The following is a 288,358-nucleotide window of genomic DNA, read 5'->3' on the forward strand; positions in this document are numbered from 1 at the left end:
GGCTAGTTACGAAACACGGCTGAGAGCCCACAGCTGAAATTTATAGGGAGGGGTCCTATTGGGTAGTTATGGAGGCGGGGTCAACCCACACGTATGCTGCCATGGAGCCTATCAGGAAAGGAAAATTACGGTAAGTATTTGATATAAATTTTCCGTTTTTTTTTCAAAATTTTCGGTCTTTTTCCGTTTATAGCGCAAAAAATAAAAACTGCAGAGGTGATCAAATACCATCAAAAGAAAGCTCTATTTGTGGGAAGAAAAGGACGCAAATTTCGTTTGGGTACAGCATTGCATGACCGCGCAATTAGCAGTTAAAGCGACGCAGTGCCAAATTGGAAAAAGACCTCTGGTCCTTAGGCAGCATAATGGTCCGGGGCTCAAGTGGTTAATGTAGATTCTTTTTTTGTGTTTCTCTTTTTTATTTATTTATTTTTTTGGTGATTTTGATTTGTACTCCCGAAAATGTTTGTGTGTGTTTTTGGTGACAAGTTCCCACAACACCACTAATATGTTGTTCTATTTAATCTGTAGGAGATTGTTTGATGTTGTTGTCCCTTATTGTACTTTAGAAATGTACCTGAATCCTCACCAACAAACTGTCCTTTTTGGATGAAAACACACATAGGAGAGTAGAATTTCCCTAAAAAAATTTTATTAAGGGCTCACAACTATAAACAAAGAGGGAGGCAATGCTGGAGAAACTGCAGAAGTGGGCGAAGCCTTGGACCCCCAGGGCACACATCAATTATTTAAAAGCAAAATTGGTGGCCTGAGGAGTCCATATCTAAGGGAGGGCAGTCTGGTCCAGAAGTCCCAGAGATCCGGAAAGCAGCAGATGACATCTGTGTCCCCAGGCTGTGGTCATACAAGAGACTGCATCTTCTGTCAGACCAGACTGAACCCAGGGCCATCACTCTTTGCTCTTCTTTCCACGCTTCCTTACAGGCTTTGGCTGTGGTGGTGGAGTTGTGGCAGCAGGAGGAGGAGGAGGAGGAGGATCGTCCCTCTCAATGACATCCGTCTTGGGTGTCAGTTCCCCACTCAACCCCTTACGAAGGACTTTATAAATCAGGTCCTCAGAGATCTTGCGTTGACCCTCCTGCATGCCCTGCAATTTTGTGGCAGCCATGCAGGCAAAGGCCTCTTCAGGACTGGGGAAGGCTCAGAGGGACGCCGAAGCCTCCTGGATCAGCCTGTACGCTGAATCCTGCACGGGACTCGGAGTGGCCTTCCTGGCTCGTTTATATGGCAGGCGGAGGGGAGGGACCTGAGACTCAGTCAGGCTGCGACTTGTCCCTGGCTTCTCTTGGCTGACACTTAGCCCCGCCTCCTCCTGGCTGCCACTAATCCCCGCCTCCTCCTGGCTGACACTAATAATCCCCACCTCCTCCTGACTGCCACATTCCACAGCCTCCTCCTGGCTGAGGTCTTCCTGTGTATGAAAAAGGGACATAGTTTTAGTTTTTTATTCATCAATCACACACAATTTTCACCTCCTGACTGCTGCAAATTGAATGTTAACAAATATAACAGACTATCCTTCTGAGCCCAGCAGTTTTCATTCTTGTCCCAATTTTGGGTGCCCACTACTGTCTATTGATATGTAAAGCACTTTTTTGAATCAGCAATTAGTGATCAATAATAACATCTAATAAACATCATTTATTTATTGACCAGAAATCAGTAGAAGAATGCTATACCTGACTCCAGCTGGGCTCCTCCACTTCTTCCTGGCTGGAAGGCCCAGGTTGGACATCGGAAGCCTCAGCTGGGGTGGAAGGAAGCGTGGAAGGAAGAGTAGAGAGGGATTCCCTGACTTCAGTGTGGTCTGACAGAAATCGCAGTCTCTCATAGTACCACAGCCTGGGGACATAAACGTCATCTGCTGCAGCTCCGGACCTCTGGGAATCTGTGACCTTCTTGCGCTCCCTAAGATAGGTGCTCCTCAGGTCACCAATTTTAGCTTTCAAATAAGGGATGGTTGCTGTGGGAACCACCGGCTTCACCAACTCCAGCAGTTTCTCCAGCGCTGCCTGCCTCTTCTGTTTGTGGTTATAGTGGGGGTGTCTCACTTGCCACAGACAGGGCAGCTCCCTGTACTTGTCTATGAACAGGGGCAGGAAATTGTGGTCATTGAACCCATCCATTTTCTCTGTAAGACACAACACAAGACAAAGCCTAATGTCAGGCCAAACTCCCCTAATCTTGTTACAATATAGGCTTCCATTTCGAAGCAGTATAGGCCCAAGTTTAGATCCTACCTTCGTTAGCACGATCGGCGTCTCCGATGCTCCTTCCTCCGCTCACAGATCGTACGTAAGATGCGCGCGTTACGATTTATACACACTGCGCATGCGTATAACTCCGCCCGCCCCTGACGTTCTTTCTAGTCTATTCCCCGCCCCTTTTCGTTCGGCACAGTGGAGGAAGAGCACATGGCGGAGAGACAGCAGGATAGTGCTAAGTACAGCAACGAGGAGGAGGAGGAAAGGCTGGAGCCTGAAACGTCCCGATCCAGAAGGAGATTAAAGGACTCAAATATGTCCTTTGGGGAGATGTTGGAGATGGTGGACATCCTAAAGAAGGCCGACTATGATGGAAAGTATGAGCCTTACCCCAACCCCAATGTCCGAAAGGCCAAGATCATGGCGAAAGTGGTCAGGAGTCTGCACCGGAAATTCGGGGTACGACGATCGAAAGATCAGCTCAGGAAGCAGTGGTCGGACCTCAAATTACGAGAACATGAGCAGTACAGAAAGATCCGGAGAGTGCTGCAAAAAAGTAAGTAGTTGTGCTGTGTTCCTATTCTTTTTGTGTTTATTACGTTCGTGCTGCTCCATGTGCTTTTAGGAACTGTTGTACAGTTTAAAATGGCAACTTTCATGTTCATGGGCACATTATTCGTTCGGATCACACATTGTTATTTCGGACGATAAAATACCATTGTTTAGGCCATATGCATTTGGCCACCATTTTGAGGCCCTATACTTGTCTTCAAAGAATTGGGTTGTGTAGATGGCTTTGTTACTAGAATGAAATGCAAACTAGATTGTGTGTAAGGAGAGGACACTGAGCAGCTGTTTTCACATCTTGACACTGGAGCACTAGTGTGGGACACAAGAACACCATTTTTATTAGGGGGCCACAAAGGTGCTCCAGTGTATACTATAGTGGGGGGATACATCTGTGAAGCTTTTACCAAACAGGTAAAGTATTGCAGCTTGACAAAGGGCACTAAAAAAGCTACATCTTGGAACTCTGCTAAAATAGACAATTGTACCCCACTTCCAAGCAATGTTTCATCTTTATATTTCTGCCATCAAATATCTGTGTGCTAATTATACCATTTTTGTTTTACATAGGGGAGAAAAGACTCGGAGGACACCCCTCATCCGAGGAGACCAGAGCCCCCCCCCTCTGGAAGAAGGGGAAATCCACCCAACACAAGATGAGCAGGAGGAAGAAGACGTGGTGGAAGTAGTCACCACAACAGGTGAGTGTCTGCGACCACAGGCTCAGATAAGAGATGGATTGCGGCATTTTTTTAAAAACTAATTTATTTTGGGTTCCTCTCTTTTTAGGTGATCGTGATGTTGTGGATCCAGATCCTTTCACATCCGAAAGTGCCCAGATCCTGATCGGGGAGATCATGGGGTGTAATTTACAATTGGAAAACATCAAGCAAAACATCAATGATGTTATTCCAAAATATAAAAACATCATTGATGTTTTGGGGCGAGTTTAAAGCCCCTCAAAATCACTTTCTTCTTTTGTCTGCTACAATGTGCGAAATGTTTTTGTGATTTTTCCCAAAGCCAAATTTGGAGGATGCACACAGTGTGCCAACATGTGCTATCTGCCATCACGGGAGATCAATGGATGCGTTTTGGGGGTGCAACACCTTCCTCACTAATAAAGTAGCGGTGAGGAAGGGCTTTCTCCCCCAAAACACATCCCTTGATCCCCCGTGATGGCAGATAGCACATGTTGACATTGGGAAATTTGTGTGCATCTTCCAAATTTGGCTTTTCCTGGGGTGATTTCCCCCCATCTGAACGCTATATCAAACACAGTTCCTAAATACTCATGTCTGATATAGCCTTCCAGTTCTACCAAATGTGAACTTTGTAAGATCAAGATTTGTGTCTTTCTTGTGGGTTTTACACAGGCCTGTTTTCTATAAAATGCACATTTTGATTTTGGATAATGCCACCACAAAAATTGTTATACAACAAACATGTTGGTTTGTCAGAAAAACCTTTGGTAAATGCACATGTGATTGTGCTGGTATTAAAAAGATTGTTCATCAAGAATGTGTGGATTATTGTCTCAACACTACAACACTTTTGGGGTGATGTAATTGTTGTTTTAGGAGAAAATGGGGGTTATTTCCTAAGGGCAAATCCACTTTGCACTACAAGTGCAGTTTCAGTGCAGTTGCAAGTGCACTTGTAGTGAAAAGTGTCTTTGCATTTAGTAAATAACAGCCAACAGTGCTTTGTATAAGGTTACACAATCACAACATTTTCTGGACTCCACACATTTCTGTCAGGGTCAGCTCAAACAAACACAAGCAGTAACTGTCCACAAAGAAGAGCCTGGGGGGAGATGCCTGTCGAGAACTTCAAGTCCTGCAGGCTTCTCCCTGTGGCCAAATACCGCAGGGTAGCGACCAACCTTTGCTCCAGAGTGATGTCTTGCCTCATGCAGGTATCCTGCCTGCTGATATAGGGGGTCAGCGAAGCCAACAGACGGTGAAATACGGGGTCCGTCATCCAGAGAAAGTTCCTGAAATCATCAGGATTATTCTCGCGGATCTCACGGAGCAAAGGCATATGACAGAACTGGTCACGCTGAAGCAACCAATTCTTGGTCCATGAACTCCTCCTCACCCTGTTCATGGACTGGACTTGTGTCAAGGTCAGGACCCCAACACCAAGCCCCCTCACAGCACAAACTGTACGAGGAGTACGCATACGAAACATGGCTAGAAAACGGTCGGCTGCTCAGAACGAAGTAACAGAACGCACTGAAGAACAGCAAGGCCTGTGAAGAGCGACCTGAAAAACAGCAACGAGCAGGCAAGATCACACAGAAAACTCTGATACGAAATGACTGCACGCACTGAAGAGCAGATACAAACCCACAAGCACAAACTGAACGTCAGAAAACGATCTGAAAGCCACGAGTCTGAAAAAGTGCGAATTGTCTCTCACCAAACTTTTACTAACACGAGATTAGCAAAAGGAGCACAAAGGGTGCCACGCTTGGTTCTGAACCGGCTTTTCTAGTCTCGTCGTACGTGGTGTACGTCACCGCGTTGTTGGCGATCGGAAATTCCGACAACTTTGTGCGACCGTGTGTAGGCAAAACAAGTTTAAGCCAACATCCGTCGGAAAAAATCCTAGGATTTTGTTGTCGGAATGTCCGAACAAAGTCCGACCGTGTGTACGGGGCATTAGGGTGTTATGGAGGTGCACAGTAACCCCAACTGCATCGGCTCAGGTTCCTCAGCTGTGGATGAGGGAAGAATGGCTGAAGCCGGGGGGCGTGGCCGGATATGAAGGGGAGAAGACGCGCTGAGGCTGAGCTCCGCTCTCACACAGATCCTGACACCTATCCTGCCTCAAAAATCACACTTACCTCCACCTAATCCGGCATCCTGGGGTCCAAGAGGTCCTACAGCACCAAGCGGACCTCCCCGCCACCACCGGATAAGACCCGTTCATCATCTGCGGCCTGTACCCGCTCCTCGGCCGCCGCCATCTTGTCCACGAGGCCTCCTGTCTCCACAATGTCGGCCGGTACACAGACACAGACCCTATCTGAGCTGTCTGCAGCTCAAGCAGCCTCACATGCTGAGCTTCTGGCTGCTATAAAAACGGGCAATGACTCTGTCATGGTCAAGATAGACCATCTAGTCATGGATGTCAGCCTTATAAGGCATGATATGGACAAATTTAGGTCCCGGTTTGCAGAGGCTGAAGGCCGCATCTCCCAGCTAGAGGATGATACCAGAGCTGACTCCCGGGACCTCCGTGCCCTGCAACTGCAAGTGAAAGCCCTGCAAGAAAAGTCCATAGACACTGAGAACAGACTGAGGAGGAACAACATTCGTGTCATAGGCCTTCCTGAGAGAGCAGAGGGGTCTAAACCGGCTGAGTTTGCAGAATCCTTCCTCCTCTCTCTCCTGGATATCCCTGCCATGCCTCCTACATATGTAGTGGAGAGGGGCCACAGGGTCCCCCCTGCTCCCCCTGTACCTGGAGCCCCACCGAGACCATTCCTCCTCAGACTCCTGAATTACAGGGACCGGGATAAATTGCTCGCTGCAGCCAGGGAGAAGCAAGAATTACGCTTCAACAATGCAAAAATAATGCTCTTTCCCGACTATTCCCCAGAGATACAGCAGAGACACCGATCGTTCACGGAAGCAAGACGACGCCCGAGAGACAAAGGATTGAAATTCAGCTTACTTTATCCTAGCAAGCTTCGTGTGATCGATGGCGAAAGAGCTCACTTCTTCATGGATCCTGAGGCAGCTCTTTCCTGGCTGGATGGTCGTGGCTAAATTGCAGCTCTGTATCCCCAGGTACTGTGACTTGGCTTAACTAGTCTGCAAGCTCAAACCTTCCTATTCTCCCCCCTTTCCACTTTGATCTACCATCAATAATCTCTACTTACCCTCGGGGTCATATCATCTGCCGCGGATCTCCATTCTTCAATTTTTAAATGTCACGTTGAGATTCTGATCCCATCTTCACTTGTATGGCAAGCTGACCCCCTACGTTTTATTTTCTTCGTTGGACTTTTATTTTTCTCCCTCCCTTTTTTCTTATGTCCCCTTTTTCACTTTTACAGCTCCAGTTTGGTAAGATATACACCATGTGTGTGAACTGAGCATTATATTGAGAGCTGGACTGCTCACCTTCTGGATGAGCACACTATACAACCAACCCCAGCAGGATCTCTACGCAACAAAACCTTCACCTACCCCTCCTACACACCCCCTCCATCTGCCCCCAATTGGAGGCGATCTATCACCCCACTGTTTGAGGGGAATAGAATAAGTTCCTACCCCCCCCCCCCCCCCTCTTTTTTTTTTTTTTTTTTTTTTTTTTCTCTTACCCCTTTTTTGTAGGGGTACATCTACAGTTAGAAGTTGTTTTTTTTTGGGTAAAACTATTCCCGCTCTCCTCCCTAGGTTTTATTTTTCTTTTTTCTTCTGGAGAGGAGATGGGAATTAGTAGGATAAGCACTCCGTGCTTGGGTCTTGTATGTTTTAGTTTGTTGTTTTTACTTTTAGTTTTTAAATGGTTGCTGCAGTGGTCAATTGCTACCGCCACACGGCGGTGTTATTCAGGGATTTTGCTGTCTGTGAGTTGCTCCCCCATATGCCCACCCTACTATCCTGTTCTACATCGGTTTCCCTACTACATATGGCTACCTCCCTAACTGAAACATTTACTGTCCTCTCATGGAATGTCAGAGGCCTGAATTCCAAATTCAAACGCGCACTATTAACCAAATACCTGAAACTCCACTCCCCTCATATTATTCTTCTCCAAGAGACTCACCTCACAGGCAGCAAGGTTCTGACCTTAAAAAAACCCTGGATACAGAGGTCCGTGCATGCTACATACTCCTCCTATGCAAGGGGAGTCTCCATACTAATTGCTAAAAAATTTCCATGTATAATTGAGGAAGTATGCACGGACCCCCAGGGTAAATTTGCTATTTTGGTGTTTAGACATTGGTCTCAGAGATATATTGTGATAAATATATATATACCTCCACCCTTCTCTCCAAGCCTTCTCTATACAGATTTGGAAAAAGCAGCTCCCTTTTGTCCCGGGAAACTTTTGGTAATGGGGGATTTCAATGCTATCATCTCCCCGGACGTGGATAGACCTACCCCTCCTAAAAATCATAACTCTGACTTACTTTCCTGGGCACGGGCAATGGGCTTGGAGGAGATATGGAGATGGAGACACCCTGCCCTTAGGGCTTACTCGTGCTTCTCGGCTTCCCACAAGACTGCCTCAAGAATAGACTTAGCCTTCTCCAACCAATCGCTGTTAGCGGATGTAGTGGAAGCCTCCTATCTCCCCAGTGGCTTATCCGATCATAGCCCTCTGGTTGTGGAATTCCGCTCGTCTGCATGTCGTGATGCGGCTTTGTGGAGGCTGGGGGCACAGTGGATTTCCCACCCTGAGGTGGCTGACATTATTCCACCCGGGCTGGTAGATTTTTGGGACCACAATAAGGACTCTTCATCTCCGCAAATAGTATGGGACACATTCAAGGCCTATGCCAGAGGCCTATACATTTCCACCATAGCCAGTGTTAAGAAACAACAAGGCCAACAAACTCAGTTACTCCAACAGTCAGTTGATGATCAGGCTGCGGTGTTTAGTGCAGACCCCTCGCCCTCTCATTTTGACTCGCTAAATGCAGCTCAGAGTGCATTAAACATACATATGTCAGAGGTCACCAGGCTAGACATACACAAAGGTAGACAACGTTTTTTTGAGCAGGGGGACAAAAACGGTCGGTTTTTGGCTAGGTTGGCTCAACATGACCATCCACTCACAGTTGTCTCCAGCCTGCGTTCTTCAGATGGAGACGTAGTGACGTCCCAGTCTGCAATATTGGAGGCGTTCAGTGCCTTCTATGGGAAGCTCTATGACTCCTCTCTTCCCTCCGATTTCCGACCCGAGTCACTACAGGACCTCTTGGATCCGCTGGCACTCGGTTGGCTCTCGGACGCGGAGAGACAGTCACTGGTCCAGCCTTTTACGGCACTAGAAGTTTTAAACGCTATCCGCTCCTTCCCCACCGGTAAGGCACCAGGGCCAGATGGACTCCCCATTGATTTCTATCGAACTCACTGCGAGCTGTTGGCACCCATTCTAGCCCAGCTGTATACTACCTGTTTGTCCAAGAGTGATTTACCTCCATCAATGCACCAGGCATACCTGACCCTAATTCATAAGCCCCCCAAGGACCCGGAGCTATGTGCATCATACAGACCGATCGCACTATTAAATAACGATCTTAAAATTTTAACCAAACTTCTAGCCTCCCGTCTTTATCCATTGTTGCCATCACTAATTGATCCCGACCAAACAGGTTTTATGCCCAAGTGGTCCACTGATGTAAATCTTAGAAGACTCTTTACAAATATCCATACCCAGCATTGTAATTCGGGGACAAGGGCCATAGCTCTATTAGACATAGAAAAGGCTTTTGACACAGTGGATTGGCCCTTCCTCTGGGAGACTCTCCGAAGAATGGGCTTTCCATTAAAGTTCATTTCGTGGTTACAGACGATATACAAGTGCCCTACCTCTTCGATACGACTTGGCTCCAGATTGTCATCCCCCTTCAGACTGTTTAGGGGAACTAGACAGGGCTGCCCTCTCTCCCCGGCCTTGTTTGCCATAGCCATTGAGCCAGTTGCTGAAGCCCTGCGTACATCACCCCATATTAAGGGGATGCGTATTGGCTTGCTGGAGGAGAGGGTAGCCCTGTACGCAGACGATATGGTCCTTTTTCTTGCAGATGCTGGTCCGTCGCTCCAGGGGGCACTGTCAGTTTTAGACACATTCTCTGAGGCAACGGGTCTTCGGGTTAATTGGTCAAAATCCACCCTATTTCCAATAGATCAGGAAGCAAAAAACACCTCTCCCCCTGACAGCCCGTTGAGATGGGTAGACACTTTCAAATATCTTGGGGTCCAGGTCTCATCCCAGGCCCAAGATTTCATTAAACTAAACCTCGACCCAGTGTTGGATGATATAAAACCTAAACTCAAATCATGGAGCAAATTACCCCTATCGGTTTGGGGTAGAGTAAATCTCCTCAAAATGAAAATTATTCCCAAATTCACCTACCTTTTTCGCCACTCCCCGCAGTGGATCCCCAAATCATTCTTCACCAAACTCAACCAAAAATTCTCAGACTTCTTGTGGGGCCCCACCCCACCCAGATATAAACTGTCTACCTTGATGAGGCCAACATCTCAGGGTGGCATGGCTTTCCCGGACTGCTATAAATATTTCCTGGCCTCTCAGTTAGTGACGGTGGTCTGGTGGTTAGTCCCTGACAAAACCAATGTGGCCTCAGCTTTGGAAGCTACAGTGGTGGGTTCCTGGGAGACCCTCCAGCTTTTAATACATAGAGGATCACGCTCCCCACACCCACTAACCCCCTCCATGCACACTACTCTGCGAGCATGGCGAACGGGTCTAAATATTGGAAAACACAAACACTCTGAACCCTCCCCCAACGCTCCGTTATGGTCAAACCCCAATTTACCACATTTCCTTAAGCTCACAGACCCCCAATTATGGACTAAATACGGCATTAAATTAATATTACAAGTTGTATCACAGACCTCGTTGCTTTCCTTTGACCAGCTATCCTCAATATACAACCTACCGAAACACTACCAGTTCCATTATTTTCAATTAGCACATGCATTTGCTGCCCAATTTCCTCACTCCTCTTGCATCCTGACCCAATCCGAGCTGGAGAAGATGCTCCGATCTGGTTGCGCTGAAAAACCTACTTCGCGTTTATACGCGCATCTGATATTTGTGTCCTTACCACCTCTGGATGGGCTCTGGTCCCGTTGGCAACGCGATATCCCTGCGTTGGATGACGATGACTGGGACGACGTCTGGGACTTTCCCTTCAGGTCACTCGTTTCCATAAGAGACAGAGTGGTACAATTTAAAATTGTCCATAGGGCCTATTTTACCCCACATAGATTACACTTGATGAACCCTCAGCACTCTTCGGAATGCTGGAGGTGTGGCACATCTCCAGGGGACTTCGCACACATCTTCTGGCACTGCCCAAGATTACAACAATACTGGAGAGGGGTACTTGATCTAACTAACAAGGTGGCCTCAACCAACCTATCTCCGCGGATGGAGATATGTATACTGGGCTTATTAGAAAATGTTGTTCCAACCATAGCCAAACGCACTTTGACCAGTTTACTACTCTTCTATGCCAGGAAAAATATCGCAATGCAGTGGAAAAAACCTAACCCCCTATCAATTACGCAGTGGAAACATCTAGTTAATGGGAACCTCCCGCTATACAAAGACACATATGCTAACAGAGGTTGTCCTTTGAAATTTGACAGTCTGGTGTAAATGGATGGAAACTTTGAATATTTCACAATAAACACAGATTTACAGTAATCTTCAGGTTAAAATACTGATTAAAAGATCGTGCTTCTAGGCTCAACTGTTTGCAATTCCAGGCTTGTATATGTTACTGTATTCAATTGATTAATTCCCTCTGAGGAGGACCATTTGTATACTTATAGTACTGCTATGTAACCTAGCAACTCACGCTGTCAAATGCTCTATCTAACCAGGTGTGGTGTTGATATACTGTAGCAACCAAGTGTTACTGTTTTGTTTGTCTCAAAAATCTTAATAAAAATAAATTAAAAAAAAAAAAAGAATGGCTGAAGCCATGTTTGCTGTTGGAGGAGCTTTAGGAAGCATCCATACAGGACGGGCTTGACCAGAGGACCTTTCCAATCTTTGTTTCCTGAGGCAGCGATCAATCTGGATGGATAGGTTAATAAATCCTTCCAGCAAGCTGGGTACCCCTACGCTAGCCAGTTCATTTTTTTTGACAGGCTCCTTGCGCAGCCTGTCAGAAGCTACATACAGAACGGCCAGTTTAAATACAAGCTGAAACACTCTGTTTGCAGTAGACTGAGAGGATGAGCTCACAGTGCCTCTCCTCACTTCTTGTCAGAGGCACTGAGCTCAATGGACAGCTTGGAGCCTGCAGAGTATGACAGGCAGCACCGCCTGTCAAACTTGCCTATTGATTTCCATGGGGCCACTCTGCAACTGCAAGCCAAACTTGCTTGCAGTAGCAGCATAGTCCAACAATGTAAAACTACCATTCAGCAATGTAAAAAAAAACAGAGGCGGCAGTAGCACCTCATGAACGCCTGTCAGCTGCTGCTATACCACTCATTGAAAAGCAATACACAACAGATCACTTTTAAGAGGGCAGTAAGAATTACCTCAAATGTGAAAAAAACGTGAAACACATCATCCATCTCACACTCCCCACCAACCAGGTCACTCCCCAGCCACTTCCCATGTTAGCCCCCTCCCTTCAACTTATATCACAGGTGACCATTTCCCAACCTGCAGATGACAGCCCCTACTCCAAAAGATATCACTCTCAGTCCCCCCCACCCACTGATTGATATCCCTCCATGACCACCTCACACCCTCCTGCTGACAGACCTCTCTCCCCAGCCTGTCCCCACACACCCTACCACCTGCTGACCTGTGGATGGGGGAATCACTACCGCAGTGCTATTGTGTTTTGTCAGTGGAGAGCCTTCCCTACCCACACAATACAATCATCAGTGTTGCTAACTATAGCTGGCAGCACTGATTGTTTTGGGAAAAACCTGTCAGGCTGGTTGTACTCAAGTCAAGTTGTGTACAACCAGCTAGCCCATACATAGATCGACTATGGCTGGTCTCTGCTTAATTGGCTTAATTTCAATTCACGTATGGACTACGCAGTCCCTAAACATCCTTCCGCAAACCTTTACATTTTTCCTTACCAGATTCCTTCATCCTCCTCACCTGTACATACTGCCCGCTGTCATACCCTCCACACTCTTCTCCTGTACATACTGCTCACTGTCATACCCTCCACACCCCTCTCCTATACATAGTTTCCACTGTCATACCCTCCACATGCCTCTGCTATACATAGTGTCCACTGTCATACCCACCACACTGCTCTCCTGTACATACTGCCCACTGTCATACCCACCACACTTCTCTCCTGTACATACTGCCCACTGTCATACCCTCCACACTTCTCTCCTATACATACTGCCCTCTGTCATACCGTCCACAATTCTCTCCTATACATACTACCCACTGTCATACCCTCCACACTCCTCTCCTGTACATACTGCCCACTGTCATACCCTCCACACTCCTCTCCTGTACATACTGCCCACTGTCATACCTGTGACGGGAGGGCCCGTGGAACTCAGAATCCCTTGGAAAGTAGGGGATGCCCTTGTTTCAGCTCCCCATACACCTCTTATGTCTAAGTCACCCTGTGCCAGCATAGCACAGGGTGACTTAGACATAAGAGGTGTATGGGGAGCTGAAACAAGGGCATCCCCTACTTTCCAAGGGATTGAAAATGAGAAAATATATCTTGGACTACTTAAAATGGGACAGTAATATTTGTCCACAATATCTCCCAGGTTGTATGTAGAGACTATTATTGGTTTGTTTGATTCTGAACTCAACATGTTAATTGTGTGAGCTGAACACATTGGCCTCCAGGACTGGCTAGGAGACGAACAGTCTACTCCTACTATAGTTTGCTGATGACTAGGCTGAGGAGGGGGGAGATTGTTGTTTGTATTGTTAATTGTAATTGGCTCCTGCTATTGTGTTTATACTACTGTGTGAAGCTCGGTGACCACAAGTCTGTGTCCTACAGGTCATGTCTCTGAGTCATCTGGTCTGGGTAAATGATTTAGTAAACTAGCTCATGTTAATTAGGTTAATTAGGTTACAGGTGTATTGTTAGAGTAATATGAGCAGGAGGGGGGAACCTCATCTTCTACTGTATACAAGACTGTATTCTGGTTCTAATAAATATAGTCCATGTTAGCAGTGAAACAAGTGTCGCCTTGTTTTGTGCTTATGAGCGGTTGGAATATCTGATATCTGTATCCAGACTGAGAGGAAGTGGTATACTGACGGAAACACTCAAGTGGAGTGTGGGACGTTCCGTGACGTTGGTAGCAAGCAGGGACGCTTCCTGCAGTCTGGGACATCCAAACTTCCACCTGGATCCAAGGTCCGGATAGCAGGAGAGGAGAGGTACAGATACCAGCCGCCATGGAGGAGGAATTCAGAAGGAGGTTGCGAGAGATGCAGATACAGCACAGAGGACCAGTATCAGAGTAGGTCCTGCTGGGATGGTGTGATTCTATTTGCTGCAAACTCTGGAAAGAAGCGCTAGCCCGTGAGCAGCGACACCAGGGAAAAGTTCTCCCCTCCATCCAGGAAAGGTACTGGTCGCAGTACGGATTGCGGGTGTGGTTTTTGGGAGAAAAACCGCACAAGGAGCTGACAGCTGAATTAAGCAGGCTGGTCTGGGCAGAGATGAAGCTGAATGAGAGCTACAGAGCCCTCCGGTGGCATGTATCCCAAGCATGTCCCTGGATAGCGGATGACAGCCCAATGGAAGGCTTAAGCTACAGCGGCTTGGGACTGTTGTATGTGAAGCTGACAGGGGACCCTAACTTTGGGAGTGATTTGAAGTGGCGGGTGGATGAAATCATGGATTTCAGAGAAGGGCTTCTGAACATTTCGGAAGTGCACTGGGCACAGGAAGATTTGGAGTTTCTGGCCGTTCAGGAATGGGAGCTGGAGATCGCCTACAAACGGCTGCTAGATGTTGCTCAGTGCCAGGGCTGGGCTCCCTTTGCCTGGGACTATCAGGAAATACCAATTGACAACCCTGAAATCCTGGCTGAAGAGTCGGCAATGTGGCAGAGTAATAGTGTGCCTTGCCAACCTGCCCCCACAACTATGAAGGCGGAGGTCTTATGGCGATGCAGCAAGTGCTGACTGACCTTGATGATCCTGTTTCTGCATGGGATGATCTTGGATGGAGGAATGTGCCTGTCCAGCAGCATGCCAGAGAATCGGCAGTGTAAAATCTGGAGATTGCCGTCCCCAAACCTGAAGTGCTGACAACAGGCCAGAGCTCTGCTAACCTCTGCCCAGCGCTGATAGCATCTTCTGAGCTCCATGGACAGGAGATGGTGAATCTCTAATATGTGGATATAAGTTTCGTCTTGTCCGGGTCGCTCAGAAGTTTTTCCAGGTCTGGTGTCCTAATCGGACTGAGCAGAGAACCAAACTGAGTACGTATAACATGTCTGAGTTGGTAATAATAAAATAGGTAAGTCAATGTATGTAGTTGGGAACAGGATTTAAAACCCTGGGGGGGTATATAGATGGTATTTCACTCCCTTTGATGTCCATCTGATGGGGTCAGGTATAGAACATAACTCCTTAAGGTTAGGGTTGAACCACAAGGTTTTGTTTGGGGAGGTCTGCCATGAATCAGTGTACATTTTTGCAACTACCGTTCAGAATAGGGAGAGGGAGGTTTGGATTATCGACATGCCTAGTCCAGGTGGTGTCGATCTTTTATAGACAATGTTGTGGAGTGTCTCAAAAGGAAACTATTGCTCCCTCAGTAGTGGTGCGGGCATTATCAGCGTTAGGGTGGAGCCAATCATGAATGTTAACCACTTACGGACCGCCCGCTGTCGTTCTACGTCGCTACTTTGAAGAGGCATATCGTTATGGCAGCAGCTAGCTGCCATAACCCCGGTATCCTCTTCTTCAGTGGGCGGTCTGATTTCAGATAAAAGTGTTCTCTGCGGTGGATTCGGCACTGGTGCCCTCCGCCGCTTACCTGAGCCATAGGTAGCGGCGGAGCCAATCGGATCCTTCTCCTGGCTTTGTATGGAGACGAGTGAGGGGAAGATGGCCCCCACCCGTTTCCATATCATTGCATGGCGAAAGCAACGTCAAAACGTCACTCCCTCCATAGCTCTTAAAGGGCCATTTATTTATTTATTTATTTTTTAAATTACAAAAATTTTTATTTTATTTTTTTTATTGCATTTTAGTGTAAATATGAGATCTGAGGTCTGTTTGACCCCAGATCTTATATTTAACCACTTCCCGCACGGTCTATAGCAGATTGACGGCCGGGCGGTGGTTCAGTTATCCTGACTGGGAGTCATATGACGTCCTTCAGGATAACAGCCGCCGTGCGCCCGTGGGGGCGTGCATCGCGGCGATCAGTGGAGCGGTGTGTCAGTCTGACACACCGCTCCACCGATCTTGGTAAAGAGCCTCACGGCTGATCACGATGTCAATAGGAAAAGCCGTTGACCGGCTTTTCCTCACTCGCGTCCGACAGACGCGAGTAGAGAAGAGCTGATCGACGGCTCTCCTGACAGGGGGGGGTCTGTGCTGATTGTGAATCAGCGCATCCCCCCCTTGGATGCCCGCACTAGATCACCAGGGAAGCGGGCAACATGTGGATGGCCTGGTATGTACTCCATGGCCATCCACATGTGCCCAATCTGTGCCAATCAGTGCCCACAAATGGGCACTGACTGGCACCATTATAAAGCAGTGATGCCCAGCAATGCCACGCATCAATGTCATCAGTGCCACCAATCAGTGTCAGCAGTGCCACCCATCAGTGCCACCCATAAGTACCCAGTGCCACCCATAAGTACCCATCAGTGCCGCCAAGGAGTGCCCATCAGTGCAACCTATTAGTGCCCATCAGTGCCGCCTATCAGTGCCCATCATCAGTGCCTGTCAGTGCCAACTCATCAGTGCCACCTCATCGGTGCCCATCAGTGCTGCCTTATCGGTGCCCGTCGTTGAAGAAAACATACTTATTTACAAAAATTTTTAACAGAAACACTTGTTTTTTTTCAACATTTTCGGTCTTTTTTTATTTGTTGCGCAAAAAATAAAAACCGCAGAGGTGATCAAATACCACCAAAAGAAAGCTCTATTTGTGGGAACAAAATGATAAAAAATTTGTTTGGGTACAGTGTTGTATGACCGTGCAATTGTCATTCAAATTGCAACAGCGCTGAAAGCTGAAAATTGGCTTGGGCAGGAAGGTGTCTAAGTGCCTGGTATTGAAGTGGTTAAGAGGTCCTGTCATGCTTTTTTTCTATTACTAGGGATGTTTACATTCCTTGTAATAGGAATAAAAGTGACAATTTTTTTTTAAAAGAACAGTGTAAATATAAAAAATAAAAGGTAAAATAAATAAGAAAAAAAATTTTTTTTTTTTTTTAACGCGCCCTGTCCCGCCGAGCTTGCGTGCAGAAGCAAACGCATAGGTGAGTAGCGCCCGCATATGAAAACGGTGTTCAAACCACACGTGAGGTATTGCCACGATCGGTAGAGCGAGAACATTAATTCTAGTTCTGGACCTCCTCTGTAACTCAAAACATGCAACCTGTAGAATTTTTTAAACATCACCTGGAGATTTTTAAGGGTAAAAATTTGTCGCCATTCCACAAGTGTGACATGTTGGGTATCAATTTACTCTGCAGTAAAAAATTAGGCTAACTTTACTGTTATCTGATTTTTTATTTAAAAAAAGTGTATTTTTTCCAAAAAAAAGTACGCTTGTAAGACCGCTGCGCAAATACGGTGTGACAGAAAGTATTGCAACAACTGCCATTTTATTCTCTAGGGTGTTAGAAAAAAATATATAATGTTTGGGGGTTCCAAGTAATTTTCTAGCAAAAAAAAAAAAAAAAATGTTTAACTTGTAAACAACAAATCTCAGAAAGAGGCCCAGTCCTTAAGTGGTGAAGCAGCTGGGATGCTAAGTAATAAAGGTAGAAGTTAGGGAATGCCAGACCTGCCATATGTGAGGGGAGGCACAGTGTCTCTTGTGAAACTCTAGGGGACTGCCCGTTCCAAAGGAACGCAATACAGATGGAGTCAATGCTTTTAAAAATGGATTTGGGAATTTTGCAAGGTGAATTAGCCATGACATACAGTAGTTTAGGTAAGTAAATCATTTTAAGGACATTGGCTCGCCCCATGAGATCCAGGGGCAGATTTTTCCACTGTTTGGTCTGTGTCTGTAGTTGTAGCAGTAGGGGGCGTAGATTATTGGCAATATACAAGGATAGTGGTAACTGAACTATAACCCCTAGATATCTAAAAGAGAAAGCGACTTGCAGTTTAGAGTTCGAGTGAATCAGCGGGAGTACAGTTTGATCTAGTGGAAATAGTATAGATTTATCCCAGTCCACCCGGAATCTGGAATAGTCACCAAACGTGTTAACTTCTCTTTTTTTTTAACAAAACAAAGGTGCTTTATTGTTGTCCAAACGAATAAGACAGAGCATACAGATTAGCTTCAAACAAAACCTTACAAATAATTAAGTAATTAAAGCGGAGTTCCACCCAAAAGTGGAACTTACGCTCATTGGATTCCTCCCCCCCTCCGGTGTCACAGTTGGCACCTTTCAGGGGGAGGGGGGTGCAGATACCTGTCTAAGACAGGTATCTGCACCCACTTCCGGGAATAGACTCCCATGGGAGTCACGCCCCCTCCCGCACTCCCTCGCTGTCTCCTGGGAAAGACACAGGTCCCAGCGGGGACCATTGAGAAAGCGCAACGCGACTCGCGCATGCGCAGTAGGGAATCGGGAAGTAAAGCCGCAACGCTTCACTTCCTGATTCCCTCACTGAGAATGGCGGTGGCAGCACCCGAGGATCGAGGGACGGTTCGGTCTCAGGTGCCGACATCGCTGGACCCCGGGACAGGTGAGTGACCTTATTTTAAAAGTCAGCAGCTGCAGTATTTGCAGCTGCTGACATCTAAAAAAAATTTTTTCGTGGGACCCCCACTTTAAGTACACGTTTGCAATCAGAGATAAACAGCTACAGGAGAAGAGATTTGTAGCTAGTAAACATATACATACCCATACCCCAACCTTCTAGTCTCTACGTGCTCGCCCATGGGGCCCACACCCTGTCATATTTCCATTGGCATCCTCTATTAATGTAGGTTAATCTATACATGGGTAGGGCTGCATCTATCAAAGCTTCCCAGGAGGAGAGAGAAGGGTGGGCAACGGTTATCCCCTTCAGGAGAATCTCCTTCTTTGCATAAAACAGGAGGTAGGAGATCAGCAGTTTCAAATGAAGTGAACGTTGCGCATTATCATGGACCCCCAGCAGTGCCAACTCAGGTGTAACTGAAAGGGACAACTGTAGCCTAAGATTAATTTCGCTAAAGATCTCTGACCAAAAAGCTGTTATAATCGAGCATTCCCAGAACATATGCAGGAAAGACCCCACTTGTGTCCTGCATTTGGGGCATATTGGGTCACGGTCCAGGAAAATATGATGTCGTTTCTGAGGAGTGTAATATACCCGTGTAGGAACTTAACCTGAATAAGTTTGTCCCTAGAGGAGATTACCAGTATGGGTCCCTGTTTCAGGCAGTCATCCCAGTCCTCCCTGTCCAGTGACGGTAAATCACTCTGCCACATCTTCCACAACCCCTCCATCTTTCAAAGGGGCAGTAAAACTCAGGCCCCAGAGGAAGCCAAGATTCCCCAAGTTGGATCGCTCGTTGGTCCTTGACTTGTTCGCGCAGCTCAGGTCAGAACCTGGCAAGCCACTCTCAATCAAAGAACTTGCTTTCTAAAAACTGCCTTTTTGGTGGGCATCACATCAGCAAAGAGGATATCCAAGATCCAAGCTCTGGGCTCAAAGGAGACTTTTCTAACCTTCTTCCCAGAAAGAGTGGTCCTAATTCCTATACTGGGGTCAAACCCCAAAGTTACTTCTGTCTTTAATGAAAATTGGGAGATTGTTCTCCCCACTTTCAGATCAGCCAAAAATTCAAGCGTCCATCCACTTGATGTGGGAGATAATTTAAAATATCTAAAGGCCATGGCTCCCTTTTGTCAGTCTGAATACCTATTTGTCCTCTTCCACGGGAAAAACAAGGGGATGCGTGCCTCACCTAGATCCATCGCTGCGTAGATCGTTCAGTCCATCCAGTGGGCCTATAAAGTGAAGGGCTTGGTGGCTCCAGAGGCAGCGACAGCGCATCCAATCAGAAGTGTCTCAACATCTAGGGCAGCCTCACTACATGTCGCCCCCGAAGTGATCTGCAAGGCAGCCTCCTGGTCTTCAACACATTTATGACCCACTATTATGTTGAACTAGCTGTTTTATCTTCTATTTTGGTTTACAAATCCTGTCAGTTGACGGTGTCAATTAAACCTTTTCTTTGCTCAGCATCTGCCCACCCGGGTGTGTACGGCGAGTTATTTCCCTTACGTATGCTGCCATGCAGTCTGTCAGAAAAACGGAGGGCACAGACTACAATAAAAACCTAATGGGTGTTCTAATCCCTCTCCACCGTATCGGAAACTAAAAAAACAGAAAATTGTCTATCAAATACTTACCGTAATTTTCCTTTCCTGATGGACTCCATGGCAGCAGGAGTCCCCTCCCAGTGTCTAAATAGGCTAGTTACAGAACGCAGCTGCTGGCTCGCAGCAAAGATTTATGGGAGTGGGCTCCTATAGGGTAGGAGTGGAGGCGGGGCTAGACCCATACATATGCTGCCAAGGAGTCTATCAGGAAAGGAAAATTCCGGTAAGTATTTGATAGACAATTTTCTGTTTTTTTAGTTTCTGACAGAGTGGAGAGGGATTAGAACACCCATTAGGTTTTTATTGTAGTCTGTGCCCCCGTTAGGAAAATTCATCCTCTCCATTTCACCTGTTGACCATTGTCATCGAAAGGGAAAGTAAAAGAAAATCCCAGATTTGTGGTTGTCCCCAGAAAAGTAGTACAGGGAAAATTTTCCAATGGGGACACTAGTTCTGGTGACCTAGGGGTCTCCAAGGAATTACCTTAATTTGCATGGATTTCCCACTCTTCCTGTTTCAGCTATGGGACAGGAAGCAGAGGTAAATCTCTCCAATGGGAAACAGATGGCAAAAAATAAACTGACAGGGGGTTATAACTAGGGATGAGCTAAACACCCCCCCCGCCCCCGGTTCGCACCAGAACTTGCGAACGGATAAAAAATTTGTGCAAACGTAAAAAATGCAAGGTGCTCATTTTAAAGGCTTATATGCAAGTTATTGCCATAAAAAGTGTTTGGGGACCAGGATACTGCCCAAGGGGACATGTATCAATGCAAAAAAAAGTTTTTAAAACACCCGTTTTTTTCAGGAGCAGCGATTTTAAGAATGCTTAAAGTAAAACAATAAAAATGCTGTCTTGCAGTGCATTATGGGGCGCTCGAATTTGCTGCGAACGCCCCATAAAATTTGCGTTTTTCGAGTCGAACTTATGTTTGACTCGAACTCAAAGCTCATCCTTAGTTATAAACCTCCCATACACTATCCATAATGAAAAAAAGTTTTGCCTATAGTTCTACTTTAAGCATTACAGTGAACCTGAGCTGCCCTAAATATTGCCAGTAACAGCAGTGTTAAGCACCAAGTGCCCAGGGTTGGTTACAAATGTTATACTGTAATTGATATTCCAGATTTTCTCCACAACTTTCATCAATGCTCACTCTCCTCGATCATTCTCCTTTTCCATCTCTGTTTACGCTCTTTTCTGTTCATTTTCCCCCTTTTCCATATATACCCACTCTATTTTTAGTGGCCATTTTCTTTTTTTCTTACATCCATGCCTTCTAGTCCTTCTCCATCCATACCCACTCTCTGGTCAGTCTCTAGTCTTCTGTCCATGCCTACTGTCTCATTTGGCCATCCTCTTCCTTTTTCATCCATGCCCACTGTGCTGTTTTTCTCATTCGCCTGTTCCATTCCTGCCTACTCTCTTCTCTGGTCATGTTCCTTCTCTTTCACATATATGCTCTCCTTCTTTTCTCCCACTCTTCCATCCATGCTCACTGTTCACTCTGGTCATTTTCCTCCTCTTTCATCCATGGTCACACTTCTTTCTGACCATTCTACTTTTTTTTCGTCCATGTCCACTGTCCTGCTTGACCATTCTCCACCTCCAACTTTGAGGGATCAATTTTGTAAGTACATAAAACTAACTACATTTCTTAGTTTACATTACATATTAACAAAATGACTTCACAGCAGAAAGTGTTCCCACTTCCAATAATTCTCTGCTCATAAACAGGCATGCATTTTATAATTTTCATATACAGTATGATAAACAATATGTTGTCCATAAGTGAATGTTCACAGATGTTTGTACAACTCAGAGAAAATGATCTCATAATTATGTATTAGGGCTCATGTACACAGGGCCATTGAAAACCTATTCTGCACGCTGGAAACTTGACAGCTGGAGATCGACAGAGAAAAACGTCAATTTTACAGCTTTTACATACAGATCTTATGCGAGTTTAGCAGCAATTATAAGCATATGAGGTTAGAAGAGTTTTTTAAACCTCAGGAGACCCTCCCACATGACCACAATGCATGTAAAACAAGTCAATTATTAACTTTTTCAGCCATTCTGTGAGAGGAGAGAGAGCAGCAGAGAGCAATGTGCTTGTAGATAGCCGTCTTATTTTTTTTGTGTTTTCACTATGGATCCCATCATGAGCATCTGTGAGGAAATGCTCCTGATGTTGCTGTTGCTGAGGCTCCGATGACGTAGAAAATTGCGTGAGAGAACCAGAAAAAAAAACATCCAACTCCTTCTAAACTTCAGGCCTTACACTAGTTCAATAATAATGCCACTCTAAAATCCCAATACAGTCCTCAACATACAAAAAAAATGTAATTAAGCTGTAAGAGCACCTTCGCTATGTTAATCATTTTTGTCCACCATACATAGTTTATATACTACAGCACAAGATTTGTCAAGCAAGTCTTTATTTTCACTTGGAACATTTGATTTCCATACACTTATAAGGCAGGTAATAAGTTTGACAAACTGAATTTATTTATTACAGGTGCTTAGAACTTTTAAACTATGCTTAATATGTATAGATCACATTTATAAAATGTTACAGCGAGATTTCCCTTTCCTGGAGCATATTGAAGAATATTTTCTACTACTTAGAAACCCATTTGTTCACAAACTGGCATATGTCAAGGTTGCCACCTGCTGGCTGTAGAAAAATAGTGGCAGAGACATATGGGAAAAATAAGATCCTTTTTTGCGATCAGCTATACATAAACATGGGGGTTCTTTACTAAAGGCAAATCCACTTTGCACTGCAAGTGCACTTTGAAGTGCAGTTGCTGTAGATCTGAGGGGGACATGCAAGGAAAGTAAAAAAAACATTTTAGCTTGCACATGATTGGATGATAAAATCAGCAGAGCTTCCCCTCATTTCAGATCGTCCCCTCAGATGTACAGCGATTGCACTTCCAAGTGCACTTGTAGTGCAGAGTGGATTTGCCTTTAGTAAATCAACCCCATAGAGTGCGAGTGTGTTGCCATAGTTTGTGGTTTTAAAAAAATATGTACATTGGGCAGACATATTTATGTGCTTCATGTTTAGCAATGCAGCACAATGACTGAGCTTTACATTTCCCATTTCATTACAATCTCATTGTACAAATACATAGTAAGCCGGCTAACCAATCCTTTCGCTTTATACCCAGTAGATGGGCCGTTACATTACAAAGTTGTTTGCAAATTTCAAGGAGATTGTTAAGTCAGATTGTGTATTGTCAACGTTAAAGTTTAAATAAAGATAAAACCTTCTTTTTAGTTTTGGATAGAAGGGAGATGGATTAGAATACCTGTCAGGTTTTTTTTTTTGTTGCTGTCTATGTCCCTGTTATGGAGATTTAAAAACTCTCTATTTATCCTGTTTACTATTGAAAGTGAAAATATATATATATATATATATATTGTGACATTGGGGATTGTTCAGCTCAAGTGGATAGATGCGTTTTAGTGTAGTGAGTCCACATCAGAGAGGCATTTATAGTTAAGGGCCTGGTAGCCCACGTTTATTAAAGGAAAAAACAACAAAAGTCCATCCAGGAATCCCACGCAGGGGTCCAAGCTTCAGCAAGTAAATACAATAGAAAATCCAAATGAAAATGCTAGCCCACCTGGCTACTCTTCAGCAGTATTGCTGCTATAGGGAACAGGCCCCTCAAACAAGCTGCTTGGATGCACACAGTCTTAGGCTCCTTGGTCACACACAGTTTCAAGAGCTTCAATGCACACAGCTTCTGGCTCCTTTGACGCACACAGCTTTACAGCCCTTCAATGCATACAGCTTCTGGCTCCCTGGATGCACACAGCTTTGAAGCCCTTCAACGCACACAGCATCTGGCTCCTTGGACGCACACAGCTTTGAAGCCCTTCAACGCACACAGCATCTGGCTCCTTGGACGCACACAGCATCTATTCTCACACAGAGACAGTTACTAGCAGCCACTGCTCCAACTTCACCTCCCTCTACTCTCACTAGCCCCTCGTTATATGGGCTGTGTGCACCTGGGCACACACCCTGCTGGCTGTCCACAAGACCCGGACACAGGGTTGGAGATCCCGTCCCACCCAAGACTCTGAAGGATCTCCAAATTACAGAGCCCCATAAGGAACTAGCAAAACCTGGAGAAAACTGCCAGAGCAGTTTTCTCCATTTCAAATTTACACTCTGTAGCTCTGCACTCAGCCAATATGCAGACTCTGTGTCCACTTTAACCCCATTTTCATAGTGACAGAGCCTTGCTCTGCCACATACCCCCCCCTCTTGTTTCGATCCGGAGGGAGAAACACCTGCACCCACCATAGCAGTTGGGACACTTCTGTGCTGGCCATCAGCCACGTAGGCCCAACCCTTTTTTCGGGTGTGCTTCCAGGTACGTCCCACCTTGGATCTTAACAGGGTCCTATAATTCCGTATACTCTGCCTTCCCTCTCTTCTCTTGGGGTTCCTGAGCATACTCTCCTCTCTTGGGAGAACTCTGCCTTCCCTGATCCTACCTTTCAGCTTACAGACGTCAGTTTTATCTTTCACCACAGGTCTTTCAGGTTCAAAAAACTCTCTCTGGTTACCCACGGCAACCACATCAATTTTAACAGCACCAAACATTAGCAGATCATACATTTCAATGACATCCTGTCGAACACAATCAGTGCCATCTATCTCAGTACTTGTTAGGACCAGACCTGAGGAGGGACAAAACACAGGCAAGCGATTACACCCCAAGGGTCCATAGCACAGCTTCACCTCACCTGTTGTCCAACACTCCATGGGTAACTGATCTAACAAATGACACTGATCCAAGCACAAACTACTTCTTTCTGATGTACACATTACATTTTTGCAGCAACCAACATTAGCACTTTCCTTTACAGTGTCTCCGGGTACTTTAAGTTGTACCTCTTTCTGAGTGATAGAAAGCATCTCTGCTAGTGCTGCGTCTATTTTGGGCCCTACCTTCTCATGAGGTTTAGCGGGTGAAACAGTATCCACGCCCTCTATTGACCACTGCTCAGCCGCACCTCGGACCACACCAGCAGAGATGTTTATAGTCACTACACCAGCCGGAGAGACCTTTGATGTCTCCAACAGTTCTCCTGGGCACCTTCCATACCACTCAGTAACTGGGAGCACCCTCTCAGAGAACCTCAAGACTATCTGCCACACTGTTAATAAGCATTGGCCCCACCAATACCATTGTAGATCAAGACTTCCCAGCACAGTCTGTACCACCTGGCTCCACCCATTGGTACTACGCAGCACCACCTGGTCCGGCTGCGGTGGAGACACCCAAGTGTACAATGAGTGCGTTTTTACCAACTCCAGCATTTCAAATAAGGTCTCTGTCATCTCTAAACATCCCATGTCTAAATACCAGACCTTTCTAAGGTCTTTTTCCCTGTCCAAGACATGGAGGGGCTCATCCACTGCAGCTTTTGAGTTTGAGACATTTGAAGAGACCTCCACCTCCTTGGAGGTACCCCTCATCACAGCCTGTTGCTCCCCTGGAGCGCTGTCAGACACATGTCTCACACTTAACCCTTCCGCACCAGTGTCAGTGAGCCACTGCAGGTCATTACAAGTCACATTGTCACCTTGACATCCGAGCTGTTGGGCTGTGGACAACACATCTGCTATGCCAGCACCCTGAACAGTTCCTTCAGACTGGAGGGCAATAACCTTCACAGGGACAAACGTGTCCTTGAGCACCAGCCGATCTGCAATCCCTCCATTGGGCATAGCAGGTGTTATGTCCACCACATTATTTAATATTGCGATTGCATTCTCATACCAATTATCCCAGTCTATTGTGGTTCCATCACTTACTCTCGAAGGCCCCACAGGAACCTGGGATTCACTAGCCAAAACATCACCTGTGTCATTTCTATACATATCCCCTTGGGTTGACACATCATCTGACAAGGTAGGCTGTAATACATGCTTTTGCCCTACCTGCTCTGGGGGCGCTACTGACACACACAGCTCTGCACTTTCAGCTTTTGCAGGCTGAATTAACCCCTTGACAACTGGGTTACACTTAGGGTTGTGGGGCTGCGCCCGCACACTCTCACTGTGTGACTCAGTCTTCCTTTGTTTCACCAGAGTAGCACCACAGCCATCCTGGAAAACCTCTGGCTCCAACACATGGAGACCCCACGAGACTTCCATGGACAAGCCTGCGCTTCTGGTTGTCACGGGAGATATCCTACTCCGATCATTGTCAGTGAACACATTTGCAACATTTTCAGACATGACATTAAAGGGAACACATTTTTCAATGTCATTATCACCAATACCATCACATTTGCCAACAGTAACACATTTGTCAGCATAACCATCTGAATTTTCATTACGTATAGACATAACTGCTACTTTTGTGGATTGTCTATTACCAACCACAGCCTGTGAGCCTCTCCTCACATCACCCTCTATCTTTAAAGGGGAACTCTTTCCTCCTTGGGCAGCTCCATAGCTGACCTGGGAAACTCTCTGCTCCATCACTGCAAGCTCCTCTGAAGTTTCCCTGGGCAACTCTGCAGCACCTGTCACTAGGGAACATGGCACAAGAACAGTTTTGGTCACCCCTAGTTTAACCTCTCCAGCACTCTGCTGGATTATAGCAGGCACATGCATAGTCCCCATGTTCATTTGAGTCTTTAACCTTGCTGTCAGCTGGTCCTCACCATGTGCCTCCCCACTGCTCCGGGTAGCACACTGCAGCAAGTCTATGTCCATTTGCACTGCGGATCTTCCTGCTGGACACACTCCCATGTCACTAGGTTCAGTCCCACAAACTGAAACAGTCTTACCATTTTCAGTGGCTGGCATCATACCCTTCACTTGAGTGCGCTGTCTCTCAGCTGCATCCATACCAGCTACTTCCTCTGGGTGGCCACAGGACGACACTGCAGCCTTTCCAGACTCTTCAGCGTTGTTCCAGAACCTTGGGCAAGTAAAAATTCCATGCCCCACTTGACCACATTCCAAGCACGGTACTGGTAGCTGAACTTTACTTTCTTGGAATCTCCTTGATGACTGGCTCTCTGTTGCCAAGGGATACCACTGGTCATGACCATCAGCAGACAGACTCCTTGGATCCCCGACATCCCTGTTGGCCTGGACATTGCTTCCACAGATGACCATATTCCTCTTTTTCACACGCTGTTGTCCACCTGGCTTCCTGTTGCCAGGGGAAACTTCTTTCACTTCCTTTTTAACTGGGGATGACATGATTAATTTACCCCAGGTCACAGAAATTTCACACTTGGAAAAATTCTCTGGCGTGGCTGGGGCATGTGGTGAAATACCCTCTAGCCATAGAACCCTTTCCCTTGCTTCAGCAAGGATTGCTTCCTTTTTCTGTTTTGAACGCCCCATGCTTGCTGTCTTACACACAGCAACTTGCAACACACTTCACAGCAGAGAGAAAAAAAATATGCGATTCTCCTTTCACAGGTACACAACCTGCATGCAACACAGAGAGAAAAAATATGCGATTCTCCTTTCACAGGTACACAACCTGCATGCAACACAGTCCATCAAACTTCTGTGCAATGCTGTTCGCCTGGCTGCCACACACAGCTAGCAGTAGTTCCTGATGCGACTCACCATGGAGCAAGGACCTAGATTCAACCGTCTACATGCCCGCATTCGAGCACCACTTGTGACATTGGGGATTGTTCAGCTCAAGTGGATAGATGCGTTTTAGTGTAGTGAGTCCACATCAGAGAGGCATTTATAGTTAAGGGCCTGGTAGCCCACGTTTATTAAAGGAAAAAACAACAAAAGTCCATCCAGGAATCCCACGCAGGGGTCCAAGCTTCAGCAAGTAAATACAATAGAAAATCCAAATGAAAATGCTAGCCCACCTGGCTACTCTTCAGCAGTATTGCTGCTATAGGGAACAGGCCCCTCAAACAAGCTGCTTGGATGCACACAGTCTTAGGCTCCTTGGTCACACACAGTTTCAAGAGCTTCAATGCACACAGCTTCTGGCTCCTTTGACGCACACAGCTTTACAGCCCTTCAATGCATACAGCTTCTGGCTCCCTGGATGCACACAGCTTTGAAGCCCTTCAACGCACACAGCATCTGGCTCCTTGGACGCACACAGCTTTGAAGCCCTTCAACGCACACAGCATCTGGCTCCTTGGACGCACACAGCATCTATTCTCACACAGAGACAGTTACTAGCAGCCACTGCTCCAACTTCACCTCCCTCTACTCTCACTAGCCCCTCGTTATATGGGCTGTGTGCACCTGGGCACACACCCTGCTGGCTGTCCACAAGACCCGGACACAGGGTTGGAGATCCCGTCCCACCCAAGACTCTGAAGGATCTCCAAATTACAGAGCCCCATAAGGAACTAGCAAAACCTGGAGAAAACTGCCAGAGCAGTTTTCTCCATTTCAAATTTACACTCTGTAGCTCTGCACTCAGCCAATATGCAGACTCTGTGTCCACTTTAACCCCATTTTCATAGTGACAGAGCCTTGCTCTGCCACAATATATATATATATATATATATATATATATATATATATATATATATATATATATATATATATATAAAAAACAAATCTCAAAATTTTGGGCTGTCCCCAGAAAAGTAATAGAGTGGAACTTGTGGACACTAGTTCTGTCGAGCTGGGGGTCCCCAAGGAATTTCTTTAATTTGAAGGGAATTATCCTCACTTCCTGCTTGGATATAGGACAGGAAGTGAAAGGAAATTTTCCCATATGGGACACAGATGGTGAAAAAAAAAAATCTGACAGGGGTTATAACCCTCCCTTACTCTATCCAAAATGAAAATAAAAATGTTGGCCTATACGTCTATTTTAAAGGGGTTGTAAAAACCCTCATGGTTTTTCACCTTAATGCATTCTATGCATTAAGGTGAAAAACCTTCTGTAGTGCTGCATCCCCCCCAGCCCCATCCCATTTTAATTACCTGAAAGCTGTCATCTTCCGTCCGGGAACAAGCACACCATATCTAACTGGTGTCTCAGGTCCTGATTGGATAGATTGATAGCAGTGCAGCCATTGGCTCCCGCTGCTGTCAATCAAATCCAATGAGGCGGCACCGGGGGGCAGGGCTGAGTCCTGCATTCTGTGTGAATGGACACAGATGCAGTACTGTGGAGCGCGCCCGCACGGGTGTCCACCTTAGGAGAGCCTTCTCCAACATGGACACTCCACACAATGCGGGGAGAAGCCACCAGCGCCGCTGAGGGACCCCAGAAGAGGCGGATTGGAGCCACTCTGTGCAAAATGAACTGCACAGTTAAGGTAAGTATTAAATGTTTGTTATAAAAAACAAAACAAAAAAAAACACGGAGGGTTTACAACCCCTTTAAGTACTTTGAGGTTGAAAACAAATGCTGCGTGGATTGCCCTGTTATAGCAGCAGCTGTATGATTAAACTGTTAGACATTCTAACTATTCTATCTGTATATACAACATATTAATGAACAAGTAAAATGTGACAGTCATTCAAATAAAGAAGTTCATTCAGTTAAACTCCACAATAAAAATGTTTCCTTAAAGCGGGGTTCCACTCAAATTTTTAACTTAATCTTAACCCCTTCAGTTAATTGCATAGATGTTCAAATGCCGCACAAATTTTTTTTTTATCGCTGTAATTACCTTTATATTGTACTTTATTGTGGCACTTCCTGTCTCTCCTCCCATGGGAGTAGGCGTGTTTATTGCCTTTCCCTGGCGCCGCGCTGTCTCCTGGGAGCTTAGTGTCAGGCTTCCCAAGATTCAGTGCGGGAACAATGATCATGTTTGTGAACAAGCTGTGAATGAACAGCATTCACCGCATCCAGGAAATCAATGCTTGTAGGCTTCACATGCCCACAAGCAAGATGGAAACAGCCAGCATCACATTTTTAAAGATATTCTTCAGTACGAAAACAGACAGAGGTGGAAATATTACACCCAAACTGAGTATTAATTTGGGATTAGCAAAGTGTCTCAATGACCTAAAAAAAAAAAAAAAAAAAAAAAAAAAAAAAAAAAAAAAAAGATTGGTCGCCGGACTCCCACTTTAACAATACATTGCAGTTTCCCTTTAGTTGGGGGAGTGTTATTGTAAAAGAACACGCCTATTGGATACTTGTGGTATTTTGCAACATTCAGCCAATTCAAGAACAGGAAAAGAGCGAATCATCTATTATGCCACTGAATGTTAACAGCATTATTCATGGTTATAATGCATAACCACTCACAATCTACTGTATATGTGCTGTATATGGTAATGGAAACTTTTGATTAAATCACAGAGCAATCGCATCATAGTGACCCTATGCATATTTTTTGACTTGCAGTCGTTTCTAGGACTCTGGATTTCCAAACAAGGTGCCATATCTGAGGTCAGGGCTCAATAGCAATCCAATATAAGCAACCATAACAGCAGGTATGGGCATCATATGCAATTTTGTAAATGGTCACATTGCTGGCAAAAATCACGTGTGACTGCCCTTTGCTTTAGGATGTACTTGACATACTGTCTATACACATGGAAATGTTTGCGTGTGAAGGATAAAATCCTCTGAAGCTCCCTTTTATGGCCATAGTTGCATTTTAAGTTGGTCAAGTAACCTATAATCAGATGTGGAGCTGACAAAATTCTAGACAATCAACAGTCACATTGAGGAATCAGTTAAAAAACAGCCACAAAAAATAAATTTTCCCAACTGTTCTCAAAGGCTTATGAAAAATGATTTTTATATAGACCCCTAATATTTTGGATGGTTATACCAAAACAGCCTGCATCATAATTCAGTATCTCCCAGGTACAGGCACCTTAAGGAATGGGTAATGTTTTTGTGGATAGAAGGTAACATATTTTGAGGATGACCAGTTAAGAAACTGTAGGTAAAAAAAAAAGAAACAGTGCAATGCATGTTAGTAAGCTGAATTAATGTGACTAGGATACATTTAGCATACACAACTGTGTCTATGGTACTGTTGTACCAGAATTTTTTTAGTTCGATAAAAAATAATAATAATAATAATAATAATAATAATAATAATAATAATAATAATATCTGTAGCTGCAGGACTGTGTGTAATGAAATCCCAAACTATTTAAATATACCGTACTTATCACTAGGCTTACTTTTGGCAGAAGTACGTTGGCAATATCTCATCGTACTGAATAAGTACAGAAAATAAATTAAAAACCACCATCTACTTTTTAAGACCTCATCACATACCACTGAAGCTATGACAAAACTTAGATCCATAGTCCATTGTATGCTGGACCCACATATACGTTTATGCCCTTTAACCACTAGCTGCCCAGGCCAATTCTGACATTTCTCACATGCTTGTAAAAAATCTGCATTTTTTTTGCTAGAAAATTACTTAGAACCCCCAAGTATTATATATTTTTTAAAAGCAAAGGCCCTTGAGAATAAAATGGTGGCTGTTGTAATTTTTTACGTCACACAATGTTTGCGCAGTGGTTTCTATTAACGCAAATTTTTTTTTTGAAAAAATAAATTTTGTTGAATTGTAGTGTACACAAACACAATATAATGCCCAATTTTTGGTAAAATATAAAAGATGATGTTACACCAAGTAAATAGATAACAAACATGTCACTCTTTAAAATTGCAAACACCCGTGGAAAGGTGACAAACTACCGTACACTAAATTATCCATAGGCGATGATAGAATTTTTACTCTCACTATGACATTAATAACAATACCTCATGTGTGTTGCGATCACTGTTTACATACAGTATCTCACAAAAGTGAGTACACCCCTCACATTTTTGTAAATATTTTATTATATCTTTTCATGTGACAACACTGACGCTTGCTTGACACTTTGCTACAATGTAAAGTAGTGAGTGTACAGCTTGTACAACAGTGTAAATGTGCTGTCCCCTCAAAATAACAACACAGCCATTAATGTCTAAACCGCTGACAACAAAAGTGAGTACACCCCTAAGTGAAAATGTCCAAATTGGGCCCCAAGTGTCAATATTTTGTGTGGCCACCATTATTTTCCAGCACTGCCTTAACCCTCTTGGGCATGGAGTTCACCAGAGCTTCACAGGTTGCCAATGGAGTCCTCTTCCACTCCTCCATGATGACATCACGGAATTGGTGGATGTTAGAGACCTTGCGCTCCTCCACCTTCTGTTTGAGAATACCCCACAGATGCTCAATAGGGTTTAGGTCTGGAGACATGCTTGGCCAGTCCATCACCTTCAGCTTCTTTAGCAAAGCAGTGGTCGTCTTGGAGGCGTGTTTGGAGTCATTATGGAATACTGCCCTGCAGCCCAGTCTCCGAAGGGAGATCATGCTCTGCTTCAGTATGTCACATTTCATGTTGGCATTCATGGTTCCCTCAATGAACTGTAGCTACCCAGTGCCAGCAGTTGACTTTAGGCAAGACACACTAATCTTTGTACTCCTCACCTGGTTGCCACCACACACACTTTCAACCATCTGAACCAAATATGTTTATCTTGGTCTCATCAGACCACAGGGCATGGTTCCAGTAATGCATGTCCTTAATCTGCTCATCTTTAGCAAACTGTTTGCGGGCTCCTGTGCATCATCTTTAGAAGGGGCTTCCTTCTGAGACGACAACCATGCAGACCAATTTGATACAGTGTGCGGCGTATGGTCTGAGCACTGACAGGCTGACCCCCCACCCCTTCAACCTCTGCAGCAATGCTGGCAGCACTCATACATCTATTTCCCATTTCCCAAAGACAACCTCTGGATATGATGTTGAGCACGTGCACTCAACTTCTTTGGTCAACCATGGCGAGGCCTGTTCTGAGTGGAACCTGTCCTGTTAAACCGCAGTATGGTCTTGGCCACCATGCTACAGCCCTGTTTCAGGGTCTTGGCAATCTTCTTATAGCCTAGGCCATCTTTATGTAGAGCAACAATTTTTTTTCAGATCCTCAGAGTTCTTTGCCATGAGGTGCCATGTTGAACTTCCAGTGACCAGTAAGAGAGAGAGAGAGAGCGCGATAACACCAAATTTAACACACCTGCTCCCCATTCACACTTGAGACCTTGTAACACTAACCGAGTCACATGACACCGGGGAGGGAAAATGGCTAACTAGGCCCAATTTGGACATTTTCACTTAGGGGTGTAACTCACTTTTGTTGCCAGCAGTTAAGACATTAATGGCTGTGTATTGAATTATTTTGAGGGGACAGCAAATTTATACTGATATACTGATATATTAATATATGTATATATATATATATATATATATATATATATTAGACACTACTTTACATTGTAGAAAAGTGTAATTTCTTCCGTGTTGTCACATGAAAAGATATAATAAAATATTTACAAAAATGTGGGGGTGTACTCACTTTTGTGAGATACTGTATGCCTGTGGAACCATCAAGTGCATTTGCATTTGGGCATTTTACTTTTTAATTTACTTTTTTTTTTACACCAGTGTCTTTTAAATTGATCATCCCTTGTGACAGCATGGGAAGTGACAGGTACTCTTTACTGAGAGATCTGGGGTCTATTAAATCCCAGATCTCTCCTCTGCCCTCCAAAGCAGTGGATGAAACTGAGATCAGCTGCTTTACTATCCAGGAACAGCCAGTAAACAAACAACCGAAAGCATAAGTCCTTGTTTATATAACAGAGAAGATTGGAGAATGAATATTGCTCCTTCTTCTCTATGGTCAGCTGACGAGACTTCCCAGAGTGGCCCCGGTGGAATGGGAGAGCCAAAAAAATGCCAGCGCAGCAGTATATACGATCAAATTACTTTTACAAAAAAGAGAATCGCTGGCTGAAAAGAATGTAGCTACAGCCATGATGACCCCAATATAACCATCTCAACCCGAGGCTGTATACATATGGCCTAAGGGTAGAAAGTAGTTAAATACAGTAGCTAAGGCGCCTTTCACACGGACGGCTGTTCTGCCTCAGTTAAAAGCATATGATATGTTCTGTGAAATTCACGACTGCAGGGACTGCGATCAGCTGCATTTGTACAGTGAGATTACCTGCGTTTACATGTGGCTGCGTTTGGAACATTCTTGCCATTTCTGATGTGCTTCCTGTTTTTCTTTCCTTGTTGCCGCTGCTATCCACAGGAGAAATAGTACACTGCGATTACCTGCAGTTATGTGCAGATAGCTGCGCTAAATCGCTCCTGGACGCAGTCAATTCTATTTTTTCTATACGCACCAAACCGCATGTAACTAAATCGCAGCTAAACGCAGTGTGTGAATGGGGCCATAGGAAAGCATTGTGTGCTTTTAGCTGCGGTAGAAAACTAGAAAATCCGCAGCTAAAAGCACAATTCTATCCGTCCGTGTGAAAGGGGCCTAACAGATTCCAACTTTTCAAAGTCCTATGCAACAGCCGGCTTGTTTGTACAAATCAAATCTTTTCCTTAAAAAGAGTCCTATCAACATTATGCATATCATAAGACTTTTTTGACCTAGTGGGCTACAAGCACTTAGAAAGGATTATGGTTTGGGTATGTCACAATTACTTACTAAAAAAACAACTTTTTCCTACAATAGAATGGTAACCTGGAAAAAAAAAAAAACTCTTGTTAGAATGCATTTTTTTTTTTGTTAGAAGAAATGTGCATCTCTTCTGCCAAAAACTCCTTTCCCTATTTGCTAACAATTTTCTTTTCCTAGCATTGATAGCAACACATGCGCAGTAAAGTTTTAATTCTTAGCATCTGTCAGATGCTGAAAGTGAGGCCTCATGCCAGGATGATGCAACTCCACTGCACACATACATAAATGCATCACTGGTCATCTTATGACTGAAGGAGAAATGGTGCTAGCAGAGAGGGAAGCTTCTGTAAATTTGCAACCAACGGCTGTGAAGTGGCATGGTAAAGCATGCAGCAATTTTCTATTATATGCAAGTATACTGTGCACTGCTAAAGCACCTCTAGTGTAGGAGCACAGCCATTCTGGTTTATGGGGAATTACCTGTGCAGGCAGGAACAGCACTGAATGTAAACAGTGGGAAAAGGCCACCTTAAAGTCATTCTACTCTCTACACCCCTTCAAAACAGCAGATTGTGTTAAAAATCTTTCCTCATCTGTCAGGGGCAGAGAGGAGGGGGCATGGAGACTGCAATTACAGAATGTGAGAGCTGATTAAAGAAAATGAACACACCCCCTTCACACAGCAGAAGAACTGTGTTCTGAATAATCAAGCTCTGTTCTGAGCTCTCCCTGCCCACAAATGTATTTAATGTGGCTCAAAAACTTCTCAGAAGTGACTCATGCTGATACTAGAGGAAGATAGCAGCAGAGAGAAACCACACTTAGGCTCGGTTTCCACTATTGCGACCCCAAAGTCGCACGACTTACAGTGCGACTTAGCAATGCGATTTTTGATGCAATGTCATGCGACTGGTGAGAACAATTTGCACCGAAGTTGGAACAAAGTAGTACAAAAACCTTTTTTGGAGTTGCTGCGACTTGAGTCACACCAATTAGAACGGGGACCATTGAAATACATGGATTTTGACTTCTGTATCATTTCGCACAACAACTGGCAGTAGTGGAAACGGAGCCTTAGAGCTTTGGAGATAGACAATTAAACACTAAAGATATATGTGCTTTGTTCAGATTCCATAACGGAGGTTTACAACCACTCTAACAGAAAGGAAAGTGGAGGGATTGAGGAGTTCTAGCTTAGAAAGGGACAGATTATTATTTTTTTACTACCAACTACTAACAGCGGCAGGAGGGGGGTATGGTGCGGAGACGGCTCACACACACACACAAAACTGACAGGCAGGGAGGGAGGGGGAGTGAGTAAAGCAGCATGACAGAGGCACACAAACTGACCATGATAATCACAGATCAGCAGCCATGATTACCATGGTCAGCACACAGAGAGAGACACAGTAACAGGCAGGATCAACCAGGTTTTTTACAGATTAAAAAGGGGCAGTTTATACGTTACACTGTGCTGTGCTGTTTAATCTGCTGTAGAGGAACAGGATATCTCTTTTTTTTGGGATTACAACCACTTTAATATCCTAATATTAGCTCTAACAGAGCTCAATAACAGTTTTCCCAGCACTAAAATGTACGCGGTGTTCATTAATCATGACAACTGTTTCTAGGAATTTGTTATTGCCTTTTTGCATAATGCATCATTCTGCTGAATTTATGTGCGTATTTAGATTGAATGGAGGTTTGGTATTTCTTACTGTCTTATACATTCCAAAACTATTATGGCTACATTATTATCACACTGAATTTAATTGTAGGACTTAGATTTCTTGACTTCTTAGAATTACTATTGATGGGTTCCCCTACCATTCAATTGCCACATAAGCACCCCGCTATTTAAAGAATATGTACCGTATTTATCGGTGTATAACACACACTTTTTTCAACTTAAAATCAGGGGAAAATCGTGGGTGCCTGTTTTACGCCGATCCCCACTGTCTGTGGAGCGCCGCTGACATTGAACGAGCCGAGCCAAGTGTACGGTGTACTCGGCCCCCGCTCGCGGTCACGCCCAGTCCCGTCTCCTAGCCTTTACGTCCCGCCATTGGACCGGTGTTGTGTTCATCATAGGAGCCGGGCCAAGGGGCGGGACGGGGGCGTTACTGCGAGCGGAGCCGAGTACACTCGGCTCAGCTCGGTCTATGTTGGCGGCGAGAGGAGCCGAAGATCTTGGCGGCGGGGGCAGCGCTAAATTTAAAACCAAAACAGGCCACAGGTGGACAGTGTGCAAGGCTGCAGGTGGACAGTGTGCAAGGCTGCAGGTGGACAGTGTGCAAGGCTGCATTGACGGGCATTTTTTCCTTAAACTTCCCTCCTAAAAGTTTTTTTCCTTAAACTTCCCTTCTAAACTTGGGGTGTGTGTTATACGCCAATACGGTATTTATCTCATTTGTCATTATATAAATCAATGCCTTAACTTAATGCACCCCCCTTTTACCTGGAGCATACTATCCCTTTTCCCCTTCATTTACTGGCATTTTACACCAGAGTCTTGCTTCTTGTATTGTACCTCTAAAAAAAACCCCAAGTACTATTTGTCTTTTTTTTTCTAGAAAATATTAGTGTAATTATAATTGTGCAATACAACCAATTTACTAATAACTTCATTCCACTTGAGCATAATATACACCACATAACAAATACAAATCCTACTAGTAGTATTCTTCTTTTTACATTTTAAGCATTTCAAGTAGCTGGTATACCAAGGCTTTTTAGGTATGTCTTCAACTGTCAAGTATGAATAGATGGTTAAATTTACATTCCCTGATTCCACAAAGCTTTCCGGCTTTAGAAGATTTAATACTAAGGCTAAAAATTGTAGAAAATACATTAACTTACAATAAACCTAATAAAGTTTTTTTAATACCAAACACGTGACAAAACATGCTATCCAAGTCGCATGCACTTAGGAGTCAAAAAACAAGATCACAAGCAGTCTTATACAGTGTCACTGTCTGCCCTAGCTGAAATAAGAACCTGCACTAACAGAAATTATAAATCTACTGGGTTTATATATAAAAACCAGAGCAAAAAGAAAAGGTGCTGTTGAGACAACCAGATTCTAGCTACCTTTATTCTGTTCCTGTTATTGTATATTAGCCCCTAATTAAACCTCAAACTGCATTCAGTTTTCTTCTTCCTTTCTCAACCAGTCTGCTAAAATTTATCAGACCTGGTTACAGAAGCAGGGTCAATGCACAACAGTCTGTGTGTAACCTTCCTGTTCATGCTTCCCCTGTACGGAATGAAGGAGTGAATTGTATACCAGGTACTGTATCATTCAAGTGGCAGCAGGCTCCTCTTTCTTATGGAAAATAGAATGCTTTTGTGAGCATGGACACAACACATGGGATCTGTTTCTTTGCGTGAAAGTCTATTTGAGTTGAACAGGATTCAAATTCCAAGGCCACCATGTGATTTACGCATGTGAGAATCTGGATAAGTTCAAGCTGTCGGCGATGCAATTTTAGCATTTCACAAAGAGACTGGATGAACCAGGAGCCATTTACTGTGTTTCTCCAAGAGTAGTACCCTAGAAAGAAGAATAAACAGGGCTTATTCCCAGAAGTTGACTAATCATAATCCATATAGTTACTATATATTACAAAAACTTTTCACTTACCCAATAGATAGTGGAATTCATAAAGAGGGTCGTAGACACCCTTTAGAATGCCATCACAAGATACTCCATCCTTACTGCATGGTCAGCCCCTTGGTAGCTAGGACGCTGTCTATGCAAATGACGGCATCATAGCAACAGATTACTTATCCCTGGACCTATTCAGCTACCAGTTGGGAGATTCCCAGACCAACAGAAAAAAGTAAACAAATTGGTGGGGATGCTGGTGAGTTATGGCATCAGAGGTTGCAGCAGACATAAGGGTGAGCAGAGCACTCAGGAGCGGATGCTTTTTGTAGGCTGGGTAGGTGCTGGAGGCAGAGTAGGGAGTGTAATGAGGTGCACTGTGAAGGTGCTGGATGTACATTGGTGCAGAGTACCTATAGAGCACTGACACTGCTGCCAATGAAAGATCAGGCTCATTGCAGGGGCTGCACAGTGGTCAAAGCAGTAGCAGTAGATAAGGGGAGTGAAGTGTGCTCTGTTCGGTAACACTGTGTGTATGTATGGTGCTGCTGTTGACATCATTGTCCAAATATAGCCACTGCCATATCTGGGTAATGACATCAGCCAGCATCCCTGCCCTTTTGTTTACATTCTGCTGTCGGCCAGGGAGTCTCTCAGCCAGCAGCTGATTGGGGCCGTGGACGAGTCATTGGTTGCTAGGAAGTCAGTGGATGCTGGGGTCTTAGCAACCATGAGCCCGGTGTATGAAGTGGTCACATTAATGAAAGCTCCCAGCACCCAGCACATATGTCCAGCTCTAGGAACTATAATCTACCTACATTGGAAATAGAAAAGAATCACCCCCCCCCCCTTTAAAATAATCACATTTTGTTGCTTTGCAGCCTGAAAAGAAGACAGATACAGTTTTTGTTTTATCCAGCTGTATTTACCAGGGTAACTTATAACATGGAAGTGAAAGATAGAACACCAACATATCACAAAAAAAAAAAAAAAAAAAAAATTCAAAAACAGAAATCACGAGTTAGAAAAAGAATCACTTCTTTATGTCAGTATTTTGTTGGACCATCTTTTGCTTTAATTCCAGCCTTTTGTCTGTTGGGATGTCTCTACTAACGTTGCACATCTAGACTTTGCAATATTTGCCCACTCTTCTTTGCAGACCTGCTCGAGTTCAGTTAAATTTGATTTAAAGTCTTCACATCAATCCAGAGATTTCCAATGGGGTTTAACCCATTCATGACTAAGCCTATTTCTGACATTTGGTGTTTACAAGTTAAAATTTGTATTTTTTGCTAGAAATTTACTTAGAACCCCCAAACATTATATATATTTTTTTAGTAGAGAATCTAGAGAATAAAATGGCGATTGCTGCAATATTTTATGTCACAGGGTATTTGTGCAGCAGTGTTTTAAACGCAACTTTTTCGAGAAAAAAGACACTTTCATGAATTTAAAAAAAACGAAAAAGTAAAAGTTAGCCCACATTTTTGTATAATGTGAAAGATGATGTTAAGCCGAGTAAATAGAAACCAAACATGTCACGCTTTATAATTGCACGCACTCGTGGAATGGCGACAAACTACAGTACCTAAAAATCTCCATAGGTGACGCTTTAAATTTTTTTTTACGGTTACCAGGTTAGAGTTACAGAGGAGGTCTAGTGCTAGAATTATTGCTCTTGCTCTGACGATCGCGGCAATACCTCACATGTGTGATTTGAACACTGTTTACATATGCGGGCACGACTTCCGTATGCGTTTTCTTTGCTGCTTTAGCTCACGGGACGGGGGGTGCTTAAAATTTTTTTTTTTTTCTTATTTATTTTTACATTATTATATTGTGTTTAAAAAAAAAAAAAATTGATCACTTTTATTGCTGTCACAAGGAATGTTACATAGTTACATAGTAGGCGAGGTTGAAAAAAAACACAAGTCCATCAAGTCCAACCTATGTGTGTGATTATGTGTCAGTATTGCATTGTATATCCCTGTATGTTGCGGTCATTCAGGTGCTTATCTAATAGTTTCTTGAAGCTATCAATGCTCCCCACTGAGACCACCGCCCGTGGAAGGGAATTCCACATCCTTGCCGCTCTGTGTAACGCTCTGATGTAAACATCCCTTGTGACAGTAATAGGTGGTGACAGGTACTCTTTATGGAGGGATCGGGGGTCTAAAAGAACCCAAATCCCTCCTTTACACTTCAAAGTATTCAGATCGCCGTTTTCGGCGATTGTAAATACTGTATACTTTTTAAAACTGGCGCCATTGGCAGCCGAGTGGACAGGAAGTGATGTTGTGACGTTGCTTCCGTGTATACATTCAGGAGACTGGGTGCCAGACGTACCGGATCGTAGATCCGGTACGGCCCCTCCCGCTCCTCCGGGATAACAGCCGAGCGGCTTTAAGCCACATCAGTTGTTATCCCTGGAAAGCCGACTGCCCGCTCTAAAAAAACGGTACCAGGATGATGCCTGCAGCTGCGGGCATCATCCCGGTATAACCCCCCGAAAGCTGAGGCCGCACATCTGCATACGCTCGGCGGGAAGGGGTTAAAGAGGAAGTAAACTCAGCCCCCTCAAATGCACCTTAATAAATCCAGTCTGATAAAGCTTTCTATAACATTCTGCATTCTTTCCCCTCTAAGGATGTTTCTTTTTTTTTTTTCCCATTTGATTTGTCATTTTTACTTCCTGGTTGCAGCCAGCGCCATACTAGCTACTGTCTGAGTCTGAAGAGCAGTTTACTTCCGCCCTTTTTGTTTTTCTGTTTGTCCTTGCTGTAACCTCACACATGCTCAGTAAAGTTGTAGCCAAGCCTCGTTTTCATTCCCAATTAGTACAGCAATAATATCCCACATATTGAAACATAGAGAGGCGAGCAAGCTTTGCAACACATTTATTGATTGTTTAATATGTTTTAGACACAATCTATATGATGAAGCTGATCTCCTTGCTCCTGTGTGCCATGCAAAGTGCTGATGTTTATACCCCCTATGATGTTGCAAGTCACATGGGGTTTTTCAGGAACTTGTGAATAGCATTGTAATCTCGCGGGATATCGGAGCCGTGCTGCAGAGAAGAGATGCATATAAATGAATGGACTGACAGCACAATGAGCATGCCGTGCATCGGGAGAAATATGCGCAGGTGACGTCATGAAAATGAAAAAGGCAGATTACAAGCAAACGGAGTAGTTAGAATTGATTCATACACAGCAATTTGTACAGTGCTTATTACTGATTTAAATGGGGAAAAGTTATCTGGGAGAGTTTACAACCACTTTAAGTCTGGGCTCTGACTAAGCCATACAAGGATATTTACTTTTTTTCTCCTTCACCTACCGTGTGGTCATTTTTGCTGTGTGCTTTGGGTCATTGTCATGTTGGAAGGTAAACCTTCCCATTGACAACTTTCTGGCAGAGGGCAGCAGATTTTCCTCAAGAATGTGATGGAATTTTGTCCTATCCATTTTTTTCCTACTATTCTGACAAGTGCTACAGTCTCTGCTGCAGAGAAACACCTCGTAACAGGATATAACCACCTCCATGCTTTACTGTAGGAACTGTGTTATTTGATCATAACACCTTTTTCCATGTGACCTCAGAATCTTCAGGGTGCATTTAAGGTGGTCAGATGAGACTAAAATTTAATTATTATGGCCTCAACACCAAACCATATGTCTGGTGGAAATTTAATAGAGCTCACCATCCAAATACTGTAAACACCATTCCTACAGTAAATCATTGAGGTGGTAATATCCTGTTATGGGGGTGTTTCAGGGACTGGAGCATTTCAGGATAGAAAAAATGGATGGGACAAAATTCCATCAAATTCTTGAAGAAAATCTGCTGCCTTCTGACAATGGAAAGAAGGTTTACCTTCCAACAAGACAATGGCCCAAAGCACACAGCAAAAATAACCACACAGTGTTTGAAGGAGAAAAAAAAACAGAATGCCTTTGTATGGCTTAGTCAGAGCCCAGACTTAAACCCCATTGAAAATCTGTGAAATGATTTGAAGACTGCAGTCCACAGTCACTATCAAATTTAACTGAATTTGAGCAGTTCTGCAAAGAGGAGTGGGCAAATATTGCAAAGTCTAGATGTGCAAAGTTAGTAAAGACAAATAAAGGCTGTAATTAAAGCAAAAGGTGGTTCAACAAAATACTGATATAAAGAAGATGGTCCTTTTCCCAATTCAGTGATTCTGTTTTTGAATTATTTTTTTTCTGACATGTTGTGTTCTTTCACTTGTATGTTCTGAGTTGCACTGATAAACACAGCTGGATAAAAACAAAATCTGTCTGTCTTCATTTCAGGCTGCAAAGCAACACATTCTGATCATTTTAAAGGGGGTGATTCTTTTCTTTACCCACTGTATCCATAGTTTTCAGAAGGATGTCCAATTTGATTCTAGATATGAACAGCTTCTATAATTAGTAACATTGAGAGATGTTGTTCTAAAATGTGTCCTTGTTGGGAAGCAATAAATTATATGCATAAACAGTACTTTCTTTAATTAAACTCATTATTTAAATTGTGACCTCCCTTTAAACATACTGTAGGTTTTCATAGCATACCAGGGACTGTAGAATAGGCATATAGGAAATCCGCTTCAACTGGGATCCTGTGCGCTTCTTCTTCTGATCCACTTCCACTGTCTGTCTCCACTCCTGAGTCAAGCTCTGTTCCCCTGCAAGCCTTTAGGAAAACAAAAGGACCTATTATTTAGGAGTTCAAAATGATATAAATTTGTAACATTCTAAATATGTCAAGTTTTTGTTACCTGCTGTTGCAATAATAAGGCCTCCTTATTACTTTGTTGTAAAAAATAGGAATTTCGACCTACCTGTAAATTTATCTTGGAGTACAGTAGAGGACCTGTATTTATAGACCATGGGTTATGCACACACCACTCAACCCTCAGATCTACTGACGGTTTGGAAGCATCAACTGTTATGATACCATCCAGTACCATAAGTTGGTTCCCACTTCTGTTTTCTGAGGTTTGAATATATTTATCTTTTATGGTCAGAAAGATACTTTTGTTGTTTTTTTGATTCTTGTCAGTCTAAGCTCATCATCTACCCCCCTTTTCTAGATATCCCTCAGCCTTATGGGGGCTGTATGTCCTTCTCTGTGATACACCAGATATCTCCGCTTTTTTTCAATGTCCTTGAGACACCAGGTTTGCAATCTCCAAACATAGGACACGTTCCACAGTTCAGGCGGAGACACAGTGGGGGGGGGGGGATCTGCGAGATAATTTAATTTCTATTTTTGATGTGTTTAAAATATTGCTTCGATTATTAAATACTGATTTTAATATACTGTTTTTCACCTATAGTTACCATGCAGTGCTTGTTGGAAGTCTCCCGAGGAAGCCATTGCATGGCAAAACATGTAGCGCAAGAAGTCACTGCTGGTTACTCATATTATGGTTACTATATGATGATACGGTGATGTTTTATACATTTTGTATAAATAAATTTATATATTTGAATAAGTAATTTCTTGGCACCCTAAAAAATCTGGTTTCCTCTCCTACCAATATATGTATTCACAGGGATGAGGTGCCTTCTTGACTATCCAACTTCCAGCAATTTGCAAAATGTTACCACTTTTAGGTGATTGTCCACTGGCAAAAAACTTGGTATGGCCACTCCTAATACATGCTGCAAGTATGCAAGCAATAACGAGTGACAACAAAAGACAGAGGGAAAGGACCTGTGTCCTGTAGTGTACTCCAAGAGAAGGAATGTACAGGCAAGTCAAAATTCCCCATTATTCTAATCATACAGTACAGAACACGGGGGCCTATATTCATAGGACCTAAGTGGCGGCCTTCTAAACTTAGTATACAGATGCTTGATGTTGAAAGGCCCAAAAAACATCAACAGATGTCGTGGAATGGGCTCTAATGAGGAAAGGAAGAACTGTTTTTTTAAGGTCATAAGCCCTGGAAATAAGTTGTCTGGTCCACCTGGCAATTTAAAGCGAGAGACAGAATGTTCTCTACAAGAACCTGTAGGTAGGACAAAAAGTCAGTTTTGCAAACAGCATCCGTGGCTGCCAGGCAGAATAGCACTGACAACATCTAAGCAGTGTAGGGAAATGTCCTTGGCAAGGTTTGGATCAGGACAGAGGAAAGGGAGGGTAACAGCCTCATTAAAGAGGGAGTCCACCTTAAACAAAAAATATTAAAAGCCAGCAGCTACAAATACTGCAGCTGCTGACTTTTAATAAATGGACACTTACCTGTCCCAGGGTCCAGCGATGTCGGCAGCCGAAGCCAATCGATCGCTCGTCTCTCGGCTGCCCCCGCCGCCATCCTCCGTTAGGGAATCAGGAAGTGAAGCGTTGTACATGTAAAAATCAGCATGTTTTGCTAGGAAATTACTTAGAACCCCCAAACATTATATATTTTTTAACCAAACACTCTGGAGAATAAAATGGTGGGCATTGGTTGCAATTTTTTGTCACAGGATATTTGCGCAGTGGTTTTTCAAATGCAAATGAAAAAAAAAAATACATATTAATTTTATTGAACACAAACGTGTATAAAATAACACATTTTTTGGTAAAATATAAAATATTGTTACCCTGAGTAAACAGATACCACAAATCTCTCTTTAAAATTGCGCACGCCAGTGGAATGACATAAAACTCTGGAACATTAAATTATCCATAGATGACCTGTCCCCCTTCTGCTGTCTGTAAAAGTGATCCAGTGGCTGTATAGCTCAGGCCCAGACACTGGTCAAGAAAAAGACTAAAGGAAGGGACAAAATATGGGCAACAGAGTACTCCTTGGGACTTAGCTTTCAGTCCTTGAATCAAGCAACGTAAGTCTTCCATGTCTGATAGTAGATCTTGCAGGAGGCAGATTTTCTTGCTCTGAGTAACCTTTTCCTTCAGGACCTAGGTTTCCACAGCCATGCCTTTACTGTCAGTGACTAAGAAGTAGGGTGAAGGGGGCCATGTGCCTGCAAATCTGATTTGTTTGGACGAAGCCAAGGCTCGTTTACAAGAAGTCCGAGTATGTTTGTGTACCACATTCTTTTGGGGCCAGTTTAGTGCAATCAGGATCACAGAAAAACACTTTCTAGCTCTATCCTGCGCAGCAGTTGAAGGAAAACATTTATGAAAGAGAAAGCATATGTCAATCTGAATGGAATCGAAGGAATCACAAGGCCAGAGAACTCCTGAACCTGGCTACAAGTCTGTACAGTTTGTTGTTTAACCTGGAGGACAGGCTGTCCATATCTGGTTTCCCCCACCTTTGACAGATTCTGGAAGATCTCAAGGTGCAGAGATCACTTCCCTGGGTCTTGGTGTTGGAGGTTAGAAAGTCTGCCTGCTAAATGGATAGGCCAAGAATGTGGAGGGTAGAGAGCTGAAATGTGAATTTCTGCCCAGGAGAGTATCCATTTTGTATCTCTTACGGCAGCTCAACTTCTGGTGCCCTCTTGAAGATTTATGTAGGCCACTGCTTTTGCACTGTCCAGCTGCACCCTTACTGGGTGACTTTGCAGAAGGTGGGTCCTATGTTGTAGTGAATTTGACGGCACTCAGTTCCAGAATATTGACTGGAGGGTCTTGACTCCTGAGGACCAGGTCTCCTGGACAGTTAGGGAATTGTAATTCACAGTCATCATATTTTAGGGCATGTGAAGGAATAACTCTTAACGACTCTGGATAGTCGGATGGGACAATCCAGATAGTGGATCTGTGTTGTTGACATGGGGATTTTCGAGTTAAAATGACATTAAATGAAACTGGCATAAAGAATGGCCTAGAAGAAGGCCACCATTAGACCTAGAAATTTCAATAGAAGCAAACTGAGGGGCCCCATTTGGATCTGAGAGTCAATCTGGGGCCCTAAAGAGGCAGTTTTTTTTTTTTTTGGAGGAAGAAAAATTCTAGCTTGGGCTATGTCCAAGATTAGACACAGGCAACCCAGTTGGTGTGAAGGCTGGAAGGCAGACTTTAGATTACCAGCAGAAGGTTTGCAGAAACTGAATCATACTTTGACTGTTAACAGACAAGGTTGTGGTTGAGGAGTCCTTCAGCACAAAGTCTTCCATAAATGGTCTGCAGAAGAGCAAGAAGTAGGGCAAACGCTTTTGTGAACAAACTGGAAGTGTTGGTCTCCCACAGCCAAAAGGCAGAAAGTGTTGGTGTGAGGGGAGGATGGGAATGTGTAGATAGGCTGATGCCAGAAATTCTCCTTGTCTAAAAAATGCACTGAAAGACCTTGTGCTTTCATACAGTATTTTGGTACCACAATGAAATCGGTCTAGAGCCCAAAATTTAAATGATGCCCTCATTTGGGTTTGGGAACTGAACAGCCCTGATAAAAATCATGGAACCTTTACAGTGCAGGAATTGGTATAACCACTCCTTGTGACTGCAGCTGGTGTAAGGTGGTTGGTAAATCTACTTGTTTTTGGAGGTGACACTGGCAGATTGAGGGGTAGGAGAAGGTGAAGAAGGAACAGAGAAAGACAGACATTCTATATTGTAGCCCCCTTGAAATGACAGATTAGACCTAGGAGGTTCGGGACATCTTAGATTCAGACTGGTGCAAATGCCAATAGATGTCTCCCTACTCTGAGGGGGGGTGGGGTTGGTGCCCCTTTATTGTGAGGTGGGCTTCTGGGTGGGCTTGATGGCCTTAGGGGTCCAAGGCTTGCAATGAAAGGACATACAAAGCACCTTTCCCCAGTGACTTCCTTTATGAATTTATCAACTGTCAAAAGGCATGTGTATAAGGCACCTCCTATAAGCAGGTTCAGCAGACCAACACCTTAACCATAAAATCCTGTGCATATGCACAAAGATAAGAGACAATTTAGAGAATTAGCAAATTACATCTTCTAGCACGTCAACACAAGACCGAGGGCACCATCTGCAATTGTTCTAAGGGGAGGGGGCCCATTAAGACTGAGGTCACACATGTGTGGCTGCGGGTTTGTGCCTGGGGTCCGATACATTCCTTTACACCGGTTCAGGTGCGATCCAGGTCAGAATTTTAGCCTGAATTCACACCTGAACAGGACCCAAAGACGCACCGGACCCTTTTTTAACCTGGACCAAGGTCGCCCTGGACATGTGTGAACTGGCTCCATTGAGAGCCAGTCACACTCGCATGTCATATGAACGTGGGTAAACCCGGCCTAAAACCATGTTCATGGTCTCTATTCATTTGTCTTCTTCATTTAGCAATAGTCTGGCAAATAGACAAGGCAGCAACTGCAGGCTGCAGGACTGGACCTGCTTAGGGGAAAGAAAGCCTTTAAGAGGGCTTCAAAACGCCTACGAACAGAAACCTAAATAAAGGGAACATTCCCAGTAGAAACTGTAAGGCAATTATTGGGACTGAAATGAAAGGATCTACTACCAGACCGGAGCATTTTTTCTTAAATTCCTTTTCCATAGGATAGGTTTCAACAAAAAGCTTAGGAGGATTTAACATCCTTTCAGGATTAGGCCAATCCGCATGTAGAACACATTCAATTTGTGTATAGATGGGAACTTTTTTTTAACCACTTCAATACAGGGCACTTATACACCTTCCTGCCCAGACCAATTTTCAGCTTTCAGCGCTGTCGCACTTTGAATGACAATTGCGCGGTCATGCTACACTGTACCAAAACTAATTTTTTATCATTTTGTTCCCACAAATAGAGCTTTCTTTTGATGGTATTTCATCACCACTGGGATTTTTATTTTCTGCTAAACAAATAAAAGACAGAAAATTTGGAAAAAATTTTTTTTTTTTTTTTCGTTTTATTTACAAAACTTTATAAATAAGTTTTCACCTTCAATGATGGGCACTGATGGGGCTGCACTGACGGGCACTGATAAGGCGGCATTGATGGGCACTAATATGCGGCACTGATGGGGCACCGATAGGTGTCACTGATGTACTGTAATGTATGTCATTGATGGATGCCAATCAGTGCCAAATAATAATGCCTTCCAATCATTGATGCCCATTGTGGGCACTGATTGGCATCACTGGTGGTCTAGGGTGGCATACCTGGTGGTGACATACCTGGTGGTCCTAGTTGTGTCCCTGGTGGTCCAGTGTGGGCATCCTGGGGGGGGGGCTGCGCTGATAATCGATCAGCACAGACCCCCCCCTGTCAGAGGAGCAGCCGATCAGCTCTCCTCTGCTCGTATCTGACAAACGCGAGTGAGGAAAAGCCAATCACCGGCTCTTCCTGTTTACACTGATCAGCCGTGATTGGACATGGCTGATCACGTGGTAAAGAGTCTCCATCAGAGACTCCTTACCTAGATCGGTGTTGCGGGGTGTCAGACTGACACCCCGCAACAACGATCGCCGAGATGCGCACCCTCGGAGGCATGCAGCGGCTCAATATCCTGACCATATGACGTCTGGTCAGGGTATTGAAACCACTTTGCTGCCGTCATTTTGCTATATGGCAAGTGGCAAGTGGTTAAAACATTTTTTGGCCTCCGAGTGCCCATAGGGGCTTGTTTTAGCTGTGGACAATCAGGTATTACTTGAAAAAGACAAGTTTGCACCACATCAATCAGTGTGTTAACATCGGAGAGCATTTGTTGAGAAGCCATAGCTTGTGCTTCATAAAATGCAAGGGTTGTGAAATCCTCTGCAGCTTCCACGCTACAGTGTCTGCGCCTCCATTTCATCCTCAAACAGGTTTGTAGTTTCCAGCTCTGATTCATGAACAGTTGGGGAAGAAGAAATGTAGAGGTTTTGGAAACTGAAGGTTCTTAGAGTGCCAAAAGTTTTCCTGAAGAATTCAGACATAGTGGCAGAAAAATCTGCTTTTGTTAGACGGGCCACATGGCGTGTGCCTGAGATGCAGCTAGAGTTAGAGAAAAGGAGTAGTGTCAAATTAGGATATTGCTCCAAGAAAAAGGGAACAACTATCAGCCTGAGCTGTATTCTGAGTTTCCTGTAAGACAACAGTAGAGCGCATGCTATTCAGCCCTTTTGCTCCAGCTCCCTTGGGCCTGCGATTCGACATTAAGTGAGTGGAGCTCTGGTGGGGTACTCGGGGAATAGGATGTGGAAGAAATAGGGTTTTGCATGTCTGGATTGCAGGATCTGCAGTAACCCAAGTAGTACAGGAAACATGCTGTGGCGTCTTTTCAGCAGATATACAAGTCTAATGGGTAAAAAAAAAATGCCAGATTTAAAATTAAGTAGATATTGTGCCAAAAATGTTAGAAACAATTATAAAAAGGAGAGTAAAACACAATAATTTGAATAACTACTTATTCCTCTGTCCATGTATCCGCATTGCGTGCTAAGCACTGCAGGTTGTCAGGTCCCAAAATACAGGGAAACCCAGTCAGACCTTATCCAAGTCGCTGGGCCCATTAGGGGCTAGGCTTTCCTTGTAGTGAGCATAACTCCCCCAGAGGGGACATCAGGGTCTGGGAACCATAGAGATGGACAATGACTCTTCATGCCAAGAAGCAAACACACATGGGGTCCAAGTACAGTCCCCAGGGTATAACACAAAGGGGTACCAATCCAGAAACTGATAGATAGCCCAGGACAATAAGCAGTCAGATGTTAAGAGAAATGTCAGATATAATGATAACAATTTCAGATAGCCATTAATTTTGATTATCACTTCAATACAGGGCACTTATACACCTTCCTGCCCAGACCAATTTTAAGCTTTCAGCGCTGTTGCGTTTTGAATGACAATTGCGCGGTCATGCTACACTGTACCCATACTAAATTTTTATTATTTTTTTCCCACAAATAGAGCTTTGTTTGGTGGTATTTGAAAACCTCTGAGGTTTTTATTTTTTGCTAAACTAATTAAAAAAAAAAAAAAAAAAAAAAAAAAAATTTTGAAAAATGTTGTTTGTTACAAAAAACTTTGTAAATAAGCAAGTTCTCCTTCACTGATGGGCACCAATGAGGTGGCACTGAAAGGCGGCACGGATGGGCACTGATGTACATTGATGGATGCCAGTCAGTGCCAAACAATAATGCCTGCCAATCAGTGATGCCCATTGTGGGCACTGACTGGCATCTCTGGTGGCCATGGGTGGCATATCTGGTGGTGACTAGTAGTGGGCATCCCTGGGGGGTCCAGTGTGAGCATCCTCGGGGCACTAATCAGCACAGACCCCCCCGTCAGAAGAGCAACCGATCGGCTCTCCTCTACTCGCGTCTGACAGATGCGAGTGAGGAAAATCCGATCAACGTCTCTTCCTGTTTACATCATGATCAGCCGTGATTGGACATGGCTGATCACGTGGTGAAGGGTCTCTGTCAGAGACTCTTTACCTAGATTGAAGTTGCGGTGTGTCAGAATGACACACCGCAACAACGAACGCCGCGATGCCTGCCCCCGGGGGCACACAGCGGCTTGATATCCTGGCGACGTCATACGACGTCCGGTCAGGATATTGCAACCACTTTGCCGATGTCATATTGCTTTATGGCAGGCGGCAAGTGGTTAATCAATTTGCAAGGCATGTGAAAAAGGAGCTTTAAGCAGAGATCTAGGCTAAAACAGCCATTGCCATTTGAGATAGTTTTACCTTGTCTATTCCTATAGTTAGCTAGTCTATTAAAACTCTGATCACATATTACTGTTGATATCACAATAATACAATGTTAGCTATGAAACCAAGCACACTGCTTAATAAAACAAAGTCTTATTTATTTCCCAAGAAAATAGGAAAACGCTAACATGAAAATACTATAGAGAATTATACAGAGTATGACAAAAGAACATCAAAAGATACTTATCACAATACTTTCCTCGAGATATTGTTTTTCGTCAGCTGGGCTCAGTATGGCAAAAGAGATAGCCATGAGGCTCAAAATGGTAATTGGTACAATAAATATTATTAATCGGTGGTTACAGATTCCCTCTATTTTTTGCACCTATGTATTAACTTGTCTATTCCCATAGTTAGCTAGTCTATTAAAACTCAGATGAGCACAATGATATAAGGTTAGCTATGAAAACAAATACACTGCTTAGTAACAATGTCTTATTTATTTCCCAAGAAAATAGGAATATGCTAACATGGAAATACTATAGAGAATTATACAGAGTATATGACAAAAGAACATCAGATACTTATCACAATGCTTTCCTTGAGATATTGTTTGGTCAGCTAGGCTCAGTATGACAAAAGAGAGCCATCAGGCTCAGGCACGAGCCAAGAGCAAAAAGGGACAAATTCCCTCCTGTGTGCTCTTTTTACACATTCATTTAGACCCATTCGTAACCACCCCCACTAGCCTCCTGTCCAATGAGATATTGCCAAGAGGTAGTCCTTTTAATACATTATATTACTGTCTGTCCTGCTGTATTGGCCCCTAGGGGCAGCATTGGCCATGTATCATCTCTAGGTGCCTGTTGATCCTTTGATCTTTGTCACCCACCGTCATCAATCATCCTGGCAGCCATGGTCCCTTTCAAGAGCGTTATAACAACAGACGGTCCAGAGCCGAGTTGTCCAGCCTTGATGGAGGCCTGATCTCTTCTTTCAGATCTGCTACAAAGCTTTGATGTGCAACCTGTTACATTCCAGGCCACCCCCAAGAAAGCAATGGCTTGGTTGTGTCATCCAGAAATATGATATTAAATCTTGTTTCCTTCCAACATATCCGCTTTGCACCTAAAAGGTGCATATCACCCATCTTCAGACACGGCTTTTATGGAATAGTCCATAACTGTCTTAACGTGTTAGGTTTTCCAACAGGTCCTTAAGAAACAGCTCCTATGGAACAGTCCATAACGGTCTTACCGGGTTGTGCTTCCTAACATGTGCCACTTTGCCACTGAGTGACACACCACCATCACTCTTCCGCGACTGCTTCCATGTCACCATCCTGTGTCTTCTCCTTTACGGTATTTTCACGACAGGGTGCATTACAGGCAAGGGGTATCCATTCACTCACCATTCACCAGCACACACTCAGAGCAACATATTAACAAGCTTTCAGATACAGAGTCTCGAGGAGGGCCTTACTCACCAATATTACTAACCTAAAATACACATGTCACACTATACCATAACATAAATCAACCCATTACCATAATATATACATATATATGTGACCCATCCAATTACGCATTCCCGCTCCCAACCTCCTATAACCCTTTACTGTAAATACGGGTCGGGATTAAGCAGGCTTGCTCACAGTGGCCTTTCCTACCGCAATTTTGGCATGTCAGTGGTATTTCAGAGCTCTGAATAGGCAGCAAAGCCTCTAACTTGTACGAAGAGACCTTACCGTCAATTCGTCCCTCAACTTACATAGATAGATAAATGGGAGACCCTTCTATATAAATTTTAAATCTAATGCCCTGTACACACGGGCGGACTTTTCGGCATGAAAGGTCCGATGGACTTTCTAACTAATGGACTTGCCTACACACGATCACACCAAAGTCCGACGGATTCGTATGTGATGACGTACGACCGGACGACTAAAATAAGGAAGTTCATAGCCAGTAGCCAATAGCCGCCCTAGCATCGGTTTTAGTCCATCGGACTAGCATACAGACGAGCGGATTTTTCGACCAGACTCGAGTCCGTCGGAAAGATTTGAAACATGTTCCAAATCTTAAGTGCGTCAGATTTTCGACAGAAAAAGTCCCCTGAAGGTCCGATGAAGCCCACACACGGTCGGAATGTCCCCCGGATTCGGTCCATCGGACCAGTCCGGTCGAAAAGTCCGCTCGTGTGTACGCGGCATAACACATATAAACCTGAAACAATTAAAAGCCACAAAATTCCATCCGTGTGCCTGGATTTCAGAGACCATGCCCCGGGGTATATCATGCACCTACTGTTAGGTTCAGGGAACACCCTAGTTCCATGACTAACGTTACATCGGTATCCTTTAGGACAAAGAAACAAACTCGTCTATGTCCCAAATAATATCCAGGTGCTTCCTTCCCAGCAATGATCTCTCCATCCAGAACCCAGAGTGAAATTTTCCCAATATTTCTCGTTCACCACCGTGTATGGACCTGGCATACAAAGGACGTCAAGGTCACGCCTTTGACAGAGGGAAATATCAACCTGCCTCCAGCTTCCATCCTCTCTGATCACATGTGGGTAATTTAGCCTCAGATGCAACAAGGTAGAATCCCCAGCCAGTAAGCCCATAGATGCCAAATATACAGACCGCCCCCAAGAAAGCGCTTGGTTGTATCAATCAGAAAAACTCCAGAAATATGATATTAAATCATGTTGCCTTTCAGTACATAACGCAGCACCATGAATCAGAATATTTTTCAACTCAAGCTATATGAGAAATTACTGTATAAATAAAGCCTAGCAGCAGCAGTTTGACATGAGAACTTTAAATATTAAAAGCAAAGTGTTGTATATGTACTGTTGGGTATATTGTACTAGGCGCACAGTGTTGTTCACATACAACATCTTATTTATTAAAAGCAAAGTACCTGAATAAAGAATAATTTGGGTTTGCCCACCAAGGTCTTGCATCGGTCACCTCGGAAAAGGGATGTGAGCTTTTGAATAGGTATGGAGTCATCTACTCCATATAACAAGCCGTCCTCACCGTGGCTCAAAAGTGCACAAACAAATGAACTTCTTTTGCTGTGGTCATCCTCAGCCACTGCACAAAACAAATATCAACACTTAATGTTTATAAAAATGAAAGGCTGATAACCAATAGTTTATGCTACCAGTTTATTACATTGAAAAACACATCAAAATCTAGAGCTCTAAAGAAGGATTGGTGAAAATATTCTGTGAGTTTGCATTACAGGCAGGAAGTGCTAGTGGAGTATGTTGTAACAATGACAAAGACACGCTGATGATCACTGGCCCTATCTCTGTGTGAGCTAGAAATCAGTAGAAATAGAGATGACATAGAAGTGAGTCTTTTTATCAATTATACACAAAACAAGCCAACTACACAAATTGCAGAATATGGCAAGTTCATTTTAATATAATTTTTCCACTAAGGCGACAATCCCTGCAAAGAAATACATCTGAAGCAGGATTTTCCAATCTAGCTCTTTTGTCATAGAACTACCAGTTACAATATGACAGCTGAATATTCAACAACACTGGACTTAGCAGTACAACATCCTATTTATGCAGAAAAATGTCAGTCTGCGTTTCCGAAATGATTCAGAAAGTATATCATCATAGTGACTGTGGTGGATGGTACTTACTTTTTTTCAAAAGTTCATAGATGGCAGAGCACTTCAGATCATTGTAAACATGCACTTTGTAACCCAAATTTTTAAATGTAATCTGTAATTTTTGGGCATCTAAATCAGTTCCATTCCGCATTCCCATTCCTTTAAAAAGGAAAACAAACTCATTTAAACTATATACAAAATGTGCTGGAAGACAGATACACAAACCGTACACACACTTACTTGTGGTTGGGTAGAAATTCTTGTTATTAACAATTACACACAACCCCATCTCTGGGTAGTCTGTGCTGTATCTGAAGAGGTGATTAAACTTTGATTCTATTTCCTTTGCTGCTCCACCCTTCAAATTAATTCTAGGAGAGAAAAAAAAGTATAGTACATGAGCACACCAAAGATTCTTGAAGGGATAATATAGTCCATCCTTCTTTTGCTAGGGGGGGTTCTTGCTTCAGAATCTATTCTAACCTTTAGTATCCAGTAGGCTATTGTTCCTCTTATCAGAAGCATAGCCACAAGCATTTATCTGATACTTCCCCAGGCATATGTGTATGCTTAGCTGAGGATGGGCAGACTGCACCTGAATGTCCAAAAAGCCTCCAATGTCTATTCTAACAGTGATGTAGTGGATGGCACTTTCACCTAGCAGTAAGAAGGGTCGCTGGTTTGAATCCCAACCAAGACACTACCTGCCTGGAATTTGCATGTTCTCCCTGTGCCTGTGTGGGTTTCCTCCGGGTACTCCGGTTTCCTCCCACACGCCAAAAACATGCTGGTAGGTTAATTGGATCCTGTCTAAATTGTCCCTAGTATGTATGAATGTGAGTTAGGGACTTTAGATTGTAAGCTCCTCGAGGGTAGGGACTGATGTGAATGTACAATGTATATGTAAAGCGCTGCGTAAATTGATGGCGCAATATAAGTACCTGAAATTAATAAATACATGTAAGGTGGATCTGCTGCCTTTCTAGGACACATGGCAGTGGAAAGCCATAAGGAAAAGCAGATCTATCCTCACATATAGAAAGATTGCCTCCATCAAATTCTGCAGCAAAAATTGGATTTTTGCACTCACCCTAATCCTTTTCTCTGAGTTCATTGAAGGACACAGCTTAATTCATCACAGATGAGTTTGATGCCGCCACCTACAAGAGCAGGACACTAGGTACAACTTTAAATAAAAGCATGCCTAAGGGGAGGCCCTCTGGTGGTGATGAAACCCCCCAGGTGCGACACAAGAATCAGTAAGTAGCCAGCAGTATAAAGACAAAAACACAGATGCAGCCAAAAAGAAAACTGGGTGGGTGCTGTGTCCTTCCATGAACTCAGAGAATAGGTTTTTACTGCAAGTACAAAAATCCAATATTCTCTATCATTCATTGAAGGACATAGCTTCATTTATCATGGATGGGACAGCCCAAAGTAGTGCCAGAAAGACAGGAAAAGAGGGGTGGGCCCACAAAAAACAAAAATACAACAGAACCGACCCCAGGCAGAACACAAACTGCTGCCTCCAAAACTTCCCGCCCAATCTGAATCCACCGAGGCCACTACGGAAACCCTATAAGGGCCCTTTCACACGGATGCATTTTTCCTGCATCTTTACCTTGCAAGAAAAACGCAAGGAAAATGTTCCCTTTAAATCCTATGGGCCTCTTCATACCAATGTGCTGCGGGTGTGGTGCATTTTGAGTCCTACATACTGCATCTTTGGTGCGGTTTTCAAAACGTAGTTCCTTATTAAAAATTAATGTAGAACACAGCAAAAACACAAAAAAAAATAAAAAAAAAAAACCACCAAAGTAAGCGTTTTGCCTTTTTGAGTCACGTCTAATTTTCACAGGTGCAGACAACCATAAAATGCACCTGAAATGCACTGGAAAAGTGCATATGTGTTTTTACTGAGATTTTTCTACAGAGCAGTGTGAAAGCAGCTTAAAACTTGTAACTAAGTTTTAAACAGGGGAATTGGCGCTGTCCAGCTATATGTGCATAGGTAGTGATTCGTACAAGTGCAAAAAAGATTTGTAAATACGTGTACCAAATATTAATATTGTGCGTGTAATGAATGTGTTTGCAGAGGTATCTCAAGTGTAAACCATACACCTAATAGGTGTAACGTGATAAAGTGCAACGTGCTCCTAGGATATATGCAAAAATACCATTATACCAAAAAATATGTGTATGGAGAATTATGCCTATAGCTAAAAAAATTGGCAGAAAAAGCAGAATCCAATATATAAATAATTATGGCAATTAAACCAATATTTGACAATCCAAGCAAACAATTATTGGAAAAAAATAATAAATAATAAAAATAGAAATCCCCAGCATATGTGCATAAAAAGTCCAAAAAAAAAAAGGAAAAAGAAAATTTTGTGTGTGTAGAAAACAAGGACTTATAAAAAGTGAGTGTCCAAAATCAAAAGTCCTAAAAGTGTGTCCTTCTGGTGAAGAAAAGCGTAGTCTCAGCATTAACTGATAGTGTCCCGTCCTTCACTGCACCCCCACTCGTGCTTGCACTCACCGGACTGCCTAACCCCTGCAGGGGTAAAAGGCATATGTAGACAATCCTGCGATGGCGGAACTGGGAAGCGATCCTCCGTCCGGGGGTATTTTATCCTGCTCTGGCGTAGTAAAATAAAATACCCCCGGACGGAGGATCGCTTTCCGGTTCCGCCATCGCAGGATTGTCTACATATGCCTTTTACCCCTGCAGGGGTTAGGCAGTCTGGTGAGTGCAAGCACGAGTGGGGGTGCAGTGAAGGACGGGACACTATCAGTTAATGCTGAGACTACGCTTTTCTTCACCAGAAGGACACACTTTTAGGACTTTTGATTTTGGACACTCACTTTTTATAAGTCCTTGTTTTCTACACACATAAAATTTTCTTTTTCCTTTTTTTTGGACTTTTTATGCACATATGCTGGGGATTTCTATTTTTATTTTTATTATTTATTTCCAATAATTGTTTGCATGGATTGTCAAATATTGGTTTGATTGCCATAATTATTTATATATTGGATTCTGCTTTTTCTGCCAATTTTTTTAGCTATAGGCATAATTCTCCATACACATATACTTTTTTTGGTATAATGGTATTTTTGCATATATCCTAGGAGCACGTTGCACTTTATCACGTTACACCTATTAGGTGTATGGTTTACACTTGAGATACCTCTGCAAACACATTCGTTACATGCACAATATTAATATTTGGTACACGTATTTACAAATCTTTTTTGCACTTGTACGAATCACTACCTATGCACATATAGCTGGACAGCGCCAATTCCCCTGTTTAAAACTTTTTTACATTTTGGATTTCACCTCGGTGATTTTCATTTATAGGGGGGCAGCAGTCTTTCCTTGTTTCTATACTCCTAAGCGCGGAATTACTGTCATAAATTTAAAAGAAGGCATAAGCCTGGATCACCGATGTACAAATCCATCTCAAAGGAGAAGACGAGGCAGCTAGATCTTGACCAGAGCCCTCCGGAGTGATGAACAGGACAGCAGATTGCCAAATAGAGGCTGTAACAGAGAGGTAGACTCTAAAGGCCCTGATCACAACAAGGTAGTTGAGAGCCACTTCCCTACGATGAGAAAAACAAGGGCACAACTAAGGAGGATGAAATTTTCCCTTAAATGAAAAGCCAAAACCACCGTAGGCAAAAAATGTACAGCATAGGACGAAGAGCCATCATGATCAGAAAAAAGGCTGTTACAGGGAAAGCCATTAGCTCAGATACCAGATGTGCCAAAGAGAGGGGCACTAAGAAGGCCGCATTCTACCATAGGTTGTAATCCTACTTCTGAGGAGGATGCTAGAAAAACTGATTCTTGTATTGCAGCTGAGGGGTTTTGCCACCACCAAAGGGCCACCCACCCCATTGGAGTGCTTTTAAGTTAGGTTACACCTAGTGTCCTTCTCCTGTAGGTGGCAGCATCAAACCCATCTATGACGATATATGCTGTGTTCTTCAATGAACAATAGAGAAAACGTATTTATGCTATGTAAAAAAAATCTTTATTTCACATTTAACATATCTTACAAGGATTATACAGGTCACCGAGTTTGTAAAGCATGCTGGGAACTCTAATAAGAAATCCCAGCGCTGCATACATGCTTTCTTAGTTAAAGCCTAACTCCAGCTTTCTTCTGACGTAAATAGTTTATTTTCTAGCCCCAATGAACAGTTTGCTAACAGATGCACCTGCTGAAAGCGCTGTGTAAACTGTATGTAGATAAATTTACAGCGCTGTGTTCTGGCACCGAAACCCAATAGCGTGTATGAAAGTCTATAATATCAATATCAAAATATTACGCAGCCTGACCATCCTGTATACAAATATGTTTGAATAGAAAAATATATTTCTCCCCTTTACCCCAAATATGGCAGTGCAAGGTTTTGTACTATTGTGACACCAAAGTAAATGGTGGCACTTTATAGTGCCATGACATTTATATCACATCAAACCGACTTTTTAAAACATACTTATGGGAATCTTTCCTGGTCAGTGCAGAACACTGACATGTATGACATTACTTCATATATGGTTTTAATTCGACTATGGTGACCCATTTATGGCAGCATATACAAGATTCTACCACCACTGTTGAAATGCAATGAAATGAATGTGTAACAAGCACATTGGTCACCACTTACTGGTGGCTGGATGAATATGTTCCAGCATCAGTTCTGTCGCCTCCAGCATGTACTCCATTCTGATTATCTGCCATTCTGCTTTCACAGTCTTCAAGGCTGTCAAAACAAAATCAGGTTTATGTATAATTATAATAGAAGTTTTAGAAACATCATCATTCAAGCTCATTTTAAACAAATGCACATGTAGTTTCGTAGCATTTATGTAGAACTCCAGCCAACCAGACAGGATTGTAAACCTGATAGAGGTTGTAACCTTTTCACCACGATGTTTTTTTTTTTTTTTTAAACTAATGTCTACTTTGATTGAAGCTTACTTTTAAGTCACAGACGCAAAATTATTATTATTTCTATGTTTTTATAAATGTACTCTACATTCTACAGCTATATTTTCAAGTGCTTGGGTTTATACATAAGAGCTGGAATGTGCCGGTAAATTTATAAAGATTACAGAAATTTACACTGTAAATAAATACAGTAAAAAAAACAAAAAAAAAAAAAACCATCTGAACAGCCCGATAAATGTCAAAATCACACTGCAACGTGTTTAATGTAATTGTATTGTATTTTATTTTATATGATATGCAGTCAGCCCTGAGATGTCTGCACTAGTTGGGGGTATCTTCCCAACCTAATCATATGTGGTTACATTGGGCCAAGATCATTTCAAATGGCCTAACTGCGATCAAACTAAATGACTTATACTGTACACAATATTGAAAAATCATTCTGCATACAGTAGGTAGTATGGTCAGTGTTTCATATCAGTCAATCAAATCATAAGAAAATTAATTTGCGTATAAAAGACCCAAGTATGTTTTACTAATATAAGAGTAAAGCCTTTCAAGGCTACATATACAGTACATCACATTGGTAGCTTTGGAAAGAAATCATATTTTGGAACACAACTGCTTGCTTCATTATGTTCTACTATTGCAGAAGGAGGAAGTCATTAAAGCGGTTGTAAACCATGGATACTGCAAAAAAAAAAAAAAAAAAAAAACCAAACAAAAACAAAAAAACCCTCCAAGGCAATGGCATAATGTGCTAGTATTCGTCGCATACTAGCACATTATGAAATACTCACCTTGGAACAAAGTGCTGTAATGTCACCGCTGAGAGGGCTGACATGGTCCCCGTCTTTCTTCTGGGTTCGCGCTTCGGTTATGTGACTGGCCAGAGCCGCAACGTCACTCCCATGCATGCGCGCAGGAGACCCCGGTTCCGGCAACGTATACTGGACCTTCAGAGCGAATGTGCCAGTGATGTCACTGGCTGCATGCAGGGTGAAGATCTCCTAAATGGTGCACGTTTAGGAGATATTCATTTTACCTACATGTAAGCCTGTTAAAATGACCAAACAGGGTCTCGAGCTCTCGAGGTTTAAGACATTAGAAATATCACCAAAACTCACACAGACCATAGATGCATTGGCTGGTACAGCTTGAAGAATTGCATTAAAAAGAGAAGTCTGGGTTTTTTCTCTTTTTAAAGATTCTTACTTACCTAGGTGGATGGAGCATCGGTCCGATGCTGCATCTGTCTCCCAGAACCTCTACACTGAGAACTGAGCGACAATCTTAGATTTTCAGAGCTCTGTAAGCAGAGAGCTGCAGACTGTCAGTCACAGCTCACTGCTCTGCTTCCTCCTCACTCACTGGAGCGCTGGGCTGTGGAGGGCGCAGAGCAGCCGGCTCAGGCTCTCAGCGACTCGTTGAGAGCCTGAGCTCTCACATTGGGTGTTGGTCCAGGGACCTGGCGGATCCATACTTCCATTGTCATGATGACGCGGAGCCTGGACTGACTTCTGTGACATCAGCAGAGAGCAGACTTCAGTCTGCTCTCTGCTGAAAACGTCTCACAGAAGTGCAAAACGATTGGCACGCCTGTGATCCACAAAAGTGCAGCCAATTGAGCTTTGGCCTTCTCCTAATGTCACTATGTGACTTTACATATATCCCCTCCAGGCATGCTGCCATCCACTACAGTGGGTTTGGTTTTTAAAAATGAAAAGGCTAATTACCTTTAGTCAAACCGCAGCTGTGCGGTCACGTGTTCCCCCTGTGCTGGCCGGCCTCGATCTATGGAGAGAAGCGGGAGGGGCCGAGATTCCCCTGTGAGGTCAGCCGGCCAGCAGAGGGGGATCTCGACCCCTCCCTCTTCTCTCCAAAGATCAGGGGCCAGCCACCACAGAGGGATCACTTGACCGCACAGCTGCGGTGTCACTAAAAGGTATTTAGCCTTTTAATTAAAAAAAAAAAAACAAAAAAAAACAGAAAACAAACAAACACTGTAGTAGATGGCAGCATTCCCAGAGGGAATACATGTATATTAGCTGCATTATGCAGCCTAATAGCAGCGGGAAGGGCAGCAGGAGAGCCGCTCTCATGATAACAGGGAGGGACAGGGAGAGGAGAGAGACTGTCAGAGGTGATCAGCGGATGACGGAGGAACGTAAACTGACCACGGTAATCAAGGGCTCAGCAGCCATGATTATCGTGGTCAGCAGAGGCATGGGGACACAGGGACTGGTAGGATCAACCACATTTTTTACAAGTTAGGAAGGGAAAAATGACATAGCACAAGCACTGTGCTATACAGCATGCCTTAAAGAAACAAACGGGAAGCAACCAATGAGTCATCAGCCATTAGTGGGGTTCCCCGCTGAAAGGTGAATGTAAAAAAAAATAAATAAAAAATTTGCAAAAGAAAAAAAAAAAAAACACCACGAAAAAGACGGCGACCATGACGACGACGCGAAGAGGAAGAAGGCCACAAAGAGGAGGAGGAGGAAGAGGAAGAAGACAACACGGGGAGATGACAGCTCGGGGAGAAAACGGTGGCGGAAGAAGAGGGCACCGGGAGAGACGGTGGCTCGGAGCTATTTAACCAACAAAGGAAATGTCAAAAACTGGCTCTTGTTTTTTTTTACTTTTCACTGCTTTTTTGGTGAATGGGTAGGGGAATGATGTACCTGATACCCATTCACATACGCTGGGGGGCCGGAATCTGGGGGTCCCTTTGTTTAGATTCCGATAAGCCCCCTGCCCGCAGACACCGACAACCACCGGGCAAGGGTGGTCGGGAAGAGGCCCTTATCCTCATCAACATGGGGGCAAGGTGCTTTGAGGTGGGGGGGGGGGGGGGAGCCCCCCCCTCCCCAAAGCACACATCCCCCCCATGTTGAGGGCATGTGGTCTGGTATGGTTCAGGAAGGGGGGTGCTCGCTCGTCCCCTCCCTTTCTTGACCTGCTGGATGGCATGCTCGGATAAGGGTCTGGTATGGATTTTGGGGGGGAGCCACGATGATTTTTTTTTTTTTTTTTTTTTTTTTTAATTTTGGTGTGGGGGTCCCCTCCGAACCCATACTAGACCCGAGGGGCCTGGTATGGGCCTGTGGGGGAACCCCACTCCGTTTTTTTGCAAATTTTTTCTTTTTAATTCAGCTTTCAGCGGGGAACCCTGCAGACAGCTGATGACTCAGCGTTTGCTAAGGACGTGGGGGCTGGCTTCCCGGCCCCCTGCTTAGCAACCAGCTATATCCCGTGGTAAAATATGAACCGCAAAACACATCGAAAATCCTATCACAAATGCAAGACTTGCATTTCTGGTGCAGCTCCATTGAAGTCTATTAGCCGAAAATTGCAAGGAAAAAAGTCCCCGACCCTTTCCAAAAACGCACCACCTGTAAAATGCATAGGTGAACTAGTACCATAGGAAACCATGTTAAATGGACTGTAGAGCATTTCTACAAACTGCAAAAAGCACAGGTAACTGCATTTTTATACATAGACCCATAAATGTGAACCTACGCCTAAATGTCACTGCAAGAATTTACAAGAAACTGAGGCTTTTTCTATGGGTTACCTTAGTGCCAGGTCCTTCGATTGCAAACACCAATATATTAAATCAAGGACAAATCCTGGGCCTTATTTATCAAAGAACCTAAATTAAGAACTGTATGTAATACATTATGGCAAATCAATTACATTTTTGGGGTCAATTTTCTATTTGATTGGTGCGTATGGGGTAATGTAGACAGTTATTATTTCACTGTGATAAAGAGGTGCATTTCTACTCATCAATGATGGATTTTACTTCTTGCACTCATCTGGGATTCCTGAACCAGTCAAAGTGAAGGGTATAGAAAACAGTGACATATAGAGGTGCATTTAATTTGTTACTTGTTCTGCAACCATTTTCTAATCTTCTAATGAAAAAGGCATGCATATGCTCTGATCTGTTCCATGTTTTGAAATTAATGGAAATTTGAATTGAAGGGAAATTTAGAATACCGTATATACTCGAGTATAAGTCAACCCGAATATAAGCCGAGGCACAATTTTACCACAAAAAACTGGGAAAACTTATTGACTCGAGTATAAGCCTAGGGTGAGAAATGCGCAGCTACTGTAAGTGGAAAAAGAGGGTCAACAATGCCCATTTGCAGCCTCACTGTGCCCATTTGCAGCCATAGGTCCCCCGAACGTCAAACTCTGTAGTTAAGGGTTCCTAGATGTCCCCTAGCTGCAGCCAAAATTTGGGGTCTGTGGACCCAAACGGTCCCGAAATGACATTGCTGCAGATGGACACAGTTGACAGATTTTGGGGCCCCGTATCTCGGGGCCACTTAGTGCTAGGCTCCCCAAATTTGGTGCGCAAACCCAGTGGAACTAGCACGACAATATATCCAAAGCTGGGGTTCCTAGCACCAAGTGGCCCTGAGATACAGGGCCCCAAAAATCGGTTCAGAAAATGTCAAGCACTTTTCTGCAGCAGAGAATGACATTTTCCAAACCGACTTTGGGGCCCCGTATCTCAGGGCCACTTGGATACGGGGCCCCAAAGTTGGTTCGGAAAATTACATTTTTTGCTGCAGAAAAGTGATTGACTCGAGTATAAGCCGAGGGGGGCACTTTCAGCACAAAAAAATGTGCTGAAAAAAAAAAAAAAAAAAAAAAAAAGCTTATACTTGAGTATATACGGTAGTTGTTGTTTTTACTGTTATATAATATATGTGAATTTGCTGAATCTTTGGAAGTGGCACATTAGACCTATAATGGTCCCTTGCATGTTTCATGGGTTCTCCTAGTGTACTAATGTAAAATGTGTGTGCTCTCTAGATATATTTACAACCCTCTCACAATGTCAGTGAATATACAGCCGTGGCCAAAAATATTGGCACCCCTGCATTTCTGTCAGATAATGCACCACTTCGCACAGAAAATTGTTGCAATTGCAAATATTTAGGCATGCTCATGTTTAATTCTTGTATTTGTATTGGTATGACACAAAAAAGTGGAGAAACAAAAAGCCAACTCTGACACCTTCCATGCAAAACTCCAAAAATGGACTGGAAAAATTTATTGGCACTTTCTCAAAATTGTAAGAAATAATTGCATCTTGCCTAGGTTCGAGTTCAGTTGAACTCACACCATTTCATTCCCGCATGTCAGTGCTGACTTTGGGGGCAATTTCAGAGATATCTGTGCGGGTTTCTGCACAGATATTTATTTATTTATTTATTTCAGGTACTTATATAGCGCCGTCAATTTACGCAGCGCTTTACATATACATTGTACATTCACATCAGTCCCTACCCTCAAGGAGCTTACAATCTACGGTCCCTAACTCACATTCATACATACTAGGGACAATTTAGACAGGATCCAATTAACCTACCAGCATGTCTTTGGAGTGTGGGAGGAAACCGGAGTACCCGGAGGAAACCCACGCAGGCACAGGGAGAACATGCAAACTCCAGGCAGGTAGTGTCTTGGTTGGGATTCAAACCAGCGACCCTTCTTACTGCTAGGTGAAAGTGCCATCCAGTAGTAGTAGTAGTACAGAAACTTTTACGAATCAGTGCGGTGTCGTAAACGCACGGCGCCATTACCGGCAATAGACATGACATGCCAAGTCGCTGCAATGTGAACCAGGGCTCCAAGCTTGTGATGCTCCTGTAATTTGTAATTAAACTCTCCTGTATCAATTAACAGGTGCTGATAATACAAAAATCACACCGGCAACCAGTTAAACTGGTGAAAAATGTACTCAACCTGTTATTTGTCTCTGTGTGCCACACTGAGCATGGAGAAGAGAAAGAACAGCAGAGAATTTGCCTGAGGACTTGAGAACAAAAATTGTGGAAAAGCATGGACAATCTCAAGGTTACAAGTCCATCTCCAGAGACCTTAATGTTTTGTGTCCACTGTGCACAACATTGACAAGAAGTTTACAGCCCATGGCACTGTAGCTAATCTCACAAAAAATTGATTAAAGATTGCAAGGATTGTTTGAATGTTGGATAAAGAACCTTGATCAACTTCCAGACAAATTCAAGCTGACCTTCAGGCACCAGGTACAACTATGTCAGCTTGCACTATACGTTGCCATCAGAATGAAAAGGGACGCTATGGTAGGAGACGCAGGAGGACCCCACTGCTGCCACAGAAACATAAAAAAGCCAGATTGAAGTCTGACAACCGTGCTGATACTTAACATGTGTGATATGAACACCGCTTACATATGCGGGCCACACCTTACATTTCTTATTTATTTATTTTTTTAACATTGTCCCTTTAACCGCTTCAGCCCCAGTAGATTTGGCTGCTGAATGACCAGGCCATTTTTTTGGTATTCGGCACTGCGTCGCTTTAACTGACAATTGCACGCTCGTGCGACCCTGTACCCAAACAAAATTGATGTCCTTTTTTTCCCATAAATAGAGCTTTCTTTTAGTGGCATTTGATCATCTCTGTGGTTTTTATTTTTTGCGCTATAAACAAAAAAAAGAGCGACAATTTTGAAAAAAAAAAAAAAATTTTTTACTTTTTGCTATAATAAAATATCCCCATTTTTTTTTTTAATAAAAAAGCTATTTTTCTCAGTTTAGGCCAATATGTATTCTTCTACATATTTTTGGTGATAAAGCGCAAAAATTGATTGGTTTGCGCAAAAGTTATAGCGTCTACAATATAGGGAAAGAATTTTAGCATTTTTATTATTATTTTTTTTTTTTTACTAGTAATGGCGGCGATCTGCGATTTTTATCGTGACTGCGACATTATGGCGGACACATCGGACAATTTTGACATATTTTTTGGAGCATTGGCATTTATACAGTGATCAGTGCTATAAAAATGCATTGATTACTGTAAAAATGTCACTGGCAGTGTAGGTGTTAACACTAGTGGGCGATCAAGGGGTTAACTGTGTTCCCTGCCACGTTTCTAACTGAAGGGGAGATGGGACTTGGTAGGGGAAGAAATAGATCGGTGTTCATACTTTGTATGAACACACGATCTGTCTCTTCTCCCCTCAGAGAACGGGGATCTCTGCGTTTACACACAGAGATCCCGGTTCTCGCCGTGTCACGAGCCATCGCAGGAGCATCGGCACCGGGGGTGAGCAGCGGGGCCGAGCGGCGGCGCGTGCCCCTAGCGGCCACAAGAAGCGACACAACAACGTTGATTCGCGCAGCTGAGCCATTCCGCCGCAGTGAAACTGCGGTGGCTGGTCGGCAAGCGGTTAAAAACTAAATAAATATATCTGATCACTTTTATTGCTGTCACAAAGAATGTAAACGTCCCTTGTGACAGTCATAGGTGGTGACAGGTACTCTTTATGGAGGGATCGGGGGTCTTAAAAGTATTTAGGTCGCCAAAATTGGCGATTCTGAATGCTGTCTTTTTTTTTTTAATTGGCGCCATTGGCAGCTGAGTAAACCGGAAGTGACTTTGTGACGTTGCTTCCAGGATTTTACATCGGAGACCTGATCAAAACCGATCCAGACACGCCGGATCGCAGTTTGGGTCTCCCAGTGGGACAGGAGGCCCGGGAAGAGTGGCAAAAGTTGGCGGGACGTCCCCGCTTCCTTAGGATAACAACTGAGTGGCTTTTAGTCGCATCGGTTTTTAGCACTTAAAAATACAAATGCGGGCTCTAAAAAAAAAAAAAAAAATGGGACCGGAGTGATAACCCCTTCAAGCCATGAACGCATATTTGCGTACGGTCGGCACAAAGGAGTTAAAGAAAAGAATACAGTCGCTAAAGTTAAACATGGAGATTCACTGATGTTTTGGAGTTGCTTTGCTGCTTCAGGCACTGGATGTCTTTTCTGTGTGCATGGCATTAGGAGATCTGAAGATTACCAAAACAGCAGTTGGGAAAAAGAACCCTTCCAATCTGAGAGACCTGGAGCAGTTGGCAAAAGAAGAGTGGTCCAAAATTCCAGTAGAGGTGCAAGAAACTCATTGAAGGTTACAGGAAGCGACAGATTTCAGTTATTTTTTTCCAAGGGGTGTGCTACCATCATTAAATAGGAGAGTGCCAATAATTTTGTCCAATACATTTTTGTAGTTTTGTATGAAATGTGTCAGTTTCGGCTTTTTGTTCCTCCACTTTTTTTGTGTCATACCAATACAAACAAAAGAAATAAACATGAGAAAGCCTAAACATTTGTAATTGCAACAATTTTCTGGGCAAAGTGGTGCATTATCTGACCGAAATGCAGGGGTGCCAATATTTTTGGCCATGACTGTATAACACTTTTTTCCAAGTGGGAGTATTTAAACAGATACAAATGGCCACACTGATAAACTACAATATATATGCAAAGCTGTACCCCTCCTACAGAGAGATTGTTGTTCTGCAGTTTTTAGTATACCAATAGGAGTTAAAAATCACTTTTACAATGATCAGACACATCATCTTTTCTAGTGGTAGATAGTAAGAATTTCCTTGTGTTATTCTTCAGAGGAAAGAGCACAAGCACGTTATCTCACGTGACATGCTTTTGCTGTTGGTCAGACTGATGAACTGTACTGTGTTGATATAAATCTTTCTCCAACCAGAATGACTAATGTTTATAATCATCACAACATTGGATCTCTTTTCAATACATAACAAAACACAAATTTGTATTTTACAGTTTTACATTTTTTAACACAGAGTAAAAAAACATCAGACAAATCTAAATTCATAAGTGAGGCACACAAACAGCAGAATTTCCAAGACCATCAGAAAGGGCAACGTAATCACCATGAGCTAATGTACTAAGTCAGCCACTCCTGTCACTAGGGATGGTGAGCTCATCCATCTATTAATGGAAATAACAGGAATTACACTGGAGGGAATATAACTCACCTGACACCTGCGCCATCACCTGACTTGTTATTGTTTCTAGTGTTCAAGACACTATTCTATTATTTTGAATATATTTTTTCATCCTACAAAATTAAAGCTGAATCCTAGGCATAATTTTTTTTTTTTTGCATATGCCGTAACTATGAAAAAAAAAAAAAAAAATCTATACATGGAATTCAACTTGAAATATATTGGGTAGTACCCTAAAAGCCCAACTACTTGGTCTGCACTCACACATAAGTAAATGTTCCTGGGCACACTTACACCATCACTCTGCCAACCAGACCACAGTGATCTATGGAGAAGTCCTGGGTCCAGTCATGGTTTGCACTCACACTAGAGCTGCACGATTTTGGCTAAAATGGGAATCACAATTTTTTTTGTTTAGAATAAAGATCACGATTCTCGCGGTGTAACATCTTTCACATTATACAAAAAAACTGGGCTAACTTTACTCTTTAGTTTTTTTTTTTTTTAATTCATTAAAGTGTATTTTTTTTTTTTTAAATTGCATTTGAAAGACCACTGCGCAAATATGGTGTGACATAAAATATTGCAACCACCACCATTTTATCTATAGGGCCACTGCTAAAAATATATATATATATATATATATATATATATATATTATATATCATGTTTGGGTGTTCCAAGTAATTTTCTAGCAGAAAATAATGATTTTTACTTGTAATAAACAAATGTAAGAAAAGGTTTGGTCTTTAAATGGTTAAACTTCCTTCATTTACACTCCTGAGTTCTTTCCTACTTATTTGGTGTTGTGATTAAACTTGGCAGGCTGCCTGAATTTTTAATTTTTTCTTTCCCCCAGCTGCGAGAACTCTCTGCACTTGGAATCGTAACATGCTGTTTTGAAGATCGGGAAGAGAAAAAGATCGCTATTTAGATTCTTAGGGCTCTTTCACACGTGGAGTGTTCAGATCCGTTTTTTCAACGGATCTGAACGGTCGCTCCATACAGCTCTATGGAGCGACGGATGTCAGCAGTGACATGTCCGCTGACATCCGGATCCGCCCCAATCCGACCCGCAAAATCCAGACAGATGGAAACCCCCCCACTGCAAGGGTTAAAGTAGTTACATGGTCACAGCATACCCTTTCATTTTATAAAATCAGCATTGTAATAGCAATACAAACTGTTATTCTTGACAACCCGATGAAAGGTTCCTTGAAAAATCTCCTTTCATGTTAAGAATGCTGCCTGTCTGCTGGACTGTCTGCATGCTTTACAGCACTGGTTCTCAACTATTGTCCTCAGGACCCACTAGCAGGCCAGGTTTGCAAGATAACTGAAATATATCACAGGTGATATAATTTGCTGCTCAGTGATTGCAGTATTCTAGTCTGCATCTCCCCAAGGTAATACATCTGGCCTGTTAGTGGGCCTTGGAGGACAGGAGTTGAGAACCACTGCTTTACAGCTTCTCCTCTGCTGTTTACATTTAAATGACAAAGGACTGCATATCCCATGGTACTTGCTGGTTAAAAACAACGTGGAAATAAATATATGGTTTTTAAGTTTTTACCATAAAAACACAAGAATTCCAAGCCAGGTCTTTTCATCCAACATCATTCTTGTACTAACACATCCCAGCCAGAAAAGATTGTTTTCTTTGTTAGAGTAAAGGAATATAGTGATGTCAACTTTTCTTCTGCACCCTAAATGGTCAATGAAGAAGCTGCAATACAGTGAGAAGTCACCAACTGCACCGATTCTACTCTCTACACTACTGGGAATGGGCAGAAAAATGTGTCAGATCTAAATCTGATTTATCAAGAGCTTACACAGGGCTGGGAACTCCTTCTCCTACCCTCTTTTGTGATGGTACCAAGCTGTCTCATGGTAGAGAAGGAGGGAGTCACTTGCTCCAAACACCTAGAAGTTTTTCCTTTGCTCCCAGTGGCTGAGTGAAGGGGCTAGGGACTGAGGGAACAGTAATGATATGTTGCTGGGTGTGGAAGTTGTATAGTGGGTGTAGAATGATCCTTTTATTTGTCTTTTGTGAGCAAATGAAAGGATCACTTTACTGCTACAAGGCGGCTGCTCTGTGCAGAACCACACATAATATATAGTGTGTGTGTGTGTGTGTGTGTGTGTGTGTGTATGTATGTAACACACACACACACACACACGTGTGTGATTCTGCACTTCTGGGTTTAGGGCCCGAGCCCATGATCACAGCGGGAGCTGATCAGCAGGTCCCTCGGACCCGCCGATCATTCGGTACTCTGACAGAATGACAGTCTGCCTATGTAAACAAGGCAGACTGCCATTCTGTGAGCACAGAAGACATGGATCCTGTGTGCCTGTGAAGGAGGAACAAAGAACCATGTCTTCAAGTAGTAAAAGCACCTCCCCACAGTTAGTAATCACTCCCTAGGCACACATTTAACCATTTGATCGACCCTGATGTTAACCCCTTCCCTGTCAGTGTCAATAATTAGTACAGTGACAGTGCATATTTTTAGCACTGATCACTGTAATAATGTCACTGGTCCCCAAAAAAAGTGTCAGTTAGGTGTCCGATATGTACGCCGCAATAGCGCAGTCCCACTATAAGTTGTGGATCGCCGCCTTTACTAGTAAAAAAAAAAAAAAAAAAACAAACAGCACCACACACAACATAAATAAAAGTATCCTATAATTTGTGGATGCTGTAACGTTTGTGCAAGCTAATCAATAAATGCTCATTAAGACTATTTAGCAGAATACAAATTGGCCTAAATTGATGAATAAATTTGATTTTAATTGAATATGTTTAAGAGCAGAAAGTAAAAAAAATTGTGTTTTTTCCCACAATTAAAAAAAAAAAAAAAAGAAAAAAGGACATACATTTGGGTACAGCGTTGCACGACAGCACAATTGTCAGTCAAAGCAACGCAGTGCCATATCGCAAAAAATGGCCTGGTCAGGAAGGGGGGGGGGGGTTAACCTTCCGGAGCTGACGTGGTTAGTTTCTCTTATATCTGTCATTAATGTACCTCTGTTGCAGAAAAGAAAATGTACTTCTCTGTGCTGAGAGCGCACGCCCTGCGTGCTCCCAGCACATTCACCACAGGACCTGAAAGCTCCCGATGAATACTTACCATTGGGAGCTTTCTGATCATGTAACCACTGTGACATCCAATCACAGTGGTCATATGACCCGAATGCCCTCCTCCACCTCCCAGCATCTAGAAGCTCTTAAAGGACCAAGAGGCTGTGGCAGGAAGGGGTTAACAGAGTACATTGTGCCATGTAACATACAGGAAATACAGTACCAAAGTAATGTATGCTTTAACTCAAACTTCCTCATCTGAGACAAAGACCAAACTATTTACAGGTATGTGTGTATTTTACCCGGTGACTTATTTTATATTCTACTCCTCCAGAATTAAACACAAGTATGATCAATCACAGCAAATGGCAATTATTTGAAATGCCTGTAATGCGTAAGACCCCATTCACACAGGGGCAACACGACTTGCAGGTCGCCTCAGCGAGGCGACCTGCAAACGACTGCCCGGGCGACTTGCAAAACGACTTCTGTATAGAAGTCTATGCAAGTCGCCCGGGAAGTCGTACAGGAACCTTTTTCTAAGTCGGAGTGACTTGCGTCGCTCCCCTTAGAACGGTTCCATAGCACAGAACGGGAGGCGACTTGTCAGGCGACTAGGTCGCCTGACAAGTCGTCCCTGTGTGAATGGGCTCTAAAAGGACCTTCTTCGTCACTATCACACCTGTTTCATCAATAGAACAGCTCAGTTTGATGTTTCAATCAGACAAATGTGCCTGAAAGCAAGCAACTCTGCTGTAATGGTGCTTAAGTTAATGCATAGTGCTCTGTGAATCCTCTGCCATGCACTGTTATATTAAGAGAATAGAAATATTTAAAAATAATAAACTGACCCTATTAGAGTTTTACTTTTATCAAATAAACAGACAGTTCGGTGAGGAATCAAGCTGTCAACATGTAACCCACTCCAAAAGGGACTACTAGCTAAATACCGGTTTCACATGCAATGATAAGGTCCAGTAAGAAGAAACAATACTGTCCATGGGCTGGTGTTCTGGTTTAGCAAAGGCTAATATGTTACATGGTTGCAGCAATTACTTGCATGCAATATAACAATGACATTTACCTAAAGTTCTTTCATCTTTTCTCCCAGGTTGTTTGCTGAGAGCTTATTTCCTTTTGCTGCTGGAAAGCGCTAGTTGCATACATTTGTCTGAGGTCTCCTAGTTGTCTTTGTACTCCAGGTATCTAAAGATAGTCTTCACAAAGACAAGTATGCAGAGTACAACAAAAACAAGTCTGACTGCATGTGTCATTGCAGTTATCAGCTTTCATTTGTTTGCCTAAGCTCATATTTAACCTTTACTCGGCAATGAAAGTAATTACAAAATGTGGGTTGTCTAAAGAGTTTTGTCACACCACACAAAACATGAACTGGTTTTAAATTAACAGAGACCATCACAATATACTGAAAACTTTACCATGTAACCATATACCAGTCCAAATTAAGGCAGAAATGGGTTGATTTACTGGAGAGTGCAAAATCGGGTACAGCTCTGCATAGAAACCAATTAGCTGCCAGGTTTTTTGTTTGTCAAAGCTTAATTAAACAAGCTGAAGTTAGAAGCAGATTGGCTACCATGCACAACTGCACCAGATTTTGCACTCCCCAGTTTTAGTAAATCAACCCTATAGACTCAGGCAACTTTGTTCTTAAAACAGTGCAAAAGCTGTCAGTGTGAATAATGTAGCACTTTCTTATGCCCAATTTGTTATTTATTCCATCATATTGTGTGGCTGTACAATATTAGTGGAGGTGTAAACAATCACAGGAAGGTCTTCCTTTAACTAGACTCTGCCTCTTGATGACTCAATCTTATCAAAAACATGCAGGATATGCCTCTGTTGACATAAAGTAGTAAACTTTATGTAGTATTGTGACCCATGTATGGGCCAGCTTTACTCTCCATTTCTTTAATGCACATCAGTTTTTTAGCCTATGGCAGAGAAAAAGGAACCTTTTGTGGGTGTGTCTTTAAATACCTCTCTTTGCAAATACACGAGTAGCAAACTTCCAAAATAAACAAACAAATGGGTCCCCTGCAGGTTTTTGACAAAAATTATGTAAAAAAACGTGATGATGTCATGCTCGTGGAAGCTGCGGAACAGAGCTCTCGTCCAAAATATACTAACCCTGACCTTGACCCAAACACTAACCCTGGCACTGACCTAGATCAAACTTTGATCTAGGTATTTTTTCTTTATTTTTCTATTCATATTTTTTTTCTTTAGGAGAGAGAAAGATGCAATATATATGTCCTCCCCATTCACAAAGAAAGAAACACAGGGGCGGGCTGCAGTGACTGATCACTATGATAGTCAGAGGCTACCACAGTGATCAGGTGACCCGGAATTGGGAGTTTAGAGTCTCGATTGTTAGTACAGGACCAGGGGATCTCGGTGAGACCCCAGTCTCTGTGCTGGGAGCTTGCTATGCAGCGTGGTCCCAGCACAAAGACAGATACGCATATATGTGGCCCCACTGCAAAAAGCCCAGTCCAGTGAGGCTGTATATACAGTGGGGATCGAAAGTTTGGGCACCCCAGGTAAAAATGTGTATTAATGTGCATAATGAAGCCAAGGAAAGATGGAAAAATCTCCAAATGGCATCAAATTACAAATTAGACATTCTTATAATATGTCAAAAAAGTTAGATTTTATTTCCATCATTTACACTTTCAAAATTACAGAAAACAAAAAAATGGCGTCTGCAAAAGTTTGGGCACCCTGCAGAATTTATAGCATGCACTGCCCCCTTTGCAAAGCTGAGACATGCCAGTGTCATAGATTGTTCTCAATCATCGACTGGGAAGACCAGGTGATGTCAATCTCAAAGCTTTTAAATGGCCAGACTCATCTGACCTTGCCCCAACAATCAGCACCATGGGTTCTTCTAAGCAGTTGTCTGAAACTGAAAATAGTTGACTCTCACAAAGCTGGAGAAGGCTATAAGAAGATAGCAAAGCGTTTTCAGATGTCAATATCCTCTGTTTGGAATGTAATTAAGAAATAGCAGTCATCAGTAACAGTGGAAGTTAAAGCAAGATCTGGAAGACCAAGAAAAATATCAGACAGAACAGCTCGCAGGATTGTGAGAAAAGCAATTCAAAACCCACGTTTGACTGCACGATCCCTCCAGAAAGATCTGGCAGACACTGGAGTTGTGGTACACTATTCCACTATAAAGAGGTACTTGTACAAATATGGTCTTCATGGAAGAGTTATCAGAAGAAAATCTCTTCTACGTCCTCACCACAAAAATCAGCGTTTGAACTTTGCAAATGAACATATAGACAAGCTTGAGGCATTTTGGAAACAAGTTCTGTGGACCGATGAGGTTAAAATAGAACTTTTTGGCCAGAATGAGCAAAGGTACGTTTGGAGAAGAAAGGGCACAGAATTTAAGGAAAAGATCCTCTATCCAACTGTTAAGCATGGGGGTGGATCAATCATGCTTTGGGGTTGTATTGCAGCCTGTGGCACAGGGAACATTTCACGAGTAGAAGGAAAAATGGATTCAATAAAATTTCAGCAAATTTTGGATGGTAACTTGATGCCATCTGTGAAAAAGCTGAAGTTAAAGAGAGGATGGCTTCTACAAATGGATAATGATCCTAAACACACCTCAAAATCCACGGGGGATTACATCAAGAGGCGAAAACTGAAGGTTTTGCCATGGCCTTTACAATCTCCTGACCTCAACATTATTGAAAATCTATGGATAGACCTTAAAAGAGCAGTACGTGACAGACAGCCCAGAAATCTCAAAGAACTGGAAGACTTTTGTAAGGAAGAATGGGCAAAGATACCTCAAACAAGAATTGAAAGACTCTTGGCTGGCTAGAAAAAGCGTTTACAAGCTGTGATACTTGCCAAAGGGGGCAGTACAAGATATTAACTCTGCAGGGTGCCCAAACTTTTGCAGATGCCATTTTTTTGTTTTCTGTAATTTTGAAAGTGTAAACGATGGAAATAAAATCTAACTTTTTTTGACATATTATAAGAATGTCTAATCTGTAATTTGATGCCATTTGGAGATTTTTCCATCTTTCCTTGGCTTCGTTATGCACATTAATACACATTTTTACCTGGGGTGCCCAAACTTTCGATCCCCACTGTATGTGTTATGTCAGCGTGCAGGGGGTTAATATCCTGGCCAATGAAAAGAATGCCCAAATGCCTGACACACTTAAACACATTTGCAAATGTGTTGAGGCGTGTCAGGCATTTGGGCTAGGAGAAAAGGTTAGGAAAATGTGCAGCATGCATGGGGCCTAAAGGCCCGTACACACGTTACGAAAATCGGAAGTAAAATTTGGTCCGACGAACAACCTGCCAGTTTTCGGATCGTTAGTACAGTACTTTTGACAGTTTTTCATCAGACAAAAGCTGGATGTGGAGACTGTAAAAATGTTGTCGTACGTGAACTCTACATCCGATTTCCGTTTAATCAGTACGGTTTTCATCCGAAAAAAAATCATAAGAGCAAGACTACTCATGCTCAGAAACAAAAGAATACATACAAAATATTCAACACATTACGTCACTTCTGAAGTTGAATTCTGTCGTACGAGAATTTTCGCATGGTGAGTAACCTCTTCACTTTCGACATGAGACTAGCATGCAACAAAAAACAGACGAACGGTCGTACGAAAATCTGATCGTATGTACGAGGCTTACGTCTCAAAAGATAACAGTTTGGCAGCTGTATTTAAAGTACTGTATTGTAGATACTGAAACGACAGTAGGTTCAGCACGTATATTTCAATGTACATTGGGTTTTATAAGATGCAATAACAGCACTGTCCACAATCATGACTGCAGGCTGTGAGTCAGTGGTGGAATTTGATTAGAAGTACCAGGTTTGTACCAAAAGGCAACTAACCCAAAGTTCATTAATTTAAGTTCAAGAAATCTAGGAATACAACTTCACAACAAATCTTCCTTCCTGGCCAGTACATGAACCATTCATCCCCCCACCCCACCCATTTACAGATGTCTCATTTGCTTAGCTGACTACAAAGATGTCACCAGTGCATGCTTTCTCCCATCCGACGCTGTGTGCGTCCACTGTAATGCAAAGTGCTCGGTAAGCCACCCCCTGCTCCCTAATCTCCACTCCTAACAGACAGATGTATGAGGCTATCAATCCCTCATCCTCACCTCCCCTCTGCAACCAGGAAGTTTGGGGAAACATTGTTGGTCCCTGGAGAACCTGGCAGTGGTGACAATGACATCAGGTAGGTTTTTGGGGACAAGAGGTTGGTAGCACAAGCACTGAGGCATTTTTAACCTTAATGTGATTAATATATTAACCACTTGTTTACTAGCACCATTTAGAAAAAGTTGGCTGCTAGACTGGGATTTTAAAAACACCCCACCCAGCAGGGACTCACTGTATTTAAAATTTGTTTAGCGGGTGATGGGCTTTCAAGTTGAAGTGATTCAAGTGGCTTTAAAGCTGCCTCATTACCTTTACAGCCCACCGAAGGTATACTGTTTTGGGGGTTAACTAATATTCTGAACTAAAATGTGCATTTTAACGTGTACAAAAACAGCTCTGTTAGCAAAGTGGTTACAGTAATAAACACTGAGCCTTTACTACTAATTTAACTGGCAATTCAGTCATTACTGCCTCTATAAGCAGAAACATGGCCAGCATCACCGCCTCTCATTCGTGTACGTGCAAGAACTGTTTATACATTGTAGTTACACACTGAGAAGCAGGCAATGCCATCAGTATGTTATTGGGTACATTTGCTCTGCCTATCAGATATCAGGGCAAAGATATTTTTAAGTGCAGCGCAACTGCCAGCCTGGCATAAACCCAGACAAGCCAAGTATGCTAAGATAGTTGTGTTTTTCTGAGCAAAGTCCACAGTGGTATATTACTGAGTAAGGACATCTTAGCTGAAATTATGCAGGGATGAAAATCCTTCTGTCATAAAGATAAAGCTTTACAATTACCTTAAGGCTGTTGAGGCTGCACTAATGAGGCGGCACAGATAAGGTGCACTAATTGGCACTGATGATCAGGGCACTGTAGCACTGTACTCACTGCTTCCCTTACAGATTTCTATCTCTATCCCTCAAACACGTCTCTGTGTGAGGGAAGAGAGACGGTTACAGGCAAAGACCTGTTGGGTTTACATTACATCTGTGATTGCTTGTGATTGGACACAGCGATTACGTGGTAAAAGGCCAATGTGATCGGCTCTTTACTTCAATCTGTGATATGTGATGTCCAAGGCACACAGTGGTCATGGTGATTTCTTGATGCATGCCCCAGAGGGCACACAGGAAGCGTGCACACAGGATGCCGCCCAGGGATGCCCTCCCAGAACTAGAGAATGGCCATGAACCATATACTGTACATAGCACGGACAGGAAGTGGTTGATATGTGGCCCTGCCATACTTACATGCACTGAGTGGTGTTGTCACCAGTGCTACCAGCTGCAATTGCCAATTTGCAACATCAGGTCCCCTGGGAACAATGGGCATTGAAACCACCATCAGCTGCTAAAGCCTGAGTGACACAGGTCACATGCATGTCAACCTCAGGGCTAGAGCAGGTCTAGTAATGTTGTCTTTGTGGCAAGAAGATATGAGATCAATATCCTAAAGTTAACCAGTTCAGCAGAGAGACAGATACAACTGTAAATAAGACTAAAATGTTTTGTGTCTATTTCAAAGCTAAACTTAGGGATACCCAAATAACATCCAATTCTTACAAATATTGTGTATTCTAAAGCAGATGTATAAATACAACCAGCCTGCTGTATTTTACATGCAATTATTGCTAGTAGCTGTTAAAGCTGCTAGCAATTATTACTGTGTTATCCTGGTGGGGACGGCTTCCCCTGCCCACTCTCCCACCCACCGCCAGAACACAATGGCTCCGTCTCCGTGGGAGGGATTCCCCCATGAACTCAGTCAGTGGTTGCAGGAAAGAGAATCACTCAGTCTATGGTCAGATTTACATTAAGAAGAAAAAAGTATGGTTGCAGTTCTGGAATCTGAACGTTTGATTCTTCTCAAATCTTTAGCAGTTAATTGGCATCTTTTTTTCTCAACACGCATCTTGAGACCCTGTTGACTATTTGCAACAAAACGTCTGATGGTTCTGTTTACACCCCAATATTTTAGTAATTTCAAGAGTGCTGCATCCCTCTGAAAGACTTTTGACAATTTTTGACTTTTCAGAGTCAGTTACATCTATTTTTGACCAATTTTGCCTGAGGAAAAGAAGCTGTCTAGTAATTATGCACACCTTGATATTATTATTATAATACAGGATTTATATAGCGCCAACAGTTTGTGCAGCGCTTTACAACATTAGGGAGGATAGTACACTTACAATACAAATCAATACAGGAGGGATCAGAGGGCCCTGCTTGTTAGAGCTTACAATCTAGTAATAGGGTGCTGATCTCCTTAGGCCCCTTTCACACTGGGGCGGTGGGGGCGTCGGCGGTACAACAGCGCTATTTTTAGCGCTGCTGTACCGTCGTTCTTGTAGCTGTATTCGGCCGCTAGCGGTGCGGTTTTAACCCCCGCTGGCGGCCGAAAAAGGGTTAAAATCCCTCGTACAGCGCGGCTATAGCCGCGGTATTGCCACGCTGTCCCATTGATTTCAATGGGCAGGAGCGGTGAATACACCGCTCCTTCACCACTCCAAAAAAGCGGTTTGCAGGTCTTTTTTTACCGCCCTGCCTGCGCACCGCTTCAGTGTGAAAGCCCTCGGGCTTTCACACTGAACAAACAGCGGAGGCTGTTTAGGGGCGGTTTGCAGGCGGTATTTTTAGCGCAATACCGCCTGCAAACCGCCCCAGTGTGAAAGGGGTCTTAGGTCACACCCTACCTCATTACACATCACCTGATATGCTTAAATCCAACAAGCATCCAAGTTTATACATCTTGGAGTTGGACATAATGCATAAAAATTATGATTTGGTCAAAATACTCACTTAATAATTGTGCACACAGTATATAAGTACAAAAAGTTTCATACACTGTAAGTATATATAAATATATGGTGCAACAGACACACCCCAGGAATATAAAATGTAGGAGTAGCACTTTAATCATTCACTACTCTCTCCAATGTTAGATTGCTTTAGCGATACTTTATCATCATCCCTTCAGGCTTGTTTCTTATGATTTCACCATCTCCAACTCCTTGCCAGGAATATTTATTGTAGCTAAAGGCATCTATGCCTCTCAGCAGAAAGAATCAGCAACAGCCGTTTGACCAAATAAGTCATATAAGCATTTTCAGATATGTGAATCATTTCTTTTGTAAACAATATACAGCACACAGCACTCTCCCTAACTGCCTAAGCAAGCTTCATCTAGTATTAGACAGCTGTACTGCACAGAAATGCTGACTCAGAGAGCACAAACAATACAAAACTGAAAGGATCATTTACTATATTTAATGTCATACCATATTTCCAATCATAATGCAAAAAAAAAACAAAAATGCCTTTTTACAATACACTATTTTACATATTGCTACACAGTCTATGTGTATTTTCTCAGCTGGATGTAATGACAGAAATAAAAAACACCAAAGCAAAGTACTTCCATAAAGCAAAATATGGACAAATGTGGGAAAAACACAGCCACTTGTCAGCACTTCTTCCTCCTCTCAGTATAGGCTTCGTGCTTATAAAACCATACATCCTTGTCTGTAACATAAACACGTCAGTACAATTCTCATCTCCATAACAGCCTAGACCTCAAACAACCCCATCCATGCACGGAAACCAGAACAAACAACTTGGGACATCTGACACCCTCATTAGAGAGGCCCACAACGAGGCAACAACTCAGGCAGTTACTGTTTGTCACCCTGTAAGAGCGATGACATGTCATTTCGCCCTCCTTTATAAACGTGTCACAATGAGATTCAAATGTGACACTCCCAACAGTCACTAGATTCTGAAAGTTCAAACCTGCTACAGCCCGGCCAGTAAAGACAGATCTTCTCATACTGTACGCCTACAAAATGAGGACAACATGCAGAAGCTTTACTGCCTGGTCTGCGTGCCTTACTGGGCAGAAATAACAAATGGAAATCTGCTCACGTTATTAAAGTCAATACCAAATAGGGAGCTGAAAGGGTACTTCCACTTCTGCAGTAAAATTTGAGAAAACACCACCACTATGTTATCTGTTCCCATTCACAGCATACCTGCAAAAATTAAAACAATTCTTAACTTTTAGATATTTCTAAGGTGTCATGGCTGATTCTGAATGTCAGGAGACATCAGCCGGTTCAATAAAAAATGGCTGACATTCGGCCCGTGTGTGTCGGTCTGTCTGACAGAAGTCGGCTGTTTGGCCAGCTTTTGTCGGATGTGCATGCTGGAAAACCAGCAGCCGACCGACCCTGATCAGTGCTCTAAGCCAATTGCAGAGATCACTGATCGGAGAGTTCTGGCGGGGGGGGGGGGGTCCCTTGTCAGAACACAACAGCTCAGTGGGGGAGATTGCTGTACTAATTTTGGATGGTTAGTATAGCGGCTCCGACCAGAGCTGTCAGTTTTTTTAAAACTTGTAGTGTGTACCAGGCATAAGAATTTCTGGATCACCTTGTATAGTGTCCCCATACAGAGTAAGTTATACCTCACTGTTACATCATACCTTTTGTTAGGACAGACAGTGTTCAAATCTGGTTTACAGCAGATAATGAAGAGCCACAGACAGAGGTAATTATGTTAGACATTACTTCACAGCCCCCTCCTAAACATTACAAAGGCAAGGACAGCATGCAAGGAATTTAAAAAAAAAAAAAAAAAAAAAAAAAGCACTTAAAAAGATAACCAGCGATTTGTTTTTTGTTTTTTAATTTATGCTATGATAATGGGAACATGTAACAAATAAAAACTTGTGTTATCCCTATTTGGCTTTAAAGGTGGAAATACACTTTAAGCCCCAGTTCACACTATGTGGTGCGGGGAACTGCTTGATTTTGAACAGCAATCGAACTGCATTCATGTTCAAATCACGTGCAAATCTTCAGCAGTGCGATTTGAGCCATTATTCTGTATGGCTCAAATCGCACCAAAAACGTGCAGGACCCTTTTCTTGGTCGCACAAGAACTGGATTGTGTGGGTTGTTCACACCCACGCGATCCGATTCTGCAAATCGCACTGTGTTTTGCGAACTGATTTTGGGGTGTCGTTGACTAGGCATGCACACCCGCATCGATTCATATAACTGGGGTGCAATTTGTGCAAACTGATCTGTTAGTAGACAAGGGGATGCCTTGTCTTCTCCCCTTATCCCTTCACAGAATGCCATATTCAGTGTATAAAATACAAGGCTTTCTGTAAAATGCATAAGGGGAGAGGACTAAAAAACTAAAATAGAATTAATATTTTATGTGTCCTGTTGCCCTTGCTTTGGATCTTTGCAGAACAAGGCAACTAGCAGATTAATTCTCTTTTTTCTTTTTTAATTCTGCAACACTTTAAAGTGCACTAAACCCACCAATTTAATGGTTTCCCAAAACCGTTACAGTCGAGGTATGTTACTAGTGTATGTTAGCTCTTAATCCAACTGTCAAGTCATCAAATGACTGGTGTCATAACTGATCATATGTACTGCACATGGCAGCTTCCTTGGTTATAAAGGATCGAAGGGTTTCATTCTGCTTTAAGGCTGGGTTCACACCCAATACTGATGTGGCTCACATCAGGGGTCCGGGTGTGTCTCTGTTCTTCATTTCAGGTCCAAATTTTTGCCTGAAACCGAGCCAAAGACGCACAGGACCCCTGTGCAATTCGCTCCGCAGCCGCCACGGAGATGTGTGAACCGGCTCCATAAAACCCTATGTACATTTTTCTTTCTTTTTTACTTTACTGAAATGTCACAAAAAGACAATTTCTTTACTTTGTAAGGCTCGGTTCACACTGGGGCGACTTGTCAGGCGACCTAGTCGCCTGACAAGTCGCCTCCCGTTCTGTGCTATGGAACCGTTCTAATCGGAGCGACGCAAGTCGCTCCGACTTAGAAAAAGGTTCCTGTATTACTTTGGGGGCGACTTGGGGCGACTTGCATAGACTTCTATGCAGAAGTCGTCTCGCAAGTCGCCCCGGCAGTCGTTTGCAGGTCGCCTCGCTGAGGCGACCTGCAAGTCGTGCCGCCCATGTGTGAACCGAGCCTAAGTCCTGCAGGCTGTTATGATACAATGTATTAGGCCTCATGCACACTGGGCGTTAAAATAACATTATAAAAACGCCAGCAGCTTTGCAGTGAGTTTTTCACCGTCTTTGCAATAGCGTTTTTTCCAATTTAGCGTTTTTTTTTTCAATGGTTCAAAAATGTCAAAAAACGCTGGTGAGCCATGTTTTTAAGCGTTTATCAGCGTTTTTACAGCTGAAAAACTCCTCTCAGAACCCACTAGTTTTGGGGTTCTTTTAACCTCCCTGGCGATATGATTATTTCAGATTTTTGCGTCTCAAAGCCGTACAATTATTTTGCATAGAAATTTGGCGTTTTATATTGTAGGCCTGTAATTCTTAGCAATAACGCACTTATATCTGTACACCAAGAGTCTAGTAGATATCCCGGGTATGAGGAAGTTTGAAACAAAAAAAAAATCATAAATTCTAATATAATAAATAAATATAAATAGTTAAAAAAAAAAAAAATATAATAGTAATAAAATAAATTTCCCCACGATTCACTATCGCTCAGTTCTGCAAGTGTTCTAATTTATTATCGCTGTTTTCTAGCTTGTCTAAAGCCACTTTTGACGTAAAGGGACACTTTTTGGTTGCTATGGGCAATCTCAAGTTTCAAGGCAGAAAGAACAGTATATATCATATAAAAAACTGCATGCAGGGCATTGGACAAAAGGGAAGTGAAATGATTTCATACAGTACTGTAATCTGTAAGATTACAGTAATGTATGTGTTATGATTTTGACATTTTTTGAATTTTCCACCAGGCTCCGCCCCCGTGCGTTGTGACGCTCGCAGGAAATGGAGCCCACAGACAGCGCGGGGGGACATTGCAGGATCCTGGGGACAAGGTAAGTAACATGCACCAGGATCCTGAGATGTAATCCCGAGTGTGGCTCGGGGTTACCGCTAATAGTGCTGAAATTTAACCTCGAGCCACACTTGGGAATATCGTCAGGGAGGCTACAGCCAAAAAACGCCCCAGCCAAAAACTGCTGATAACAGCCTATGTGTGCATGGACAACTAAGATAACTTAATGGGGAGTTTATTGACTGTAGAAAAAAAAACGTCTGAAGCCAAAAACAGCAGCTGTAAAAACGTCCAGTGTGCATGAGGCCTTACAGTGCAACATAAAAATGCAGCATATGCTATTTTTTTCTCAGCACACATCAATGCAGCACATTGGTGTAAACTCAAAAGGACATAGGGCAAACGGTCTTGTCTATGGGCTGGGCAATGCAGCCAATTGTATATGTGGGTCTTAAATAAAAACAAAAAACATTTTTTCCTTCAGTTTGGATAGAGTAAGGGAAACATTATAACCTCTGTCAGATTTTTCTTTACATCTGTATCCCATTAAGGAGATTTTCCTTCACTTCCTGCCCCATAGCCAAAACAGAAAGTGAGAGGAAATCCCTGGTTGCCACCAGAACTGGTGTCCCCACTGAAAGATTTCCTTTCTATTACTGTTCTGGGGACAACCCCGAATTTAGGATTTCCTTCACTTTTACTTTCAGTGAGAACTGTAGACAGGACAAATGACAATCCAAAACACATTCATTTCAATGGGTGTTGTCTTAATGCGATTCAGGTCGCAAAAAAAAACAAAACAAAAAAAAAAAAGGGTTCCTACACTACTTTTCTGTAGCTTACACTGCGATGTCAAATCATAAAAAAGTCGCATGACTTTGGGGGTCGCAGCAGTGTGAACTGAGCCTAAAGCAGACCTTGATCACACCTGTGTATTTCAGGAAGGTGCTCAGAAACACACATTTCTGCACGTGACGCGCTTGTAGCGTCATTAATTGTTAACGGCACGCCAAACGCAGCCAAGAAACTCACCAAAATGTGCGAAACTCACCAAACTCACCGCCTGAAAAGGTGACAGAGCTTTCATTTGTCACCCATAGGGCAACCTATTCATGTGAATGAGCTCTCCACGCTGCTGTGTAAAAAAAAAAGGCGTATTAGTGCGACGCTCCGGTGAGGATGGGGTCTGGGAGGTCCTCAGATGTATGGAGAGGTCAGTCCCCTCCCCCAGAGGTGAGCACACCTTGTCCCTGGAGATATACAGTGTGAGGGGAAGGAGGACATTCATGACTAATTACAGGCTGACCATGACTGTCCCCTGTCATACCTTTCCCAGTCACACAATGTGCCTCATGGTCCCTCCAGCAGCCTTATTAGGCAATAGTTGGAATGCTGAGACACAACCCCGGAGACTAGCCGCTCATGTCCGGACAGCTGTGTTCCCCTCACACACTCTCCCCGGTATAATGAACACATAGAGCGCATTACTCCCCCCCTCTCCTCTCCGCCTAGGACATTACACCCGGCTCACCTCCGCCTCGTTCTCCTGGCTGATCTCTTCTTTTTGTCTCACTAGCTCCGAGTTACACGCAGTGAAGTCAGCCTGGGCGGGGGCTTCCAGCAGGGCCGCTTCCTATTGGCTAGGAGTTCACATAACAACAATAACACGGGCCGCTCCAGGCGAATGGTGGGAGCCCAGCAACGGCTTTCACTTGCTGTTGTCGCGCTAAGCAACTGATGACTCGCAGTGTTCTGCGCCAATGAGTGGGCCGTGCGCTGTATCTGAGGGGGTGATGGTGTGTCTCCGGGGACGTCTTCTATAGGAAGTCTGCCTGTGTGCAGGTAATAAATATATCGAGAGAGAGAGAGAGAACACTGCATGTGGGCCGGGGAATCATTTCATTTACTTAATAAACAGCGCCGACTACATGGGCTGAGCAGAGTGTCAGGATGGGGGATCAGACAATGACTTCAGTGTACTAAACAGGTGAGAAGTAGAATTAATGACAGGGACCGGATGGCAAAGAGCATGCATGGCCTGTACCAGGGCTGCTGCAAGGATTTTTGTCACCCTAGGTCAGTGATGGTGAACCTTGGCACCCCAGATGTTTTGGAACTACATTTCCCATGATGCTCAAATACACTGCAGAGTGCATGAGCATCATGGGAAATGTAGTTCCAAAACATCTGGGGTGCCAAGGTTCACCATCACTGCCCTAGGTGAAACCTCATTTTGTCGCCCCCTTGGCTCCACCCCCTTTGCCCTGCCCATGTATACCATGGGGGTGGAGATTTTTGCAGCGCCCGCATTTGCGCCTCTGGACCCGGCCTGAAGACAAATAGTGGCGACAACGGCTCGCTTCCTCACACCAGCTGTGGTCCACAGGTATATAGATGGGCTAGGATAGTATATAGACAGGCTACAGTAGTATATAGACGGGCGAGGGTAGGGTATAGATAGGTTAGGGTAGTATATAGACAGGCTACGGTAGTATATAGATAAGTAAGCGTAGTATATAGACAGACGAGGGTAGTACCGTAATACTTTGGATTACAAGCATAATTTGTTCCAGAAGCATGCTTGTAATCATAAGCACTCATATATCAAAGCGAGTTTCCCCATAAGAAATAATGGAAACTCAGATGATTCGTTCCACAACCGCTGCTGGTGTATGCAGTATTGTATGTGGCCAAAGGTGCGGGGGCGCTGATGACGCTCGGAGACACTCGGGAACTGTTGACACTTTCGGGTGCTCTGACGCACATTACAATCCGCCCCACCTGGCTGGGAGTGTCTCTGAGTTCTCCAGCGCCCCCGGACCTCTGGCCACATACGGTAATATATACACCAGCGGCCTGAGTCCTGCTTGTATTGCGAGACCGCTTTTGCAAATCAAGTCAGGATTTAAAAAGAAAATATAGCTCGTCTTGCGAAATGCCCGTATACCACGTTACTCGCAAACCGAGGTATCACTGTATATAGACGGGCTAGCTAGGGTAGTATATGGACAGGCTAGTTTAGTATATAGATGGGCTAGGGTAGTATATGGATGGGTTAGGGTAGTATATAGACAGGTTAGTGTAGTATATGGACGAGCTAGGGTAGTATATGGACAGGCCAGGGTAGTATATGGACAGGCCAGGGTAGTATATGGACAGGCCAGGGTAGTATATGGACAGGTTAGTGTAGTATATAGATGGGCTAGGGTAGTATATAGACGGACCAGGGTAGTATATGGACTGGCCAGGGTAGTATATGGACTGGCCAGGGTAGTATATGGACTGGCCAGGGTAGTATATGGACTGGCCAGGGCAGTATATGGACTGGCCAGGGCAGTATATGGACAGGTTAGTGTAGTAAATAGATGGGCTAGGATAGTATATGGACAGGTTAGTGTAGTATATGGACAGGTTAGGGTAGTATATAGACAGGTGCTCTCCTGAGCAGTCCAGTATCCTCTCAGTAGATCAGTGACATGTGATCAGTCCCTGTACACACACGCCCCCCCCCCCCTTACCTGAGGACAGGACGGAGACAGTGGAGTGCAGACAGAGCGGAGAGCCCGGTGTTGGGCTACAGTAGAGGGAATACCCCCTCCGGGAGAGGCATGCATGCTCCTCACCCTGCTCACTTTGCAGGCTAACTAAAGCTTCCATGCTGCGCCCTCTTTTCTATGGGGCGTAAGGTGGGAATTTTAGTTTGCCTACTGGAGGGACAGGTATTTAAAAAATCTGAATCCCCAGTGAGTGGGGATATGAATTTTGCCGCCCTGCCCCCTACCCTGTCACCCTAGGCAGCTGCCTGACCTGCCTTTTGCTTGCACCTGCACTGGCCTGCACAGTACTACACAACACAGGGTGAAAGCTGCATAGACATGGACTCTTTACATGATTCTGTCAGGGTAATATGTGGCTGCGGAGTCTGTGTGAGGGCTCATTACAATGTATGTAAATCTCGGACATGAAATATGACCAAAGCATATCCCTCTATAATGTGTACTTGTCTCAAATAAGTGCACTGTCATTTCTGTCTTCTGCTTCATTCCTCTGCTATCGGCATGAATTACTTCTGACAATTTCTCCTGACACCAAAAGAAAAATGGTGACAGAGGAGGGACCTTCAGCAGATTGACAGCCTGTTCCAGTGTGCTGTGTGAAGGCGTGTGTCTCTTCCCTCCAATCAGCTGTCAGAGCTCTCCTCACTGAGCTCTGCAGAGTGTAACAAGCATTAAAATCCAGCACTTTAAATGGATGTAGAGAAGAGAGGCTGCAGGTAAACAAATACAACCTATGTAGGGTGATTTGTTTCATCTTTGTTTGCAATGACTTTAAGGCCCCTTTCACACTTTGCATGTTACCGCTCACTTTTGTTGCTCGATTTTAGTGTGTTTCCACGTGTTGTACATAGGGCAGCCCATTTACGTAAATGTGCGCCTTATGTGCAACAAATGTGCCAAAGAAGCTGCTGCAACTTTTCAGGTGTGCAACGTCACATGTTTTTTCGATGTGACTTTTGTCACGTTTGGGGTGCTATTTACGTTGCATGTTTTGCTGCGATTTTAGCACAGTCTGGAATCAGATTTCAGATTCGCAAAGTGTGAACGGGACCTTACACCACAATCTTTGCGCGCACTGCATGTGTGTTTTCGGTGCATTTACATGTTTTCAGCGCATTTTTAAAATCCTTTTTCATTTATTTAAATTTATTTTCTTTACTAAGGTGCATTTACGCACCTTTTCCCTCGTCATCTCCCAGGACAGCTCACTTGAGAGATAATAATTAACTAATTAATTACAAACCGCGCTCCATTATAAAGTGCAAATGCAAAATCATACTCTGTTGTGAAACGAAACCATAAAAATAATTAAATACCAGTGATAATAACTAACAACTGAGTGAAAACAATGTGCATAAATGGTGAAACAAACAAGTAAAAACAACAATTGAAAAGCAAAATTCCAAAAATGTATAGTACACTACGCAAGGTTTGTTACGTTTCCCCTGGTACTGGTGGCTGTGGTTGTTAGAACACCTTCTGATGCCTAGACCTGGTGTGCCTGTGTGTGGCTTCACTGCTTTCTCCAGAATGCTCTCCCCTTTTGATAAAGAGGTTTCTGGTAGCCAGGGTCAGGTGTACCCCAAGAACAACTGAAAAGGTGCCTCCCTGGGATCTATCTCTAGTTCTCAATGCACTAACTAGGGAACCCTTTGAGCCCTTGGGGAAGGCTAGTTTGAAATTGGTGACACTCAACATTACCTTTTTTTATTAGATGTCACTTCAGGTAGAAGGATTTTTGACCTGCAAAGACCCCTTTTTGCCGATCCTAGAAGATTGGGTTTTCATTAAACTGGATCCCTTATACTTACCTAAGGTTTCTATAGAATTTCACAGATACCAAGAAGTAGTTTTGCCAAGCTTTTACAATTCTATTAAGAATAAAGAGGAAGAAAAATTTAGTTTTCTTGATGTCAGGAGATGTTGGCTCCACTACTTGGAGGTGACATAACATTTTCTTTTTAGCAGATCTAGGAAGGGTTCAGAAGCGTTCGAGAGTTCCATTGCCAGATGGATTAGAGACATGATTCTCTGGACATACAGATATTTGGGTCAGGTGCCCCAATGCAGGTTAGAGCTTACTCTACAAGGTCATTAGCCACATCATGGGCTGAGGAGGCAGTTTGGTCTTCTTCACATGCATTTGTCAAGCACTGTCAAGTCCAGATACTCTCCAGCCAGGATCTCTCCTTTGGTAGGAAAGTTCTACTGGCTGTGGTCCTTCCCTGGGGTATGGAATCCTTGTTTATCCTCTCAAGTAAGCTGTCTTGGAAGATGAAGAGGGAAAACCTCAGTTAGACTTACTGGTAATGGTACTTCAGGAATCTTCCAGGACAGTGTCCATATTGGTCCTTATGCATGTGGGTTTGGATCCCAGTGTTTTTTTTGTTTCAATTTGTTTCTCCTGCCCAGGGGCCCAGCGCATGTGCGCTGCGGAGCGGTGGTGGCATCATTTCAGTGGAGAAATTCAATCAACAGTCAGTACTCTTAATATTGGGATTTCTCTGTGGGCAGCTTGCAGCAGTTTGCCTAAATGCTGTGTGCAATCATCACAGGTATATGCTCTGCACTAAGGCTCGATTCACACCTATGCATGTTGCTTTTGAGCGTTTTTGGAGGTTTTTTTTTCATGCTTGCCACGTTTTTGAGCAGCGTTTTTGTAGCGTTTTTGACGCGTTTTTGCCGCGATTTGCGTTTTTTTTTTTTTTTTTCTTTTTTTTTTACAGTCTTAAAAAAAAATTACAAAAAAAAAAACATAAAAAAAAAAAAAAAAACGGCAAAAACGCACCAAAAACGCACCAAAAACGGTGCACTTGCGTTTTTGATGCTTGTCCATTGAAATCCATTACATGCAAAATGCTGCTTTTTGCATGAAAAAAAGTCCCCGACCCTTTCCAAAAACGCAGAGATACAAAAAAGCATTGATGTGAACATGTTCCATAGGAACCCATGTTAAAAAATTCCCATGCATTTCTGCAAAATGCATCAAAAAACGCGCTAGTGTGAATGGAGCCTAACACCCTTGTATGCTGCCTCTGTGTGATCCTGCTATGATTTGATCACCTGTGCATGTTGTCTGTGCAGTCCACACTGTGGATGTATCACTGCCCCCTCCCTTTATGGCCATCCCTTGTGCAGCAGGTTGAGAGGGTGGGTTTAACCCTTTCTTTTCCTTACTGACCTGGGTACTCTTCGGTTTTTTAACCATTTCCTTTCTATCCTATTTTTTTATTTAATTTTTTTAAATTTTTTTTAGTCCTTCTAGGTTAGATTGACAATACACGGCACGAGATGATAAAGACCTCATTAGGTCACAACATTCCTCTTTCAGATGTATTTGGCATAGATCACCGTCAAGGTCCAGCCATCAAAGTAGAAGCTATGAATCCTCCTTTACGCTCCCACCGCTATGTCAGCTGCTCCAAGGAGGGATCCTGCTGGGAATGCGGGATTCCGGTTCCGGAGGGCAAGTCTCTGTGTGAGCTATTCTAAGCCCAGAGTGTTTTAGGGCTCCATTAAAGGCCTCTGTCGGGTTCGCTTTTTTCCTGGCTATCACGTCGGCATAAAAAACCTCAGAGATTGATTCACTGGTCATGGAGACCTTTTTTTTAATGTTCTTTCCAGTTCGAACGGTGCTGCTACCTATGCTTGACTCAGTTCCCAAGGGTGCACGAGTCTTGCATGGGAGCCAAGAAATTGTTCTGCCAACCTTAGAGTTCTAGCTTGCGTCCTTTTAGACGTGGGAGGGGGCGCGCTGTGGCTTAGTTGGTTTAGGAGCACGTCTAGTAAACAGGGAGTCCTGAGTTCACTCCCAGCAGTGCCTTCCTTCAGTTCTAGGAATCCCTCAGATATTGCGAAGTTATATCTTACATACATAGTAGGTGAGGTTGAAAAATGACACAAGTCCATCAAGTCCAACCTGTGTGAGTGATTTTATGTCAGTATTACATTGTATATCCCTGTATGTTGTGGTCGTTCAGGTGCTTATCTAATAATTTTATCAAAACTATCGATGCTCCCCGCTGAAACCACCTCCTGTGGAAGGGAATTCCACATCCTTGCCGCTCTTACAGTAAGAACCCTATATGCAGTTTAAGGTTAAACCTCTTTTCTTCTAATTTTAATGAGTGGCCATAAGTCTTATTAAACTCCTAGTTGCGGAAAAGTTTCATCCCTATTGTTGGGGTCACCAGTATGGTATTTATAAATTAAAATCAAATCCCCTCTCAAGCGTCTTCTCCAGAGAGAATAAGTTCAGTGCTCGTGACCTTTCTTCATAACTAATGTCCAACATTCCATTTATTAGTTTTGTTGCCCTTCTCTGTACTTGCTCCATTTCCAGCACATGCTTCCTGAGGACTGGTGCCCAGAACTAGACAGCATACTCCAGGTGAGGCCGGACCAGAGTCTTGTAGAGTGGGAGAATTATCGCTTTATCTCTGATTTAATCCCGTTCTTAATGCATGCCAATCTTCTGTTTGCTTTGTTAGCAGCAGCTTGGCATTGCATGTCATTACTGAGCCTATCATCTACTAGGATCCCCAGGTCCTTTTCCATCCTCGATTCCCCCAGAGGTTCTACCCCAATGAGTAGATTTCATTCATATTTTTGCCACCCAAATGCATTATTTTACATTTTTCCACAAAAAACCTCATTTACCATGTAGTTGCCCACCCCATTAATTTGTTCAGATCTACTTGCAAGGTTTTCACATCCTGCAGAGAAGTTATTGCCCTGCTTGGCTTACTATCGATCGCAAATACAGAGATTGAACTGTTTACCCCATCCTTCAGGTCGTTTATAAACAAATTAAATAGTATTGGTCCGAGGACAGAACCCCGGGGGACCCCACTTTCCACCCCTGACCATTCCGAGTACTCCCCATTTATCACTACCCTCTGAACTCTCCCTTGTAGCCAGTTCTCAATCCATGTACTCGCTCTATGGTCCATGCCAACAGACCTTACTTTGTACAGTAAACGTTTATAGGGAACTGTATCAAATGCTTTTGCAAAGTCCAGATACACCACGTCTACAGGCCTCCCTTTATCTAGATGGCAGCTCATCTCCTCATAGAAGGTTAATAGATTGGTTTGGCAAGAACGATTCTTCATGAATCCATGCTGATTACTGCTAATGATACAGTTTTCATTACTAAAATCTTGTATATAGTCCCTTATCATCCCCTCCAAGAGCTTGCATACTATTGATGTTAGGCTAACTGGTCTGTAATTCCTAGGGATGTATTTTGGCCCTTTTTTAAACATGCTACATTGGCTTTTCTCCAATCAGCTGGTACCATTCCAGTCAGTAGACTGTTAGTAAAAATTAGGAACAATGGTCTGGCAATTACTTGGCTGAGTTCCCTAAGGACCCTCGGGTGCAAGCCATCTGGTCCCAGTGACTTATTAATTTTAAGTTTTCCAAGTCTATTTCTAATTCTGTCCTCTGTTTAGCCATAAGGGTGCTTCCTGTGATGTGTCATGAGGATAAACACTGCAGTTTTGTTTACTGAAGCCCCCCGATACCCTCGTGAAGACTGAGGAGAAGAATAAATTCAATACCTTCGCCATCTCACCATCCTTTGTAACCAGATTCCCTTCCTCATTATTTATGGGGCCAATATGGTCTGTCCTCCCTCTTTTACTGTTTATATACCTAAAGAATTTCTTGGGATTTTTTTTGCTCTCCTCCGCTATGTGTCTTTCGTGCTCTATCTTAGCCGCCCTAATTGCACCTTTACATTTCTTGTTGCATTCTTTGTAAAATTTGAATGCTAATGATGATCCCTCAGCCTTGTATTTTTTGAAGGCCTTCTCCTTTGCTTTTATATGCATTTTTACTTTGGAGTTAAACCACCCAGGACTTTAATTCGCTCTTTTAAATTTATTTCCCAATGGGATGCACTGGCTAATGCCCGAATTTAATATGCTCTTAAAGCAAACCCATCTCTCCTCCGTGTTCTTTGTTTCTAAGATTTTATCCCAATTAATATCTTCTAGCAGTTCGTAGTTTAGGGAAGTTGGCTCTTTTGAAATTCAGTGGCTTTGTATTCCCCTTATGTTTTCTATTTATGTGAAGTTATACTGAAGCTAATTCACCTGTGATCGCTGTTTCCTAAATTGCCCTGTACTTCCACATCCATGATCAGGTCTGTATTGTTGACAATCAATAGGTCTAGTAACACTTTGTTTCTAGTTGGTGCGTCTACCATCTGACCCATGAAATTGTCCTGCAAGACATTTAGAAACTGGCAAGCCTTAGAAGAATGCGCTGTTCCTTCCGCGCAGTCTTTGTCTGGATAATTAAAATTCCCCATTATGATGACACTTCCCATCCTTGCTGCAAATCCAGATTGTGATAGGAGGTCCGTCTCCCCCTCCTCCCTCAGGTTAGGGGCCCTATAGCATACTCCCAGTATTACTGGGAGTAATGCCTTCCCTTTGGAGCTCTACCCATAAGGATTCCACCGCCTCCCTAGCTCCCTTAGTGATTTCATCTCTCACATTCACTTGTACATTAATCCTGATATACAGGCATACCCCTCTCTCTCCCTGCGATAAAGGGAATACCCTTGAATGGATGCCAGCCAATCCTGAGAGCTGTTAAACCAAGTCTCTGAAATTCACACAAAATCAAAAAGTTCTCCCATCTTGTCCGCCAAGCTCCTGGCATTGGTGAACATGCCACGTAGTTTAGACCTGACGCATACTGTCTTCTTATTGGGTTATCCGAGGTTGCAAATAGGACTTGTTACTATACTTACCTCGGGTTTATGTGCGTTAGTCAACCTACCACTAATGCCCCCAATACTATTCTCTGGAATATGTTCCGCGCTGACTGTCTCTACCTTTGGACCCTCCCCCACCCGTCGCCATGTTTAAAAGCCCCTCTAACTTTTTGGCCATCTTCACTCCCAGCAGATCTGCACCCTCCTCATTTAGGTGCAGTCCGTCCCTTCTCTAGTCTGGTGACCAGCTGAGAAGTCGGCCCACTTCTCCAGGAACCCAAACCCCTCCTTTCTACACCAGCTCCTCAGCCACTTGTTTACTTCCCTAATCTCCCTCTGCCTTTCTGGTGTGGCTCGAGGTACCGGTAGTACTTTTGAGAATACTACCTTTTTGAGGTCCTTTTCCTCAATTTAGCTACCAAGTCCCTAAAATCATTTTTTAGGACACTCCATCTTCCTCTGACATTGTCATTGGTGCACCAACGTGCACCATGACGGCCGGGTCTTCCAAAGCCACTCCCAGTAATCTGTCCACCAGACCTGTGATGTGCCGAACCCGAGCGCCCCCTAGAGAGCATACAGTTTGGCGCTTCAGGTCTTTGTCACAGATTGCCCTCTCTGTCCTTCTAATGCCGCGTACACACGACTGGACTTTCCGTCGGAATGAACTCTGACATTTTTTCCAACGGAGTTCCACTGAAACGGACTTGCCTACATATGATCACACCAAAGTCCGATCGTTTAGAACACGATGACGTACGATGGGACTAGAAAAAGGAAGTTCAATAGCCAGTAGCCAATAGCTGCCCTTGCGTCATTTTTGGTCCGTCGGAATAGCATACAGACGAACCTTTTTCCCGATAGGAATTGATTCCGTTGGAAAGATTTAAAACATGTTCTATTTCTAGGTCCGTCAGAATTTTCTAAAGCAAAAGTCCAATGAAGCCCACACACGATCGGAATGTCCGATGGAATGATTCCGTCTGACCTTTTCTGCCGGAAAGTCCGGTCATGTGTACGCGGCAAAGGAATTGAGTCCCCTACCACCAGAATCTGTCTTTCCTTTCCCTTCACTCCCCCCTCCCCCCACTCTCACTGGAGGAGTTATTCCCCTGGCGCCTAGGGGAGTCACTCAGCTCCAGCAGTGCTGGTCCCTGACTGGTTTCCCCAATGTCACTCAATTGGGTGTACTTATTGGGATGTTCCAGCCCAGGATTGGCCTCCCTGGCACTTTCCCCTCTACCCTTCCTAACTGTCACCCATCTACTCTTTTCTAGTGCCTGCATCTCTTTGTCTCCACCTGCCTCTGTGCTGGCCCCTACTGGCACCTGCCGGGTACGTTCCCAGGTCAGTATTGACAGTTGTTTCCCTAGAGTCAGAACCCGGGCTTCCAGGGAAACAATGTGCTTACATTTTGCACAGCAGTATTCGATCAGATGATTAAGGCATACATGCTGAAAGATGTACACTGAGTCGCATCTCCACACCTGCCGGGCATCGTACATACTAATTATTTAATGAGGATTGGGGATTATACCTTGTCCAAATTAATTAAAAACTAGCTTCCTGACACTAATACTCAACAATACACAGGTACTCAACAATACAATACACAGGTCTTCACAGTCCAGGGGCACTCGCAGTCCAGGGGCACTCACAGTCCACGGGCACTCGCAGTCCACGGGCACTCGCAACCCACGTGTACCCGCAGTCCACATGCACTCGCAAGCCCACGTGTACCCACAGTCCACGTGCACTTGCAGCCCACGTGGCTCACAGTCCACGTGCACTCGCAATGATTCCACGACTGGAGTGTCACCCCAGATGATGTCCAATAGAACAAAACGCGTCGCATGACGGTTGTGGAGTCATTGCATACTTACCTACATGTTACAAGCTTGTTTATCCAGAATTTTTGTAAGTGTAAACCCCTTTTTTTTACAATAAATATACCAAACGGTATTACACTATGTGCAGTTTTCTTTTTTTCATGCACATCATGGATCATTGCACCATTTGATGCGGTTCACTGCAAGTTTTGGAGTCTGTGTCTTGCTACCGGGAACCTTTGGGGTTTATCGGATGGACCTATCCTGCTTTCAGTGTCCTCCTGTGGGGGATTTCGTTGAGGTTCATCCTCACCAATGCCTGTTTGATACACCTGCTATATAGTACGTGTGTCCATCGTCTCTGGTAAGCGTGCCGACCTTTTCGCTTTCTACTGCACTTTTTGGGATCAATATTTTATCAATTTACCTGTACACGTCAAGAGAGACTTTCTATGGTCGTTTATTTTTCAGATTAACCGCCTCTTGGTGTCTCCACATGAATTTGAACTTTTGAATGTTTTTTTTTTTTATATATAATTTTTTGCACATATATATATAGGTTGTTCGTTCACTCATGTTCACTGTTGAATTGTCCTTTTTGGAGGTAGTATCTGCTCCCTCGACCAGGAGTGGGTCTACATCTTGGGTAGCCTCGCAGTATGTGGTTCCCAAAGTAGTCTGTAGTGTGGCCATACATGGTCCTCGATCAATATGTTTTATGGCTCATTATTGTGTAGAGACTGCTTCCTTATCCTCTGTTTATTTTGGCTTGCAGGTTCTGTCTGTTGATGGTACAAATTAAAGCCTTGGGATAGCATTGCCCACCAGGGGGTGTATGGCGAGTTAGTTCCCATACGTATGCTGCCATGGAGTCAGTCAGGGAAACGGAAAATTTCCTATCAAATACTTACCGTAATTTTCCTTTCCTGATGGACTTCAAGGCAGCAAGAGTTTCCCCACCAGTGTCTTGAGGAGGCTAGTTATGGAACGCGGCCTCTGGCTCAGAGCAAAGATTTATGGGAGTAGGGTCCTATAGGGGAGGAGTGGAGGTGGGGTTAACCCATACGTATGCTGCCATGCAGTCCATCAGAAAAAGAAAATTATGGTAATATTTGATAGGAAATTTTATTTTTTTTTAAATTAGAAAATAAAACAGTAAAGTTAGCCAAATTTTTTTTTTTTATATTGTGTAAGATAATGTTATGCCGAGTAAATTGATACCCAACATGCTTCAAAATTGCACCTGTTCCTGGAACGGCGACAAACATTGACCCTTAAAAATGCCCATAGGCAAGTTTTAACATTTCTACAGGTTACCAGTTTTGAGTTACAGAGGAGGTATTTTGCTAGAATTATTGCTCTTGCTCTAACGATCGTGGTGATACCTGTGCGGTTTGAACCCATCTACTTATGCGACCGTGACTTAGGTATGCGTTCGCTTCTGCGCATGAGCACGGTGGGATGGGGTGCTTTAAATTTTTTAATTTTTTTTTTTCTTATTTATTTTGCTTTTTATTTTTACACTCCCTTTAAGAAAAATGTTTTGGATCACTTTTATTCCTATTACAAGGAATGTAAACATCCCTTGTAATATAAAGAAAGAATGACAGGACCTATTTGGGGTCAAAAAGACCTCAGATCTCACATTTGCACCTAAATGCAATAATTAAAAAAAGAAATTTTTTTTTTTCCCATAAAAAAATTTCTCCCCCTTTTAAGGCCGTTAGGCGGAAGTGACGTTTGACATCACTTCCGTCATCCAACGTCATTGAGTCGAGTGGGGGCCATCATTCCCTCACTTGATTTGCAGCCTCTGAGGGGCATAGATCGGATCGTCTCCGCCATTACCAGCGGCGGAGATGACCGTAACACGGCAGGAGGGGGGTGGGCACCTCTCCCGCTGCTGGTAAAAGTGATCTTGCGGCTTTTATCCTGAAGAGGACCACCCGCCATTTCAGAAAATACCGGGGTTAGGGCAACTATGTCAAATTACCGAGGTACAATGACGGCGGTTTGCGGTAATTGGTTAACTATTTCTGATACGTGTTTCCTGTAGAGCAGGGCTCGACAAATTCTAGGAGCCAGCTCGCCACGGCAACTAGAAAATTCAGCCTGGCACCTGTTCTCAGCCCCAGTGGCTAACATGGAGGGGCGCAATATGGTGTCACGTGTATTTTGTGATGCCGGGGGTGAGGAGGGGCAGCGATGTGGGGGCCGTTTAAAGGAGGAGAGGGACGGGGTTGTAAACGGCAGGTTAGGGCAGATGTGGGGCTGTAGAGTAGTAGGAGGGGTGAGTTCAGGGAGAAGTGGAGCTGACAGGCAGAGCGGAGCCCCTGGCAGGAAGTGTCCCCTGTGTCCCCTGTGCGGCTCTCTCCTCCCTCCCACTGGGTGCGGGTCTAGATCGAGCTGTCCAGGAAGACTCCCTGGAGCAGGAACCAGCTGCTCTGAACAGGCTCAGCAATGGCCCCAAGCCGGACACTGCCTCGCAGTCCTCCCCCCCCCCCCCCCCGGATTGGCTGCAGCTTCAAGTCGGATCTGGGCAGCCCTAGAGCCACTACCCATTTGACAGTCACCTATCAGTATCCTGACCACGACATTACCTGCCTGGAGTTTGCATGTTCTCCCTGTGTCTGCGTGGGTTTCCTCCGGGTGCTCCGGTTTCCTCCCACACTCCAAAGACATGCTGGTAGGTTAATTGCATCCTGTCTAAATTGGCCCTAGTATGTATGAATGTGAGTTAGTGACCTTAGATTGTAAGCTCCTTGAGGGTGTAGGGACTGATGTGAATGTGCAATGTATATGTAAAGCTCTGCGTAAATTGACGGCGCTATATAAGTACCTGAAATAAATAAATAAATAAATCAGTGCCCATCAATGCTGTTTTATCAGTGCCCCATCATCAGTGCCCATCAATGAAGCCTTATCAGTGCAGCCTCATCAGTGCCTTTCAATGCAGCCTTATCAGTGCAGCTCCATCAGTGGCCATCAATGCAACTTTATCAGTGCTGCCTATCAGTGCCCAATACTGCTGCCGTATAATTGCAGCCAATCAGTGCCCATCAGTGCAGCCTCATCACCGCACATTAGTGAACAACAAAAATTTACTTTTTTTGCAAAATTTTCTAACTTTTCTTAATTTAGAATGGGTTTTTTATTTTTATTTTTTCGGTCTTCTTTTTTTTATGTATTTAGCAAAAAATAAAAAACCCAGTGGTGATTAGAGTGGTTGTAAAGTCAGAAGGTTTTTTATCTTAATGCATTCTATGCATTGAGATAAAAAGGCTTCTGTGTTGCATCAGCCCCCCTAATACTTACCTGAGCCCCCTCTCTATCCAGCAATGATTGTCTCTGCTGCCTGGGACTCCCCTCCTCATTGGCTGAAACAGCAGCGCCATTGGCTTCCACTGCTGTCAATCAGTCAGTCAGCCATTGAGGAGAGCAAGGGGGCTGGCCTGGGCTGCAGCTCTGCGTCTGAATGGATACACAGAGCTGCAGCTCGGCCCGGGGGCCTCCATAGCAAGTTGCTTGCTCTGGGTACACACGTCAGGAGGGAGGGGCCAGGATAGCCGAAGAGGGACCTGAGAAGAGGAGGATCCAGGCTGCCCTGTGGAAGTACACTGCACAGGGCAGGTAAGTATGGCATGTTTATTATTTTTAACAAAAAAAATGAGACTTTACCATCACTTTAAATACCACGAGAAGAAAGCTCTATCTGTCTCAAAAAAATAAAAATGTAAAATGTACAGCGCTGCATGACCGTGCAGTTGTCATTCAAAGTGCGACAGCGATGAAAGCTGAAAATTGGCCAGGGCAGGAAGGGGGTAAAAGTAACCAGTATGAAAAAGGTTTAAAAGAAACTGGCTCTTAACTTTTTTAGCTGGCTCCTCGATTCACAGCAAATTTGTCAAGCCCTGCTGTAGAGGGCGGAGCCAGTCATCTCACAAGTAAGCTGTCCTGGAAGATTCTTTGAAATGCCATTACTGGTAAGTCTAAAGAAGGTTTTCACAGGTTCATATTCATTTGTGCTCATTCATGTAGCATGCTCTACTTTTTTAAATGTACATGAAAGCACTGCATACTGTACATTCATTTTTCTTGCATATGAGTTTTTACTGTGATTTTGCTGCATTTAAAACACACACCTGAATGTATCTGGTGTAAACAAGCCCTACAGCCTGATTTACACTTGCAGTTGGGGGGAGGCAGGTTTGCTGATAGAGGAGAACATCCACCCCTCCCATACCGGGTTCCTCTGAGTCATTAGGGGTGTCAGTTTAGCTGGCAACCAGGATGAGTCTGATTGGTCATGGGTTTAGTCCATCAGACTTTTGCTGGTCCCACCCCTTGCATTTCTTCGGCAGGGCCTGTCAGGTTGTAAGGGGCCCCATTATTTCTAATGGTGGCTCTGAGGACAATAAAAAAAAAAAAAAACATACGGTTGAGCCACATTTTTACACCCCCCCACCCCTTCCTCAACCACTCCCCCTTAAGCGGCAAAGACCGTGGATAGGGATGTACACATGCCACAGGGCTTTTCATTATTGCAAAAATGATCCTTCTGTTGCGGTTGATGGGCAGTAGTGCATGACCCATTTGACTGACTTTAGCCATGCTCCAACCGTATGCAATGCACAGGGATGTGGTGTGAGTTTTTATAGGTCAAAACAGGCAGTGAGGTGGCAACTTAACGCCTCCTCAACCGCTGTCAGACACCCTCTAAGGAGCAGTCCACTGGAAATCACCCTTCAGAGTGCTATTGTAAAAGAGCCCTAAGGCTCTGTCACCCCAGAGAGGTCTAGCTGACAATAACTACTTCAGTAAAACGTTTATAAGTCAGCCAATTGTGATTATCCTCAGAAACCAAGCCCACCACTGTGATGTCTGGGGTAGATCTGATAACACAGGTGAACAGCACTTTGGCTGCTTGAGAAGTGCCATAAATGTGCGCTGAGCTGCACATGCATGGCACAAGCAGGGAGAAAGATTTACAACAGGAGACACCAATAGGGTCCCAATATAAGGATACTGTATGTTCACGTTGACTCACTCTGGTGATCAAATGCACCAAAATAAAATGTATGCAAGTCTTCCATCTGTCAATTGCCATTCGCAGGTGACTAGATTGCACTCATTTTTTTTTTTTTTTTTTTTTAATTTTTTTATTGAAGATGATTTGTATAAGTACAGAACATAGCCTTTGGGCATTCCCCGGCTGACAAATACAGATAACACAAACTGCTAAATAATACAACCTATCAAATACAAAGACCCAAACATTCCATACACTGAGCTCGGCCGTTCTAATAACTTATTTCAAGGATTAATGAATTGCAAGGAGATTCCTGCTCCCTCTCAACTAACAGAGTGATACATCAGGAGAACATTTACTCATAGTTGGATTTATACCCGATCTAATGAAGCGTGAGTCACTGCAAAGGAGTAAAACCGTATATATCTTAGGCTAAACCACAGCAGGGGTGAATAGATTCAGTCCATGGACTCCTGATTGCCAGTTGTATAGTCTGAGTCTGTCCACAAGTGGCCGTCCTTCTCAAATTTTTTAGGGCAACCTCGAGACAAATAGGTAGCTTTGGTATAGGGGTACAACCCTATTGATTAGACGCTTCCAAAAAGGCAAAGTAGGGGCTGTGACTGATTTCCACTTGAGCACTATCACCTTCCAGGCATAAAATAATAATAGACCCAATAAAGTATGCATAGCCCTATTAACGGCCAAAGAGTCAGCTAACCCCAGGAGACAAATTCCAACCTTTACAGGGACATGCATATTAGTCAGAGTATATATGAACTGGGTCACATCCTGCCAATAGCTACTAATCTGAGGGCACTCCCAAAAAATATCGGCAAATCACGCAGGGTCGCTAGAACACCTCCAACAGCAAGAAGAGGAACTAGGGTAGATACAATGTAGTCTATGCGGTGTAAAATAAATTCTGTGCAAAATTAAATTGGATTAACCTGTCTTTAGTCAATATTAATGCTTGGAATGGGCTGTCCCAGAGATCCTCCCAGTCTTCATTATCCAATTCCTGCTCCTCCGAGTGCCACAGAGTAAGCAGGGCATCTAGACCCTCATGAACGGAGGGCAGTAGTGACTTGTAGATCATTGATAGTGTTTTTTTGAGAGGGTCATCCCGAAGGAGAACCTCCAAATCATCCTGCTCCAATCGAAACGGAGAGGATTCAGATTGGGATGCATATGTGTGTCGGAGTTGCAGGAATTGGAAAAAGAACGCATTAGGCAGTGTAAATTTGTTCCTCAACCTGTCAAATGTAAATAGTGCACTGCCATCACAGATGTCTGCAAGGTATCTAACTCCTTTGGCAGCCCATAGACCAGGGTCCGGTAGGGAATGGAATTCCGGTAACATAGGGTTAAACCAAAGCGGCGTGGATGGGGACCTTTTACCCCAAACTATATTAGGTTTAATAATAACAACATGCCAGGCATTAACCACTTAAGCCCCGGACCATTTTGCTGGCCAAAGACCAGAGCATTTTTTGTGATTTGGCCTTTAACTGACAATTGCGCGATCGTGCGACATGGCTCCCAAACAAAATTGAGGTCTTTTATTTTCTCACAAATAGAGCTCTCTTTTGGTGGTATTTGATCACCTCTGCGTTTTTTTTTTTTTTTGCGCTATAAATAAAAAAAAAGCATCAATTTTGAAAAAAACGCATTATTTTTTACATTTTGCTATAATAAATGTCCCCCAAAAAAATATAAAAAACTTTTTTTTTTTTTTTTTCCTCAGTTTAGACTGATATGTATTCTTCTACATATTTTTGGTAAAAAAATTCGCAATAAGCGTTTGATTGGTTTGCGCAAAAGTTATAGCATGTACAAAATAGGGGAAAGTTTTATGGCATTTTTATTAATAATTTTTTTTTTTTTTTACTAGTAATGGCCGTGATCAGTGATTTTTATCGTGATTGCGACATTATGGTAGACACATCTGACATTTTTTACACATTTTTGGGACCATTGTCGTTTATACAGCAATCAGTGCTATACAAATGCACTGATTCCTGTGTAAATGACACTGGCAGTGAAGGAGTTAACCACTAGGTGGCAGTGTAGGGGTGTGTCCTGGGGAGTGATTCTAACTGGGGGGGCGTGGCTACATGTGGCACGTCACTGATCTCTGCTCCCGATCACAGGGAGCAGAGATCAGTGACACTGTCACTAGGCAGAACGGGGAGATGCTTGTTTACATTAGCATCTCCCCGTTCTTCCTCTCCGTGAGACGATCGCGGGTATCGCAACCCGACTCACAGAGCTTGCCAGCGGCGCGCCCGCAGGCCGCCTCCTAAAGGGCAACGTACAGGTATGTTAGTTTGCCTGTACGTGCCATTCTGCCGCAGTATATCTGCGTGAGGCGGTCGGCAAGCGGTTAATAACTGCCCTCATAGCAGCAGTAAGGGGTGGGTGAGAGACTCTTAGACCCCTGTAAAGGAGATTACGGAGGGTCTCATAGGATCCTGAGTGTGCAGCTTCTAGAACTACTGAGGCATTTGTGTCATCAGAGACAAGCCAGTTATGAGCATGGGTGAGCATGGCTGCCAAATAGTAGTTATAAAAGTCTGGGAAAGCCAAGCCCCCTTGTGTCCAAGGTCTGCATAAAGTCTTCCTACTAAATCTAGCTGTGCGGGATTGCCATAAGAAGGAGCCTATCAGTAAATCTGGTTGTTTAAAAAAGGATTTCTGTAACCAGACTGGGGAGTGCCTAAGATTGTGGGAGGATTTTCATTTTTATTAGATTAAATCTCCCAATAAGGGATAAAGGGAGATGTGACCAGGCTTTCAGCCTCTGTTTACGCCACTGAAGAGCTGGGGACAAGTTAAGTTGATTGCACTCATGTTTGACCCCCAGGCAAGCTCTTTATATATCTGTTGCTTCATGTGCACTGCTATGCGTGGGTCTTTAAAAGAATTGCACAGCACCTTCATTGACAGACCAATCTCGGAATGCTGCTATGCTACGTAAATATTGCGTATTTGCAATTTCCTGCTTGGTTTAAGCTTACACATTTATGGCAAAGCTTTGTTTCTGCTGCTAACTTCCCTTTGACTGAATACACTATAATTTGCTACATGATGCATTTTTCAAACCACTTGCTTTGCATTACCTAGGAGGACTGTTGCCATTATTTATAAGCAACAACACTGTGTCTATGTGGCTCTGCTACATGGATACAGCCCATTGTTTATTCATCGGATGCATGACACATCACCTGGACTCTACAATTTCCTATACTTTGAGTACTATTTACTTACCAGCATACAACTCTCATATATTTGTCAGCTGGTTGTGGAATATCATTTGTGAAGTTTATACTTTGATATTCAGAAGTTTATACTGAACACGTTTGGCAACTGATTAAAACATTCCAGCTAAAATATTTGCAGACATCTCCCAACACGCCATCCAGAAGAGATTTGCACTGAAGCCACTATTGACGCACTTAATTAATCGCCGCATAAAATATTGATGGTCTTTTCCCTTCCGCCTCTCATTTGCCGACAAGTGTAAGACGCACTCATTTGACAATTTCCGAGATAGAGAGGAAATTCTGCTAGACCTATGACTGATCACTCGAGAACCTTCATCTCCCTCTCCCCGGCAAACAAATTGAAAGACCAATTTCACCTATATGGTCCCAACAAGACTGCTCCTCATCCAAGTGGTCCAACCCAGCCATGAGAGCATACGGATGAAGCTGAACTGAATTCTGATCTTCTGACCCAGAGTTGAGGCACTGCCTGCCAAAACCCAGATCTGACAGAAACCTAGTGAAATTCCTCCCTGTTGATGGACACATTGTTCCTCCTTGACTGAAAAGTTGTTTTTTTTGTTTTTGTTTCCTTTTTTCCCCCCTTTGTTTTTTTTTTTTTCCTCCTCCTCCCACATAAATGTTCATGGTTGGAACTGTTGTGAAACTAGGATGTGGACACCTTAATCCAGTTCTAGGACAGGGTGATACGATTTTCCTTTTTTTTTCTCCCCCACATTTTGTCATGTTACAACCAAAAACGTAAATGTATTTTATTGGGATTTTATGTGACAGACCAACACAAACTGGCACATAATTGTGGAGTGGAAGGAAAATGATACGGTAAATGGTTTTCAATTTTTTTTTTACAAATAATTAAGTGAAAAGTGGCGTGCATTTGTTTTCAGTTCCCCTGAGTCAATACTTTGTAGAACCACCTTTTTTCTGCAATTACAGTTGCAAGCCTTTTTGATTATGTCTCCACCAGCTTTGCACATGTAGTAGAGCTGCACGATTCTGGCTGAAATGAGAATCACAATTTTTTTTGCTTAGAATAAAGATCATGATTCTCGCGGCGTAACATCATCTTTCACATTATACAAAAAAAAGGGATAACTTTACTGTTTAGTTTTTTTTATAAATCATTGAAGTGTATTTTTTCCCAAAAAAATTGCATTTGAAAGACCTCTGCGCAAATACAGTGTGACATAAAATATTGCAACAATTGCCATTTAGTCTTTAAGTGCTTAAACTGACCTCATTACAGATTACAAAATGTGGAAAATTTCAAGGGGTATGAACACTTTTTCAAGGCACTACTGTATATGCTGTTTTACCAACCCTGTTTGATATGGTGGTTTATATATGACATCTGTTAATTTACTCCAATATTTATTAGGTCAGATTGTTTATATAAAACCTAACTGCACTGTAGATTCTTAATTGTAGTACTGCAGGGTGTGTTTTGTAGAGTAGAACCAAAAGTTATGAACCCTGTGGGGGGTCCATATGTAGCATCAGCTACATACAGTATACAGCACTGTATGCCAGCAGTGGTAGGGGGCCTTTATGAATGAATATAACGCTTCCTGTGATTGGCTGAGGTGGTTAGGCTGGTGGATAACTCCATGATCTCCACCTCAGCTAATCAGAGGAAGCCTTGTCATTGTTGATAAAATGCAATGAATAGTTGTGCAGCGTTCAGCCCACAAAGTCCCTGACTCCATGATCTCCACCTCAGCTAATCAGAGGAAGCCTTGTCATTGTTGATAAAATGCAATGAATAGTTGTGCAGCGTTCAGCCCACAAAGTCCCTGACTCCATGATCTCCACCTCAGCTAATCAGAGGAAGCCTTGTCATTGTTGATAAAATGCAATGAATAGTTGTGCAGCGTTCAGCCCACGAAGTCCCTAACTCCATGATCTCCACCTCAGCTAATCAGAGGAAGCCTTGTCATTGTTGATAAAATGCAATGAATAGTTGTGCAGCGTTCAGCCCACGAAGTCCCTAACTCCATGATCTCCACCTCAGCTAATCAGAGGAAGCCTTGTCATTGTTGATAAAATGCAATGAATAGTTGTGCAGCGTTCAGCCCACGAAGTCCCTAACTCCATGATCTCCACCTCAGCTAATCAGAGGAAGCCTTGTCATTGTTGATAAAATACAATGAATAGTTGTGCAGCGTTCAGCCCACAAAGTCCCTGTATCTCTGGTGGAAAATATGATAGCTGATGCTACACACAGTTTATGCAGCATTAACAGCAGGCACATCCATTAGTAAAGGAAAATGGTTCATTTGGGCCAGCCTGGCCCAAACAAATTGTTAATGTGAAAGTAAACCTGGAGTTAGGCTTTAAGATCTGTCCTCCACGATTATGCCCATGTGAACGAAACACGCCAGCAGTGAGTGAGCAGTTCATAGGCAGGGACTGTCATTTTGATTTTGGCGAAATAAAGTTGTTGATACTTGTAACATCATCAGAGTATGGCTGTGTATCTTTCTCCAGTTAAGATCTGTGTCTAATCTATTTGGTTATTGGACTGCATATACTTGGTGTGGGAGTAAAAAAAATAAAAAATCATATTCACCCAGGTGGCTGCAGCTGTCCCCCATTAGCTCTTAGACCAAGAACTGAGAGATCAGTTGTCAGCCGACAGTGGCCTTTAGCCTGGGAAAATTAGGGCTAAAAGTGCTTTGGTCATACTTCTCCTTTTAAGGCAGAATATAGAATGTGAATAAACAGTTAACTCAATTGTAAAAGAATGTATTCAGTGTACTCCTTCATTATTTGCTTCTAATTTGCAATAACAGTTCATTAGTAACCATTCTGTTTTTATTTCTTACAGCATGAAGAGAACATGGGTTGAAAAATGCAAACAAATTGAAGAACTGGCATCTCACTACAAAAGCCGTCCACTCAGTTCACCTTATCGACCTAGGCTATCCAAGCCATGGCAGCCATCCTCAGTTTGGAGGCTTTTTCATCGTCAAGCTGCAGCTCTCCAACTTGCCAAAACTTGTAAAGAGGTGTGTAACTACTGTATCTAATGGATGGTAATTGAATGATAAAAGGTAACTGAAGCATGCATGTTATAAGGCATGTTGACATTCAATACAAAGTTCAGTGCATCACTCTTTGAAAACCAGAAGCAATGTTGATTTCAGTAGAAAACCAGGCACAAAAACACAGGTGTACATTTACAACTGCGTTTTTGGTCGACAGTAAGCAAAACATTTTTTTAGCAGGGGGGTCCCGGCAATTAGCTGTGGGAAGCAACCTATGCATTTCTCCCAAAAGGACATCTTCATAGGGGTCTTCCACATTGGTTTACTCTAGAGGTGCACTGAAATTTCGGCCGCTGAAAATTATCGTCCGAAACTTTGTTTTTTCATTTGGCCGATAGCAAAAAAACAGCCAATATTGAAAGGGGGCTGGGTCCGCCCCGGGTGCCACCCATTCTGCGCTCCCAGTCCTCCACTCCCTCTTTGCCGCAATCTCACAGTCACAGAGTTGAATTTTCCAGGCCGTAGTAACAATGTCCTGCCTCCTGTGATATACGGCACACTGATCCAATGGCGGGACATTGAATCAGTGTGATGTGATCACAGGAGGCAGGACATTGTTACTGCAGCCCGGACATTTCCAACCCTGCCCTGAGATCGCCACTCTGATCCGGGAACAGGCAGGCTGCATATGACGGCCACTGGTAAGGCTGCTGGGTACAGGCAGGCTGCATATGATGGGCACTGGTGAGGCTGCTGGGCACAGGCATGCTGCTTATGACGGGCACTGGTGAGGTTGCTGGGCACAGGCAGGCTGCATATGATGGCCACTGGTAAGGCTGCTGGGCACAGGCAGGCTGCATATGACGGACACTGGTGAGGCTGCTGGGCACAGGCATACTGCTTATGACGGGCACTGGTGAGGTTGCTGGGCACAGGCAGGCTGCATATGATGGACACTGGTGAGGCTGCTGGGCACTGGTAGGCTGCATATGACGGGCACTGATGAGGCTGCTGAGCACAGGCAGGCTACATATGACTGGCACTGGTGAGGCTGCTGGGCGGGCACTGGTGAGGCTGCTGGGCCCTGGTGAGGCTGCATATGACGAGCCCTGGTGAGGCTGCATATGATGGGCACTGGTAAGCCTGCTGGCCATTGGTTGGCTGCATATGACATGCCCTGGTGAGGCTGCATATGATGGGCACTGGTGAGGCTGCTGGGCACTGATAGGCTGCATATGACAGGCACTGGTGAGGCTGCTGGGCACAGGCAGGCTGCATATGACGGGCACTGGTGAGGCTGCTGGGCACAAGCAGGCTGCATTGATGGACCCTCTTCTATCATGTCTGCAGTCTCCTGACCATCTCCTGTATCATGTCTGCAGTCTCCTGACCATCTCCTGCATCATGTCTGCAGTCTCCTGACCATCTCCTGTATCATGTCTGCAGTCTCTGACCATCTCCTGTATCATGTCTGCAGTTTCTGACCATCTCCTGTATCATGTCTGCAGTCTCTGACCATCTCCTGTATCATGTCTGCAGTCTCTGACCATCTCCTGTATCATGTCTGCAGTCTCTGACCATCTCCTGTATCATGTCTGCAGTCTCTGACCATCTCCTGTATCATGTCTGCAGTCTCTGACCATCTTCTATGTCATATCTGCTATCTGAGGTGCATTGAATGGAAATTTTGCTAATACTATTAGCAATGTGTTTAAGTTTAAGTAAGAGATTGCAGACATGATACAAGAGATGGTTAGAGACTGCAGACTGCATTTTTCTTGACCTTTCTTGCACTAAAGGTGCCAATAATGGCAAACAATAGATTCATATTAATTTAAATTATATTAAAAAGTTGAATACAATACAATTTTATACATAATTTTTTTTTTAAAACTGTGATTTTCGGTATCGGTTTCGGTTTTCGGCCTAGTGCATCCTTCATTTTCAGTATTGGTACCAAAATTTCCATTCGCTGCACCCCTAGTTTACTCCATGGGCTAATACTATACCTTATTCCATCTCTTAGTGTGCATATGCTATTACTTTTAGGATCTCTATAGTTGGGAGTCTAAGCCTGTGGTAGTATATATTTGGATAGTCGTGATGTTTAGAGCTGTTATTATTGTTCAATTTTAGTCTGGTTTCACACCGCAGTACGGAGCGACTCACAGCAGGAGTCTGGTGTGTCCCTGTTCACCGTTTCAGGTCTGATTTCAGGCCGAATTTTTGGCTTAATTCATACCTGAAACGGACCAGAAGATGCACAGGACTCCTGTGCAATTCCCACATAGAGAGCCGGTCACAATCTCCTGACATGCAAATTGGATGCGGAAAAACTTGCATCCAATTCGCAGTAGTGTGAACCCCTAATGTTTTTCAGTGAGCGAAGGCTTAAGTTGCGGCATACCTCAAATAATGCCCTTTTTGTTTCGGATATATCATATTCTGTTCTACTTGTATATGTGCAAAAATCTCAATAAAAAAAGAAAAAAAATATATATATAATGGTGAGGCTGCATATGACGGGCACATGCAGGCTGCATTGATGGACACTGGTGAGGCTGCATTGATCTCTTGTATCATGTCTGCAGTCTCTGACCATCTCCTGTATCATGTCTGCAGTCTCTGACCACCTCCTGTATCATGTGTGCAGTTTCTGACCATCTCCTGTATCATGTCTGCAGTCTCTGACCATCTCCTGTATCATGTCTGTAGTCTCTGACCATCTCCTGTATCATGTCTGCATTCTCTGACCATCTTCTGTTAGAGGTGCATCGAATGGAAATTTTGCTAATACTACTAGCAATGTGTTTAAGTTTAAGTAAGAGATTGCAGACATGATACAAGAGATGGTTAGAGACTGCATTTTTCTTGACCTTTCTTGCACTAAAGGTGCCAATAATGGCAAACAATAAAAATATATATAATATAAATATAACAGAAAATTTTATTACATTTTACAATCCAAATATATGTTACGATGTCGAACATTGCTTTTATGTGGGATGGGAGTTTAGGTTTAATGTTTATTTGTCCCCCTTAAAAAAAAAAAAAGTGTTTTTTATTTTTATTTTAAAAAGTCCTAAAGTAAGCAGAAATCATATAATAACAGAAGCCACAGTGATTCTAAAAATATGTGTTTATTTTTATAAGGATGTCCATATATTTGCCTTGGAAACTGTTCTAGATGATGTTGGAAGACGACTGTATCTTGTGACTACATACACAGAGTTCTGGTTTTATTATAAGTGAGTTTTTATGTTTTTTTCTTTTTCTTTTTTTTTTTTGGGGGGGGGGGGGGGGGGGTTAGGCCTCCCAAATCACTTTTTCCTGCATTTAGATGTACCTGCTTCATAGCAGGGTTAGCTGCATTTAGTTGTGTTCACATGAGTTTTGAGTTTCTAATTGAATGCAGGATGCCCAGAATTCTGTTTATTCTAAACACAGCTAAACTGAGTGTACCTAAGTGCAGGTAAACACAGTGTCAATAGCACCATTGAAAAGTCATAACATATTTTTAGATGTATTTACAAATGTCCTCTAAATGCCTATAATCGCAAGTTTGACAGTGGGGCCATCAAGCTGCTCTAAGTCCCTCCTAGAATTGTAATGCGCCAGGGTGGGACAGGTGCAGAGCACAGGGCTGCTGCCTGTCAAAATCTATGACAGCCTGCAGCTGGACAGGGCTGAACACTGTACCAAAATGGCACTCGCAGTTAGGGCTGTATGCCTTCAGGGACATATTCCAATTTACAGGATGTAGGGCAGTAGGGCACTAAAATGCTGGGAGGGAAGAACAGCAACTGGACAGCTCAATGAGCAAGAATTAAAAGGGTTGTTTATACACAGAAAATATCACTAAGTCAAATCTGCTACTACAGTGCTTTCTTTTATCATTCTGTATATGGTCACCCCATTCGTTTTTGCCCTGTAAAAATAAAATCTGAGATCAGTGTCTTGTACAACAATCATCAATATTTTTATTTATTTTTTCCAGCAAAAATTCCCAAACCCTGGCTCACTGCTATGAGGTAATTCCTGCTGATACAGTTTGCAAACTTTACTTTGATTTAGAGTTTTGTAAACCAGCAAATCCAGGGGCAGATGGTCGAAAAATGGTTGCCCTTTTAATTGAGGTAAGCATAAATCCTGGGAAGAGGAACTATACTTTATGGGGGAATCTTTCATACTACAAGTGTGCAGTGATAGATTTATAGTGTATTTTCGGTTTATCAGATTACCCTACCTCCTTTCATGAAAAAGGTCTTTTTGAAGACTAGTCATAGTGTAGCTTCCCTGACACATAAAGTCCTTTTTCTTTTAAAGCTAAACTCTAGCATTTACTTCAGTTGTGCACAGTTGTACTGCCTCTTCTCTGTACTGAAAATGTTAAGTCTGATTTCATTGCCCAGTAATGCCCTGTACACACTATAGGATTTTCCGATGGAAAATGTGTGATAGGACCTCGTTGTCGGAAATTCCGACCTTGTGTAGGCTCCATCACACATTTTCCATAGGAATTTCCGACACACAAAGTTTGAAAGCTTGCTATAAAATTTTCCGACAACAAAATCCGTTGTCGGAAATTCTGATCGTGTGTACACAAATCCGATGCACAAAGTGCCACGCATGCTCAGAATAAATTAAGAGACGAAAGTTATTGGCTACTGCCCCGTTTATAGTCCCAATGTACGTGTTTTACGTCACCGCGTTCAGAACGATCAGATTTTCTGACAACTTTGTGTGACCGTGTGTATGCAAGACAAGTTTGAGCCAACATCCGTCGGAAAAAATCCATGGATTTTGTTGTCGGAATGTCTGATCAATGTCCGACCGTGTGTACAGGGCATAAGAGCTTGCATTAAAAGCTGTTGCAAGCAATTTTCTGGCTGAAGGACATCCATGATCATCTAGCCCTTTCCTCTGCCTAACAGTTCCTGGCCCACCATTTATTTACCATTTATTCATTTGATATCAGTTCTTTTAATCATGGCGGCTCAGCATCAGATGTGGACAATATCTAGGGTTGTCTACAAGTAAATGGAGTTTGCTTTAGGAATGTCCATTTCTCCAGACTGACATTCACCCATCAAGACATTTTGATATTTAAACACCTTTTCCCAAGAGCAAGCCACTGACTGACGTGGCGAAGCAACAATGTCATGATCCCCACATTGTCCAGTCAAAGAATGCCTTGTAAAAATAAAAGGCTTTCCATGAATGGCGGCAGTGTCGAGTGAGCAAGCCCCTGTGGTTACTATGCAAAAGGGCATTGTACCCGGAAGACTGCTGCTATTGCTGTATGCAGAGATCAGTCAGGTATGAGTTATACATCTTTACAGCGGTCCAAGCTTGGCCAGTGTAACTATACTATAAAAATCGTACTTCAGCTTTTACTCGTTTTTCCCTTGATTTTCAGTTTTTCATCAGAAAGCTTCAGGAACGTTATGGTTTAACATGTTCTGCAGATTGTGTTCTAAATCTGGACTCCAGTACCAATGAAAAATTTAGTCGGCACTTAATATTTTTATTACCTAATGCAGCCTTCAAAGACAATATCCATGTCGGTAAGTGACAAGTAAACATTATAAAATAATTTTACTTATTGTTTCTGTAGCACTGTTACAAATTCAAAACATGCTAAATTCTTTAAGAATTGGTTAGTGTTAATAGATGTGAGAAGACTGAGGACAGCAATGATTTTTTTTTTCCTCAAATCCTTTGACATATTTAACAATCACTTGGGATATTCTGGCTTTTTCTGTGTTAACAAAGGTGCCAGGGGGTTATCCTTTTCCTCTTCTCCTCCAAAAGGTAGAGTAAGTAAAGTTTTTGTGGTGGGCACCTAATTCACAGCAAAGACTGATTTCTGATTTCCTGTAATTCAACCAGAACTGAAGGCACCAGAAAAATGCACTAAAGAGACCCTGTCACCAGTCCATTTATTTCAGCAACAATCTTCCCCAGATTATGTGTGCATTCAACCTATTTTTTGCATGCTATTTACCTGTACAAGCTTCCCTTGTGTAGACATCTAAATGGCTCTAAGACTGATGCCGGGTGCCACTATTTTGGATGTGGTAGTAGAGTATTCCCCTCCAGTCCTTCCCCAGCAGCTACATACTGGGATTGGGGGTGGGGGGATTGGGGGCTGGACTGAGTAGAGGACTGTGATGTGGCAGGATGGAGAGGACTGTGTTAGGGAATTGACTTTTCCTGAAGAAGTGAGTGTTGGCAAGTTCAAAGGTACATAAAAATTGTAATGGAAAAATGCTGCAAGTAAACATTTTACTTGATTTTGTTTTGTGCTTTTACATGGACTTGTTTAATTTCTCTTTAAAACTCTAAGCTTTTACAAGTAAATTGTCTTTGCAAAAAAGGGGCTATGATCTGGCTGTCTTGTTTCTAAAGATGCAACTTAGGAGGAGCAATTGATCCAGAGTTTTGGTAACATGTAATGTCATGACAGGAGGGGGGGACTATACTGGTATTTAGCCTCTTTGGTCAGGGGAAGACACAGAGAGGCACTGATGTCACTGCAGGGTTCCACCTTCAGTGCACAATCTGAGATGTGGTGGCACTGGAAGCGTCAGAATCTCCACAGTTTGCTTGCAGTGCCGAACTGTTACCAAGATTTATTACCACCTATATTTAAGAGGGCTTGGGAGGCAGGCCAGGCTAAGGCAACCTGGTTCTCACAGAGGCAAGGATTCAAGAAGTGGGAACGGATACTGTCAAAAAGGGGGTACTCGGAAAAAAGCTGTAATCTTTGCTGTCTGTGTTTCCCTTCAGCTCCAGCCCCAGAGACATATCCTAGAAGTTAGAAGAAACAGAGATGAAACAAATCCTCCTGCATCAATTGTACCTGTTTATCTACAGCTGTCTTTTCCTTACATTCATTCAAAGGATAGCATTTACACAGGATCTCTCAGCTCTGAAAAGCAGGGGTGGAGAGCTGAAGTTACATCAGTGAGGAGAACTCTGAGAGCTGATTGGAGGGACACAGTAACAGAGTTGATCCTGTCAATCAGCTGGAGCTCCCTCCCCCTGTCACCATTTTTCTCTGGGTGTCAGGAAAACTTGTCACAAGTGACGCATGCTTATAGCAGAGGAACGAGGCAGCAGACAGAAATTACACTTAGTGCTCTAGATTGAGACAAGTACACACTATAGAGGGATATGTTTTGTTCATAGTTCATGTCTGAGGTTTACAACCACTTGCACGGTTGTCCAGTTCTGGAAGGGCATCTATTGACCTCTTCCCAGAACCCCATATCAGACACAGCTGATTACAGATCGAGGTAAACAGCCAATCACAGTGGCCCTTTACCATATGATCAGCTGTTCACAATCACATGTAAACAAATGCCCGTTATCAGCATTTCCTTTCCTCAGCACTGTCACTAGGTGAGGAAAAGAAAGCCGATAACCAGTTATCCTGTGACAAGGGACATTTACACAGATTATTAGAGCACTGATCTTCAGTGCCCTGATTACCAGTGCTCCCCAGTACAGCCTCATCAGCGCACATCAATGAAGAAGAAAAACTATTTGCAAAATTTTATAACAAAAACTAAGAAAGGTGTTTTTTTTTTTTTTTTTCAAAAATTGTTGGTCTTTTGTTTTGTTTAGCAAAAAAAAAAAATCCCAGTGATTAAATTCGACCAAAAGAAAAGCTCTATCTGTCTCAAAAAAATTATAAAAATTTCATTTTGGTACAGTGTTGCATGACCGCGCAATTGTCATTCAAAGTGCGGCAGTGCCGAAAGCTGAAAATTAATCTGGGTAGGAAGGGGGTAAAAGTGCCCAGTAGGCAAGTGGTTAAAGTAGGGGGAATTCCCCAGAACAGGATCATCACTGGAAAATTTGCCCCATCTTATATTCTGTGGACAAATTAAAAATTCTGGATTTTCCCTCTTGGTGACGATGCTCACAAATACAATTAGAATGGTGAATCTCCCCCCTTTTGGGACACAAACAAGAATAAAACACTCGACGAAGGGTCTTTTTCTTCCCCACTCTATCCAAAACTAAAAACGAATAAATGGTTTTACCTAGAGATACACTTTCTGTGCTGTTAACTTTAGAAATATGTTAGGGTAGTTCATGTTCAGTTTAAAAGTGTTTTTTGCTTCAAATGAGGTGGTATTGGATGCATGGAGCCTATATTTTCAAACATCTGTACACTAGGTCTTGCCAAACTACTGCACTCATTAATAGGATTTTAGGCTATTATTCCTACCCTCTAGCAAGCTGTCTCTGGCTTGATCTCCTTTTCAGTAATAGATCCAGAACAAGCATGTTATAAGGAGTTAGAACACATAATCAATAGAGATTTTTTGGGGTTATTACCTCGAAAAACTACCAAAGCCATTGGCTCAGCATAGTCTGGCATTTTAAGAAGAATGTAACAATGTCAGCCTACATTTTTTTTTTTCTCCTGACAGATTTTTTAGTAATTTTTAAATTTGTGATTTTAAAAAGAACTTGTAGTTTTCTATTTTTTTATTTATTTAATTTTTTTAGATGTATAATGGATCAGCTTTATGCTTTTAAAATTTGTTCATATTGGGAGGACCAGACAAGTGCAGGACAAACCTACTTGGACTGTGTCCAATTGTCCTTGTCTCTTGCATGTTTTACCTCTGCAATACCGGTTGGGCTTGTTCCCCTTATGTTGTGTATACATTGTGATTTTTTTTTTCCTGCTTTAGATACACTAATAACAAAAATGAAAGCAAAAATCTGAAAACCATTTTAAAGTAGAAGGAACGTCTAAAAAAGCCCTTTTAAAAAAAATTAAAAATCCTCCCCCCTGCTCCTGTACATTCTGCATACATTTTGTAAAAAATCCCAGTGTAAATGCCATTTTTAATCTTTTGAGTGGTCACATGACCATCAAGCTTCAGCTTCTCTGTGTAGATGTGCGAGCCAATGATGGGACTGAAGTACACAGAGCCATGGTGTCACCTGTAGGCTTCCACTATTGTAGCTGTTGTCAGCAAAGGGGGTGTTTCCTTGCAGCAGCCACTCATTTATACCGGGGAGTTGGAGCTCTGAAGTTGTGTGATTGCTTGGAAGAAGAAGTAAAAAAGTATTTACATTGAGATTTCTTACAAATTGTATGTAAAAGTAGTGGGGAGGCAACATTTTAAACATGGGTTATTTTAGCATTTACTTCTTCTCTAAGGTAAACACTGAAATAACTCCAAATATGTGGTAATGGAAAATAAATGATACTTTTCCCTTTTAACTTTAATTTATGATAAACTGAAGAATATGTTGCCTCCACATCCAGACCCAGCAACAGTGTCATTGTGTTATGGCTTGTCTCTCACATATGATGCTGGAGCTTGGAAGTGGAGGTGGAGCTTTTAAAGTGATTCTAAACCTTAACATTTTATTTATTTTTATAATAAACATGTTATACTCCCTTGCTCTGTGCAATGGTTTTGCATAGAGCAGCCCTGATCCTCCTCCCCTGGGGTCCCCCGTCGGCGTTCCTCCTCTTTGGTGAGTGCCCACCATAGGAAGCTGCTTCCGATGAGGGCACTTATACAGGCTTGCTCCTGATCCATGCGGCCTGTGTTTATATAGATTCATCATAGGATTTGATTGAAAGCAACAAGAGCCAATGGTCCCCGCTGCTATCAGTCTGCCCTGTGAGGAGGGAGAGAGCCGTTGTTCTTGGACACAGCACTGGATCAAGATTGGGCTCAGGTAAGTATAAGGAGTGCCGAAGGGGATCCTCCACAGAAGGTTTTTTACCATAATGCAGAGAATGCATTAAGTTAAAACCTTAAGGCTTTAGAACCACTTTAAGCAAAAATCCATATATGGTAAATACTGATAAAAAATAACCTTTGCACACAATCTAACTATCTGGTATTTTTTTCACTTTAGGTAATTTTATTAAGACAGTATTACAGCCCTTATTACCTCAAAGCAATAGTAAATGTACCCATACGGACCTTGGACCATCAGTTATGGAAGCCGCAGAGCTCGGTGATGATGCTGTGAAAAGTTGTAAAGCCTGTAACAGCAGCATGAATATGACGGAAGAGTATTGTGAACTTTCTTCCTTTATTGTGAAGGATAAAAATGGCAGAAGGCAACCTTTTATAGATCTAGGTGAGTTTTTTTTTCCAAGCTTTTAAAACTGCCTATGATTTTGTACCAAAAAGAGGCATGCTTCTCTTGAATGCTCTCAAGGCAGAGCAAGTGTAGCATGTTAAATAAATTGCACAAGTAATAACTGACTCATCTGCTTTATTTCATGTTCTACCACAGCAAATTGTATGTTGCCTGCAGCATTAAATAGATTGAACACACTGGTTTGTGTTAATGGCCTAGCTCCCTCCTCCTCGCAGCACATTTAACAGTTCATTGGAATGCAGATCAGAAGCAGCAGCAGCTGGATGATGTACTCCAGTGTGTGGTTATGAGCCTTCAACCCCTTTTTACTGCAGCAAAGAGATAAAAAGGGTGGAACCTTGTTCTGTTTATGATATATTTACCAAGGTCCCGCAACACAAAGGGATGGCATTCAGTACAAAAACTTAGTAACCAAGATGTAAAGCTGACCATACATTGTATAACTTTTATCCGGTTGCTGATGAACCACCTGAAATTCGCTCAGTGGGTGGCCTTGTCCCTCCCTTGGTTGAAAAATAGGAGGAGCCAGGCGGAAAATTGTTGGCTGAAAAGCGACTGCTTCCAGGCAGATGAAGCAGCTGTTTGGGAATTTTTATAGCCTGTGGGGATGACTGTCAAAAAACAGGAGGCACCGCAGGAGATTTGTCCATCCCTGCTGCGCAGGTGAACTATCTGTGTATGGCCAGCTTAAGTTGCTCAACTGAAATCTAGAAGATGTCGAAGTCATGGCAAACTTTTGTGATAGAGTGGGGAAAAGTCTGTATTTCTATCAGGATTTTACTGATGTATTTGTGTCTCTTTTGGGGAAATGCTGTCTCAGCAAGCACCATTCTTGGGAAAGAAAAGTAAGGTGGAAACTCCTTAAATGGGAGATCCAAGTCCCTTTCTCCCATCCTAAGGTGATGGTATTGGTGTCTTTGCTCTTGCTGGAGAGATTTTCTCCCACTACCAGTCTCCAGGACAGGAAGTGAGGAGATATCTTATGTTTTAAGGCCTGTACACACGGGATGAATGCCAGACGGTATTGTCATGTGACCCATGTGTACTGCAGCGGCCCAACAGAAGCCGGCTGAATGACTGAAAAAATTCTGCCGACCGCCCTCCCGGTCAACGCTCTCAGCCAATAGCTGAGCGCACTGACCGGAGTGTTCTGGGCGGGGGGGCTGGCGCCCCCCTGTGTCAGAGCACAATAGATCAGGGGAGAATGATGTACTAACATCGGATTATTAGTATAGTGGCTCCGACTGTCAGTTTTTTTTTTCGTTCAGCCCATTGGGTTGAACTGAAAAAAACTAGCAGCGTGTACCAGACTTTACATATGAGAAAATACTTTGGTAACAACTGTCAGAGGTGGGATTTACCCTCTCTGCATGGAGATTCCCTCTCACATTCTGCTTTGTTTCTGGGGCACAAAATGAGACATAATCCTTTCAGTGGGGACTTGGACACCTGACAGAGACTGTTTGTTTCCTTTCTTTACTCAATTCAAAACTTTACACATTTGTCTTTTACTTTCACTTTAAAGGATTGCAGTCATGAGCGAAACAAGGAAGCTGCCATTCCTAATCTTTCCTTCTAAAACTGCTAATTTTTATGGTGGTGCTGAGCAAGTATACTGAAACATTTCTAAGACTTCTCTGATCAATATACTTGGTGGTAGTCAGTGACTCTGAACTTAAAGAAGCTAGTGGGTCAGACTAACCGCCAAGAAACTAGCCTTTTTGGGCAAAAGTTGTCAATTGCAGAGGACAGAAGAGCTGTAGTAGAAGTGTATTCCCCTGAGCAACCAGTCAGCCGTGCTTAAAAAAATGACTTATGGAAGTTGAATGTTTAAATCTGATTAGTTGCTGTCTTTGGGCACTTCAAACAATTTATTTCCAGTGTTTTAGTAAACGAGGTCTGTGGCATAATACAGGAGTAATACATAATACAGTAATGTTTAACATAAGAATTGCTACCTAAGCTGGGTACAGGTTTTCCAGGTACAGATATGCTTTCTAGTACTGATTAAAAGGTGCATTTTCACCTTTAAACACTAGTCCTGACTATCATCTTATCTAATTATAATTACCTTTTATCGGCCAATTCCGTTGCTTTCACACCCAAATATATCTCTATGCATAGGAGACAGCGTATATGAATAATTCACACAACACGGTGCTTATACACTGTTCCAATTTTTTATCCCCGGCATGATGTTAAGTATGGATACAATATGGGCGTTACAGTCCACCTTCCACCAATAAGGATACATGTTCAAATTTTATCAACCAATCACAATGTCACAATATCATTATGTCATCTAGACAGATATAAATACAGATCATCTCATGACACATACGTCGCTTCTCATGTCTGGTTTAGTTTCCAACACAAGACCCATCTTACACAACAACATATTTACTTTAATCAGCAAAATGATAACTTTTAAAGATGCAGTTCGTATATTAGATTGCAAAACACAAGGGGGCCTTTTACATGACCCTTTCACTGATGAAGGGGGCTGCTCTTGGACCCCTGAAAACGCACTGGCTTTTTTTTTTGGGTTGTATGCCTACTTTCTCTGAGCAGTGGTGTGATGCTTTAATTTCAGTTTTTGTTACATTACACTACAAGCCAAGGAAATTGGAGATCCTCTGGAGTATAGAAGCTGCCTGCCCGGGAACCAGATCACTTACATAAACATCAAAACTTTCAGATTACGATACCAGCGAGATAACCCTACAGGTCCAGCACTATCTTTCCACTTTCCTCAACCATAGACCTAAGTTGACTGCTGCACAATCTGCACATTTTTTGCCAATTAAGAAACTATCTCATGTCTCTGTAGCCAGCAGACTGCTTGAAGGTTTCAGAGGTAAGACCTCGAACAGACAGGTGGAAAAACCTGTCCGATTTAGAATTGTACTTCCCCAAGATAAATGTGGTCAGGAATAGGTATCTGCGCCACTCCCCCACCCCTCTGCATTGAAATAAATGTGCAAGGCTGGTAAAGCCAAGTTTATGGAGCTTGGAATTTTTTTTTTGGTATGAGGAGAGGACAGGGCCAGAACCTATTGGTCTAAAAAAAAAAGTAAGAGTGCCGCTTTCCCACCATGGAGTCTCTCCTTCCTGCTAAATGCTTGGCTATGTAAATGAAAAGCCAAACCGGAACAATGAGTCACATTATAGTGGCAGAACTGGGAAGTTGGAGCATAGATCATGCTGGCTGACATCTGAGATGTACAGTATAAGAGAGGATTTGGGTGATTCAGCCTTCCAGCATCTGCTAAAGAGGTGGTAGGCAGATATCTGCTGGAAAACAGCAATGGGGGTGGGGCATCAATCAAATAAGGTAGGCCTTATTGGCTGTTTCATTGGCAGATGTCTTCTTCTGAAATCTTCCTACCTCCGTATCTCAGTGTCCTGCACCCCATTCTGTATGCATTTACATAAATTGACAGTCTCATAGAGCTAACCTTTTTCACGGAGTCCTTTGCAGTGTTTAGAAGATTTTTTCCTGCTTTGTCAAGTCATCCTGTAAACTCCTATGTGCAGGCTTAGTTTGGGGGAAACGTTAATCCCTTTAATGATGCTTTAAATTTGTCATTTATTACTCTGGCAGCTCATAATTCTGCATGTAAATGGCAGCCTGCTACTTATCATAGCTGTTCACCATGTAGACATGGGCACTAAATACAGCATAAGCCTGAAGATGGAAAAAACCTTGCTTGTCCAGTTCCTACAACTGTGCCTATCCAATAATTGCAGTCAGTGCTCCCAAATTAAAGCCTTTTCTGCCATTATTGCACCATTGCACCATTGCAGGTCAAGAATGTCAACCTCAGGCATTAAGGGGCACTAATCACAATGTATATTTTCCATTTTGGATGTTTGACAGTGGGACCCAGTGCTCCTACAAGGATATGTAGTTATCTACCTGTCCACTTTTCCAAGGGAGATGTCTGCTTGTCCGTAGCTATCCTATGTCGAGTTACATACAGTATATTTTCTACAACATTGGGTTAGTAAAAATAAAAAGGGATTCTGATTCGTACCTATTAGCAATCCATCAGAACTGAAGGAGATAAAAACTTTAATATGGATCACACCCTAATTGTTACTGTTTTTAATGATTCATCTGTGTTATCTCTTCTTTTGTGATGTATTGTGTGCAGGGGTCTACACAAAAAACAGGAACTTTCGTTTATACAAATCCTCTAAACTGGGAAAAGACGCTGTGCTTGCATTGGCTGAAGACAACAAGTTTTCTTGCAGGCCTCCAAAGCATCTGTCAGTCGAAGAGCACATTTTCCTCAGCTCTTTAATTAGCAATGTGAGGTAAAGTCAAGTCTTTTTTGACAATTGTCACCACGTTTATTTCATGGGCCTTATGCATAGCAGCCAGTCTGATGGCATCTTCACATTTTCATTCTGCACTTAAAACAAAATCTGCGTTTTTTTGTTTTTTTTTTGGCCCAACACAAATACTTCTTACCACTACCTTTTATACATCTCTTTTAGTCACTTTATAATCACTTTTCTTTAAAGTCACCCTGTCACCACAGGGTCACTTTTACAAACTAAGCCACCTTTAAAGGACACATTTATATACTTACCTTTTCAGTAACTCGTGCATTGAAAAGCCACCACTGCAACTATTCTGCACTTCCAGGTGTGTGAAATACTTGATCCAGTTCTGGCTGCTGTGGTTCCATCTCCTGGCTCATATGTCATTAAAAGGACTATGTACATCACTATAGGAGCTGGTAGAAGGAATTACAGCAGCCAGTGCGGAGAGCATGGGCAACCAAAATGTAAAATTTAAGTGCTTCTTTTAAAGGTGGCTAGTTTTGTAAAATTAACCCTAGGATAGGGTCACCTTAAGCCAATATTTCAAGTTTAGCTAGGTACTATTGAGTTCTGTCACAATCTGATTTTTTTGTATCTCTGGGGGAACTAGCAGTGCCATGTCTACACTTGATTTGCCAGATCCGTGCAAACTTTGTCAATTTAAATATGGTCTCACTCTGATTTTTTTTTTTTTTTTTTTATCGGCCTTACTTTACAGGAAATCCAGCTGGAGTGAGACCCTGTGCTTTGGGAGGGGTAGAGGCACAGACAGGTTCCATGGTTGGGGGATGGGGATACTCCAGGCATTCTAGAAGTAAAGGTGTGATTCACAAGCATGTTAGAAGTAAGGATGTGAATCAGTCAGCCAACATTCTTTCATAAATGAAAGTGAAAATATCAGTTGTGGAAGGGCTAACGCTTAGAATTGCATTAAAACAGAATTCCAACCAACCAGTGAAGTACAAAGTTAAAATTGAATATAGAAGTTGCTTTACTTGTTAAAGAATTTGTATTTCTGTCCATTCGGTTTAGGATTTACACAGCTCAGCTATAATACTAGGTCACTTTTCTACCTCCTTCTTGTGATTGGACAGTGAGCAAGCCACAGCATATCACCTGTCTACTCACACTGCTCTCCCCTCCTGTCCATGTTCCTTATCAACACTTGTGCATGTAGCACATCTCATAGTACTGCCCCTTCCTCTCCCTGTGTGAGTGCAACTGTGCTATTGTTTCCAGGATACCAAGTAAAAGGTGGGTTAGTACAATAGATATATTTAAAAACACAATTTTTTATATTTTGATTATTGCCTAAAGCAGTTGTAAACCCCTGTTTTTTTCTAAAATTAAAAACAGGTTTATATTTACCTGCTCTGTGCACTGATATTGCACAGAGCGGCCCCAAAGCTTCTCTTCTGGGGTCCCCCGCTGGTGTTTTTTGCTTCTTCTCTTTTTTGCAAGTGCCCCCAAAACTCACAGCTCTCGAGCTGGGCTGTATGTGCTCATAGACACACACACAGCGTGGCTTGGTCCCTAATTTACTAGTTTTGACTGAGAGCATCAGGAACCAATGGCTTCTGCTGCTGTCAGAACTATTGAGAGATATTTTTTTTACCTTAATGCAGAGAAAGCATTAAGATAAAAAACCTTTTGGCCTTTAGAACAACTTTAATTGCATTTATTGATGCACTTTTATACATTTGCCTTTAAGGAATACTATGTTCTGTATATTTTCACTTTCACATCAAAATGTATCATACGGAGCAATAAAGTAGGCCGTATTATGTCTTGCTTAGCTAATGATTTGTGTGGTGTGATATGACAGCAAGTTCCTCCAGGTCTTATACTGCCAAGATCATTCTTGGCAAATTCTTGTGGTTTAGATGTTAAGAGCTCTACCAATAGGCTTTTTATTATTACCAAAAATGTACATTTTCAGTCACAATCAGAAGCACACATACAGGATGATCTGTTCACTACAAAATTTGTATTAACTGTCCTTTTCTTTAAAGCTGAACTCCAGCTTTTGTTACACTTTACAGTTAGTTTTGGTCAGCTTGGCCCAAACAAACTATCTCCCTCACTAACGCGTAAGGCCGCTGGGTGTGCTGTATATACTGTATGTAGCTGAGGCTACATACAGCGTACCGCACTGTGTTCCGCATTGCTTTCTATGAATGGCTGAGCGCTGATCAGATAGACTCTTTTGTGTTTAGGATATGAGATAGGAAGGTCTCGGCTCGCACCCAGGACACAGTGCCTCACCTACATACAGTTTATTCCGCACATCCATAGGTCTTGCATGTTCATGAGGGACATAGGGGTTGATTTACTAAAACTGGAGATTGCAAAATCTGGTGCAGCCGTGCATGGGAGACAATTGGCTTTTAACTTCTGCTTCTTCAGTTAAGCTTTGACAAAAAAAGCTGGAAGCTGATGCACCACATTTTGCACTCTCTAGTTTTACTAAATCAACTCCACTGTTCGTTGTAGCCAGCTTGGCTCAAATGAACTATGTAAAGTGTACCAAAAGCTGGGGTTCAGCTTTACCAATGTTCTTAAATAAAAACAGAAATTTGAATTCAAATACTTACCGTAATTTTCCTTTCCTGATGAGCTCCATGGCAGCACAGCTGGGGTGAGGCCCCACCCACCCCCTACGTAATCAGGACTTAAAACTTTTCACTCACCTCAGCCTCAGCGTTCCGTAACTCATACTAATTAACTGGGCGGGCATTGTGCTGCCATGGTGCTCGTCAGGAAAGGAAAATTACAGTAAGTATTTGAATTCAATTTTCCGTTTTCCTGATGCTCCATGTCAGCACAGCTAGGAATTAACTAGCCACACACGGGAGGATAATGCTTGAAAACAATTTTTTTATCTACACTGGAGGCGGAACCCAGAACACTCCTGCCAAGATCGACGGTAGTCAGAGCCGCTGGCTGCACGCAATAGTGTGCCATGAAGGTATGTATGGATGACCATGTGGCTGCCTTGCAAATCGTCTCCAAGGACACTTGTCCCGCCGCTGCCCAGGAGGTAGAGACTCCCCTATTGGAATGCGCTGTGACCCCCTCTGGCACAGGCAAACCCTTCACTCTGTAGGCCAACGATATAGTCTTGACTAGCCACGAAGCGATCACCCTACCAAAAGCCCTCAGGCCCTTCCAAGCACCATTCGGGATGATGAAGAGATGGTCTGACTTTCTAAGTTCGGTCGTTGCATCCACATAGGCTTTAAGTGAAGACCCCACATCGAGTGGATTTGGATTTTGAGAGTTCTCTGTAAGAAACATTGGGAGCGTGATTTCTTATGTCATATGAAAACTAGAGGCTACCTTCGGGACTAATCCCAGCATTGGCCTGAGCACCATTCTATCAGGGAAGAAAGAGAGGAAGGGTTCTTTAAACCCCAAGGCCGCTATCTCGAACACCCTTTTGGCTGAAGTTATTGCCACGAGAAAGGCGGTCTTCAATAAGAGATGCCATAGTGAGACAGGAGAAACAAAGGAGTCTGATGAAAGAGATTGAGTCGGCACAAGGTGACTCTTTTCTTGATTGATCAGCCAGCCAAAGCTCTCCAACATCAACACCGGTTGTCAAGAGCATGTCCTTGTCTTGGCTTAGTAAAATGTCCAAATAGTGGTGTATACGGATTCCCTGCAATCGTAGGTGTGCCACCAGGGCCACCAGGAACTTCGTGAATACACTGGGAGATGTGGTCAGCCCAAAGGGCAGGCATACAAATTGATATTGAAGTTGTCCTACTGCGAACCAAAGAAACCTCTGGTAGAACGGGGCCATGGGCACGTGGAAGTACGCATCCCTGAGGTCCACTGACAGTGCCAGTCTCCCGGTTGAATGACCTTCAGCATTGTTTGGAGCAACTCCATCCTGAATCCATCCTTCTTGATGGACCTGTTGAGGTCCCTGAGGTCTATTACTGGCCTCCAAGTCCCCGACTATTTTTGAACCAAGAACAGAGGCGAGTAGACCCCGGAATAATGCCCCTGTTGAGGAACTGCGATTATCACTTCTTGCTCCAGGAAGGTCTGTATGTATTTCCAAAATACATCCTGTTTTTCCTTTTCTGGAGGCATCTTCGTTGAGACAAAGGCTCTGCGTGGCTATACGAGGAATTTCCAGCTGTGCCCGTACCTGTTGGTCGATTTCACCCACGACTCCCTTATCCTTTTTGCCGACACTTTACGGAACCTGAACAACCTGGCTCTCACCTGGCAAGTGTGAGCCGATGGGTAGTCAAAAAGACTTCTGAGGTTCTTGCCCCAAGGAAGAGGTTGGTCTTCTAGATTTGTGGTTTGTCGCAGAATTTGGCCGTTGCTGGCGAAACTCCCTTCCTGGCCTGTAGGACCTGGCGTCTCTGCCTCTAGGTCTTGCCGTGTTTCTGAAGGTTGTGTTTTTCTTATGAAGCAACCTCTGATCCTGCGGAATAAATCCTGATTTCCCACAAGTTGCCTTTGTGATGGCCGTGTCTAATTTATTCCCAAACAGGGAGTGACCCTTGAATGGTATCCTGCACCATCCCTGCTTGGATGCTGGGTCAGCCACCCAGGGCCTCAGCCACAGGGCTCTTCTGGCAGTTACTGCATTTAGCATAACTTTCGCCAGAATCTTGATCAGGTCGATGGATACTTCGACCATAAACAAAGCTGTTGGCTTCAAATATGCTAACGAGGCTAGGACCTCAGCTTTGCCCAGGTCATTCTCCACTGCCCCCTCGGCGTTATGCATCCAGACCTCCATGGCCTTAGAAATGGCGGCCAATGCCATTGATGGCCTACATGCTCTTCCAGCCAGTGTGTAGATCTTTTTTTAGATCTACATCTACCCTCCTATCCAGTAAGTCCCTGAAGGACACTGCTTCATCCAGTGACAGGGTTACGTGTCTGTCGAGGCGCATGAGTGCAGCGTCCACTACCAGAGACTCCTCCAGAACCTTCACCTTCTCCGTTTTAAATGGATACAGCTTTGTGAACCAATTCTTGAATGTCATCCTCTTGTCTAATTGCTTCCACTCATCATAGATCACTTCCTGGATCTCTTCTATGAAGGGAAAATTCACTGCTTCCCTCTTCATGTTTGCAAAATACTTCCTTTGCATCTTCTGCTGTTCTTCTGCTGCATCTTCCCACAGCAGGGCCTGTCTAATATCTTTCACAAAAGGTTGGACTAAGGTGAAGTCGAATCCATCATACTGGTTATCCTCCTCTTCAGCAGAAGATGCATCTGAAGCCAACGGTGCTTGTGCCTCTGGGTTACCCTGAGTGGCCGAAAGTATTTGAGCTGACAGGGAGTGAGAGGTAGAAGGAACTGGAGCAGTTGAAGCCTGCTTCTGCATTGCAAACGACTTCAGTGTTTCCTCAAACGCTTGTTTCATTAATGATACCAGCTCCGTCTTATCAGGTTCCTGGCTCTTTGTTGCTTCTTTGAAGCAATCCACATAAGCTGTCTTACCCGCCATCGCCTTTTTAGGGCAAGCCCAGCAACCTCCTGGCTTGGGCTGTTCATGTGAATCCCTGCAGTGACGCGGTGGAGGAAGCCGACAGCTTGAGGGAGAGCGGGATCGAGAAGCCGATCTTACTGTGAGAATGAATGTCTCCCATTCTTTCCCGAGCTTCTATCCTCTGATCACTGAGAAGAGCCATGACCGAGACCTGAGGAGCTGGAACAGCACAGATAGGCGTGAGGAATTAGTCTGCCAACATAGGAGAATTTTAAAATGTATATATTCCTTGTTATCTCCCCTACCTTCTTTGTGATCGCTGATCTTAAGAGGGGGTAGGCATTTTGATCCTGCTGAAATAAAAAATAAGACATGTTCTGTTCTGGATAAAACGTTATAGCAGGTAATATGCAGATATGAATCTTGCAATTTGCAAGGAATACCTAGGGGGAGGGTTGTAGGAGGCACAGGCAGCCTTAGAGCATACAAGGACAGTCAGCTGTAATAGCAGATGCTTCTTTAGGTAGAAGCACCTTTTAAAACTGGCTCCCTTAAGGCTTGCTCCGCCCCCTCCTCCCCTTATTGGCCGAACAGCTCTGAGGTGAGAGAAAAATGTATAGTTAAGTACGTAGGGGGTGGGCGGGGCCTCACCCAGCAGTGCTGACATGGAGCTGTCAGGAAATGTGATGATTGAAACTTGTCATGAGAGAAATATGGAGACTGCTATTGCCAGCCGCTCCTGAAAGTGCTAGGTGCTTGACTGTCATGCCAATACTTTGGGTTGGCACCCTGGAATAGGTATAAAGATAAGCAGTTCTGATCATTGTTGCATACTTCTTCTTGGTCAGTGACATAGAAGTATTAATGCTAAAGACATCCAGGCAGCTAGCATAATCTGAAGGAGGCCAGCAATGTTCTTTAAGTGGGTAAAAAAATGAAACATTTTTAAGGGAAAAAAAAAAAGCAGTATTAACCCGTTATGCTGGCAATGGACATTAAGCCAGTGAGTGTCTATGCCCTCCTCTTCATCTCCCCTTTCCATTAAAGTATGAAAAATGTTCCATGAGTGGAGGAGGGGGATCTTGTCCTTCATTTGTCTCTTCTTCACTCACAGGATGTTTTGAAATCTTTGAAAAGAAAAAAAAAATATTGCAGCCTGCATTTTTTCACTGTACAAAGCTGTGGTGCATTATTAAGGTGCATTGGCATGCAGCATACAAAACATGTACCATGCCTTACCACAACACAAGTAGTGTGAATGGGCCCTAAGAGCACTCATCTGTGGTTCAAGTATAGGAAATGATGAGTCTTGCTTGGATCCTGGTTATAAATCTCATCAGTTATGGAGACCTAGAGAGCATGCAAAGATATTTTGCACAATCTTCAGTGTATTAGTCACTATATTTAAGAGAATGAGGGGCATCTATGATAGGCAATGATCCTAACAGGCCAGTACGGAGATCGAATAAAATATGGGGGTGCTGTGATATATTAGATGTATGGAAAAGGTACACATATACTAACACCTATGAAATCTTAAAGATTTACAGACAGCCTAAAAATCTTGTCATGTGCCAGCCCGAGTGACAGGAATGAAAGTAGTCGTGTCAGTTCTGGAGGATCCCTTATTTCAGGTATGGCTTAAAAAATGTTGGCACTCTTCTCTGTTTGCACATAACTATTACAAATAGATTTTACTACTGCAGCTGAAATGTTGTCTTTCTAGTTCAACATGGCCACACCTATCTGCAAGTTTATGCCCTTTAGTTATGGGATTTATTAACTGATTTTCACAGGCTTCAGACATCAGCCAGAGCCAGAAGGAGCTTAGCTAAATAATATGCTGGAGGAAAGCAATTTTTGTATTATACTGAATTAAAGAATATGAGAATCCTGCATTTTACAATAATGTTGGGGATATTGCAGGCATACAGCAATAGTCTCTAGGTTTTGTGACATGAAAGTCAGCTAATTGCTTTGTTTACATGCTATTATTAGTGATTCAGTTCTGCAAGCCTGGGGTCCTGGGAGGGCAGAGGCTTCTTGAGGTTGCTAGTGACATCTTGGAAGCCAGAAGTCGCTGTCTTGACTGCTAAATGGTCAGAACAGATGTCAATCAACCAGCAAAGCTGGTTCATTGCACCAGATTGGATGAAGCACAACCTGTTGCTCTCACAAGAGTGTGACTATGCTTCTGGGGCATTGGAAACTGTCAGGTTTGCGTTGTCGTTGTCAAGAATTTACAAATAGCAGAAATTGGCAGGATGAACAGTTTATATTTTTTTTTTTTTTTTAATAAAAATCCTTTAATTTACAAGGGGACTATTTAGTGTGTACCTAAGGCTGGTACACACTGGTTGAATATCAGGCAGCTCAACAGAAACCGGCCAACATTTGACCAGTGTGTACAGCATCCTGCCTGACAGGAGCCGGCCTAACGTCCGGCTTCTCTAAGGCCCCCTGTCAGAACAGAATAGAACAGCAGGGGGGGGGATCACTGTACTAACAATGAGTAGTTAGTACAGCAAGCTCCTCGCAAGCGCCTCAGTTCTTCTTCTTTTTTTTTTTTTTTTTTTTTTTAATTCAGCCCGCTGGGTTGAATTGAAAAAAACTGCCTGTGTGTACCAGGCAATAAGGTCTTCATTGACAACATCTTGCCACCAATTTTCCAGCTGAACTAGTTGTTTTAGTACGCTTTAATATGCATAGGATTTTACAAAATCAGAGTAAGCTGGTATGCTGTATTTTTCTAGACATTGGTATAAACCTGTGTATGAATATAAAGTGAAAATTCAAAAGTGTGGCGCTAGAATTTACGTGAAAAAATAAGTATACAAATACAGTGACTGCAAATCAGAATTTTCGATATGAACCAAAAAAAGTGCGTGAATATACAAATTGATAAATAAAAAAATGACAATCAATATACATGTATTGAACCAAGTGTAAAAAACACTCACATAGCGTAATGTTTCAACTAACATACCCGACATGTTTCAACTAAAAAGTCATCATCAGATGATGACTTTTTAGTTGAAACATGTCGGGTGGACCCCTCATAACTACCGCTACAAGATTATATGCTGTTTTTATCTTCTGAAAATGTGAGTTTGTTTTCTCTTTATTTTAATAAGTCCAAGTTCAAACGTTATTACGCTATGTGAGTGTTTTTTCCCTCACATGTTATCCATACCATTTACCTGGTTTACGGTGTACCCACCGCTGAGGAAGCCGTGCTGATCCCCTTCCCTCCTTGTGTGATGACATCTGGCCAGATTATTTGCCTAGACCTGTTGGTCATCAAGCCTTTTTGACCTGTATGGCATACGCCATTTCAGGCCACATTTTCTGGTAAGCCTCCTTGGTTTCTGGTGATGGTCCTGGCACCGATTTCAATCCTCTGTGCACTCCCGGTTTCTCTACGGTTTATTTACTTACCAGGTTGCTGGCTCGGAACCATCCCCCTGCAAGCTCAGGAGATACCTGTTTACCATCATTTTTTCACCATTGTCACAGACTCTTTTGCTTGTGTTTGCACACTTATTTGGACTTTATATTTCACAATTTTTTTACACTTGGTTCAATACATTTATATTGATTGTCATTTTTTTATTTATCAATTTGTATATTCACGCACTTTTTTTGGTTCATATCGAAAATTCTGATTTGCAGTCACTGTATTTGTATACTTATTTTTTCACGTAAATTCTAGCGCCACACTTTTGAATTTTTACTGTTAGTTTTGATCCTGAGTCTACGGGTGTGTTGGCTGCTGTTTGTCACCTTTAGCGCAGCGCTGTACTTAACCTCTGTATATCTATGACAAACCTAACCGCAGCATAAGCTACCGTGTTTCCCCGCAAATAAGACCGGGTTTTATATTAATTTTGACTACAAAAAATGCATTAGGGCTTATTTTCAGGGGATGTCTTATCTGTCCCCTGTCTTCTCTCTCCCTCTCCCTCCCTGTCAGCTCAGGAGTCAGCATCTCTGTAATCCCCAAAATAAACCCTAAGTAAAGTCTTTGTAAAATCATCGTCCACTCTGTAAATGGATTATTTAATGTCAAGTGTGTGTCTTTATGTAACATTGTAGAAAATACCTTTTTTCACTCACATGACCTACCGGAGCTCTTCTTCCCTGCTCCGAGCACTGCAGAGGGAGGGGCCACTGACGTCAGCCGGGAGAAGAGGAGGAGAGCTCTGGCGGGTCACATGAGCGCCTAGCGGCACTGTAAACAAGGTATTTTATAAAATGTTACATAAAGACACACACTGGACATTATGTAATCCATTTACAGCATGGATTACAATATTTTTCAATTACTTTAAAAAATGCTTATTTTGGGGGCAGGGCTTATATTGCAGACATCCTAGAAAATCGAGATTTTATTTTCGGGGAAACACGGTATCAGCTCTTACCAATTGCTGCAGAAACTCCCTGCCCATATCCTATAATAAAGTGCCTGAGTTGTGCATCAGCAGGCCTGGGCTTTTGGCACATAGGACAAGGGAGTATGTCCATACAATTTTACACTGATTATGTATCTACTTAGGGTTGTAGGCAGTGCTGAGGTAGCGGTGTCATTTTATTAAATCCACCCCTACCTGCGGTCAAAAAAATAAATAAAACATACACATTTACATTATGGAATATTCATATTTTTCTAATTGTGGCTGTTTGTGTTAATTGGTGCCTGTTCTGTGTATGTAAAAGACACAATATTAATTGTTCCATGTTTAAAAGCATGATCTAGATAATTGGAAGTGTTTTACGTAGGATGTTGGGCGGGTGCTGTTACATGATTTTTGCTAATTCATCCTGCCAAGTGAAGTTGAAAACACTAAACATCTACCCTACAATGTAAAAATGCTGTGTTCCTTCTTCATCAGGCAGTGTCATGAATGGATATCAGGTTTCTCCTTATCCAGAAATTGATCAATTCATATGGTCACTTGTCACAAGAGAAGGTTTCCAAGGAGGTACGTTTCCTGGGGTTTGTGCATTTGGAACTAAAATATTATTTCATACTTCCAGTGCTCTTTTAAGGAAAGTAGCTATTGCATATCTTTTCTGGAAATGCTAGAGGCTTTGTAACTAACCATCTGGCTTAGATTTTTTGTGAGTCACTGACCTAAGGCAAATATAGGTCAGAAGTCCAGAAGAATTTATCTGCTTACTTGTTCTGGGTCAGTGCCTCAAAGAAATGAAGCAAGAGATAGTAGAGCCAGGCAAGTAACATTTTCAAAATAGGTCTACAGTGGCTACCAGAGAAACTGGCACTTGCTTTCTTTTAATGCAACCTTGTTATTGGATACATGGTTTGCATAATTACAAATTGTAATGTTTCTACATAATTGTAGGGCTCCATTATACCATGTGAACTAATCATGTTTCTGGGATTACTTGATGGTTTAACTCTAGATAAATATGAGAAAAAATGTTTGCAAATGGTTTTACATTATTATCGCATAAGACTACTGGGACCCGTTTATAACTGATATTCCCTCTATGCCACTATGTTTGTCCACATTGCAGCCTGCTATTTACAGCCTATTCATGAAAAGCAGACATTAATCTGGGGTGTCTCACAGAGATTTTTGTACTTCGTGGATTATAAAGAACACCACAATTGGAGGAAAGGCCAGCCACATGACTTTGACAGGCTCTCCTCTGTTGATTTAATAGTGCTACAGTATGTACATTTATGGACCACATCACTTACTATGTTTTATAGATGTGCATTTATTTTTAAGCTGAACTGTAGGAAACCAAAAATTCACTATTACAGTGGGGCTGCATCCCTGCACTCGAGCAGCCTAAGGCCCTGACACCATTGAAATAAGACTCACATTTGTGAAGCTGTGCTTTATAAAAGTACAGTATTTTTTTTTTAATTGGCTGTAAGGACATGGTGCTGCTTTATAAAAGTGTCCTAGGTGTTCAGAGACACCAGATGTTTAGATTAGAGTACTTTAGATGGTGTACAGTATATAACTTTTTGTTTCCCTGTATACCTGTACTGTGGATTGGAATGATGATTTATACTGTACATATGCAAAGAACCCTGTTTTTTTCCCATTTCTGACTGGCCTGCACAAACTTAGGCCCCTTTCACACATGCAGACTATTCATTTCATCAGTTCAGTCACATCCAAATATATGAAGTATTCATCAGTTGTTTTTTTTTTTTTTTTTTACATCCAATACCAATGTAAAAATGGATGAAAAACAGACCATTTGTCAGTTTACATCCATTTTTAGTCTGATCCCTTTTTTAACAGAAGAAAAATAGAGCTGTGATCAGTTTAAAAAAACGGATGTTGATGGATGCGGATGTCAATGGATGATCATCCATTGACATCCGTTTTTCCATAGAGATGCATTGATGTCTGTTTTTCACCCGTCAAATGGATGAAAAACGGACAGCATGTGTGAAAGGGGCCTTACATGGACGCTATACTGTATCTTAGTAGTACAGTGGGGACTGAAAGTATTCAGACCCCCTTAAATTTTTCACTCTTTTATATTGCAGCCATTTGCTAAAATCATTTAAGTTCATTTTTTTCCTCATTAATGTACACACAGCACCCCATTTTGACAGAAAAACACAGAATTGTTGACATTTTTGCAGATTTATTAAAAAAGAAAAACTGAAATATCACATGGTCCTAAGTATTCAGACCCTTTGCTCAGTATTTAGTAGAAGCACCCTTTTGATCTAATACAGCCATGAGTCTTTTTGGGAAAGATGCAACAAGTTTTTCACACCTGGATTTGGGGATCCTCTGCCATTCCTCCTTGCAGATCCTCTCCAGTTGTCAGGTTGGATGGTAAACAATGGTGGTCAGCCATTTTTAGGTCTCTCCAGAGATGCTCACGGAGTTGTTGTGAAGGCACTCCTTCGTTATTTTAACTGTGTGCTTAGGGTCATTGTCTTGTTGGAAGGTAAACCTTTGGCCCAGTCTGAGGTCTTGAGCACTCTGGAGAAGGTTTTCGTCCAGGATATATCTGTACCTGGCCGCATTCATCTTTCCCTCAATTGCAACCAGTCATCCTGTCCCTGCAGCTGAAAAACACCCCCACAGCATGATGCTGCCACCACTATGCTTCACTGTTGAGACTGTATTGGACAGGTGATGAGCAGTGCCTAGTTTTCTCCACACACACCGCTTAGAATTAAGGCCAAAAAGTTCTATCTTGGACTCATCAGACCAGAGAATCTTATTTCTCACCATCTTGGAGTCCTTCAGGTGTTTTTTTAGCAAACTTCATGCGGGCTTTCATGTGTCTTGCATCGAGGAGAGGCTTCCGTTGGGCCACTCTGCCATAAAGCACCAACTGGTGGAGGGCTGTAGTGATGGTTGACTTTCTACAACTTTCTCCCATCTCCCTACTGCATCTCTGGAGCTCAGCCACAGTGATCTTTGGGTTCCTCTTTACCTCTCTCACCAAGGCTCTTCTCCCCCGATAGCTCAGTTTGGCCAGACGGCCAGCTCTAGGAAGGGTTCTGGTCGTCCCAAACGTCTTCCATTTAAGGATTATGGAGGTCACTGTGCTCTTAGGAACCTTAAGTGCAGCAGAAATTTTTTTGTAACCTTGGCCAGATCTGTGCCTTGCCACAATTCTATCTCTGAACTCTTCAGGCAGTTCCTTTGACCTCATGATTCTCATTTGCTCTGACATGCACTGTGATCTGTAAGGTCTTATATAGACAGGTGTGTGGCTTTCTTAATCAAGTCCAATCAGTATAATCAAACACAGCTGGACTCACATGAAGGTGTAGAACCATCTCAAGGATGATCAGAAGAAATGGACAGCACCTGAGTTAAATATGAGTGTCAGACCAGAAATACATGAATAAAAGCATCAGTCATTTTGTGAATTATCTTTTAGAAAATAAAAAAATAAAATGTGAAAAAAAAAAAAAAAAAATATATATATATATATATATATATATATATATATATATATAGAGAGAGAGTGTCACAGCAAAGGGTCTGAATACTTAGGATCATGTGATATTTCAGTTTTTCTTTTTTAATAAATCTGCAAAAATGTCAACAATTCTGTGTTTTTCTGTCAATATGAGGTGCTGTGTGTACATTAATGAGGAAAAAAATGAACTTAAATGATTTTAGCAAATGGCAGCAATATAACAAAGAGTGAAAAATTTAAGGGGGTCTGAATACTTTCCATCTCCACTGTATGTGATTGTTTCTGGGGATTTAAACAAACTATTCTTCTGGTTGCTCATGCAGTAAAAAACACAATGTATTATGAGTTAGGACTTTAGACTGTTGATATGAGAACTCAACATTTGAGTCTCATACACACAGACAAAAAACACTTTTTTTTTTTTATGCCTCTGAATGCAGCTCTATTTTAGCCAATGTATCCATACATGTTGTGGTGTTCATGTTTGCATTTTATAGCAGTGTTCAGGGGAATAAAAAAAAAAATGCCACAAACCTGCATTCGGAGAGAGAAGCTTATGGGCATATTTTATGCACATACGTTCGTACATGCACACGAATTGCTTCTAATGGCTAGAATAAATTAGTATTCTAGCCAACAGAATGCGTTTACGAGCATACGCTTCTAAATGGCATATGGCCAGAAACACAAGTAATTATGTGACAAACTATTGTTTTGTGTTTTTTTTGCCAGCTCCTGGCAGAAAGATCCAACATACAGGGACCCAGCGTAGTGTAGCCTTATTTTATACTTTGTGGCAAATCATTTTGGTGCATTTTTATTTGCAATTATTGTATGTGGTATAAACATGTAAATAAGCATTTTTTTGCATTAAAATAAGAGTTTTTTTGTTGTGTAATTTGCATAAGGTATTCGGCAGTGGAACTACTTTGCTTTAGAGGAATTACTTGTCTATGACACAACCAACTATCGCTGGTGTGAAAACATAGGCCGTGCTCACAAAAGCAACAATGTCATGTAAGTTGTTCCCTTTTAGAAATGTATCTGACACAAAGTCCATTGAAAAATAGGTGATATTTTATTGTAATTAAGCAGAAGATAGAAGCATTGCTATAATTCTAATACCACCCTTGCTTTATATTTCATTCTTTGGTAGATTAAGTTTACATTGTTCTGTGGGCATAAGGGGCATAACTTACAGTTAGTAGGATGTGTCCCCTGTGCTGATTCATCTTCTTTTAGTTGAAATCTTGCTAAGTACCTGAACTCCACCCCCTCCCTAATCTTACGGTTCAGCGGGGGTTAATACAGTTAAGGGGCTGTCATAGTCTCTCAATAAGAGAGCCTGACTATACCCTTTTCTACCTAGCTGCTCTATTCATAGAATCTTTACTACAGCTTCTATGAATAAGACAGGATCTAAGAATGGAGGATGGGTGGATGATTAAAAAGTCCATACCCTCCATTCATAGATCCCGTTTCATTCATAGAAGCTGTAGTACAGTGCAGCTAGGAGAAAAGGGTGGGCATAGTCGGGCTCTCTCTTGATGAGAGCATGTGGCAACCCCTTAGTTGTATTAAACCCCACTACACTGGAAGATTATGGGGGTAGAGAGCGAAAAAGAGGACGGTCACTAAAAGAAATGGAATCGGCACAAGGGACATATCCTACTGACTGTAAGTTATGTCAATTGTGCTGATTTTTCTGTTTTTGTTTTTAGCTACACTTCGGCTTTAGCCATTTTTCAGTGTCCTAAACCCTTAGTGGCCATGCAACCTTCTCACCCTGCATTCCCATAGCATGCACCTTGAGACACAAAGTCTTTGATACTTTGTATATTACAAGGCAGTGTGTGACGTAACCTGCCTTGCTGCATTCAAAACTGGATGGAATGAGAAGGATAACAGGTGGGGGGGGGAATAGAGAATAGAACCAGCATTTGTACTCTGGTATCTACTACTACAACCACTTCATTCATTGGTGCAGGTATCCTTTAATATTAGACTGACCAGTCCAACACTGGACAAGAGAAATCACCTGATTCCCTTATCCACACTAAACACTAAAAACAGTGTACATGGAAAAATATGCAGTGCCAGCTACAGTATTCTGACACTAGGCACCCACGTCTGTCAGAATACTTGAACAGTACCTGTATCTGATTGGATGCCGGCGCTGTTTGCCTGAGATTTTCTGCCCAGTTCCCTAGACAAAAGTCAATTGAAGAAAAATCAACTGTTGTCGAACCGGGTGGTGCCGATAAGGCCACCCATGGAACAAATTAAATCAGTGTATAGCCAGGTTAAGTAAGATTACCTTTTGTGAAGCTGATCCCCGCCAATACATTATGCTACAGAGGTGGTCAAAGTTATACAGATGTTAGAAGCCAATCAGGGCAATCTAGATACTAGCAGAAAGTTTAAAATACTGCCAAGAATATGTACTTCTTCTGACAATAAAAGATATCAAAACAGGCCCCATCTGCAGCTTTTTTGGAAAAAAGTGTGCTGGCATGAATGGCATAAATAGGGCAGTGGAAGCAGTATTGCTGATACTTAAAACAGAAGTATGGCCAAAAGAGCTTTTGGCCATATTTCTCATGTGGGTCAGAGGAGTGTACTTATTTCTGCACTCCTGTGACCCAGCTTCAGCTGACAGCGGTCTAAAGTCTGCTGTCAGCTGACATCACAGAGCCAGACCAGGCTCTACAGGGATCCTAATAATGTCAGGATCCGCCCAGATGCCTAACCAGCAGCTGGCTCAGCCTCTTGGTGTGCTGCTGAGAGTTTGAGCAAGCCGCTCTCACTTCACTGGTGTGTTGGAGGGGCAGAACAGAATGCTGGTGACTGACAGTCACTGCTCTCTGCTCAGTGAAGATCAAGAACTGAGTGATCAGCAGGCATATGATTGCTCAGTTCTTGGTCTTAGAGTCAGTTGGGGTCAGCTGCAGCATCGATAGATAAGTATGTATGTTTATTTTTTTCCAATCCCACACTTCTCCTTTTTAATGTACAGTAACCTTTAGCAATAAATCCTATTTTAGATTGCTGCTTGTATATGACATACAGACATACGTACAACGTTGTATGTTGTGGGATGTGTACTTTTTGTTTGGCATGACTTACTGAACTTTGCATCTTACTTTTGCTTTTTATAGTATTTTTTTATTTAATTAAAATTGTTTGTCCAGCTTTATACAATCAGTCCATTAATGATTTACTTTAAGCAATAACTCCCTTGCATTGTTTATAGTATCTTGTTTTGATCTATTTCATAATCTAGATGGCATCTAACATTTATATACTTGGTTGTTACCTACAGCCTGACTTTTCCTAATTGTATATGCAGTGTTTGCATCTTATGATCATATTCATTCATTGCTCATTTGGCAATGGAGTATTTGTCGGGGTTCATTATTGCAAATTAATCTATTTTGACGTTCTAATCATGTACAGCCTTTAATAACAACCAGTCATATTTTTAGCTTTCCCAGATTTTAAATCGGACCTGTAAAGGCCTATTTTTGATTGTTAGTGTCTTCACTTCTGTAAATTTCGTATAACACCTAACTTAGCTTTGTTCAATTGACCATGTTCTTGTTTAAAGAATTGACAGTATATTGCAAAGTTACTATGAGCAGTGATTGCTTTACCACTATGCATGCACTGGATATATGGGAGGGATTAATTATTTTAATAGGGGACAGGTAATCAAAACTTGTAATATTGATAGTTAAAATAATACAGCCCACAAATGATCTTTTCACATGTAACAATGTCTACGTTCACCTGAAGGGAGTGCATGTTGCTTTGCATGTTAGGCGAGCTGTATCATTTGCATGGACATTGCCTGACTGTTCACTAGGATTTCATTGTTCCTTCTCTCTCTTTAGGCTTCTGGTAGATCTGAAGAGAGATGTTTGGTATCAGAAATGCCATGATCCAATTTGTAGGGCACAGAACTTTAAGTCTGATTGTAAGTCATTTTTGTCACACAATGTCATTGTGTGTTCTTTTTCCTTCAAATATAATCTAGCAGATTCCTATATTATTTATGATATAGATTATTAGTATTATATAGATTACCGTATTTATCGGCGTATAACACGCACCGATGTATAACACGCACCCCAAGTTTAGGAGGGCATTTTAAGGGAAAAACTTTTAAAAGGGAAGTTTAAGGAAAAAAACTTACATTTATATGCCCATCAATGCAGCCTCATCAGTGTCCATCTTCAGCCTTGTCCATCATTGCAGAATGATCAGTGTCCATTTGCAGCCTTGCTAAGTGCCGTTTGCAGCCTTGCCCATTGTCATATGCAGCCTTGCCCAGTGCAGCCTTGCCCATTGTCATATGCAGCCTTGCCCAGTGCAGCCTTACCCAGTGCTGTGTGCCGTTTGCAGTTGCCCATTGTCATATGCAGCTTTGCCCAGTGCCATGTGCCGTTTGCAGTATTTAATTGCTTAAATTTGCCGCCAAGATAGAGTCTGTGTACTCGGCTCGTCACGCCGCCCCACCTCTCTGCTGTCTCAGAGGATGAGGAGCGAGCGCTGCCGAAAAAGACCGAGCCGAGTGTACTGTGCTCGGCTCGGCTCGGCTCCGCTCGCAGTCCCGCCATTGGACAGAGTGTTATGTCCATCATAGGAGCTGGGCAGGACTGCGAGTGGAGCCGAGCACTCGGCTCTGTCTTTTTCGGCAGCACTCACTCCTTATCCTCTCAGAGACAGCAGGGAGGCGGGACTGCGAGTGGAGCAGAGTACTCGGCTCAGTCTTTTTCGGCGGCGCTCGTTTTTTTCGGTGCGCTCAGTCTTTTTCAGCGGTGCTCACTCTTTTTGGCACACAGACAGTGGGAATCGGCGTATAACACGCACCCACGATTTTCCCCTGATTTTAAGGGGAAAAAAGTGCGTGTTATACACCGATTAAATACGGTATATTAGTATTTTGTGATTTATTATATTTTGTATGCTAAGTTTGTACCAGTTTTGTTCTCTTACAAGGTATAATAAAAATAATTTTTACAATCGTACGATCATCATCATTGTTGTGGTTTGTTTTTATCACAGGTTATCCTTTACCTCCTGAAGTATGTCTTCCATCTATTTTTAAAGAGGTATGTTAAGCTCATGTTCAAATTGCTTTGAATGCTTTCATACCTAGTCTTAGAAATTATTATTTGTATAAAATATACCATCTTGGCCAGCAAACTGCCAAAATCGATCTAGTTAAAACAGTTGTTCTCATATAGAGCATTCCCACCCCAGAATGTGCATGTATCAAGTGATGGTTACGTATTATGTTGTGTAGAGCGTGTAAGCCCTGAGCTGTTTCCTTGCTGTGACCAACACCTGTCTGCTCAGTGCTGTCTGAAAGTGTTTGGTGTTGGAACAGTGGAGCAGTCAGATCTCCCTGAATCATAGGCTCAGTCATGGTTGACATTGCACCACCTCCTGTTCTACACCTGGGACCATTTTTCTTAGCCTTTTTTTTTTTCTTTTTTCTTCTAAAGAAAAATGAAGCCATTTAAGCAAACCACATGTTATTTTGCCTCTTTTTAAATGACTACTCCAGTAAAGCATAAATCGCCAAGAGAAAGAAGTGTTAACATTCAATCCATGGAATTCTTTGCCACCTTGGCTGTCAGAGGTAGCGTTACTACTATATACAGCTTTTGCTTTCTGTGCATTGTTTGAATGGCAGCTGTGTGTTCCATAGTATTCTATGGAGACAGTTACAGCAGTTCAGAAAGTAAAGAGCAGGCAGATTTTCAAGGCAGGATAACTAAAAAAGAATGTCACAAATTAATGTGAATTGTACGTTACACTTAGCAACCACTGTGCTTTTAACGTCGGCTTCCTGGATTTCTTAATACATTTCTCATTATGGGTGTGTTTGCTGTTTAGGACTTTTTTTTTTATTAATAAGGGCAAATTTAGAGATGCTGCAAGCCAGATTTCAGATTTTTCCCAAAAGTGTTGCATCAGTTGTAGCTGCCGACCTAAAAAAAACTCCTGCAATATTTTGCATTGAGTTGCAGTAAATGTTTAGGTATTTGCCAACTAGTGTTTTTCACATCAAATGTACTGTATGTTATTTAGACCCCCCCACGAAAAAATTAAAAGCCAGCAGCTACAAATACTGTAGCTGCTGACTTTTAATATTAGGACACTCTCCTGTCCAGGGATCTCACACCAGCAGTGCAGCCTTGCGGCTTCACAGCCGGTTCCCTACTGTGCATGTGCGAAGTGTGATGGGCTTTGTGAATAGCCTGGGGTGGGGGAAGGAGGAGGGGGGCCGAACTTCCAGGGGATCTCGCTGCACACACCTCCCCCCCCCCTCCGAAAAGTGCCAAATGTGGCAGTGGAGGGGAGGGAAGCAACAACCCCTTTTGGGTGAGCTCCGCTTTGAGGGCTAATAACACAAACCTTGGGCCAAGCTAGCCCAGTCGAACAGTTTCAGTTACAAAATGATGTGGCTCCTGGATGTGCTGTAATATACTGTAGTTGCATTAGCTACATAAAGTATGTGACGCTGTGTTCTGGCAGCAGTGCAGGCGACTTCCCTTCTGCTGCTGGATTTAAAGAGTCCACCATTCAGGAGGAGCCTTGTATTTTATCAATGAATACAAGGCTTCCTGTGATTGGCCAAGTTGGAAATCGTGACATCATCCACCCGTCTCTCCACCAAGACTTCTCAGAGGAAGTATTGTATTCATTGATAAAAATACAAGGCTTCTGCTGAATGGTGGAGAAACACTCAACCTGACTTTTTTTTTAATCTGGCAGCAGAAGGGAAGTTGCCCTACTGCTACCAGCCATCATCCCTGCCTAATTTATGTAGTTAATGCTATTAGAGCCCAGCGATTTCCTTGTTTTGTAATTAAAATAATTTGTTTGGGGCAAGGTGGCACAAAGTATCTCTTTTGCGAGACAATAAAGCTGGAAATCTACTTTAAACAAAAGGTTTTGTTAGGAGTACATATTTGTTGATCGACAATCTTACCTTCCTCCAGCTACCTGGAATTTGTGTCAGTTATGAGCCCTGAGCAGTTGCTGACCTACTTCAGGAAATGCTGGTCGAGTCACTGACCCAAAACAGGTTTGCAGATCAGGAAAGTCAGAAGTTCTAATCGACATACTGTATATACTCGAGTATAGCCCAGTCGAAATGACATTGCTGCAGATGGACACAGTTGACCGAATTTGGGGCCCCGAATCTCGGGGCCACTTGGTACTAGGAACCCCAAGTATGTTGTGCAAACCCAGTGGAACTAGCACTACAACATATCCAAAGCTGGGGTTCCTAGCACCAAGTGGCCCTGAGATACGGGGCCCCAAAGTCTGTTCAGAAAATGTCATTCTCTGTTGCAGAAAAGTGCTTGACATTTTCCAAACTGAATTTTGGGCCACGTATCTCGGGGCCACTTGGATCTAGGAACCACAGCTTTGGATATGTTGTAGTCTTATTTCCACTGGGTTTGCACACCAAATTTGGGGTTCCTAGTACCTAGTAGCCTCGAGATACGGGGCGCCAAAGTCAGTCAACTGTGTCCATCTGCAGCAATGTCATTTCAGGACCCTTTGGGTCCAGAGACCCCAAATTTTGGCTGCAGCTAGGGGGCATCTAGGAACCCTTAACTACCGAGTTTGAAGTTCGGGGGACCTACGGCTGCAAATGGGCACAGTGAGGCTGCAAATGGGTATTGTTGACCCTCTTTTCCACTTACAGTAGCTGCGCATTTCTCACCCTAGGCTTATACTCGAGTGAAAAAGTTTTCCCAGTTTTTTATTGGTAAAATTAGATGCCTTGGCATATAATCGGATCGACTTTTACTCGAGTACATAGGGTACTTGTTCTACATCAATGACCCAATGTATTGAGGCAGAAGGGTTAGCATGAGCGCCAGGCAACTAGCATTTTTAGATGGATAGGTTAGCAATGGTAGTCCACATATTTCTTTTGTGATAGGTTTCCTTTAAGTAGCAATTCAGGTTCTTACAAATTCCCAGTCCTTACCAATTTTTTTTTTTTCAAAAGAGTACAGTTTCTTATTGTGACCACCAGAGGGGGACATTTAACTGCAAGTTGATAAGTAATTGGTCTCAGCTTATATCCTCTAGCCATAATTTGAGGACACCTGGCCATCACACCTACAATACATGACCAAAGGTATCGAGATGATGTATTTTAAGTGAATGGTACTGTTAATGGCACAACATAGAATGACATTTTAGATAACTGTTTGCTTCCAGCCTTATGGTGACAATTTGGGTAATAGTTTAGGAAAGGCCGTTTCCACTCAAGCAGGACTGTGCACAAAGCCAGCTTTATAAAGACATGGCTTGACCAGTGTGATGTGGAGGAATTTGAGTTGCCTGCAGAGAGCATGGACCTCAACCCTACTGAACTTCCTTGGGATGAATTAAAGGAGTTCTATGGTCACAGCATAAACTTTCATTTTTATAACATCAGCATTGCAATAGTAATACAAACAATAGTTATTTTTGACAAGCGAATATAAGCTTACTTGATAAATCTCCTTTCATGTTGTACGTGCTGCCTGTCTGCTGGCCATCTCTTTTCACAATTTACTGGATTTCCAACATGCTTTACAGCTTCTCCTCTGCTGTTTATGTTCCATTACTAAGGACTACATATCCCATGGTACCTTTCTGCCTGCAATCACTGATTTCTGCAGTGGCTCTGCCTCCTAAAACTCCTCTCAGCACCTCTGTAGTTCAGAAAGCAGGCTCTGTGATGTATGTGACACAGCAGTGCCTATCAACAGGGCATAGCAAATGTGTCACAGAATTCAAGGAAGCAAATGTGTGAGGATCTTTACAAAGTAAGTTTACAAACTTCAGTATTGTGCAAAGTAACAAGAGTAGGCTAGAAACAGGTCAAATAGAAACACATTAAGAATTCCAAGAGCAAGCCAGGTCTTCTCATCCAACATCAGTATCTGACCTCACAAACACACTTTTGGCTGAATGGGCACAAATTCCCACAGACACAGATTCAAAATTATGTGCATAGCCTGTGCAGAAAAAAGAAGATTGTTATAGCAGCAAAAGGGGAAGGGGGCAGGGCAAGGCAGTTCTGTATTATTGAACATACAGTGCATTGAAAAAGTATTCATACCCCTTGAAGGTTTCCACATTTTTTCATGTTACAACCAAAAACGTAAATGTATTTTATTGGAATTTTATGTGATATACCAACACAAAGTGGCACATAATTGTGAAGTGGAAGGAAAATGATAAATGGTTTATAATATTTTTTACAAATAATAAATATCTGAAAAGTGTGGTGTGCATTTGTATTCAGGCCCCTGAGTCAATACTTTGTAGAACCACCTTTTGCTGCAATTACAGCTACAAGTCTTTTTGGGGATGTCTCTACCAGCTTTGCACATCTGGAGAGTGAAGTTTTTCCCCATTCTTCTTTGCAAAATAGCTCAAGCTCTGTCAGATTGGATGGAGTGTCTGTGAACAGAAATTTTCAAGTGCTGCCACAGATTCTCAATTTGATTTAGGTCTGGACTTTGACTGGGCCATTCTAGCACACGAATATGCTTTGAGCTAAACCATTTCATTGTAGCTCTGGCTGTATGTTTAAGGTTGTTGTCCTGCTGGAAGGTGAACCTCCGCCCCAGTCTCAGGTTGGGTTCACACTACAACATGCAGCGGCTCACAGCAGGAGTCCAGTGCGTCTCCATTCACAGTTTCAGGTCCGATTTCAGCCCGAATTTTTGGCTGAATTCGGACCTGAAACAGACCAAAAGACGCACAGGTCTCCTGTGCACTTCGCACCGGAGCCTCTGTGGAGATGTGTGAATCGGCTCCATAGAGAGCTGGTCACAATCTCCTGCTATGCAAATTGGATGGGGAGAAACCCCCATGCAATTCGCATAGGTGTGAACCCAGTCTCAATTCTTTTACTGACCCTAACAGGTTTTAATGTTAAGGCCCATACACACGATCGGGCTTTTTGACAACGTTCCGACGGACCTGTTTTATTGGACAATCCGACCATGTGTATGCTCCATCGGACAATTGTTTTCGTTTTTTCAACGGACAAATGTTTGCTGTGCATGCTCTCAAACTTTCCGGCAACAAATGTCCGATGAAGGATAATCTGATCGTGTGTACACAAGTCCATAGGACTAAAGTCCAAAGTACAAACACGCATGCTCAGAACCAATGCTAAAGTTCAGACACCAATAGCAGAAGTTGCCCAAAGGGTGGCGGTAAAGAGGTGAAAAACCACGTGATTTGGTGAAAGTTGGCTGAAAATGTTCTGCCGTGTGTATGCAGAACAAGTTCACGGCCAACGCCCTTCGGACAAAAATCCACGGAAAAGTCCGATGGAAGTCTGATCGTGTGTATGAGGCTTTAGATTGCCCTGTATTTGGCTCCATCTATTTTCCTATCAACTCTAACCAGCTTCCTTGTCCCTGCTGAAGAAAAGCATCCCCACAACATGATGCTGCCACCATCATGTTTCACGGTGGGGATGGTGTGTCCAGGGTGATGTGCAGTGTTAGTTGTCTGCCACACATAGCATTTTGCTTTTAGGCCAAAAGGTAACATTTTGGTCTCATCTGACCAGAGCACCTTCTTCCACATGTTTCCACATAGCTTCTTGCAAACTGCAAACGGGACTTCTTATGGCTTTCTTTCAACAATGGCCACTGTTCCATAAAGGCCAGATTTGTGGAGTGCACGACTAATAGTTGTGGAAGCTGTGGACAGATTCTCCCGCCTGAGCTGTGGATCTCTGCAGCTCCTCCAGAGTTACCATGGGTCTCTTGGCTGCTGCTTTGATTAATGCTCTTGCCTGGTCTGTCAGTTTAGGTGGATGGCCATGTCTTGGTAGGTTTGCAGTTGTGTCATACTCTTTCCAATTTCAGATGATGGATTGAACAGTGCTCAAAGCTTGGGATATTTTTTTTTATAACCTAACCCACTTTATCCCTGACCTGTCTGGTGTGTTTCTTGGCCTTCATGATGCTGTAAAGTTCTCTAACAAACCTCTGAGGGCTGTATTTATACTGAGATTAAATTACACACAGATGGACTCTAATTACTAATTAGGTGACTTCTGAAGGCAATTGGTTCCACTAGACTTTAGTTAGGGGTATCCAAGTAAAGGGGTCTGAATACAAATGCACGCAACACTTTTCAGATATTTATTTGTAAAAAATGTTGAAAACCATTTATCATTTTCCTTCCACTTCACAATTATGTGACACTTTGTGTTGGTCTATCTGATAAAATCCCAATAAAATACATTTACGTTTTTTAGTTGTAACATGACAAAACATGGAAAATGTCAAGGGGTATGAATACTTTTTCAAGGCACGGTAGTTTTTGAATGAGATGTCTATCAAGCTCATATAGGTGTGATAACCAGGTATTCACAAATATTTTGCAGTAATACAGCAGCATTTTTTTTTTATTTCAGTTGTGACACCCTTTAAAAGTAAGCAAAATCTCGAGTCACCCCGGTCTAAAATGTAAAAACTTAGTGTTACTAAACCCACAACAGTAAAATCAGTCTGTGTATGCAGTAAAGCATGCTGGTTATACTCACTGTGGAACCTAAGGGGCTAATCCTCCGCATTGTGTATAAAGGCTGTGTTATCTTGTCTTCTCTGATCTTCCTCTTCTTTAACTGACTTCAACCCATCGCTTGATAGAACAGAGCATTAGGAGTCAGGCTGCACATGCTCAGTTTGGTGTGTATTGAGAGTTTTTTCTTCTTTACTTGGGAGAGTGCATGTGATCAGCACAAGACCAATCAGCACTTTCCAGACAGAGTCAGGGGAGAATGAAAACTACTTTTACAAGCCTAAGCAGACAGTGATAAAAGTCACAAGACTATGTACTGCTGATGAGAAAAGGTATTTAGCAGTTTATATTTACTAAAATTATTGCATTTCCATGTTCTGTTTACTGTGGGAGACCAGATATAGTGAATACAGGGTCCTGGGTTTAGTAACACTTTTTTAAATGGTACTTATCATTTGAAAACCTGAGTCTGGCACTCATCTGGCTTGATGAAATTACCTTCACATCAGAAATTCTCCCTTCATGCCAGAGACCCCCATCTACCCTATACAACAGAGGCCCCCTATAAATGAGTCCAGCAATCACATCAGTGTCACCCCATCATCTCTGAGTGTCCCAGTCACCAAGCCCCTCAATCACACAGTCCCCTCAAAGCTCTGCCTATTTGCTTCAGAATTGTGTGAGTTGGAGGTGGTCTGGAGGAGGCAGGCTTCCATCTTTTCCTGAATCCTTGGGGTGGCCTGCATGCCTGCTTCCCTGGATCAGAGTCATGTATTGCCATGATGCAGGTGAGCCAGCCAGCCATCATCACTATAGTAAACAATGGTGCTTACCAGTGTCGCCAACCTACCAGATTGAAATTTACTGGCACAACACCCAAAATTTACTGGCACCACCACGTTTTTACTGGCATTTCACAAAAGTTCCAAAATTACATTTTTAGGTGTAAATTTCAGTATTTAGGCTACAAACAGGTATGCTAAGCAAATAGCAATGTGATTTAAGGTAGATTTTAAGGTAAAAAAAACATATTTTTGGTATTTTCGACATAATAAGGAATTATCTAGTCCAATCACCTCCTGCCTCCATCACCTGTCACCATTACTCCCTGCCAGACTGCCTCCATCCCCCTCTGCCTCCACCCCCTGCCACCATCACCCCCTGCCAGACTGCCTCCACCCCTCTTTGCCACCATCCCCCTCTGCCACTAACACCACCTGCTCCAGTCCACCCCCCTCTGCCACCATCCCCCTCTGCCACCAACACCACCTGCTCCAGTCCATCCCCCTCTGCCACCAACACCATCTGCTCCAGTCCATCCCCCTCTGCCACCATCCCCCTCTGCCACCAACACCACCTGCTCCAGTCCATCCCCCTCTGCCACTGACCCCTCTGCCACCATCATACCATGTCTCCACCCCCCTCTGCCACCATCACACCCTGCCTCCATCCCCCTCTGCCACCATCACCCCCTACCACTATCCCCCCTCTGCCAGACTGCCTCCATCCCCCTCTGCCACTATCCCCCTCTGCCACCATCACCCCCTGCCACAATCCCCCTCTGCCACCATCATACCCTGCCTCCACCCCCCTCTGCCACCATTACCCCCTGCCACCACCGCCCTCTGCCAGACTGCCTCCACCCCCCTCTGCCACTATCCCCCTCTGCCACCATCACCACCTGCTCCATCCCCCTCTGCCATCATCACCCCCTGCCACCATCATACCCTGCCTTCACCCCCTCTGCCACCATCACCCCCTGCCACAATCCCCCTCTGTCACCATCATACCCTGCCTCCACCCCCCTCTGCCAGACTGCCTCCATCCCCCTCTGCCACCAACACCACCTGCTCCAGTCCACCCCCCTCTGCCTCCATCCCCCTCTGCCACCAACACGACCTGCTCCAGTCCATCCCCCTCTGCCACCATCACCTTCTGTCACCGTCGGCTGGGCTGTCACTCTGTCCCAGACTCCCCCCGGTCCCCGTAGACTCTGGATTGCCTGGTCCTGGATGCAGGGCTCCCCTCCATTCTGCCGGCGCGTGCTGCTCAGCCTCCGAGACCTGCTGCTCCAGTGGCAGAGTCGCCTGGCCCTGGCTCAGCTCAGCTTGCCTTGCCGCCGCGGCCGCGCTCGATCGATTTGAAAATGACGCCGGGCGGCGGTATTACGTTACTGCGCATGCGCCGCCCGGCCGAGCGCGTACGAGCTTTCCCGAGCCCGGCCGGCTTCGGAACGGCGCATGCGCAGTTGCGTGGCCGGCTCGCGGCCATCATTTTTACGGGCACCGGTGCCCGTAACGGGCATTCACGGGCGCCCCGAAAAACGGGTCGTTTTTACGGGCTGCCCGTAAATCTACGGGCGGTTGGCAACACTGGTGCTTACAGCCGGTCCGTCCACATCATAACAACTCATTAAACAGATCCAGGACAAACAGTTTCCTGTGCTCATGGCACTGTGGTTGAGAAACACTGGTATAGTATATGTAAGTACAACTGGTCTACAGGGTCTTTTACTAAATGCAGTCCCATATCTAAATATAAACATTCTTGTAGGAAGATGAAGACTGGTGTTTTACAATGGATGAAAATGGAAACATAAAGAGGACACAACAGTTAGATATTCATACAAAGGAACATGTGCCAGGAGTTTCCAAAGAGCTGATTGGGATTTGTGAAACAGACTGGGATGATTGCATGGATGATGCCTGTATGCTTGAAGCTGCTGAAGATGCAGAATTGGCAGACATAGCTGATCACAGCGTTGCTGAATGGAATCCGGGACACGCTGATATTCCCGATGAACTACTGTTAGAAGCCATCGACAATCATGATACCTCAGTGGAACAATAAACAACGTTTTCTCAGCTTGAAGTCACAGCTGTTTGTGATTTTTGCACTGGATGAGTGTTTTTATGGAGGAGCACTGACTTGTATCAGTAAATGGACATCAGGATGCAGAACCTTGAAAATTGGATCAAAGTTTTGAAAACTCTGCACAAATATGCACTTAATAATTTAATAAACCCCTCTTTTTATGTATGTGTGTTTTGCCATTTACGGGATGTTCAATAATAATGATATAGTCAAATGTTTAGAACACACTGCAGGTTTAAGGAGCAGTTTGTGTATATGTAGTAAAAATATCATCTCAAATTATACATTTTTGTACTGAAATAGTGCATTCTTGTTATCATTACATTGTATAAAGTTTAAATGAGTATTTGTTATTCAAAGCTAAACTCCGGTATAAGAACTTTAATTTTTATAAATTGCTAAGACCCTTTTCACACTGGGGCGTTTTCAGGCACTTTAGCGTTAAAAAAGCGCCTGAAAGAAGCCTCATCTGCAATCCCAATGTGAAAGCCCTTTCACACTGCCAGCGCCCGAAACACGCTGGTAAAGCGCCGCTTAAGACCCCTTTCACACTGGGGCATTTTTCAGGCATTTTTCGGGCGCTGGTAGTGTGAAAGGGCTCGGTCCATCGGTGCACCCAGCTCGGTGGCAAAAAACGAAAGCGCTGCAAAGAAGCTGCTTGCAGGACTTTTTTTGATGCCCTGCCAGCGCAGCGCCCCAGTGTGAAAGCACTCGGGCTTTCACATTGAGATTGCAGATGAGGATTCTTTCAGGCGCTTTACAGGCGCTTTTTTTAACGCTAAAGCTCCTGAAAAACGCCCCAGTGTGAAAGGGGTCTTAAAGTGGATGTAAACTCTCCATATACCAAGTAAAGTGAACAGCCTCAGATGATAAACAGGGATGAAACAAATCTCCCTAAATAAGTTTTACATGTAAATATGCTGTCTTCACATTTATCTACTGTTTAGAAAGTGCACATTCTGTTAGAATTTTCACTTCCTCATCATAGATGACTATTCCTGGAACACTGTGAGAAAGCTGATTGGAGGAAAGGCACCCCCTCCCCACACATGCAGAGCGTGTCTGTGAATTGTTTAACTGGCTGCTAATCTATTTATAGCAACTTCCTCCAACACACAGCTCAGGCTGCTGTCTCCCAGAATGAGTGAGAACTCATCAGGCTGATAACAGAGCTAGAAATAGACAGGTAGGAGAAAGAGACAGTTACTGGACTTAGCTCTTTGAAGAGAGATAAGAAAACACTACAGACAGATATGCCCAGCACAATTTTCATGAATCGGGTTTACATCCACTTTAACCACTTGCCCACTTAAACCCACTTCCTAACCAGACCAAATTTCAGCTTTCAGTGCTCTCACATTTTGAATAACAATTACTCAGTCAGGCAACATTGTACCTATATGAATTTTTTGTCCATTTTTTCCACACAAATAGAGCTTTCTTTTGGTGGTACAGTATTTGATCACCTCTGGGTATTTTTTGCACTTTAAATGAAAAACCCAAATCAGTGTATATTATTTGGTCTTTGTGAAAGATATAGAGTCTACAAGCTATTGTGCCAATGACTGAAAATTGACCTCACCCGATAGGCTGTCAGTACATCTCATTTCTTGAGACCCTAACAAGCCAGGAAAGTACAAATACCCGCCAAATGACCCCTTTTTGGAAAACAGACAATCCAAGGTATTTAGTAAGAGGCTTGGTGAGTTTTTTGAAGTTGTAATTTTTTCCCACAAATCTTTGCAAAATTAAGATTTTTCTCTTTTTTTTTTTCACAGAATGGTCATATTAACAGGTTATTTCTCTCACACAGCATATGCATACCACAAATTACACCACAAAACACATTCTATTACTCCTCCTGAGTATGGCGATACCACATGTGTGAGACTTTTACACAGTCTGGCCACATACAGAAGCCCAACATGAAGGGACCACTGTCAGGTGTTCTAGGGACATAAATTACACATTACATTTTTTGACTATCTCTTATACTTTTGAGGGCCCTGGAGCACCAGGACAATGTAAACGTCCACAAAATGACCCCATTTTGGAAAGTAAACACCCCAAAGTATATTCTATGAGGCATAATGAGTCTTTTGAACATGTTATTTTTTTCAACAAGTTTTTGGAAAACGTGAAAAGAAAATGAAAGAGCATTTCTTTTTTTTCCACAAAGTTATCCCAGTGCATGTATAAAAATATGCTGTATATAAGCTTATTTCAGAACTCTGTTCTGCGCTCACGTGACTGCCCACTGGTCTCCTCCTCTCCTCGTCTCAGCTGACCTCAGCGGGGGTTTCCCAGCACCTCCCCCTTCAGCTATCAGATTGGGAGAGGAGACCAGCGGACAGTCAGCTGAGCGCTAACTGGCGCTCCAAAGTAAGCTATTATACAGCATATTTTTATAAATGACATGCATTGGGGAGCTGAGTGTTATATATCAGAGGGAACTATAGAAGAAAAAACTTAAAGCGGAGTTCCGCCGAAATATATATTTTTTATTTTTTAATACATGTTTTTATTGAAGATTAGTACAGAAGACATAGTGTGTCAGTAACATGAATTGTGGAAATTGAAGACTCAAAATTTAGTCCAAAGTCCATGCAAACAATATGGAAACATGACAGTTCTAGAAATCGTTATACCAAATATATATACAGTAGTCAGATACATAGAAGTTACTAAGTGAATCATGTTGAGCTGAGGAGGTTTCCATGGAGGAAAGGTCCTGAAGCCTGAAAGAGTACCTGAGAGTCTCTCCAGATATTTTGACACTCATGCAGTAATATTAAATGCTAGAGGATTTGTAAATCATAAAAAATCAAAGCAGAAAGAACAGAAACAAACGGAATTGCAACCACTAACGTGTGGAACAGAGAGGGTTTCGGGAGACCAACTGGGGCAAACTGTAACTAGTGCCACTAAATTAAGGGGCCAGTATTAAATTGTCCTTAAGGACGCCAAGTGTTTAAGGAGCCCATGATTTCCATTTTAGATCATGTGTGCATAGTGTCCGTTATTGTATGAGAAATTTTTTCCATGAGTTGGATGGCAGACATTCTTCTAAGGACCTGGTCCCAGGGGACCCCAGGGGTGCGCCAAAACAGGGCTATACACCAGTGGACTGCACTAAATAGTGTGTGGGAAAGTTTTTGGTCATGGTGAGAGGCCCCAGGGATATCTGCAAAAAGTAAGCCCATCTGGTGGGTTATAGTGACCTGTACCCCTGTGATCTCTGCTACCTTGGCTGTAACTCTCTGCCATAGGCCCCTCAAAGCAATACAACTCCAAAAAATGTGTAGATGGGTCCCCTGCTCAGGGCATCCCCTAAAGCAATTCTCAGATACAGTGGGGAAGAATTTATGTAGTTTTGCAGAGGTGTAGTACCACCTTGTGTGAAGCTTCATCACTGTTTCTTTAACCGCTACGGACCTTGTACATTTGTGTAGGTTAGTTATCCTGTCTATCCATTCCTCAGGGGACACCACTTGTCCAGTCTCTACTGCCCATTGGGTCATGGCAGAGGATTTGTCCCGGAGGCCTAAGCCACCCAAATAATTGTATAACAGTAAGACTTTCCCCTTGTCTCTGGATGGGGGGCCACAAAGACCCTCAAATGTGTTAACAGGTGTGGAGTCCGGCCTAGGAAAGTGTGAGTTGTAAAAATGTCTGATCTAAAGATATCTTTAGAATTCTGACCGGGGCAAGGAGTGAGAGGATTGTAATGATGAAAAGGAATGGAGCACTCCATCCTTCTGGAGGGTGCCAAGCATGACAAGGTCCCTAGAAATCCATAGGGCAAAGGAGTTAGGGTTAGGAAAAGCAGCGACAAATGATGGGTTACCAACAAATGAGGCCCATCTGGGGTAAGGAGAGAGTAGGGAAAACATTTTTTTTGTAGAGGGACCACAGGTGTAAGGATTGATCCACCACTGAATTAAGGGGGGAGATATCCCTTGGGCAGATTGCAGGGGCCCATAATAATCCCGGTAAAGAGTAAGGGGCTATGGAGGAACGTTCAAAACTGAGCCAGGGGATCCCTAGAGGGAAGACATGCCATTGTGCCAACTGTATGAGTCTGGCAGAGAGGTAATAGTGCCAAAGATCGGGAAGGCCCAATCCTCCTCGAGCCTGGGGTTTTTTTTTTTTTTTTCTTGTTTCATCAGTCTATCAAGTAAGGGGTGTGGTTAATTGCTCACAGGTGCCTATTTAACTTGTTGTAGGACTCAGTCTGAGCGTGCTCAGTTTGAAGCTGTGGAGCTTGGTGTAAGTGGAGCTGGATTAAGTGGGAGTTAAAAACAAGAGTTTAAAACAGGAGGTTATAACAGGGGTCATAGTACCTGTGTAGTGTGAGTATCTGAGTGTTGTCTGAGTAGTGTGTGTGGATCGTTAGTACTTGTGTATTGTGTACCTGTGTATTGTCTTGTCGTGTACCTGTGTATTGTCTTGAGTATTAGTGCCAGGAAGCTAGTTGTTAGGTAATTTGGACAGGGTAAAATCCCCAAATCCTCACCAAATTTAATAGGTACGATGCCCGGCGGGTGTGGAGAGGCGACTCTTTGTACATCTTGCCGCATGTATGCGTTCCTTGATCATCCGATCGAGGGCGAATACTGCTGTGCAAAATGTAAGCACATTGTTTCCCTGGAAGCCCAGGTTCTGAATCTGGGGAAGCAACTGTCAGCACTGAGAAGTCCCTCCATACTAAAGGTGAGCCAGGAACGTACACGGCAGGTGCCGGCAGGGGCCAGCACAGAGGCGGGTGGAGACAAAGAGGTGCAGGCACTAGCAAAGAGTAGATGGGTGACAGTCAGGAGGGGTAGAGGGGGAAGTGCCAGGGAGGCCGATCCAGGACTGGAGCATCCCAATAAGTACGCTCCATTGAGTGACATTGGTGTAACCAGTCAGGGACCAGCACTGCTGGAGATGAGGGACTCTCCTAGCTGCCAGGGGAAGAACTCCTCCAGTGAGAGTGGGGGGGCAGCAAAGGGAAAGGAAAGACAGATTCTGGTGGTAGGGGACTCAATTCTTAGAAGGACAGAGGCAATCTGTAACCAAGACCTGAAGCGCCGAACAGTATGTTGTCTACCGGGCGCTCGGGTTCGGCACATCACGGATCTTGTGGACAGATTACTGGGAGGGGCTGGGGAAGACCCGGCTGTCATGGTGCACGTTGGCACCAATGACAAAGTCAGAGGCAGATGGAGTGTCCTAAAGAACGATTTTAGGGACTTAGGAGCTAAATTGAGGTAAAGGACCTCCAAGGTAGTGTTCTCAGGAATACTACCGGTACATCGAGCCACACCAGAGAGGCAGAGGGAGATTAGGGAAGTAAACAAGTGGCTGAAGAGCTGGTGTAGTAAGGAGGGGTTTGGGTTCCTGGAGGACTGGGCCGACTTCTCAGTCGGTAACCGGTACTATAGAAGGGACGGACTGCACCTAAATGAGGAGGGTGCAGATCTGCTGGGAATGAAGATGGCCAAAAAGTTAGAGGGGTTTTTAAACTAGGCGATGGGGGGGAGGGTCCAGAGACAGTGATAGCCAGCGCGGAAGATATTCCAGAGGGTAGTATTGGGGGCATTAGTGGTAGGTTAACCAAAGCACAAAAACACAAGGTGAGTATAGTAGCAAGTCCAAGTTGCAATCTTGAAACACCCAATACGAGGACAATATGCGACCGGTCTAAACTATGTGGCATGTTCACCAATGCCAGGAGCCTGGCGGACAAGATGGGTGAACTAGAGATACTGTTGTACAAGGAGGATTTGGATTTTGTGGGAATTTCAGAGACCTGGTTCAACAGCTCTCATGATTGGCTGGCAAACATTCAAGGGTATACCCTATACCGCAAGGACAGAGAGGGTAAAAAAGGGGGAGGGGTATGCCTATATATCAAGAATAATGTACAAGTGAATGTGAGAGATGACATCACTGAGGGGGCTAGGGAGGAGGTGGAATCTTTATGGGTAGAGCTCCAAAGGGATGAAGCTAAGGGGAAAATAATACTGGGAGTATGCTATAGGCCCCCTAACCTGAGGGAGGAAGTGGAGACGGATCTCCTATCACAAATTGGATTAGCAGCAAGGATGGGAAGTGTTATCATAATGGGGGATTTTAATTATCCAGACATAGACTGGGCGGAGGGAACCGCGCATTCATTTAAGGCTCGCCAGTTCCTTAGTGTCTTGCAGGACAATTTTATGGGTCAGATGGTAGACGCACCGACTAGAAATAAAACATTACTAGATCTACTGATTACCAACAATACAGACCTGATAACAGATGTGGAAAAACGGGGCAATTTAGGTAACAGCGATCACAGGTCAATTAGTTTCAGTATAAATCACACAAATAGGAGACATGAAGGGAACACAAAGACACTGAATTTCAAAAGAGCCAACTTCCCTAAACTACAAACCTTGCTAAAAGGCATAAATTGGGATAAAATATTAGGAACAAAGAATACGGAGGAGAGATGGGTTTGCTTTAAGAGCATATTAAATAAGGGCATTAGCCAATGTATCCCATTGGGTAATAAATTTAAAAGAGCGAACAAACATCCTGGATGGCTTAACTCCAATGTAAAAATGCATATAAAAGCAAAGGAGAAGGCCTTCAAAAAATACAAGGTTGAGGGATCATCCACAGCATTCAGAATTTATAAAGAATGCAGTAAGAAATGTAAGGGTGCAATTAGGATGGCTAAGATAGAACATGAAAGACACATAGTGGAGGAGAGCAAAAAAAATCCCAAGAAATTCTTTAAGTATGTAAACAGTAAAAAAGGGAGGACAGACCATATTGGCCCCATAAAGAATGAGGAAGGACATCTGGTTACAAAGGATGGGGAGATGGCAAAGGTATTGAATTTATTCTTCTCCTCAGTCTTCACGAGTGAATCGGGGGGCTTCAGTAACCAAAACTGCAGTGTTTATCCTCATGACACAACACAGGAAGCACCTACATGGTTAACAGAGGACGGAATTAAAATTAGACTTGAGAAACTTAACATTAATAAATCACCGGGACCAGATGGCTTGCATCCGAGGGTACTTAGGGAACTCAGTCAGGTGATTGCCAGACCGTTGTTCTTAATTTTTACAGACAGTCTATTGACTGGAATGGTACCAGCTGATTGGAGAAAAGCCAATGTAGCACCAATATTTAAAAAGGGCCCAAAAAACATCCCTGGGAATTACAGACCAGTTAGCCTAACATCAATAGTATGTAAACTCTTGGAGGGGATGATAAGGGACTATATACAAGATTTTAGTAATAAGAATGATATCATTAGCAGTAATCAGCATGGATTCATGAAGAATCGTTCTTGCCAAACCAATCTATTAACCTTCTATGAGGAGGTGAGTTGCCATCTAGATAAAGGAAGGCCCGTAGACGTGGTGTATCTGGATTTTGCAAAAGCATTTGACACAGTTCCCCATAAACGTTTACTGTACAAAATAAGGTGCGTTGGCATGGACCATAGGGTGAGTACATGGATTGAAAACTGGCTACAAGGGCGTGTTCAGAGGGTGGTGATAAATGGGGAGTACTCAGAATGGTCAGGGGTGGGTAGTGGGGTTCCCCAGGGTTCTGTGCTGGGACCAATCCTATTTAATTTGTTCATAAACGACCTGGAGGATGGGATAAACAGTTCAATCTCTGTATTTGCAGACGATACTAAGCTAAGCAGGGCAATAACTTCTCTGCAGGATGTGGAAATCTTGCAAAAAGACCTGAACAAATTAATGGGGTGGGCGACTACATGGCAAATGAGGTTCAATGTAGAAAAATGTAAAATAATGCATTTGGGTGGCAAAAATATGAATGCATTCTATACACTGGGGGGAGAACCTCTGGGGGAATCTAGGATGGAAAAGGACCTGGGGGTCCTAGTGGATGATAGGCTCAGCAATGGCATGCAATGCCAAGCTGCTGCTAATAAAGCAAACAGAATATTGGCATGCATTAAAAGGGGGATCAACTGCAGAGATAAAACGATAATTCTCCCGCTCTACAAGACTCTGGTCCGCCCGCACCAGGAGTATGTTGTCCAGTTCTGGGCACCAGTCCTCAGGAGGGACGTACTGGAAATGGAGCGAGTACAAAGAAGGGCAACAAAGCTAATAAAGGGTCTGGAGGATCTTAGTTATGAGGAAAGGTTGCGAGCACTGAACTTATTCTCTCTGGAGAAGAGACGCTTGAGAGTGGATATGATTTCAATTTACAAATACTGTACTGGTGACCCCACAATAGGGATAAAACTTTTTCGCAGAAGAGAATTTAATAAGACTCGTGGCCACTCATTACAATTAGAAGAAAAGAGGTTTAACCTTAAACTACGTAGAGGGTTCTTTACTGTAAGAGCGGCAAGGATGTGGAATTCCCTTCCACAGGCGGTGGTCTCAGCGGGGAGCATTGATAGCTTCAAGAAACTATTAGATAATCACCTGAATGACCGCAATATACAGGGATATGTAATGTAATACTGATACATAATCACACACATAGGTTGGACTTGATGGACTTGTGTCTTTTTTCAACCTCACCTACTATGTAACTATGTAACTATGGGGTCTATAAATCATCTGCTTACCTAATCTGGGTTTTTTATTGTGCCACACAAATTTGTTTATATCACTTTGGATTGATTCAATCGTTTGTCGAGACACATAATTTGGAAGGGCTCTAAAAAAAAATAAAAGTTTGGGAAGAATCTACATTTTTATCGCCTGGATCCTGCCTAAAAAGGTGATGTGGTATGAGTTCCAAGCGTTTAAAAGTTGTCTGACTCTGGTAAACACTGGTGGATAGTTAGCTAAGTATAACATGTGGAGAGAAGGTGCCAATTTGATCCCCAAGTACGATAAGCACTGTCCGTCCATGGCAAAACCAAAGTTGGATTGAATTGTAGAGATAATATGTTGGGGGAAGTTTATAGGGAGGGCTGAGCATTTAGAAATGTTAACCCCCAAACCCAAAAGGTCTTGGAAGGTATGGAGGGTGGAAATCAGGTTGGGGATTGAGACTATCGGGCCAGGCAGAAATAGGAGGACATCGTCTGCATATAGACTTAACTTGAATTCCTGGTCCCCTTTTAAATAACCTTTAATGTTAGGGTCCAAACTAATGGACTGGGTTAAGGGTTCAATGGCGAGGGCAAATAAAAGTGGTGACAGGGGGCAGCCCTGCCTTGTCCCCCTGCCTAACTTGAAATACTCAGAGTTATAGCCTGGTAGTCTATTCCAGGTGCGGGGTTGATGATATAATGCCCGAAAACCATGAACAAAGGCTCCCAAGAAGCCAAATTTTTCTAGGGTTAGTTCAAGGTAAGGCCAGAGCACACTATCGAAGGCCTTATGAATGTCCAGGCTCAGAAATAGTACTTTGCGGGAGTATAGGTCTGCGTCTTGTCTGATATTAGATGCCAGTCTGATATTGTCAGTGATTTGTCTAGTCGGGATGAATCCTGTTTGGTTAGGTGAGACTAAGGAAGTAATGATAGTCGAGAGTCTGTCTGCCAAGATGCACCCGAATATCTTCAGATCTGTATTGATGACAGAAATTGGCCTATAATTTTTGGGTAGGGAGTGGTCCTTGTTGGGTTTAGGGATCAGAGACATGTTTGCGTGAAGCATATCATTTGGGAAAACATTACCTTTTAAAATGTGATTGAAGTTAGACTGTAGATATGGGGTTAGAAATTCTGCGAATTTCTTGTAGTAAGGGGCCGAATACCCATCTGGGTCTGGGGTTTTAGAGGGTTTCAATGACTTGATGATCTTGGCAATTTCCAGATCCGAGCAAGGGGCATTAAGTGCTTGAAGCTGGTCTTGGGTTAGTTTGGGGAGAGGGATATTATCAAGCCAAGATTTAAGGGCAGGGTCAGGAGTGGTGAAGGGGGGGGAGAGCAGATTTTTATAAAATTTAGAGAAGATCTGCAAGACCTCAGTTGGGTGGGAGACCAGGCTCACCTTAGGATTTCTTAGCTTATAAGTATGGGGGGGTTGGATGGATTGATTCCTCGCAAACATGGCCGATGCCGTGTTACTGTATAACAGAAACTTAGCCTTCGACCACCTAAGGGCCTTTTCCGTCTGTTCAGAGAGGATTTTGTCAAGCTCAAATCTAGTATCGTTAATTTTTTGTAAGAGATCGGTGGAATGGTTCTGAGTATGTAAATGGTATAACTTATCTAGCTCAATAGTTTAGTAATGTCAATCAGTCTTTGTTTCTTCCTTTCAGCAGCTAACTGGATTAAATGACCTCTGATTACCACCTTATGGGCTGCCCAGAGGATGGTGGGCGAAACATCTTCTACATTATTGGTGGCAAAGTAGTCTTCTAAGTGTTTTGAGATCTGTGAGACAATGATAGGGTCAGTGAGGAGAGACATATTTAGTCTCCAACCAGCAACAAAAGGTTTGAGACCGACATAGGAAATGTCAAGGGACACCGACTGGTGATCTGACCATGGGCAGGAGTGAATGGCAGCAGCTGTAGAATTGGCTAGTAAAATGGGAGAACAGAACAGATAGTTCAATCTGGAGTAGCCGTCATGAGGGTGAGAATAAAAAGTGTACTCTCTGGCACCAACATTGTGTGCTCTCCATGAGTCCACCAAACTATGTGAGTATAGTAGTGACTTTAGAGTTTTAGGGAAGGCGTTAAAGGTGCTGCCTGTTCTGCTCCTATGCATGGCCGAATGCGCCACCAAATTGAAATCCCCTCCCTAAACCAGATGAGGGGAGTTATATTTATCCAATACCTGGAAAAAGGCCCTAAAAAATGATGCTTGAGAATCGTTAGGGGCATATACGTTGGCTATTGTAACCCTCTTACCCTGTAAGGAGCCTGCAAGATGATGAACCTACTGGAGGGATCTTTGTATATATTATGAGCTTCAAAAAATAAGCCTTTTTTGATAAATATTGCAACCCCTCGGGATCTAGAGCCAAATGTCGTGTAATACCCCTGTCCAAATGCTCTATCAAAATATGTAGGGTGATTGTTTTCGGAGAAATGAGTCTCCTGGAGGAGAACAATATCAGCATGAAGTCGTTTATATGTACTAAACGCCTTCTTCCGCTTTTGTGGGGAGTTGAAACCCCTAACATTATGGGATATTAATCTAAGACCCATTGTAAGTGTAGAAAGACAGGAGGGCACAGATCAGCTTGAAGTGATCCCGAGGAGTTGGTGGCCATCGTCCACCTTGCTTGGAGAGGAGTGGTGATTTCCTTAAGCTTACGGCGTTTGTCCAAGGTGGCTGGTAAAATATATATATTTGGATTTTGGTGCCATCCAGCAAGGGTGTTGCGTGAGGCCCTAAGAATCTCCTCTTTCACCAGATAATCTTTGAGGCACAAAATTATGTCCCTTGGAGGCTTATCTTCTGGGGGTTTAGGTCGGAGAGCCCTGTGTAGCCTGTCACAAGCAAAGGCAGACAGGGGGGATTCAGGCAGCAAGGACTGGAATAGCTTGTAGATGGCTAGGGTTAACTCAGTAACCTGCTCAGGAACCCCTCTGATCCTTAGGTTGTTTCTCCTATTTCTGTTGTCCAGGTCCTCCAAATGGGCCTGGAGCTGGGTGACAGAATCTGTGAGGGCCTCATGATCTCTCCGAAGATCTATGTATGCTCATCATGTTTAGTCTCTAAGAGATCCGTTCTCCCACCAAGTACAGCTATCTCCTGTTGTAAAGTGTTTGTAGATTTATGGCGTTCCGTCAGGAATTTCTCAGCTAATTTGTCATACATCGCTGTGAGGCTGTCATCTAGATCTGCTTTTGTGAGTTGCAGCGTGTACTCACCGTCCCTGAACGAATGAGCAGGAGAGGCCGCCAGACTGTGTGCAGGAGCCGAAGCACGCTGTGTAGCGGCACCATCTTGGGATTTCTCGTCCATCTCCCGGGCTCTGAGGAGATAGTTAGGGACCTTTGTGCCGGTTTCCCGCGACGGGACTTGTAGGACAGCATGCACCGCTCGTACCCCCGGGGGTGCAGGTGGGTTTAGGTTCAATTGGAATCTTAATCGGCCCCAGGGAAGGCGCTGTAGTTCCCGCGGTGACGGAGCTTTGCTCAGAAGCGACCTTCCAAATCAGCGCCTAAATATTTTTTTTAAAGTCAGCAGCTACAAATACTTCAGCTGCTGACTTTTAAAATATGGGCACTTACCTGTCCAGGGCGCCCGCGATGTCCTCACCCGAAGCCAACCTGTTCCTCGGCTCCCGGGTGGAGGCGCCAGCATCTTCAGTAAGGGAATCAGTGAGTGAAGCCTTGCGGCTTCACGGCCTGGTTCCCTACTGCGCATACGCATCCTGACTGGTCCCTGCTGTCTTCTGGGACCTGTGTGTCTCCCAGAAGACAGTGGGGGGGACAGAGGAGGGGCCAGACATGGCGTAGATCGCCGCAGATTCTGCAGTGATCTATTGCCGAAAGTGGGAACAAATACCTGTATTAAACAGGTATCTGCTCCCCCCTGAAAGGTGCCACATGTGACACCGGAGGGGGGGAGGAACTTGATAAGCGGATGTTCCACTTTTGGGTGGAACTCCGCTTTAACAAACACTTTAATCTTATACCTCTTTATAACCATAGGGTTTTACCATTTTATTTTTCTCTTGTTCCTTTTTTGGTTTAAGTAATTTTGTGGTAATATAGGGTTGCAGCACAAGAGAGCTCTGTTTGTTGCTTAGAAATACATATATCACAGCATATGTTGAGATATATGGGTTTCTGAGCAATAAACATTTCTCTTTAGTGCTGCTGCCCCTCTCAATTTTTTTTCTTTATGGTGGTTGGGGGGACCTATGTGGCCCCAAAAAAATCATATCAGACATGAAGGAGTTGATATGTAATGGGGGGGGCTTGCACCAAATTATTTTGTACTATGAGGTTCTCCATTAACATCTTTACAGACCTTATCTGGAATATGGACATGGTACTACCTCATCTGGGATATGGGTTTACAAAGAGGAGCAAGCAGCCAGGAGCTATAATTTACCCGCAATTTAAACTGCATTTTTTATTATTATTATTATTATACAGGATTAATTTAGCGGTCGGACTTTCCAACAGGAAATGTTCGGTGTGAACTTGTTGTCGGAAAGTCCGACTGTGTGTATGCTCCATCGAACATTTGCTGTCAGAATTTCCGGCCACAAACGTTTGAGCACAGATTTTCAAATTTTCCGCCAACTTCACTTGTTGTCGGAAAGTCAGATCGTGTGTACACAAGTCCGTCGCACAAAAGTTCACGCATGCTCGGAATCAAGCAGAAGGAGCCGCACTGACTATTGAACCTCCTTTTTCTCGGCTCGTCGTACGTTTTGTACGTCACCATGTTCTCACGTTCGGAATTTCCGACAACATTTGTGTGACCGTGTGTATGCAAGACAAGTTTGAGCCAACATCCTTTGGAAAAAAATCCACGGTTTTGTTGTTTGAAAATCCGACTGTGTGTATGCGGCATTACAGTTACAATACAATTTAATACAGGAGGAATTAGAGGGCCTTGCTCATTAGAGCTTACAATCTAGAAGGGAGGGTCAAGCAAAACAAAAGGTAATAACTGTGGGGGGTGAGCTGATGGGAAAAAAAATACAGTTGTTAGGTGTGGGTAGGATAGGCTTCTCTGAAGAGGAGGGTTTTCAGGGATCCTCTAAAGCCTAATAGAGTAGGAGATAATCGGACAGATTGGGGTAAGGAGTTCCATAGGATTAGAGAGGCTCTGGAAAAGTCCTAGATTTTTTTTCCTTTGTAAATGTCCGTTTTGCTGTAGTAGTTGTATACATCGGAAATATGTCCCACTTCACAGGCAGGTTAAAGGCATCGCCCAGGCAATATGCCGACCATGACCTTTGATTTTGAACTTAAACAATGGCAATGTGGGATACAATATGAGATACAAGAAATGCTAGCCTAACGCGTTTCGACACTAAGGGGTCTTCAACTGGGGCAAAACTGTATCCCCTCACATTGCATCTAGCTTTGTTATATTTGTTTGGAGCTTTCACTTTGTGATTCATTTCACATTTTTCATTAGCGCTACACTGTCACTCTAATATTTACCTAGAACCTGATATGTTTGAGTGTTGGCAGCTTTATTTATTTTATTCATTTTTTTTTTTTTTCCTCATTCATTTCACTTTTTATTATCATTCAAGTTTTACCGCAGTCATTTCCCATATAGTCACTACCAATTTTTACACACTATTGACTGCTGCTATACACCCGTCCCCATGGACGTCTTTGAATATAGGACATCTAGGTCTTTTAACACCAATGGGGTATTTGTTACCAATACCACTGAAACCAAGATCAGTGGGCTCTTTATGCGACTTAAGAATGTGATGGTCACTGAACTACATCTTCAGTGGGAAGTCGCATTCTTGGAGCAATGCATTAAAGAACAAATGGTCCCGAGGGGCCTACGTTGGGAGATTTATCCCCAACAGGGTGAATCTGATATAGATGCATGGTTTAAGTACTTCAACGAGGCCGGGACTAAACTCCTTGACTTCTTGGTTGAAAGAAAACAAGCCAGGCTCTTAGCCATAGATAAGGAGATTAGGGATTTGAAAGAAAAACTAACTACTTTCATTGGAACACCTGAATATGTCTCCCTCTCTACTAATCTAAGAAATCACCTTGAAAAAGAGGAGAGGGACCAAAGAACCAAAAAACAGAAAAAATATAACCGAGATGTCAATGATTTCAAGACCAATTCAGTTTTCAGTTGGCAGAAAAAACTCATTGCTGATCAAGGTACACTTAATGGCAGTGTACCAACGGAATATTCTGAATCCACTTCCCAGATTCCAGATAGGAGGTTAACATACGAACCCCCCCTCCTCCGTCCACCCCGATATACCCCACAAATAGGGATACTACTCATACTCCTGGAAACAAGATAAGGAATACCCCTTATATGAGAGATAAACCACGGGGCAGACATGTCTCTTACAATAGAGTCAGAGGGGGTTCTAATAGGAATAGGGGAGGCCACTATGGGAATAAGGATACCTCCCATTATCCAAATTACTCGGATGGGCCTTCTAGAACATGGCGTGTTGACAGACCAGGTCATGATAGAGGGGACTACCAAAAGAACACTCTTATACTCACTCAAAAACTATATGCCCCTCTTCGTGACGAGGCCCCCTATGGGACCTATCATGATCCATATTCATACATGAATCGCAGGTTACCCTGGTACTCCGTATAAATACAATCATGATTATCCAGGACAATCATATCATCAGGATTTTCCCAGGCCCACCTCCAACCACACAGGAAGCCTAAAACCAAACGAGGCACCAGAGGGGGTTCAACGGGAAAAGAAAGAGAACCCAGTAGGAGCAGGAATTTTTAATTTAAGTACAGTCACCCTTTCTGATGAAGAGAAAAGCATTTTAGATAAGGGCCTCAAATTTGTTCCACCTAGAAAAATCAACAAGTTCAACACGTTCATTGATTTGCAGAAATACATTCCGAAACTCAATATTCAGAAACATTTCCTTTCTATCCCTGCCAATAACCCCAGTGTTCATACACCAAGTAATATATCACACTCTGGATTATCTAATCCTTCTCTTTTCAACCCGCCTGGTAACACGGCTCCAGCCATCAATGTCTTCCGTAATTTAGTATTGGACGACTTGGATAAATTATCCATAAATAGAATCCACCAAGACCCCAGGATCCAGACTGGCCTTAAATCCCTTTGTGAGAAGAAAAATCTCATTATCCGCCCCGCAGACAAATGGGGCGGTATTGTTATACTTGATAAAAATACTTATATCCAGGAAATGAAGAGGCTATTGGATGATCATACCACTTATAGCTGACTACCGGGTGATCCAACTTCAAAGTATAAGAAAGTTCTGGTGGAAATTGTCAATGAGGGCTTCACCCTTAATATTCTCAATAAAAAAGAAAAAGAGTTTTTGGTGCCACTAGCACCACGCATCCCTATCATTTACCAGTTGCCGAAGATCCATAAGGACCCTATAAATCCACCTGGTCCTCCGATTGTTAGTGGGATTAATTCTATTACATCCAGAATTGGGAAATACATAGACCACTACCTTCAACCCCTGGTAAAACTTATTCCATCGTATCTAAAAGACACTGGAGACACGATACGACTCCTGGAAAAGGTAATACAGTATATCATGATGATTTGATTCTAGTAACAGCCGATGTGTCAGCTTTATACACCTGTATACCACACAATCTGGGCCTCTCAGCTGTGGAATTCTACCTCAAGAAAAACTCATCCCTTCCTCCAATTCATATCAATTACATTATGGAACTTCTAATATACAGTGCCTTGAAAAAGTATTCATACCCCTTGACATTTTCCACATTTTGTCATGTTACAACCAAAAACATAAATGTATTTTATTGGGAATTTATGTGATAGACCAACACAAAGTGGAACAAAATTGTAAAGTGGAAAGAAAATTATAAATGATTTTCCAATGATTTTCCAAATTTTTTACAAATAAATATCTGAAAAGTGTGCCGTGCATTTGTATTCATCCCCCTTTACTCTGATGCCCCTAACTAAAATCTAGTGGAACCAATTGCCTTCAGAAGTCACCTAATTCGTAAATAGAGTCCACCTGTGTGTAATTTAATCTCAGTATAAATACAGCTGATCTGTGAAGCCCTCAGAGGTTTGTTAAAGAACCTTTGTGAACAAACAGCACCACGAAGGCCAAGGAACACACAAGACAGGTCAGGGATAAAAGGTGTGGAGCAGTTTAAAGCAGGATTACGTTATAAAAAAAATATCCCAAGCTTTGAACATCTCAGGAAGCACTGTTCAATCCATCATCCAAAAACGGAAGGAGTATGGTACAACTGCAAACCTACTAAGACATGGCCATCCACCTAAACTGACAGGCCGGGCAAGGAGAGCATTAATCAGAGAAGCAGCCAAGAGGCCCATGGTAATTCTGGAGGAGCTGCCGAGATCCACAGCTCAGATGGGAAAATCTGTCCACAGGACAACTATTAGTCGTGCACTCCACAAATCTGGCTTTTATGGAAGAGTGGCAAGAAGAAAGCCATTGTTGAAAGAAAGCCAGAAGAAGTTCCGTTTGCAGTTTGCGAGAAGCCATGTGGGGGACACAGCAAACATGTGGAAGAAGGTGCTCTGGTCAGATAAGACCAGAATTTAACTTTTTGGCCTGAAAGCAAAACGCTATGTGTGGCCGAAAACTTACACTGCACATCACTCTGAAAATGCCATCCCCACTGTGAAACATGGTGGTGGCAGCATCATGTTGTGGAAATGCTTTTCTTCAGCAGGGACAGGGAAGCTGGTCAGAGTTGATGGGAAGATGGATGGAGCCAAATACAGGGCAATCTTAAAAGGAAACCTGTTAGAGTCTGCAAAAGACGAGACTGGGACAGAGGTTCACCTTCCAGCAGGACAATGGTCCTAAACATACAGCCAAAGCTACAATGGAATGGTTTAGATCATAGCATATTCATGTGTTAGACTGGCCCAGTCAAAGTCCAGACCTAAATACAATTGAGAATCAAGACTTAAAAATCTAGATGCTTTCCATCCAATCTGACAGAGCTGGAGCTATTTTGCAAAGAAGAAGGGGCAACAATTTCACTGTCTAGATGTGCAATGCTGGTAGAAACATACCCAAAAAGACTTGCAGCTGTAATTGCAGTGAAAGGTGGTTCTACAAATTATTGACTCAGGGGGGCTAAATATAAATGCATGCCACACTTTTCACATATTTATTTGTAAAAAATGTTGAAAACCATTTATCATTTTCCTTCCACTTCACAATTATGTGCCACGTTGTGTTGGTCTATCACATAAAATCCCAATAAAATACATTTACATTTTTGGTTGTAACATGACAAAATGTGGAAAATTTTAAGGGGTATGAATACTTTTTCAAGGCTCTGTATGCTACTAAGCATAATTACTACTAGTTCCGGGGCCATTTCTTTTTACAAATTAGGGGCGTGGCTATGGGGGCTAAATATGCCCCCAGCCTAGCCAATTTGTTCATGGCCCAGTGGGAGGAGGATGTCATCTATGCCCTCAATAGACCTGAGCTGGTGGTGTGGGCCAGGTACATAGACAACATCTTCCTCCTATGGAGAGGTGACCGTGTATTTCTCGATTCCTTTATGGCCACTCTAAACAGCAATGATCGAGGGATTGTCCTTAATTACGAGGCCAGTACCATGACCATACACTTTCTCGACCTTGAAATAACAGCTAATAACAATTGCCTTGAACTCAGGACCTTTTTCAAGTCTACTGACAAAAATTGATACATCCCTGTAGACAGCTGTCACCACCACCAATGGCTTAGATCTGTCCCCCGAAGCCAATTCCTTCGATTGAGGCGTAATTGCACGCAAGAAAGCGAGTTTATTTCTCAAACACAAGTTCTTCGACACAGATTCATAGACAAGGGTTATAAGCCCTCAGACCTGGATGCTCATCGGTGCAGTGTCCAGGATCGAGAGAGCTACTCTTCTGGAGCCTAAATCTAAGATGGCTGGAAACGATAAATGCAAATGGTCTTTTTTCACGTCCTTCTCTTCCCAACATAGGGATGTGAAGAAGATTATTAGTAAACATTGTAAAGTTCTCCAGAGTGATAGAATTCTGGGACCCTTACTTCCTGAGAAAGCAGGAGTTATCTATAGGGGAGCGCGCTCCATACAGAGCGATATTGCCCCTAACACTATGAACCCCCTGATAGAGTGGCCTTTTTCCCTGAATGCAAAGGCTACTTTTCCTGCAGAAAGTGCATTGTTTGTTTACACAACATTCTGGGCAGACGAAAAACTGATACCTTCCAATCTACAGTAACTCTACGTACATACTCTATGAAACATTTCACCACCTGTGTAACTAGATTTATAGTCTTATAATCTTATCACGTGCCCTTGTAAGCAACAATATGTAACATTAGAAACTTTACCATCAGGGTAAATGAACATTTTGCCAAAATTAAAAAAGGATGTCCCAAACATAACGATGTCCCAAACATAACGTGTCCGTCACTACCTGGAGCATCATGACAAAGACCCCACTGGCACCCAGTTTCAGATTATAGACCGTTTTGTTCCTAACTGGAGAGGTGACTCCTGCCTACGGGGGGTGTCTCGACTCGAGACATTCTGGATATATTAACTCAAATGTTATGCACCCCATGGTATGAATGTAGAATGGGACCTCAATTGCTTTATTAATCAGGCCTAAGTTCATGGATTAATTATTTCATTTACCATCATATTCATCATATCTAATTTTTGTTACTTTTCATTCTCCATTCTACTTACCCTACTCATATATTGAGTTTCTCCGAATTTAGTTGTGTCACTGTACCATACTGATCCCTGCAAATCAACTTTTCAGGACACACGTATTGATACATTATTTTATATATTACATCTCTTGTATGTAACTAAATTGTATTTAAGTCCCCATACCCATCTGAGACCCTTTTTGCTTTACATTTATATATTGGGGCAGTTTATTCAATAATTTTTATATTATTTATTAATTTATTCCGTGCAATATTCACTATATTATTTATATTGTTATATGGCTTTCTCTGCTGGTAGATTTGGCTATATACCCTCCAGTTAGAGAATTAGTTATTTATTTTCACACCCACTATGTGGGGACATTCTCATTTAGTTCCCTTCCCTACCGGAAGTTGAGGAATACACGTAGTGTTGTCACCATGTTTTTTACTTGTAGGTGATTACAGGATTTTTATGTTTTTTGATTATCTGCATTGACTGACTATTGACCCACACCATCAAGCACCCATATTGGGTAATTATACATAGTTTTTTTATATAATTGTGTAACATTTCTGGCCTCGGGACGCTAACCTATACTGTGGAGTGTTACAGGAGCGAGGCGTCACATGATCGCGCTACGAGGTTATGCCGTTCCATTGGCTACTCCATACAAGAAAGTGACGCCTGCTGACACACAGCCCAATTGTTATGACCTTGGCGTTGCGCAGCCTGATGTTTTCGGACGTGATCACGTGTTACACATGACGCCGGGCTTCGTGCTTCTGTTTCTATAATGGGCCTTTTGGCCGGTTGCTTGCCTCCGCCCCTTTGGAGAACGGCTTATTGGCATACAAGTTTACTTATTCAATGGCAATGTGAGGGGATACAGTTTTGCCTCAGTTGAAGACCCCTTAGTGTCAAAACGCATTGGGCTAGCATTTCTTGTATCCCACGTTGCCTTCATTGTTTTATCAGCGTTTTGTGATCACTTTTATTGCATCAGTGTCTGTCATTGACCTTTTATTATTAAAACCTTTTTGGTTTGACCTGCACCATTGGAGTCCTCCTCCTTCCTTTTCTTACATGACCATTTCTTGGAGCCCATAGTTTGGGAGACGGCTATCTGGTTAGAGAGTACCTCATGATCCCATGGACCGAGAGCTGAGGACATCACTGCGAACCGGTTCCACCCCTCCGTGTCCAGGACCTGAGTATCATCTGATCCATATTACATAGGATCCCAAGCCTATCTGACCCCTTTGTCGTATGACATTTGGAGTCCACCGCAGCTGGTAAGAGTATTTATTTACCTCTGGAGTATAACTGAAATTGACTACAGACAAGCCTCCCATTACCTTCTTATGATTGAAGTCACCTTCACGGGAATTATACACCGCTTTATACCTTTGTGGACTTTATGTTACACACACCCATCAGGGTTGCATCTAGCTTTGTTATATTATATTTGTTTGGAGCTTTTACTTTGTGATTAATTTCACATTTTTCATTAGCGCTACACTGTCACTCAAATCTTATATTTACTCTAGCCTATTGAAGAATATAGAAGATAACTAATATTCTCGTATCTTAAGGGCGTTTCTGGATGAATAGTATTGATAGTCAGATTGACTTACAAAAAGAAAGTGTGAGTTTATTGTCACACAGTTGGCATCATAAATACAATGTAAAAAGTATAACAGTTCAGTTCCATGTAGGTAAAAATATATGAAATAGAAGCAATACTTAAGAAGCATGTGTTTCTTCCATGTGCTTTTCTTCAATGCTGTCTCCTGTGACCAAGAAGAAGCAGGAAATGACGTTGCCTTTGGCTCCTGGGAGAAGGCAGCTGTTCCAATTTGTCAGAGGGTCTTTGTGTGAATATGTCTGTGTCATCTTACCTAGAGAGTGTGTGTCCTTCAATATTAAAGTGTTGGCGTTATATGTTACATGTGAACGTCATAACCTCACCAAAACTCAGAACCTTATATGGCACGCATAATGCCATCCTAGAGGACGTACTAACTCAGAGTAATATATGGACTCTGATTGACAAGCTCACATGTAACACTCTATTCTTGTATTGTAATATGCTGATCATGTCATATACTGTACGTCTACTAATAATACATATTAACATCTTAAACAACATTAAGTAAATACATACAAACATTATTAATTATGACTGAGACTACACTACACTAATCCAAACTTAACAGTATTTAAACAAATAGGTATTATTCCTCTAACTACATAGATACGTGTCTATATTTGACTTCTCATGACATTCTATACTAAGATACCTTATATGTCATTCTCAAACTAGCTATGTGCCCAGTATGAGGTGAAACCATGGGTCAAAACTGGAACAAGCATCCATGGACTCCCTTGGATCCTGGAATGGTCAGTCCTAGCATCCCTTAAACAACATCTATTTCTAGAGACTGCTCTGCAGGCCACTAGGTAAATTTTTAGGCCTTCCTCTCTCTCACCCTTCCCTAGTCCCATGACCCCCCCATACCAGAAGCGACAGAATTTCCACAAAGCAAGGATGACTCTCAATTTAATGCCCTTATCCAAAAGGGGACCTTCTGGTTGTTGCATTCTTGGTCTAACAATTGTCTTATGATGAATCAGGAATTACAGTATAACTTTTCAGACATGTTGGACTTCTTAAGCTGTGCCCAGTTGGGAACTTGCCTTCACTCTCTGCAAGGTGTACAATTGCTGAGAAAGCCATCCTTATTTGAGCAAACTTGTCTTGATAGGATTCCAGTTAGGGATACCCTATCACTATTATATGCCCCATTGATAGAAGTAGGGGCGCTACATGAACTCCCTTTGTTACAGCGCTGGGAACGGGAATTAAATGCTACTTTTATCTCAACCACAAAAGGATTATTCTCTTCGCGCAAAAGACTTCTGTAGCAAGAAAATATCAGGAAGGAGGATACAAGCTCTTCACCAGAAACTACAGAACCCTAGTGGTCAAACTCCACATACTCCCACAGTTTCAAATCAATACTGGCACTGCCATGAGTCAAAAGGCACCTTACTGCACATTTTCTGGGATTACTCAAAACTCAGAGATTTGTGGAAGATGGTTGAACAAATAATTAAAACTGTTACGGGTGTGTCTTATGAGGTAGATCCTGATAGCATGATACCCCCCTATCTATTAAAAAGTAAACACTCTTCACTGTGGCATCTCCTTACTCCAGCCCAAGCCTGTATTCCTGCACTTTGGAAACATCCTATACCCCCTGCTAAGTCCAATTGGGTAGCCATAATTCAGGAAATTCAACAAATGAAAAACCATACTCAGGAGAAGTGCTGGCAGATTTGAACACCGTACTTCTTTTACAAAGACCAGAGGCCATTAGCCTCCCAGCAATAGACCAGGCCTTATCAGTTAATTCTGGATCATTGCACTGTTTGAAGCGGGGGGGGGGGTGAGTCCCACTCTCCTTTCCTCTACCTCTCCTTTCCTCTACCCATTTTATACCCTATACCTCTCCATTCTATTTCCCCTTTCCTAATTCCCACCCCCTTCTTAGCAGGTTCAATGTAAATGTTAACCGAACGTGAAACACTGAAAAATGTTTCTTTGGGAGGCAGCAGATGATAATCCGATGTCAGGGACCAAAACTACCTAGCTATTTTAATCAGACTCTAGCTCCTCTCACCTTTGTAGCCTTTGTGCCATTCCACTTATATGTGATTTGTATTTCAGCTTTCCCTAAATAAAGAATTTTTTTTAAATCTCCACGACAGGAAAGGTGCAACCTTGGCCTTAAAAGATAAGTTCACATTTTACAAAAAAATGTGCATTTCTTATTTATTTACTCTGCAGCCTGTAAGGGATTGCACCTGCAATCAGCAGATTGCGGGTGCAGTGTCAGGATCCTGCAGACACTCAGTACAGCTATCTGTCCATACCTCATATGGGCAGATAGTTACTGAATGGCAGCAAGAATCAATGAACTACGAGGATGCTCACCAACGCCCTCGCAGTTCATTGAGAACTACAAGCTGTTGGCCGTGGGATCAGGGGCACCAGGGCAATTGCCACCCCCGAAATAGTAGCACTGCCACTGACATGTTGATTGATTTGTCACAGTTGCCGCTGCGGCGCTGCCTCTGACCGAGTCTCTCTCTCACATCAGCCGATCAGCGGCACCGAGAGAGACTCGCACTGACTGCAGCTGAGCAGGATACCAGGAGGAGTAGTAGGTGGGTGGAGCCTCTTCCCTGCACTCGTTGCCAACGCCAGGGCCGCCTGGCGTCTAGCAACGAGTGACGTCAGCAGGGCCGCTACAGGCAGTACTCCGAGCATCCCAAGGGGTCCGCCTGGCCGGCCCCCCTTCCCCCCTCCGGGGCCTGCTATAGAGAGGAAGAGGGGAGCATACACATTCTGTTGCTGGTATAACATCCAGCACAGCCAGGGAATGGGATGGATGAGCAAGCCATCTGGATGTCCACTGTGCAGCGTGGACTAGAGACTTCACCTGTCAGATGAAAGCTGTGATGTCGGGTATGGGCGGGACTACTACTCATACCCGCCCCCTTTGTCAAGCAAGCAGTGTATAGGGAAAGACGCATTCGTACATTGCTGGCTGGGGAAAAGGTACCAAGGCATGTTTTTTCAGCTTTCAGTTTCTGCATTAATTGAAAGTGGGGGTAGAGCAGCTCTCCCAGGGCTCCTTCAACAGCCTCCTTGCTCTGCACCAGGATCCTTATCTCCTATCTGGTCAGGCCATTCAGAAGCTGAAAAGGAGTTTACAGAAAAGTTCTTTTACAAAGGTAATCATGTGGAGGATGGTGGAGCTTTGGGGGATGGGAAGATGAGGGGAGAGGAGAGGTGTGTGTATTGCAGAAGTTATTAGCAGTGGAGGAGAGGTGCAGTATTGGGATGTACATGGATGAATGGACTCTGTACCTAGTGTTCTCTTGAACCCTGTACATAACATACACCAGAACCCACCTTCCTGTACATAAAGCAAGCCAGAACCCACCTTCCTGTACACAACGCACGCCAGAACCCACCTTCCTGTACATAAAGCACGCCAGAACCCACCTTCCTGTACACAACGCACGCCAGAACCCACCTTCCTGTACATAAAGCACGCCAGAACCCACCTTCCTGTACACAATGCACGCCAGAACCCACCTTCCTGTACACAATGCACACCAGAACCCACCTTCCTGTACACAACGCACGCCAGAACCCACCTTCCTGTACATAAAGCACGCCAGAACCCACCTTCCTGTACACAATGCACACCAGAACCCACCTTCCTGTACACAACGCACGCCAGAACCCACCTTCCTGTACATAAAGCACGCCAGAACCCACCTTCCTGTACACAACGCACGCCAGAACCCACCTTCCTGTACACAACGCACGCCAGAACCCACCTTCCTGTACACAACACACGCCAGAACCCACCTTCCTGTACACAACACACGCCAGAACCCACCTTCCTGTACATAAAGCACGCCAGAACCCACCTTCCTGTACACAACGCACGCCAGAACCCACCTTCCTGTACACAACGCACGCCAGAACCCACCTTCCTGTACACAACGCACGCCAGAACCCACCTTCCTGTACACAACGCACGCCAGAACCCACCTTCCTGTACACAACGCACGCCAGAACCCACCTTCCTGTACATAAAGCACACCAGAACCCACCTTCCTGTACACAACGCACGCCAGAACCCACCTTCCTGTACATAAAGCACGCCAGAACCCACCTTCCTGTACACAACGCATGCCAGAACACACCTTCCTGTACACAACGCACGCCAGAACCCACCTTCCTGTACACAACGCACGCCAGAACCCACCTTCCTGTACACAACGCACGCCAGAACCCACCTTCCTGTACACAACGCACGCCAGAACCCACCTTCCTGTACACAACGCACGCCAGAACCCACCTTCCTGTACATAAGGCACGCCAGAACCCACCTTCCTGTACACAACGCACGCCAGAACCCACCTTCCTGTACACAACGCATGCCAGAACCCACCTTCCTGTACATAAAGCACGCCAGAACCCACCTTCCTGTACACAACGCACACCAGAACCCACCTTCCTGTACATAAAGCACGCCAGAAACCACCTTCCTGTACACAACGCACGCCAGAACCCACCTTCCTGTACACAACGCACACCAGAACCCACCTTCCTGTACATAAAGCACGCCAGAACCCACCTTCCTGTACACAACGCACGCCAGAACCCACCTTCCTGTACACAACGCACGCCAGAACCCACCTTCCTGTACACAACGCATGCCAGAACCCACCTTCCTGTACACAACGCACGCCAGAACCCACCTTCCTGTACATAAAGCACGCCAGAACCCACCTTCCTGTACACAACGCACGCCAGAACCCACCTTCCTGTACATAAAGCACGCTAGAACCCACCTTCCTGTACACAACGCACGCCGGAACCCACCTTCCTGTACACAACGCACGCCAGAACCCACCTTCCTGTACACAACGCACGCCAGAACCCACCTTCCTGTACACAACGCATGCCAGAACCCACCTTCCTGTACAAAACGGATGCCAGAACCCACCATGTCATGTGTGGCACCATGCAGTGCCTACCATCTAATGTGCTGTACTCACCATGTAATGTGCTGTACATTGTCCACCATGGCATGTCCTGCGCAGCACCCACAATGGAATGTACTGTGCAGGGCTCACCATGTCATGTGCGGTGTCCACCATTTAATGTACTGTGCTCACAATGTAATGTGCTGTGTCGTGCAGTGCCAACCATGTCATGTGGTGTCATGCAGTGCCCACCATGCCATGTACAGTACCCACCATATAATATGCTGTGCCCACCATATAATGTGCAGTGCCCACTTGTAATGTGCAGTGCCCACCATGTCATGTGCTGTGCCCATCATATAAGGTCCTGTGCCCACCGTGTGCTGTGTTGTGCCCACCATGCAATGTGCTGTGTTGTGTAGTACCAACCATGTCATGTGCTGTGCCCACCATATAATGAACTGTGCCTACCTTGTAATGTGCTGTATTGGACAGTGCCAACCGTGTAATGTGCTTTGCCCACCATTAAATGTGCTGTATCCATGTATCCAGCATGTAATGTGCTGTGCCAACCATGTAATGTACTGTGCTATCCCCCCCCCCATGTTATGTACTATGCTGTGCCTCCCACAGACTCACCCACTCACTCCCACCCCCTCTCTCTTTCACCCCCCTCACCCCCTCTCTCTCTCATCCCCTCTCTTTCGCCCTGTTCTCTCTCTCACCCCCTACCACCCTCTCTCTCTATTTCACCCTCTCTCTATTCCCCTTTTTCTCACCCCCTCTCTCTCGTCCCCTCTCTCTCACCCCCTCTGTCTCTTATTCACCCCCTTTCTCTCTTTCCCCCTCCCTCTCATCCCCTCTCTTTCAACCCCCCCATCTCGCTATCACCCCCTCCTCTCTGAACCACTGTCTCACACCCCTCTCTCTCTTTAATTTAAATTTAACAAAAAATTGTTTGTGTTTTCATTTTATTTATTTCCATAAAAAGGCCCACCAAAATCCTTAGCACCAGGCCCATGTTGCTCTTAATCTGGCCCTGTAAGCAACACCTTTTTTTCTGCCAGTGCCCCTCCCGAGACTAGACTCTGGATCCGCCCCTGCGTGGGATGTCTATTAAACCCCTACTTTGTTGGAATAGAAGAGTGGTGAAAAATAGGTTATTCTATAGGAAACTGATCTATGTGAAGGATGCCCAGCCAAATTACAGAACATCTGGGGTGGGTGGCTGTGGAGACCTTGCCCAGTTATAACTGAAAATCAAATCACCCAATAACAACTGCATATACTATATTGGAACAAAGCAAAATATATGCGTAGTATTGTATAGTCTATTTATACTATTAAATATATACAGTATGTGTATATATGTAAAGTGCCTTTAAAATTTCTGTCAAAAGTTTTATAAGTATGTGTATCTAAGTATGAATGTGCCATACCTGTGGGATCCCAGTGAAAGCAGAGAATCACTGTAGTGGTCACCACTTCCACAATGATCACCGCTATCTTCCGAAACCAGTGCCGAGAGGCAAACCTCCTACATAGTGGATACAGGGGGATTATCACTTGCTTGCTTAGCACAGGCGTCAATTACAGAACACCTTGCATTTTTCTCAATGAATGCAAAGTGTTTACTGATTAGACAAGATGGTAATTGTGATGTCACCACCTTGCCCCTTCACCTCCTTCAACCAATGAATACATTGCAATCATTAAGAAAAATGCAATACATTTTATGAATATCGCCTGTGCTAAGCAGGCAATCTGCCCCCTGTATCCACTGTGTTTCTAGGCACTGTGCTTGGAAGACAGCGGCAAGCACTGTAGTGACTACTACAGTGGTATTGCGCTTCCACAGGGATCCCACAGGTTTGGCAGATGCATACTTACATCCAAGCTAAGCCGATGTAAGTATGCAAAAAAGCCATACCTGGAATTCAACTTTAAGAGCCCATTCACACCTGGTGATTTGGAATTGCTGGCTGCGATTCTGCCCACGATTTCAAATCATGGTAAAATGTTTCACATTCGTTTGGGTGTAATTAAGGCTAATTTCACACAGAGGCACTTTATAAGTGCTATAACGCTAAAATAGCACCTGCAAAGCGCCTTGAAGGAGCCTCGCCTCTCACTCCAGTGTGAAAGCCAGAGGGCTTTCACACTTGAGTGGCGCTCTGGCAGGACGGTAAAAAAAAAAAAAAAAAAAAAAGTCCTGCAAGCCGCATCTTTGCAGCGCTGTAGGAGCGGTGTATACACTGCTCATAAAGCGCCCCTACCCATTGAAATCAATGAACAGCTGCGCTTTGCGGGCGGTTTTAACCCTTTTTTGGCCGCTAGCGAGGGTTAAAAGTTCCCTGCTAGCGGACGAAAACCTCTAGTTAGATAGCAATGTTATGAATGAGTTCTACACAGACTATTTATACTTGGACATGTAATAACTGATTGGATTTTGATGCATCTATGATCTGTGTACTCTCGTGCTGGGTTTCATTAAAAAAAAAAAATTATATATATATATATATATATATATATATATATATATATATATATATATATATATATAAAGAATATCGTGAAGCAAAACAAAGTCTGGTATTCATTATTATTTTTATTAAGAATCAATTTTACAAATGTATCCTTCAGTAACAGCATGGCAAATTATTCAGTCTGGTTCATTTTCTTAATGATTAATTATATAAAGATTGATCATATTGAATGGGTGTTTTTTTTCTCTTATAGATAGAGATCTTTAGTAAGTTTGCTGACAATACAAGGCATTTCTTTTTTTCCATTTGCTTCATATTCTAATGCAACTTTATGGTTTACACGTGTTAAAATCTGCATCAGCTCATACTTCTTCCCATACTTTTTCAGCATCTCACACAGCGACTGAATAAACCAGGAGCCATAAGATACGTGTCTGAATGCCACATAACCTTCAGATAGAAAAAAGAAGGCATAAAAGGTCATTGAATCTGTTTTGTGTTCATTTTGTATTTAACCTAAAGATTAATTTAAAAAAAAAAAAAAAAATCTGACTAATCAGATCCTCCATTTTACCAGCCATCATTCTGTCTCAGTCATTTCATGGACTACCTGTACTTTAGTTCAGGAACTAATGGTAGGTGATCACAAGAATCAGTCCACCCAGAATTGAAGTTTCAGTTTCTGATACCTGGTGGCCATTATGAGGGGTCCCATGGATAATTAATAAATATATATATATATATATATATATATATATATATATATATATATATATATATATATATATATATATAATTTTTTTTTTTTTTTTTTTTTTTTTTATATTCTTTATTTTAATTTATTGTAGGAGGTAAAGCATGTTTATGTCAAAAAATATCAGTGCATACATATAAAAAGGATGGCATAATAGAGAAGTTGACTATAGCCCCTCAGTCTGACTTCCAAATACTGCAAACTGAAAATAAATTGTCAGTTGTTGTGTTACACATCCTTCTGGGTCATCTAGATGTACCTGACAGCCAGTAGAATGTCCTGTCTTTCATTGCTAAGCATTGGGTCAGGTAAATAAAAGATACTACAGACTGGTGTAGATGGAGGAAGGGAGGGAAGGAAAGCAAGGAGATAAAAAAAAAAAAGAAGGAAGGAAGGGGAAAGAAGGAAGGAAGGGGAAAGAAGGAAGGAAGGGGAAAGAAGGAAGGAAGGGGAAAGAAGGAAGGAAGGGGAAAGAAGGAAGGAAGGGGAAAGAAGGAAGGAAGGGGAAAGAAGGAGGAAGGAAGGGGAAAGAAGGAGGAAGGAAGGGGAAAGAAGGAGGAAGGAAGGGGAAGGAAGAAGGAAGGAAGGGGAAGGAAGAAGAAGGGGAAGGAAGAAGAAGAAAGAAGAAGAAAGAAGGAGAAGAAGAAGGTAAAACTTTTTCCTAGGGCCTTCATGGCAGTATACCCCTGATAGAGCTCCACCTCAAACTCGTACTACCAGTGAATAGCGTAAAAGAAAAGTCGAGGATGTCTGCAGCATTCTCCATTTTTTTTCCTCATACCTCATGATCAGTGAATTGAAGCCAGATGTCCCTATTTCTGCCTAATGCAAATTCAGTCTGGGTTCAGCCTCTTCCAGATGCAGCCCCTCGTTTTGGGCTGCTAAACACACAAATAAGGCTGGGAACACCTTCTGTTGGTCTTTTGGGGTAAGCAGCATCTCCTCACTTGGAGCATTTATCTGTCAGAATATCAATATGGCGTTCGTTTTTGATCGAAGCCAGGAGAGCAGTACATTAACCTTTCCCTATTTTCTTGCAGGCGTTCACTTTTTTCACCTCTGTTACGCTAGGGATTTCTTTTTGCTGAATTAACACTGCAATCACTTGTTCCTTAAGATGCACGGGAGCTTCCCGTTTCCTGTATATGAATGTGGAGATTGGCCACCGTGCTGCATGTGAAAGGGGGTGGGGGGGGGGTGGGGGGCAGGATTTCACCTGTCTATTTTCCGCCCTCCTGCAATATTTAAACATTTGGCATTACATTACCCAGGTCCCTTGCATTTCCCTTTCCTGGCTTCTCATGTTCAGCCTACTGGTAATTCCTGCTGTCGTCTCTGCTGGTCCATTCTGTACGTTGCTGTTTAATGATAGGTTCCTGTTCTGTGGAGGTACTTGTTTTAGCTTTTTGCATTCAAACTAATATGTTCCTTTTACTCCTCTGAGCTGCTTTCCTTGCTGTTTGATCACAACAAGTCAATCGCCACCTGCTCAAGACCCTCAAATACACTAGGTAAGGGACCTACAGTCAGGTAAGTTCATGTTCTGTAAAAAAGAGTGCCCTAATGCTGCCTTACTCAAGCAGATTGTTAAGGATTCTAAGGAGTTGGTAGCCGCTCTGCTGTTGCAGCCTTCTGCTCAAACCCTTCAGAGGGAATATACCTCCCTGTCTCAACAAGGTCCGTCTATTAGTGGCCTCTCTCATTCAGCAGCTATGCGACTGCACAAAGAACTGCCAGAAGAAAACTCTTCCAAGGATTTCGTCAGAGGACTCCTAACCCTCTGGCTTTAGTATTGCACTCATGCAGCCTTATGTCCAGGCAGTACAGCAGGTCATCAATAGGAAGGAGCCAGAATAGCCCCATAAGAAAACAAGATACTTTCCATTTCTCAAAAACATTAATTGTTTTTTCTTTTAAATGATCCTCTTGACATAACCTTCCCCTCTCTCTTGCTGGAAGAATAAATATTTTAAAAATGAAGATTCTTACTGTTCTTCTATATATGTTAGGCCATGCCCCAACTTGGATACCCAACACATTTTTTAAACAATTTGATGCCGCTATCTCCTCTTTCATGTGGAGATCTTACAATCCTATTGGGAAGGGATTATTCAATTTATAACAACTTTAAAAACTATTACAATCCCCCTGACTGTGTTAGTTTGTTTACTGAGCCTGGTAAACCCCCTAGTGCACCGTAGAGCAACTAAAACTCTACTAGGACTATTGTTATTCTATGTACGAAATAGCCTGAGGAACAGTCTTTACATTTTTCGAAGACCCTAGTGAATGCAGCTATTGCCCTATACAAAGCTGCGTATCTTTCTCGTGGATGCCTGGTTAAATTTGATAGAATTTGGCACATTTGGCTAGATTCCCAGAATACTAATGCTGAGCAATGTTGAAGGGTTGGATATGCTTAGAATAACCAGTCTTTAGATTGTAAATCCTTTGTCATAACTTACCTAACCTGTGGATTGGCACATACTCTCCCCAGTGCACCTATCTCACAGTATTATTGTCCATTGCAAATGGTATGTTTAATTGCTACCAATTATGGTATGTGAGTGCGAGCACTCACCCTTTTTTACAGGTATTAACCTGAAAAGGTCACCCACAGCTACTTTTTCTGTTTTATGTAGAATGAGCCAGGGAATGCCCAGAGGCTCCGTATTGTAAGTCTTTTTTCATAAAACTAATAAAAATAAGTGGTGATTGTAAAAAAAAAAAAAAAAAGTGACCATTGCAAAAAAAATAAAAAAAAATAAAAAGATCCTCTTGACAAGGTGCATTTATCTTGAACTTAAAAGATCTTATCAAGCAACCAGGGGTGCATGCAAACTGACAATAGCACCAAGCAGTCAGGTGACATTAAAGGTGAATAAGCGTAAAGCCCTTTCTGCTCCACAGGATTCGAAAAAATCTTTTTGACATGAGGCCTGTTCAAACACTTCCGGTCGAAACCATGTTTAAGCACTTTACATCAGACTGGGTGAGTCATTGTCAAGACCTCTGGGTGGTTTCAACAATCAGTTCTGGTTATTTTTGGACGTTTTTCTTATCTGCCACCCCACAATTCCTTCACCCCTGCAAAGGATTCCAAGTTCATCCCAGAAGATAATTCTATAGAAGCCCTTAGTTTCTCTACAGGAGCAAGTGGTGCAATAAAAAAAATGGTTGGATGGTGTCCTATGATCGGTTTTAATCATTTTAAAACTGCTACATATACCTCAAAAGCTTTAAAATGCTTTATACAAATGATCCAACCAGGAGACTGGAGGCCATCGGTAGATCTTTAAGACGCCTAATCTATATATTCCCATTCTCCCAGCATTTCAGAAATACAGTATTCAGACCCCCTTAAATTTTTCACTCTTTGTTATATTGAAGCCATTTGCTAAAATCATTTAAGTTCATTTTTTCCCTCATTAATGTACATACAGCACCCCATATTGACAGAAAAACACAGAATTGTTGACATTTTTGCAGATTTATTAAAAAGGAAAAACTGAAATATCACATGGTCCTAAGTATTCAGACCCTTTGCTGTGACACTCATATATTTAACTCAGGTGCTGTCCATTTCTTCTGATCATCCTTGAGATGGTTCTACACCTTCATTTGAGTCCAGCTGTGTTTGATTATACTGATTGGACTTGATTAGGAAAGCCACACACCTGTCTATATAAGACCTTACAGTTCACAGTGCATGTCAGAGCAAATGAGAATCATGAGGTCAAAAGGAACTGCCTGAAGAGCTCAGAGACAGAATTGTAGCAAGGCACAGATCGGGCCAAGGTTACAAAAAAATTTTCTGCTGCACTTAGGGTTCCTAAGAGCACAGTGGCCTCCATAATCCTTAAATGGAAAAGTTTGGGACGACCAGAACCCTTCCTAGAGCTGGCCGTCCGGCCAAACTGAGCTATCGGGGGAGAAGAGTCTTGGGGAGAGAGGTAAAGAAGAACCCAAAGATCACTGTGGCTGAGCTCCAGAGATGGTCGAGAGATAAGAGAAAGTTGTAGAAAGTCAACCACACTGCAGCCCTCCACCAGTCAGGGCTTTATGGCAGAGTGGCCCGACGGAAGCCTCTCCTGCAAGACACATGAAAGCCAGCATGGAGTTTACTAAAAAACACCTGAAGGACTCCAAGATGGTGAGTAATAAGATTCTCTGGTCTGATGAGACCAAGATAGAACTTTTTGGCCTTAATTCTAAGCGGTATGTGTGGAGAAAACCAGGCACTGCTCATGACCTGTCCAATACAGTCCCAACAGTGAGGCATGGTGGTGGCAGCATCATGCTGTGGGGGTGTTTTTCAGCTGCAGGGACAGGACGACTGGTTGCAATCGAGGGAAAGATGAATGCGGCCAAGTACAGGGATATCCTGGATGAAAACCTTCTCCAGAGTGCTCAGGACCTCAGACTGGGCCGAAGGTTTACCTTCCAACAAGACAATGACCCTAAGCACACAGCTAAAATAACAAAGGAGTGGCTTCACAACAACTCCGTTACTGTTCTTGAATGGCCCAGCCAGAGCCCTGACTTAAACCCAAATGAGCATATCTGGAGAGACCTAAAAATGTCTGTCCACCAACGTTTACCATCCAACCTGACAACTGGAGAGGATCCCCAAATCCAGGTGTGAAAAACTTGTTGCATCTTTCCCAAAAAGACTCATGGCTGTATTAGATTAAAAGGGTGCTTCTACTAAATACTGAGCAAAGGGTCTGAATACTTAGGACCATGTGATATTTCAGTTTTTCTTTAATAAATCTGCAAAAATGTCAACAATTCTGTGTTTTTCTGTCAATATGGGGTGCTGTGTGTACATTAATGAGGAAAAAAATTGAACTTAAATGATTTTAGCAAATGGCTGCAACATAACAAAGAGTGAAAAATTTAAAGGGGGTCTGAATACTTTCTGTCCCCACTGTATGTAAGATTTGTGGTGGATTAAGTTCATCCACAATTCATCCTTGTATGTCTTGGCATACTCCTGGGAGAGATTGGGTTTTTGAGTGTGTAACTACCTTGACAACATTCTCTTATGACGTGTACACACGAGCGGACTTTCCGTCAGAAAAGGTTCGACGGAATGAACCCGTCGGACATGTGTGTGGGCTTCATCGGACCTTTTCTGTCGAAAAATCTGACGGACCTTAGAAGTAGAACATATTTCAAATCTTTCCGACTGACTCAATTCCTAATGAAAAAAAAAACGTTCGTCTGTATGCTAGTCCAATGGACTGAAAACAACGCAAGGGCAGCTATTGGCTACTAGCTATTGAACTTCCCTTTTTAGTCTGGTCGTAAGTCATCACGTTCGTAACGATCAGACTTTGGTGGGATCGTGTGTAGGCAAGTGCATTTCATCAGAACTCCGTCGGAACTCCGTTGAAAAGTCCTTCGGAGTTCAGTCCGACAAGAAGTCCGCTCGTGTGCATGCGGCATTAGTGTGCAGTCCAGGCTAGCTCACGGAACACAACGATAGTCTGATGAAGATGTTGATAATCAACTAACAAAAAAAATCAGTTATCTCCAGCTCAACAGATGATACACTTCAAGACCTTCAGGGGGTCGGTATCGTTGCCACCCCAGCAGGTAGCAAGAATGAGTAGAGCTCCTGCTTGTTAGCTTCACAGTGTTTGAGCCTGATAGGCAGAAGGTTTGCATGCATTCCCCTAGTGCTGTGGGCCCACTGGCACCTCAGACTTTTATAGACAGTGATCCGGGTATTGGTTGTTTCCCATCGCAGGAATCGTATTCAACATGCTGGAACTAGCACTAACTGAATTGTCCCCTCAGATCAAGAACCATCCAGTACTTCTACAGATAGACAACGGAGCTTCAGTCTCACACATCCAGAAGCATAGGGGCACCCACAGCAACTCCCTGCTAAGGGAAGTGGAGCCCAATATGCTATGGGCAGAAAGGAATCTGATGGACCTTAGAGCAATGTACCTACCATGTAATTTAAACATTGAGGCAGATTGGTTGTCTTGGAATTTCCTGGACAACAACTTCCCTTCATCCCCTTCATCCCCACATCTTCAATCAAGTTGTGCATCTCTGGGGACTACCTCAGATAGCTCTATTTGCTTCAACGATCAACACCAAGCTGCCAAGGGTTACCTCAAACTTTTTCTGTCACCTGGCGGAGGGAGTGGATGCTCTTTTGTGCCCTTGGTATTGGATTCTGGCCTACGTCTTTCTTCCGCCCCCACTTATCTTGAAATTCCTCTCGAGACTTGTGACAGTCATAGCCGCCCTTCCTTATTGCCAAGAAGATTGTGGGCCCCTCTGGCTATGAACCTCAGTTCTTGCCCATGTATATCAGCTCCACTCTTATCTTGCCTTCTAACACAGGGGAGGTTCAACCACCTGAATTTGGAGGTTTGGGATTCTAGGCTGCTCACCGAATGTCATTTGGACTCTCCTAAAGCCAAAAAAACCCTAGACAAATGCATATATGCTAGGATATGGGAGAAGTTTGTTGCTTGTGCAGTCAGGAAATGTTTCGACCCTCTCTCTCCTTCAGCCTCCCACCTTTTGGGATTCTTCCAAACTGGTCTGGTTCTGGGCCTTAGTCCATGTTCCCTAAAGGTTCAGGTAGCCACAATCTCGGCAATGACTAATACAAGATGGGCTGAGAGTTCCCTTGTATTACAGTTTCTCAAAGGGATAATGAGGATTCACTCTCCTAACAGACATCCTTTCCTCAGGTGGGAATCTTACCAAAGTTCTGAAGGTATTAATGGGACAACCCTTTGCAATGGTGGAACAGTCCTCTAACTCTCAAGATAGCATTTTTAATATAGTTCTAACTTCAGGCAGAAGGATTTTAGAATTGCAAGCCCTAAAAAAAGAAGGAAGAAAAACAAATTTTCTTTTTTTGCAGACAGATTAGACGTATGCCCCTTAGAAATATTTGCTCCCGAGGTTGCATCTTCCTTGCATTTGGATGAACCCTGCGCCCTGCTAACCTTTACAGATCCTCAAACAGGTTCCTTACATGAACTAGACAGAGTCTTATGGGTCTACCTTGAAACCAAAGCAGCCTTCAAGTCAAACACGTAGTTTGTCATTCCTTGGGGAAAAAACCAAGGGAAAGAAGCATTGTCTAAAACACATTTTTTTTTTTGGATTGTAAAGTTAATTCAAAAAGCCTTTAGGGTGAGAGTCATGGAGCCTCCATCAGTGGTGAATGCTCACTCCACGAGGGCAGTAGCAGCATCTTGGGCAGTGCAAACCAAAACAATTTACAGAGCAGCCACCTGGTCATCGCAACACACCTTCCTGAGGCAGTACCGAGTGGATCCATGTGCCCTTACAACTAAGTTAGAAAGAAAAACTGTTCATTCTGCACTTACCTTCTCTGATTAAAACATTATTGTTGATCATCATCCCACCCATGTCAGCTATAATTTATCATGTGTATGTTTTCATGGAGGCACCAGAAAAATGGAAACATTGTATCGATATTTACCATAATTTTCCTTTTCTGGTGTTTATACATGGCAGTACACACTCCCACCCTTGCTATTATATATTTACAGAGAATGCTGAGGGTGTCCTTGTCTTTTCCTTTTGGCTATTCACTGGTCCTTAGGGAAGAGTCCGTGTAACTCTATCACAGGTGCGCTGCCATGGCCCTCAAAGGCTATATATGCGTCAGTATGGTGGCCTGAATTTATGGGAGGAGCCCGGGGGGTATTTAACCAGCCCGCTTGCCTGTGGTCTTTTTCGGTTTCCTGTGCGCGATACTACGTCACTAGGCCGACTATTCGAATCTCGTTAGCGTCCGTGAGTTCCGTCTTCGAAGTTCTCGAGGCTTTCGTTCCCGTTCATGGTTTTGTACAACGTGTCTGGCTCGGCTATCGCAGGTAGGGTTTCGTTTGACCTTTTCATTCATGCATTTTGTTAGATATCTTGTCACAAAATCTTGATATCGAACTTAGCGTAGCGTTAGCCACTCACTCGTACCGCTATCATAAACAACATTTCTTTTATTTTACGTACCACACTCCGATTCGAAATTCGTAGCATCAGTATCGCACCACCTCGTTCAGGCGTGCCTCACTTGTTTTTCATTTCTGGACCATGCTCCACAGACAGGCCGTTGTCAGTCGCAATTCGCGGCACACCGATTCGTGCCTCTGTCATGGCTAAATCATTTCAATCATTTCACTGTTACCTACCGCGCTCCGATTCAAATCCAGTGGCATCCGCGATGCACCGATTCGCCCCGGTGTGCCCCAGTTGTTTTTTCTGCCTCATTTTTTTTTTTTACATGCTCCAGAGTCTAGTTCGTTGTCAGTCGCAGTTTTCGGCTCACCGATTCAGGCCTCTGTCATGGCAAATCATTTCACTGTCACGTATCACATTCCGATTCGAATCCAGTTGCATCCTCATGCATCGATTCGTATTGGCGTTGCCCCAGTTGTTTTTTGGCCTCGTTTCAGTACATGCTCCAGAGTCAGGTTCGTTGTCAGTCGCAGTCGCGGCGTGACCGATCTGTGCCTCTGTCATGGCAAATCAATTTTTCATTTCACTGTCACGTACCGCGCTCTGATTCGAATCCTGACGCATCCATGATGCACCGATTCGTTCCGGTGCGCCCCAGTTGTTTGGCCTCATTTCAGTACATGCTCCGGAGTCCAGTTCATTGTCGCAGTACGATCAATTTGCGCCTCCGCCATGGTTAAAACATTTCACTCATTTCACTGTCACGCACCACGCTCTGATTCGAATCCAGTCGCATCCGTGATGCACTGATTCTTCCCGGTGTGCTCCAGTAGTTTTTTGGCCTCATTTCAGTACATGCTCCGGAGTCTGGTTCGTTGTCAGTCGCAGCCGCCGCACGACTGATCCATGTCTCTGTCACGGCAAGACATTTCATTCATTTCACTGTCACGTACCGCGCTCCAATTTGAATCCAGTGGCATCCACAATGCAGATTCGTCCCGAAGTGCCCCAGTTGGCTTGGCCTCATTTCATTTGCTCCACAGTTCGACTCATTGCTTATCGCAGTTGCGGCATCGATTCGTGCCAACATCATGGCATAAGCATTTCACTCATTTCATGCACCGGTCGCTTCTAGTAAAAAAAAAAAAAAAAAAAAAAAAAAAAAAAAAAAAAAACACACACTTCAACCAACAAAGTCGCCTAAAACGCACCGCAAAGTCACATAAATCAGTCCCCTAAGTCAACTTTTCAAGTCAGGCAAATCAAACCCCTCACTAGCTCTCATCTGTCATTTCTCTCTCCAGGTCAGTCAAGTTCAGTAGGTCCACCCTGCACCAGGTTGGACGGTAGAATTCCCCCAGGTAAAAAAAATTTAAAAAAATAAATAAAAAAAAAAGGGGGCAGGACCTGGGTATGTATGCTGATATAGGAAAAGGAAAACCACCATGACTTTCATGTCACCCTCAATAGGTTTTGGTCGACTATCTTTCGAACCCCAAAAGACAAGACATCACATCTAGGGCGCAAGCTACCCAGAGCCATGTCTCAGGCCGGCATCGAAGACTTCACCGCCCCTCTGTCACCTTCTCCAGTTTCAAAGAGTGGCAGTGTGCAGTCTCTCAGGGGATGGACCATCCCCAAGTTGACGGCGGAACTGAGGTACAGGGGTGTGCCTTTCCCGCCACGGCCAGGAAGGCTGAGCTCTTTAGGTTCCTCTTCCCCCCGCTAGCCACAGCTAGGCCCAGTACCCAACAGGATTCCCTACAATCAATTTCCGCCGCCATTTCTCAACTCCACACCATGGTGTCATCTCTGTTAACCACGGTCATGGACGTCCAAGCCAGAGTGACACTCTTGGAGACTCGCACGGCCATCCCAGACCCGACCACAGTTCAGGGTCAGACACCCCTTCCCGCAGTTACCACAGGGACAAGTCTCACTGTCTACCCAGCACATTTGGTTCCAACCAGCATTAGGAAGGACATTCTGGACGGCAAGGACATCAACCTTGCCTCCCTCCTCATTTCGGTCTACGACCTGGCAGAGAACAAAGCCTACACCTGGGGAGACGTATCAGTGGTCCTCAAGGCCAAAGATCCCAGGCTCAACCGCAAACTGTCCGTCCCAGAGTTTGCGCTGGCTTTTGGGATGTTGAGGGATGTCTTATGCTCAGCATCTCCAAGGATTAGGGAAGAGCTGGACTTATAGCTCCACACTGTGGTAGACCTGGGTTACAAATACGGAGGTTTTTCGTTTTATGATTACCATCGTTCTTTCTCCGCTAAAGTGGCAGCCAGGCTGGCACAATTTCAGACAGGCACGGATTGGAGCCTTATGGACACTGAATTGTTCTGCTGCCACTTTGCCAGCTTGCGCTTACCACTGTGTGCTGCCAGTCCTCCATCCACACCGCCACCTGGTGCGCCAACGTGGCAGTCACTCGCACATTCGAGTTCCCCTCCACCTCCAGTGCAGTCCAAGGCCCATAGGCCCCTGTACAGACGTCCCAGGTGGACAAGTTCGGACGCTCTGTTCGGACCATAGGAGGAGCAGCTATATGTTATTACTACAACTATGGCTCATGTAATTTTAGCCAATGCCGCCTGCTCCATATCTGCATCATATGCCAGAGGGCACACCCAAGAAATTTAGGCGAGGTTAAGCAGCAGAAGAAGGCATGACTAGGCCGAGTAAATGTCCTATGGCCGGGGCTCTATCTCACCTCACACCCCACTCCTTCCCTGGCCACCTTCCTTATCCAAGGATTTACAGCAGGGTTTCATACCAGCCTCATCTCTCTGCCCCACACAACCTATGAATGCAGGAACCTCCGCTCGGCGGCCACTGACAAGCAGGCCATAGACCAGCTGTTACAGGTCCAACTGGAGCGAGACTTCATCATAGGTCCCTTCACTCAGCCCCCTTTCAGCACTTGGAGAGTTAGCCCTATTGGGCTTGTCAAGGGCAAGTTCTCAAATAAATCTCGCTTGGTGTATGACCTGTCTGCGCCTCATTCTTCCCACATTCCCAGCCTGAATTCCCCGATTCCCTCCGAGGAGTTCTCCCTGAAGCATGCCTCCGTAGACATGGCAATTCAGGCCACTATCAAAGCAGGTACAGGCGCCTGGCTCTCCAAGGCCAACATCACGAACGCCTTTAAGCTTTTGCCCATCCACCCGTCCCTCTGGTGCTGGCACAGTATTAAGTGGAAAGAGGCGTACTACTTTGCTACCAAGCTGACCTTTGGCTCTAAGAGCAGCCCCTGGCTTTTCGACACTTTTGCACAGACGCTCACCTGGATACTCTTACATAAGGCTCAGTGTCAAGAAGTCATCCATTACCTGGATGACTTCTTGTTAATCGAACAGCCCGGTGTGCCCCCAGGAGACCTCAACAAATTGAGAGTCGTCTTTGGGAATCTCAATGTCCCCATTGCTGAACACAAGGTTGACGGACCAGCACACTCCATCACCTTGCTCGGAGTCAACCTAGATACTTGCTCCATGCAGGCCAGCCTCCCCCTTGACAAATTGAACCGCATCAGGCCAGTCCTCCAAGATTTCACCCATACAAGAGGGTGCACTAAAAAACAGCTCCAGTCTCTGTTGGGCATGCTCAATTTCACCATGCGGATCATTCCCCAGGGTCGATCCTTTGTGTCATGCCTCCTGGTCTATCTCTCACAGGCACAGGACCCCGACCAGATCCTCAACCTGTACACCGCAGCAGTAGCAGACTTGTCAATGTGGGAGGAATTCATTTCCACCTGGAATGGTATATCCATGTTTATACCTTCAATATCACTCCTATCACCGCAGGGAGTAAGAGATGCCGCAGCCTCCACAGGCTTCGCTGCAATTTTTGGCCACCATTGTGCAGGACCCTGGCCTTCAGAGATACTTTCAATCTCTGGGTTTACCCGAACTTCCTCTCTCTTCGAGCTTTACCCGATCATGGCAGCCGCCCAGCTCTGGGGTCATATCTGGACAGACAAACTGTGGCCTTCACCACCGACAACTAAGGATAGGCCGAACACCACCCCCGGTTCGGTGTGCACCAGAACTTGCGAACAGACCAAAACTTCGCAAGAACTTTAGAACCCCATTGAAGTCTATGGGACTCGAACGTTCAAAATCAAAACTGCTCATTTTAAAGGCTAATATGCATGGTATTGTCCTAAAAAGTGTTTGGGGACCCGGGTCCTGCCCCAGGGGACATGGATCAATGCAAAAAAAAGTTTTAAAAACTTCCGTTTTTTCGGAAGCAGTGATTTTAATAATGCTTAAAGTCAAACAATAAAAGTGTAATATTCCTTTAAATTTCATACCTGGGGGGTGTCTATAGTATGCCTGTAAAGTTTCCGGTGCTTAGAACAGTCTGACAGCAAAATGACATTTCAAAAGGAAAAAAAGTCATTTAAAACTACTCGCGGCTATTAATGAATTGCCGGTCCCGAGTCTCCCGACAATACACATAAAAGTTCATTGACAAAATCCACAGGGGAACCCTGAACCAAAATTTTTTTAAAAAAATGACGTAGGGGTCCCCACTCAAAATTCATATCAGACCCTTCAGGTCTGGTATGGATTGGAAGGGGAACCCCGCGCCAAAATAAAAAAAAAATTGGCGTGGGGTCCCCCCAAAAATCCATACCAGACCCTTATCCAAGCACGCAACCTGGCAGGCCGCAGGAAAAGAGGGGGTGACGAGAGAGAGCGGCCCCCCCTCCTCCTGAACCGTACCAGGCCACATGCCCTCAACATTGGGAGGGTGCTTTGGGGTAGCCCCCCGAAGCACCTTGTCCCCATGTTGATGAGGACAAGGGCCTCATCCCCACAACCCTGGCCGGTGGTTGTGGGGGTCTGCGGGCGGGGGGCTTATCGGCATCTGGAAGCCCCCTTTAACAAGGGGACCCCCAGATCCCGGCCCTCCCCCCTGTGTGAAATGGTAAGGGGGTACAAAAGTACCCCTACCATTTCACAAAAAAACTGTCAAAAATGTTAAAATAATGTTCCTCTTCTGGTTCTTCTGGTTGTTATGGTTCTTCTGGTGTTCTCGTCCAGCATCTTCCTCCGCGGCGCCTCCTTGTCTTCATCTTCTTTTCTTCATCTTCTTCTCAGGCCGCTACGCATCCACGATTGGATGGAAGGCTCCCGCTGTGTGATGCTTCTCCTCTTCTGACGGTTCTTATATAATGGAGGGCGGGGCCACCCGGTGACCCCGCCCCCCTCTGACGCACGGGGACTTTCCTGTGGCATTCCCTGTGACGTCAGAGGGGGGCAGGGTTACCCGTAACGTAACGGGTGACCCCCTCTGACTTCACGGGGAATGCCACAGGGAAGTCCTTTTATATCCCCCTGATGATGACACGTGATCCCTGTGTCGAAGACGCTTAGGGGAGGGGCCAGGACGGAGAGACTGACACGGACTTTACACCAGCGCTGTCTTAGCACAGCATACCGCACCAAACATCCAGTGATTTTGCATAGAAAGCTGTTACAGTATGGTGCACTGACGCACCAGTGCCATGTGAGTACCCCGGTGTGGGGAGCGTTTTCTTTTAATAAAAGTATTTTGACTATATTACACTATATAGTTTCCTTTTCATTTATATGTATTGAGCCACATTGTTTCCAGCTGGAGGAGTGCAGCAGACACTGAGACTGAGCCCAGGGGTGGCCCCAAAGCGTATTTGGACTCAGGGTAACAGCTGAGTCACACGCTCTGAGGTGAGCACATTAGCTTAAGGGGGTCACAAAGGAGCACCGGAGCATGTTTTGCAGCACTCAGGATATCTTTGGCATGATGTTGGATTGTTGTCACAGCTGAACACCACTTGCACGCATTGTTTTATTATCACTGCTGGACATTATTTGCACGCACTATTTAGCGTGCTAAAGAGAACTTTTTTCATTACTTATTATTTATTAATTTTCTCATTTAGACAAGCAGGATACTTTATATTGAGCACTAAGCACTTTTTATGTTGATTAAGACACTATGTATGGTGTAACAAGCACTAATAAGCACTAATTTATGGTGTAATAATCACTTGTTTTTTCACACCTTGGTTATTTATTCAACATTCATATTATTTGTATTTAATATTATCGCACTAGTAAGCACAGAGTTGGTTAATATTAATTTTGTTTTTGGGGTCACCCAAGCGCAGCGCATAACTTGTAAATATGTCCACCATCCTTGCCATTTCTCCATTTGGTCTCCTCCCCAGCTTGGTCATACAAGCAGCTATCTACTTAGCCTACTACGGGTTCCTGCAGCCTGGTGAGTTCACCTGTAATAACCCCACAGGCCAAGTCCTGCGTAGACGTCACTTGGCTCACTACCAAGACCATTTCGTTCTCCACCTTGCAGTATCCAAAACACAGCAATCAGGCTCCGGAGTAGACATCCACCATTACAAAACTAACAATAGCTGGGATCCAGTTACCATACCTAACCGCCTACTGTCACTCCTGCCCGAACAGTCAGACTCTAGTCCCCCTCTACCCTTTCTGGTCAAACCTTTGAGCGCCTGCCAGTTCGTGGAACACGTGAGAATTCTTCTCTAAAACCTACACCTCAACCCCAGTCAGTACTCCGGTCACTCTCTGTATTGGAGCAGCCTCGACAGCATCTCAGCATGGGGTCCCAGATCATGTTATTAAGAGACTAGGCAGGTGGAAGTCTGCTTGCTTCGATCGGTACATCCCCAATACTAGGGTGGAAATGTCACAAGCATTTACCAAACATGCTCAATGAATAAGACTAAAACCAATAAAACTTAACCCCTACCTGAATGTTTTTGCCCCCTTATTTTGATATACTGTCCATCAGACCAAGGCACACTTCAGGTCCATTTCATGTTGTAAGTCTTATGGTAAATGTATGTTGTTCATATCCGTAACTGCCATAGGGCTTCAACCATAAGTAAGAAGGCCAGTATGGTGGCCTGAATTTATGGCAGGAGCCCGGGGGAGTATTTAACAAGCCTGCTCGTCTGTGGTCTTTGTTGGTTTCATGTGCGTGATACCCACCCTCCCATTAACTTTTTAGGGCATTTCTCAAATCATTTCTCTTCACAAAATATTTCTAATCTTGGGTATACCCCCTTATTTTTGGTATACTGTCCATCAGACCAAGGCACACTTCAGGTACATTTCATGTTGTAAGTCTTATGATAAGTGTATGTTGTTCATATCCGTATCGCCCATAGGGCTTCAACCATAAATTATATATGTCAAGTTGTAACTTCCCAAACTGAATTGTGCTTCCATTCTGGTGAAACGTACGTAGAAGCCTAGGACCACTTCTTCCGGGTCCTGTATGACATCACATCCGGCCTAGGATCGAGGCTTAGAGTGCATGCCGGCTCTGGATAGGCAGGGTGGGGCAAAACTATTCACAGAAGCTGTATATATTGGTGCCGGACATAGGCTCCAATACATGTGAGTGTAACTTTTTTTGCCATTTACTGTTTTACCGTTTTTTAATAAATACTACACAATTTTAGATTTTTAATGGTGTCTCCCGCTTGATTGATGTTTGAGTGCCATTAAACTGGAGGAACATAGTGGAGATCAGCCTAAAGTAATAAGAGCCTTTGAAGGCCATAAACGATACCTTACCTACCTGTAAAAAGGGGTCAAACACCTTTGGTGAGTGTGCATCTACAGTTTTGAGCACAAGTGGTGAAGACATGGATTCATTTTTAATAGAAGAGTCACGTTGAAGAATACTGTATCACAGTTTTGGCATTGGGATTAACATCACATTGCACTTTTCGTTTTTTTCTTTATTTGATATTTTGCATTCATATGTTTTTAGCACTATTGTATATTTTGAAGCATTTAAGCGCAATACTTTCATGTTTTTGGTCAAGTTGTATTTTAGTTTAACAGTATATTTCATGAAATACTCCAGGCTGGTTGCTGTGTGAGCACAGTAAGGAAAGCTGAATCAACAACCGTTAAATTTTACCTTGGGAAGTAGAGTAATGGCAAAGAAAGTCGGCTTCTATTGGAATTCTACCAGTGGATGTTGTGGCCACACTTGCATAGGGAGTCACACCGCTATCAAACTTGTCTCCTCTGCATGCCTTTAAAAAAAAAAAAAAAAACACGAACACACGCAATAGTTACTTAGTTACATCTAATATATTATCATTATTTATATAGACTACATTTTAGTAGTACTGGTCTCTTAGCTCAATAAATATATTTTACTAAAGTGGACCTTTGACAGGCTGGCCTACTACTTTAAAACAAGCGTTCTCAGAATCATTTTTTCTATTAAATATGCATGAATATCCACTTTTCATTTTAATAACTTATCTGTACTTGCTATTATGTGCCTATAGATTATAACTTTTAAAAGGGAGTGAAGTTTTCCATGAAAAATTGTGGGTTTACTACATTCTATATGTTTTTTAGGATGATTTTAGGGCAAAGAGGATTTTTTCACTCTTCAAATGTTGACATTTCTACATATATTCAAATTTAAAACCACAAGCTGATCACCATAGCCGGAATTTAAAACAAAATCCTTTATTGTAATCCATTGAAAAACAATGCAAGGCAGATATAAAAAATGCTCCATGAATAAAAAGATTACAGTATAGGATTTTATTTTATTATACAGCTGTGCCGATCAATTCAGAGTTTTAAAGTTGATCTCAATGAAAACTAATGTGAATGTCAACTATGGATAGAATCTGTACAAACGTTGCAACAACCCCAAAAAAAAAAAAAAAAAAAAAAAAAAAAAAAAAAAAAAAAAAAAAAAAAAAAAAGGTATTTACACTTTGAATTTTTGCAAACAATATGCAGCATATTTATCAGCAGTGGGAAGCAAAGATTTAAACTTTGTTTATATTAGCCTTTCTTTCTACTTTAGGCTAGGTTCACACCTACACGGCTCTGCAAGATGTGTTTGCGAGGGCACGGCAGACCATTCATTTGATTCTGGTGCTGTGCCTGTGTTTCATGCAGCTGCACCTTTTTTAAAATGCATCCAGAGGGAAATTGCATGGTGCTTTTGTACTATGCGTTTTTCCACAACCAGCTCTGCAGGTGCATGGGGTGCCATTAGGAATGAATGGCAACCCTGCGCGTCTGCAAAGGTGCAGCGCGGTTTGGCTGCAGATGGAGGAACAACTGCGATTTACATAGTGTCTCACACCCGCAATCACCTGCACAAGTGTGAACCTAGCCTCTAAGCATATCTAAACTTGAGAACAAAAATTATTATTGTTGAAGCTTCCTTGTCCTTTGATATGGTGGCTGCATTCGTTTTCTTGTTTCACATTTTTTCCTTTATTTTAATCCTGTCAATAACTCACTTCCTGTCTTCTCGTAGGGTGACATGGTGACAATCATACTGAGCACTGTGGTCACCCAAGGACAAAGAGTGTGTTAGGACTATATAGCACTTCCATTTCTTAATGGGGAGGTGTTTTGTAGTCCACTGAGATAGCAGGGAATAATGCTAACTGATAACAGTCCAGAGGCAGGGAGTACAGGAAGTTAACAGCTCACAGGATTTCTGGCTGGGGAGCAAATAAGAGAAATGTATTGTTAGTGTTTCTATAAACTTGAATGTTGCTAAATTGACAAACATAACCTCAACCATGTTCTCACTTTTAAAGCTGACCTCCATATTTTAGTGAAGTTTAAATAGTTTGTTTAGACCAAGCTGGTCCGAACAAACTATTTATTTCACATGCAGTGGCTGTCAGCACTGTATGAACTGTTTGTAGCATCAGTACTTTCCATCTCGCTCCCAGAACAAAATCGAGTTGGGGTGAGCACTGTTCAGACATTCACAGGAGGCTTTGTATTCTATGAATGAAAAAAAAAGCTTCATCTGATTGGCAGAGAAGCAAGCTGGTGACATCACAATTCTGACTCAGCCATTCAGAAGAAGCTTTGTATTCATGTATAGTAATGTGAATGGCTGAACAATGCTAAGCCCAATTCGATTTCATTCGAAGACCCCTTTCACACTTCCGGCGCCCGGGCGTCAGCGGTAAAGCGACACTTTTTTTAGCGCCATTTTAGTAGCGCTATTCGGCACCGTTAAAACTGCCCCGCTAGCGGCCGAGAAAGGGTTAAAACCACTGCAAAGCGCTGCTACAGCAGCGCTATGCCGGCAGTATAGCCGCGCTGCCCCATTAATTTCAGTGGGCAGGAGCAGTGAAGGAGCGGTGTATACACCGCTCCTTCACCTTTCCAAAGATGCTGCTAGCAGGACTTTTTTTTAGCGTCCTGTCAGCGCACCACTCCAATGTGAAAGCCCTTGGGGCGTTCACATTGGAGAGACAGCAGCGGCTGTTTCAGGGCACTTTGCAGGTGCTATTTTTAGTCCTGTAGCGCCTGCAAAGCGCCCCAGTGTGAAAGGGGTCTAAGAGCGGGAAGTTCCTATCACACTGCCAAAACTCAGCGCTGTATACTGTATGTGGCTAAGGCTACATACAGCGCTGACAGCCACTGCATGTGTAAGTGAAGTAAACAGTTTGTTTGAAACAGCCTGGACCAAACAAACTATTTCGACTTCATTAAAACATGAAGATCAGCTTTAAAATAGTTTAGCATTTATTCAAAAGCTCTCCACGTCCTTATTTGCTTATTACCAGGTTCCATGGACTCTTATTCCAGAAAAAATAGGGCTGTTTCCTTGTACTCTGTATTAAATCAGTTAGGTATACAAATGAATCATGTGTGACTCACAGTTGAGCTGCCAATATATTCTAAAAAAATTGTTGGCAAATTTCATGCTGTTGCAATCTCCTTGTAAGAAACCACAAAATGTCTGGAAATTACTGTAAACCTGCAGCGACAGCTTCTGGGACAAGCGGGCATACAATGCATCCTTCCTCTAAATAACATAGCTTTGCACAGTAAGTTTTATATCCAGACACTATTCACTGAATCCCCAGTGAATCGCTTTTCAGAGGAAGGTAGAACAGCAGCTGCCAGACATTCAGGAGGCAATGTCCACATAAAAAAAAACCTGGGCGTTTAATAAAGAAAATTTACAAGCCCAGGACAAGTGCCCATATTTACTCCTCATCCAGGAAGCAATCCCCTTTTTTTTTTTTTTTTTTTTATTTGGGGGGGGTTATCCCAAGGGGGACTTTGTATTGAAATACCATGCCGCAAGAGCGAACCAAGCGGCTGGCTCGCTATTGCGATGCAGTCCTACTGACCTCAATTTACAAGTTTGACAGGCGGCACCACCATATATTACCACTTTAGTCAAGTGGTACAGTTTGATTTAACAAACTTTCTGTTTACAGTCTGGAAATAAGAGTGTCTTATAGTACTAAATCACTCTAATGCTCAGGTTGCTTATCTTAAATATACTATATATCAGATCAATAAAATTTTCCAGGCTGTGTGGAGCAAAAAGCAGAATAAACTTGCTTTCTTTCATTTAAAACTACTGCTATGTGAGCTGGCTTGACTTGCTATCACTTCCAAAAGGAGGAGTACAAAGAGAAAAGTCATAACACATGCAGTAAGAAATAACAGAAAATTTCCTATCAAATACCATAATTTTCCTTTTCTGATAGACTCCATGGCAGCATACGTTTGGGCTAACCCCGCCTTCACTCCTCCCCTATAGGACCCCTTTCCGATAAATCTTTGCTCAAAGCCAGGGGCTGTGTTCTGTAACTAGCCTACTCCAGACATTAGGGAGGGAACTCCTGCTGCCATGGAGCCTATCAGGAAAGGAAAATTACGGTAAGTATTTGATAGGAAATTTTCCGTTTTCCTGACAGACTCCATGGCAGCATACGTGTGGGAAATAACTCGCCGTACACACCCGGGTGGGCAAAATGTTGAGCAAAGGAAGTTTAACACCGTCAACCGACAGTACTTGTAAGCCAAAATTAACTGAAGATAGGGCAGCTGGTTCAACACAGTATTGGGACACAAACCTGTTCATAGATGACCAGGAAGCCACCCTGCAAGTTACTTCGGGAGCTACATGACGCAAAACTGCCCAAGATGTAGAACCACTCCTGGTAGGGTGAGCAGACACTATGTCCAAACGAGCCAAGCCCTTGGCTCTGTGAGCCTGTTGGATGACCTAGACAATCCGTGTTTGATGTGATGTAAGTAAAGACAGCACAAACCATTACTGTACAGAAGCCATGTTCATTGAATAACCAGCAGGAATAGGAAACATCACACAGGAAGTGAGTACAACGGAGATGCACCATAGAGTTGCATTTAAAGAAACACAACATCCATGACAATCCATGCCACAATTGCCCTAGATTAGGCACGTTTCTCTGTCCTTTCTGGCAAAAGAATGAACAGGCATTCTGAAGCCAGAAGGAAGCTGTAGCTTGTAGATATGACTTTACAATATCTGAGGGATTCCTAAAATTGAAGGAAGGCACTGCTGGAAGTCAGATAAGGATTCCCTGTTTACTACATGTGCTTTAACCAACTAAGCCACAGCACACTTTCTCCCACGCAAGGTAGAACAATTTCTTGGCTCCTACAGACTGATGCACCCTTGGGAATTGAGTCAAGCATAGGTAACAGCACCGCTCGACTAGAAAGAATGTAAGAAAGTTCTCTATGACCAGTGAACCAATCTCGAAGGCTTTTATGCCAACGTGATAACCGGGAAAAGGTGAACTTGACAGAGAGGCCTCCAACTAAGGCAGCCCTAGAACCCTCCGCTCCAATTCCCAAGGGGGAGTTGAGAACAAGTGGGAGACTCCATTGGAAAACCTCTGCTTACTCCGAGGTCTGAGCCTAGTTGCTTCCTTGAAGAATTGTTGGACGGGAAAGATGCCTATACAGGAAAACACCTGTGAAGGCCGATAAAGCTGACATCTGAACTCCGAGGGAGATGCCCAATAGAGCCAGAACTAAATCTGACTGGAGAAAGTCTAGAACATCTAAAACTTCTAGATCACCACATGATCTGTCAGCAGCAAACATGTATTGAACAACTTTGACCAGATTCTCCCATCAACTTTGTCTGCGTTCATTCTTCTAGTATTCAAGAGAGCGGAGATGACTCTGGAAGAGCAGCCAAGGACCTCCAATCTCGAGAACCAGACCGTCAGATGCAACCGTGCCAGACATAGCCTGAGGAGAAGGTGAACTGGGCTCCAGAAGCTGAACTGTGCTAGCAGGGGGAACCATGACCTAATTGGCTGATAAGGCATCACTACCACTAACACCACAACCCCTGTTCAGAGTCTTCGTAGAAAACCAGGGGTTGACCAGGACTGGAAAAAATGCATAGGTCCTACTACATTTCCAATGATCCATCAGGGCATCTGCACCTGAAAACCTCCACATGTAGAGACCATTCGTTGTGGACTCTGGAAAGAAAATCCTTTAGAACATTTTGGACTCTGGGAACATACACTGCTGAGCTGTAGGCTCGATTCTTCTGAGCCCAAGACATAATTGGCTCCGCTTCCTGTAATAGAGAACAGGCTGTGTGTCTCCAGGCTGTGTTTTAATGTAGGAGACCGCCGTAGTGTTGACTAACCTAAGAGCACTGACGCTCCCTTTGTTATATGGTGAAAGGCCTGAAATCTGCTTCCTCATTCTCCATCCACATTTCCATCCTTTTCAATATGGCCACAAGAGCCCAGGCCGACTTTCGGTCTATTCACTGCATCTTCCAAGGAAGAGGGACATGCTTGCTCGCCTCATCAAGGCCTCAACCATTTAGAGAGGCAGCCTTTAGATGCTTCACATCCTTATCTCTGAATGGAGAATTGGTCATCTTGCTCAGAAGGGAGGTATGTCTCGCAACCTTGCTCCACATATCCAAAATTATGTCCCCTAATTCTGTTAAGAAGGAGAATTTAGAACACTCTCTCTACGGCTATGTCTCCAAGTCGTGCGATTCAGAATGCAGCCCGATCCAACTTTACAGTCTCTGGATCAAAGTCGCATCAAAGTAGCACAGGAACCCCTCAAAATCACTGCAACTCTAAATTGCATAGATTGGAACAGGTGCCATTGAACTTAACGGGCTGTGGTCTGCCATGTGAACCCATATGTCCAAAGTCGCATGACAAGTCGCACTAGTGGAAACGGAGCCCAAAGGTGCTTACAGAACTTCCTCTTGCTTTGCAGGAGACTACCTTGGTTGGGACAGTTCCAGTTCTTCCTGGTCATCCTAGTAGGAGAACACGCTGCAATGGCTGTTGGACTTAGTCTGTGGCTTGTATCCCACTCTGTAAGGGATTCTTGCACCACATGCCTCACTAGGGATTCCATTTGTTGGAAAACACCACCACCTGGACTTAGCATGGCTTACACAGAGACTTGTCCTCTGGGACCGGAGTCCTGCATCCCCAGCAGGCTCTCTCCTTGGAGCTGCTGACATAGCGGTTGATGCATACAGGAGGATTCATAGCTTCTGCTATGAAGGCTGGACCTTGACGGTGACTAGGGATGAGCTTCGTGTTCGAGTCGAACCCATGTTCGACTCGAACATCGGCTGTTCGGTCGTTCGCCGAATTGCGAACGATATGGGCCGTTCGCGCCAAATTCGTGTGGCGCGTCACGGCCCATAATTCACTGTGGCATCGCATCGCAGTGCATTGCTGGCTGATGATTGGCCAAGCATGCACTATGACCCCGCATGCTTGGCCAATCACAGCGCCGCCTGAACAGAGAGCCGTAATTGGCCAAAGCCAAGGAGGCTTTGGCCAATTATGGCTCAGGGGATTTAGTACACGCCCCACACTATATAAGGCCGCCTCCACAGCGGCCCTGTGTAGTGTGTGTTCCGGCGTTCATTCAGAGAGAGAGAGAGAGACACAGACAGTGACATTTGATTTGAGTTAGATAGATTAGGCAGAACAGTCAGTCAGTTAGCTGCACTTACAGTGTTTTGTGTATATATATGCATCCCAGGTGTTGCACATTATATATATACTGTATTCAGTTTAGCTAGATCCGTTCTTGTTATCTTCCTACTGACAGGCAGGCTTGTCTTGTTACAGTATATACAGCTACCTGAAGAAAATTACTGGTGTTCTTTTGATCCTATTAGTACCACAGTCAGGCAGCTAGACTATTTACAGTTAGTGCAGTGCGTCCTGCTCACAGTGTTCAGCTAGATCCATTCCTGTTATCTTCTTACTGACAGGCAGGCTTGTCTTGTTACAGTATAGACAGCTACCTGAAGAAAATTGCTGGTGTTCTTTTGATCCTATTAGTACCACAGTCAGGCAGCTAGACTATTTACAGTTAGTGCAGTGCGTCCTGCTCACAGTGTTCAGCTAAACCTACAAGTTAGTGGGGTGCGTCCTGTTCAGTGTTCAGCTAAACCTACAAGTTAGTGGGGTGCGTCCTGTTCACAGTGTTCAGCTAAAGCTACCTGTAGAAGGTTGGTGGTGTTCTCATACTACAGGCAGGCAGTTGATTTTGCTAGCTGTGTATCAAAATATATATATATATATATATATATATATATATATATATATATATATATATATATATATATATATATATATATATCCCAGCTTAGTACAGCTACAGGCCATTAGTATGTCTGGAAGGCCAAGAAGGAGAGGCAGACAGTCACAAGCCAATAAGAGAGGGCAAGCAGGCTCTGTGTCTAGTGCTGGTCGTGGAGACGGTGCATCCTCATCAGCACGTGGCCATGGGACACACTTGGCCTTTTTTTGGCAGCTGGCCGTGTTGAGCCGCAACATGCGGAAGACTTGGTCGAGTGGATGACCAAGCCGTCCTCATCCTCTCTCACCCATGCCCAAGGTACTTTGTCTGGCAAAGCAGCGGCCTCTTCCCTCGGCTCAATGTCATCAGTGACTCCTTCCCTAGCCCCACCATGTCCTCCTGAGGAGTCCCTCGAACTGTTTGACCACAGTGTTGGGTACCCGCTCCAGGAGGATGCCCAGCGTTTGGAAGGCTCTGATGATGATACTGAGCTAGATGAAGGCAGTAACATGAGCACGGACAGAGGGGGTGCCCAAGAAGGACAGCAATCTGGCAGTCATGCTCCCCCCTGCTGCAGCATACTGCCAGGTTTGCTCCAGTGATGAGGAGGGAGGGGATGATGAGGTCACTGACTCAACGTAGGTGCCTGATAGGAGAGAGGAGGAGGAGGAGGAGGAGGCGGCACATCACCAACGAGGTAGGATGCCCTCCAGGGGCCAGCCTAAGGGCAGCACATTGACTGCATCACACCCCAAAGCTCCACATGTGCAGGGCGCTGCAGTCTCTGCGAGTTATTCAAAAAGTTCTTTGGTGTGGGCCTTTTTTGAGACGAGTGCATCAGATCGCACCACTGCTATTTGCAACATATGTCTCAAGCGTATCTCGCGTGGCCAAAACATCTCCCGCTTGGGTACCACATGCTTGACCAGACATATGTTGACCTGCCATGCAGTTTGTTGGCAAGCGTATCTAAAAGACCCACACCAAAGAACAAAGAGGACCTCTCCTTGCTCCTCATCAGCTGAGATGTCCAACCCCACTATACCTTCAGTCCTCTCTGAGACCTGCACTGAGAGTAATGAAGGTGTAGAATTAGGTGTGTCACAGCCAAGTACTTGTGGGCAATCTGCTTTTGGTACACCGACGTCAGATTGTACCAGGCAAATTTCCCTGCCCCAGCTGCTGCACCGCCGAAAGAAGTTTGCTCCCAGCCATCCACATGCCCAGCGGTTGAATGCTAGCTTGGCAAAATTGCTAGCACTTCAACTGCTGCCTTTTCAGTTGGTAGACTCTGCCCCCTTCCGTGAGTTTGTGGAATGTGCGGTTCCTCAGTGGCAGGTACCCAAACGCCACTTTTTCTCATGGAAGGCGATTCCGGCTCTCTACCGGCATGTGGAAGGCAATGTCCATGCCTCGCTGGACAGGGCGGTCAGCGGTAAGGTGCATATTACCGCTGACTCATGGTCCAGCAGGCATGGACAGGGACATTACTTAAGTTTCACGGCGCATTGGGTGACTCTGCTGGCAGCTGGGAAGGATGCAGGACAAGGTGCAGTAGTGTTGGAGGTTGTTCCGCCACCACGCCTCCAAAATGCTAATGATTGTGACACACCTCTCTCCTCCACCCCCTCCTCCTCTTCTTCCTCCATGGCCTCTTCCTGTGCTTTGTCCTCGGAACCAGCGGTGCTCCGTAGCCGTTCAAGGGGCTACGCAAGTACGCAGGCCAAAAGATGCCATGTGGTGCTTGAGCTGGTGTGCTTGGGGGACAGGAGCCACACTGGGGCAGAGGTTCTGTCAGCTCTGCAGGGGCAGGTTCAGAGGTGGTTGACGCCATGCCAACTTAAGGCAGGAATGGTGGTTTGCGACAATGGCACCAACCTCCTCTCTGCCCTCCGACAGGGACAAATGACCCATGTGCCCTGTTTGGCTCACGTCCTTAACTTGGTGGTGCAGCGGTTCTTGGGCAGGTACCCGGGCTTACAGGATGTCCTGAGGCAGGCCAGAAAAGTCTGTGTGCATTTCCGCCGGTCATAGAATGCCAGTGCTCGGCTGACGGACCTCCAAAAAGGAGTTTAACCTGCCCAAGAACCGCCTAATCTTTGACATGCCCACCAGGTGGAACTTGAGGCAGAACAGAGGCAGGAAGAGGAGGACTTCCTTAGCTCACAAGGCCCCCTTTATCCAGACAGTGTTGAGGAGGAGGAGGAGGAGGAGGAGGAGGAGGAGGAGGAGGAGGAGGAGGAGGAGGAGGAGGAGGAGGAGGAGGCTGGCACTCAGCATCAGCAGCAGTCTTTAAGGGATCAGTCCCAAGAAACACATGGACTTGTACGTGGCTGGGAGGAGGTGGCTGCGGACCATGTCGTCCTTAGTGACCCAGAGGACTCCGGACCGAATGCCTCAGCAAACCTACGCTGCATGGCCTCCCTGATCCTGCAAAGCCTGCGTAAGGATCCTCGTATTCGTGGTATCAAGGAGAAGGACCAATACTGTCTGGCAACCCTCCTTGATCCACGTTACAAGGGTAAGGTTGCGGACTTTATCTTGCCATCGCAGAGGGAGCAGAGGATGAAACATCTTCGGGAGGCCTTGCAGAAAGGTCTGTGCAACGCGTTCCCAGAGACTGGAAGGTTACAAACTCCTGTTTCTGGACAACGTGTTGCTGAGGCTTCGGTCAGTCAAAGAAGGAGCGGTGGAGAAGGTGGCCGTCTGACCGATGCGTTCAGACAATTTTTTGGTCCGCAGCCCCAAGGTATGATCGGTTCCAGCAACCATCGCCAGCGTCTGTTTTACTTGGTGCAGGAATACCTAGGGGCAAGATCAGACTTGGACACCTTTCCCACCGAAAATCCTCTGGGTTACTGGGTCTTGAGGATGGATCACTGGCCAGAGCTTGCACAGTATGCAATTGAGCTACTGGCCTGTCCAGCATCCAGTGTTCTTTCGGAACGCACATTCAGTGCTGCTGGAGGCGTGGTAACCAATCACAGGGTGCGTCTGTCCACCGACTCGGTCGATCGACTGACCTTCATAAAAATGAATCAGTCTTGGATCACCACCAAACAGGTGGGGTTCTTGCGAGCCACAAGTGGACCAATGCCTCTAAGGAGTAAAACAACTATATTTAAAGCAGCAAACACTTCACCACGTTTCATTCCGTGTATTTGAATATAAATAAAATCAATTGCTCGCGCTAAAAATGTGAATTGAAAAAAAATATGAATATATATAAACTGAGTATAAAATATAAACTAATTGTGCAAAAATGTTAAACCATAATTAGTATGCTAATAAAAACATACATGTAAAAATATATTATATATATTAATAATATCCCCGACGCGTATTCGGCACAGGGATATCCCCCAGAGGAAGGCACGTGATCCCTGTGCCGAATACGCGTCGGGGAGGGGTAGGACGGAGCTGTCAGCAGGGAAGGAGAGGAATATACACCACACCGCACGCCATACGAGCCGCTGCTAAACGAAATACACCTGTATAGTTTGGTGCACTGTAGCACCTGCATACTGTGAGTACCCTCCTGGAGGAACTTCTTTTACTTTAAATAAACCCCTTACTATATTACACCATGGAGCTTTCTTTTTCTCTTTTATGAATGATGTTTTACCTGTGAGGATTGGACATACATCATTGCATCCTGAGTGAGCCCAGGAGTGGCCCCAATGCGTGTTTTGACACTGTTTAACTACCGTGTCACACGAATAGAGGTGAGCGCAAGCACAAGTGGGGGATCACGGGAGAGCACATCCAGCTTGTTGTGATTTGGACACTTTTCAGGAGAAGCTTGATGAACACTTCATTCATGGACACTGTTTTCTTGCACTTCTTTGTTTCAGTTTGAATCTACTGATCGTATTTTGTTTGGACACTTGATTGTCACAGGATTTGCACTTATTAATTAGGTCTATATTCATGCATGATGCACTTTCAGCATTTTATATAAGGATTGCACTTTGTGAATTTTATATATAAGGATTGCACTTTGTGAATTTTATATATAAGGATTGCACATATATATATATATATATATATATATATATATATATATATATATATATATATATATATATATATATATATATATATATATATATATATATATATATAATCCTTATATATAAAATTCACAAAGTGCATGTATTATATATATATATATATTTTTACATGTATGTTTTTATTAGCATACTAATTATGGTTTAACATTTTTGCACAATTAGTTTATATTTTATACTCAGTATATATATATATATATATATATATATATATATATATATATATATATATATATATATATATATATATATATATATATATATATATATATATATATATATATATATATATATATATATATATATATATATATATTCATATTTTTTTTCAATTCACATTTTTAGCGCGAGCACAATTGATTTTATTTGGATCACCACCAGCTACCAAGCACCTGATGCTGATGTAACCGAATAATTTTTTTGGAAATCTCAGATCCCTTCAAAGACTGCCTATGCTGAGTGACTATCCCTGAGTAATTATCCTCTTCCTCCTCAATCATCACGCTGATAGCTTGTAAGAACATTTTTGGTTCTGGGCGCCACCACCAGTGCCTAAGGCACAATTTTTCTGCCCCTGTTTAACAGGGGCGTGTAATTACAATTTTTGATGCAATACTTTGCAGCAGGGCTCGTTCCTGCGTTCCAACTAGAGTGTCTGTGAGGGGTTGCAGTGTTGTGGCACCAGCACAACCACCACCAAAGGCCCAATTTTTCTGCCCCTGTTCAACAGGGGCATGTAATTACAATTCTTGATCTAATATTTCACAGCAGGGCCCTGTGAGGGCTTACGTTGTTGTGGCCACAACAACACCTAAGGCCCAAATTTCTGCTGAGTATATAGGGCAGGCCCCTACTTTCAAACATCTAACTTACAAACTCCTACTTGCAAACGGAAGGAGACAACAGGAAGTGAGATGAAATCTACCCCTAGGAAGGGAAATTCTCTCCTGTAAGAGTTAATATGGGAAAAACATTTCTCCTTTCCACTGATGCTTTCCAATCCTTGTTCCACAAAAAACCCCAAATTATCATAAAACATTTGTCATTGGGACAAAAAGTGAGGTGAAATCTTCTAAAGAGGAGGAAAGACAGCAAAACAAATGTCACAGAGGTGATAACCCTTTCCTATGTTTTCCAAAAAGCTTAAAAAAGATTTTTGGGCTGGAGCTAAACACGTTAAAAATGTACCCGTTCAAAATGACAAACAGATTCTACTTAACAACAAACCTACAGTCCCTGTCTTGTTTGCACCGCCTGTATACTGCTGTTCAGAGTATATAGGGCCTGGAGGCCCCACACCTTTCCTTATTTTAATTTGGGTGCGGGGTTCCCCTAATATCCATACAAGACCCAAAGGGCCTGGTAATGGACTGGGGGGTACCCATGCCGTTTGTCTCACTGATTTTCATCCATATTGCCAGGACCCGACATTACATTAAACCCGCAAGCAGTTTTAAATGAGATTTTTTCCTTTAAAAATGACATTTGGTGCAGGGACTGTTCTAAACACGGGAAACACGCGCCACTTTACAGGCATACTATAGACACCCCCCAGGTACGAAATTTAAAAGGAATATTTCACTTTTTTTTTTTTTTTACTTTAAGCATCATTAAAATCACTGCTCCCGAAAAAACAGCCGTTTTTAAAAGTTTTTTTTGCATTGATACATGTCCCCTGGGGTAGGACCCGGGTCCCCAAACCCTTTTTAGGACAATACCATGCAAATTAGCCTTTAAAATGAGCATTTTTGATTTCGAACGTTCGAGTCCCATAGACGTCAATGGGGTTCTAACGTTCGTGCGAACTTTCGGTCCGTCCGCAGGTTCTGGTGCGAACCGAACCGGGGGGTGTTCGGCTCATCTCTAACGGTGACCTATGCAAATACATTTGGAAGAGGAATGTTGTGACTTAATGAGGTCTCTTGTGCCGTGTATTGTCAATCTGACCTAGAAGAGCTCACAAAAGCAAAATAGGATAGAAAGGAAATGGTTAAAGAACCCAAAAAGATTACCCAGGTCAGCAAGGAAAGGAAAGGGTTAAACCCACCCTCTCATACCTGCTACACAAGTGCTGGCCACACAGGGGGGCAGTGATACATCCACAGTGTGAACTGCACAGACAGACAACCTGCACAGGTGATCAAATCATAGCAGAAGCACATAGAGGCAGCATACCAATTTGTTAATGCGGAGTGTATACCTGTGATGAATGCACACAGCATTTAGGGAAACTGCTGAAACCTGCCCACAGAGAAATCCCAATATCAACAGTAAAGATGAGCTCCGGCGTGTTCGCACACTCCGCGTGCAGAGCCCGACAGGAAGTCAGCACGGTGCTGCGCTAATCACAGGCAGTGAGACATTTCCCGATCTCTGCAGCCGCACATCGGGAAAATGTCTCACTGCCTGTGATTAGCGCACGTGGAGTGTGCGAACACACCGGAGCTCATCCTTAATCAACAGTACTGACCGCTGATTGAATTTCTCCACTGAAATGACGCCACCCCCAGCGCACATGCGCTGGGCCTAGAGTTGCCACCTCATCCCTTTAAACCCGAACACATATAAATTATACAGGTTCTGAGGCTAATTAAATGCAGATAAGGCACCAAGTGAGTTTAATTACCACCTTAATCCCTTAATCAGCCACAGAACCTGTGTAATTAATATGTGTTCGGGTTTAAAGGGATGAGGTGGCAAATCTAGCTGGGCCCCTGGGCAGGAGTAACCCAGGGATGCCTGGCCGGAAGAGAAAGCAGCGGCTTGGAACGCAAATGCGCTCCTGCTACCACAGACTGGAAGACATTAGAGCCAGAGAAGAAACAGACAAACAGAAACACACAAACCGCTGCCATGGAATATGTAATATAAAAGTATACATCACAGTACACGGCAACTTCAATCCTGCTTCCACGATCAGAACGGACCAGGTAGGTTGATCACACCGGGCTTGGGGAAGATAGGGCTATCTGGACATTGCACCACTTGCCTGCCAATGGCCAGGCTTTCAGGTAGACGAATAACCAAACTGGTCCTTAGAAGAAGGACAAAAAAGGAACACGGCCGCTGACTTTGAGGAAAGATTTATGGGAGGGGGTGGAGGCGGGGTTATCCCACACGTATGCTGCCATGGAGTCTGTCAGGAAAAAAAGATTACCTGAATAAAGAAAAGTTTTGGCTTCCCGACTAGTTGTTTGCAGCTTTCTCCTTTGAATAGGTTAAACAGGAACTCTTCTTCCATGAAATCATCATAACAGTAAAATCCTCCGTCTTTTCCATGGCTTAATACAACACAAACAAAGCAACCTCTTTGACTGTGATCTTCCTCGGCAACTTAAATACAGAAAAAACAAATGAACTAATAAGAAGAGTAAAAAGTCAATGAACAATTTCATAACAAACACAAACCGAAATAGTGTTATAATAAGCCTCATGCATGAAAGCATCTATAATGACGGTTTAAAACATGAAATGACAGATTTCAGCTTGGTTGTGTTATGATGATGATACATATGTGGGCAAAGATACATTCACTGGCTGACTATTTTATTTTTCCCTCTAAATATAGTGGTGCATTGACCTGCAAGAACACTCAGGTGACTATCAGTGTCTAAGGCAATGGCAGGTGACAAAGGTGTCAGAAGACAGTTGAAATTTGCCTGCATGACGGACCACCTTCCTGTGTCTAAGGGCACCTTAACCATTTGACCTCTGGAAGGTTTTACCCCCTTAATGGCCAGGGCATTGTTTGCTATTTAGCTACTTTAAATGGCAATTGCACAGTCATGCAACACTGTATGCAAATTCAATTTATATAGTTTTTACACAAATAGAGCTTCCTTTTGGTGGTATTTGCTCACCAGTAGGTTTTTTATCTTTTGCGATCTAAATGAGAAAAGACGAAAAATTTGGGAAAATAAATAAATAAATAAATTCTACCTTCTGTTATAAAACATATCCAATAAAAAAAAAAAAAAAAAAAAAAAAAAAAAAAAAAAAAAAATCGAATTTCTTTATAAATTTAGGACGAAATGTATTATGTTATATGTCTTTGGTAGAATTTTTTTTTCAATAGGTGTATATTAATTGGTTTGTGCAAAAGTTATAGCGTGTACAAACTATGGTATATATATACCGTATATACTCCAGTATAGGTCGATCCGAGTATAAGTCGAGGCCCTAATTTACCACAAAAAAAAAAAAAAATGGGAAAAAACTTATTGACCTGAGTATAAGACGAGGGTGAGAAATGCAGCAGCTACTGTAAGTGGAAAAAGAGGGTCAACAATGCCCATCTGCAGCTGTATACCTCCCTGTGTCCTGTGCATGTGTCATGTGTCCTGTGTATATGTGCATGTGTCCTGTGTATATGTGCCAAGTGTATATGTGCATGTGTCCTGTACCTGTGTCTTGTGTATGTGTCTGTATCATGTGTATGTGTGCATGCCTCCGTGTGCCGTTCTGCAACGATCAGCGTGTGGTATTACTATTCGGCGGCCATTCACTGTTCAAAAGCCGCGCCTCTTCCTCATCCGTGATAGGCAAAAAACTAAATTTCCCAGCGGTCAGCCTATCACGGACATTCTCTCATCCTCATACCACGGACGAGGATGAGAGAATGTCCATGATAGGCTGTACACTGACTGCTGGGAAATGGAGTTTTCTGCCTATCACAGATGAGGAGGAGGTGCGGCTTTTGAACAGTAATTGGCCGCTGAATAGTAATAGCACACGCTGGCCGTCGTCTGCCTGCATGACACGCTGATCATGTAGGCAGACGGCGGTGACTCGAGTATAATTCGAGGGGGGCACTTTCAGCACAAAAAAAAGGGCTGAAAATATCGACTTATACGGTATGTATGTATATATATATATATATATATATAAATTTATGCAGCTATAGATGCTATACTGTAATGAAATTGAACAGCAATTTATAGTAGTGGGACTGTGATAGGGTGGTGGGCAATCTGGCGCTAACAGACACTATATGGGAGGGTCACTAACTGACTATGACTTCACTAGTGACACTAATACAGTGATCAGTGATAATACTGCACACTGACACTGTACTAATGGCACTGGCTGATAACATCTAGGGGCAATCAAGCGGTAACTATGGGCCTAACCATGCTTGCTGCTTTTACTTTTGATCTGGCTGTTTTTTCTCTTTAACCACTAGAGGACCAGCCGCCACAGTTATACTGCCGCAGGTTGGCTCCCCTGGGCAAATCGCCGTAGCTGTACATCGGCTGCTTTAAGACCACTAGGGGGAGCGCCCACGGCGTGATGACAGAGCTGATGTGCGTGCCCGGCGCCCAGGATGTTGGCCGGGCACCCGCGATCATTCCTGAGAGAGAGAGAGAGAACGAAGATCTATGTTTTGTCAGGAGAGAGAAGACAGCGATCGTTCTCCTTCTTCAGGCAGTCCCATCCCCCCACAGTTAGAATCACTGCCTAGGACACACATTTAACCCCTTGATCGCCCCCTAGTGTTAACTCATTCCCTGCCAATGTCATTTATACAGTAATCAGTGGCTATTTTTAGCTCTGATCGCTGTATAAATGTCAATGGTCCCAAAAAAAAAGTGTCAAAAGTGTCTGATCTGTCCGCCGCAATGTCGCAGTCCCGCTAAAAATCGAAGATCACCACCATTGCTAGTAAAAATGCTAAAAATAATAAAAATGCCATAAATCTATCCCCCATTTTGTAGACGCTATAGCTTTTGTGCAAACCAATCAATATACCCTTTTTGCGTTTTTTTTTTTTTTTTTTTACCAAAAATATGTAGAATAATACACATTGGCCTAAACAGAGGAAGAAATTTGTTTTTTTATATTTATTGGGGGGATATTTATAAATATTTCTTTTTTTTTCAAAATTGTCTTTTTTTTGTTTATAGCGCAAAAAATAAAAACTGCAGAGGTGATCAAATACCACCAAAAGAAAGCTCTATTTGTGGGTAAAAAAAATATTGTTTGGGGACAGCGTCGCACGACCACACAATTATCGGTTAAAGCGATGCAGTGCCGTATCGCAAAAAAATGGCCTGGTCATTAACCGCTTGCCGACCAGCCGCCACAGTCTTACTGCGGCAGAATGGCACGGCTGGATGAAACGTTACCTTACGTCGCTTTTGGCCACTAGGGGAGCATGCGCGCCACCAGAGGCATGTCCCCAGAGCAAATGCGAGTGCACGGTGGGCGCGATGACCGTCGGGCACCCGCGATCGCTCGTGACAGAGCGAGAACCGGGATCTGTGTGTGTAAACACACAAATCCTGGTTCTTTAAGGGGAGTAGAGAGAGATCGTGTGTTCATACTAAGTATGAACACTGATCTCTCTCTCCTCCTAGTCAGTCTCATCCCCCCTACAGTTAGAACAGACCTAGGGAACACAGTTAACCCCTTGATCACCCCCTAATGTTAACCCCTTCCCTGCCAGTGACATTTATACAGTAATCAGTGCATTTTTATAGCACTGATCACTGTAAAATTGTCAATGGTCCCAAAAATGTGTCAAAAGTGTCCAATTTGTCCACCACAGTATTGCAGTCCCGATAAAAATCGCAGATCGCCGCCATTACTAGTAAAAAAAATAATAATAAAAATTCCAATAATTTTATCCCCTATTTTGAGATGCTATAACTTTTGCACAAACCAATCAATATACGCTTATTGCAATTTTTTTTACCAAAACTATGTAGAAGAATGCATATCGGCCTAAACTGAGGAAAAAATTTGTTTTTTGATAAAAAATTTCGGATACTATAGCAAAAAGTAAAATATATTGTGTTTTTTAAAAAATGTTGCTCTTCTTTTGTTTATAACGCAAAAAATAAAAACCGCAGAGGTGATCAAATACCACCAATAGAAAGTGGGAAAAAAAGGATGTCAATTTTGTTTGGGTACAGCGTCCCACAACCGCGCCCTCGCAGTGCCATATCGCAAAAAATGGCCTTATCATTGAGCAGCCAAATCTTCCTGGGCTGAAGTGGTTAAGGGGGCAAATCCTTCCAGCGCTTAAAGTAGTTGTAAACCCATGAACAAAATAAAAAAAAAAAACCTGCAAGACAAAGGCATAATGTATGCATAGCATACTAGCTCATTATGAATTACTTACCTTAGATCGAAGCCCTCGCAGCGGTCCTCATACCCCGCTCCAGCCAGCGGCATCGCTCCCGGAGTTACTTCCGGGTATCGCGGGCTCCGGTGCTGTGATTGGCCGGAGCCGCAATCATGTCACTCCCACGCATGCGCGTGGGAGCTGGCAGTAACGGCACACTCACTGAAACGGCACGTACGTGCCATTGGTTTAGTGCGCATGTGCCGATGACATTGGCACATGCAGATACAAGGGTTATCTCCTAAACCGTGCAGGTTTAGAAGATATCCGGGGTAGCTACAAGTAAGCCTTATTATAGACTTACCTGTAGTAAAAGTGGTTGTAAAGGGTTTACAACCACTTACAAGTCCATCCAGTTCAACCATAAAAAAAAAAAAAAAAAAAAAAAAAAAAAAAAATAATATCGTACAATCCAATATACCCAATTCTATATCCACAGTTGATCCAGAGGAAGGCAAAAAAACCCCAGCAGAGCACGCTCCAATTTACTACAGCAGGGGAAAAAATTCCTTATTGATCCCTCAAGAGGCAATCGTATTTTCCCTGGATCAACTTTACCTATAAATGCTAGTACTTTAAGTGGTTAAAGCTGCACTTCTGTTAGTCAAACAATATTTTTCTTTATTTTTTTTTTAAACTTTTTTATTTTACTTTTTTTATTTATAAAGAGGTTATATATTACAATAGCTAAATCTGGGTCTATAGTGCATGTTCAAACCTTAATACCATAAATAATAACATGTTAATAGATTTTTACTCCAGGAGTATATAATGAGTTTGGCAATTCTAGAGAAATGCTTAAATAATGCATTACAATTTAACTAAACCCATTTGATTTTAGTCAACTAAAATATAAAACTAAAACAATTCAGATGACCAAAATATGACTAAAATTAAAATGCTATTTCAGTCAAAAGACTGTGACAAACTAAATTGAAATTTGAGGTCATAAAATAATGCCGCGTACACACGGTCTGACTTTTCGGCTACAAAAGTCCGACAGCCTGTCCGACAGACTTTCGACGGACTTTTGGCGGACTTGCGGCAGACTTTCTAACGAACGGACTTGCCTACACATGATCACACAAAAGTCCAACGGATTCGTACGTGATGACGTACACCGGACTAAAATAAAGAAGTTGATAGCCAGTAGCCAATAGCTGCCCTAGCATGGGTTTTTGTCCGTCGGACTAGCATACAGACGAGCGGATTTCTGAGTCCGGCGTAGTTACGACGTAAAGATTTGAAGCATGTTTCAAATCTAAAGTCCGTCAGATTTGCGCTGGAAAAGTCAGTTGAAAGTCCGGGGAAGCCCACACACGATCGGATTGTCAGCCGTATTTTGTCCGTCGGCATCCGTCGGACTTTTGTAGACGAAAAGTCCGACCGTGTGTACGCGGCATAACACTACTAAGCAGTAATACTGACCTTCTTTCATTACTTCAGCTATTCTTCCAGCTGTTGCATTGTTCTCAATTCTTACTTCGAATCCATAACTTGTAAAGACCTCGCTGAGTGATTCCACATCTTTATTAGTACCTGGTCGATTTCCTGTTTTTAGCTTTTCTTTGTAAATTAGCTCTTAGAAAAACATTAATAAATAAAAAAAAACATAAAAAAGAATATTTCAGCTAAAGAAATATTGTAAATCATTATATATTATAATATATAATATCATATAGTAGTGATTTTGAACAGCCTCATATAGCATGTCTCGAGCCTCTGACAGTCTCCTGCAGCATGTCTGCAATATCTGACCATCTCCTGTATTATAACCATGGTCTCTTACAATCTCTTGTATCATGCCCATAGTCTTTGACTATATCCTGTTGTGCGTTTGCTGCCTCCGATAATGAATGGTCACAGACTGTATGTGGAGCCCTTTGGTGAAGTTGGGAGATGCACTTGAGACCCCTCATATCAAAAAGTTGACCACCACTGGTCTATAGTGTTTAAAATCAGCTACATCAGTTATTTTCAAAACATAAAAAAACTGTGGTTAAATTGACATAAATACCATATTGATCAGTAGTGACAACTTTCTAGACATATGTAAGGGGCCTCAGTGTGGTTTTAGGTCACCAAAGGGTCACGGATTACATTAAAAAGAGGAGTTGAGGCATCATACTGGATGCAGCAATGGTCTAATGCTGCATCTGTCCCCTGCTGGCTATAAGACAGAGTTATTGCTGTCTGCTCAGCTACCCCGCATTCACTGGAACGCTGGGCTGTAGAGGGGGCGGGAGCAGCCAGCTCAGGCTCTCAGGGGCTCACTGAGAGGCTGAGCCAGGTCTAATCTAATCTAATTTGTGTAATGGTTTAGATGAAAAGGAAGCTTCCTGCTAATTTCAACAAACATACGTGTGTGTGTGTGTGGATTTTGTTTGTGCACTGCCTTTTTGTATTTTATTTCTTATTAAAATTTTCTGTTTTTGCTTATGATAATCCTACAATTAATTTTTTAGGGGTTTGGGGTGAGGAGTTCTGATAACCAAAAAGGTTTGTCATTAGCTTGATTTGTATCCCTGCTTTTCTAATGTGATTTTTAATGTGTCTAATTTTTAGAGTCTTACCCTTGTAGCTTGTAAGCTCTTTTGAGCAGAGCCCTTCTAATTATATTGTCAAATGCTGGAGCATCATTTCCATGCCTTTTTTCTTTTTATTCCCAAGTACATTAATGAGAGAGAGAGAGAGAAAGAGAGAAAGAGAGAGAGAGAGAGAGAAAGAGAGAAAGAGAGAAAGAGAGAAAGAGAGAAAGAGAGAAAGAGAGAAAGAGAGAAAGAGAGAAAGAGAGAAAGAGAGAGAGAGATTATTTTATATCATAAAGTCCACCTAATGATGATAAAAAAGATAAAAATAGTGAATGTCTATATATATTTCAATGCACAAAGTGGATATCCGTATATTCAGCAGTGTGTTCTTCTTATTATTTCATAAAGGAAAAAAGGAAGAAGATTGGCCTCTTACCAGACAGGATGGATCCCAAATTATAGGGATCAAAAGCGCTTGTTTTCAGGTAACCACCTGCAGTATTCCACACTGTCGGCTCCCAAGAGAGCAAGACCTCCTCCCACTGTACTGATCGATCCACCAGTGATCACGAAATAATATGCAAACACTTCCCAATCCTTCAATAGGTCAGCTCAGTTGCTCTCCAGCATCTGTCTGAGGAGCCCGAGCCATTGGTGAGTGCACAGTCCCAGGTGTCTCCTAGACGAGGCTTCATTGTCTGCAGGATCCCAGACAGCACTGCTCACTATGCCAGGAAATCTCAAGCAGAGATCAGCAGGAGGAAAGGCTGCTGCTTTATGAAAAAATAAGAACACACCACTGAATATACGGATATCCACTTTGTGCATTGGAATATGTATAGACATTTACTATTTTTATCTTGTTTATCATCATTGTGTGGACTTTATGATATAAGATAATTTCACAGTTTTGTTAGGTTTGCGCACTTTATTATATATATATATTTTGAATTGAGTATATTTTTAGGTTGCTGCACATATATATTTTGCTTTCACTGAATTTTTGCCTGGATTATTTCTTTCATTAATATTTTTTTTTTGGTTAAGCGCAAGATATTGCATTTTAAATATAAACCATAAACACGCCCTTGCCTATATAACAGCTGTCAAAACGAAGAGACAGCAGTCGGCGTGAGCCCTCGCATGGAAGGCGAAGTGTTTTTAGTTTTTTCTATTTTTCGTGTCCATCAGGCAATGTGATTGACAATGGCTGTACATCGCGGGACACTTTTTTTCCTTTTTAACCACTTGCCTACAGGGCACTCACACCCCCTTCCTGGCCAAGCCATTTTTCAGCTTTCAGGTCTTTTGCACTTCGAATGACAATTGCGCGGTCATGCTACACTGTACCCAAACAAATTTTTTTATCATTTTCTTCACACAAATAGAGCTTTCTTTTGGTGGTATTTAATCACTGCTGTTTTTTTTTTTAATTTCTTACAGTTTCTTTCAGTAAATTTTGTAACTAAGTAATTTTTCTCCTTCACTCATGTGCGCTGATGAGGCGGCACTGATGGGCACTGATAGGCTGAACTGGTGGGCACTGATTAGGTGGCACTGATGAGGAGGCACTAATATGCCATACTTATGTGCACTGATAGGTGGCACTGAAGGCCACTAATAGGCAGCACTGGTAGACGGCATGGATAGGCCGTACTAATGGGCACTGATGGGCATTGATGGGTGGCACTGATGGGCGACACTGATGGGCATTGATCGACAGATACAAAGGTAAAGGGATTGGGGTAAACTTGCCCCAGGGACTTTCAAGGTGCTTACAGTATCAAGTAAATACAAATAAAATAATGTATGCAAAATCTAAATTATGTAAAATGAATCTTTTATTCAAATATTTATTCTTACAAAAATATCATCAAAAGGTTAAAAACAGCCAATCTATCAATCTGAATCAATCAATTAAGACAGGAGATTTGACAAAACCACTCAATGAATACCACTCAGCATGTTTTGCTCAATTCGTGAGCTTCATCAGAAGTTTTTTGGTACATATGTGGCATACTATAGATGCCATTACCTTCGTATCTACTTAATAGGGATGTGGTGCTAAGGGAAAACTGTCCCTGCCCTCCCAATATAGAAATTGATCGACAGCAGTGATGGGCAGCACTGATAGGCGGCACTGATAGCCAGCACTGACTGGCATTGCTATGGGCCCTGATTGGTGGCCACTGATTGCTGCCACTGGTGGGCACTCATTGGTGACACTGTTGGATCTATATTGTAATCAGGGCACTGATGATCAGTTCCCTGATTACATGCCTAGATGTCCCCCTGCGTGGAGATGCCGCTGATCGACTTTCCTCGCCACTCACTCTGTCAGTGTGAGGCAAGGAGCACCAATTATCGGCATCTCCATGTTTATATGTGACCGGCTGTGATTGGACACAGCCGTTCACATGGTTAAAGAGCCACAGACGCAGCTCTTTACAGAGATCGGGGTCGTGCCATGTCCTAGCAACACGGTGCGGCCGTGCGAGAGCTGCCGTTCTGGGACGCCTTCAAATGACATTGTCCCAGAACGAGAGCCGCACCACCCCGCCGTCATTTGATGATGGGCGGGCGGCAACTAGTTAATAAAAGAATTGTCAAAAACTGTCTCTTGTTGTTTGTACATTTGGACACTTTTTTGGTAAATGGGTAGGCCTACCCATTCACATGGGGGGGCCGGAATCTGGGGGCCCACTTGTTAAAGAGGGCTTCCAGCTTCCGATAAGCCCCCCCCCCCCCGCAGACCCTGACAACCACAGCCCAGGGTTGTCGGGAAGATTCCCCTGTCCCCATCAACATGGTTACATGGTCCTTTGGGGTGGGGGTGCAGAGCCCCTCCTGTCCCAAAGCACCCACCTATGTTGAGGGCATGTGGCCTAGTATGGTTCAGGAGGTGGGGCTCGCTCATCCCCCCCCTTTTCCTGGCCAGTCAGGCTGCATGCTAGGATAAGGGCCTGGTATGGACTGGGGGGACCCCACGCCATTTTTTATAATCTATGTTGCCGGGAGCCGGCAATACATTACAGCTGCAAGCAAGTTTAAATGACATTTTTTCCTTTAGAAATGTAATTATTGCTGCAGCATGTTTTTGACATAGCACAGATGCGCCACTTTACAGGCAGACTAAGGGGACCCCTCCAGGCACGAGATTTAAAGGAATATTTAATTTTTATTGTTTCACTTTAGGCATCATTAAAATCACTGCTCCTTTATAAACTACTTTTTTACAAACTTTTTTTGCATTACTGCAAGTCCCCCAGGGCAGAACCCAGGTCCCCATACACTTTTTATGCCAATAACTTGCATATAAGCCTTCAAAATTAGGACTTTTGATTTTGCATGTTCAAGTCCCATTGACTTTAAAAATCTGCGCATATGCCGATTTGACATTTACAGAGGCATGTTCGCCGGCAATAGCGCACTTTTCCATTTGCATGTTACCCAGTTAAAGTCTTAATTGGCTGAAATTGGAGTAACTAAATGTAGAGCGACCATTACTTCCTGGATGTCTTAGTAAATGAACCTCAGCGTGTTTGCTTACATCGGATCGCAAGGTATTGAAGCACCATGCCACCCAGTTGCTCTGCATTTTGCAAAAGTAGTGCAGGCACTACTTTTGTTGCAGTCCAGCATGATTTTAACCCATTCAAATGAATGGGCTGAAATCGCACTGCACTGGGGATCACATGTGAATCGCACAGGAACACACAGCATGTTCCTTGGCAATTCATGGTGTGAACCGACCCCAAGTAACAATGTGACTGGGTGACATTGCTGCCAGATGCGCAGGGCCAAGTAGGAAACACACAGTCGGTATTGTGGAGCGCTAACCATTTGTATTGAGCATTTGAAATAAGAACTAGCAGTTGTACCACATTGCCAATAAATTAAATTCATGAAAGTCATTTTGGCAACTTTTGTGGCCCTTTTGTTAATTAGAAGCCCAAAATAAATGGGCACCAATCGCACTGCACTGAATTGCATCTGAATTGCACAGGAATGCAGTATAATTCACATGCAGTTCATAGTGTGAACCGAGGCTTATTCTTCTAATGTCCCTGCTAAACTAACTGTATTTCATAAGAATAAATGAGCTTAAAGAACACAGATGTCATAATAGTATGATTTGAAAATATTTCTGAATACCTACCATCATCCAACTTTTCCATGTTTATAATGACACATACTCCCTTCTCAGGATAATCCAGATCATATTTGTATTTTTTTATGTCTTCAAGGTCTTCATCTCTTGTAATGGAATAATTTTTCCTGGTCAGAAATAAGTAGTACATAAATAAAAAAAAAAAAAAAAAATACAAAAAAATACACGTACAAATAAAAAAACAATATTATAATTTAAGGGTTCAGACCATCCTCCTATGTACATCACACGCAAAAGTGTAATCTTGTTGTGCTGTCTTGAACCCAATGAAACAGAAAAGACACACTTGCTGTTGGGTATACATTATAAGGGTTATGTCCTGAATTTTGGGAACATCATGCAAGTTTATTTTCCAACGTGCTGAATTTGGTGTTTCAGATTTGTTTTATGCATGATCAAGAAGAGGAAATAGATCACATTTTTTATGCTCTTTATAAAACCTTTTCAAAAACATACTTTTTGTCTCTGTGGTCATTTCTTAAGACGTTTTAAGTAAAGTGAGATCTCAGAGTAATACATCTGGCCACAGGCAGCCAATGTATCATTTCTGGAACAAGAAGCACTTTTTTCCTCCCGTGTACTCCCCATGGCCCTATATAATTATTCATGCCCTGGATTATTGGATCCGTAGTTTGCAACAACAATATTAGGAAAAACATAATTGTGGAGCAGGACACCCGAAAGAACTTAAGTCACAGCGAAACATCAAAATATAAAAATAATACTTTATTAGAAAAAAAATTCTCTACAAGAGCTTAACCTCCCTGGCGGTATGATTATTTCAGATTTTTGCACCTCAAAGCGGTACAATTATTTTGCATAGAAATTTGGCATTTTATATTGTAGGCCTGTAATTCTTAGCAATAACACACTTATATCTGTCCACCAAGAGTCTAGTAGATATTCCGGGTATGATGAAGTTTGAAACACAAAAAAATAAATTATAATATAATAAATAAATACTTAAAAAAAATAATAATATAATAATAAAATAAATTTCCCCATGATTCACTATCGCTAAATTCTGCAAGTGTTCTAATTTACTATCGCTGTTTTCTAGCTGGTCTAAAGCCACTTTTGACATAAAAGGTACACTTTTTGGTTGCTATGGACAATATCAAGTTTCCAGGCAGAACGAACAGTGTATACAGTATATATAATATAAAACTGCATGCAGGGCATTTGACAAAGCACTGGGGACAAAAGGGAAGTGAAATGATTTCATACAGTACTGTATTCTGTAAGATTACAGTACTGTATGTGTTATGATTTTTAAGTTTTTTTTTTTTTATTTGCCGCTAGGCTCCGCCCCCGTGCGTCGCGACGCTCGCAGGGAAGGGAGCCTGGCACAGAGAGGCTTCGGAGGAGGACACAGCCCGCAGACACAGCGGGGGACATCGCAGGATCCTGGGGACAAGGTAAGTATACCGCACCAGGATCCTGCAATGTAATCCCGAGTGTGGCTCGGGGTTACCGCTAATGGTGCTGAAATTTAACCCCGAGCCACACTCGGGAATACCGTCAGGGAGGCTACACACCCAAACCTACACTCCATTAAAAGATAAAAAGAGCAACGTTTTTCTGTATCATAATTAGCCCAACCCCTCGCTGCAAATAATTCAGATCTTGTAGCCTGACTAATTCTCACATAAACTGTCTCAAGAAATAATAGCAGAGATTTTCCCACGTGTACACATATCGACTACACGGATAAACATAGATCTCTTTATAATTGCAGTCCCGGAGATTGGTAAAGCCTTAAAATGTTTCTAAAGTTTTTTACTTTAATGCATTCTCTGCAGCAAGATGAGAAAAAAAAAAAAAAAAAAAAAAAAAAAAAAAAAAAAAACACATTACTTGTTCTAGCCCTCCTGTCCCTATACACTTTGTTGGCTGCCGTTCCAGCGCTGTCCCAGCTGCAGCACTGCTCTCCTCACTTCCTGGTCTCACAGGAGACATTGGGCTCTATTCACAAAAGCATCTTGCATGCAGTAATTAGGTGTCCAGACACATTTTCCCTAAATATCGCATGCGATCCTGAAATTGTCAATTCGCTATACTGTTTTGTGGTATTTACAGCAAAACACTCAAAACGGTCAGTAAATACTGCATGAAAAAGGGGTAAAAGTCAATTCACAGAAGGAAATAAATGATTAAATGCATGCGGTAATCAACCGGTTCCCGACCGGCGCATGCTGATGTACGTCGACAGAATGGCACGGCTGGGCAAATGGGCGTACCCGTACATCCCTTTAAATTTGCCGCTGTGCCATTGCGTGAGCGCCGCCTGGGAGCTCCGTGAGTCGGGTCGCGGGTCCCGCAGACTCAATCGCCGTGGGGATACCCGCGATCGTCTCATGGTGAGGAAGAACGGGGAGATTCTAGTGTAAACAAGCATCTCCCTGTTCTGCCTAGTGACAGTGTCACTGATCACTGCTCCCTGTGATCGGGAGCAGAGATCAGTGACGTGTCACACGTAGCCACACCCCCCTCCCACAGTTAGAAACATTCCCCAGGACATACTTAACCCCTACACTGCCACCTAGTGGTTAACCCCTTCACTGCCAGTGTCATTTACACAGGAATCAGTGCATTTGTATAGCACTGATTGCTGTATAAATGACAATGGTCCCAAAAATGTGTCAAACATGTCCGATGTGTCCGCCATAATGTCGCAGTCACGATAAAAAAAAAAAAAAAAAAAAAAAAAAAAAAAAAAAAATCGCTGATCGCCACCATTACTAGTAAAAAAAAAAAAATTATTAATAAAATGCCATAAAACTATCCCCTATTTTGTAAACGCTATAACTTTTGCGCAAACCAATCAATAAATGCTTATTGCGATTTTTTTACCAAAAATATGTAGAAGAATACATATCGGCCTAAACTGAGGAAAAAATTTTTTTTTTTTTTTTAACTATTTTTTGGGGATATTTATTATAGCAAAAAGTAAAAAATAATGCCTTTTTTTCAAAATTGTCACTATTTTTTTGTTTATAGCGCAAAAAATAAAAACCGCAAATACCACCAAAAAAAAGCTCTATTTGTGGGAAAAAAAGGACGTCAATTTTGTTTGGGAGCCACGACCGCGCAATTGTCAGTTAAAGCGACACAGTCGAATCTCAAAAAGTGCTCTGGTCAGGAAGGGGGTGAAGCGGTTAAGTTTTGGTCCATGCATGCAGTATTTAAGGAATGTAAAAATATAATAGACAATGTTGAGTAGTCTCTTCCTTTTTGGATCAGTTCTTCCAACAGTAATGCATAAAAACCAAAATATGGAAATCATTGGGGCCGATTTACTTAAAGAGGAGTTCCGCCCGCCCCTTTAAAAATGAAAAGTCAGCAGCTACACATACTGTAGCTGCTGACTTTTAACATTAGGACACTTGTTTCCATCGGCTGGTCGGGTGCTGCCGCCTCCATTGCTGATAAGGGAACCGGGCAGTGTAGCCTTTCGGCTTCACAGTTGGGTCCCTACTGCGCATGTGCGAAGCGAGCTGCGCTCTCTCACTGACACGGCAGAAAAGGAGGGAGGAGGAGGGGGGCATGGTACCTGTCAAAAACAGGTCCCTGTTCCCCTCTCCCCCTGAAAGGTGGCAAATGTGGCACCGGAGGGGGGGGGGGGGGGGTGGAGACGAATAAGCGGAAGTTATACTTTTGGGTGGAACTTTGCTTTAAAGTATAACTAAAGGAAATTGCTGTCTTGACTCCATAAGGGGAAATACACTCTCTCTGTTTGTCATGGATTTTCATTATCATTGAAAGGGAAAGTAAAAGAAAATCCCAAACGTTGTGTTGTCCCTAGAAAAGTAATAGAGGGGAAATCTTCCAATAAGACACAGATGAAAATAAAACTAACAGGGTTTATAATTCTCCCTTATGCCGCATACACATGAGCGGAATGTCCGACAGAAGCTTTTCATCGTATATTCCGATCGTGTGTATGTCTCATCTGACTTTTTTTTTTTTTTTTCGAAAATTCTGACGGACCTAGAAATGGAACATGTTCTAAATATTTCCAACGGAACCAATTCCTATTGGGAAAACCAATCGTCTGCATGCTGCTCTGACGGACCAAAAACGATGCATGCTCTGAAGCAAGTACGAGACAGAAGCTATTGGCTACTGGCTATTGCACTTCCTTTTTCTAGTCCCGTCGTACGTGTTGTACGTCACCACGTTCTGGACGGTCGGACTTTGGTGTGACCGTGTGTATGCAAGACCGCTTGAGCGGAATTCTGTTGGCGGAGAAACCTTCGTTTATTCCAACGCCAAAACCGGTCTGTACGTGGCATAACTCTTTCCAAAATGCATAAAAAAGCTGTGCCTATAGTTCCACTTTAAGGCTAATAGATTGCACTTTTCAAGTTTCTTCCGAGCTTAGTAAATAAGGTAAAGCTTCACTTTACAAAGAATACCCAATCACATGCAAGGAAAATAAAAAAAGTGAATTTTTTCTTACACATGATAGGATGATGGAAGTCAGCAGAGCTCCCACTCATTTACTAAGCTCCGGAGGAACTGCACTTGCAAAGTCCTCAGTCTATGTGCCTTTTTGTAAATCCACCCCATTATATGTAGTGAAATATATTTATTTTCTCCAGTCATTTTGCCAGATTTTTATAGATTTTTTTTTTGCGTATATACAAGCATATACATAATTGGCTGTTAGGGGTGTCTGATGTCTTTTTTAACTGCTTATAAACGTCCCTCCATGTTAGCCCATGTGTCCATGCACACATAAACTGTCAGAGGCGTTTGGAGGCATAAGCATTTAGGGGCAGTAGAAAAAAACGACAGCTCGTGCTTCCAGGAGCAGTAAAAATGAGCTGTAAAAGTGAAAAAAGCCTCTAAAAGCTGCTAAACGCTGTAACAAGCTGTTAGACGCATTTAGCCGCGTTTGGCGGTTTTAGGCGTTTTTACAAAATAGGGAGTGTTTTTACTGAAAAAAAAGACAAAAAACGCTAGCGCAAAAAAACACCCATAAACGCTGATCAAAGCTATTCAAAAACGCGACTAACAGTGTGTTTTTAACACTGCTTTTTCCTGGCAGCGGCGCTGGCTTTTTTTAAATGTCCTGTGTGCATGAGGCCAAAGATTTGACAGAGGGATACCAGAGTGACAACAACATCAGAGAATGACGATGGCTATTCTCTAGCAAGAAAATACAGACTTTTGCCAAATATCACAGAAAAAATTACTTTTAACCAGAGATGTGATACATGCAAAAGCAGACTAAGCCTGTGTTGGTAGGATGCTATAGTTCAGGGCTCAAAATTTCAAGTCAGCCATGCCCCCTACCTATGTGGTGGAAAGGGCTCACAAAGTACCTACTGACCGTCGCCTGGAGGGAACACCTCCAAGGCCGTTCCTGGTTGCGTTTATTAAACTTTCGTGACAGAGATATGATCCTGGCAGAGGCCCGGAAGCACCCTGAATTACCCTATGAAAACACCAAAGTGATGTTTTTCCCGGATTTTTCAGCTGAGGTTCAGAAGCGTTGCAGATCCTTTAACTAAATGAGACGTAGACTCAGAGAAAAAGACATCAAGTAAAGCACGTTTTCCCCCCGCCGACTGCATGTTCTCCACCGGGGCACCGTACGTTTCTTCGATACACTTATGGAGACCAATGACTGGATCGATGGTTTGTGAATACGGGGCTGGTAAGCATGCGATTGGAGATTCAGTTCTCTGCAACTAGGGATCCTTTCTGGTGGGCAGGGCTGCTTATGATAATCCTATGGGGGGGGGGTTACACTAGTTCCCTATGTTGCTCACCATCTAGTTTCTGTTATCACTATGTCGCTGACTGTCCTGGACTGTACCCAAAGGCTCACAAAATATTTTTCCTGTGGGGGTTGCACACCTACTGGAGGACAGGAGAGTCCTGCATCCTACATGGGTTCTAGGGATATCCTTGATTGAAGTATGGAGCAGTGGTGGCACAAACACCCACATTTTCCAGACTGTCGGACTCAGGAATTTTTTCTTTACATGTTTTTCTGTTTTGTTTTAGACCGTTTTTCATGGTCACACTTCTCTACTGTTTTGGGACAAGTTTTAGGAACAAGCTGTGTGTACAGGTTTCAGTTTCATACACCGCAGCAGGGAGTTACATGGAACTGGGTTCTTGTTTTAAGGGAATGTGCCATGTTTCATACTGGGCCCTTGGTTACCTATACACACGGTTAATTTCAGACCCTTAGGGGTCACTTCATTCTGCAATGCTAACATACTGCATAACTTATGTCTTGCTAATGTATGCTCATGGCTGGGTCAACTATTAATTTAGTGTCTTGGAACGTCAAAGGTTTGAACGATAAATTCCGTCGAGCTTTGATACTTGAAACCACTTAAGTCCATGTGGTGCTTCTGCAGGAGACGCATTTGGATGGAAACAGGCTTCTGACCCTGCACCACTCCTGGATCCAGCGTGCGTTACACGCTAATTACTCCACGTACGCCAGGGGGGGTAGCTATTCTAATCAGCAAGATGGTCCCTGTACCATCCATCAAGTTATATGTGACCGGAGGTCGGTATTTGATACTTGTTGCTGATCCAGGGCCGTCTTTAGCGCAGGGCAAACGGGGCACTTGCCCTGGGCCCAATCTTTGTTGGGGGGCCCGCGCTACCTGTGAATTGGGGCCCCGATGACGGCTTTGCAGAGTGCACAGAGGACACAGGAGACTGTATTCCCGCGCTAGCCAGCGGAGAGGAGGCGGGGCCAGGAGCTCCACTGACACTCTGACCCCGCCCCCGTGCAGCCTGTATACTCGGAACAGGACGGCTGTAGTGAGAGCCAGTGATCGGAGTGGGAGCATCAGTGGAGCTCCCGGCCTCGCCCCCTCTATACTGGCTGGGGAATACAGAGGTCCGGGGGTGGGGCCGGGAGCTCCACTGACGCTCCCACTCCGATCACTCGCTCTCACTACAGCCATCCTGTTCCAAGCATACAGGCTGCACGGGGGCGGGGTCAGAGCGTCAGTGGAGCTCCCGGCCCCGCCCCTCTCTGCTGGCTAGCGAGGGAATACAGCCTCCCGTGTCCTCTGTGCACTCTGCAAAGCCATCATCGGGGCCCCAATTCACAAGTAACGCGGCCCCCCCAACAAAGCGTCAGTGGAGCTCCTGGCTGTTGTAGTGAGAGCAGAGAGTGGGAGCCCCGCCCACTGACCTCTGAATGCATGTAGTGAGTTTGGCTGGCCAGGTATGTCCTTACACCCATAAAATGCCTGATTGCTTAAACCCTGAGCTGTGTTAATCAACCGTAAAGCTGTGCGTTCTCTGACCATCACCTATATAATGTCTGCAGTCTCTGATTGTCTCCTGTAGTATGTCCACAGTCTCCTGCTGTATGTCCGCAGTCTCCTATTGTCTCCTGCAGTATGTCCGCAGTCTCTGGTAATCGCCTGCAGTATGTCCGCAGTCTCTGGTAATCGCCTGCAGTATGTCCGCAGTCTCTGGTAATCGCCTGCAGTATGTCCGCAGTCTCTGGTAATCGCCTGCAGTATGTCCGCAGTCTCTGGTAATCGCCTGCAGTATGTCCGCAGTCTCTGGTAATCTCCTGCAGTATGTCTGCAGTCTCTGATTGTCTCCTGTAGTATGTCCACAGTCTCTGAACCTCTCACGCAGTATGTCCGCAGTCTCTGAACCTCTCCTGTAGTATGTCTGCACTCTGACACTCTCCTGTAGTATGTCAGTGAGCACTAATAATGTGCATCAACCTCTAGAAACCAATCGGCAAGCAGAAATTATGTGCTGTAACCTCTAGCAACCAGCCAGTGAGCAGTAAGAATAGGCTGTAATCTCTGGCAAACAATTGCAATCGCTGTGTGATCTGCTGAAGTAAACTGATGATGAGTCTACCTGCTATTTTTTGTATGTCTCAGAATGGAGGGGGGGGGCAAGAAAATGTTTGCCCAGGGCCCAATCAAAAATAAAGACAGCCCTGTGCTGATCTATACATAAATAAAATGGTGCCTGTAAACCTCTATGTTCCACCCCATTTAAGATACAGGTATTATAGGATTGATAGGCAAGTTGGCTCCCTTCATGCATTATAGCAGGTGACTTCAATGCCATATTAAGTGCTGCCCTGGACACCTCTAATACATCTAGGGCAGCATCTGTGGGTGACTACTGTTTCCTTAACGGAGCTGTGGAGATTGAAAAATCCTACTACCAGGAGTTTCTCACTAAAACCCAAAGATCTTCCTCATGGATTGATCTGGGGTTTACCAATGCCCCCATGCTGCAGTTGGTGAGTGGAGCCAATTATCTAGCTGGTGGTTTGTCGGATCATACACCTTTATCTGTACACATTAGTCTCCCCTTGCAGATTGGGGGGGGGGGGGGGGGCACGGAGGTAGAACCCGGGTTTGTTGGAGGTGGAGTCAGTGTCTTCTCAGGTGGCGCCAAATTTCTTGGGCTACTGGGGAGGACAACCTCGCTTCAACTACTTTACCTATTGTATGGGATGCCTTCAAAAAGTGTATATGCGTGGACAGTATATCTCAGCCATTAAACAGGCTCGTAAGGCTTTCAATATCAAGTTGCAGGAACTACAGGATAAGGAAAGGGCTTGTGAACTAGCTCATGCAACTGACCAGTCAGATGTCACATATATAGAATTGTTAGAGGCTCGCTGTCTTCTGGCGCTGCACTACACTGAGCTGATGCATACTTCTTGGACGAAAAGGGCTGAGTCTGTCTTTGAACAAGGTGATAAGAACGGAAAGTTAATAGCTATGTTAGTTGCGAAACAGAGTCCAGCCAAATATACCTTGCATTTAAAACACGCAGTGGGATATACTCAGATCCAACTGCCATTTTGGACACTTTTGTGGAATACTATAAAGCATTGCTCCTATTCTGGCTTACAATGAACAGGACTTGGAAGCTTTACTGTCGTCCCTGAATATTCCTGTTCTTTCTAAAACAGATAGAAATAACCTGGAGGCCAAGATCACAGTGAAAGAGATTGAAACTGCTATTAAGGCCTTCCCCCCTCACAAATCTCCAGGTACAGGCGGATTTTGTATAGAATGGTATAGGCTACAATTGGAGGTTCTGGTCCCGAGACTTAGGGACTTGTTTAATTTCTGTCTGGAAAATAAATTTCTCCCAGACTCCCTTATGGAGGCTCAGGTGATTCTGTTCCTTAAACTGGGCAAAGATCCTTTGTCCTGGTCTTCATATAGGCCTATAGCTCTCCTAAATCAGGTTTTAAAGATCTTGACGAAGATACTGGCTACCAGCTGTCACCAGTTATCACTACCTTGGTGGACATAGACCAAACAGGTTTCATCCCCCAGAAGTCTACGGACACTAACCTTCGCAGGCTGTTCTCACACCTACAGCTTGACCATGCTAACTCCGGGGCTAGAGCAGTAGTATCCCTTAATATGGCTAAAGCCTTCAAATCCAAGGATTGGAATTACATGTCTGTAGTACTACGACATATGGAATTTGGAGATGTGTTTCTGACTTGGATCTCTTTGCTCTATAATATAGACCTAAGGCAGCTATAAAGATTGTTGCGTCGGTTTCCCCTCAGTTTGCGGGGTGTAGGGGAACATGTCAGGGTTGCCATCTCTCGCCATCCTTATTTGCACTTGCAATCGAACCCATTGCCATTGCTCTGCAGACCTTACAAGGGCGTTGGAGGTATCCGTGAATGCACTGCCCTGTATGCAGACGACATGCTACTTTTTTTACAAGACCCAGGATTATCTCTAGAGGCAATGTTTGCGATCTTATGTAATTTTGCCGGTTTCTCGGGTCTACGAGTGAATTGGGAAAAATCCAATGTACTGGCCATTGATGCGGGAGCCCAGGCTCAGGCATCGAAAATCGCCCCCATATCTTGGGTATCTGAATTTAAATATCTTGGCGTCTGTATATCCTCCAGAGAAGGTGATTTTATGACACTTAATTTACTCCCGCTACTTACCAAGGTAAAGGCGCAGCTGGATGCCTGGAAACATCTGCCGCTCTTCCTGATTAGAAGAATACACCTTCTTAAAATGAAAATTCTATCAGTATTCTTGTATTCTCTGCGGAATTCTCCACTTTGGGCCCCCTGCTCGTTCTTTAGGTGTGTGAACAGTCTGTTTAGCTCCTTTCTGTGGTCTACATTATATCCCAGGATTAGTCTCCGCACCTTGCAGGAACCTTTGGAGCAGGGTGGACTGGCATTACCAGGCGTGTCACTATTCGCGCGTGGAACAAGGCGAAGGTGTTCATGCAATTTGATACTGGAGTATGGTCACCAGATACCCCCCTGTGGTTCAACCCTAGACTGCCCCATTTTGGTGTTATACTGGACCCAATTATCTGGGCACGAGTGGGCATCAAACAGTTGAAGAAAATAGGGAGGGGAAGGAAACTACTTCCTTTTCATCAGCTTGCCGAACTGGTATCTCGTCTGCTATTTTCCGCTGAGGCATGCATTCATGACACAGTTTGGTACAGATACATTGGAGCTTGGGTCTTCTCCTTTTGTTATTATGTGATGAATCCCTGCAAAAACCATTGTCGGAAGTACCGTATATAAAGAATTGTTTGTGGAAAGGCCAAAAATGCTCAGCAAGTGTAGGGACATGTGGAGTTCTTTAATACCTGATTTTCAGGGGGATGACGGGATGATATGTGGGATCACTCATTCGGGGCTCTTGTGTTGGCTCGTGATCGGCTTATCCAATTTAAACTACTTCACAGGGTTTACTATACCCCAGCTAGGATAGCCGGTATTTACGGTACTGGTACCACGGAATGCTGGCGCTGTACTACTAATCCTGCCAATTTTGACCATATATTCTGGCACTGCCGACCGATACAGTAGTTCTGGACGGGGGTTACTCGCACCATTCAGAACTTGTTGCCCTTCCCCATCCCCCTGACTATTTCTGTCTGTTTGCTGGGACTGGTGGAGGAGGTGGCACTACGTAGGGCCCAAAAGGACCATGATATCCCTTTCTGTGTTCTACGCATGCAAAGCTATCTTGTTATGCTGGAAAATGCCTGAACCTCCCACAGAGTCTTACTGGAAGGGCATTGTCAATAAAGCACTGCCCTTCTACAAAGCAACATATCTAAGCAGGGGTTGTCCCAAAAAGTTCAAGAAGGCATATCAGTGCTGGCTTGCGGCTAATGATACTCTAACCTAACTGTCCAAGGGACTGATTATTGTAGTATTGCTCTATTTGGGAACTAGGTGAACTGAAATTTTGAATGTGACCAAGCAGTTGTCAGACTACTTGAGACTCCAATTTATACTATTCAAGTAAAATGATGTTCTGTAGGGAGTGCTACTAGTTTTGATTATGCTCCTGCACTTTATGGAATGTTGCACAGGGGAGTGGAGGGGGGGGGGGATGTTGGGATGTTTTGTACGGTATGTCTTGTTTAAAATGTTGAATAAAAACAATTTCCCCCCCCCCAAAAAATGCAATTTAGTTATAGTCTTTTGACTAAAATGCCATTTTAGTTTTAGTCATATTTTTGTCATATCAATTGTTTTAGTTTTAGTTGTATTTTAGTCAACAAAAATATTTTAGTCAACTAAATTAACACTGCTCACGGAGCACTGTTCAATCCATCATCTGAAAATGGAAAGAGTATGGCACAACTGCAAACCTACCAAAACATGGCCGCCCACCTAAACTGACAGACTGGGCAAGGAAAGCATTAATCAGAGAAGCAGCCAAGAGGCCCATGGTAACTCTGGAGGAGCTGCAGAGATCCAAAGCTCAGGTGGGAGAATCTGTCCACAGGACAACTATTAGTCGTGCACTCCACAAATCTGGCCTTTATGGAAGAATGGCAAGAAGAAAGCCATTGTTGAAAGAAAGCCATAAGAAGTCCTGTTTGCTGTTTGTGAGAAGCTATGTGGGGGACACAGCAAACATGTGGAAGAAGGTGCTCTGGTCAGATGAGACCAAATAGTAACTTTTTGGCCTAAATGCAAATCGCTATGTGTGGCGGAAAACAAACACTGCACATCACCCTGAACACACCATCCCCACTGTGAAATATATTGGTGGCAGCATCATGTGGGGATGCTTTTTTTCAGCAGGGACAGGGAAAGAGTTGATGGGAAGATGGATGGAGCCAAATACAGGGCAATCTGAGAAGAAATCCTGTTAAGGCCCATACACACGATCGGACTGTTCGACAACAACGGTCCGACGGACCTGTTTTATCAGATAATCCGACCGTCTGTATGCTCCATCGGACAATTGTTGGTGCTTTTTCAACGGACAAATGTTCACTGTGCATGCTCTCAAACTTTGACAACAAATGTCCGATGGAGGATAATCCGATTGTGTGTACACAAGTCCATTGAACTAAAGTCCAAAGTACAAACACGCATGCTCAGAACCAATGCTAAACATCAGTCAACAAAAGCAGAAGTTGCCCAAAAGGGTAGCGGTAAAGAGCTGAAAAAACACGTGATTTGGTGAAGGTTGGCTGAAAATGTTCTGCTGTGTGTATGCAGACCAAGTTGACGGCCAACGCCCATTCGGACAAAAATCCACTGAAAAGTCCGATGGAAGTCCAATCATGTGTATGAGGCCTAAGAGTCTGCAAAAGACTTGAGACTGGGATGAAGGTTCACCTTCCAGCAGGACAATGACCCTAAACATACAGCCAGAGCTACAATGGAATGGTTTAGAATAGATGAAAGCATATTCAGGTGTTAGAATGACCCAATCAAAGTCCAGAAAATTGCTGTTTACAGATGCTCTCCATACAATCTGACAGAGCTTGGGCTATTTTACAATGAAGAATGGGCAAAAATGTCACTCTCTAGATGTGCAAAGCTGGTAGAGACAAAAAGAGTTGCAGCTGTAATTGCAGTGAAATGTGGTTCTACAAAGTATTGACTCAGGGGGACTGAATACAAATGCATGCCACACTTTTCACATATTTATTTGTAAAAAATTTTGAAAACCATGTATCACATAAAATCCCAATAAAACACATTTACATTTTTGGTTGTAACATGACAAAATGTTAAAATTTCAAGGTATATGAATACTTTTTTCAAGGCACTGTATATATTAAGCAGTGATGTCATTTTTAACATGCAATTATTCCTGTTAACGCAGTCAGTCTGAGATTTGAGCTTGTATGTTAGACAACTCCTCCAAGCTGAAAGCCACCTATGAAGGCACTTTGATATTTGCTTAACTGCTCTGAAGAGTCAGCCACTGCTTGAATCAGGGCTGAGGGCTCTTGAGAGGAGTACTGAGGCAGGGTGCTGTGATGTTTTCAGGCAGCTACCTATGTACAGCACCTTGCCAGCCCCTTGCACTAGTCATGATCTGGCTGCATAACATAGGGAAGCACAGAGAACCAGTGATTACATCACTAGATCTAACATAATGTAAAAAAAAAAAAAAAAAAAGGTTTTCTGTAAAAATATATTAGCATGTTGATATGGGGTGAAATAGGAACCAGGGAAGGCAAAAAAACATGCAGAATAAAATTCAGCTTTAAACATATTGCTATAATTACATATTTACCTGTTGGAATCAGAAGGCTCTGTCACATTCTGAAAACTATGCCCCTCTTCTTCTGCCATATCTGACACTGCTTGAGCTCAGTGATTGAATAACTGAGAACATTAAACAGAGTGTTAAAGGTGAGCTGTACCAAAAGAGAAAGCACATTCACATAATTTCCTAAGCTACAATAAACCTGTGAACCTTGTACTACAGCATTCCAGGGAACTGTGTATTGGACTAACAACAAAAATTCTTCTATCAAATACTCATGTATAAGTGTCAGCAGACATCTCTACCAACATTTAGGTCCCAAACAACATACTCTGAAGGTATGTTGTGGTATTTGGCACCAAGTCTTCAGTAGCAGATCCTTTAAGTCCTCTAAGTTGCAAGGTGGGGCCTCCATGGATCGTACTTGTTTTTTCAGTACATTCTACAGATGCTCAATGGATTGAGATCTAGAGGCCAAGTCAACACCTCAAACTTGTTATTGTGTTCCTCAAACTATTCTTGAACCATTTTTACACTGTGGCTGGGCATATTATCCTACTGAAAGAGAACACTGTTATCAGGGAATACTGTTTCCATGAAAGGGTGTACTTATTATTTATTTCAGGTACTTATATTGCACCATCAATTTACACAGCGCTTTACATATACATTGTACATTCACATCAGTCCCTACCCTCAAGGAGCTTACAATCTAAGGTCCCTAAACTCACATTTATACATACTAGGTACAATTTATACAGGATTCAATTAACCTACCAGCATGTCTTTTGGAGTGTGGGAGGTAACCCACGCAGGCACAAGGAGAACATGCAAACTCCAGGCAGGTAGTGTCATGGTTGGGATTCAAATCAGCGACCCTTCTTACTGCTTACTTACTGCATGACGGCCCCGCCCTTTGCGTATATAACAGCTGTCACAGCCAAGAGACAGCAGTCTGCAGTCTATTTATGGTCCCAGCTGTCTTGAGATCATTGACAAGATTCTACCTAGTAGTTCTAGGCTGATTTCTCACCGTTCTCATGATCATTGAAGCTCCACAAGGTGAGATCTTGCATAGAGCCCCAGACCGATGGAGATTGTCAGTTATTTTGTGTTTCTTCCATTTGTGAACACACCAACTGTTGTCACCCTCTCACCAAGCTGCTTATCGGTGGTCTTGTAGTCCATTCCAGCCTTGTGTAGCTCTTTGGTCTTGGCCATGGTGGAGAGATTGGAATCTGATTGATTGCTTCTGTGTGCAGGTGTCTTTTGTACAGGTAACAAACTGAGATTAGGAGCACTCCCTTTAAGAGAATGCTCATAATCTCAGATGGTTACCTGTATAGAAGACACCTGGGAACCAGAATACTTGCTGATTGATAGGGGATTAAATACTTATTTCACTCATTAAAATGCAAATCAATTTATAACTTTTTTGAAATGTGTTTTTTTGGATATTTTTGTTGTTATTCTGTCTCTCACTGTTAAAATAAACCAACCATTAAAATTATAGACTGATAATTTTTTTGTCAGTGGGCAAACGTACAAAATCAGCAGGGGATCAAATACTTTTTTCCCTCACTGTACATCGCTACTTTGACGTTAAATACCGTTGTTATGGCAGGCACTAGCTGCCACAACCAAAAACAGCGGACTCTCCTCTTTAGGATAAAAGTGGTCTCAGCGGAGGATTTGTCATGAAATCACTTTTACCGGAGCCATCGGTAGCGGCAGAGCAGAACGGTTCCTCTCCCCTCACTGCCTGGATGCCGAGTGAGGGATCCCCGCTCGGCTCTATAGCATTGGAGGGCGGAAGCAACGTCAATTCCGCCCAATGCTCTTAAAGGGGAAATTGTATTTTTTTTCAAATGACATTTAATTATTATTTTTTTATTGCATTTTACTATAAATATGAGATCTGAGGTCTTTTTGACCCCAGATCTCACATTTAAGAGGTCCTGCCATGCTTTTTTTCAATTACAAGGGGTATTTACATTCCTTGTAATAGGAATAAAAGTGACCCAAATTTTTTTTTTAAAGGACAGTGTAAAAATAAAAAATAAAAAGTAAAATAAATAAGTAACAAAAAATAAAATATAAAATTAAAGCGCACCGCGCCGCTGAGCTCGCACACAGAGGCTAACGCATATGTAAGTCGTGCCCGGATATGAAAACGGTGTTCAAACCACACATGTTAGGTATCACCGCAATTGTTAGAGAGAGAGCTATAATAATAGCCCTAGAACTCCTCTGTAACTCTAAACTGGTAACCTGTAGAAATTTTTAAACGGCGCCTATGGACATTTTTAATGGTAAAAGTTTGTCACCATTCCACGAGCGGGCGCAATTTTGAAGCGTGACATGTTGGGTATCAATTTACTCGGCGTAACATTATCTTTCACAATAAAAAAAAAAATTGGATAACTTTACTGTTGTCTTATTTTTTAATTAAAAAAAGTGTATTTTTTCCAATAAAAAGTGCAATTGTAAGACCGCTGCGCAAATACAGTGTGACATAAAGTATTGCAACAACCACTATTTTATTCTCTAGGGTGTCTGAAAAAATATATATATAATGTTTGGGGGTTCTAAGTAATTTTCTAGCAAAAAAAAAAATGATTTTAACCTGTAAACACCGGGTCTGAAAAATAGGCCCGGTCCTTAAGTGGTTAATAAAGGACTTGTCAAAAACTGTGTATTGTGGTTTTTACTTTTTGACACTTTTTTTGCTGAATGGGTAGGGGTACAATGTACCCCTACCCATTCACATAGCGGGGACTGGGATTTGGGGTCCCCCTTGTTAAAGGGGGCTTCCAGATTCAGATACACCCCCCATTAGCAGACCCCCACAACCAATGGCCAGGGCTGTGGGGACGAGGCCCTTGTCCCCATCAATATGAAGACAAGGTGCTTTGGGGGGACTCCAAAGCACTCCCCCAATGTTGAGGGCAAGCGGCCTGGTATGGTTCAGGAGGGGGGGGGGGGGCGCTCGCTCCTCCCCCTCCTATCCTGGCCTGCCAGGCTGCTTGCTCGGATAAGGGTCTGCTATGGATTTTGGGGGGGACCCCACGCCAATTGTTTTTTAAATTTTGGCATAGAGTTCCCCTTAAAATCTATGCCAAACCCAAAGGGCCTGGTATGGATTTTGGGGGGGGGCCCACACCGTTTTTTTTTTTCAATTTAGGTGTGGAGTCCCCCTTAACATCTATACCAGACCCAAAGGGCCTGGTATGGACTGGGGGGGGGGCCCATGCCGTTTTTTCTTAAATCTGTCATAGGGTTCCCCTTAAACACTTCAATACACTATATTATATACTGTACACTGCACTATATACCCTGCACTGTATTATATATACTACACTGACTGCCCTATATACTCTGAACTACAGTATATATACAATATTATACGGACTGCACTATATACTCAACTGCAGTATATATACTATATAGACTTCACTATATACTCTGCAGAAAAATTGGGCCTTAGGTGTTGGTGGTGCCAGAACACTGTAACTCCTCCTCACAGTTACTCTTGTTGGGCGCAGGATCGGGCCCTGCTGTTAAATATTATTTAAAAAATTGTAATTGCATGCCCCTGTTAAACGGGGCAGAAAAATTGGGACTTTGGTTTTGGTGGTGCCAGGACACTGTAAACCCTCACAGTTACTCTTGTTGGGCGCAGGAACTGGCCCTGCTGTTAAATATTATTTAAAAAATTGTAATTACATGCCCCTGTTAAACAGGGGCAGAAAAATTGGGACTTGTGTGTTGGTGGTGCCCTAAACCAAAAATATTGTTGGAAGCTAGCATCATCAAGATTCAGGAGAAATAGAATAGGCAGCATAGGGATCCCAGATCCATAGCAGATTCAATCAGTTACATCAGCATCAGGGGCTTGATAGCTGCTGATCCAGGACTGATTCATTTTTATAAATGTGAGCCTATCAACGGAGCCTGTGGACAAGCGCACTCTTTGATCCATTACAAACCCTCCAGCAGCACTGAATGTGCATTCAGAAAGCACGCTGGATGCAGGACAGGCCAGTAGCTCAATTGCATATTGAGCAAGTTCTGACCAGTGGTCCATCCTCAAGACCCAGTAACCCAGTGGATGCTCTGTTGGAATAGTCTCCAAATCTGCTCTTGCCCTAGATATTCCTGCACCATATAATGCAGACGCTGGCGATGGTTGCTTGAACCTATCAGACCTTGGCGCTGAGGACTGAAAAATAGTTTAAAGGCATCGGTCAGCGGGCCACCTTCTGCACCCCTCTTTCTCTGACCCTACGAAGCCTCAGAAACACGTTGTCCAGCACCAGGAAATGGTAACCTCCCAGGGTCTGGAAAGGCGTTATACTAACTTTTATTCAAGGCCTCCTGAAAATGTTTCATCCTCTGCTCCCTCTGCAAAGACAGGATGAGTTCTGCAACTTTACCCTTGTAACGTGGATCAAGAAGGATTGCCAGCCAGTAATGATCCCTCTCCTTGATACCACGAATCCTAGGATCCTTTTTCAGGCTTTGCAGAATCAGGGAGGCCATGTAGCGTAAGTTTGCAGAGGCATTAGATTCTGAGTCCTAAGGGTCACTAAGGATGGCATTATCCAGAACTGCCTCCTCCCAGCCACGTACAACTCCTTGGGTTTCTGCTGACTGAAAACCATCCCTTGAAGACTGCTGCTTGTTATCCTCTACATCCATGCTAAAACAATCCTCTTCCTCCTCCTCCTCCTCTTCTTCTTCCTGTGTGTTTTGCGGCCCCGCAAGAATGCTATCTGCATAAAGGGGGCCTTGAGAGAAAAGGAAGTCCTCCTCTTCCTCCCACTGTTCTGCCTCAAGTGCCCTGTCCATGATTCCACAAAGTGTGTGCTCCAGCAGGAAGACTAGAGGGACAGTGTCACTGATGCATGCATTGTCGCTGCTCACCATCCTTGTGGCCTCCTCAAATGGTGACAGGTAGTGATGAGCTTGATGTTCGGGTCGAACATGCGTTCGACTCGAATATCGGGTGTTCGCCCGTTCACCGAAGAGCGAAAATTACGGGGCATTCATGGCAAATTCAAGCGCCGCGGAATGCCTCATGATGCACTGCGATATGCATTGCTGTATGATGATTGGCCAAAGCATGCACCTAACCTGCATGCTTTGGCCAGTCCCAGCGCCCTCTGCTAAGAGAGCCATAATTGGCCAAAGGCAGGGTGCCTTTGGCCAATCATGGCTCAGGGGGACTAAGTCCACGCCTCACACTATATAAGGCTGCCTACACGGCGCCCCTGTGTAGTGTTGCTGGTGTGGACGGAGAGATAGCTCGATTTAGATTAAGTAGGCAGGTTATTCAGTTAGTAGCAGTGTATTTGATACATATATATATATATATATTAGTTAGTGGCAGTATATTATATATATATATAAATATATATATATATATATATGTACAGGGCTTTTTTTCAGGGGGAACTTGGTGGAACTCAGTTCCACCACCTCTGGCTTAGACCCTTTGGTGCCTGCTCACCACAATCACTTGTAAACACAGAAGTCTGGTTTCTGTGTTTACAAGTGACAGCTCTGCACTCTGTGTGTAACCCCCATGAACTCTGTGTGTAATGCAATCCTGATATTTAATGTCCCTTTAAGACCCTTCTACTGTTTGTGAAATATGACCACACCTACTATTTGATGTGATTTGGAGGGTGTGTGTGGGGGAGAGGGGTTCCTCTCTGCATCCAGTGTAGCCTATATCTACAGTGCATTCCATGCTGTACTGTTTCTAATACACTTGAGGCAGTGTACATGGTATCTAATACAGTGTGTACAGTGTCTACTACACTTCCGGTGGTGTACACAGTATAAAATACAGTGCATCCGTAGTATAGTTGCTAATACAGTGCAGGCAGTGTACACAGTATCTAATACAGTGTGTACAGTTTCTACTACACTTCTGGTGGTGTACACAGTACACAATACAGTGCAGCCGTAGTACAGTTTCTACTACTTTTCTGGTGGTGTACACAGTATCTAATACAGTGTGTACAGTTTCTACTGCACTTCTGGTGGTGTACACAGTATAAAATACAGTGCAGCTGTAGTACAGTTGCTAATACAGTGTGTAGAGTTTCTACTACACTTCTGGTGGTGTACACAGTATCTAATACAGTGTAGTGTGGTGTTGCAAAACAAAATATGCATCATGTCCGGAAGACCACCAAGGAGAGGCAGATGCTCACAGGTCACTAAAAGAGGGCAAGAAGCCTCTGTGTCTAAAGTCAACAGTGCTGGTCGTGGACATGGTGCATCCTCTGCAGGTGGCCGTGGGGAACGCTTGTCCTTTTTTTTCTGCTGCTGGTCGTGTTATTGAGCCAGAACATTCAGAAGAGTTGGTGGAGTGGATAACAAAGCTGTCCTCATCCTCCTCTTCCTCTGTCACCCAGGCTCAGAGTAGTTTGCCTTCCAATGCAGCTGCCAAAGCAGCCTATTCCACCGGCTTCAAGTACTTGCAGTCAATCTGCTAGCAGTACACCACCATCTGATTTTAGCAGGCAAATTTCCCTACTCCAGTTGCTGAACCGTAAAAAGAGGTCATTCCGGCACTCTGTCGGCATGTGGAAGGCAATGTTTTGCCTCATTGGACAGGGCGGTCAGCAGTAAGGTGCATATTACCGCTGGTCAAGCAGGCAAGGGCAGGGACGTTACCTTTCCTTTATGGCACACTGGGTAACTCTGCTGGCAGCTGGGAAAGATGCAGGACAGGGTTCAGTATTGTTGGAGCTTGTTCCACCACCATGCCTCTAAAATGCTAGTGGTGATTCTGCCACAGCTCTCTCCTCCACCCCCTCCTCTTCTTCTTCTTCTATGGCCTCTTCTGGCCTCTGAACCAGCAGTGCTCCGTAAGCGTTCAAGGGGCTACGCAAGCAGTCAGGCAAAAAGCTGCCATGCGGTGCTTGAGTTGGTCTGTTTAGGGTACAGGAGCCACCATGGGGCAGAGATTCTGTCAGCTCTGCAGGGGCAGGCTCAGAGGTGGTTGACGCCACGCCAGCATCAGCCAGGAATGGTTGTATGCAACAATGGCACCAACCTTCTCTCCGCCCTCTGACAGGGACACTTGACCCGTGTTCCATGTTTGGCACACATCCTGAATTTGGTGGTGCAGCGGTTCTTGAGCAGGTTCCTAGGCTTACAGGATCTCCTGAGGCAGGCCAGAAAAGTCTGTGGTCATTTCCACCGGTCATACAATGCCAGCGCTCAACTGGCTGACATTCAAAGGGAATGTAACCTGCCCAGCAACCGCCTCATTTGTGACATGCCCACCAGGTGGAACTCAACTTTGGCAATGCTGCAGTGGCTGCACATGCAGCAGAGGACCATCAATGAGTACCTGTGTGAGTATGGCACCAGGACAGGGTCAGGGGAGCTTGGTTTCTTTTCGCCACACCAGTGGCTACTGATCAAGGATGCATGCACTGTCCTGTCACCATTTGAGGAGGCCACGAGGATGGTGAGCAGTGACAATGCATGCATCAGTGACACTGTCCCTCTTGTCTTCCTGTTGGAGCACACGCTTCGTGGAATAATGGACAGGGCACTTGAGGCAGAACAGCAGGAGGAAGAAGAGGACTTCCTTACCTCTCAAAGCCCCCTTTATCCAGATAGTATTCCTGCGTGCCTGCCAAACACACAGGAAGAAGAGGAGGAGGATTGTGTCAGCATGGACGTGGAGTATAACACTCAGCAGCTTCAAGGGATGGTTTTCAGTCCCCAGAAACCCAAGGAGTTGTAGGTGGCTGGGAGGAGGTTGTTATGGATCATGTGATCCTTAGTGACCCAGAGGGCTCAGAATCGGATGCCTCTGCAAACTTACGCTGCATGGCCTCCCTGCTTCTGCAAAGCCTGCTAAAGGACCCTAGGGTTCGTAGAGGGATCATTACTGGCTGGCAATCCTTCTTGATCCACATTACAAGGGTAAGGTTGCAGAACTCATCCTGCCTTCGCAGAGGGAGCAGAGGATGAAACATCTTCAGGAGGCCTTGAAGAAAGGTTTGTGCAATGCATTTCCAGACTCTGGGAGGTTAAAATTTCCTGGTGCTGGACAACGTGTTGCTGAGGCTTTGTTCAGTCAGAGGAAGAGCGGTGGAGAAGGGGGCTGACTGATGCTTTTAAACAATTATCAGTCCTCAGCGCCAAGTTCTGATCGGTTCAAGCAACCAGCGTCTGCATTACATGGTGCAGGAATATCTATGGGCAAGAGCAGACTTGGAGACCTTTCCAACAGAGCATCCACTGGGTTACTGGGTCTTGAGGATTGACCACTGGCCAGAACTCAATATGCAATTGAGCTATTGGCCTGTCCTGCATCCAGCGTTCTTTCTGAATGCACATTCAGTGCTGCTGAAGGGTTTGTAATGGATCATAGAGTGCGCCTGTCCACAGACTCCGTTGATAGGCTCACATTCATAAAAATGAATCAGTCTTGGATCAGCAGCTATCAAGCACCTGATGCTGATGTAACTGATTGAATTTTCTATGGATGTGGGATCCCTTGAAGACTGCCTATGCTGAGTGTCTACCTCCTCAATCTTGATGATGCTAGCTTCCAACAATATTTTTGGTTTAGGGCACCACCACCACTCAAATGCCCAATTTTTCTGCCTCTCTTTAACAGGGGAATGTAATTACAATTTTTGATATAATATTTCAAAGCAGGGCCTGTTCCTGCACCCAACAAGAGTATCTGTGAGGGGTTACAGTGTTGTGGCACCACCACCACCCAAGACCCAATATTTCTGCCTCTGTTTAACAGGGGCATGTAATTACAATTATTAATCTAATATTTAAAAGCAGGGCCCGTTCCTGCTCCCAACAAGAGTATCTTTGAGGGGTTACAGTGTTGTGGCACCACCACCACCCAAGGCCCAATTTTTCTGCCCCTGTTTAACAGGGGCATGCAGTTACAATTCTTGATAAAATATTTCATAGCAGAGCCCGTTCCTGCGCTTAACAAGCGTAACTGTGAGGGCTTACAGTGTTGTGGCACCACCATCAACAAAGGCCCAATTTTTTTGCCCGTTTCAAAGGGGCATGTAATTCCAAATCTTGATATAATATTTCACAGCAGGGCCCGTTTCTGCACCCAACAAGATTAACTGTGAGGGCTTACAGTGTTCTGGTACCACCAACACCTAAGGCCCAATTTTCTGCAGAGTATATAGGGCAGGCCATATAGTATATATACTGCTGTTCAGAGTATATAGTGCCTGAGGGGCCCCCCACGCCATTTTTTTTTCATTTGGGTGTGGAGTTCCCCTTAATATCCATACCAGACCCAAAGGGCCTGGTAATGGACTGGGGGAGGGGGTGACCCATGCTGTTTTTTTCAATGATTTTCATCTACAGTATATTGCCGGGACCTGACAATACATTACAGCTGCGAGCAGTTTTAAATTACTTTTTTTCCTTTAGAAATGTAATTTTGCTGTGGTATTGTTCTAAACACGGGAAAACTGTGCCACTTTACAGGCATACTATAGATACCCCCCAGGCATGATATTTAACCAGTTGCCGACCGCCGCACGAACATATACGTCCTCAGAGCGGCACGGGCAGGCAAAAGGACTTACAGGTACGTCCTTGCCTGCCCGCGGGTGGGGGGTCCGATCGGACCCCCCCCGGTGCCTGCGGCGGTCGGCAAATCTCCCCCGGCGATCGGTGGTGAGGGGGAGGCCATCCATTCGTGGCCCCCCCCCTCGCGATCGCTCCCAGCCAATGGGATCATTTCCCTGCCTCTGTATTGTACACAGAGGCAGAGGAAATGATGTCATCTCTCCTCGGCTTGGTATTTTCCGTTCCGGCGCCGAGGAGAGAAGACTGTACTGTGAGTTACACAAACACACACACACAGTAGAACATGCCAGGCACACATTACACCCCCGATCCCCCCCCCAATCACCCCCCCTGTCACAAATTGACACCAAGCAGGTTTTTTTTTTTCTGATTACTGCATTGGTGTCAGTTTGTGACAGTTACAGTGTTAGGTCAGTGAGTGTTAGCCCCCTTTAGGTCTAGGGTACCCCCCTAACACCCCCTAATAAAGTTTTAACCCCTTGATCACCCCCCCGTCACCAGTGTCGCTAAGCGATCATTTTTCTGATCGCTGTATTAGTGTCGCTGGTGACGCTAGTTAGGGAGGTAAATATTTAGGTTCGCCGTCAGCGTTTTATAGCGACAGGGACCCCCATATACTACCTAATAAATGTTTTAACCCCTTGATTGCCCCCTAGTTAACCCTTTCACCACTGATCATCGTATAACTGTTACGGGTGACGCTGGTTAGTTCGTTTAATTTCTATAGTGTCAGGGCACCCACCGTTTATTACCGAATAAAGATTTAGCCCCCTGATCGCCCAGCAGTGATATGCGTCGCCCCAAGCAGCGTCAGATTAGCGCCAGTACCGCTAACACCCACGCGCGCAGCATACGCCTCCCTTAGTGGTATAGTATCTGAACGCATCAATATCTGATCCGATCAGATCTATACTAGTGTCCCCAGCAGTTTAGGGTTCCCAAAAACGCAGTGTTAGCGGGATCAGCCCAGATACCTGCTAGCACCTGCGTTTTGCTCCTCCGCCCAGCCCAGCCCACCCAAGTGCAGTATCGATCGATCACTGTCACTTACAAAACACTAAACGCATAACTGCAGTGTTCGCAGAGTCAGGCCTGATCCCTGCGATCGCTAACAGTTTTTTTGGTAGCGTTTTGGTGAACTGACAAGCACCAGCCCCAGGCAGTGTCAGGTTAGTGCCAGTAGCGCTAACACCCACGCACGCACCGTACACCTCCCTTAGTGGTATAGTATCTGAACGAATCAATATCTGATCCGATCAGATCTATACTAGCGTCCCCAGCAGTTTAGGGTTCCCAAAAACGCAGTGTTAGCAGGATCAGCCCAGATACCTGCTAGCACCTGCGTTTTGCCCCTCCGCCCGGCCCAGCCCACCCAAGTGCAGTATCGATCGATCACTGTCACTTACAAAACACTAAACGCATAACTGCAGCGTTCGCAGAGTCAGGCCTGATCCCTGCGATCGCTAACAGTTTTTTTTGTAGCGTTTTGGTGAACTGGCAAGCACCAGCGGCCTAGTACACCCCGGTCGTAGTCAAACCAGCACTGCAGTAACACTTGGTGACGTGGCGAGTCCCATAAGTGCAGTTCAAGCTGGTGAGATGGCAAGCACAAGTAGTGTCCCGCTGTCACCAAAAAGACAAACACAGGCCCGTCGTGCCCATAATGCCCTTCCTGCTGCATTCGCCAATCCTAATTGGGAACCCACCGCTTCTGCAGCGCCCGTACTTCCCCCATTCACATCCCCAACCAAATGCAGTCAGCTGCATGAGAGGCATTTTCTTTATGTCCTCCCGAGTACCCCTACCCAACGAACCCCCCCAAAAAAGATGTTGTGTCTGCAGCAAGCACGGATATAGGTGTGACACCCGCTATTATTGTCTCTCCTGTCCTGACAATCCTGGTCTTTGCATTGGTGAATGTTTTGAACGCTACCATACACTAGTTGAGTATTAGCGTAGGGTACAGCATTGCACAGACTAGGCACACTTTCACAGGGTCTCCCAAGATGCCATCGCATTTTGAGAGACCCGAACCTGGAACCGGTTACAGTTATAAAAGTTACAGTTACAAAAAAAAGTGTAAAAAAAAAAAAAAAAAAAAACACATACAAAAATATAAAAAAAAAAAAAAATAGTTGTCGTTTTATCTCTCTCTCTCTCTATTCTCTCTCTATTGTTCTGCTCTTTTTTACTGTATTCTATTCTGCAATGTTTTATTGTTATTATGTTTTATCATGTTTGCTTTTCAGGTATGCAATTTTTTATACGTTACCGTTTACTGTGCTTTATTGTTAACCTTTTTTTGTCTTCAGGTACGCCATTCACGACTTTGAGTGGTTATACCAGAATGATGCCTGCAGGTTTAGGTATCATCTTGGTATCATTCTTTTCAGCCAGCAGTCGGCTTTCATGTAAAAGCAATCCTAGTGGCTAATTAGCCAATTAGCCTCTAGACTGCTTTTACAAGCAGTGGGAGGGAATGCCCCCCCCCCAACGTCTTCAGTGTTTTTCTCTGGCTCTCCTGTCTCAACAGGGAACCTGAAAATGCAGCCGGTGATTCAGCCAGCTGACCATAGAGCTGATCAGAGACCAGAGTGGCTCCAAACATCTCTATGGCCTAAGAAACTGGAAGCTACGAGCATTTTATGACTTAGATTTCGCCGGATGTAAACAGCGCCATTGGGAAATTGGGAAAGCATTTTATCACACCGATCTTGGTGTGGTCAGATGCTTTGACGGCAGAGGAGAAATCTAGGGTCTAATAGACCCCAATTTTTTCAAAAAAGAGTACCTGTCACTACCTATTGCTATGATAGGGGATATTTACATTCCCTGAGATAACAATAAAAATGATTTAAAAAAAAAAAAATGAAAGGAACAGTTTAAAAATAAGATAAAAAAATAATAATAATAAAGAAAAAAAAAAAAAGCACCCTTGTCCCCCCTGCTCTCGCGCTAAGGCGAACGCAAGCCTCGGTCTGGCGTCAAATGTAAACAGCAATTGCACCATGCATGTGAGGTATCACCGCGAACGTCAGATCGAGGGCAGTAATTTTAGCAGTAGACCTCCTCTGTAAATCTAAAGTGGTAACCTGTAAAGGCTTTTAAAGGCTTTTAAAAATGTATTTATTTTGTCGCCACTGCACGTTTGTGCGCAATTTTAAAGCATGTCATGTTTGGTATCCATGTACTCGGCCTAAGATCATCTTTTTTATTTCATCAAACATTTGGGCAATATAGTGTGTTTTAGTGCATTAAAATTTAAAAAAGTGTGTTTTTTCCCCCAAAAAATGCGTTTTAAAAATCGCTGCGCAAATACTGTGTGAAAAAAAAAAATGAAACACCCACCATTTTAATCTGTAGGGCATTTGCTTTAAAAAAATATATATAGTGTGTGGGGGTTCAAAGTAATTTTCTTGCAAAAAAAAATTATTTTTTTATGTAATCAAAAAGTGTCAGAAAGGGCTTTGTCTTCAAGTGGTTAGAAGAGTGGGTGATGTGTGACATAAGCTTCTAAATGTTGTGCATAAAATGCCAGGACAGTTCAAAACCCCCCCAAATGACCCCATTTTGGAAAGTAGACACCCCAAGCTATTTGCTGAGAGGCATGTCGAGTCCATGGAATATTTTATATTGTGACACAAGTTGCAGGAAAGAGACAATTTTTTATTTTTTTTATTTTTTTTTGCGCAAAGTTGTCACTAAATGATATATTGCTCAAACATGCCATGGGAATATGTGAAATTACACCCCAAAATACATTCTGTTGCTTCTCCTGAGTACGGGGATACCACATGTGTGAGACTTTTTGGGAGCCTAGCCGCGTACGGGACCCCGAAAACCAAGCACCGCCTTCAGGCTTTCTAAGGCCGTAAATTTTTGATTTCACTCTTCACTGTCTATCACAGTTTCGGAGGCCATGGAATGCCCAGGTGGCAAAAAACCCCCCCAAATGACCCCATTTTCAAAAGTAGACACCCCAAGCTATTTGCTGAGAGGTATAGTGAGTATTTTGCAGACCTCACTTTTTGTCACAAAGTTTTGAAAATTGAAAAAAGAAAAAAAAAAATTTTTTTCTTGTCTTTCTTTATTTTCAAAAACAAATGAGAGCTGCAAAATACTCACCATGCCTCTCAGCAAATAGCTTGGGGTGTCTACTTTCCAAAATGGGGTCATTTGAGGGGGTTTGTGCCACCTGGGCATTCCATGGCCTCCGAAACTGTGATAGGCAGTGAAGAGTGAAATCAAAAATTTACACCCTTATGCCCCGTACACACGGTCGGACTTTGTTCGGACATTCCGACAACAAAATCCTAGGATTTTTTCCGACGGATGTTGGCTCAAACTTGTCTTGCATACACACGGTCACACAAAGTTGTCGGAAAATCCGATCGTTCTAAACGCGGTGACGTAAAACACGTACGTCGGGACTATAAACGGGGCAGTGGCCAATAGCTTTCATCTCTTTATTTATTCTGAGCATGCGTGGCACTTTGTCCGTCGGATTTGTGTACACACGATCGGAATTTCCGACAACGGATTTTGTTGTCGGAAAATTTTATCTCCTGCTCTCCAACTTTGTGTGTCGGAAAATCCGATGGAAAATGTCCGATGGAGCCCACACACGGTCGGAATTTCCGACAACACGCTCCGATCGGACATTTTCCATCGGAAAATCCGACCGTGTGTACGGGGCATATGAAATCCTGAAGGCGGTGATTGGTTTTCGGGGCCCGTACGCGGCTAGGCTCCCAAAAAGTCCCACACATGTGGTATCCCTGTACTCAGGAGAAGTAGCTAAATGTATTTTGGGGTGCAATTCCACATATGCCCATGGCCTGTGTGAGCAATATATCATTTAGTGACAACTTTGTGCAAAAAAAAAAAAATGTGTCACTTTCCCGCAACTTGTGTCAAAATATAAAACATTCCATGGACTCAACATGCCTCAAAGAAAATAGCTTGGGGTGTTTACTTTCCAAAATGGGGTCATTTGGGGGGGTTTATGCCATCTGGGCATTTTATGGCCTTCAAAATTGTGATAGGTAGTGAGGAGTAAAATCAAAAATGTACGCCCTTAGAAATCCTGAAGGCAGTGATTGGTTTTCGGGGCCCCGTACGCAGCTAGGCTCCCAAAAAGTCCCACACATGTGGTATCCCCATACTCAGGAGAAGCAGCTAAATGTATTTTGGGGAGCAATTCCACATATGCCCATGGCCTGTGTGAGCAATATATCATTTAGTGACAACTTTTTGTAATTTTTTTTTTTTTTTTTGTCATTATTCAATCACTTGGGACAAAAAAAATGAATATTCAATGGGCTCAACATGCCTCTCAGCAATTTCCTTGGGGTGTCTACTTTCCAAAATGGGGTCATTTGTGGGGGTTTTGTACTGCCCTGCCATTTTAGCACCTCAAGAAACGACATAGGCAGTCATAAATTAAAGGCTGTGTAAATTCCAGAAAATGTACCCTAGTTTGTAGGCGCTATAACTTTTGCGCAAACCAATAAATATACACTTATTGACATTTTTTTTACCAAAGACATGTGGCCGAATACATTTTGGCCTAAATGTATGACTAAAATTGAGTTTATTGGATTTTTTTTAGAACAAAAAGTAGAAAATATCATTTTTTTTCAAAATTTTCGGTCTTTTTCCGTGTATAGCGCAAAAAATAAAAACGGCAGAGGTGATCAAATACCATCAAAAGAAAGCTCTATTTGTGGGAAGAAAAGGACGCAAATTTCGTTTGGGTACAGCATTGCATGACCGCGCAATTAGCAGTTAAAGCGACGCAGTGCCAAATTGTAAAAAGTGCTCTGGTCAGGAAGGGGGTAAATCCTTCCGGGGCTGAAGTGGTTAAAGGAATGTTTATTTTTTATTGTTTCACTTTAAGCATTATTAAAAATCACTGCTCCCGAAAAAACATCTGTTTTTAAAACTTTTTTTTGCATTGATACATGTCTCCTGGCGCAGGACCTGGGTCCCCAAACACTTTTTATGCCAATAACTTGCATATAAGCCTTCAAAATGAGCATTTTGATTTTGCATGGTTGAGTCCCATTGACTTTAAAAATCCGCTCATATGCAGATTTGACATTTACAAAGGCATGTTTGCCAGCAATAGCGCACTTTTCCATTTGTATGTTCACCCAGTTAAAGTCTTAATTGGCTGAAATGGGAGTAACTAAATGTAGAGTGGCCAGCAACTGGGGTAGTGAAATTTGCCTGCTGCAATCAACTGGTGGTATACTGCTAGCAGATTGGCTGCAAGTACTTGTGGCACTTATTGCTATACCTTCATTCCTCTCAGTGCAGGTTTTGAGAGGACTGGAGGTATAGTAGGGTTTGAGATCCCAATTGAGAAGCAAGGAGAAGTCCGCCTTTTTTCTATGATGTTGGTCTTTCAGGTGCTGTTGCCAACAGACTGCATGGCAGGTCGTCATATGTCTGGTCAAGCATGTGGTGCCCAAGCGGCTGTTGTTCTGGCTATGCTTGATTCGCTTCAGACATAGGTTGCAAACAGCAACGGTGCGATCTGCTTCACATGTGTCGAAGAAAGCCCACACCAAGGAACTTTTGCAAACCAGCAGGGAGTCAACAGCGCCCTGCACCTGCAGAGCTCTGTGGTGTGGTGCAATAGGGTGGCTGCCCTTAAGCTGCCCCCTGGAGGACATCCTGCCTCACCGGAGTTGTGCCTCCTCCTCACTTTCCTCCTCTCTTCTCTCAGGCACCCAAGTACAGTCAGTGACCTCATTATCCCCTCCCTCCTCATCACTGGAGCAAACTTGGCAGTATGCTGCAGCTGGGGGAACATGACTGCCAGTTTCTTGTCCTTCTGTGGCACCCCCTCTATCTAGGCTCACGTTACTCCCTTCCTCAACCTGGGAACCAACATTGGAACCTTCAAATTGCTGCGCATCCTCCAGCAGCATGTAACCAACACTGGTCGAATATTTCTGGTGACTCCTCCGTGCATGATGGTGGGGCTACGGAAGGAGTAACTGTGGACAAGGAGCCAGTGAAATATGCTGCTTTGGCAGCTGCGTTGGAAGGCAAACTACTATGAGCCTGGGTGACAGAGGATGAGGAGGATGAGGACAGCTTCAGTTTCCACTCCACCAACTCTTCTGCATGTTGTGGCTCAATAACATGGCCAGCAGCAGAAAAAAAGGACAAGCGTGCCCCACGGCCACCTGCAGAGTATGCACCATGTCCATGACCACCACTGTTCACTGTAGACACAGAGGCTTCTTGAAGTCTTTTAGTGGCCTGTGAGCATCTGCCTCTCCTTGGTGGCTTTCCGAATATGATGGGTATTTTTTTTTTAACACTGCACTACACTGTATTATATACTGTACACCGGCTGCACTGTATTATATATTGTGTACAGCGACTGAAGTGTATTCAAAACTGTGCACACTGTATTATATACTGTGTACACCGCTTGCACTGTATTAGAAACTGTACACTGGATGCACTGTATTATATACTGTGTACACCACCTGAAGTGTATTAGAAACTGTACACACTGTATTCTATACTGTATACACTGCCTGCACTGTATTAGAAACTGTACACCGGCTGCACTGTATAATATACTGTGTACACCACCTGAAGTGTATTACAAACTGTACACAACTGTCAGAAACCATGAAACAGACCGAGACAGAAGTGCAGTAAAAATCACACTAGTTTAATAATAATATTAAAAGGTAAACAGCAAACGTAGTCAAAACATAGTCAGAGTTCGGCAACCGGAACGGATAGTCAGACAAGCCAGGACATCAGGGAGCCAGGGATCAGTGTACTTCAGGACAAGCCAGGAAATCAGGAAACCGGAGAATCAGCGTAGTGGAACAGCAAGCAGGATCAGGAACCAGAAGGGACGTCAGCCAAGCAAGTCTTTAACAGGTACACAGGAGAATCTCTGATATGTTGACCAAGGCGAAGGCAGAGAAGATCTGAACTGAACAGCTTAAGTAACCAGCAGGACTGACAAGCAGGATATCATCATCAGGTGAGTCACTGTGGAAAAGATTGGAGTTGGCAACTAACCAACAGCTGAGCGGCCTGCTCCCCCTAGGAGGACCACTGGGTTTGAGGGGAAAACGTCTATGGAAAGCACGGAGGAGGACAGGGGCATGTACGTCCGAGGATAAGACCCAAGAGCGCTCCTCTGGACCGTACCCTTTCCAATGAACCAGGTACTGTGTGCACCCACGGAACCTACGGGAGTCAACAGTTGACTGTACTTTATACTCCTCATGATTCTCAACCTGTACTGGGTGAGGACGTGGCACTGAGGTGGTAAAGCGGATTGCAGACCAAAGGTTTTAATAATGAGACATGGGATACATTTGAGATGCGCATATTAGAAGGAAGGTTTAAAGCATAAGCCACTTGGTTAATCTTGCAGAGAATACAGAAAGGCCCAATAAACCGAGGAGCCAACTTTAGTGAGGGAACACGGAGTCGGAGGTTGCGAGATGACAGCCAGACCCTGTCCCCAACCTGGTAGGAAGGAGCAGGCAGGCGTCTGCGGTCAGCATGGAGTCTGTACCTATCATTGGCATGTACAAAGCCTCCTGAACCTGTGCCCAAGTGGAACGAAGACCACGGAGATTCTCCTCTAATGCAGGAATGCTCTGCGGAACAAATGAGTCAGGCAACATGGAAGGTTGGAAACCATAGTTCGCCATAAAACGGGGACAATCAGAAAGCAGAATTCAAGGCACTATTGTGCGCAAACTCTGCCCAAGGTAAGAGGTCTGACCAGTTGTTATGATGGTCAGAAATATAGCAACGTAGAAACTGCTACGTTGCTATATTTCTGAGAAAGCAAGCTGAATTCCCAACTGTGCACAAAAGGCTCGCCAGAACTGGGACACAAACTGACTACCCCTGTCCGAGACCATCACCTTGGGTAGCCCATGTAAGTGAAAGAACTCCCAAGCAAAAATGGAAGACAGTTGCTTAGATGTGGGCAACTTCTTAAATGGAATGCAATGAGACATTTTTGAGAACCGATCAACCACCATAAGGATAACAGTGTTGCCCTGAGAGTTGGGTAACTCCACAATGAAATCAATGGACAAGTGGGTCCATGGCCTCTCTCTATTGGGTATGGGTTGTAGGAGGCCCACTGGAAGATGTTGTGGTGTCTTACTCTGAGCACACACAGAACAAGCAGCTACGAAGGCGGCTACATCAGCATGTAGACTAAGCCACCAGAATTGTTGAGAAATAACCCAAAAGAGTTGATTCTTCTCTGGGTGACCAGCAGCCTTGGGAGAATGGTAATTCTGGAGCACGGCAGCACAGAGACTCTAGACTCTATAAAGCAGCAGTCACAAGGTTTCTCAGGAGGAGCATGGATCTGAACGGGAAGAATCTTGTCATCCAAAGGAGAAGTGAGACTGGTGCAAACCGTAGCCAAAATACGATGAGGAGGAATCACTGGAACAGGAACCGATTCTAACTTGGAAGTGGAGGAAAATTGTTGCGACAAAGCATCAGCCCTTACATTCTTAGTACCGGGTATAAATGAGACCTAATTGAAGCCTGACAAGAAAAGAGCCCATCGCGCCCCTTCTGGGAGAGAGGCGTTTAGCTTCAGACAGGAATGTGATATTCTTATGGTCAGTAAGAATGAGAACTGACACAGTGGTACCTTCAAGGAGATGCCTCCATTCCTTAAGGGCTAAAATGATCGCTAACAACTCTCTGTCCCCAACCTCGTAATTGCATTCCGGTGACAATTTCTTGGAAAAGTAGCCATATGGATGCAGGATGCATAGCGCTCTCAGAGGTAGGATGTTGAAACAAAAGGGCACCAACTCCAGTCTCAGAAGCATCAACCTCAAGGTTAAAGGGTAACGTAAGATCAGGATGTGCCAACACAGGAGCAGAAACAAAGGCAGCCTTGAGACTCTCAAAGGCCTTAACGGAGTCCGGAGACCAACTCTGTGGGTTACCGTCCTTTCTAGTCATATCAGTCAGGGGTTTGACCAGGGACGAGAAGTTACGAATAAACTTCTGATAATAATTGGCAAAGCCAAGAAAATGTTGCAGAGGACATATACCCACAGGTCGGGGCCGCTGTAGAACTGCAGAAAGTTTCTCTGGGTCCATTGAAAAAACAGCAGTGGAAATGACATAACCCAGGAATTTAACCTGTTGCGATGGAACTCGCACTTCTCCAATTTACAGTAGAGGTTGTTTTCTCTCAGCTTCTTAAGCACTCGACATACGTCTGTGTGGTGGCTCTCTAGGAACTTGGAAAATATGAGGATATCGTTGAGATAAACCACCACACATTGCTGCAACAAATCTCGTAGGACATCGTTGATAAATTCCTGGAAAGCTGCCGGGTCATTGCAAAGGTCAAATGGCATTACGAGGTACTCATAATGGCCTGTCCTGGTATTAAACGCAGTTTTCCTTTTGTCCCCCTCCTTAATCCTCATGAGATTGTATGCCCTTCTCAAATCAAGCTTCGTGAAAATCGGTCAAATATCTCCTTAATCAACGGAATTGGATAAGCATTCTTCTTGATCGTGAAACGAATGAGACCCCTATAATCAATACAAGGTCTTAGTTCACCCCTCTTCTTCTTCACAAAGAAGAAACGAAACCAGCACCAGCAGGAGATGAGGATTTGCAAATGAATCCTCGAGAAAGTGCGTCTTCAACATATTCCTCCATGGCCTTATCCTCCAAGACCGACAAAGGGTAAACCCGGCCACGAGGGGGGTATGGCACCAGGTTGAAGGTCAATTGCGCAATCATACGACTGGTGTGGAGGCAAACTACCGGCTTGACCTTTGTAGAAGGCATCGCTAAAATTGCAGTACTCCTCCGGCAGGGAGGAGAGTGAAGAGGTGCACAGGACCTTAGCCACCTTCTGAAAACATGTCTTGTTGCATTGTGGCAACCAGGAAAGAACCTCAGCATGAAGCCAATCAAAAGAGGGGTTGTGCCTCTGTAACCAAAGATAACCAATAACCACTGGGAACTTAGGTGAGGAAATGACTTGGAATATGATTATCTCATGGTGAAGAGCCCCTACAGCCACGGACAATGGAACAGTCTCATGGGTCACATGGGCAGGCTGTAAAGGTCTCCTGTCAAGAGCCTCAATGGCAAGTGGAGTGGCACGAAGCTGCAACGTAATCGAGTGCCTAGATACAAAGGCAACATCAATGAACAGGCCTGCAGCCCCAGAGTCGATTAGAGCCTGTATCTCGACGGACGACTCAGACCAAGAAAGGATAACCGGGACCAGGGGCTTTTCCTTCTGGACAACTGGGGATGAATCAACACCACCTAAGGTCTGTCTGCTACAGGACCTCAAGGTTCGGGCATTCCTAGGACAGGTAGGACAAGACTTCAAAAAGTGACCAGCCTGGCCAGAATAAAGGCACAATCTCTCCCTCCTCCTAAAGGTTCTCTCATCCGCAGAGAGACGTGTGAAGCCCAAGTGCATGGCTTCACCCTCACTGGCCGACTCAGTACCAGGAGGAATGGGAGGCAAGGGAGGCAAGGGTGGGACTGCAAAGCTCGGTGACAAATGTACAGGAGGCTTTCACAAGCGCTCCTTAAAAGAGAGTCTTTCTCTGAGTCTGGAGTCTATGAGGATGCCAAACGTGATCAACTTCAACTCAGTGGGTATATCTTGGGCTGCTATCTCATCTTTGATGGTATCCAAGAGACCATGAGAAAAAACAGCCACGAGGGCCTCATTGTTCCAAGCAACCTCTGCTGCCAGAGTACGGAATTCAATGATGAAATCGGCAACAGTTCTCGTACTCTGACATGAGGCACTTGGCAGCAGAAGCGGAGCGTGCGGGAACGTCAAATACCCTCTTAAAGGAAGCCACAAACTCTGGGTAACTCAGGACAACGGGTTTTTGCGTCTCCCATAGAGGGTTTGCCCAGGCCAAGGCTCTCTCAGAAAGCAAAGATACCACAAAACCTACTTTGCTTCTGGGAAATGCCTGGGGCAGCATCTCAAAGTATATCTCAACCTGGTTGAGAAACCCTCTGCATTAGACTGGATCGCCACCAAATCGCTGGGAAAGTGGAGCAGAACCAGACATACCTCTTAGAGAGGTAATACACGAGGCGGGTACCTGCACAGAGACTGGAGCAGCAGCAGGGGTGGCCTGCAACACAGGTTGTACCGGAGCAGCCACAGTAGGAGATTCCAGGTGAGCCGTGCGATTCAGGAGCATCTGTAATGCCATGGCAACTGATCCATGCAGTGATCCTGCTCATCCAGTCTGGAAAAAATATTACCAACAAGTGGATTGACTGTATCTTCTGAATTCATGGCCTTCACCTACTGTCAGAAACCATGAATCAGACCGAGACTGAAGTGCAGTACAAATCACATTAGTTTAATAATAATAACAGTAAAAAAAGTAAACAGCAAACATAGTCAAAACATAGCCAGAGTTTGGTAACCGGAACGGATAGTCAGACAAGCCAGGGTGTCAGGGAGCCTGGGATCGGCCAACTTCAGGACAAGCCAGGAAATCAGGAAACCGGAGAATCAGCGTAGTGGAACAGCAATCAGGATCAGGAACCTGAAGGGACATCAGCCAAGCAAGTCTTTTTAACAGGTAGACAGGAGAGAGTCTCTGATATGTTAACCAAGGCGAAGGCAGAGAAGATCTGAACTGAACAGCTTAAGTAACCAGGAGGACTAAAGAGCAGGATATCATCATCAGGTGAGTCACTGTGGAAAAGATTGGACCTGGCAATTACCTGACAGCTGAGCGGCCTGCTCTGAGAAGGAATGGCTGAGCCCAGCCCTGACAACACTGTATTATATACTGTGTACACCACCTGAAGTGTATTAGAAACTGTACACACTGTATTATATCCCTTTCACGCCTAAGCCTGTTGCTTACAAGTTAAAATCCATATTTTTTGCTACAAAATTACTTAGAACCCCCAAACATTATATATATATATATATATAGGATAACAGTGTTGCCCTGAGAGTTGGGTAACTCTATCTATATATCTGTTTTTAGCAGAGACCCTAGAGAGACCCTAGAGAATAAAATGGTGCTCATTGCAATATTTTATGTCACATGGTATTTGCGCAGCGGTCATTGAAGCACACTTTTTTGGAAAAAAAGACACTTTCATGAATAAAAAAAAACTAAACAGTAAAGTTAGCCCAATTTTTTTGTATAATGTGAAGGATGATATTACGCCAAGTACATAGATACCTAACTTGTCATGCTTTGAAATTGCGCCCGCTCTTGGAATGGCGACAAACTACGGTACCTAAAAATCTCCGTAGGCAACTCTTTAAAAAAATTTATGGTTACAAGGTTAGAGTTGCAAAGGAGGTCTTTTGCTAGAATTATTGCTCTCACTCCAACGATCGCGGCAATACTTCACATGTGTGACTTGAACACCGTTTACATATGCGGGAGTGATTTACATATGTGTTTTCCTTGCTGCACGAGCCTGCGGGGACGGGTCGCTTTAAAACATTTTTTTTTCTTTTTTTTTACATTGTCACTTTAAAAAGAAAAATTCTGGTCACTTTTATTGCTGTCACAAGGAATGTAAACATCCCTTGTGACAGTAATAGGTCGTGACAGGTACTCTTTACAGAGGGATCGGGGATCTGAAAGACCCCAAATGCCTCCTTTGCATTTCAAAGTATTCAGATTGCCTAAAAACTGCGACTCTGACTACTGTAATTTTTTAAAAATCGGCGCCATTGGCAGCCGAGTAAACCGGAAATGATGTCGTGATGTCGCTTCCGTGTGTTTACATAGAAGACTGTAACAAAGCCATTTCCGGCTTTGTTATAGTCTTACTCTAGCCGGCGGAAGTGCCGGATAACAGAACGGGTCTCCCGGTGGGACGGGAGGCCGGAGAGAGCGGCGGAAAGCGGTGGGGGGGGGGGGGCGTCTTTTAGCCCCATCGGTTGTTATCCCTAAAGAGACGAACCCCACTCTTTAAACAAAGGAACCGGGGTGATGCCTGTTTGTTGTTCGGCGAACGGGCGAACACCCGATGTTCGAGTCGAACTTATGTTCGACTTGAAGATCAGGCTCATCCCTATTATTCACCTAGCCTTTCAGTCGTTATAAAGTTATGACTGATCGAGGTATATTATCAAACGGCACTGCTATTGTTGTCTCCCAACCTGTGTACATTAGTATTCCAAAAATCTAAAATGCATATGTTAATACACTGTTCTCACTCACCAAAAAAATACAAATAAAAAATCTGCAGCACTGAGTAAAGGTTACAGTAGAGCAGAAACATAAGAAGTGTAAAAGGAAGCTTAAAGTGATTGTAAACCCTCACATAAACCGAGTGAAGTGACTCGCCTCAGGTGATACACAGAGATGAAACAAATCCTCCTAGATAAGTTGTACCTGTCTATCTGCAGTCTTCTCTACATCCATTAAAAGTGCTGAATGTGATTTTGATATTTATTCCTTAAAGGGATGATCGGGGGGGATTAGGGTACCACATAAAGGTATACTCTAATATCGATCTCTTTTTTATTCCCCATAGTCAATAACATTCGGTTATTGAAGCTACTGTTGGGTCGATCACTTGGTCGGACCATGTGCCAATTTTTTCTGAAATATAACATCTCGGATATCTGACGCTCGGGTCCTACATAGTTACATAGTAGGCGAGGTTGAAAAAAGACAAGTCCATCAAGTCCAACCAATGTGTGTGATTTTATGTCAGTGTTATATTGTATATCCCTGTATCTTGTGGTGCTTATCTAGAAGTTTTTTGAAATTATCAATGTTCCCCGCTGAAACCACTGCCTGTGGAAGAGAATTCCACATCCTAACCGCTCTTACAGTAAAGAACCATCTACACAGTTTAAGGCTAAACCACCTTTCGTTTAATTTTAGTGAATGGTCGCATGTCTTATTAAATTCGCTTTTGCGGAAAAGTTTTATCCCTATTGTTGGGTCACCAGTACGGTATTTGTACATTGAAATCGTATCCGCTCTCAAGCGTCTCCTCTCCAGAGAGAACAAGTTCAGTGCTCGTAAACTTTCCTCATAATTAAGGTCTTCCAGTTATTAGTTTTATTGCCCTTCTCGGGACTCTCTAGAGTATCAGCACATCCTTCCTGAGAACTGGTGCCCACAACTGGACAGTATACTCCAAGTGCAGCTGGACCAGAGTCTTGTAGAGTGGGAGAATTATCGTTTTAATCTGGAGTTAATCCCCTTTTTAATGCATACCAATATTCTGTTTGCTTTGCTTGCAGCAGCATGCCATTGCTGAGCCTATATATATATATATATATATATATATATATATATATATATATATATATATAGATTCCCCTAGAGGTTCTCCCCCTAGTAAGTAGATTGCATTCATATTTTTTCCACCCAAATGCATTATTTTACATTTTTCTACATTAAACCTCATTTGCCATGTAGTTGCCCACCCCATTAATTTGTTCAAATATTATTGGAAGGTTTTCACATCCTGCAGAGAAGTTATTGCCCTGCTTAGCTTAGTATCGTCTGCAAATACAGAGCTTGAGCTGTTTGTCCCATCCTCCAGTTCGTTTATGAATAAATTAAATAGGATTGGTCCCAGGACAGAACCCTGGGGGACCCCACTTTCCACCCCGGACCATTCCGAGTACTCCCCATTCATCACTACCCTCTGAACTCGCCCCTGTAGCCACTTTTAGATCCATCTACTCACCCTATCGTCCATGCCAACAGACCTTACTTTGTACAGTAAACTTTTATTGGGAACTGTATCAAATGCTTTTGCAAAATCCAGATGTGGAAACTCAATGAAAGCCTCTTGCAGGACACTTCTGTTTTGGCAGATGTCCTTAGGGAGCTGAAATGGTTTTTCCAGGCTAATGATACCCCCCGATTGTGCCCCTGGGGTGATCTGGGAGGTCCATAAAGCAGTAATCCGAGGTGTTCTGATTAAACATTGTGCTAGGATTAAACGTCAGAGGGAAGCAAAGTTAACATCTTTGTTAACAGATATACATCGGTTAGAGTCACTTCATAAACATGCTCCAACCACAGATGAAGACAAGATCTTTTGAGCGCCCGTAGATAAGTTACTGATTTACTTCACTATAACGCCAAAATGGCATTACGGGTAGGGCATAAATGAATCTATGAGTCTGGTAACAAATGTGGTGACATCAATCTTAGGTGGCGACGAAGAAAAATCTATTTTACCCAAACAAATTGCCCAGTCATTTAGTGATTTCTATTCCCCTTTTTATAATTTGCACTTTGATCCCCCTGATCAGTCTGTGATGGACGATTATCTGACATCCTTTGGAATGCCTGGTCTTACGCCCAATGCACAGCAGGAATTGGAATCACCAATTACATTAGAGGAACTACAAGCTGCAGTGAGTTCGGCAAAGATGGGTTGGGCACCAGGTCCAGATGGTTTTACAATTCAGTACTATACATTTCTTTTGCCCACCCTGGGGCCCTACCTTGGCAGTGGCATTACTAGGGGGGGGCAGAGGGGGCCCATGACCCCCCCAACATTATACTGTGCCCCCCAATTAAAACACAGTTTGTATATGTAGGGGGTGCCCCGCATTTTTCTGGGGCTGCCGCCGAGTTGACACAGGCTCTCCTGAGAGGTAGAGCGTCCTGACAGCTCCTGTGGGAGATTTCTCCCCCTCCCTCTGCTTACTGACACTCTGCATAATGCAAGCGGCGCTCGCACAGCCACTGTTGCCTGATCTGCTCCCCCCCTGCATCCTCATTGGCAGGGAGGAAAGCAAGTTGCAGGAAGGACTCCAGCAGCACTGTGGATTTCTCTGTGTGTCAATGATACCTGCTTCCAGCCTGGATCCGCGGGTGAGTGCACACTGCAGTACACTGTAATCACTGAATTGTCCCTATCTGTCTCCCTCCCCCCTCCTGTTCCTCCAAGACCTTCAAAAACTTTCAGTTACAGTTAGGCAGGCAACAGATGGTACAAATTTCTTTCCTGCAACCACAGATTGCAGGAAAGAAATTTGCATGATTTCCCCATCAACACAGACAGTGCTGATAGGGGAATCCCTTCCGCTGAGCAATTGTATTCGCCCGACAAACAGTGATTATCACTAGCAGCTATAGCAACCGCTAGCGATAATCATAAGAGTATCTGGCAGGCTGCTTGTACCCAAGTGTCAGCCAGTTCCTGCTGAACCAGCGGAGATTTAAATTGTCTATGGCTGGTCTTAGCACTTAGGCAGCCCATACATTGATCACTTTTTTCATTCAACCATTAGGTTAGATAAAAAAATAAAAATATCCAATTACCCCATCTACATATTATAGGTGGATGGGGGAATCCTACCACTGTGGACCAATGGCCACACACTGCTGTCCTGTCCCGGCTATTGACAGCGCTGGTCTCTCTCCATGGCAGCGGTGGCAGCACATTAGGACCCAGTGCTGATTACTTTATGGGGCTGATGGGCTTATGCACAGGAGGGTCAGCACAATTGGTTGTTAGAGATGGGTTTGGATGTGTTCCCATGTGATCGATCACCGACACCGCACAGCACTAACCACAGGTAGTGAGACATTTGCCAATCCGCGGCTGCACAGATCAGGAAATGTGTTGGCTTTCTGGCGGGATCGGGCAGGTGGGATTTCAAACACACCCGAGCCCATCTCTAATGGTTGTAGACAGTTGAGCTCCCAGGTTGCTTAGCAACAGTGGAGCCTTCTCTGACATGCTGATCAGGAAGCAATCCAGGTGATGCTCCTAGTCAAATCTAATGATAAATATAATAGTGATTTTATTAGTCAAAGCCCACACCTTACAGGCATGGAGCCCACATGGCTGCTGAACATATGGTTGATTATATATATATATATATATATATATATATATATACAGGTATATTGGGACATCGACACAATGCTAATATTTTTGGCTCTATACACCACCAGAATGGATTTGAAATGAAACAAACACGATGTGCTTTAATTGCAGACTTTCAGCTTTAATTTGAGGATATTTACATCCAAATCAGGTGAACGGTGTAGGAATTACAACAGTTTGTATATGTGCCTCCCACTTTTTAAGGGACCAAAAGTAATGAGACAATTGGCTGCTCAGCTGTTCCATGGCCAGGTGTGTGTTATTCCCTCATTATCCCATTTACAAGGAGCAGATAAAAGGTCCAGAGTTCATTTCAAGTGTGCTATTTGCATTTGGAATCTGTTGCTGTCAACTCTCAATATGAGATCCAAAGAGCTGTCACTATCAGGGAAGCAAGTCATCATTAGACTGGAAAAACAAAACAAACCCATCAGAGAGATAGCAAAAACATTAGGTGTGACCAAATCAACTGTTTGGACCATCCTTAAAAAGAAAGAATGCAGTGAGCTCAGCAACACCAAAAGCCCCGGAAGACCACGGAAAACAACTGTGGTGGATGACCGAAGAATTCTTTCCCTGGTGAAGAAAACACCCTTCACAACAGTTGGCCAGATCAAGAACACTCTCCAGGAGGTAGGTGTATGTGTGTCAAAGTCAGCAATCAAGAGAAGACTTCACCAGAGTGAATACAGAGGGTTCACCACAAGATGTAAACCATTGGTGAGCTTCCAAAACAGAAAGGCCAGATTATAATTTGCCATACAACATCTAAAAAAGCCTTCACAGTTCTGGAACAACATCCTATGGACAGATGAGACCAAGATCAACTAGTACCAGAGTGATGGGAAGAGAACAGTATGGAGAAGGAAAGGAACTGCTCATGATCCAAAGCATACCACCTCATCAGTGAAGCATGGTGGTGGTAGTGTCATGGCGTGGGCATGTATGGCTGCCAATGGAACTGGTTCTCTTGTATTTATTGATGATGTGACTGCTGACAAAAGCAGCAGGATGAATTCTGAAGTGTTTCGGGCAATATTATCTGCTCATATTCAGCAAAATGCTTCAGAACTCATTGGACGGCGCTTCACAGTGCAGGTGAACAATGACCTGAAGCATACTACGAAAGCAACCAAAGAGTTTTTTTTAAGGGAAAGAAGTGGAATGTTATACAATGGTCAAGTCAATCACCAGACCTGAATCCGATTGAGCATGCATTTCACTTGCTGAAGACAAAACTGAAGGGAAAATGCCCCAAGAACAAGCAGGAACTGAAGACAGTTGCAGTAGAGGCCTGGCAGAGCATCACCAGGGATGAAACCCAGCATCTGGTGATGTCTATGCATTCCAGACTTCAGGCTGTAATTGACTGCAAAGGATTTGCAACCAAGTATTAAAAAGTGAAAGTTTGATGGATGATTGTTAATCTGTCCCATTACTTTTGGTCCCTTAAAAAGTGGGAGGCACATATACAAACTGTTGTATTTCCTACACTGTTCACCTGATTTGGATGTAAATACCCTCAAATTAAAGCTGAAAGTCTGCAGTTAAAGCACATCATGTTTGTTTCATTTCAAATCCATTCTGGTGGTATATAGAGCCAAAAAGATTACAATTGTGTCGATGTCCCAATATTTATGGACCTGACTGTATATATATATATATATATATATACACTGTGACAGTATGCAAGGTGATATAGTGGATAATCGCTATATTTCACTTTGCATTCGTTCTGTTGTAAGGGGTGGAATCAGAATCCGGCCCGGGTTTTTCCAGCCTGTGTGGCAGGCTAGGTTCCGGTCCGGATGTTCTGGTCCACTTGATCCCACACTCAGCTGGACTTTAAATGACCAGGAAGAGAGCACAACAGAGCTCTCTGGTTTTGAGACTCAGGAAGGAACCTGAGTGAGAGGAGCCCTGGGTGTTGGACTAAAAAGGTTTGCTTTTCCGCATGTTTTTTGGGTGACGGGGACCAGCCCCGCACTGTATAGAGAGGAGACTATTTGTTTAGTTAGCGCCGGACGGCAAAGATTTAATTTGCTGTTTGTTTGTTTTTATTTTGCAAGCCTCCTGCAAATAAACCTGGCATCCGCCAGGTTTTGAAGAAAGTGCCCGTTTGCTGACTGTCATTCAGAAAAAGGTGATCTCCACGAGCTAATTCCCCACACGTGGTGGATTTAGCGGGCAATTTCTGAAGATGGAGTAAATGATAAAGGCCCTGCTACATGCCAATGCAGCCCAGCGGGAAACCAACCGCCAAGTCGCAGAGACCGCTGCAGCACAACAGGCGACCCAGCAGGAGATGAACCGGCAGTTCGCAGAGGCTCTTGTGGAACTAAGGAAGAGGTCCTCACCGCCTGTGCCAGTGGAACCAAAGATAGTACGTGCCTCCTACCACCTACAGAAAATGACACCTGTCGATGATGTCAAGGCATACCTTGTGACTTTTGAGAGAGTTGCTGTCTGCGAAGGATGGCCAAAAGAACAGTGGGTTCGTCTGTTGGCCCCATTTCTGTCAGGAGAACCTCAAAAGGTCTATTTTGATCTGGAACCAGACAAGGCCCAGGACTTTGAGACGCTGAAGAAAGAGATACTCGCACACTTGGGTGTCACTATGGCGGTCCGGGCCCAGCGTGTGCATCATTGGACCTACTCCAGCAACCAGCCAGCCCGTTCTCAAATGTTCGATCTGATCCACCTCAACAGGAAGTGGTTGCAGCCGGAGACCTTGACAGGCCCTCAGATCGTGGAGCATGTGGTAATGGACCGGTACTTGCGTGCGCTCCCTGCTGCTCTGAGGAAGTGGGTCGGACAAGGGGATTCCAAAACTGCAACTCAGTTGACGGACCTAGTAGAGTGGTACATCGCTACTGAGGACTTGGTGGACACATCTACGCCCCACTTCGGTGTGTCTAGGGGTACAAGATTGCCCGGGCTGTTCTGGTAAGACTGTTCCGGGGTTCAAGAGCATGGGGAAGTTTGATAAGACTGTTGTTACAGCTGACCCTAGTCAGGAATGATTGTGTGAACCCCACAAATCTACACCCCAGTACTATTGGGGTAATTTGCATCCATGGGATACTCGGGACTACCAGACAGCGGTGGTTGAGGTTGATACCCCCTGTGGCACTGTAACCCATTCAGTGGGGGTGGTACCTTCACTGCTTTACTGCTTTAGTGGGGAGAGATTTTCCCCATTTTTGGAAGTTATGGGAGTTTAGTGTTGCAAAGTCTCAGGTGTGAATGGGGAGCAGGTGGTCACTGGAAGTTCAACATGGCACCTCATGGCAAAGAACTCTCTGAAGATCTGAAAAAAAGAATTGTTGCTCTACATAAAGATGGCCTAGGCTATAGGAAGATTGTCAAGACCCTGAAACTGAGCTGCAGCACGGTGGCCAAGACCATACAGCATTTTAACAGGACAGGTTCCACTCAGAACAGGCCTCGCCATGGTCGACCAAAGAAGTTGTGTGCACGTGCTCAGTGTCATATCCAGAGGTTGTCTTTGGGAAATAGACATATGAGTGCGGCCAGCATTGCTGCAGAAGTTGAAGGGGTGGGGAGGTCAGCCTGTTAGTGCTCAGATGCACACTGCATCAAATTGGTCTGCATGGCTGTCGTCCCAGAAGGAAGCCTCTTCTAAAGATGATGCACAAGAAAGCCTGCAAAAAGTTTGCTGAAGACAAGCAGACTAAGGACATGGATTACTGGAACCATGTGCGGTGGTCTGATGAGACCAAGATAAACGTATTTGGTTCAGATGTGTCAAGCGTGTGTGGCAGCCACCAGGTGAGGAGTACAAAGATAAGTGTGTCTTGTCTACAGTCAAGCATGGTGGTGGGAGTGTCATGGTCTGGGGCTGCATGAGTGCTGCCATCACTGGGGAGCTACAGTTCATTGAGGGAACCATGAATGCCAACATGTACTGTGACATACTGAAGCAGAGCATGATCCCCCCCATGATTTTTATTCAATACAATTTATCTTCATTTTGTGGCAGCCTGTTAAGATCATAAACATTGATTTATTATTATTTTTCTGTTTTTTATGTATTATTGTTTTTTCAACTGTCTTTGCAGTTCATGTATGATTCATTGTCCATACACATTTTTACACATATCTATGTTCATTGTAGATCGCAAATTCTATCATGCAGCTATGTAACATTATACCTCATTCATGTTTTTCTTTATTATCATTTAGAGTATACCACAATCTATGCCAAAACTCCTGAGGAAGCTCCAAATGAGCGAAACATGTTGAGTGGTATTGAACCAAGTGTTTTTTTCTACTGCCTGCCCACTATAAGTTGTGAATATTGAGATATACATATTGTCTTTTTATTAATAATGGTGTCATGTTAGAATAACATTTGTTTTGTTTTTTTGTTTTTTTATTGTAATAATAAAAATTATTATCTTTTATGGATAAGTTGTACATGTTTCCCTACTCTATTTACCTTGAAATTTAAGCACCTTAAAAGTCCCTGAGTTGTTCTCAACCCTTTTTTTTCCCCCTCTTTTTTCCTATGTAAGGAGGGGGGCTTTGGTGATCCTAATTTAAGTAGGGAGGCTCTCTGGGGACCCTGATGTAAGGGGGGGGCTCTCTGGGGACCCTGATGTAAGGGGGAGGCTCTCTGGGGACCATGATGTAAGGGGGCCCTCTGGGGACCATGATGTAAGGAGGGGCTTTCTGGGGACCCTGGTGTAAGGAGGGGCTTTCTGGGGACCCTGATGTAAGGAGGGCCTCAGGGGACCCTGATGTAAGGGGGAATCTGCACTCAGATGTGTAACGATATTATATATATATGTATATACACGCACACACACGTATATTATATACATGTGTATGCCCGCCCAAGCAACTTTCTTTACTCTGCTGCTATGGGCTCTAGCCTGAGACCGTAGACCTAGCAACGCCCCTGGTGGGGGCTCTTCATAGTTTCTTGCACCAGAGCCCTGAAGATTCTGGTTAAGGCCTCTGAACCACAGGGCTGGAATCGGCATACATAGTGTGTTTGGCATTAGGAAACCTGCCATGGAAAGTTAGTCATACAGTGAAACAATAATTTATAGAAACTAGGACTGGGATAGGATACTGACCTGCACAACTAAAAGGGGAGAGGAAAATACTGACCTGGATAGGTAAGAAACAGCCCATGAGAGAGACAATGACCTGCATTACTAAGAGACAGTTCTGGTGAGAAAGAGATACAGACCAGAAGTACTAAGACAGCTGGAGAGATATTTACCAGAGGATCTAAGAGACAGTCCCAGAGAGAGGAAGAAACTGACCAGAAGAGACAGGTCCGGAGAGAGAGAGATTCAGAGATACGATCAGATTATCGTACGATCGCTTCAAGAGCGATATTTTTTGTATAATTTTCTGATAGTGTTGGAGAGAGAGAGAATATTTTAGATACGGAGAGAGAAAGATTTCCCTGTAGAGCCTTGGAGAGAGATAGCATTACTGCCCTGGAAAAAAAGAGAGACTGGAAAAAATTCCAAATAAACACTTTAAAGAAAAAAAAAAAAGTTCTTCATATTCTGAGAATGGCCTTGGTAACATTTATAAATGATAAAAAACCAAAGCTAAGGAATTACAGAAGGACTATCATCATGATTTCACATTCCATTACGTGGCAGCTTTAACCTAAATCCAATGATAAAGTAAACTTGACCTTTGTATGAGAATAGCAATTTACGTAAAAGAATTGTAGCGGTTTGTTCTTAACGTACCTGTAGTAGGAAGAACACGTTTCCGAACCGTATCTGATGTAAAGACTGTAATTGAAAGCTGGAAGATAAGGGTTATATTAGTCTATTCTAAGTAGCAGAGGGGTGGGTCATTTATCACCATTGGCAGGAAGGGTGTACAATACAATACAACACATGACATCACCTCCGATTTTTTTAATTCTGTCATACAGAAAGAGAGGGAGAAAGAGGAGGGAGAAAGACTGACCAGAATAACTAAGGGACAGCCCTGGAGAGAGAGAGAGCGAGAAAGAGACAGAGAGGGAGGGAAAGAGAAAGAAAGAGAGAGAGATACTGACCAGAATAACTAAGGGACAGCCCTGGAGAGAAAGAGAGAGAGAGACTGGCCAGAAGAACTAAGACAGCCCAGGAGCAAGAGAGAGAAAGAGATAAAGACCAGAAAGACTAATTGGGTGTACACACGATCTGAAAATTGGACGAAAAATACCATCAGTACAGTTGTTGTCCAAAAATACAATACAAATACACTACAACACATGACATCACCTCCAATTTTTTTATTCTGTCATACAGAAAGAGAGGGAAGGAAAGGGAAAGAGGAGGGAGAAAGAGAGAGAGAGACTGACCAGAATAACTAAGGGACAGCCCGAGAGAGAGAGAGAATGACCAGAAGAACTAAGAGACAGCCCTGGAGCAAGAGAGAAAGAGATACTGACCAGGGGACTTGGGAACCAAGTCCTGGAGAGAGGAAGATAGTGGCCATGAGAACTATAAGACAGCCCTGGAGAGAGGACGATACTGGCCAAAAGAACTAGGAAACAGCCCTGGAGCAAGAGAGAAAGAGATATAGACCAGAAGGACTGATCGGCTGTACACACAATCCGAAAATTGGACAAAAAATACCACTTTTGGCGCAATCTACAATAATCGGATCATTAGTACAGAGCTTTCGAGAGCCGATCACGACAGTTCATTCGATATTATCCGATCAGACAAACACGAAAATTTTTCTTGTACGATACCAGATCGTACAATTTTCGTTTAATCAGTACAGTTGTCATCCAAAAATATAATACAAATACACTACAACACATGACATCACCTCCGATTTTTTTATTTTGTCGTACAGAGAAGAGAGGGAAAGGGGAGGAGAAAGAGGAGGGAGAAAGAGAGAGAGAGAGAGAGAATGACCAGAAGAACTAAGAGACAGCCCAGGAGCAAGAGAGAAAGAGATACAGACCAGAAGGACTAATTGGCTGTACACACGATCCGAAAATTGGATGAAAAATACCACTTTTGACTCAATCTACGATAATCGGATCGTTAGTACAGAGCTTTCGAGAGCCGATCATGACAGATTATTCGATCAGACAAACACGAAAATTTTGCTCGTACGATACCAGATCGTCCGATTTTCATTTAATCAGTACAGTTGTCGTCCAAAAATACAATACAAACACACTACAACACATGACATCACCTCTGATTTTTTTATTCTGTCATAGGGAAAGAGAGGGAAAGAGAAAGAGAGAGAGAGAGAGACTGACTAGAATAAGTAAGGGACAGCCCTGGAGAGAGGAAGAGAGAGAGAGAGAGATACTGACCAGAACTAAGAGACAGCCCAAGAGCAAGAGAGAGATACTGACCAGGGGAACTAACACAGTCCTGGAGAGAGGACGATACTGGGCAAAAGCACTAGGAAACAGCCCTGGAGCAAGAGAGAGAGAGAGATACAGACCAGAAGGACTAATTGGCTGTACACAGGATCCGAAAATTGGACGAAAAATACCACTTTTGAAGCAATCTACGATAATCGGATCGTCAGTACAGAGCTTTCGAGAGCCAATCACGACAGTTCATCGGATATTATTCGATCAGACAAACACAAAAATTTTTCTCGTACGATACCAGATCGTACGATTTTAGTTTAATCAATACAGTTGTCGTCCATAAAATCCAATACAAATACACTACAACACATGACATCACCTCCGATTTTTTATTCTGTCCTACACAGAAGAGAGGGAAAGAGAGGGAAAGAGAAAGAGGAGGGAGAAAGAGAAAGAAAGAGAGACTGACTAGAATAACTAAGGGACAGCCCTGGAGAGAGAAAGAGAGAAAAAGAAAAAAGAGAGAGAGACATACTGACCAGAAGAACTAAGAGACAGCCCAGGAGCAAGAGAGAGAGAGATACTGAGGGATATGTGTCAGCAGCACACTAGGGAAACTATTCAACAGTATCCTCAATAAGCGTATCCTCAACTTCCTGACACAACACAATGTCCTCAGCAGAAGTCAGTCAGGGTTCATGCTAAACCATCTCACTACAGACCACATCTATACCCTGCACAGCCTCATTAAGAACCATCAAGAACCATGTCTACAATACAAAACATGGAAAGATATTCGCCTGCTTTGTGGACTTTAAGAAGGCATTTGACTCCATGTGGCACCCAGGCCTGTTCCTCAAACTATTAGAGAGTGGAATAGGAGGGAAAACATATGAGGTTATCAAGAGTTCATACACTGAGAACAGCTGCAGTGTAAAGGTGAATGGGAAAAGAACCGAACACTTCTGGCAAGCCCAAGGAGTCAGACAGGGCTGCAGCCTAAGTCCAACCCTCTTCAACATCTACATCAATGAACTGGCTGCAGCTCTAGAATCCTCCCCAGCACCAGGACTGACTCTACATGACACTGAGGTGAAGTTCCTGCTGTATGCGGATGACCTCCTACTTCTGTCACCAACAGAGAAAGGCCTACAAGACAGCCTGGAAGTGCTGGAGAAATACAGTGCCACATGGGCGCTACCAATCAACTCAAGTAAAACAAAGATCATGGTGTTTCAAAAGAAAAATACTAAACAAACAAAAAACCCTTCCTTTACATTAAACAACTGCACTGAAACTAACAGCTACACATACCTCGGCTTAGAAATGAACAAATCAGGAAGTTTCAAGCCAGCCATAGAGGCACTAAAAGACAAGGCATGCAGAGCCTTCTATGCCATCAGAAGACAGCTGTATCACCTAAAACCACCAGTGAGAGTCTGGCTCAGAATATTTGATAGTGTCATCACCCCAATTCTTCTTTATGGCAGTGAAGTTTGGGGTCCTGTCACCTACCCAGGCCAATCCAAATGAGACCCCAGCCCAACAGAAATATTCCATCTGGAATTCTGCAAGCACCTCCTTCAAGTCCATCGGAGCACCTCCAACAGTGCTTGCCGGTCTGAGTTGGGCAGATTTCCCTTACTTCTCGCAGTACAGCAGAGGGCGCTATCATACTGGGACCACCTACAAAACAGCAGTCCCAACTCATACCACCATAAAGCCTTACTGAACAGTAAAGACCAGTCCAAGCCGTGTCGCCTGCAACAACTCATCAACACCTTGTCTATCCCAAACTCTCAACAATGCGGCCTGACAAAATCTCATATAAAAAACATAATCAATGACTCCAAAGAAAAACATGATGGAGAATGGATAAATGAGCTAACAAACTCCAAAAAACTAACTGTTTACCAGTCATTGCAGAGAGACTACAAACTGTCCCCGTACCTGAAGGTGCTACAAGACCCCAAAGACAGACAGACCCTGAGCCTGTACAGAGTAAGCGTCCACAGCCTGGAAATCGAATTAGGACGGCACAGGCAGACCTACAAGCCCAGGGAGAGTAGACTGTGCCAGCATTGTGATCAGGGGGTCCTGGAGGATGAGGACCACTTCCTGCTACATTGCCCAAAGTACTCATCAGTGAGGGACACTCACTTCCAAAGACTCTCCACTCTCATCCCGGACTTCAATTCTATAGAGGAGAAGAGGAAACTCCAATTTCTACTGGGAGAAGAGGAGCCAACGGTAAAAATTGCTGCCCAATATGTTACAGCGTATCACTGACTGAGAGGGACATGAAAGACTGAAGACTTAAAAACACTTTACATGGACTTATGCCCATTCCCCTCTATATTACCCCCCCTTCTTTTTTCTTATAGAAACTTGACTGCTCTGGCAATGCTAACATGTATGTGGTCCTGCCAATAAAGCTTATATGAATTTGAATTTGATACTGACCAGGGGAACTCCTGAAGAGAGGACAATACTGGCCAAAAGAACTAGGAAACAGCCCTGGAGCAAGAGAGAGAGAGATACAGACCAGAAGGACTAATTGGCTGTACACACGATCCGAAAATTGGATGAAAAATATCGCTTTTGACGCAATCTACGATAATCGAATCGTTAGTACAGAGCTTTTGAGAGCCGATCACCACAGTTCATCCAATATTATCCGATCAGACAAACGCGAAAATTTTTCTCGTACGATACCAGATCGTACAATTCTCGTTTAATCAGTACAGTTGTCGTACAAAAATACAATACAAATACACTGCACCACATGACATCACCTCAGATTGTTTACTCTGTCGTACAGAAAGAGAGGGAAACAGGAGGGAGAGAGAGGAGGGAGAAAGACTGACCAGAATAACTAAGGGACAGCCCTGGAGAGAGAGAGAGAGAGAGAGAAAGAGAAATAGAAAGAGAAAAAGAAAGCGAGAGAGAGAGAGATACTGACCAGAAGAACTAAGAGACAGCCCGAGAGAGAGAGATACTGACCAGGGGAACTAACACAGTCTTGGAGAGAGGACAATACTGCCCAAAAGAATTAGGAAACAGCCCTGAAGCAAGAGAGAGAGAGATACAGAGCAGAAGGACTAATTTGCTGTACACATGATCCGAAAATTGGACGAAAAATACCACTTTTGACGCAATCTACGATAATCGGATCATTAGTACAAAGCTTTCGAGAGTCGATCACGACAGTTCATCCGATATTATCCGATCAGACAAACACGAAAATTTTTCTCGTACGATACCAGATCGTACAATTTTCGTTTAATCAGTAAAGTTGTCCTCCAAAGATACAATACAAATACACTACAACACATGACATCACGTCCGATTTTTTTTATTCTGTCGTACAGAAGGAGAGAGAAAGAGGAGGGAGAAAGAAGAGGGAGAAAGAAGAGGGAGAAAGAGGAGGGAGAAAGAAGAGGGAGAAAGAAGGGGGAGAAAGAGGAGGGAGAAAGAGGAGGGAGAAAGAAGAGGGAGAAAGAGGAGGGAGAAAGAAGAGGGAGAAAGAGGAGGGAGAAAGAAGAGGGAGAAAGAGGAGGGAGAAAGAAGAGGGAGAAAGAAGAGGGAGAAAGAGAGACTGACCAGAATGACTAAGGGACAGCCCTGGAGAGAGAGAGAGAGAGAGAGAGAGAGAGAGAGAATGACCAGAAGAACTAGGAGGAAGAAAGAGGAGGGAGAAAGAGGAAAGAGAGAGAGAGAAAGAGAGAGAGAGAATGACCAGAAGAACTAAGAGACAGCCCAGGAGCAAGAGAGAGACTGACCAGAATAACTAAGGGACAGCCCTGGAGAGAGAGAGAGAGAGAGAGAGAGAGAGAAAGAGAGAGAGAGAAAGAGAATGACCAGAAGAACTAGGAGGAAGAAAAAGGAGGGAGAAAGAGGAAAGAGAGAGAGTGAGAATGACCAGAAGAACTAAGAGACAGTCCAGGAGCAAGAGAGAAAGAGATATAGACCAGAAGGACTAATTGGCTGTACACACAATCTGAAAATTGGACGAAAAATACCACTTTTGACGCAAAGTACGATAATCGGATCGTTAGTACAGAGCTTTCGAGAGCCGATTACGACAGTTCATCCAATATTATCCGATCAGACAAACACGAAAATGTTTCTCGTACGATACCAGATCGTACGATTTTCATTTAATCAGTACAGTTGTCGTCCAAAAATACAATACAAATACAGTACACCACATGACATCACCTCCGATTTTTTATTCTGTCGTACAGAAAGAGAGGGAGAGAGGAGGGAGAAAGAGAGAGAATGACCAGAAGAACTAAGAGACAGCCCAGGAGCAAGAGAGAAAGAGATACAGACCAGAAGGACTAATTGGCTGTAGAAAGAAAGAGAGAGAGAGAGAGAGAGAGAGACTGACCAGAATAACTAAGGGACAGGCCTGGAGAGAGAGAGAGAGAGAGAGAGAGAGAGAGAGAGAGAAAGAAAGAAAGAAAGAAAGAAAGAAAGAAAGAAAGAAAGAAAGAAAGAAAGAAAGAAGGAAGGAAGGAAGGAAGGAAGGAAGGAAGGAAGGAAGGAAGGAAGGAAGGAAGGAAGGAAGGAAGGAAGGAAGGAACAAAGAAAGAAAGAAAGAAAGAAAGAAAGAAAGAAAGAAAGAAAGAAAGAAAAAGAAAGAGAGAGATACTGACCAGAAGAACTAAGAGACAGCCCAGGTGCAAGAGAGAGAGAAAGAAATACTGACCAGGGGAACTAACACAGTCTTGGAGAAAGGAAGATGGTGGCCATGAGAACTATAAGACAGCCCTGGAGAGAGGACGATACTGGCCAACAGAACTAGGAAACAGCCCTGGAGCAAGAGAGATAGAGATACAGACCAGAAGGACTAATTGGCTGTACACACGATCTGAAAATTGGACGAAAAATACCGCTTTTGACGCAATCTACGATAATCGGACCGTTAGTACAGAGCTTTCGAGAGCCGATCACAACAGTTCATTCGATATTATCCGATTAGACAAACACGAAAATGTTTCTTGTATGATACCAGATCGTACGATTTTCATTTAATCAGTACAGTTGTCGTCCAAAAATACAATACAAATACATTACACCACATGACATCACCTCCGATTTTTTAATCTGTCGTACAGAGAAGAGAGGGAGAGAGAGAGAGAGAGAGAGAGAGACAGAGAAAGACTGACCAGAATAACTAGGGGACAGCCCTGGAGAGAGAGAGAGAGAGAGAGAGAGAGAGAGAGAGAGAGAGACTTACCAGAATAACTAAGGGACAGCCCTGGGGAGAGACAGAGAGAAAGAAAGAGAGACAGAGAGAGAAAGAGAGAGAGAGAGAATGACCAGAAGAACTAAGAGACAGCCCAGGAGCAAGAGAGAAAGAGATACAGACCAGAAGGACTAATTGGCTGTAGAAAGAAAGAGAGAGACTGACCAGAATAACTAAGGGACAGCCCTGGAGAGAGAGAGAGAGAGAGAAAGTGAGAGAGAAAGTGAGAGAGAGAAAGTGAGAGAGAGAGAAAAAGAGAGAGAGAGAGACTGCCCAGAAGAACTAAGAGACAGCCCAGGAGCAAGAGAGAGAGAAAGAGATACTGACCAGGGGAACTAACACAGTCCTGGAGAGAGGACGATACTGGCCAAAAGAACTAGGAAACAGCCCTGGAGCAAGAGAGAGAGAGATACAGACCAGAAGGACTAATTGGCTGTACACACGATCCGAAAATTGGACGAAAAATACTGCTTTTGACGCAATCTATGATAATCAGACCGTTAGCACAGAGCTTTCGAGAGCCGATCACGACAGTTCATTCGATATTATCTGATCAGACAAACACAAAAATGTTTCTCGTACGATACCAGATCGTATGATTTTCGTTTAATCAGTACAGTTGTCATCCAAAAATACAATACAAATACACTACAACACATGACATCACCTCTGATTTTTTATTCTGTCATACAGAGAAGAGAGGGAAAGAGGAGGGAGAAAGAGAGAGAGAGAGAGAGAGAGAGACTGACCAGAATAACTAAGGGACAGCCCTGGAGAGAGAGAGAGAGAGAGAGAGTCTGACCAGAATAACTAAGGGACAGCCCTGGAGAGAGAGAGAGAGAGAAAGAGAGAGAGAGAGAAAAAGAAAAAGAGAGAGAGAGAGATACTGACCAGAAGAACTAAGAGACAGCCCAGGAGCAAGAGAGAGAGAAAAAGATACTGACCAGGGGAACTAACACAGTCCTGGAGAGAGGACGATACTGGCCAAAAGAACTAGGAAACAGCCCTGGAGCAAGAGAGAGAGAGAGATACAGACCAGAAGGACTAATTGGCTGTACACACGATCCGAAAATTGGACGAAATATACTGCTTTTGACGCAATCTATGATAATCGGACCGTTAGTACAGAGCTTATGAGAGCTGATCACAACAGTTCATTCAATATTATCTGATCAGACAAACACGAAAATGTTGCTCGTACGATACCAGATCGTATGATTTTCGTTTAATCAGTACAGTTGTCGTCCAAAAATACAATACAAATACATTACAACACATGACATCACCTACAATTTTTTTATTCTGTCGTACAGAAAGAGAGAGAAAGAGGAGGGAGAAAAAGAGAGAGAGAGAGAGAGAGAGAGACTGACCAGAATAACTAAGGGACAGCCCTGGAGAGAGAGAGAGAGAGAGAGAGAGAGAGAGACTGACCAGAATAACTAAGGGACAGCCCTGGAGAGAGAGAGAGAGAGAGAGAGCAAGAGAGAAAGAGAGATACTGACCAGAAGAACTAAGACCGCTGGAGAGATATTTACCAGAGGATCTAAGAGACAGTTCCAGAGAGAGGAAGAAACTGACCAGAAGAGACAGGTTCGGAGAGAGAAACAGGGAGAAAGAGAAAGAGATACTGATCAAGGGAACTAAGACAGCCCTGGAGAGAGGACGATACTGGCCAAAAGAATTAGGAGGCAGCTCTGGAGCAAGAGAGAGAGATACAGACCAGAAGAAGTAAAAGACAGCTGGAGAGATATTTACCAGAGGATCTAAGAGACAGTCCCAGAGACAGGAAGAAACTGACCAGAAGAGACAGCCCTGGAGAGAAAGAAGGAGAGGGGGAGAGAGAGACAGAGAGAGACTGAGTAAAAGAACTAAGAGAGAGCCCTGGAGGGAGAGAGATAGTGACCGTAAGAACTAAGAGACACTTCCAGAGAGAGAGAGATACTGACCAGATGATCTAAGAGCTCTGGAGAAAGAGAGAATGGGAGATACAGACCTACAGAACAGCCCTAGAGAGAAAAGGTGGATAATGAACAGAAGAACTAAACAGACAATCCTGGAGAGAGTGACCTGAAGAAATAAAAGATAGTCATGCATCGAGAGAGGAATTGAGGTTCTGACTTAAACGAAAAGACTGTCCAGGAGAGAAAGGGAGATATTAATGTCTGGTACACACAATGAAATAATCAGACGAATGATCTATGTTTTTTTTTTTTTTTTCATACTAATCTCATATAAAAAATGAAGAGGTTACTAAAGTTACAAAAATTCTCGTATGAAAAAATAAAAATTTGGAAGTGATGTAGTGTATTGTATTTTCAGACAAAAACTGTACTGATTAAACAAAAATCGTAGGATTTGGTATCGTACGAGAAAAAATTTCTTGCTTGTCCCATCGGCTAATATTGGAAGGACTGTGGTGATCGGCTCTCAAAAGCTGTGTACTAACGATCAGATTATCGTACGATCGCTTCAAAAGAGATATTTTTGGTATGATTTTCTGATAGTATGTATGGGCCATAACCCGAAGAGCTAAGTGACAACATTGGAGAGAGAGATAGAATTTTAGACACTGATCTACAGAACTATGAGAGTGCCAAAAAGAACAGTTTGACCGGAGAGAGAAAGATTTCCCTGTAGAGCTAAGGAATTACAGAAGGACTATCATCATGAGAATTATTTCACATTCCATTACATGGCAGCTTTAACCTAAAGCCAATGATAAAGTAAACCTGACCTTTGTATGAGAATAGCAATTTACATAAAAGGATTGTCGCGGTTTGTTCTTAACGCACCTGTAGTAGGAAGAACACGTTTCCAAACCTTATCTGATGTGAAGACTGTAAGTGAAAGCTGGAAGACAAGGGTTATATTAGTTTATTCTAAGTAGCAGAGGGGTGGGTAATTTATCACCATTGACAGGCAGGGTGTGGATGAGTCAGTGTTCCTGTCAGTTCAGTTAGTTTTGCAATCACCTGTAAAGATAAGAAATTTAGACATTTGTACTTCTAATCTATTCCTGAATTGGAAGGACTGACTCCCTATATTGGAACCAAATCCCTTTACTCATCCCATTATTACTCAAATGTCCCTCTCCTTGGTCTAAGGTATAGATAAAAAATATATAGTCTCTCTCTCTCTCTCTCTCTCTCTTTCTCTCTCTCTCTCTCTCTCTCTCTCTCTCTCTCTTTTCCGAATTTACTGTACTCTTTATTAACGCCTTCAATACCAGGCACTTTTGCCCATTCCTGCCCAGGACAATTTTCAGCTTTCAGCACTGTCGCACTTTGAATGACAATTGTGCGGTCATACAACACTGTACCCAAACTAAATTTTTATCATTTTCTTCCCACAAATAGAGCTTTCTTTTGGTGATATTTGATCACCTTTTGGGGTTTTTATTTTTTGCTAAACAAACTAAAAAATACCCACATTTTTGAAAAAAAAAAGTTTTTCTCAGTTTCTGTCATATAATTTTGTTTTCCCCTTCACTGACAGGCACTAGTGAGGCGGCACTGATGGGCACTATTAAGGCGGCACTGATAAGGTGGCACTGATAAGGTGGCACTGATAGGCACTGATGAGATGGTACTGATATGTAGAATTAATAGGCACAGATAGGCGGTACTGATATGCCGCACTGATGGGCACCAAAAAGCGGCACTCATATGTAGCACTGATGGGCACTGACAGGCAGCACTGACAGGTGGCACTGATTGGCACTGACAGGTGGCACTGATGGGCAGCACTGATGATGAGATACTGATGTGTTACTGACAGGTGTTACTGCTGGGCACTGATTGGCACTGTAATGGGCACTGATTGGCACTGTGGTGGGCACTGGCAGTCTTTTATTATGGGGAAACTGCTAGGCACTTATTGGCATGTGATTGGCACATCTGAGGGGGCTGTGCTGATAATCAATGTGCTGATTATCAGCACAGACCCCCCCCCCTGACAGGGAGAGCCACTGATCGGCTCTCCCTGTCAGCGCGAACCGAGGAAAGACGTTTACCTGCACTTCCTGGTTCACGTGATGATCAGCTGTGATTGGTCACAGCTGATCACGTGGTAAGAAGCCTCTGACAGAGGCTCCTTATCATGATCGGAGATGTGACATGCCAGACTGACACGCCGCACTCGCGATCGCCGCGCTGCACGCCCCCATGGGCGCGCGCCGGCATGTTATCCTGCTGGACGTCATATGACGCCCAGTCAGGATAACAGAACCATTTCCATGGCAGTCAATATGCTATTGACCGGGCGGGAAGTGGTTAATGAATGATATTCCATTGTGACCGCATTCACACATAACAAATGTTTAGCCATGAAAATAGCTCTGTACATTTTTTATAAATATACCTCTATGTAACTACCAAAAAGTAAAGTGTAAAGCCACACGATCGGATTGTTGGTCAACAAAACCGTGGAATTTTGTCTGAAGGGCATTGGCCCAAACTTGTCTTGCATACACACGGCACACAGTTGTTGGCCAACAAATACAAACATAGTGACGTACTATGTTGTTTTTCAGCCCTTTAGTGCCACCCTTTGGGCTCCTTCTGCTAATTTCATGTTAGTAGAAGTTTGGTGAGTGTTGATTCGCACTTTTCATTTCACACTTTTCATTTTGCGCTTTTCAGTTTGTTTCTGAACGGTTTCGTCAACCAGACATGTTGCAGAATCGGAGGAGATAATGTGTATTTATTATTGGTCTTGAAGTTATTGCTTTGATATTATTTTTTTGGTTGAATAATGATTTGATTTGGTATATTTTCTATATTTTTGGATGCATAGAATGCACTTTTTGGTTAAGTTCTATTGGCAGATAGCGTGTCTAATTTTATTTGTTTTTCTTTTTTTAATGCACAATAAAAAAATTGTGTAGAATAATACTTGGCTATGTGTTTAAATGACAGTTTGGGAGTAGGCAGTTACATAAAAAAAATTACAATGTAAAATTAACAAGGGACACCAAGATAGTTGTATCTTTGATCTTAAAAACTACAGGATAATGGTGTTGTGGTAACTTGCCCAAAAAAAAAAAACAATAATATTATTCTTGATATCACTAGAAAAAAAAAACCCTTTGAAAATTTGTTTGCAATAACTCCATCAGTATCACCTGTAACGATATCACGTACGGGACATGAAAAGCTAAAGCTAGCTGCCATCTTGTGTGGAAGTAGCCATGACAGTTTGGCTAACCATGTAACATACAGAGAAATCTGAACTCCCTCCTCCCTCCTCCCTTGTCTTAGGAATTCAAAGCTTTTTAAGTTCAACAGAAAAGGTTATCTCAACAGAGAAAACAGAACCAGGTTAGGTCAGTAGAAAACATTTGTTGTAAGGGCAGTGTTCAGGCCTGTCGTAAAACTGTCACCCTCCCCATTCAGAGACCTAACAGGCCCCGGTTGTAAATTGTCTGAATACACCTCCAACTTATAAGTATGAAATTTCAGCATGTGTCCTAACTTCTGACTTAGTAATAGCACAGCCATAATCTGGACATATTTAGTTTCCTCAGATAATATGGAACGTTTCAAGTCCAGACACCCCTATGTCAGGTCATATGGGAAACCCATGGGACCACTTATTCCTCCAAAGCAGGCTATACGTTATAGAGATGGCATGTTTAGACTTGTTTTGAAGGAAATCTCAAGTTGAATAATAATATGGATATTTGGAGTCTGTAAACACTATAGATGCAGATATATAAATATGCATTACAAAATCTACCTGGGACGTGGTCATGAGTGTAGACACCTCCCAGCAACCAACCCCTAAACAAGATGACCAGACGATTGGTTACTGGTCACTGTCAACACCCCCTTTGATTTGACAGAAAAGAGGAGATGCCAAGACAATGGGCAGTTCTCCTTTTACCATCCAAGAATAAACATCTGCCAAGTCGAGAACCGATTACCTAGCTCATCGATTGAACTCTGATCAACCCTCGGACATTAATTGCAAGTATTCTTTCTTCCCAATTCTACCTTATTGCTTTGTGGCTGTATATTGTCTTTATCTTTTTGAAACATCTTTTTTCTGTAAATATTTTATTTGCACCATCTTTGACCTTTTCATAATAAACCCTTATGTTGAAAAGTGTTAACCTTGTCTCTAAAGCTCTTAATGCAAGCTATAAACGAACCTGCCTCTTGAAGGGCGCTACTGTTGTAGAATAAGACTCTGAGCAGACCTGTCTGTGGTGGCAGCGTGTGTGGCAGACGCTTATTCTAAAATTATAATTGGTATTGCTAAAATTACAAGTCTCCCCCGGCTCAGTCTTTTAAACGGGGGTGGTGGCAGTTAAAGGGTTAATTGTGTAATTAGCCCAGTGACAATCACTCTCAGGCTGCTCGCACCTAGATTGTGGTCCCACAAGCTGGAAAATCTTTGTGCTGGGCGCAGCTGAGAGTGGCATTGTTACGTAAGTGACAGCGTGGTGTGAGGTTGGCCGGTCCTTCATTGCAAGTTAGCGAGGAGGGCGGGGATCTGACACCCGCGTTCGTCACATCACCTACAAAGCAGCTTCATTATTATCCCATTAAAGAAGAAGAGAATTGTGCACTGCATTTCGAGATTTCATAATTTGCCACTTCACAAATGTTAATTCTCCATTACGACTGCTAGTTTACAAGACCGACCGCTTCTGGCATGTCCTTGCTCCCGAGCATGTGTGTTTGTACTTTGGACTTTTGTCCAACGGACTTGTGTACACATGCTCAGAAAATCCGACAACAGACATTTGTCCGCAGAAAATTTTAAAATCTGCCATCCAACATTTGTTGGCGGAAAATCCAACAACAATTGTACGATGGAGCGTACACATGGTCAGATTTACCGCCAACAGCCTGCCTGTTTGGCGATCCCCCATCCCAAAAATTATTTTTTAGCTTCACAATTACAACACTTTGGCGGATGGACAATAGTAGCGGACCTTGACCCTATACAGAGTCTGCTGCTATCAGTTTATGAAGTATATCCATTGGTTTCTTTATTAGGGTTGAGAAATCAACTGCGTGATAAAGGATTTCTTACTGGTAAATTGTTTGACAAGGTATGGCAGGAAATGAGGAAAATTACTGAGATAAATGGATATACGTCATATACTCCAATCTGGAATAATAGCAGCTATGAGGAATTGAGGAAACTGGATGGGTTTGAGATCTGGAGGCAGAAGGGACTAAGGTACATAGCACAACTATTTCAGGATGATGTGCTGAAAACCTTTAGTGAAATAAGTAAAGAATATAATATTCCAAATCAAAGATTTTTTCAATTTCTACAGCTCAGTCATGCATTAAAAATACAGGGTAGATCGCATGAACTGACGTTTAATAAATCAGGAGTAATAGCCTTGTTGGATAAGATGGGGGAAAAAAAGGGATTGATATCACAACTATATGATATATTGTTTGATAAATTTGAATGCACTGTGGCTATACCAGCTAGATTAGCCTGGACGGGCGACATAGGGCCAATTTCGGATGAACAGTGGGCACGGGCACTATCGGCAATACCTCAGGCCTCTTTATCTCCAACACAAAATTTAACACAATTATTCATCTTACACAGGGCACATTACACACCACAGAAATTATTCAAATGGAAACTCAGAGATACAGACCAATGTCCTAGATGTAAAGGGAGAGCAGCCAATCTAATACACTTGCTATGGAGATGCCCTAAACTCTATCGTTATTGGTCGGGGGTGGTATCTACGATCAATAAGGTATTTGAGAGTGGGATGCCTATGGAGCCTGGGGGATGTCTTCTAGGTATACTTGATGAATCAAGAATTCCAGCGGAATATATTGTTTCAATAAATAGAAGTCTATTCCAGGCTCGTAAACTCATAGCACTAAAATGGTTACCATCATATCCACCTACTGTAGCAGAATGGAAAATACAAGTAAGGGAAACTTTAATTAAGGAAAAATATATTTTCCTACATAGAGGCAGGGTAGAAAAATTTGAAAAAATATGGAAAAGGTGGTTTGATACCTTGGAGGTATGACGAGAGAGGAGAGGATCAATGTATGAGAAATAGGGGGAGGGGGAGTGGGAGCATGGGTGCCAGGGGTGCTTTTTTTTTTTCTTTCCCCTTTTTCCTATTAATACGGGCTGGGGTTGTAGGTTTGTCCCTTTTTTTTTTTTTTTTGCTTTCTGTTTGTTTGTGTGTGTGTGTATATAAAATGAATAAAAAGATGATTTGATTAAATTATTATCTGCTGTTATTATGTGTAATTGTGTGTAGGTTTCCCCAGTTGCTATTTGTGCATTCATTCTTCATGCTCCGTGTTTTTGGGGGTGTAGCAGGTGTGTCACTTATACTCAGTACTTTCATAAAGTATTCAGACCCCCTTTCATTTTTTTTTTATTTTGTTATGTTGCAGCCTGATACTACAGTTGTTTAAATTCATTTTTTTCAATTAATCTACACTCAGTACCCCACAATGACAAAGTGAAAGCAGAATTTTAGAAATGTTTGCAAATGTATGAAAAGGGAAAAACTGAAGTATTACATTGGCATAAGTATTCAGACCCTTTGCAACAACACTTAAAATTTAGCTCAGGTGCCTCCCATTTCTCTTGATCGTTGCCGAGACGTTTCTACACCTTGATTGGAGTCTACCTGTGGTAAATTATATTGATTGGACATGATTGGAAAGGCACACACCTCTCTAAAAAAAGGCTTCAGAGCTGACAATGCATACTGTATCAGAGCAAAACCCATGAAGTCAAAGGAACTACCGCAGAGCTCAGAGACAGAATTATTGCAAGGCACAGATCTGGGGAAGGCTACAAAAAAAAAAAAATTGGCTGCACTGAAGGTTCTCAACAGGACAGTGGCCTCATTCTCAACTGGAAGACGTTTGGCACAACCAAGACTCTTCTAAGAGCCAAACTGAGCAATCAGGAGAGAACAGCCTTAGTAAGAGAGGTGACCAAGAACCCGATTGGTCACTCTGACTTAGCTCCAGAGACTCTGTGTGGAGATGGGACAATGTTCCAGAAGGGCAACCGTCACTACGGCCCTCCACTGATCTGGGCTTTATGGCAGAGTGGCCAGACAGAAGCCACTCCATGTGCAAAACACATGAAATAATTAGGAGCAAAGTTTGGGACTTTAAATGAATCATGCATCCAGGGAGATGCCACAGCACAATGGGGTCTGGTGAATAATCCACGTTTGTGACCATTTCTATTGCATAATAACATAACATAACAAAAAATAAGGAAACTTTAATTCCAGAACATAATAAATAGTATATAATAACATGTTAACATAGCAGCATAATGGTGTCACAATAATAACATCATAAAATAGCCAGACTCATTGTGTCTCCACAGTAATAGGTGTGTACTATATTCAAGTTGGTAGAATCCAAAAGAACATATACTAAATAATATATGATGGTAACATAAAAGGTGTCAAACAGCTTGACGCATTTTGTGGCTACATTGCCACTCTTCAGGAGCAGATGAAGTGTAGATGACTAAAAAAGTATTAAGGGTAAGTATTAGGTAGAATAATAATTAAAAAAAAAGTCATATAAAGGTAAATCCCCCACTCATACTTACAAACCAATCATGAGTCTGAGTACGGGCACTGAAGGGCCGGGACCGGCAGGGCAAATCGATAGCCCTGGGAGCTGTGGCAGTGATCCCCATATGTAGATGGAAAAACCAACAAACAAGGCTTGCCCCGGGGAAAAAATCTCCCTATGATGGTGAAAAGTGATAGGAACCAAATGTGTAAAGAATCCATCTAAAAAAGATATGTAAATGGTGTGATAAAACTTATAAAACTTACAAATATATATATATATACACACATAACAGGGCTGGACTGGGACAAAAATTTGGCCCTGGACTTTATCCAGACTGGCCCACTTTTATTTTGCGAACACGCACAAAAACAGTATATAAACTAGACATGGTACAGGAGATGGTCAGAGACTGAGGACATACAACAAGAGATGGTCAGAGACTGCGGAGATACTACAGGAGATGGTCAGAGACTGAGGACATACTACAAGAGATGGTCAGAGACTGCGGAGATACTACAGGAGATTGTCAGAGACTGAGGACATACTACAAGAGATGGTCAGAGACTGCGGAGATAATACAGGAGATGGTCAGAGACTGCGGAGATATTACAGGAGATGGTCAGAGACTGCAGACATACTACAGGAGATGGTCAGAGACTGCAGACATGATACAGGAGATGGTCAGAGACTGCAGACATACTACAGGAGATGGTTAGAGACTGCAGACATACTACAAGAGATGGTCAGAAACTGCGGAGATACTACAGGAGATGGTCAGAGACTGCAGAAATACAACAGGAGATGGTCAGAGACTGCAGACATGATACAGGAGATGGTCAGAGACTGAAGACATGATACAGGAGATGGTCAGAGACTGAAGACATGATACAGGAGATGGTCAGAGACTGCAGACATACTACAGGAGATGGTCAGAGACTGCGGAGATACTACAGGAGATGGTCAGAGACTGAGGACATACTACAAGAGATGGTCAGAGACTGCGGAGATACTACAGGAGATGGTCAGAGACTGCGGAAATACTACAGGAGATGGTCAGAGACTGCAGACATGATACAGGAGATGGTCAGAGACTACAGACATATTAGAGGAGATGGTCAGAGACTGCAGACATACTACAGGAGATGGTCAGAGACTGCAGACATACTACAGGAGATGGTCAGAGACTGCAGACATACTACAGGAGATGGTCAAAGACTGCAGACATGATATAGGAGATGGTCAGAGACTGCAGACATGATACAGGAGATGGTCAGAGACTGCCGACATGATACAGGAGATGGTCAGAGACTGCAGACATAGTACAGGAGATGGTCAGAGACTGCAGACATAGTACAGGAGATGGTCAGAGACTGTATTTATGGCTGAACCCAGTATAAAAGTGTAATGTATCACAGGGTTGCTCCACTCTATTTAAACCAGCTCTGCAAGATCAAGTCAGTAATCTTCATTTTGAAAGTACATCCATGTGACAGAAGACAGCAGCAAATCCAATTTCCAAAATACAAATTGTCTTACAGACAGTGAACTGGTCAGGATTAGTGGAGGACAATAAACAGTTAATGGGTCTGTGAAGTTTCTAGCCTGAACTAGCAGTAAATCCTTCCAAAAAAAATCACAGAAACCATGCAGCACACACAGAGCTCTGGCTAAATAACTGAAAAGAAACTGAAATGGTTACCAGCCAGCCACGTGTCACACTGTCACTGGACAGAGAGAGAGTCCCGGAGCAGAAGGAGAGAACAGGATCAGCATAGGGCAGTGTTTCTCAACTCCAGTCCTCAAGGCGCCCAACAGGTCATGTTTTCAGGATTTCCATTATTTTGCACAGGTGATTTGATCAGTTTCACTTCCTTAGTAATTACCACAGCCGTTTCATCTGAGGGAAATCCTGAAAACATGACCTGTTGGGGCGCCTTGAGGACTGGAGTTGAGAAACACTGGCGTAGGGACAGCATGACAGGTGTGCACTGCACAGTCATTCTTTTATAAAGAAAAACTTGTCCCCTTTAAGAAAAGGGGAGTGACCGGAGCAGGGGAGGCGCTCGGGTTGGTGAGTGAGAAGAAAGAGAGGGGGAGTGACGTCATTAGAGAGCGGCGGTGAGAAAGATTCCCACCCACCCTCCCCAGTTATGGTTAATTAGAATTGGGGCTGTAAGGACAGCCCGTGCAGTGGTTGGGTCTTTGGAGGAGGAGAAGATGTATGTTATATGTATATGTAACATGGTTGGTACCCATCTGTGGTATGGGGTTATCAGGTATCTTCCGGTTACGAGGGGTTAACCAGGAAGGGGTAAAAAGGTAGGTCACTGCAATGGTTGAGTACCGTGTCTGAGTCCGGGGGCTTGCGACTTGAGGCCTAAAGTTAAAAGAAGTTTGTCGCAGTGACCAGTGGAATGTGTTCCCCTCGAAGACCCCAAAAAGTACATAAAAAGTTGTTTAAGAGTTATTTAAAATGTTATTTAATTTTATTGTAATTTGTTAATAAAAAGCCGTCAAGGCCATTTGGAGGGGGTTAGGGGGTCCTCGCTTATACTCTTATAAGCAGCGGAGCGTAGAGACTCGGGCTGTCACTGTAAACCGGCCCACTGAGCCATCGGCCCACGGGAAACTCCCGGTAGTCCCGATGGCCAGTCCACCCCTGCATATATATACAGTATATACATATATACACATATACAGTGGGGACGGAAAGTATTCAGACCTCTTAAAATTTTTCACTCTTTGTTATATTGCAGCCATTTGCTAAAAGCATTTAAGTTCATTTTTTTCCTCATTAATGTACACACAGCACCCCATATTGACAGAGAAACACAGAATTGTTGACATTTTTGCAGATTTATTAAAAAAGAAAAACTGAAATATCACATGGTCCTAAGTATTCAGACCCTTTGCTCAGTATTTAGTAGAAGCACTCTTTTGATCTAATACAGCCATGAGTCTTTTTGGGAAAGATGCAACAAGTTTTTCACACCTGGATTTGAGGATCCTCTGCCATTCCGCCTTGCAGATCATCTCCAGTTCTGTCAGGTTGGATGGTAAATGTTGGTGGACAGCCATTTTTAGGTCTCTCCAGAGATGCTCAATTGGGCTCTGGCTAGGCCATTCAAGAACAGTCACAGAGTTGTTGTGAAGCCACTCCTTCGTTATTTTAGCTGTGTGCTTAGGGTCATTGTCTTGTTGGAAGGTAAACCTTCGGCCCAGTCTGAGGTCCTGAGCACTCTGGAGAAGGTTTTCGTCCAGGATATCCCTGTACTTGGCTGCATTCATCTTTCCCTCGATTGCAACCAGTCGTCCTGTCCCTGCAGCTGAAAAACACCCCCACAGCATGATGCTGCCACCACCATGCTTCACTGTTGGGACTGTATTGGACAGGTGATGAGCAGTGCCTGGTTTTCTCCACACATACCGCTTTGAATTAAGGCCAAAAAGTTCTATCTTGGTCTCATCAGACCAGAGAATCTTATTTCTCACCATCTTGGAGTCCTTCAGGTGTTTTTTAGCAAACTCCATGAGGGCTTTCATGTGTCCTGCACTGAGGAGACTTCCATCGGGCCACTCTGCCATAAAGCCCCGACTGGTGGAGGGCTGCAGTGATGGTTGACTTTCTACAACTTTCTCCCATCTCTGAAGCTCAGCCAGAGTGATCTTTGGGTTTTTCTTTACCTCTCTCACCAAGGCTCTTCTCCCCCGATAGCTGTTTGGCTGGATGGCAAGCTCTAGGAAGGGTTCTGGTCGTCCCAAACGTCTTCCATTTAAGGATTATGGAGGCCACTGTGCTCTTAGAAACCTTAAGTGCAGCAGAATTTTTTTTGTAACCTTGGCCAGATCTGTGCCTTGCCACAATTCTGTCTCTGAGCTCTTCAGGCAGTTCCTTTGACCTCATGATTCTCATTTGCTCTGACATGCACTATGAGCTGTAAGGTCTTATATAGACAGGTGTGTGGCTTTCCTAATCAAGTCCAATCAGTATAATCAAACACAGCTGGACTCAAATGAAGGTGTAGAACCATCTCAAGGATGATCAGGACAGCACCTGAGTTAAATATAGGCGGCTTCACTGCCAGTTTCCTACTGCACACGCACGAGCGGCGCGGCGCTCTGTGAATGGCCCCGTGGTGTCCTGGGAACACACACAGTTCCCAGAAGGCAAGGGGGCCGCTCAACGAGGAGCAGAAGACGCTGCGGAAAAGGAAGAGGCAGATTAGGAAGACTGCCTAGCAACAAGGGTTTAGGTAAGTTTAAAATTTTTTTTTTCAAATGTTTTTTACATTTTTTTAGGATTTTTGGTGTAATTTTTTTTTTCAGGGTGGCCCTCCACTTTAAATGCTTTTAGCAAATGGCTGCAATATAACAAAGAGTGAAAAATTTAAGGGGGTCTGAATACTTTCCGTCCCCACTGTATATATGTGTATATATATGTATATGTATGTGTGTGTATATATATATATATATATATATATATATATATATATATTATATATTTGTAAGTTTTTCACACCATTTACATATCTTTTTTAGATGGACTCTTTACACATTTGGTTCCTATCACCTTTCACCATCATAGGGGGATTTTTTCCCCGGGGCAAGCCTTGTTTGTTGGTTTTTCCATCTACATATGGGGATCCCGGGGCTATCGATTTGCCAGGCCTGTCCCGGCCCTCCAGTGCCCGTGCTCAGACTCATGATTGGTCTGTAAGTATGAGTGGGGGATTTACCTTTATACGACTTTTCTTTTTAATTATTATTCTACCTTTTTTTTTTTTTTTTTTTCTTTTTTTTTTCCACCTCAGCCAAGTACTATACATGAGAGGATGTTTTTTTAACTTTTCAGTCAAGCTTGTCCCTCAATACTTACACATCATTGTGGCGTTTTCTGTTTGTGAATATGTTTTACATTCCATGAGTGCCTTATAAAATGTTTGCCCTCTACCATTTCTGGTTCTTTATTATCATACTGCTATATCCCCCCCTCCCTACCCCCCCACCCCAGACTCCCCCCCTATTTGGGAGAGAGAGACCCAACGCAACCTCAGACTGTTGTTGATCCATTTCTGCTGTTTCTGGTTTTTCCAGAGCCTGTCAAGGTACATGGCTTATTTCTTTATTTATATATTTTATTTAGGATGTGTTTTCTGCCTTGTCCTCCCATACTTCAGCTGCCTGGTTTGAGGCCTTGAACCTAGCCCAGTCTCTCCATGTCTCCTCATATTCCTCTATCTCCAATCCTTCACTATATCTTAAGTACTCCATGCAATAGATTTCGTCTATTTTGTCGAACCACTCCCGCATTGATGGTCTCCTACTGTTCCTCCAGTACCTAGGGATGAGACTCTTAGCTGAATTAAGGAGATGCGGCAGCAAGATTTTCCGGTAGTTTTTGGAAGGTATATTGCTGCCGTGATGCAGACACACCCAGGGGTCATCTGGCACTTTCTTGTTGGTTATTATGTATATAATCTCCCTTACCTCCTCCCAGAATTTTCTTATTTCTGGACACGCCCACCAAATATGCACAGCAGTCCCTATTTCTCTGCACCCTCTCCAGCAGAACTGCGACGTCCCATCCTGTATTTTATGTGCTAAGTCCGGGGTAATATACATTCTAGCCAAAACTCTAAAGTTCATTTCTGCGATCCTGTAATTTACTGATGTGCCATTAGCTCTACTCAGGATTCTCCTCGCCTCATTGTCACTAATCTTGTTTCCTATATCCTCCTCCCATTTCCCAAGAAAT

At 43.5% G+C, this 288,358-nt stretch overlaps 4 protein-coding genes across 9 annotated transcripts; 1 reads left to right on the forward strand and 3 right to left on the reverse strand.

Annotated features, from left to right (window-relative positions):
• Positions 1-22,483: 22,483 nt before the first annotated feature.
• Positions 22,484-33,265, reverse strand: LOC141113807 (uncharacterized). The gene is made up of 2 exons (XM_073607111.1): positions 30,138-33,265; positions 22,484-29,626 (listed from the first exon to the last, which is right to left on the reverse strand). The coding sequence occupies exon 2, from the start codon at positions 27,460-27,462 to the stop codon at positions 23,959-23,961; it is 3,504 nt and encodes a 1,167-aa protein (XP_073463212.1). The 5' UTR covers positions 27,463-29,626; positions 30,138-33,265; the 3' UTR covers positions 22,484-23,958.
• A 4,166-nt stretch (positions 33,266-37,431) lies between these two features.
• LOC141113836 (caspase-3-like) lies at positions 37,432-84,939 on the reverse strand. Of its 2 annotated transcripts, none has more exons than XM_073607155.1 (7): positions 84,789-84,939; positions 59,036-59,131; positions 54,590-54,720; positions 54,380-54,508; positions 53,639-53,814; positions 42,764-42,884; positions 37,432-38,129 (listed from the first exon to the last, which is right to left on the reverse strand). In XM_073607155.1, exons 2-7 carry the CDS (start codon positions 59,107-59,109, stop codon positions 37,903-37,905), a joined length of 858 nt encoding a protein of 285 aa, XP_073463256.1. In that variant the 5' UTR covers positions 59,110-59,131; positions 84,789-84,939; the 3' UTR covers positions 37,432-37,902. The 2 variants fall into 2 exon arrangements, with proteins under 2 accessions (XP_073463256.1, XP_073463261.1); XM_073607160.1 differs by lacking the exon at positions 84,789-84,939 and adding an exon at positions 84,309-84,330.
• Positions 84,896-150,471, forward strand: PRIMPOL (primase and DNA directed polymerase). 4 transcript variants are annotated; one of them, XM_073607130.1, is made up of 13 exons: positions 84,896-85,099; positions 106,517-106,697; positions 109,830-109,924; positions 110,674-110,812; positions 112,096-112,243; positions 116,580-116,807; positions 120,989-121,151; positions 128,171-128,262; positions 131,521-131,610; positions 135,475-135,583; positions 138,460-138,542; positions 139,634-139,680; positions 148,694-150,471. In XM_073607130.1, exons 2-13 carry the CDS (start codon positions 106,518-106,520, stop codon positions 148,988-148,990), a joined length of 1,671 nt encoding a protein of 556 aa, XP_073463231.1. In that variant the 5' UTR covers positions 84,896-85,099; position 106,517; the 3' UTR covers positions 148,991-150,471. The 4 variants fall into 4 exon arrangements, with proteins under 4 accessions (XP_073463231.1, XP_073463239.1, XP_073463245.1 ...); XM_073607138.1 differs by lacking the exon at positions 84,896-85,099 and adding an exon at positions 85,111-85,244; XM_073607144.1 differs by lacking the exons at positions 84,896-85,099; positions 148,694-150,471 and adding exons at positions 104,424-104,511; positions 142,605-142,755.
• Positions 150,472-177,485: 27,014 nt separating this feature from the next.
• Positions 177,486-275,931, reverse strand: LOC141113848 (caspase-3-like). Of its 2 annotated transcripts, XM_073607172.1 has the most exons (8): positions 275,839-275,931; positions 266,204-266,261; positions 232,980-233,071; positions 219,439-219,557; positions 214,177-214,329; positions 208,780-208,955; positions 194,081-194,198; positions 177,486-177,831 (listed from the first exon to the last, which is right to left on the reverse strand). In XM_073607172.1, the coding sequence occupies exons 3-8, from the start codon at positions 233,036-233,038 to the stop codon at positions 177,629-177,631; spliced, it is 828 nt and encodes a 275-aa protein (XP_073463273.1). In that variant the 5' UTR covers positions 233,039-233,071; positions 266,204-266,261; positions 275,839-275,931; the 3' UTR covers positions 177,486-177,628. The 2 variants fall into 2 exon arrangements, with proteins under 2 accessions (XP_073463273.1, XP_073463282.1); XM_073607181.1 differs by lacking the exon at positions 266,204-266,261 and having other exon boundaries at positions 275,839-275,924.
• Positions 275,932-288,358: the final 12,427 nt, after the last annotated feature.

This window comes from Aquarana catesbeiana, linkage group LG01, assembly GCF_042186555.1.
Source record: "Aquarana catesbeiana isolate 2022-GZ linkage group LG01, ASM4218655v1, whole genome shotgun sequence".
Classification (NCBI taxonomy): Eukaryota; Metazoa; Chordata; class Amphibia; order Anura; family Ranidae; genus Aquarana; species Aquarana catesbeiana.

What these genes read in the sequence shown, in the direction of transcription:
- PRIMPOL (XM_073607123.1), top strand. An exon ending in TCTTTAATTAGCAATGTGAG is followed by an intron (nt 121,152 to 128,170) that starts GTAAAGTCAAGT and finishes GAAATCTTAAAG; the next exon opens with ATTTACAGACAGCCTAAAAA. An exon ending in AAGAGAAGGTTTCCAAGGAG is followed by an intron (nt 131,611 to 135,474) that starts GTACGTTTCCTG and finishes AATTTGCATAAG; the next exon opens with GTATTCGGCAGTGGAACTAC.
- LOC141113807 (XM_073607111.1), bottom strand. Translation starts at nt 27,462, where the DNA reads ATGGGGCGTTCAAAACAGAAAAAGGAAGCAATCCTTGCTGAAGCAAGG.
- LOC141113848 (XM_073607172.1), bottom strand. Translation starts at nt 233,038, where the DNA reads ATGGCAGAAGAAGAGGGGCATAGTTTTCAGAATGTGACAGAGCCTTCT. An exon ending in GAGCCTTCTGATTCCAACAG is followed by an intron (nt 219,558 to 232,979) that starts GTAAATATGTAA and finishes ATTTCTGACCAG; the next exon opens with GAAAAATTATTCCATTACAA. An exon ending in CATGGAAAAGTTGGATGATG is followed by an intron (nt 214,330 to 219,438) that starts GTAGGTATTCAG and finishes TGTTTTTCTAAG; the next exon opens with AGCTAATTTACAAAGAAAAG.
- LOC141113836 (XM_073607155.1), bottom strand. Translation starts at nt 59,109, where the DNA reads ATGGCAGATAATCAGAATGGAGTACATGCTGGAGGCGACAGAACTGAT. An exon ending in ACATATTCATCCAGCCACCA is followed by an intron (nt 54,721 to 59,035) that starts GTAAGTGGTGAC and finishes TTTCTCTCCTAG; the next exon opens with AATTAATTTGAAGGGTGGAG. An exon ending in CTATGAACTTTTGAAAAAAA is followed by an intron (nt 53,815 to 54,379) that starts GTAAGTACCATC and finishes TGTTTTGTGCAG; the next exon opens with TGGCTGAGGATGACCACAGC.